This window comes from Anabas testudineus, chromosome 14 (genome assembly GCF_900324465.2).
Source record: "Anabas testudineus chromosome 14, fAnaTes1.2, whole genome shotgun sequence".
Taxonomy (NCBI): domain Eukaryota; kingdom Metazoa; phylum Chordata; class Actinopteri; order Anabantiformes; family Anabantidae; genus Anabas; species Anabas testudineus.
The window spans coordinates 1,977,109-2,205,026 of NC_046623.1; the positions used below are offsets into that span (position 1 = coordinate 1,977,109).

General features: G+C 40.3%; 5 protein-coding genes and 1 long non-coding RNA gene across 6 annotated transcripts; 2 read left to right on the forward strand and 4 right to left on the reverse strand.

Annotated features, from left to right (window-relative positions):
- Positions 1–17,273: 17,273 nt before the first annotated feature.
- On the forward strand, positions 17,274–24,042 carry LOC113169045 (myb/SANT-like DNA-binding domain-containing protein 2). Its single transcript, XM_026370176.1, has 4 exons — positions 17,274–17,843; positions 20,476–20,731; positions 20,822–20,885; positions 21,466–24,042. The coding sequence occupies exons 1-4, from the start codon at positions 17,415–17,417 to the stop codon at positions 22,385–22,387; spliced, it is 1,671 nt and encodes a 556-aa protein (XP_026225961.1). The 5' UTR covers positions 17,274–17,414; the 3' UTR covers positions 22,388–24,042.
- A 3,302-nt stretch (positions 24,043–27,344) lies between these two features.
- esama (endothelial cell adhesion molecule a) lies at positions 27,345–72,072 on the forward strand. The gene is made up of 7 exons (XM_026372877.1): positions 27,345–27,770; positions 65,799–65,941; positions 68,385–68,586; positions 68,678–68,833; positions 69,147–69,269; positions 69,386–69,518; positions 69,712–72,072. The coding sequence occupies exons 1-7, from the start codon at positions 27,704–27,706 to the stop codon at positions 70,253–70,255; spliced, it is 1,368 nt and encodes a 455-aa protein (XP_026228662.1). The 5' UTR covers positions 27,345–27,703; the 3' UTR covers positions 70,256–72,072.
- Positions 72,073–72,991: 919 nt separating this feature from the next.
- fez1 (fasciculation and elongation protein zeta 1 (zygin I)) lies at positions 72,992–84,560 on the reverse strand. Its single transcript, XM_026372310.1, has 10 exons — positions 84,303–84,560; positions 81,556–81,915; positions 78,690–78,777; positions 77,854–77,940; positions 76,777–76,942; positions 75,868–76,172; positions 75,097–75,177; positions 74,246–74,321; positions 74,093–74,158; positions 72,992–73,991 (listed from the first exon to the last, which is right to left on the reverse strand). The coding sequence occupies exons 2-10, from the start codon at positions 81,885–81,887 to the stop codon at positions 73,975–73,977; spliced, it is 1,218 nt and encodes a 405-aa protein (XP_026228095.1). The 5' UTR covers positions 81,888–81,915; positions 84,303–84,560; the 3' UTR covers positions 72,992–73,974.
- Positions 84,561–86,802: 2,242 nt separating this feature from the next.
- cfap58 (cilia and flagella associated protein 58) lies at positions 86,803–94,476 on the reverse strand. Its single transcript, XM_026372207.1, has 18 exons — positions 94,406–94,476; positions 93,718–93,987; positions 93,474–93,622; positions 93,230–93,380; positions 92,641–92,835; positions 92,203–92,340; positions 91,534–91,693; positions 91,169–91,251; positions 90,738–90,929; positions 90,476–90,637; positions 89,736–89,882; positions 89,445–89,585; positions 89,142–89,365; positions 88,501–88,609; positions 88,291–88,395; positions 88,023–88,142; positions 87,539–87,663; positions 86,803–87,421 (listed from the first exon to the last, which is right to left on the reverse strand). Exons 1-18 carry the CDS (start codon positions 94,409–94,411, stop codon positions 87,307–87,309), a joined length of 2,592 nt encoding a protein of 863 aa, XP_026227992.1. The 5' UTR covers positions 94,412–94,476; the 3' UTR covers positions 86,803–87,306.
- An 11,469-nt stretch (positions 94,477–105,945) lies between these two features.
- On the reverse strand, positions 105,946–200,784 carry igsf9bb (immunoglobulin superfamily, member 9Bb). Its single transcript, XM_026372236.1, has 20 exons — positions 200,721–200,784; positions 179,670–179,861; positions 168,946–169,092; positions 158,152–158,303; positions 155,925–156,042; positions 148,020–148,161; positions 143,520–143,665; positions 138,952–139,094; positions 138,594–138,734; positions 138,349–138,465; positions 137,835–137,985; positions 133,529–133,640; positions 130,667–130,842; positions 129,016–129,242; positions 126,567–126,651; positions 123,408–123,572; positions 122,589–122,634; positions 114,062–115,690; positions 108,546–108,673; positions 105,946–106,221 (listed from the first exon to the last, which is right to left on the reverse strand). Exons 1-20 carry the CDS (start codon positions 200,782–200,784, stop codon positions 106,007–106,009), a joined length of 4,296 nt encoding a protein of 1,431 aa, XP_026228021.1. The 3' UTR covers positions 105,946–106,006.
- Positions 200,785–222,431: 21,647 nt separating this feature from the next.
- On the reverse strand, positions 222,432–224,397 carry LOC113170616. Its single transcript, XR_003299655.1, has 3 exons — positions 224,155–224,397; positions 223,256–223,336; positions 222,432–223,149 (listed from the first exon to the last, which is right to left on the reverse strand). It is a non-coding gene; the product is annotated as an uncharacterized LOC113170616 (long non-coding RNA).
- Positions 224,398–227,918: the final 3,521 nt, after the last annotated feature.

Sequence of the window (227,918 nt, forward strand, 5' to 3'; positions counted from 1 at the left end):
CGCTGAGCATTTCATTGAGATCATTAAGAGAGTCTTGTTAAGATTTGATGCTTGATCAGTTCTCACTCTCCGAGCGGTGGTGTTGATCTTCTTGCATACAAATACAATATGGCAGTTATTTTAGATTTGACTTATAGAGAAGGATGTGTTGGACTACACTGGGGGGAAAGGTGGCCTTGCTTTTCCAGGTGGAATTCTGGTTTAGTATTTTCAGCAGACCAAACTCTCAATAATCACTACTATACTACCGCCATTATTGGTATGGGTGTGTACTAGTTAGTTTGGTTAGGTTCAGCATCAGGCCCTGAAGTGCTATTGAATGCCATAAAGATTTATGGTCTGTTATTGTGCTAGTTTAGAGTGCTTAATTTCAAATCTGTTCTTTGTGTTTCAACAGCCAGTGAACTGGCTCTTGAACAGGACATCTGGTTCCATAGTGGCACCAACTTTTTGCTGGTCTAGAATCAACTGCTCACATCACAGGCTGGGGGCAATCAGCATGGTTGGTACTAGCCTACAAAGGCTAAGATTAACATCCTACGTTCAGTTATAACAAGAATAAAATCATATAAAAGAACAAGAACAACAAGCAGCATAAATCCATTGCCCAGTGCTTGCTCAAGTTGGTTTTGTTGTGTTTTTTGTCTCTTATGTGAAGCACATTATAACACACAGAAAAGTGTCCTATAAATGAATGTATTAGTATTATTAGTTCAGTCATGCTTGGATGCTAGTGAGACAGAGACATCGTAGTGCTGCTGCATACAGAGGGAAGTATGCAGATGTAAAATGTAAGTTTGCAAGTTGACCCGACTCTGAGCCAGCACTAGCACCAGCCCAGAATCAGCATCTATTTCACGTTGGTCAAAAAAACAACAAAACTCAAACATGAGTAAACCTTCTTTGACTCTTAACTGTGTCATAGGTTAAAAATCATCCTTCAAGTCACGTTTCTCTAACTACATTTTCTTCTTTATGAGTTTTTGTTTCCTGCTAGTATTCTTCTGTTGCATCAGTCAGTTCAAACATAAGGAAGTGTTTAATCACAAAAGAGACCTTTCCTGAAAGATAAGGTCTCGTCAGCCTTGTAGGAATGTTATCTCCATAAACTCTTAACAATACAAACCACTCTGTTTGTACATTCATTGAAAGCGCGTTTGTCTATCCAAAGCTGTGACTGATTACTGTTCATTGGGAGGGACAGCCCTTTAATTAGTCAGGAGTCTCTGGGGAGCCATTACCAGGGGGAATCTTGCCCCTCTTTATTAGCCCATTTTAATATTGACTAAGAAAAGAGCTACACGGGGTGGGGCAATTTGGTTTCCTCAGACATGACACCAGCTCCTGTGAATATGCATGCTGGGATGTGGGCTGTCGAGTACTTGGGGGCAGGAGGGGGTGGCAGGGACGTGACGGCGTGATGGATGACCCTGATCGGGCATCATCTGGGCTCCCTCACACCATAACAAAAGGAGCAGCGAGTTCCATAGGATTTAATAAAGAGAGTGCGGAAATGTAGAACCAGAAATGGCAGTGGAGGAACAATTGTAATGAAAAGGAGATAAATGGTTAGAAATGCCAGAATGTCCTGTCCAACATATGTATGACAACAATACACACAAAAGAGCTTGAGTGAAGTAAATAGTAATCCCTCAGAGGGATAATGTTGTACCAAAGGCCAGTTGGGGACAGTAGGCTGCTAACAATGAACCAGGGCACCAAGTAAATCTTAGCCCTGAGCATGTTACCCTGATGCATTTATAAAGTTATTGTAAAAACATTGCACAGAGAACTTTCATCCAGAGAACAAATAGTGGTTTTTGACTAAACTGTCACGGTACTGATCATTTCGTTGAAATGAAGTCATTCCTGTCAAAGTCACCCTCTTCTCCTGTACGAACATTACAGATAGCAAACCCATCAAAGTGCAGACACTAATTCCTGCCAAGGACAGACTTAATGTCTTCCAAATTCATCCCTATACTTCTTTGAAAGCTCCTTATAATTAAGAGCAGAGTGGAAAATGACCACATTTCACTCGACGATGCGTCTGTTTCTTACTTTTCTTTTTTCCCTTCTTTCTCCTTGAGTCAGTATTCATAGGTCCGCCATTGTTCCCAAACGTAGCTGCTCATTTCAAGAATGTGTCAAATTAAGAGGTGCATCACAGGAGCTGACTAATAAGCAGACCTGATGGATGTGTTTTAGCCATCTTGTTTGGAAATAGAGAGATTAAAGAATTGAGAGACATATGTTGTCAAGCGACGACCTTGGAGAGACCTGAGATGCATGTTTCCCCGTTGAAGTGGCTTCAGTGGTGTATCAAGCCTCGCCGAAAACTCCAGAATGCAATTACAGAAGGGGATTATGTCCCTTACTCCACACTAGGATAAACTCAAATTGGCCACAGTGTGTGTTTAAGTGTATGTTTTTGTGCATGTGGAAGTGGCAGGGGTTATTACTGGCAGCTGATCCCCCCTTGAGGCCTCTTCTCAGTTTTGGAGCTGTTTCATCATGCATGCCTGGCATCCTTTGGAGCAGCTTGGCAAACAGCGCATGTATTAAACATAGTTTATAGATCATCGATATGCATCATTGTTAAAAGGACTTTCATATGTTGTAACCATCAACTGGAACGTCCCCATTCAATGTTTATGAAATTTGAATATCTATCTAGTAATGTTTTTTACAGCAACAATGCATAGGTTGGGTTACAACATTTCTACATGGCACAAAGACCCCTTATGCTGTGCCAGTGCTGAAATGTATTCACCTTAAAAAATAGTCTTCAATAGAATCCGATGTGGAAAGTATGCATTCTTAAAAAGGCTTATTTCAGTGTAATACTCCAAGAATCATCCTGGACATTTATTTATTTATTTGTTTTAAGTTAAAAGTCCAAGGAACAGAACCAGGGATTTTGTTTTTTTTTTATCTAACACAATCCTCTTTCTAATTCAAAAGTTGTCATCTTTGGCGGACAAAACTGATCAGAGTAAGACAAATAGAGTAGTTCACAAATGTGGATCCATTTCCGAGAGCTCCTCTCCTTGTATACACTATTATTATTTGGTAGTGTGAATAAAACAGTTTCCAGACATGCACCGCAGCCTTGAACTTATCAAGACATTTCCCAGAGGAACTGTATGTCAGAACACAAATGTCTGAAGCAGTTGGCTCAGCCAGCTCCCTTGTAAAATGTCCGTGTAATGTCCAGTTGAACTATAGAGTGTGAATAGATCAGGTAACTGTCCAGAGAATTTACCGCAGGCAAATGGTTGACAATATGGCAGTGATTTCCACAGCATGTGTCACCCCATGCCTAATTCTAACAGAGTGTTTCCAGCAAGTAAAAACACTGCTGACACAAACAATGTGCTGTTGTGGGCTACATGTGTGACACTGGACACAAACAATGAGAAAACGGTTTAATTTTAATATTTGCAGCAGATCTTCAAGTGGGGAGACCTGAGGTGATGTGCACGTTTCACTCCCCTTCCTACCGTCGACTTCTAGGTGCAAGACAGTTACCACACAGGATCCTGCCCAACTCACAAACCAGGATCAGTTCCCACTCTGACAAAGGTAATTGGCTGACACAGTGAAATGAGCAATAGAAAACTGATGCAAATGTCACCGCCATTCTGAATTACTCTGTGCTAGGCCACAGCAGGATGCCACCCTGCATGTCGCCCATACCTTAATCTGTGTTTGAAGGTGACATATTTAGGCACAAGGTCACAGCCAGTCAAAAGATATCATAGAAAGAGGCTGTTATTGAGTGATAAAAAGAGTTAAAGTCAATCATTTGGCTGGATTTTGATTAAATAATATGTGCTGGCCCCAGGGGATGATACATTTCTGGTCACTGAAGAATCACTCCTGATGCATGTAACAATTTCTTTTAACTAATCCTGTAAATTCAGCTCTTCATACTGGGTTTGATAAGTAATTTCACTTGAGGAACATTTAAATGAAACATGACTTTCAACCCTTTATTTGTCTCAGTGCAGCTAGGAGGAAAGGTGCTCTCTCTCTCATTCTCTTTCCCTCCTCTGAACCACAGAGGGTCACATGTGCGGCAGCGATTGAGGGGCATTAGTGCTCCACAGTAATCAAAGGCAGGGGATAGAGAGGGAGGGAAGCTGGGATATAAAGGGACTTGGTTGGGCGCCAAAGCGGCCCCCTCTGCACCCAGTGCCTTTTAATTAGGCTCACAGCAGGGATGCTGCACCAACACACACACGCTGCTCATCACTCACACACAGATGCATGCACGCACTCATAGAAACTGACAGCCGCATGCCTTTTCCTGCTTCATTATTCCAGTCATTCCATTCATATGTGTCATCGCCATTTTTCCGTTCTTTCGGGGCTTTTGGGTGTGGGCTCTCTCAGCTGTTGTCAGGGGAGGAAAGACTTTGGGTTCTGATGTTCTGTGAGCCTTTTCTCTAAGGTAATCCTGCTATGTTATGGATTTTATGTCTAACAAAGGAATTATAGGTGTCATATATGTTCAGGGGCATCGATTTATAGCCTCTAAAGTACTGCAAAAGTCTCAGTTCCTCCAAAATATATAAATCTACACTAAATTAAAGTGGAGATGAGATGATTAGCACATTATTCTTTCAGTTTTATGAGTTATTATGTGGCCACACAATATTGTTTTAAGATAAGATTTAAGCTTAATTCAAAACTTATATAAAAATGCATTGCAAGGAGCTCATAATGCGTGCTTCAATTTATCATTAAAAATTATTAAATCAGACAGAATTCCTAAAATAGAATGAACCCGTCAACAAACTATCACAGCTCATTGTCTCAGGCACAAACTTCAGTATCTCAGCTCATTAAATTTATTGACATGATCAATTTTTTTTGAAACAGAGGCACTCAAACGCTGCTCGCCATCTGCCTGGACCGCTCTGTTTGTTGACATTAGGCCAATGACCTTTAACCTTGTATGACACCAGAAGTCACCCTGATACAGCAGAACCTAAAATACAAACCCTTAACCGTTAAAAACATTGAAACTGGCAGGACTGTGGTGGATCCGAAAGAAATCCTAGCAGAGCTGCTGTTGTCTGCAGGCTTCATATCAGCTGAGGAGTGCTGACAGTGAATTACTATGCATTAGAAAGTCCTGGATACTTGAAGGTCAAAAATGATGCAGTCTTATCCATTTCATTTTAGCATCATTAAGAAGGGATTTAGCATAAATATCAATCATATTATCAGACTTTTTTTTAACCTGTTGGTGGGAGGTCTTTGGGGAATAAGAATTTGAATGGTACCTATATAAAAACACTTGCTCATTTGAGTCTTCATAGATAAGACATCATTCAGCGATTGGTCCTCTTTAACAATGGTAATGATTGACTGAAATACTGGTTATAAATATGACTTTTACACTGTCTTTACTATGAAGTTATGCAGCAAACAGAGATTTCCACCTACACAGATGGCCTGCATCTATCCACCTTACAAAAATGTTAACCAGCACCAATGTTTTAACATTAATGATTTAGTCATTATTAAGTTGTTTTGAGAATTGACTTCCTACACATTGCCCCCCTAAAATTACTCAAGTTGTTAATACTATGAATGTCAAAATATAAGTTTAATCTATCTACCTATCTCCTTTTTCCAATGTTCTTGCGTTTCCTATAAAGAGATCTGAAAAATCAACTGTGGCATTTGATCCCATTTACATTGAAAGTTCTCTATGTAATCTCTTTTTAGATATCAGCTTATTTTGCCACTTCTGTTCTTCACCTTCAAAGCCTAAGACAATAAGCTACTCCACTTTTGACTTGACTTTTTTGTTTTATTTTGTTTTTTGCCATATTTTGTGACAACCCAGATGAATTTGTCTAACCTATGTGCAATAGTGCTGCTTCTAAAATTTGCTTTGTGTTCTGTCTGAACTCTTCTTTGGTCACAGGAGAGCCTTTCCACTGCATTTACCAACCGCACACACAGTCAAATCTGAAGCATAACAGCTGAGCTATATCAGTTCTTTCCAGGGAACCTTGAAATAGAAAGATAATACATGAAGGATTTTTCTCTTAGAATGTCAAACTTTTCCCCACAGTAGGCACTAAGTATTTTTCCAGTGTGTGTAGTAGACAGAGCTGGTCACACTGGTGAGGTCAGCTGCTGAGGGTAATGGTGTATTGAGCTGTGGACAAGCCGTGGGTCAAGAGGCCCAGGTGGTTCAGCTGCTTCCCACCTGGGTCCAGCAATGATAAGGTGGGGGTGTGAGTGGCAGATCTCAGCATCATGAAGAGGTACGTCCATCTCTCATCAAAGTTATCTGTCTTACCTCCATTACCTCATAAATCAGCACCCCCACTTTCAACCAAACATCTCTGAGGGGGTGGATCAGGAGAGCGTGATGACCATTAGCAGTCCTTCATTCATTCATGTCAACTGTTTTCCTTTGTGTTTTCACTGACGCCTGACATTTGGGGAATTGCAAACCAAGACAGTCCTTCTCACACTGCTGACTGCAGGAACATCTAGTGGGGGTGTCTCATTTGAAAGTGCACATAGAGATCTTTATAAAATAATCAGGTACATCTGTTTGCTGTGGTAACTCTGCATAAAATATCACAAACTGTGTTGTCTGGCAATAAAAAATCAAACACTTAGAATAAAGCAGCACATTTAGATTGGGATTTATGAATTTCTATTGTGATTACATGGCAAACTATATCATCATCAGCCAATTATTTGCTCCTTGATTTAACATTCATGAGATGTTAATGAGCTGAAAAATGCCCCTAATTCAAAAAGCTGCCTATGATATTTAGATTTAATTGGGTAATGGTACCCAGCTGCTGACCATTTTGGACGACATAAAAAAAAAAAAATTTCAACTGCATCAAATTTCTTCACAAACAATGTAACATCTGCAGTAAAAGCAGGTCCTGAAATATTTTGGTGGAGCTTTTTGGTATTTTCTCAAGAAGAACAAACGGAATCATGTTGTAACTCACAAACAAGGAGGTTTGATCGATCAATTCACATGAGGCCCACCTAAAAAGTGTGCATGGATTAGCTTTGAAGTATCCAGAAGACAAAGGACAGCACTGCTCGAGTATCCTATGTTGTCACTCCCCTGTCTTCTTCATAAGTGCTTGAACTTGGATTCCCTTACTTCCCTCCCACTCTCCGCCCTCACACTCTCTTCAGGGGCAGGGAGGCGTGACATGACTTTGGCCCTGACCCTAAGCCCTACCTGGATGTTTTGTTTGGAGCGGGTGGAGATCAGATGTTTTTGGTCATTACACCGCCTCTCATTAGGTCTCCTGTCTCGTCCAAATAAACTTAATGAGACAGTGTTTAATGTCCTGAGCCCCTCCCTGCCCTTGATATAAGGAGGGTGTGTGTGTTAGGGTGCGTCGAGCCAAATTACCTCAACGTCTCGTTCAGTGATGGCACCTGGGCCCCCTTGTCGCTTGAGGGAGGTTAGCTCAAGGTAGGGGAATCCACTGGGAGGGGGGGCGAGGGTGGTCCCAGCTGGAGGAAGTTAAAGAGCTAAATGCTGATTGGGGTGGATGAGAGAGGCATTTGAGTTTCAGTCCGTCGGGGATTCCTGGGGTTCTTTTGTTTGAGGACATGTGGGAGAATCCAGCATAACTGCCCTGTAGAAAATTGCATCTATTTAGAGATTTGGTGAATGTTTAGCAATTTAGTACAAATGCCTGCATGCTAGATCACTGAGTTAGTGAGCTAAATATGACTACTAATGATAGAAACTAGAGCTGAGTCAGCTACAATATGCAACTTTTGCAAATCAAACTATAGCATGACACTCAAATTCAAAACACACAGGCCATGAGATCTGGACACTTTACCATCAGCATGTGCCACAGTTTGTCTCTTACTAGGTAATATAAGTTTTGCAGTAGATCTCTGCAAAAAGAATATTCAGAAACAGTTACAGAGTTGCTTTAAGTGATTTGTAACAGACAGATCTATCAACAACTGTAATAAGTAATAAAGTCCTTTTTTCAGCCATGTTAACAGCACAGGGAAAGCAGGGCTGGTGTGCTGGAGGACATCCATTGTCCTCGAGGATGAACCCTACTACGCGTGTGACGACAGGTAACATGCTTCATACTTGAATATGCGCGTATGCGCACTGCACAGAGCGGGAGGTTTGAAGTGTAGTAAACAAACCCTCCAGAGACACCAAGGAAAAATATTTAACAGGGACGAAAAGAAAGAGAGAAAGAGAGAGAGGTAATGAGAGAAACGAAAGTCACCCGAAAGCTAAGACGAGGAAATATGACGAAGGTTATGTAGCGATCGGCTTGTTTAGTTCTTCCTGGGGGGGGGGGGGGGGGGAGAAACCTCCAGCAGAACCAGGCTCATAGTGGGTGGCCATCTGCCTCGACCGGTTAGGGTGAGTGGAAAGAGAAGAGAGAAAAGAACAGCAGACACAACAACAAGCAGCAAGAACATTGGGCAGATGAACTGGATTCTGGAGATGTACAGCTCCAGGCCGAGGATACCTGCAGAAAAGTACAGAGAGAGAGGGAGACAGACAGGAGGAAACACAACTACAGGAGAGAGAAGACACAATGTTAATGATGTGCAATGGTGGACTTGCATTGATATAGGAGTAGTAGTTCCAGTAGAGTTTCCCCAGCAGACTAATCTATATCAGCATAACTAAGAGATGGTTCAGAGTCAACTGATCTATCTCTAACTATAAGCTTTATAAAAAAGGAAAGTTTTAAGCCTAGTCTTAAATGTAGAGAGGGTGTCTGCCTCCCGAACCTGAACTTTTAGTGACACATCTTAAATATGAACTTATATAACTTAACTACTGAACTTGATCCACAGTCCCCTGTTCTGCTGATGTCCACAGAATGAAACTTATTGATCTTTGTGATCTGCAGCGGCAGATTAACCTTTTCATCCATCCTGACCAATGTCTCAATATCTACAGCATGAGTTTGCACTATGTTTAATGATTTGTGTGAAATATTTTAAAAACTACTATTGGGACTATCATGGAGTTTGTCACAGAAATTCATGTCCCACTCAGGATTAATTGATTACTTTCAATACAATTCTGATGACCAGTAAAAACTACTGAGGGGAATTTCAGGACTTTAAAATAGATGGTGGGGAATAACTTACAGTACATTAGGTTCCTGACTCATGGGACTTTGCAATTCATGGTCAGTGCAGACCAAAATTAGACCAAGCATATACTGTCAGGCAAAAATGCCAAAAGATGGTTCTGTCTTCTATGAGACCTCTAGTTCAGCAAAGCACTCAACTACTTCAACTACTTTCTATCATTTTTTGACAGACGTCTGAGTCCTTTCTGAAGTCCCAGAGTGATTTGCCCATCTGCTAAGAAGGCAAAGAAGACATGATTTCCACAGCTACTGCTCCTCTTTGACATATCTACTGCAATCAGTATCAAGGAAGCAGTCCACGTAATGGTCATTTCACACCTATCTTGTAATGAGAGCTCTCAATAGGAGCACTGTGATGATGGGAGTGAGATGACACTGAAATTGTTGGAGGGTGTGAAAAGCCTTCACTAGAAACCGATGGCTCATTTTCAAAAACTACATGAAACTCAGTGGTGTCAAAAGACTGAATATGAATTATCAATTATATTACTGCATAAGCAATTTCTTGTTACTGCTTTTAGCACCATTTTGCTGTCAGATGAATGTTTAATATGATGAAGAGCAGACTAAGCTGCGAGGCAAACAAAGCTTACAAATGATGCTGGCATAGGTTCAGCTGAGTGGATCAATCGATTGATTAAATAATCAATATATCAAATCCACTTTACAGTCAATTAAGGAAATTGTGTCTAATTCTAATTTCAATACCACGTAGCATCTTCAGTCTGCCATAGAAGTTCATGTTGCTTGATTGTTAAGTGCATTTTGTGCTGATTGTGGACAGATAATGACAAGAAAAAAACAGATGTCTGGTTCTCCATGCCAAATATGAAAACGGCCAACAAGTCTGTTATCAGTGCCCACAGCATGGGTGACTTGCATCTGCGTGATTACGCCATTGGTGTTGAGGTGTATATTGGTATTTTACAGACACATATGCTACCATCAAGACAACCCCTTTTCCCAAAATGTCAATTATTTCAGCATCACAATGCCACGCTTCATTCGGAACATGCTACAACAATAATTGTAGACACAGATTGCTGGTGTTTTATCTGTGTTCCATTGAAAACGTATGGTGCATCATGAGGAGAATTACAGAATGGCAACCACAGGATTGTTGAGCAAGTGAAGTCTTGCAAGCGGAATCATTTTCCCATTCTTGCAGGGTACTTGAGATAAACTGCAACAATTTGAACCCTCTGTTTACAACCCATTAGAAAGTGAAAATAAAGAAAAGGTAGTGTAACAGTGGTAAACATGCGTCTGTTCCAACTTTTCAGTGTGTTACAGGCATTAAACTACAGAAATGGGGATTGAGACTTTAGTATGTATGAGAATAGGCTGCTGTGCCAAGTGCTATGTCTGTCAGATGACGTCTACAAAGGTAAAAGAAACAAAAAAAAAATAGAGCTGCAGGTGCTTTCACTGATCATCTGATGGGTGAAAACACCATTAAATTTAAGCTGACAGGTCACACTTTAACTTCATAATCATCGTGTCACTTCACACATGCAAAGTAATGAGTTTGGAGCCATAAGTAGGACTGCACTCAGATATGCTTAAATGAAAACACTTGAGGCCATTCCTGGCACTGTCATTAATACTGAGGCTCATGGGTAACAGATGCGGCCCAATCAAAGATGAGCATGGAGACAAAAATAAATCCATCACCCGACTGAAGGGTGAAATGAATCTTGCAGCCTTCAGCAATACAAAGGTTGATTTTTTAGACCTTTTTTCATATAAACTGTGGTTCTCATGTGTAAAAAGGAAAAAATTACACTGTAGTGATGAAGAAAACTGTAATCACAGACACTCAAAAACATCCTTCCCATATTGATTTAAGGAACACAAACACTTAGCACTCGGCCAAAAGAAAATCAGCATTCAGCAAAACAGTAGTTTGTTGTATTTAACACCGTCCCTGCATCACTGTTAAATCTCATAGCAATCATTTACAGTTTGAAGATAGTCTGATGATAAGCCCAGGATTATGATCCCGACCATTTTTAATAACAACAACAACAACAAAAAAAGGCTATTCTCAAACTTCAAATTCATGAGGTGTCAGCAAAGCTGGTGAAAAGAAAAGGTGAAGTCATTGTCCTGAGCATGTGCAAATACAGTTCCATCTCATTAACTTTAAGTTATGTCTGTACATGTCCCTTGGCGGTACATAGATTAACACAGATCCCACTATTTTGTTCAGAATATTAAAACACAAATGAGGCCACAGAAGACTTGACCTTACTGATTTTGGATGTACCACTGAGGAATCCAAGAGAGGCACACTTTGTCTTACATCTGCAGCATTTCTTAGTGAAATCACAGCTAATTTAAGAATCATTTAAAGGCAGACCAATAAGCACTTAGAAGAATGTGACTGATGTGAAGTCTCACTTAAGTTTAAACTGATTTTACAAACAGGTAATCTTACAAACCTGTAATGTACAATATATGCAGTATGTCATTTCACTGATTTCACTTTAAACTGTACTTTATTTAACTAAAGTCTATGTACACAGGCACTGATATCATATCATAGCAGTTTCACTACATGAAACTAAATCAATAATAATGCTGCTTAAATTCTGTTTGTTGTACAACTTCAAACAAAAAAACACTGTCACTCATTGTCTGTGGCCACAAAAGACATTGGTTACTAGTGAATATACAGCTTTAGCTGGGGCTCAGGAGGTAGAGGAGGCTGTCCACAACCTGCAGAGTTGGTGGTTTGATCACACATGTCAGGGGGTCCTTGAGCAAGTTACTGAACTCTAAGTTTCTTCAAGTGTGTACAAAAATGACTTGTGAGTTGCTTTGTAGAAAAGCAAGTTGTGTACGTGTGAACTTGGGCATAGTTCACACATACTTGTGCACATGTAGACTAGACCAAAATGTAGGAGCCATGATTCACTGAACCAAGATCAAAGAATTAGAGGCAACTGAGACTAATTGTTGTGTTGCAACTCATATCAGCTAAATTGGCTAGAAAGGGCCAACAAGTGGCATTAGGAAATAAGTCTCTATACCAGCATGAAGTGTAGTCTTTGTCATGCATAAAGGAAAATCAAAATAAGAACTACGACTGCAGATATATAAACTGCAAACAAAGCCACATTTGGCGTTGTCTTACTATTTTTATACTACTTTTGCTCACCACAGACAATACAGCTCATTCTAATCGAGAACGGCTCTGACAAGAAGTTGTAAATAGCGCTGGAGTCCCTTTCTCTTCACATCAAATTGGTCTCTCTGACTGATGGGTCTGCTGCTGATTCAACATGTAGAATTGGCTGAAAAGCTGCTGATGGTGGTCGGACTCCTACAGCAACAGTGCAGACACAGTACAAAAACTAGGCTGACAGACACTCAGAGACGGCCATATGTCCAACTGCTGGCTTTGTGTGTCACAGTCCTAAGATGAAACTATTCAACAGGAAAATTATTAGCAGAAGACAAACGTATACAAATACAGACAGCTTAGTGTGTCAAGTAGTCAATGAGATGTTTTACTCTGAACCACAAACAGAAAAGTCAGAGGGTTACTACAGAAAATGATGGATAGTTGAATTCTATTTGACAGGATTTCACTGAATGAGTTAAACCTATTACCAGCTGCATGTGCTACAAGAAAGGTAAAGTAATGACAGTCAGTGGAATCCATCCTCTGGTCACCACTGTCAAAATATTTTATTCCCTACTAAAAAAATGGTAGACCTACAGGAAAAGTCAGGGGATCACCGAGGTTAGCAGGATTTATTCTCTGGAGACTCTGAGTGAACAAAATTCCACAGCAATCCATAAATAAATAAAGTTCAAATATTCCAATCTGGTACATATACTGTTATGATCCGGACACAGAGTGATTTATGAATCACCTGGTAGCTTTTAGCAAACACTACTAAGATAACACTAAGTAGTGCAGTGTCAGAGGAAATAGAGAATACCATTATAGACTAATTATATCAGTTCAATTGTGTGTGCCACTGTTTCAGGACACAGATCTAGTTAAAACAAATTATTTCCATTGTGAATAGCAGACGATATGTCCAACATTTCCTCCTGACAGCTCCCTGACAGTTTTGACGTGTAAAGGTTAGACTGTCCAGTGTTTTTTGGCTTTGACCTTTCTTGGACAGCCATACTGTAGACTTCATCTAAAAAGGATTTTACTGTCCCTTTGGCCAGGTCAAGACCCGGCTGACCACAGACACGCATACAGCCAAATGGTGGACAGATGGCAGAGCAGAATGGAATGACTTTTAGTCCCTAAAGGAAGCCAATCAAACACTGTCACTCTGAGGATGAAGTAAACAATGACAGAAACCATCAATCAGACCATCAAACGACCAATTATACACTCAAAATCCAATAAAAGGTCTCATTCACTGCCCAGTGATGACTGTGTCCTGTTAGACTTCATGCAGTAATAAAGAACAACAGAGGGGTTTCAGTATTTCCTATCTGTGCTTACCCAAAGGAAACTAGTGTTGTCATGTCACAGTTGTTTTTCTCCTGGCAAGTAAATCACACTTTCAGACAGGCAACATTAAAAAGAAAGAAAGAAATAATTATACGTAGTATTCATACATTTCTCCTGTATGAGCTTTTTGACATACACAGTATGAACAACTCAGAGATAAGACTGTTATTTAGTTTGGTCCTATAAAACCTCAGAGACATGATGTCTAATCATCTTCTTACCCTAGATGACATAACTTGGCTTCAAGCAACACTGTGAAGAATCTCTGAGTTATCTTTGACCAAGATCTCTCCTTTATATCATACATAAAAGAAATCTCTAGAACTGCCTTCTTTCACCTGAGGAATATTAGTAAAATTAGAAGCATCCTGTCTCAAAGTGATGCTGAGAATCCATGTCCATGCATTCGTTACTTCCAGACTGGACTATAATTCACTATTAATATGATGTCCTAATAACTCCTTAAAAAGCCTCCAGTTAATCCAAAATGCTGCAGCCAGAGTTCTGACTGGAATTAGCAAGAGAGATCATATTTATCCTACGTTAGGTTCTCTCCATTGGCTCCCTGTAAAATCCAGAAAATAGTTTAAACTTAAAAATTAAGCTCCATCATATATTTAAAACCTCATAGTTCCATATCTTCCAAGCAGAGCTCTACGTTCTCAGACTGCAGGTTTACTTGTGGTTCCTAGAGTTTCCAAATGTAGAATGGGAGGCAGAGCCTTTAGCTATCAAGCCCCTCTCCTGTGGAACCAGCTCCCAGTTCAGGTTCAGGAGGCAGACACCCTCTCTACATTTAAGACTAGACTTAAAACTTTCCTTTTTATAAAGCTTATAGTTAGAGATGGATCAGGTGACTCTGAACCATCTCTTAGTTATGCTGCTGTAGATTAGTCTGCTGGGTGACTACTACTGAGCTCCTCTTTTCTCTTTCCCTCTTCTATCCTCTTGTCTATCCATTCAAATGCGACCATTGCATGTCATTAACCTTGTTTTTCTCTCCCCTGTAGTTGTGTTTCGTCCTCTCTGTCTCCCTCTCTCTGTACTTATCTGCAGGTATCCTCTGCTCCAGAGCTGTATATCTCCAGAGTGCAGTTACTGACTACCAACATGTCCAGTGTTTTTGCTGCTTGTTGTTGTTGTTTTTTGTTGCCTGCTCTCTCCTCTTTCCAATTACCCCAACCGTCGCGGCACATGGCCGCCCACCCGAAAACTGGTTCTGCTAGAGGTTTCTTCCTCTAAAGGGAGCATTTCCTCTCCACTGTCGCAAACTGCTGGGTTGTTGGGTTTTCTATGTAATTCTGTAAACAATTATATTTTAGGTAAGGTTTTAATGCTGTCTGTTCTACTTTTCTAAATAGCCTTTCGAATGATTTAGCTCTTTAACAGCTTTGTTAAAACCAAACATCAAGATTACATCTTACTGACACTGTTTTACTTTAAGTAAGACAAACTTTGTAAAACTTGAAAAGTCTTGAAGAAAAAAAAAATCTGACAAGTTAAAAGTTTGGTTGTGGGTCTTGGTATCTCAGGAGCTGAGAGCTGTCTGATGAAAGGTGTGAGAGAGGAGAAAAAATGTGGAACATTTTAAGAGCTAAGAAACAGGATCAGTGTAAGGCGAGAATACACCATTTCACAGGAGCTACATTTGAGAAGGTGACGAAATTGACCAAAATCTGTGTCTTTCAGAATAATCCAGACAAAGATCTTTGGATGTTTCCTGTCCTCTGACAGAGTGACATACTCATTTAACCCATTCAAAACAAGAGAATTGAGTTATAGTGTGTCACTCTGCTTATTGTGTATTATTATTGCATAATCTATTGCACTCCAATAGTCCTGGCTGTGACATATCCACATTAATTTGATAGAAGGCAGACATTTAATACTGTACAATCATCAACATATGGAATCCAACAGACTTTAACTTGGTGTTTATATATGTTTTTTAGTGTTTTTGGTAGGAATGTGGTCAAACTGGAAATGATACATTATCAGAAGGTGTCATTTTGAACAGTTTCATTCATTTTTAGGTCAAAGCTCATTAACCTAACTGTGTTTATTCAAATTAATATGAGTTGGGGCTTAAAAACCAGGGGAAATCCAATGAAACAACTGAGCGAAACCACATGATAAGTGTTAGTTGCTGTTTTCTTTTTTCTACACAGCATAGTGGACTAAATTCAATTCAATTCAATTTTATTTGTATAGCGCTTTTTACAATTGACAGATTTACACAACCAATGAACAGTACATGAACAGTTGTTGTAATGTGTATGAATGATAATAATCAGATTGTCCCTGATGAGCAAGTCGAGGGCGACAGTGGCAAGGAAAAAAAATTAACTAAATGTTCCTCTTCTATTTTACTTTGTTTATGGCCAAGATAGTACTATGAGTTTTACCATTACAAATGCAATAACTAACTATGTAATGGAGACACTGCTTCAACATGATCTCAATGTATGACTTTATTTTTGTATGTAGACATCCTAAACTTCTGGCAGAATTGTATTCCAGTCTCTCTTTGGTGAGAGACTCGTCAACTTGATGGAACATCTGGAACATCTGTATTGAACAGCTGTTAGTTTAACCACCTGCACTTGTTTATGACATTATTATAACAGTCTGCTGTCAACACTTACCACTGTAACTGAACAGTTACTACTGTAACTAAACAGTTATCACTGTAGCTGAACACTTACCACTGTAACTAAACACTTACTACTGTAGCTGAACAGTTACCACTGTAACTAAACAGTTACCACCGTAACTAAACAGTTACCACCGTAACTAAACACTTACCACCGTAACTGAACAGTTACTACTGTAACTGAACAGTTACTACTGTAACTAAACAGTTACCACCGTAACTGAACACTTACCACTGTAACTAAACAGTTACCACTGTAACTAAACACTTACCACTGTAACTAAACAGTTACCACTGTAACTGAACAGTTACCACTGTAACTAAACACTTACCACTGTAACTGAACAGTTACCACTGTAACTGAACAGTTACCACTGTAACTGAACAGTTACCACTGTAACTGAACAGTTACCACCGTAACTAAACACTTACCACCGTAACTGAACAGTTACCACCGTAACTGAACAGTTACCACCGTAACTAAACACTTACCACTGTAACTGAACAGTTACCACCGTAACTAAACAGTTACCACTGTAACTGAACATTTAACACCGTAACTGAACAGTTACCACTGTAACTGAACAGTTAACACCGTAACTGAACAGTTACCACTGTAACTGAACATTTAACACCGTAACTAAACAGTTACCACTGTAACTAAACACTTACCACTGTAACTGTACAGTTACCACTGTAACTGAACAGTTACCACTGTAACTGAACAGTTAACACTGTAACTGAACAGTTACCACTGTAACTGAACATTTAACACTGTAACTGTACAGTTACCACTGTAACTAAACACTTACTACTGTAACTGTACAGTTACCACTGTAACTAAACAGTTACCACTGTAACTGAACAGTTACCACTGTAACTGTTCACATTAGCTCCCCAGCTGTGAGTGGGCTTCTTTGAAGCTACTTCATTTTCACTTTGTGTTCTGCTAGCTACCTCGTACCTGTCCATTGAACCCTTTGACTGTCCCGTTCTTCGTGGATCCTCTTTGCGGCTCTTCTTTGGATCCATGTCGTATTTTTCTTCACGCTTTCTGGACTAAAGCCCCGAACGTCACCTTCCCGCCCCTCCCCTTAGCAACAGAGGCAACATGGCGGCGTCCAGTAACGCGGAGCAGTCTCCGGAGATATCGACGCCGTTGAAGATACCGAAAACCGAGGTGCCATCCCCTGAGTCGGAGGATTTGAGTGACAGTAATCAATACCAGTCCAGTCCCTCGACACCTAACCGCTTCTCGCCTTTGAACGTGGGTTCAGGGGCCGCGGGCAGGACGGCGGCCTCATCCTCCAACAGCTTCACGGCTTGCCGAGGGATGTCGTGGACCCCGTCCGAGACGAACGCCCTAATCGCGGTGTGGGGCAACGAGAGGCTCACGGAGGCGAGGATGCAGCAGCTGGAGGTCGCGGGTACCGTGTTCTCCGGCAAGGCCCCCGGTCCCGCTATGTACGAGCGAGTGTCCAGAGCCCTGTCGGAGCTGGGATACGAGAGGACCCCGTCCCAGTGCAGAGAGAGGATGAAGGTAAAGAAGGTTGTGAGGACGCAGCAGTGGGTGGAACGGTAGCTCTACAGTACATGTTCGTCCTCCATCATCAGGACCTCTACCTGTAGCTGGGACTCCGAGCTGGAGCTGCTAACAGCCGCTGTCAGGGGTGGGAGTGGGTTTTTTAGACGTATATGACTCGGGAGGTTGAGAGAAATGAGCCCAGTAACATTTTCATAAGCTCTTCTGACCTGCTAACACTAAAACACAGTGATAAGGTTTAGGTACCAGCCCCCTGTGTGACACACATCCCTCCTGATAAACTCCATGTGTCACTGTTGACACTGCTGAATATAATGTGGTGGCACCTCACTTCTCACACAGGGTGACCAAACATTGTTAGAAATAGATAAAATACTCTTTAAATTTAGCATTTCATGTGGCCAGTATTGTCTCAATATCCTTATTCTTTCCACTGATTGATCATCAATGATGTAGGAAGCACATTCTGCATGTTTCTAACTCATGGGGGCATCATCTCTTGTCACGTTAACAATGTGATACTCTGCAAACAACAAGGTGTAAGATTTATACTTTTACAGCACATTAGACTACATGTCAGTCGGGGTAGCAGCGTGGGTAAAGCTGCTCAATCACTTTTCCCTGCATTTTGCATAAACCTGAGGCAGCGCTGTTGTTTCTATCCAGAGTCAGCCACCGTTGTCATTAGTCATACAATATGAAATTGCACTGTCAGCATCTCCACTTCTTTTTGAGCTCTTATGATATTTAGTGATGACTTAAAAGAAATAATGTAATTTCTTTTAGTTTAGTCGTCCATTACCCCTGAACTGTTAGCACCTTAAATGTAGCTTCCTGTTAAATAATGCTTGGAAGTCACCTGTTGAATTCATGGGATATTATGGAAAAACCTTTAGCATGAGGCACATGCAGAGGCGTGCACTCAGGAGTCTGTTCCCAAATTAAAGGGGTCATATTATGTATTTCTGCTTTTTGGTTCTACATTGTGAAGGTGGATGTTACATAGTATAGATCAGATGTCCAACGCTTGTGGTGAATGTGGATCTGGCAAGTGCGCTTTGTTTTCAGGAGGGTTTTTTTTTAACAGAGAGGATTTCTGCAAGAATACCTCACCCTCCACAGGAGCACTGAAATCAGCACCAGCCACAGCTACTTCCCCGTTCAAGAGAGCATGTCACCTGGACTTTCCCCACAGTGTGCTGCATTTGTAAAAGCGCAGCTCCGCAGAATGTCCAGACCTGATAGTCCAGAGCGCACATGTGAATACAGCAGTAGGTAGTTTCAGCTAACTTGCTTAACTGACAAGCTGCTGCTGTTTAGTCTGTGCTCCAGTTGGGCACAAGCTGTTCAGTGAGAGCTCAAATGAGCCCTTTAACTCTGATGGCTTGATGTTGCATAAAGTCATATAACATGGATATTTACTTTTTAACTTAATAATATAATCCGGTAACACTGAAGTTCAATAATATAAACCCTAAACTAAGCGTAATATGGCCTCTTTAATCAAAGATGCTCAACTCTAGCATCTTAGTCTTAGTCTGATGCTTCTTTGTGTATGAATTCAGCACTATGAGGTACCCCCATACTACATCATTTTTATAAAAGGTTAAACTTAGAACGAAAAGAAAAAAATGTGTTGTGAGGCATTCAGGTACAATACATTGCCCTCCTCTGTAGAGTTTATCTTTTTAAGAAACATCTGAACTGGACCTTGGATTTGGATCATTGTTACAGCCCTCGTTAGAAGTATTTTCTGTTGAGGTAAAATAAGACTCCTCTGGGTTTTAACAGTAGTGTCATGTTCATGCACGGTTGCGAATGTGAAACACACAGCAAAGATAATGATGATTACAGGGTACATGTATTATGAATACCTGTAGTATGGAAAAACAGCTGAGCTCTGTACTGATAGATGCCCCAGCATTTTAGCCTCTGTGTCTGTTCATGCTTGGCATTATTATCACATGAGGCTTAGGATAATAGGACAGCAACATTGTGAAGGCTCATCACAAAATGTATTTTCTGGGAGCTCAACACATTGGTTTTAGAAAGTGTGCTATTTCTCTAACAAAGTTCAGGTTCAGTATTCTGATCCCTGCTGAAACACATTATTCAGACAAAAGTGCAGACCTCTCACGTCCATCTAAAGGGCTCTGATGATTCTCAGCCAGCAGTTTCTATCTTTGAAGAGAGAAAATGTGATCTGATCTTAATATAAGTCAAGAGTATTACCAAATCTAATGTGCCTGAAATAATAACACAAAGAAATTCTGATCGTTCATGTCTTTTTTTGAGAAAAACACAAAAAACCTCATAGTGCGAGATGAAAAAGTATTGTAAAAAGTTTCAAAGCAAATTGAAGCCAGGTGTTAGTATAAGTTAAGAAAATGTGTTTGTAAGTGTAGACTAGAGCTAATTTGACTGACAAAAAACACTCAAACATTTTGAGTTTGCTCTGCTCAAGAAGAATATGCTTATGTGAGCCATGCCTCACCAAAAGGAGCTTTCAGAGGATCTATGATCAACAACTGTTGATTTAAACAAAGCTGGAAGTTACCTGAGCAAGTAATTTGTTTCCACGCTGTATCGTCGGCATAAAATCACCAAGGCATACTTCCGTCACTTACAGACGCTGCGGCGCTGCTACAGCCGTGTGAAGGAGCACGGGATCGGCAAGAGGAAGAGCAGCTACACCATAGAGCAGCTGGAGAAGGTGTTCGGTCAGGGAGGCTGGGACTCCCAGAGCTGCGCCCCGGTGCTGATCAACAGCAGTGGGCTGTACCAGGAGATGGAGTCGGATGGCAGCACCCTGGAAGACTTCTCTCAGGAGGACTGGTGCAACCAAGTGCTGGACTCAGCTTTCCAGGAGGGAGACATGGAGACTGGTGAATGGTGTTGGGAAGTGATAAATCAGACAAGAATGTGTCAAGAATGTGTGGTTTAAACTAATATTTGTGCTCTTTTTCCCCCTTCAGAAGAAATCCAGGTGCCTAAAAACAGAGCTCTACAGATTCAAGCAGAGCTGACAGAACAAACGCAGTAAGTCAACTGGAACAAAGGCTGACTTAATGTTTGATATTAGGCTTTTTGTTGTAAGTTGTAGAATTAGCCTGATCATTTTACAAAGTCCTGTTGAAAAGCCAACATGGCATAATGAATAGAGACAGTACTTGTTGTAGTCATCTTTTGTGAATGTATTCTCATGGTCCTACTTTTTATTTAATGAAATTGGTTCAAGCTTGGTGACTCAAATCTGTGTCTGTGTGCAGTGTTGTCTGCTACTTGGTCTTTTTTTGAGTAGTAAGCAACCCAGACCAGAACTTTTCAAATGTTACTCATAGGTGCTTTAAGAAATCTTCATGTACTTTAGTCCTTGCGTACTAAGACTTAATGAGAGAAAACACATCATATACTAAGATCATTTGAAGAATAAATTTTTTTCTGTTGATAGTACTGCATAAATATATTTAGTTTAGTGGCTGGCCACACAAATGAACATCAATAAATGGGACAGAGGTAGCAGAAAAATTGTGGGCTCTCATTGGGTTTTTAATTTATCTGACAAGTCACAGCTTTAACACTTGTATTACTTTGTCCATGTGTTTTGGATCCTCTTCAGAAAAAGGGACATGATGCAGACCGTGATGCGCATCCTGGAGTCGGTGCAGCTAAAATGGGAGCACTTCCAGACATGGACAGAGTTCTCACGGCTGCACCTTTCCAATAAACTGGCTATCTTTGGTGTGGGCTACAACACGCGCTGGCGCGAGGATGTGCGCTACCACTACGCTGAAATCAGCTCGCAGGTGCCACTGGGCAAGAGGCTCCGTGAGTACTTCAACCCAGAGAAGCCAGAGGGCCGCATTATAATGACCAAAGTTCAGAAGATGAACTGGAAGAACGTCTATTACAAATTCCTGGACATCACCATCAGCGAGGCACGCTGCCTGGAGCTGTATATGGAGGTAGATTGGGTCCCCGTAGCCCAGTCCAGAGCAGCAGGCAGCAGCAAAGGCACATTCCACTACCTCCTTCCCGGGGAAATCCCCAAGGCGTATGGACTCTACGCTATTGGCTATGAAGCAGTCTCATCCTGTAACATCACTACTCTGCAAGATGGTAGTGAAGATGGTAGCTTACCACCTCAGTGCAAGTCTGAAAATGGGGCTGGAGGTCAGGATGATGAAGGAGAAGAACAGGGTGGGCAGGGTTACCGGACTGGGGCTAAAGTCACTTACTGCTACCTGGGCATAGCCGAGGACAGGACCATACAGCAGTGTCTCTTCCAGCACTTTCAGGGTTCTAGCAAACACCATGTCCACGGTGAGCCCTCTGCTGTGACGTGTTTCCTGCAGGAGAACTGCCGCCATGGCGTCACAAGTCAGGAAGGCGAGGGAGGCGAAGACTCATCTCAACACTTTGCCATTTACATCAAATTCATCGAGGTGGAGCTGGACTTCCTCTCGGCAGGCTCCCTGGTGGAGTGCCTGGAAACCGCTGTGGGTTACCCTTTGAAATACAACAACAAAGAAGCATTGTAACTACACGAAAAGAGAGAACTAGTGTTACAGCTAGCGGGTCAACATGAAAGGTTGACCAATTCTGTTACAAAGCATGGATGTGTGCAGGAGTCTGCCATATTGTTGCAGCCTTTTTAGCTTAAAATGTTTTTCATTAGATCCATATTAAGTTGAAAAAGAATGACGACATACAGTATGGCAAAGACATTGTGTGGAAAGAGTAACCTAAGTATTCCAGAGCTGCAGCATCAAACAAGTATGTACTTACGATTTTAGGTTAATGTGCCCTACAAAGGTCTCTGCTGCTTGTTTAGTGTAGATAAATCTGCCTCATCAGGGAGCGTGGGGTTGGCAAGGTGACTACTGCAGTATGCATCTGTCTACCTCAGTAGGATGTAGCAAACAAGGCAGCGAGGGGACCATAGTGTGTATTTATCCTTACATAAACTGCCTTTACGTTGACTGTTGAGAGGTCTGGACCTGAATTCACAAAGAGTCTGAGAGCAACGGTTTGATTTGTGTTTTATCTCATGTGTGACTGCTCTGCAGCTAGCAATGCTTCAAAACTAATTAGAAACAAAAAGAGTAGTGGCCTATGTGGATTTGAGGTTAAATAAAAGTATCAGTTCAACACACGAGCTAGCCTTTATCAATAGGTGTGTGTGGGAAGTGAACCAAGTACCAACAGCACTGTAAATAGAAGAGTGATGTGAGCTGTATTCACACAGTTTATGGCTGAACCCAAATGGAAAAGCTATTTTTAATTGTTACAAGCTGTACACATTTAAATGAGATTTCCTGCCTTTACCATTATGTAAAACTGACCACACCAATATAACGAAACGAAGCGCACTTTTTAACCTGTCTCAGTTGCTGTGTTTCACTCTCCTGATCTTCAGTGCACATTCAGATGCTGCTGGTATTCAGAGTTTTGCTTGTATACAACACTGAGTTATTTTTCTTTGCTAGATATTCTGAAATACGTTGCATCAGCAACAATGACATTTTTCTAATGTGTTTTCAATTCAATAAATCATATCAGGATTATGGCTGCTCATATGTGCTACTTTGGAGCATCTCTGGCTGCAGTAAGGGGGATGTCTGTCAGTCTTTGGTCAGTATATACAGTAACTTTGTTAATGAGTTACCTTCTCAGACACTGGTAAGTCAAACAGCAGCAGTCTTGCAAATAACCCATACTGTAATTGGCAGGTGTTTGTAATCTGCTTGCCTGCATGTATAAACTAGGCCTAAGTTGACTGATGTATGACTTCTGATCAGGGGACTGACTATAAGCTGCAGTGGTTAAACTCACGTTTAACCAGTAATCAATCTGAATCCTTTATGAACATAATTCCTGAGGTTATGTGCAATGTGCCAGAAAAGGACTGTGTAAAGAAGAATACAACAATGGCAAGAGTCTATAATTAATTTATGTATATGAAATCTACCTTATATATCTATAATATATATATATTTAAGAAAATTGATGTTCTTGAGCATTCCGGCTTTTGCAGACTTGCAATGTTCATTTGTTTTGGTAAACAGTATATGAAGATCAATATGATATTTTCTATTTCATTGGTTGACGCCATGTCTTGTATGTGATTGTTTTGAAGTCACTGTCTCGTATGTTTACATGTTTGAAAAAACAATAAATGGGACACTCGCTGTCATTTGCCACATGATGAGACTCTGCGTGTGTCTGTGTGAGCAGGGGGGGTTGCTTAACTATTGTGTCCTCTGTTTGACGTTGCTAAAAATACAACTGTGTCAAATTTGATGCCAGCAATGGTTAAAAAAAGTTGGCACACAAAGTTGTGTAGTAAAAAAACCACAAAAAACTGCAAATTATTTGGGGATTTCATAGTCTACTGTATATTATATCATTTTAAAGATTCAGATTACCTGGAGAACTGTCTTTGTGTCCTCAGGCAGCACTGCATTAAAGCCAGATATGATTCTGGCTTTAATGCAGTGCTGCACCGGAACCCCCCCCCCCCCCCCCCCCCCCCCCCCCCCCAACAGTGAACAGTGGTCAGTTGCTTCATTTAATAACGGTAAAGAGTTCAAACTCTACCATGCAGACAACGAAACATTTGTAAACATTTGTTTAAGAAATGCTGCAAACTTCTCTGTGCCTGAGGTCATTTTAAAATAGACTGTGGTGAAGTGGTGAACGATGATATGGGGGGAGTATAAGTGCACACAGCATGGGTAACTTGCACATCTGTCAAAGCATTTTGAATGACATATACAGGTTTAAAACAACATGTGCTTAACTGGCCTGTCTGCAGTACAGACATCTTGTCACCTTTTTGAAAACCATTGGTGCATCACAAAGTGTTACATGTTGACGTGTTAAAATAAAGGCCAAAGGCTATTCTCCAGAAGACGACTGTTGAATTTGTCCAGTAATTTGGTTTACGACCAAAACTGTTTCCATCAGCCCTAGTTCTTCATTTAATGCCAGCAGACTCTAGTTGTTTCTTGCTTTTACTTGCTCAACTGAGTGGGAATTCAGATCAGGATGCTGTTCCCCTATGTGTCCAGGAGATGGCGCTATACAACCACAGCTGTAAATTGGATTTACACTTGTATACTGGAGCCAGTATAGTAATGCATGAGTGTGTGATAACACAACAGAACTAGAGAGACTAGTACTTCCTCTACTCTACATCAACTGACGCTGATGCATGAAAACACAACAATCAAGCTACTGACCTTTTGGAAAATGAGCCACAGGAAGGGGAATAAATATGTGGAAGGATGTTTTTGGACTCATCCAAAAGCAGAACGATAACAATTGTACAACAGCAGCACATAGAACTTTTTGCCATTCCCTACTTATATGTATGTACAGATTTAGACACAAGCGGTACTGACACATATTCAAATATGAAATATGAACACACGACTGATCAAAGTGGCTTCTACACTGCACTGTGTGTGTGTGTCAGTCTGATCAGTAAGCAGGTTTGTGGTCTTTATAGTATATCAGTATCTAGGTCAACGGTGAAAACCACCACCATAAGCCATGAACCAGTGAGACTTGTGTGCAAGTGTGTGTAGATTTTGAATATCTACCCTATAGAGTATAATCTGAGATTATCTGGTCATAAACTCAATCCAGTGTATTCTCCTACTGAGGTGCTCAGTGTTTTTAAATCTGCTTTATTCTTATATTGGTTGGAAGTAGTAACACACTTGCACATCAGTCTGTCATCAGTCAGTCAGTCAGTTTAGGACAAACAGCAGCGCAAGGAAATGTTGCTGTTCACTCGTATGCAGGGTGCAGAGATAGACTCTAGGTGTGACACTGATTAATGGTGCTGTGGACAGGGGTCCCTCCACTCCAGTCCTGCTGGTCTGCAGCCACGCAGCTCCACACACGGGAAGTTCAAATGCACCGTGTCCAATCCCGGCCAGCACTCCCATGCTCAGACTGGCTTGAGATGTAGTGAATGTTTGTAATGTGACAGTAATATCAAGAATAATAACAGACTATTTAGAGGTGGTTCTGCAGCACCAGTGGCATTTACATTGGTGATGCCTCTTTTCTATGTCTCTTTTCTATTAGATTTCCTTCTTTAGTAAATAACGACAACTCAATAAAAGAACATATGTGTAATATCTCCCTGAATACAGCAGATTGTTTTGTGGAACCATCTCTACAGTACATCTGGCCTCCAGGTGTCAGGTTTGCTCACCATTTGACCAGACTTTTTGCTTTTGTCTGTTTGGATTACAGCAGTCTGGTCCAGAAGCCAGTATTAGCCTCCCCTGCCCTGCCCAAATGATTTCTGCACCAACATAACAACAGGCCTGTTTTGACAGCTTTTTCTTTTCCTCCTGAACGCTGCAGATTTCAGCTAGAGGGCCCAGATGTAGTTTCCAGCAACACAACAAAAACCTCATCCCGTAAGGATGGGACCCTGCTTCTTTGGATTTAATCAGAGGAATAACCCTCGTTCACCTCTCATAATTGAGCAGTCCTCACACATTAGCCTCACCCTTGTTGCTGAGGCAACAGGGCAGCCTCAGAAGATGAAGTGAAGGGGACTTGGCCACCTTTGGAGAGCACAGGTCAGTGGGGGGAGTGGAGGGGCGGGCGGGCGGGCGGGGGGGGGGGGGGGGGGGGGGGGGGGAGCTCACCTTGGGAATTCACGTCAAGCTGAGTCCGGTTTGTTTGCCTGCTCTCAGGCCCATGGCTCTTCACGCATGATGGAGCAGGAGCTGAAGATTTTCCAGGGACTGGATGGAGCTTTAGTTGCGTGGGTTTGAAAATAGGTTTATTGTTGAACAAGAGTGTCTGGAACTAGGAAGGTGAGCTGGAATACCTTTACCTGGACTGTGTTTATTGATTTCTTTATTTCTGTACACGTGCTGATGTGATGCTGCTTAAAAATAAATAATGAATACATAAATTTAAAGCTGTTGAGGTTTTTAGAAATAAAACCAGCTTGATTGAGACTTTTCCTCCCTCATGCAATTTGAAAGTTATTCCTCCCACTGCCACGATGTGCCATCCAATAGGACATTTATTTTGGGACATTAGAGCACTGGGATTAGAAACATTTGGACCATTTTCCAGCACCACCATAATATTTTTCTCATATTTGGTAAAGTCAATCAGCAATTTTGTGTGTGAGTTTGTTGTTATGAGAACAAATAAAGTGAGTCCCAGCGTGATAAAAGTCTCTCCGAGGCGGTTTTTGCACCTGTACGTGTCCAGCCAATCAGCGAGCAGGTGTACCTGCGTCAGGTTAGAAAACACAGGTGGAGAAATACAGGATGCACGTTAACTCGTCTTTTCAAAATAAAAGCCGGGCGCTTCAACAACCTGCACTCGGGCACTGTGAGTTTGAAATCGAAGTGCAAAACCGGAAGTTTCCTCTGATATCGAGGCGGGCTTTACATCGGGGTGTCCTCTCTCTCTCTCTCTCTCTCGCTCCATCTCTCCCTCTCTTCCTCAGGAAAGGGACACAGGATGACAACTTGCGGAGTTGGACTCGCTGCGTGTCGACAGGGAGCGAGTCGCAGACGCAGACGAGCGTCAAGAGGAGCAGGAGAAGAGCCGCGGAGGATGCTCAGTGTGTGATCCCCTCTGCTCTCTGTCACCATCTCTGCTCGCAAAGTCAGGGAAGAGGATTCCACATATCATCACCTGAAGTGCCCCTTACCTCCTCCCACCCCCCCATCCCACCACCCTCTGGCTCTGCTGGACAAAGAAACCAACTGTGGGGGCTGAAGGGAGCTCGACTGAGACCAGGCTGCAGAACTGGGTGAAGGACATTATCTCCACACTGACAAGTGCAAGCTGTGCTGCCCTCAGCCATGGAGCTCTGTGCCACTTGGAGGAAACTTCCTCTGCTCTCATTTACCTTGGTGTGGGGGCTCTCAGGTCAGTCCACTGGTCTTTTTCACACACTGACTAATTAATTTATTTACTGTTTCTGGGTTTTATTCTGTCACATATGGAGCAAAGACACCTCATGATTTAAAATAATCCAAATATGAGCCCTGATATTGGACTAATGATGTGTTTCAAGGTGACACTCATTCATCACTTACTCTTTTTTTATTTTCACCCACTTTTTCTTTTTTTAGCCAAATCAAACTACATGGAGCCATTTGACTTATTCATTTTTAAAACACTGACACACACACACGAGCTAATGACTCCTGTGTAAATAGCAGCAAAGGGCTGCTGCTGCTGTGTTTCTGGGGGTTCCTCTTCTGTATGTGTGGGGGGTGAAGGAGTGAAGCGGTGGATTTAAAGCTCAAACACCTGTTTGTTTTTGCACAGGATTTGAAACAAGTGTGTTAAACATGATTATGTCTTCCAGGGAAGAATAATCCCTTTATGGCTCCTGCAACACTGGCTCAGCCGTCACTCTCTCTAGCAATGTATTAACACTCCTACTTTCACTGATAGCTGTACACTACATGCAGCCTACTTTTCCCTCGCCGTCTTTCTTTGATTTTCGAAATTGGGGCAGGGGTGTTTTGCAAAGGCTTTAAAGAAATTCTAAATGATTAATTGAGGTAAAAGCCGTTATCCAGATGGGAGCTTCATTTTACGTCTTGAGAAAATGACTAAGATTTGTCACATACAGAAGCTACTGTAGGTTTCTGCAGGTTTTATGTCTTCTTCCAAATCATGACCTAATGGCTTGAGGTAATATAAAGTCACATACGTCTGAATGAACAGAATATTTTCCTCTTCAAATAGCAACAAGATAATGCTGTATGCTCATGTCCATGTAAATCACCACTTTATCGTTGGTTGTGGACTCTTACAGTGAACAGAAAGTCCGTCTCTGTCTGCTGCTGTCTAACATTCACGTTTTAATGTCCACTTTCTGCTCTCACATTGAAAAATCGTCACATCTCCACTGAAGTCGGTGGTCGTCTCCATGTGAGCGCACGTTAGTTTCAAGAGACAGGGTGGTGACTTTTATTTCGGCCCGTGAAAACATGAAAGCAAGCTGGAGCATGAATTTGCACCGGGCCTGTCTAAAGGCTTGTGTGTGCTTCGCAGTGCTGTTGCCAAAACAATCACATGCCCTGACACAGGCAATCTCAGGCTGGCTTGTTAGACCCCGAGGGAGAGGTATTACCTGAGCATCACTACCGTTTCACCACCCAGGCCTCTTATAGACACCGTCACCTTTAGCCCCATTTAAGGCATCTGAAGGAGTGATTGGTAATAATGTCCCCTCAGTGACTAACGTGGGGTTTTAAACAGCAGCCTGTGACTCAGTGTCACAGTACAATAACTGACCTCGAACTGCAGGTGTGTCCTGAAAACACGGGGTGCTAAAGATGCAGAGAGGAAGTGTTCATGAATGGCAGCTGGTGGCAACAGGAAGGCAGCGTTGCTCCTCGAGTCCCTGATGTAGCCGGGTGCGTTGGAGCAGGAAGTGAGCAAACGGCGCCCAGCAAACAAAATAAGAGCTGATCACAGAACGTCATCAGTGAAATTTTCCCTGCTAAATGTTGGAGTAATCATATAATTCTGACTTTCAGTGTCATGTCATAGGTAAATGAAGGTTTACAGTACTGAACTGCTCTCTCAGCAGTTTTTCTTGTTGTAGTAAGCTTTTACTGCGTCACAGCTCCCAGTATTGCCACAATAAAAGTTATGTTTGGTTCAGCAGCTCATTGGATTACATTAACTTAAGTTTAGTGGGTGGTGTGGCTAATGATGCGCTGTGCTCCAATTGTTAAATTGAATTCTAAATTCTAATTGGTTAAATAAATGTGCCTTAAAGTCATTTTGTTTCTACTGTTATTTCACTCTGGTGGTAAATGTTCATCAAACACAGGTGTTATCCGTATTTCCACTGGTTTTAGTAATTCTGGATCAACTGTCAACAGTCTGGGACGGGCGCTCTGAGTCATGTACAGCGTGATTAAGAACAGAAGTATTCACTGAGTACGTGCACTGTGTTGTAGGTTTTGCTGACTCAAGCTTTGTTAGGAAGCTGGTATGTTTTCCAGCACAGTTGTAAATGGTCTGAGTGATTGCATTGACACTTGGTCCCTTCAAGTGGAAATCTGGACAGCCCCAATTTGGCCTATTTTTAGATGTTCCCAGTTCCACTACTATTGATGTTTTGCAATGGAAAGAGCTACTTCTTTATTCCTGGCATTAGCACTGTGTTTTAGTGGTGTATACCTATTTGAAGGTGTCATCACAAAACTAGTCGTCCTTCATCTAAGACCAGTTGTTCATTTCGACTATACATGAGCTCTGCCTCATTTCTCCACTACACATTGTACAGTTCCTCTTCTATTCTGAGAGCCACCACCAGGCAAAAGACCATCTTCATTTGCTTTCCAGGTGGTCCCTTACAATGGACTTTACTTATTTAACAAGGTCAATCCATACAAGCTTCAAAGGCTCCACTGGGATCAGGGGGAGAAGAAAGTTGTGCTGCCACTGCTCATTTCATGCAGCAACTCTCACCGATTTGGAGTAGTGAGTGAGAGAGTTGCTGGAATTATTTTTAGCTATGTGTGTTATTGTAACATGGGGCCATTTAGGGCACTCATCCTTCCCCAATTAGAACATGCTCGGGATGTTGGCATATTCTATATATGACAATATGACAACATGGGTTTGTTTCCTGTTTCAAACCCTATTGTTACCCTGACAACACATCATCTCAAAATCCATAACGTCTCCCCGAAGACTGCCAGGGAGAGCCATGGAATGCAGTCCATTCAACTTACAACTATGGCCTTATCTCTAATTGCCTATTTCTTAGAATAATATCAAATTGTTGTGTGGCAAAGCCCCTTTTTTACTTTGAGCCCGGATTACGGCAGGGGCTAATCCTAGAGTCCTCATGTATGCGCCCTCAGCAACTGGTGCAATTTTGATTTGACGAGGAAAGATTGAGAGATTTATCAGTACATACGTAATGACACAGAAATACACAAGTGCACTTTTCCCTTCCTAGTGAAGCATTCCACTTGTCAGTCCGTGCCATTGTGCTAATGCTTCTTGTAATCCTACATGTATGTAGTTGCAGCCACTGGCGCTCTGTACCTGCAGAACAAGACCCTGATGAAGAGATTAATGCAGGTTGGTGAAAAAAGAGAAGGATAGAAGACACGTCACTGCTTTTACAGTATATTTCAGTTGTACTTATTTTCTGTGAGGTCCTGCCCCCCTCCATCTCCCTGTTTTGCTAATATGTTATTGGCCGGTCTTCCTAAATTATTTAAAGCCACTAATCCCCGAGTGTGTTTAGACACATCCCTATGTGATGATTTTCTGTCTCTATGTGGTCATTTTCCATCTACTTATGGTTGTTTTGCATTTTGTTGCATACATTTTACATCTTAAAGTTGTCATTTGATTGAAGTTAATGGAAAAGTGAATAGTCACTTTGAACAGAGGTTCTGGCATGTACCAGAATCTTAGCTTGAGTCTAAAAATACTGCAATTAAGCCCAGGGTCATGTAAACACCTTAATCTCATTATATTACCTTTAATTAAAGTCACATTTACAGGATTAATGCTGTGATTAAAGAATGTGGAGCACTGCAGCACTAGCTGCATTTGAGAAAGGCTGCTTTGACCTCTAAAGATTATGTTCAGACTTACCATTAGAGGTTTCACAAGTTGTAACTGCTGCCCCACATTCACTGACTTACTACAGTTATTACTAAGTCTATGCAAACATTCAAACGTCTAGTCAGAGTGTGAGATAAACTGTGGGAAAGTGACGTAGGGGGAACACGAGCAGTTATGTACAAAGTGTGGCTTGTTACTTGGAGATGAGCGGATGTGTACGGACGTGTAAATGCGTGAATATAGGAATTTGTGAATGACTCTCTCAGTGAGAACAGCATTTAGACGATTGTGTGCAGGTAAACACGGACAGTGAGAGCTGGTGTCTCACAGCCGTGACATGTACTCTATGTTGAAACGGGTGGATGTGTTGCTTGTCTTGGGTTTTCTGTGACATGTCATCTCCAACCATGGACCCAGAAGGAAGAAGGCCTCCTCTCAGGGGTCATGAGAAAGGCACTGGGCGACTTTCCCAACATTCTGTCCTGGCCTAGGGACTCTTAAAGGCACAGACACGCATCCTCTTCCTTGTGTCTTTGTCACACTGTCCCTGCTTGTGATCCTATCTTTAAAGGAGAAAAAGCAAAACCAGGCTCATATACAGTGATTGCACTGTATATGAGTGTTAATATGGTATGTTACCCAGTGAGTGATTACCAGCCTCATATCTCATCATATCAAATCTCTTGTGGACAGCTAACATCGTTTTGTGCATCACTTTTCATATGTTCTACTTGATCCCAGTTTATCTTTGCTCGCGTTCCCTTAACAAGGCATTATACATGTAAATAAATACAAGACATATTGTATATTTTTAAAGGTATTATCATCATGTCTTCATGACATGTGCTGCTGGATTGCTCAAGCAATACAAGACTGCAGTGTCAGCATCACAGGCAACTCCTATAATTTAGGGTTTTCTATGATGCTGCTGTAGCCAGGCTTTGGCAGTACACAGGATAATGAGTATTTACAGCCAAGAGAGCCACAGGAGGATTATCAGGTGGCTCTTAAGGCTGGTCTGGCTGCTTTTCTGGGTCTCTACCTCTCCCTTTGCTTCCACCTCAAATCAGATGGCTGATCTGAAAAATCTGTTCACCTTTCAGCCTCTGGACTGAGTATAATAGTAACCACTAATAATAACTAGTGATGGGTCACCAACACAGATAGAACGGACTTAAAGCGTTGTGAAGACCTTAAGGTTAAGACTAGATGAAGTACAACCAACCAACCAAGTACACCATCATATCCTGATCTGATGAGTTCATGAGTTCATTATTTACAACGTATGACAACGTATTGGGTAATGTGCATCCCATTATAACACAGTGGTACATTCAGTTGAAAAAGCTGTTGGAAGTTTCCTGATAACTGAGCTTGTGGAAAGTAGACAAAGTTAGTGTAGTGATCCTAACTCTGCATAGTCTTGCATAACACAGGAAGGGCCACACTTCCTGGGTGTCTTTCAGCACTTCTATTGCAGCGCACCAAAGAATGGCATCAGCATAACTACACTGCAAGCTTAAAGAAATAAAACATTCATAGAGTCTTTCTTTTGCCTCTCCAGGGAAAAGTCCAGAATAAAAAGAAAGAAAAAGACACACTTAACATGTACATGAATATTCCACACCAAATAATATGATTCCATAAAATAGCCTTCCAAAAACTCACATATCTGCAAATGTCGTGAAGCAGAAAGTCACAGGATATCACTTAGTTGAATGTTGTTTGTATTGCTGTATTGAGAACTGAATCACTAAACGTTCAATGTGACAAGTTGTTCACTTTCAACAACCATAAAGGTTGTTCGTTCTACATAACATTTCCCACAGTGTCTCCTCAATTCATGCCTCCTAACTAGGTTAGGTTAGGTTTAGGGAAAGGTCATGGTTCGGGTTATTGTTAGTATTTAGTTTTATTGAGGATAGGGAACCATTCATTAGTCCTATGCTCCAATGGGACATTGTGTTTGCTAATGCAAACTTATTAATTTAAAAGGCTAACTGATCATTAGAAAATCCTTTTGCAGTTATGTTCGCATATGAAAACATTTCTGTTTTCATGGAAAACAGGGACATTTGCAAGAGACCTCAAACGTCTGACTGGCAGTATGTTTTGATAAATGTTTAATCATAATAATCAAGTCATTTTTTTGAGCTTGGTGCCAAACATTCCCTAGTTCCAGTGTTTTCAGTTGTGGGGATCTGCTTTTTTTTCTGTTTTCTGTAAATTGTTGGTCAGTAACCACTGTTTATCAGACAGAACAAGACACCTGGGGCCAGATGTACAGTACAATGCAAATGTCTTAGTTCACCATTTAATTAGTGTTTAGCAATGTTGTATTTGTGTTTATTTCTAAGTTTCTAAATTGGAACAGTTAAAAACACAAAGCACCATTCCTGATCAAACCTCAGACCCACTATTCTCTCAAAGAAGAAACTGTTTCATCAGTTTTGACTGACTTGACAAAACAGCAAATCTAATCACCACATTGTTGATGCTGTGTATAAGTCTGATCCCATTTAAATAATCTGTCTCTGAAAAAATTGTGTAAATAGGTACACTTGCACTTCCATTCCCACAGTTTAAAACATTAACATTAACATTAATGCAGAAATGGCTTTTCAACATTTGACCACTCATTTGACATGTGAATGTAAAGAAGAAGAAGAAAAAGAAGTGCTGTTACACTGTTTGTTTTGCATTGATGAGGAACTCCAAGAACAGCTGTCATTATTATCCATGACTGCAGATATTTACAGCATCCATAATACCAATTCATCACGTCTGTAAACCAGCACCGCAGTGATATCTTAACCATTAATTATCTTAGTGATGTTCAACAACAATGATTAACACTCACACTGAAAGCAGGATTTATAACGTGGACTGGCTCCCAGTTGGGGATGAACTTGAAAGATAACTGACTGGGGGACAATGACGCAAATGTAAAATGAGTTTATAATGAAATATAAATAAGTCTAAATGACACCATCATAACTGGCTGCACTAGTAATTAAATAAATAATCACCTATATGTAAGCATCATAATACATTTTAACACCATCACATCATCTCGTGGCACAGGCACTATTTGACGCCATGGGAAAGATGGCAGCTGTATGTTGGACTTGTCCGTTACAGTTGTGTGTTTACTCACAAAGAGAACTTGGTTAGGGTTAGGCACAAAATATTCAGGTTTAGGTCACCAAAAGATGTGAGAATAGCCTCTGTATCTGGCACCCAGGGAATAGGAATGGACTGGCAATCAAATTAACTGCAACAACAAAGAGTCTGCTACCCTGAGAGTAAGCCATCCTATTTTTTATTACTACTTTGAAAACAGCTTGCTTAATGCGCATTAAATTGCATTCATTTAACACACATTACATCTGTTTGCAGGCACCTTTAGGTGACATATTTTCATCATGACACTGAAGCAAAAACTCTGGCACTATGCAATTTTCACAGCCACCTGACAAAGCTGATTTGTTCAGGGGCCATATTATTATTTCAAATTCACTTTCCTTTTATCTTGACGTGATTCCCTTAAAGTGGGAGGACAAAAGGAGGTAGAATATTGTGATTGTGTTGAAAACCACGATTTCAAAATGTCAGCTTGACGTTGTTTTTAGTTGCACACCAGTTACAGTTATCTAATAGGTTTTGAAAGGGTCTCATAAGGTTTTGTAGAATGTTGTCAGCCCACAGGGGATCGCAGTCACCACCACTGGAGTAACAAGAGCTCTGATTTTCCCTCCCAGCTGGTCAAGACAACACCACTGCTGCGAGCAAATGCAGCTTGCTTCCAGTGCCGCTGACAGATGTTGCAAGCAGAAGTCAACAACAACCACAACCTGACATCCTTCTGACCTGTCCTTCAAAAAAAAAATTTAATAAAGCTGTGGACAGACGGGAATTGAGGGCATGGGCTTAGACAAGATAGGCAGTGTTAAATTATTCTTACTTAGAGGTACTTAGGTGGGGGGGGGGTTAGAGCCTGATGCACTTAGAATGTCAGGGACACTGACTTAATCCTGGTTTTCATCATGAAGTGTTTGGGCAGCTCATTATCACGCACTGCCAATCAGAGATCCATTTGTGAGCTGCTGTATTTTTTATTTCCATTATCCCTCCATTATTCCTTTTTTCCCAGAGAGCTGGTAAAATTCTGTCCTCCAGTGAACTGTTCCAGCTGATCATGTGCTGCACTTTCGTTTCGTATCGTTACATTCACACAATCAGACAATTTAATGCTTTCAGGTCAGTGTGGATAATGAAGTTTTATACCAAATGTTACTTATTGAAACCCAAATGGAAAAATGCTCACTCTCTTGGGCTCAAGGTAGCTAGTTGTCAGATAATTTCTCGACAGCTGTATTGATCATTTCTGAATTGTATGCAGAATTTAGTTTGGATTTGGGGGTATGTTGTTGTGTACAAATTAGAGTATAGATTAGTATTTCTGTCTGATCCTTATTCATTAACTACATGAGAAGATCTTAAAATGTGATCAATCAATCACATTGAGCATCAGATAGATGCTTTGTCATCAGGTGACGGTTTAAACACTCATTACACATGTAGCCTTGGTTCTGTGATAAAATATTAAAAAAATATATAGTTCTTTTTGATTTCATTGTGCTTAGAACATTTTCTTTGACATCGCCAAAAGTCTAATTACAGAAGCCCAATGAAAGCCAGATGGAGTCATTGTGTGTGAGGTGGCAGCAGGCAGCTATGTGGAAAAAGTCATTATAGTCACATTATTAAGCTGAGGCCTTAAGGGCATCATGGTGGTGTTGGTGTTCTCAGCGAGGCAGAATGAGTGGAGAAGCACCGTTAGACACACAGTAGGAGGCACACATAAGGTTTAGGCCTTTTGTGTCCTTTAGACACTGCTCAGGGTAAAATCCCCACTGCAGGCGGTGACACTGCTTAGTATCACTCAGCTCCAGTGTGATGTACAACACTCTCCTGGAGGTCTGCTTGATACAGTGTTGAAATGACATTTTTTGGTAACTTGCCGTTTCTAATCCTCACTCGTGTACAGATTTCTCACATCTCCCACGATTCTGTATCAACCCCAGGGAATGGCAGGGAATGACATGTACATGCATGGTTGTAGATATGCTCTGTTTTGCTTAAGAATAATCTTGGAAATGCAGAAACTGACATGCAAAAGAAAAAAAAAAAACACTGGCACACACTTAAGTGTGAGACTAGCTTTAGGACAGGTTGATCAGTGCCATGACTGCTGAGACTCCTGAAGAGTTTCCAGGAACACTCTATCTTCTGGTGGCACTGTGGACCCTGTTTTGCAATGGTGGTTTCATGTTTATGAGCCCCCACCTATATCTCATTAAGTATTTTATTGAATTGCTGTAAAATGAGAAGAAAGTGAGAGGAAAGGTGCTTCAAGCGGGATCTTCGTAGTGATCAAGTGCTACCTGCAGTCTGCAGTCAAGGATTACTACTCTTATCTACTCTTATGTTGCCCTCCTTTTTACTCCTATTACTAAGCATTAGGGTTAGGTCATATTTAAATGTTCTGTAGATGATATGTCTGTAAACTAGAGAGAAACATCTGCATTGTGTGAAAATCATTGTAGTGCTGTCTGCAAGTTGTATGCTACATGAAACTCTAAGAACATGTGGGCTTAGCTTCCAGACCAGCAGAGTTTGGAATAAATCCCTCTAGACCCTTATGTACGAGGACATAGATTTCACCATTGGGGGAACAAGTCGTAGTGGAAACTATATACTAAACAGTGGAAACTCTTTGGATTCATATTTTCATCACCAGATTTCCAAAGCACACTGGAACAGAAAAAGAGAAGAGAGCAGGTGATTTATTTGGTCATAAAACCTTACTGAAAATGTATTCATGTACAATTCTGAGCATTAAATTAGGTTCAAACTATTACATGGATGAAAGGTATGATGTATAAAAAGAGTTGTCACGCGGACTGACAACATGATAAATGATTGCACTATTGATCTGGCTGATTTCAAAGTCAAATTTTGCACTAGTTATTCAATAGAGAAGTGCGTGTGACGTCTGACTGACATTCCGCAAACTATAACCGTGGTCTCAGCACCTCCAGAGCTCGCTTCATGTATACGTGATTTGAGATATGTATGAAACTGCAGCCTCTCATGACGGACTACGGTGAAAGCTGGCACCATAGTCCTTAAAGTGCTGTGACCACCAGCATGAAGAACCAGCCGCTCTCTGTCACATTATTTCAAAGCTTGTGTCTGTGTCGTTGTTTCTGCATTCAATTTTCTCCTCCTGCACTGCAGGCCATTTAATTAATAACATGTTCTTATTGTTTATTGACAGAATATCACTAGATTAACTGTAACGCGTGTTTTTTTTCTACGTAACAAACATCTTGCCACGTCTTTCATCAGCATTATTACATCTCTCCCTCCCTTCCTCTTCCTCCTTGCCCTCTTCATCTTGTTGTCCAGCTCTCCTCCTCCCTTCCCTCCTCCTCCTCCTCCTTTCCTTCATCCCATCTCTCCTGAGGGCTGCAGCTCCAGCATCTCATCAGCATCAGTGTCTCGGGTCAGCTGGGAGGCTTAGACCGAGGAAGCTTTGTTAAACCAAATACGTGTGTGTGCTGTTGTTGTTGTTTTTCTCTGAACACACTGTTTGTGTGTGTGTGTGTGTGTGTGTGTGTGTGTGTGTGTGTGTGTGTGTGTGTGTGTGTGTGTGTGTGTGTGTGGCTCCTCATCAATCCCCTTACTTAGTGTATTATGTGTGCTGGTGTACACATCTGTGTGTGGATATTTTTTTCATAGCCTCAGATTCGAATGTGTTTACTCTTCATTCCTTCAAATCATCTCCCTTCTCGTTTTCCCGTTCCTTCCCTCCCTGGGTGGTGTATGTAATTATAAGCTCTTATCTATTTTTCTGTCACACACAACTGCACTCCAGAGAGAGCTCAGTTGATGTCATTATCTCCAATAATGACTCAGAGGTCCGCCCCCCCTCGGCCCCCCACTCATCCTTATCATGCTCCACAATATTCACAATAATTGCTATTTATTAAAAATATCCCCCACATTGCCACCCCTGTGCTGTGTTGGGCTGATACGCCCTGTCATAGAGACAGTCGTGAGAGTGGATGTGATTTAAAACGTTGCTAATATGCTTATTTTTTCAGTGTGCTTGGGGATCTCTTCCAACACTGTCATAATTGGATTTGACTTCTTCATTTTCAGTCCAAGTGACAACAGCCCTCAGAGAAAACACGTTTGCCGTCATCAGATTAAGTGTCAAAATGCTTTCAACAAACTCAAACGGACAGTAATGTGCAATCAGTCTTTGTTGCGTGTCCACCAAATTAAACAACAAAAGAAGCTTTCCTTGATCATTTATTCAATCCAAAATAAAGCTATGATGTGATGATCTATCATGGGGCGATACTGTGGTTAAGTGTTGGTGACACAGTGTCGGCACAGACTGTGCAGCACACAGCGGCAGCAGCTTTAGTTCACCATCACTGTCTACGCACGGGTGAAGAGCGGGTCACACACCACCTACCTTCACAACTAAATAGAAGTTGGTTCAATTTGCAGAGAGAATGTAGAGAATGTGGTGGCAAAACGTGACAAACATATTTTATTTCATGTCCAAACCCGACCTGAACCTGATCCAGTTGAGTTTCTTCCAGATCCAATATATCAATCATTTTGATTTTAATAGCACTTGTCAAGTAAATTGAAGAAAATATTTACAAGTGAAACATTTAGGCTACATTAGGCTGCTACTAAATTCTATGTCTAAACCAACACATCAGGCTTTAGCCCAACCTGGATTGCAACTTTTTAGGGGTCTGAGGCAAAGTCCTCTGAGGTTGGTTGAACGTACTGGCCTCTGTCTGGACACCTCTAAGGGGATGGTCCATTTCCAACATTGCACATTCAATTCAGTTTGATTTCAATTCAATTCAATTGAATTTTATTCATGATGACAGAAGTCATCTCGAGGCACTTGGTTCAAGACCTTACAGAGTATATGTTATAAAGAATGAACCCAACAAACCCAACAAAGCAAGCTTTAGGCAACAGTGGAGAGGAAAAACGCCCTTTAGAGGAAGAAACCTCCAGCAGAACCAGGCTCATAGTGGGCGGCCATCTGCCTCAACGGGTTGGGGTGAGTGGAAAGAAAAGAGAGAAAAAAACAGCAGGCAATAAAGACAACAACATGCAGCAAAAACATTGGGCAGGTCAACTGGATTCTGGAGGTATACAGCTCCAGGCCGAGGATACCTGCACTCACACATCCCTTCACTCACAGTAAATCCCCTCACAGAGCACTGATATCCACTGCTCTGTTCCAGCTCCCCTCACATGCAACCATTGTTCGTTGTGGCTCACTGAAAGGCTACAGCTTCCTTGCAATGAATGCCTTTTTTTTTTTTTTTCAAATCTGAGAACAATGGCACATAAACTGACGTGTAACCACATGACAGGAAAGTTCAAAGGAAACACTAACTGTGACAGAATGCGCTGTGCTGCGTTGAACGCTCACCTCCTAAATGTCACCGTTGCCTTTGCTGTGTCCCCTACTGCCAGAAAAAGCACAAATGACTTCTTCTTCATTCATCTGTCTTCTCGTGCGTCTGCAGCAATACAGTAGATGGGCTCTGAAGTACAGTACAGTAGAGCACAGAAAGCCCCTATAATCTCCCCTGCACATGTGTTTGAAGAGGTGGAAGTTGCTCAACTGAATGCTAAACAGGATCTATCAGGATTAAAACTGAGTATGAGGCAGTTTAGCTCATTGCTGACTGTTTCACCACCAAATGCTCACTACTTGAACCACAAAGCGACAGTTTTCTCTCATGTCGCACGCAGCAACTGCGGCAGACTTGAGGTTTTTCCCTCTCTCTTTCTGAACAAACAGAAAGCCTTTCAGCTGAGTATCATCATTGATGTTTTCAGTGCTCATTAGTGACTGGTCATTACGTTTACTGATTTCCTGAGGCCAACCATCCATGAGAGCCCATTAACCTCAGACGTTAAGAGTAATTAGGCAAAGTGCTCACTTTTTGTGCCGAAATGTTCACTTGGCAGATTGTTTATGTGGATATGTATGCATGACGTGCTGAAGGCAATTGTCAGTCTACATTAGATAGGCAATGACCTCTTGATGCTCTATTCTAGTGTTCCCGAGAAACCTGATTTCATGTAAGCTGTAGTGCAAATTAGACTGTTTAAGAATGAAAACCACTATAGCTGTGCTAGCTCTAGGAGGCATATGTCAGATGATGTCGGCTGCATTCGCATGCAGATATACTGTATACTGTACATATGTACACAAAGGCCTTGTTAAATACCTTTATCACACTGTCATGTGCAATGAAAATCCTCATTTGGATGCAACATGTTTTCTTGTGCCTGTGCTGCAGTCTTTTCAGTACACCCCCCTTACCATTTTCCACAGCACTCCCACCAATTCCCTCGATGGGAGTGCTTTAATCATGATGGCATACCCATATATCCCTTCCCTCTTCCATCCATGTGCTCACACACGCACATCAGTTACTCCCTCATTTTAACAAACATCCTCTGGGAGGACGAAAAGGCAAAAGCCTCGTCTGATCCATAATCGCTCTCTCGAGCCCTCCCCACCCCGCCAATGCGTAACAGCTCCGCCATCACTATAGTCAGGAAATAACTTTACAGATTCCGCAACCCACCTAGGAATACTAGTTTCTATCTCATCCTCCCCTCCTGACACCACCTGTCAGTGAGCAAGACATCACACAGCGAGGTGCGGGAGAAGCGATCAGAACACCCCTTAACTGCCGAAACTTGTCGCTCATCTGTCTTTTACCTCCTCCCTGAATTAAAAATAGAGCCAAGCTGTCAAGTGCCAACCACAATTTTTTTTTTTATCTCTCCTTTTGTTCCTCACTTTCTCCATCTACTCATAATTCTAACTGGCCGCAGCAGTTATGTTGGTCATTACAAGCCACGTGACATGACAAGATCATCAAGATCAACTCTTTTCCCATTTCTCTCCATGTCAGTCACGGTGAATATGAGTTTGTCAAGGCATGTGTCAAAGCGAGATGCTTAAAATACTGTGTGAAGTGAGTTTGGGACAGTGGCAAAAGCAGCAGCACGGCCACATGTCTGAAACTGACTAAAGTTTAACAGATCTCCATTTGTGCTGTGGTCCTTCAGGGAAGTCTCAGAAGCTAAGCGAGGGTTGGCATTTTCCTTTTCCATTTTCATTTGTGTCCAGAAAAAGGCATGAGAGGTGGACGAATGTATGGTATTTTTCCTGTAGGAATATCTGTACAACATGCAGGGATGTGGGGCTGTAACCTGACAGCCAGAGTGTAAGTGTTGCAAATTTACTTTAACCATGATCTATGATCATAATAGTGACACAATATTGACAGTGGTTCCCTATGTTTACATCCACAGGTGCATTTATATACAGGCTTTCTGCTGCCTGGAGGATTTGAACTAGTAAATCTATTGCAGAAATTGCAAGCAAATTGCAAATTGCAGCTCTTTGTGAGTCTGAGGAAAGAGAGGATGGAGATATACAGTGCGTAAAACATCTATCTATTTAATTGAATGTGATTGTGCACTGACCCAAGCTGCAGTATACGTGTGGCTCCGGAAAAAAGCAAAGCTAAGATTTAAAGTGTGGCTGAGACGTCTGCTGCTTTCATGAAGATAGATGGCGATCAGACTGTTCTGTCCTTCTTCGGACTTTAGTTAATGTTTCACCATCAAAGTTTAGAACAGGAGTTATGCAATTAATTACTGCTACAAGCGGAGATAAGACCGGAGACGCGCTCGCACTGGGGCACTTGGGAAGACCTCTCTGTGTACCGCTAGGACACGGATACAAACTTGTACGCTTATAGAATCACACACGCACAAAAAACAAACACAGAGACTTTTAATCTTTGATTCTTATCACTAATGGATGGCTCATTTATCTTCCCTTCTGTGTTTGATGAATGGGTTATGTAAATGGTTGGTGGAGCGAGCGCCTGTCTGCACATCTTGACAGAGGAGGGCCCTTGTTAAATTGAAAATGGCTTCTGAAATTCACCCTGAGTGTTCTGAGTTTTATTTTGAAAAACACATCCTCATCATATCATTATATTAGTTGCAAAAAGTTAACTCTTACTACATTTTTAACCTGGATTTCCTTATTCTCAACAACATATACATGAACGATTGTAGCTGTTGTTTTTATGTTTAGTCACAGTCAGGTGATGTATCAGTTAAGAAATAAAAGACATTAAAAAGGAGTTAATTAATGATGTTGTTCATTCAGCATGTCTGTGGTTGTTGTTGGACATTTAAAAGTCATAGGAGAAAGAATCTTTTCAACTGGATTGTTCCTAAGTGAATGAGTGTGGACTGACACTGACTGCACTTAGTCCACCCTTGTTTAACTTGTGTTCAGTGGGGTGATGACAGCCCAAGGTTATGCACACTGAGGTGATGCGGGACACCACCCAGTGCTTTTCAATAAATCATAAATGCACAGAGAAGAGAAAGGCAGCAGTGTGAGGTGTGATGTAGGGAAATACTGTGTTAGAGTGGATTTGAGGATGGGAGCAAATATTTGAGATACTTTACAGTAACTGGTGCAAGTTTGGGTCTTTTGATCCTGTACTGTACAGGTGGAGGTGTCTGTGCCCTTCTAGGTGATCTGGGTCATTTGGATGCTTCAGAAACCTCTTCACCTTCTGCCCACAGCTGCAATTTGTAATGCATGAATTCCTCCAAGTTGTATAATAAGGTTCACCACAAACCTAAATCAGGCTGCTACAGAAGTGTTCCAAAATCATTTTAACTCAGGGTCCACCTACTGATATAGATTTACTACTCAAATTAGTGGCCCTTTATCATCATCATCATTACAATACAGTTGTAAATGTGTGGTTTAAGCTACAGTATGCAGCTTCTTTTTATGTTGTATGATCTCTCATTTTGTAGAGGTGATGTCAGCCTGTCCCGCGGAGTTTGACTCACAAAACAATCTGGCAGCAGTGCAGGGATGTCGTCTCACTATCTCACGGTCACAGTGACAAACTAGCAGTGTTAAAACTAACAGTTTGTTGACCCAACTACCAGCTGTCTGCCTTTCTGCTGTTACATCAGTCCCTTTTGCCCCGTGATGAACTACACTCATCATTGCTTTGGCAGCTTGAGGGTTTTATTGTACATATAGACACTGAACATATTCCACATGTAGAGGAGCAGAGCAGCATCTTTAGGTTCTCAAACCACTGGAGGTTAATATCAGAGTAAATATATAAACTGTTCTTATTAGAAACCAAAGATAACATCGATATGACTGCGTCACCAGTCGTGTATGTTGCTTTTACCATCGTGTGATGGGGGAACTCTACCTTTTCTTCACTACGTGGCTGTTTTTTTATGTTCGTCAAGTCAGTAGAGTCAGTAAACTCATTGAAAGTCTAAGCTCTCCAAACTTTAGCAGTAGGATTTTTCTTAAAGACGATTTTTGAAAAGAAGGAAGGAAGGATATGAAAATTGACTTCTTCTTATGTGCTCTGCAACTTCCACACAAATTTACAGGACCAAGATAGAAATTAAAACCACTGCCAAAGAGAAAAAATACTTTAGATGTTCAAAAAGCTTGGCTTCAAGAGTTTTAGACAAACTAGGTCTAAAGCACCTCTGAAGGTGACCTCCATGACTGAGAGAGGCAGCTCGGGGATGCTACGACGAAACGGGAGTTTGGAAAAGACAGTGGCTGGAACAGAAGAAGGCAGACTATGCAAAGAAGATAAAGAAGATTTAGTCCAGAGTCAAGAGGTGGAAGGAAAGGGAATAAGGGGTGGGGGAGGCATGGAAAGAGAGAGGAAGTAAGGGCAGGGAGAGAGTATAGGGGAGTGAGCACAAATGAAGAGTGCGCCAGATAGAGCCAGATACTGAGCTGGAGATTTGGCTGTTTAATCGAGTCTGCGAGGATTAGAACCGGATTATGTGGGAATTGCGACATAGCAGCAAATTAGCCCGGTAGCTTTAATCTGAGAGGCGGACAAAGCCAAAGTATTTGACCAGACAGCACTGTGTGTGTGTGTGTGTGTGTGTGTGTGTGTGTGTGTGTGTGTGTGTGTGTGTGTGTGTGTGTAACTTGTGTTAAAACATATAGCATGAGAGGGAACACCGACATGCACACACACACACACACACACACACACACACACATCCCGTTCTCTCTTTGCTGTATTGCAGACAAACAACACTGTGATCGCTCTGCTTTTTTTTTTTTCCTTCCACATAATAGAGATTTCCAAATCAAATGTTTTACATAAAGGACAGATTAGCATTTTTTAAAGTGTGTTTTGAAGCGTATTGTAGTCAGCTGTGAGTTCATCATGAACATCATGTGTTTGAGATGCCACATATGTTAAATGTACTTAACCCTTTTTTATTTTATTGACTTTCCAATAAAGTACGAATTTCTTGAAGAATTACCTTCTAGAAGGGTTTTAGTAACCAGTGTAGTGGAAATGCAGCCGAGCGGGAGGAATTACCGTTCAATGAAGACCTAAACTGAAGTGAGTAGCTCGCAGCTTTCTGAGCAGTCCAGCCCAAATGAAACCTGATCACAGCAGGTAGGTCAGGCCAGTACACCCCAGTGAGTCCCACATACGCAGTATGACCAGTGACATGTCACACACACACACACGTGCATAAACTCACGCCAACTCACACCTGAGTGCGTTGCACGGTGCACACACACTGCAGCAGCAGGTTCACTGGTGTTGAACGAAGAACTGCCAGTGGCCTCAGTCTGACGGGGCAGCACTGGAAATGAGGATAGCAGCGGCGTAGAGGAGAGCAGACCATCTGATTAGTGACTTATTAATGCTTCGAAGATATGTCTGTTTGTGTGTGTGGAGTGGGCGGGAGCATTATTACAGAAACCAGGATGCACTTGCTTACATAACAGCTCATTTCCAGCCTACAGTGGCACCTTGGACGCCCCCCCACCCCCTCGACTTTGCATTAGTCGAGTTCCTTGCAGCCCCTGGAATTGCGGTCGCCTCTTGTCCACTTGAATCACTGTCCGTTCACTGAGGCCCGGCATGTTCGTTTCCCACCCCGGCGCTAACAGGCTGCAGACATCGTCTCATATTTGCACACGCCATGACACGCATGCTCACACACACAAGCACACACCGCGCCACATGGCTTGTGGGTAGTAGTCTTCCCAAGATCATGGCAGAGCTGCAATCCACTGCTAGACACACGTTTGTTCGCTGTTATTCTGACCTGTTCTTTCCTTTCTTCAGTGAGCTGACAAAGAGCAATCAAAGCTGCTGTTTTTAGGCTTTGAACCTTTGAACCCTCAGGAAATGTCCTGATGTCATGTGATGATGTGTCAGAGGCTCTATCCTGCTCAGTCCCCTGATTTGGACACAGCAACATGTATGTTCCCTGATTGATCAATAGGAAACATGCTTTAAAACATTTCAAATTCATCTTATTGCAGTATTCACATGCATCACATTACTCTTGTGAAATTAAAGTGAAACTGTTTGTTTGTACATTTCTAAAGCACAAAGTTCACCCTAGAACATCATGAGTCAACTCCGGGCGTGTTTCTGCTTTTACCTGTAGCCACATTGAAAGGGAGATATGACTAGGACTAACCAGCTATCATAAAGCCCACTCAGTCACAGCATCCTGTTTCCTGGCTGTGATGTCCAACCCTCACCTCTTGCCTTTCTTCGCTGCTGATTTGTTTGTTTAACGGTTAAACGACGTGACGGGGTATTTCCTACCACCTCTGGGGATCAAGTAGGATTCTCACTCTTCTGAGGCTAAAGCAGGATACGGCTGACACCACTGACCATCATGTAATTACGGCTCCGTCCCCCAGTGGAATGCTCACGTGATGGACGATGGTTGTCTACGAGGACAGGCTTACGAACTGTAAAGCCCCCCAATGGTGAATGGCTTTTTAGAAGGGACAGTGCCATCCTGGAGACTCCAGAGTGGTTGGGTGAAAGGAGAGTGTCTTGCATTATGCATGGTAGTTGTTATTTTCATCACTGGTGCTGTCAGGCGTCATTGTCCTTCCTGCACCGTCAGCACAAATTGCAGTTGTGTTCACAGATTGTTGTTTTGGTGTCTACTTTAACCGTCCCCCCACTCTTACCCTCCCCGATAGTTCCCTCTCTCTACTTTATTTCACCGCCTTATGGAAATGGAGGTCAAGAACCCAGTGGGTTCCATTAACTTGTCCTTGTCTCCAGAGTGGCGTGGAACCTGGTTTTAGTGGGGCTCTAAGTTGGGCAGGTTGTTGTCACAGAGCTGGTCCTCGCTGTCAGGTCACTCAGGAGAATGCGAGGGAGAAAGTGGCCCTGCTCGGGAGCCCATGCATTATTTCACACAGAAAGTGACAGCCTAGCACACAGGCACAAATGCCAACAGACGCCGGGGTGTTAGCGAGAGGTGTGTGTGTTGACGTGCGAATGTTTGTGTGCACTCAGCCTTTCGCATTAGTGTGTGTGTGTGTGTGTGTGTGTGTGTGTGTGTGTGTGTGTTTTTTTTTTTACAGCTTTATGCTACTGCTACTGTGAGAGCTCACAGCAAACAGTGTCCTCAGCAGCCAAATAACCTAATTTCGGTCTGGACAGGATTTAATGAAGTTGATAGAAGTCTTTTAAGACTGTGTCTGGTGAAAGATTAGTTACAAAACGAGGTGCTGGTCTCAAATGTGTTGAGAGCTGAAGCCACAAGATGCAGCTAAACACAGTGGATAACTCGTTTTTGATTACACTTGACAAACTCAGCAGTTTAAAGTAGATCATTCTCATGTAATGTGATGATAATACTGTAGATTTGTTCGTCTGCAATGCCTGACTAAGACTTTTATTGTGGGTATTTTCATTCAGTCATTTATTCAGTTATGATAATTCATTCATTATATTTCATCTCACAGTATCTCAGGATTGCAGGTTGACGCTGAGACATGTCTCTTAGATGAATCTTTCTTAGAAATACGTTTTTAAGAAGATTAAAACGTTCAACTTTCCGTTGAGTAGAAACATACAGTAGATTTGATTTGAAACAGGATGCATCACAGACTCTGTTTGTATTCAGAGTATTGTAGTCTGAAATCAAAGAGTTCCTGTACAGTTGTTGGACAGCAACAATATACAGTGCAGATACATGAATGTGCTACTAGAGGGTTTCAGCATCTCGTTTATGGAAACTGGGAGTCGGACTACTGAGCCTGTGTTCAACGCCTCTACTAACCGTCCCACAGCTTGGAGATTTTGTTAAATTCCAGAGTAAAATACTTTTTTTGCTGACTTTTTATCTAATAACAACATGAGACAGACATAAGGACACCGTAAGATCAACCTGTGTATGCAGTTCTCACATGAACTCTACTTCATTCAGGTCTTTGAATTGTTTGAATTGTAGTAGAGTTGAGCACCATAACACTGCACTTTCCCTGTTTGCTTCCCACCGTCCAGTCTATTCAAAAGTAGCTGATAAAGACACGGCAAAATAGGAAGAGAGGGGGAAGTAAAAAAAAAAAAAAAACGGCAGATAGAGGGATTGACACTGAAATCTCAGACAGGAGAAAGATGGGAATTATCTGTCTCACTAGCGTTCCAGATGAGGCAGGAAAGGCCATGTGCTCGTGTGCGTGTTCGCTTGAATGTATGTATTTGTGCGCCTGCCCATGCATGTGTATTTGCAAGCAACATCCTTGCCTGCTTCCTCTTTCCCCCCTCCTGTGACATTCCACTTCCCGTCACAGCGGCCTGGCTCCCCCAGATAAGGCCTTCCAGTACATTCCTCCTTCCTGTCGACGCTGTCCCCTCCTTTCAGCGCGGCAGCGATCAATCCTGCCGATAACGCTTAGTCGCCAAAATAAATAAACACATTCTGTCTTCAAACCGTCACAATACAAGAGGCACAAGGCTGAATAACCGCTTCTATTGTAGTGGCGGGGTGGAGGAGAAAAACAACCTGTCCTGGGGATTTGAAGAGTGACGTATGATAAAGCGACCGTTGAGTCTGCTGCTTGTATCATGATGAGTGCAGATCAATATTTCATAACCTTTTATGAGTGATAGATTTCTTAAGGTGCTGGAAGGTTTCTTACATGCAACCAGACTTGTCTTTAGTCAAGCACACATCCCGTCATGTCTCCTTGTGTGTTTAATAATGGCTACCTCTAAGTCATTTTTCCATTAACGCATGCTGCATGTAGAGAATAGTTCATGTATCCAGTGCATAGCCAGCACCACGCCCTTCCTTCCAGCAACTGGATCTTTGCTATGGTAGCTGATGAAAAGGAAGGGAGGAGGGATCTGGACGGGGGTGACAGAGTCTGACTTTCTGTCTCCTGTTTCGGGTACATGAGTGAACAGGTGCTTGGTAACTGGAGTTGGAACCCATTGTCTATTGTCCTGAGGGATTCTGGGTAGTGAAGGGCTCTGCAGCTCAAACAATGGCTCGATTTAGAAAAACGAAGTCTCCTGCCTGGAGAAGGAACAGTCGCCGGGGCTGCAGCGCTCTGGATCAAACTCCTGCTGCTGTGAAGTGTGTGAAGCAACTAGTGTGTCAGCCTGTCCCTTTAAATGAGGGAAGAGTGCTGAAATCGATACGGCGGTGTGTGTGTGTGTGTGTGTGTGTGTGTGTGTGTGTGTGTGTGTGTTCACATCGCTCATTACCTGGACATAGGACAGACTTTCAAGCTATGAAACTGCTTGCCTGACATTTAACATACACTTCCATTTTATTATAAATCAATACTGAATGTGAAAAGGTTACTCTCCCCCCTGTTCACTGGACCCTCTACCCTGACTTTAGCTGTATTCATTGAATGCGATGTAATCTGCGTCCTAGTGTCGGGATGCACCGGGGTTGTGTGTTGGTGTGATACTGTAGGTAGAGCGGTGAGCCTGCTCAGTCGGAGAGAGTGGACACAGAGAGAAGCTGGCTGCTGCTAAGGTGGAGGAGGACGGGTGGAGCAGAGCTGCACTAGATCACGTTCTGTTCAATACGTTGACGTTAGTGGTGTGTATGATCAGACGTAGGCACAGTTTGATGTCAGCACAGTTCACCCTGTGCTCACCTGAACAGGTGGTGGCTTCCTGTTAGGTGACACAGAGAAGGTAAAAAACACCTCACAGTTAAATATATAGAGAGAGGAGGTGGGAGCCTGATGTGGGACTTTTTCATTTGCTTTGCTTACAGTTTTTTTTTTCTTTGCCTCTGTTCATTTTTTTTATGACACATGTTTTGCACGACTTCTTACTACTGAGCTGCTTCATCAACATCTCTTTTCAAGCTTTCAGTTTTCTAGTATCACGTCATTACCCCCTTCATATATCAGTATGCATCAACCTACTGGACAACCTAATAAATGTGAAGTTCCATCCTTTCTCTCTCTCAAAGGCTACAACAATATGTACATCACCACACATGTGGCACTAGCTTAAACACAGAGGAATTACTTTTTTTAGCATTAAGTTACTGTACCTAAGTTTGGTATGTATTAATGTATTAATTCATTCGTGACAAAACGTATTAATTAACATTAATAAAAAACCTCTAAAGTCTACTTTTCATTGCAATAAGCCTTTGGCAGGTTGATTCTATTCTGGACATAACATCAGCATGTATTGTATGTAAAAAGCCATGACGTCAAACGTCATTCATAGAATAAGTAATAGTATGTCTATGTACTGTATTTAGTAAATAAATTAAATGAGTAGCAGGTGTATTAAATCTAGCTGAACTAACCATTATTAAAGCAATAGCACCAGATTTTATTTAAAATAAATATTACAATCACCATCAATTATATCATATTTACACATACACATATTTTATTTTGATGCCGACCTGTGTCTCTGTGCTGTTAAAGCCAGGATTTGTACATTCCTGCTTCATTCAAAACTGAGCCTCTCCAACATGTTTTCTTGTTGGAGAGGCTCAGTCATTCACATTTCTTCGTCCGTTCTTGCCTCAGCGATCATCTGTGCGTTCAGGACACGGCAGCAGTGAGGGAGTCCGCTCACGCTGACAGAACGCATCTCATCACACCAGTTCTCGCATAACCTCATGGGTTACCTGTTGGTCTCAGAGTTCACTTCGTGATTTTTAAAGCACATGTTCTCAACTCTGAGCCTTTAACCCTTTGTGCCAAACTGTAACATTAGACGTCTAACATTTAAAAAAGGCTGGAAGGACAATCTGATCCATTTTTTTTAAAGACCTCCATTTTCTTCCTATTTCTCCTGCTGTTTCCCACGTTCTAGACGTACACTATGCTCTTTTTTTGTGTATAACAATGTTTCTGTCTCTACCAGCTTCTTCATTTTCAACCTTTGAGAGCTTCACCTTTAGGAAGTGCACTAAAAAATCACATAACATAACATAACATGTTGCTCACTGATGTAAGGCTCACACAAGGACAGTTACTAGTGTTCCAAGATAGGCAAAGCAAAAGGCTGAGATCACCATCAATCATTTAGTCTCTTTAATGCTTTGTCAACTTTGTCCAACTGTTGACATTCATGTTCATGTGTTCCCCACAGGATGCGCTGTTATAATTTAGGGGGCAGCTGTATACCAGATGTTAGAGCAGTAATCCATGAACTGCAGGCTCATGCACTGTATGTGTCTTATGAATCACACAGCATCCAGTACAGTTTCATTTGGATACATCTGGCAATATGTACACTTAGTTGTAAGTGCTGGAAAACTGTATTGATGTAGCTTTAAATCACGATAAAAGATGACCACATAATGTTAAGTACTTACAGTATGATTACTCAGATTTCACTCCAGATTTCACTCCATTTTTCACATACAGTTTAATGTCATTTCATCTCAGTGGGAGAACATCTCCTGGTGGCAGGTTGACAGCTTGCTTGATGATTAATAATGTCTACCAACAGAGCAGCTATGTGGTCTTTGCTGTGGCAGTGTTTGTGTTTAGTGTCAGTCGCTTTTATTTACAGCTGATAGTTTCATCATTCACATGTGTTACCAACATGTGTACATGTGTCTGACTCCCAGTCCGTCTGCTGCTACCATCCCTCCACCCCAGCACCAGATGTGTACTGTATGTCTGTTTGTGGCGCCTCACCTTTAGCACTGCCTTTGAACACTGATAGGATTAAGAGTGTCGAGGCTTAGCACAGAGTCCTCGCCACTTTGCCATCTAACCTAATCAACTCCGAGTGCAGCACAGATGAGAGGGAAAAGGTAGTACGCCAACACCTCTGTCCACACACGGAATTAAAATTCATCCACACTAGGCATGTTCAGAGCTCGACTTCGGAGTGTTTCCGTCAAATCAAATGTAATCTTGTATTTCATTTATCTTGACATACCACTGTCTAAAGCAGGACATATAAGTGTTGATTTAATTTAGCCTCAGTGAGAATTCAGGTGATCCACTCAGTGTTGATCTATTCTGTTCTATATATGACCTATAAGCCAAATGAAAAACATGTTTTTGGTGTTTAAGCTCTATCACTGCCCAGTCATAGCATCACTGTACCTCCGCTCGTGTTTTAGTTTAAACAGGACAGGCTTCAGAGGGCAACAGAAATGCAGTGTTTTATTTTGAGCTGTTTTTGTGCCATCAGCGGGGACATTTTTTCAGCCATGACCTTGGAAGTCCAGGCTACGTTTGTTTTGGAAAAATGCACAGAATGAGTTTGTATAACAGACGCCTCCATCAGACGTGGTAACACAGTGAAGAAAGGGCAACAGCAGCACATCACTGAGCAACTAGACAGTTAGTCAGTGTCTCTATGATACATACATTACGTTTTCTTTTAACACCAGTCAAGTCTGGACTTTGAGTTTGCACTGAAATAATCCAGAAGAGTGATGCTATTCGTTCTAATGTAATGAGAGCGTCACTATTGTGTATATTACCATTAGTGTGGTAATTACTGATAGGGGCTGCTGTAGGGTAATTATAATCTCTGCAGCCACAGCTACAGTGTAAGTATAGGCTTACCCCCCAGGGGTTCATTCTCAACTTGAGTCACACATTCAGATTATATCCACACTGACCCAGACCCCCCTGTGAGCCACACAATGTACAGCAGCCATATAATTATGTGGCACAATTGCTGTAATTATAGTAAATTTTTCCTACTTTTTTGCCAGGGACACTTATTACTGTATAACATATGGGCCACTCCCCGCTCCTGAACTCAGTCAGTGGAAGACAAACAGGGCTTTGGCTCTTCACTTCAAACATTATGCAGTCAAAACAGTTAAGCTTTATGTTCAGTGCCAAAATTATTTGTGACAACCACAAAATCCCCTGGACACAGTTATAACATCAGTTAACTGAAGATAGACTGAGCCAAAGTGAGAACAACTGAATGGAGAGTGGGTTGTGATGTGAGTCTGGTTTAAAAAAACAAAAGTGGCTGTTTGAAAAAAGACATTGCTACTATATGCTACTAGTGTAAGTACTGAAACATTCTCCATTACTGGTACAAGCTTTTTAAAATCTAATTTAAAGTACTTACTGTGCATTATGACTCCTGAATCATTAATGCATTAACACGTCTTAGATTAGCCAGTGAGCAGCACTGAAATGTTAAAGTTGGTTGAGGTGGAGCAAATTTTAGTTTGTTAAAAATCTGAGTTCAGGGAACCTTTTGGCCTTAAAGTGAAATCTGTACTAAACCCTCCGAGTGTGGAACGTGTCAGGTCAGTTCTTCCTTGTGACGACCTGATGCGTCTTCTCATAGATTAAAAGCCTTTCCTTTAGCTCCATACTGTAAGTGTAACTTCCCAAAGCCAGCGTTACATTAACATGCAAATAAGTATCACTTTTATTACGGCTTCAAAGCTTTTATGAGAGGTGGCAGGTCGGCAATACAGAAAAGACAAATCCCTGCTGGAAAAATAGAAAAGATCCTCCGAGTCAGGTTTATTTGAACTTTACAGATGACAATACAGTGAATGATTTTGCTCCCATGCCTTTTATAAGAGCTCAACCATCTTCTAACACAAAGCATAATATTCCATGCGCACTAGTCGAGATGGCCATTTGCATACATGTGTAGTTTTTAATCGACTCGCTGACATTTCTGTCTTTGGTGGACGTCATCGCTCCTGGCCCTCTGCCAACGGAGAGCTGACGCTGAGTGGTATTTTTCCATAAACAACTCCTCACAGTTTAGAGATTTAGCTCTATCAGAGACGGATGTCCCTCTGAATAATCCGTCCACAACTAACTCTTTGATCGCTTGTCAGGAATCCACAAGGGACTGTTTCTCCCCTGTTTTCTCGCTGTCTGTTGACGCTGATACTCAGCAAGCATCCCAGCCACGCTGATTTAGTGGTTCAATCTTAAGGTGTTTTTCTTTTTTTCCTCCCTCTCTCTATGAGTCTAGTTCACTTGAACCCACTGTGGACAAAAACAGAACATTTTCCACAGCACTTGGGCTGGAGGGGATATCAGAGACCAAACTGCGAAATAACCATTTCCTCTAGAGACGGTGAACTTTGCTTGTCACATCCCGCCTCCGGGGGTTTCTTTTGTTTGTACATGATGCCCCAGCCCCCACATATTCTCCGCTCGCTAATTAGGATATGCACCGTCTTCTGTAGAAATGTTTTTAGAGGATGCTGAGGGCGACCCTGTGCAGTATAGTGACGTGACAGATGCTCAGTAAATGTTTATCAGTCAGCCCTTCTTTCGCTTGGTGTTTGTTTCCAATGCTGCATTAACTCTTATATGTCTCTTCTTATATTGTCTATCTAGAAGCTCCTGCATGCTTGTTGTGGAACGTGACATTTACTTTTCAGAATTGAACCCCGTGTTTCTTTGATTGCTAATGTGCAATATGTGACTCTGACATTGTTTTCTATGACACTTCAGTGTTGTGACATGGTGTAGGGAAAAGCACTAGTTTCTGAGAATGTAATCTAATCCTCCCCCCATGCAGGTGTCGTGGTACTTCTCATTTTACAACATATCCAAACTGACTCTTTATCTCAACATCATTCTGCCAGTGATGATGTCATCTAGAAAATACACTGTCATTTATTTATTTAATCACTGGGAAAACAATTTAAATGCCATTAGATTCTGTCACATAGCAATAAATCACTCTACAGCCGAGGACACAAGGTTTCCAGCTGATTATTTCATCACTGGCATCTCAGGTCAAATTAGCATGTTAAATTGTTCGACATGTTCAATTAGCACCGGTACACGGCAGACAACCTCATTCTCACTCCTCCTTCTGAACATCCCCTCCACACCACCGCCCCCCCCCCCCCCCCACCCGCCGCAACTCTGTACGTTATCAGTCTTCGTGTCAAAGCAAGATGAATGCCTCTCCCTCTCTCACAGCAGAGCTCTTATCTTTTATTCCAAGCATTGGCCTCTCTCCTTCCTCGCCCTTTTTTCAAGGGTGTGCAAGACTAGGCTTTTAATTACGGAGAAACCCACTTTCAACTACAAAACAGTTGCATCTTGAAAGTTACACGAGACTTAATAACACTTCAAAAAAAAGACAGAAGCTATAAATCCTAATCAGAACCTCGAGATCTCAGGGGAAATTCAGTGAATTTGGATGAAAAGGTGAAGCGAGATTGTTTGGAAGCAATGATGAGGATGATGTGTCTTTACTGTGACATTCACACACCTGAATCTGGAGGTTTTTTCTCCTTAGTAAAGCATATTTTTTGTCTCTCACACATACACACGCTGAGCTAACCATCCAAACATCAACATCTGCTGCTGCTACTTCTGAGAGAGGAGGCGGTGTGCATTGCACCATGGGAGGACCAAATGGCGTCATTATGGACCTCGTCCGCTCCTTCAGTGCCAGACAAACTGCTTTCATCTCCCCCAAAAAACCAAGTCTTTCGTCTGCTCTTGTGTCTTTTTAAAAGCGTAGCGCTCCACAGCTCTCCGCTCCCCAAGGATTGCTTGAATTCCTGGGCTTCTCGTGATGAAAGCGTTTTGTCAGAGAATCAGCGAAATGAAAGTTTATGTTGATGATCACCATATCTTGTCAGTTTAACCACAGCCTGGCTTTGCCTCGGCTCAGAGCTCTGCGCTCAGCTGGCAATAGCACAAATACATAATGGATCGGGTGTGATGCTGCAACTAAACACACAAAACAAAGCTCTACTGGAGAGAACATGTACTAGAGACACCCAGCAGCTCAACATGCACACAACTGTTTGCTAGTCTGCAGTTCTACACGGAGATCACACAGCTGTCGGTGCTTCACTCATCTCCAGCAGAAACCCATCTCTCCTGTTTCACTTAACCGCCTGTCAACCTCCAACCATGCCACCGCATTTTTCTGATGCCATCCACTCACATCCACACACACACACACACACACACACACACACACTCAGTCAGCCACTGGTGAGAACACATCTCCGTCCATCTTCCCTGACACAACAGAGACGGGTAATTCAGAATGTTTCCCATCTTTTGATTAAAGTGTAGAAATGATGCTCAGATTGAAACCTGGTGTTTCTATGTCAACACGCTCATTCCCCCTCGTGTCAGGTCATACTCCAGTAGGAGGAGCAGAAGTGTGGGCTAGAACAACCCAGGGCTAAATTCACAGTGATGCAGTGTTGTCCTGAGCAGATTATGTCACCTGTCATCTCTTCATATTGCCCAGTCTCCACAACTGTCAGCGGCACACCACAGTCTTCTGTATCTGTACTGTATCTGTGCACATGTATGTGCACAGATACAGTGCTCTGTGGTCCAACACTATACAGTTAGATCCACCTTCGCTGTTTACTGTGTGCAGCTTCTCTGTGGTTGTGTTTGCTTTCTGTGTCCTGCTGCTCAGACTCTGAATAACAGCAGGAACAGCAGCCTCATGCAGGTGTGTTTTTTCAAACTGACACTGATTAACCCAGAGTGGCTCCACAGTTACAGGTCAGTGAAAGTAGCACATTTATCATTGAGTGGTCCAGATGGCAGCTTTTCTGGTGGGCATAACATACATAAAGTGGATTTCTGGAACACCTTGATAACACAATAAAAAGGATAATTAGACTACGATGTGTATTACATAGCATAAACATTTTAAGAATGTGCAAACACTTGTTTGCTTGCAGATTGTGTCCAACAGTAATCAGCCCAAGAGATTTTACAGGAGGTGACAAAGTTCAGGATATGCTATTGTTGCCTTTCTTTGTGTTTTCTTTTGAAGGACAACCTCAGGGGTGTGTCCATGTGATGTGAAAGGTGAACTCTGACGCTATCGATGCACTTACTGGAACGAAATTCAAGTTCCTAAACTTTAAAAAAAATTGTGTACTGCATAATAATAAAAAATAAATAAATAAATGTATTTTGATTTAGTAAAATGTATATATTTATATTTAACTTGTTATTTCGTTTAATTCATTCAAATAAAGAAATTGACTTTACAGTTAACATAATGAATGTGTTTGTTGTCTTCCCATCAGTGCAGTTGAAAGCCTTGTAGTTATGTCCTAACCCTGATTATGTACAGGATGTTAATGTTTTCTATTACTGAAGTAGTAGTGGAACAGATGACTGAAGTATTATTCTTAATTTATTAGCACTACTAACCTATTGTAAAATGTACCCATAGTACCCTTAAGGAAATGCCTGTGCAGAGCGTATTTAAAGCTATTGATGTCTCACTTCCTGTCTCACCCCAACTACTGAACTTCACTTCAACACCAACCACCAAGACAAACAGGCTAATCCTGGAGTAAAGCTCAATCATGGCGCTATCAGGAATCCCAGCTTTTTCCTCCCTGCCATCATACACACAATGCAGAGGAAGTGTGTGTGTGTGTGCGTGTGTGTGTGTGTGTAGAAAGGTTTGAGGATGTCACAATGTGAACTTTGTTGTCCTAAATGCCAAACTATTTTAAACTTTTTTTTTCTTCTAAAGCTGGATTGCAATTGAGGTTTTATTGTCTCCATTACTCGATAAGACTGATTGCGTCAGATGAACGTGGTCGGGTTTTTATCTGCACAACGTGTTTAATAAGGGCTTCAAGCTCTGTCAATTGACAGAGCTCAGTAATCTCTCTTCTCCAGCAGTTCCCATGATGTCTCCATCAGATGGAAGGCGGCTCTGATTAACCAAAGCTCTCTCTGAACTTGCTAAAGGCTCAGCTGCTCTCAGAAACCTGCATTTCACACCACATTGGCAAATGAACACTGTTACATAAGACAATAGAGATATGAAAATGATATGTGATTGTAATGCAGCTGAGACAATGTTTAACACTCACATGTGGACATTATGATCACACAACCACACATTTATACAAATAATCAGTTGTCCAACTCTTGCTTAGACAACAAGACTACTGTATATTTTTGTACTGACTTGAGAAAATAATTCTTAGTTGCATATATTGCCTTTATAAACAGGACATATTTGAGAAATAAGGAGGAGAGCGGACATAATAGGCTTGAGGAAGCCTTAATGATCAGGGGAAAAACATGCTGGTATTTTGTTAGAGTGCAAACAGATGCTTTGTTTAATAATCATTAAATAGTGAGGGTGGTTTCCTGGTTTCCCCCTCTCTAGTGGGTAACTAGAGTTTGCTGGTTGAAGTGTTGAAGTGAAGTTTAACCACAGTCTTTCTCACTCCTGATCTGACCCCTAGACCCTGCTGCATTATTACCACTACTGACACAGTATTGATGGTGAACAAAGCTCCTCCAGTGTTGTCCAGCCTAACATCTGATCATTCCTGAAGCCCACATTGAGGTCATTACTGGGGCTGCTGGGAGCAGTTGTACATGAACCTCATGGTTGGTGGTTTGATTCCTGGTTCTTCACTTTGCCGCGTCCTTGAACAACTAAAACTGTGCAGGAGTGCCATCATGTGATTGCATCTGTCCAACATCAACTTCCAACCAGGACGAATAAAGTACATCAAATGAATGACTAATTAGATATAACACTGGAGAGGTAGTGTTTCTGTGCTCACAAGGTAATTGTTGTTAGTTGCTAGTTTAGTCGTTTCGAGCCATCAGGCAGCAGCATCAGTTACATTGGTTGTGCCACACAGCTAATGGTAGCAATCAGTCCAGTCAGTTGTCAGTGTCAGCCATTAGGACACATCTTCTGGGACCATGCAGTGGTTCAAAAATTAGACCTAGTGGTGGTGCTGGAGAAAAGTATTTTCTGTATTCATCCTTTTGCTGTGATCAACATCTGGTCCATTTTTCATTTGCTAAGCAGAATGATTGTTTAACCAAATCATATCAGTAGAGAGGAAAACTAGTATCTGATTGGCTTATGGCCGATGGACATGAAAACTTTATTTGTGGCCAAATATGCTGACCCTCTCCACCCAGGGTCAAGCTCCTTTAATCACACAATGAACTATAGCAGCTGACTTGTGTGGAAATGGCATTTTAAATCTACAGTTAAAGAACTGATTGTTCTTATAGGTCAATCATTGCATCACTACCATTATTAAATGCATTTACGAGTGGCCATTATGAGCAGGATAGGTACAGTAACGTCCTTCAGCACAGCAGCAGCTGGAGACTACAGTACATACAGTGTGACTCTGTATACTTAGCAATCAGACTACAGGCTGAATTCAGACAGCGAAAAATTAATTATGCATCCCGAAACACATTTGCAGCTCTCGGGAGAGATGGCATGAGACCAAGATTGGAGATGTGGATCGTAGGTAAATGGAAAGGCATATACATAAACACATGAAAACACACTCTTCTACAGTTACACACACACTGCTGACCTTCCTGACCTCATACTATCTCTTCCCCCAATTAAGCAGATGCTTCCATTCTCCTCTCCTCTCTGTGTGTGTGTGTGTGTGTGTGTTTCCAGCTGATGAGGCTGGTAGCTTTGCAGCTCGAGGACACATTCTTCTCTCAATGAGTCTCACCGCTGTGTCTCTCCTTTAATTATACTGGAAGGAGTCGCACTCTGCGTTATCAGATGATGAGCTCTGCCTTGGTCCCTAGCCCTGAACCCTCTGTGTGAAAGAGAGAGAGAGAGAGAGTGTGTGTGTGTGTGTGTGTGTGAGTGTGGTGTATTACTCTTCTAGCTTCTTGAGAACTGTCCATGTCTACACGTTTGATTTGACTACATAGTTTTGCTCTTAAATTGACGTTTTCAACCGATTTACAACTTGTGCTTATGTCACATTTGTGGATGTGCTGCTAATGTTGCACCGGGTGTGTTCACTTGGAAGATCTAATCTAATCCCAGTGGGTAGAGCAGGTATAGTTAGAGAACAAGCAGGACAGCCCTTTGGGACCAGAAGTGCCCACAACTGATGTAAACAGTATTTCTAATTATTTTTCGTCATTTGAACTTAGATCTGATAGACACTCTTCTTACTTTGATGACAGGGGAACCAATCTAAAAGCAGATCTGAAGAATTTAGTGTTAGTTCAGTAGTTGTAGAATCACATCTCCTCCCAGCCTCCAGAGAGACGATCCCTTTAACCTCGGTGGGGACATTTACTTGTCACTGCTAATCACCCAGCTTATATCCTCCTTCCCTCCTCTCTCCGTCTCTTATCAGTCACGCCATCATCTTGTCTCTTTGCTCTTGTTCTTTAATGAGGCTGTTGTACAATTACATTTTTGAAGCGCTAAACACTGTGGCCAGATGTGTTTGAAGTTAATCATCCACCTCACTCAGTGTGGAAGTTTACCCAATAGCAGCTGATAACGCACTCAGGGGACGCAACTGGCCCACCCTACCCCGTCTTTTTTAGCAGGACACATGCCAGTTAAGGTCACCGTCATCACAAGTTGTGAGGCTTCTGCTTTTAACTATAGTACAGTGAGTCCTGGAAAAGTAAACAGACCCAATCTGAAGTGTTTCCTATAATTAGTAGATATGAACGGGCAGATAGCTCCACACAGGAAACTGTTCAGATCAAGAGGAAGAACAGGCTTTTTTGTTCCTCCTTTGCCAGCAGCGGAACACCAACTGGCTGTACAATATGCAATTAGGTCCATGCATTCAACTGAAGGATCTTAGGATTTAAGTTTTTCAATACTCATATACAGGTTGTAACAAATCATTTCTATGTACTGTACATTCTAACAACGTAGAGGTTGATGTGAGTCTGCTGTGTTTTTTTATTCAGCACAAACGGACTCTTGACTAATGTGACTGTTGGCTGATTCATTGTCATCCTCATTGCCAATGAAAGAGCTCGACTTTAGTCACAGTGTCATTGTTTGGCTACCAGGAAATTTGTTTTGCAATGATTCAACAACGTTACACTGGAAGAGTTACAGTTTAGTTGGTAACTGGTGTCATAGGATTTATTCCCAATTTTGGCCCTATTGTTTTACACATTTAACTCAATTAAACCACTTTAAATCAAAAAATCTATCTAACCAGTAGCCTGCTATGACCTGTTGTGACCCTACAAGCGCACACTCTCCAGACAGGAGAATAAAAGCTCATACATCTCACCATAAAACACCTTGTTAAGTCAGACTTAGTCAAATTTCCCCATTACCTCCTGTGAAACCCATCCAAACCTCATTACTCCCTTTATTCTCTTCACACTGAGCGGACAGCGCTCCCATCTGCCCCGCCATCATTCACCATGGAATATTTAAAGCCAGTTGTCCTGAAGCCCGCAGGCTGGATATGAGACCTGCCACAGTGGGAAAGATTAAGCGTCAGTGACCAAATGAAGAGTGAGGAGTGAATGTTATGAATGTGAGCCGTGCTGCCTTATTCGCGTTTCCAGCTCTCTCTGAACATTCATTCATCTTTTCCTCTGGTGGGATGCACTCTCATTGGAATCACAGAGGATTTCTCTCAGGAAATCTTCTTAAAGCAGCACTTGGCAAGATATTTTTATGGAAAAAAAAACACACCCGTCTGATCAGGCTAAATCATGAAGAGCTGCCCACTCGCACTAATGAGGAGCTGAAGCTTTGGCCCATTTTCTCCAATGAAATGTTGGCATGTGGGTGAATCCTGCTGTGAAGACTTGTCTGCAAATGATGTTAAGTCACACATTACATTAAACCACAAATTTCAGTTGAAAATTGTGTGGTCACTTTGAAGTGTTCTTGTTTGCCATGAAAACATGTTTGCAAAAAAAAACAACCTGTCGTTGGAAGGACAGGACTAATGATGATCATCAGCATCAGTCTGTGTGCTAAGGTAAGCTAATCAGCTGCTACAGCCACTCATGCCACAGTAACGAGGTAAAATGTGGTATAGATTCACTCATTTAACTCTTTAGCAGAAATGAAGAGGTATATTTCCCAATATGTCAATTCCATCATTCTCTCTGAGACTCACGGCAAACTGTCAGTGGAGCCTGTTACAGGCTTGCAGTGCAATCATCAGAGAGGCGCTCCACACTGACTCACTGCGTTTCTGTTTAAGCCTCTTTCTGTCATCTCTGCATGTCCACTGATCCAACCATCCAGCCGTCACTCAGCACCTCTCCAGACAAGAGGACTGCCTCTCACTGCTGCACTAAATCTTCTTAGGGCCTAAAGAGCAATCGACACAATAACCCTCTACTTGTTTTGGGCCGTTTCTTCTTCTTCTTCTTTTTGTCCTCTTATTCTTCATGTTTTTTCAGGGCCTCTCTTTCTTCCATTAAGGTTTATATTCTTCCTTATATCTGTCTGTATTGTAATGACTTCATTAATGACTGTTGCTATACATACAGTATTCTTTGTTTCTCTCACACAGCCACTCTCTCCGGTTTCCACAGCAACAGTGAAACTGATAGGTACACTACCTCTCTGGAGAGATCTCTTTACGTGGTACATTGTTGCAGTTCTAATTTCACTTGTGCTAGCAATGTATAGGATGTGTTCATAAGAAATAACATTATTCCTAACATTGCAATCTAAGACTTGTAATTATTTTACATAATATATATCATAACATATTCACCCCAGTCTTCAGAAAAAGATGGTTCCATAAAGGAAATGTATTTTATATAATTGCAACTGGATTCAATTTTCTATTTGTGTAGATAAGAATATGTTGGTTCATTACGTATGATAAATATGATGATACTGAATATATCAATGAAGCTCCAAGTCAACATTTCTTGGTCCACCGAAATACCCAATCTTGCAATACACGAGTTGAAGTGGCCAGATGTTTTCCACCCTTTTATGATGTTATTGATGCTGATATATTTAACTGATTTTAATTTAATTAAGAGATTAAGTGAAATAACAGCAAATACACTCATGAAAAAAATACATATGATAATTTCCTTAAGATTTAAACACATATATTGAGGCATATAAGGTACAAATATTCAGTTTCAGAGGAACACGCACCTTAAATAAGCAGTACATGTCTAAATGCAGCTTCATTGTGACTTTAAAGCAGCACTAGGGAACTTTTCAAGTTGGTGGCCGCACATGGCAGCACGCCTGAGGCAACTATCTGAATACTGAGGACTTCAATACCCAGAAGTCAAGCAGCATGACATTTTTAGAGCAGGTTTCTTCTTTGTAGTGCCTGACTGGTGCAGAGGTAGCAAAGTGAGTTCTGATAACACGTTTGGACTGAAGTTTGCACTGACATTGAATTATATCACCTACTGCACCTGAACTGCAAGACATGCAGTGTTCTAGTTAGTGAATGATGTGAAACTCAACAAGAGCAATGATACTAATAAATGGGAATGTCTTGGTGGGTTTGGATAATGCAGTAGGTATAGTGTGTGTGTGTGTGTGTGTGTGTGTGTGTGTGGATGTCATTAGCTAGATATCCATCTGCTTGCACTAATGTCTGCATGAATGGTCATGTCAATCACACTTGTTGGCAAACACAACACAACAAACACAGAAATCAATTTTTTTAAAAGTTGCGGACTCCTGCCACGTCGGTACATTGCATGTTTCCTCATGAATGCGCACTTGCATGCCTACACACTGGGAGCTGGCAGCTATGTGAGACTGATCAAACAATACTAAGGTAGGCTTTTTTCTTTTCTTTTTCTTCCGCCTGGTTAAAAAGAACAGCATTCGAGGGGAAATGACAGGCAAAAAGAAATCCTGTCTAGAGAAGAGGTGGGAAGGTTAGAGATGAGAGAGGAAAAGGAGAAGACCAGAAGAGAGGCTGTATGACGGGATAATGATTAAGAGAAAGAAGGGATAACATATAGGGAACAAAGGTCAGCCTGCAGTGAACATGATTATCTTTTCTATGTATCAATATACAGTAGAATGGTATTTAATTGCAATAAATACATTTAAGTGTAAAGCAAGCATCCCCTCCAAAGTGATGCAAAAGATTAATCACAGAAACAGTTCATGTCACATTTGTTCCTGTGAGCAGTGTGGTGGATTTGGCTCTCTGCTGCCCCTCTCTGGACAGAAAGACACACTACATTTTACTCCACCAGTGGTTCACTTCAGGTTGCTTTGCCTCATCACAGCCACAGGTGGATTCACAATGTTGTACTGTGTTTTTTAACTGGTTTTAGCTTGGAATGAGATACAGAATGCAGTAATTAATTTCATAATATAAGTAGTTTTACTTCTCGGTAATGAGCTGAATGAAAAAGAAGTTATACTAAAATAAAACCTTGTCTTTTAGTATGTCTTGTAGTAGCAGATCTTGTGAAATGTGTGCTCCCTACTTTTAAGGTAATTTTTGTAGTAGTAGGTTAAAAGTGGAAGAGGAGTGTGGGCCAGTGGTTAGTGCTGTTGGTGGTACAACATGCACACATGGAAATGTTCCAAAAAACAAATTGAATGTTAAAGACGAGACTCAAGTAAACATGAATATATATGTTTAGTCATTTAGCAGACACTTTTATCCAAAGTGACTTACAAGTCAAGTATATCTAACAACAGGTGAACTAGAGGGGCAACAATGAGACGACTCCCAAAACAGGAATGGTTTTACAGGTAGAGGCTACTGACATGTGACTGCATTTAGCTGGGGTCAGTGTAACTACTGGTATCATGAGGTGATACCTGGACCCTACAGAGGTCAGAGACAGTCCAACTCCTTCAGGATGTCACATCAGTACGTACCATTGCCAGAAGGATTGCTGTGTGTACACAGCACAGTCTCAAGAGCATGGAAGAGATTCCAGGAGTCAGGCAGTTACTTTAGGCTGTAGAAGGTCCTTAACCCATCAACAGGACCAGTATATGCTCCTTTGTGCAAGGAAGAACATTTACATTTTGTCATTTAGCAGACGCTTTTATCCAAAGCAACTTACAAATCGGTATAAGGGTAGGCAGGGTAAGCATAAGGAGGTCTTGCCTAAGGACCCCTGTGGTATGGGAGGTGGTGATGTTACACTAACCAGCCGCTGAGCACTGTCTGTCTGTCTTCCACTGGTGTGAATGTCTCTAACCAAACAATCAGAAACAGACTTTATGAGGGCGGCCTGAGGACCCAGTGTCTTCTAGTGTGCTCTGTGCTTACTGGTGAGAGTATGCAGTCCATACCTGGAGGATGAAGGAATCCAATAGAACTCCTCTGGGACATTATGTTTTGGTCCATCGGACACTGCCAGGTTGCACCTCAGACTATCTCAGTGGTGGCCTGGTCCAGGTCTGGGAGCAAATACTGTACCTCAGGACACCATCATGCCCTGACGTTGCATACAAGCACATGGGGGCCATACAAACTACTGAGTACCATTTCCATTTACCATTTTTAAATTCAAATTAAACTAATCTGCTAGATCATTTTCCCACATTGATTTTCAGGGTGTCTTTGAATTCAACCTTCTGTAGGTTGATAAGTTTAACTTCCATTTACTGATGTGGCATCAGTATTCATATCAGTAAAGATATCCATCAGGATATTTTCCCCAAAGAGTTCTGATGTTTTTAAAGTGTTTCTAAGCTGTGTAATTCGTGTGGGCCTCCAGAGGAACCTAATGAATGGCCACCGGGCCATTGGCCTTTGCTGGGATTGGCTCCAGCACCCTTACCACGCTTAACGGGATAAGTAGTAAAGATGATGAATGGATGTCAAAGGCTGTGTTTGCCAGGGGATTATTGCACTTAATCGTCTCCGCAATCAGTTAAGATGACTTAATAACAACACCACATACTGCACCATGTGTGTGCACGTGCAGACTGACAAATTAACTACTGTGAGAAGCCTGAGAGGACTTGAGGTTGACTGAAACGTCATGAGTAATGCAGGGGGGTGTCAGAACTTAGTGAAATGGGTGGTCCGGACATTTGAAGTGGGGAAATACAGGCTCAGAACATCCTACAGTGAGTGTTGATGAAATGTCACCAGACTTGTAGGATCTTCACTCTTCTTTTCTTTTCTCCATATTTCTGTATCCAGGCATGTTGGCCCAGCTCCAGACGCCCCAAACCATCATTGATGTGATCCAGGGTCAGAATGTGACGCTAAAGACCTCGTACAACATACAGCAAAGCAATGACCTGCGCTCCAACACTGTTCTGTGGAACTTCAACAACCAGCTGGTGAGAACAGGAAAGGGGCAAGTGTGTGTATACAGTATAGAGTATAGTGTGTGTGTGTGTGTGTGTATACAGTATATAGTATAGTGTGTGTACAGTATATAGTATAGTGTGTGTACAGTATATAGTATAGTGTGTGTGCAGTATATAGTATAGTGTGTGTGTACAGTATATAGTATAGTGTGTGTGCAGTATAGTATAGTGTGTGTACAGTATATAGTATAGTGTGTGTGCAGTATATAGTATAGTGTGTGTACAGTATAGTATAGTGTGTGTACAGTATAGTATAGCGTGTGTACAGTATATAGTATAGCGTGTGTACAGTATAGTATAGCGTGTGTACAGTATAGTATAGTGTGTGTACAGTATATAGTATAGTGTGTGTACAGTATATAGTATAGTGTGTGTACAGTATATAGTATAGTGTGTGTTCAGTATATAGTATAGTGTGTGTACAGTATAGTATAGTGTGTGTACAGTATAGTATAGTGTGTGTACAGTATATAGTATAGTGTGTGTACAGTATAGTATAGTGTGGGTACAGTATATAGTATAGTGTGTGTACAGTATAGTATAGTGTGTGTACAGTATATAGTATAGTGTGTGTACAGTATAGTATAGTGTGTGTACAGTATAGTATAGTGTGTGTACAGTATATAGTATAGTGTGTGTGCAGTATAGTATAGTGTGTGTACAGTATATAGTATAGTGTGTGTACACTATATAGTATAGTGTGTGTACAGTATATAGTATAGTGTGTGTACAGTATAGTATAGTATAGTGTGTGTACACTATATAGTATAGTGTGTGTACAGTATATAGTATAGTGTGTGTACAGTATAGTATAGTGTGTGTCAACATGGAAGTGATGTCTACATAAGAAGTATAAGGGTTCTTATACTGTTCATCTGGTAAAGCTCTTCCTTTGTGAACCCCTAGATATCAATCCATTATAAGCTTTTTGTATTTTTTATTGTATTCCTTTATTGATTTTTAATAGCCTGCATTATCTGTGGCTCAGCTTTGATATCAGCCATCAGTTTGGGTTAAATAACCTTTTACCAGCTGAAACATAATGATCCATGCAGTAATTATCCAATGGGAGGCTCTTACCTATTTTCTTAGTTAAATCCAGGTGGTGACTTGTTTTTGCGACGTGCAGTGTATTTGAACTCTACCACATTGTCTGTGGACCTGGCTGTGGTTCAGCTTTCATATGAGCCAAGGACAGATTATTGGTGTTGTACAGAAGAGGATCACAATCAAAAAGAAAAGACAACTGCGAGAGCTGGAAAACACACCGTTGATTCCAAGCGAGCCTTTTTTTCCCACCTTGACAACCTTCCAGTGTCTCTCTGATTTACTGTCATTAGACGCCAGAAAAAAAAGGATCTCACTGCCTCAAAGCTGTCCCGCAGCCCCTGTAGGGAGCTCAGTATGGTATTTAAAGTCCACCTCCAGTCAGAAGGCTTGCTGCTCTGTTACTTCACAGTAATGTTTGAGCTTCACTGTGCAGAATGATTACACTGTGGAGTTTGACACAGGAAGCTGTTTCCACATTCACACGCTGAAGAGGGAACGTTTCTCTGTGCTCACCTCAAATCTCCGTGATCCAAAACTCATCATACTGAAGCGTGATGTGCAAACCAGTGGACATGCAGCACGCTGGGAACTGGCTTCTCAGTGCAGTAGGAGAGATCACCTGTCCAGCTGTTTTACTTTGTGACATACTCTGGATGTTTCAGTGACTGAGATGGAGCAGATCTAATTTCAACAATTCTTAACTAATCAAAGAAGCATTTTTATACTAGATATCTGCTACAAAATGTAACTTCTAGCACTTTGAGTTGCCGACTGTAGCTCTGATCAAACCTTATAGTGGGAAAACACCTTGACCTTTGACTTTAAGCCAATTTCACATTTCAAGCTCCCTCCAAGTGATGAAAACCTGCTTCTCTCTTCTGACTCTGACCTGTGTAGAGACATTATATGAAAACTGATGAGGCTCAGTGCGTGTTCATGACTGGAAAGGTCACAGAGTGCAACAGTGCGCCTCACTGATGTGTTTCCATAGTTTCCACAGAAGGACAGGGAGAGACCGTTCTGGCTTTGGTTCTTTTTGTGCAGGTTGTGTGTTATATTGTGTGTTTGGTGTTAGTCGAGTTTGAGTGTCACAATCCAGCCCAACACTGGCGTTTTAACCCTGGTTGATGAAATTGTGTAGTAAGACTTTAGCAGTAAAATACAAATTGGGTTCCATGTAACTCACTTTACTTCCTTTTGGAACTGCACCAAACATCTGACAAATGGCAAAACATTTCAATTTCCTTGTCAAGAGATGTTAGGATTATAAATCCCTCTGATTCTTTTCACCCTGAATAAGCAGCAAACACCGTCACACTGACATCAACCTAATGTGAAACTCTCATGTGGCTCTCCTGTCCAGATCATCTCCTATTCTCAAGGCGCCCTGACTGTGGAGAAATCCCAGTTTAACGGTCGGGTTAGTTTCAGCAATACCATGCCGACATCGAACGTGTCCCTGTACATCGACAACGTGCAGGAGTCGGACTCAGGAAGCTACAGCTGCATGGTCATCATCCCTGGAAAAGGTGGCCTCACGGCTGCGCTCACTCTGGATGTGAAAGGTGAAATAGAGACTCCTGAAAGCTGAATCCGTACAGTATGTCGTGTGGTCGAGTTAAATCAAAATGGCATGCTCTTCTCCTCTCTCCTCAGTCCCTCCTGCTGTTCCGCAGTGTTCTCTATCAGGGAAGCCTGTGCTTAAAGGAAACGTGACTCTGAGCTGCTCGTCCAGCTCTGGTAAACCCGTCCCCCTGTACAAGTGGAGGAGAACTAGCCCCACTTCAGAGGTCTTCTTCTCTCCAATGCTCAGTGAGTAAATCTTGTTATACAATAATACTTTGTAAGGTCTTAAACCCTAAACTGTAAAGTGCCTTGAGATGACTTCTGTTGTGATTTGGTGCGATCCAAATAAAACTGAATTGAATTGAATTAAATGGAAAACAAAACAGGGTATATGATGCTCCAGATAGTGTTTTGGGCCATTTATCTGCTACTGTATAGTTTATAATAAAGGAAGAATTATTATGTTATTAAAATAACATGTGCCTAACAGTCTATTGATGCATCTGCAAATAAACAAGAAGTGCTTGAGCAGAGTCCTCCGTGTCCGCTGCTGTTTCAGACGAGAAGACTGGCACTCTGAAGCTGAGCAACCTGAGCGCCAACATGTCGGGGAAATACACCTGCACAGCCAGTAACACTGCTGGCTCCGAGAGCTGCTTCATCAACCTGGAGATCGTCACGTGTACGTACCCCACAGCCCCGCACACTAACAGGGTGAAATGATAAGAGCGCTGCATTTAGCTGTCGCAGCAAAGTGACATGTAAAAAAATATGTGTGTGTGTGTGTTCTTACTGTAGCCACCAATGTGGGTATGATCGTTGGAGCAACAGTGGGCTGCGTCATCGGTTTCATCTTCCTCCTCTTAGTCTGCCTTGTTTTCCTGATGAAGAGGCGGCGAGACAGTGAAGATGACATGGCCAACGAAATCAAGTGAGTTCAAGTAGCTAGTTGCTGATAACGCTTTGAATCCACCATACTCACTTTCTGATTTTCAAATCCTCCCATGTTACCCTCATATGAAAGATATGAAGTGAAAACACTGATGGCTATAAACCAGATACAGATACAGATGTGATCCAGACGTTGTCGTAGTAACAAACCTCTGTGTCATATCCACCTCCAGGGAGGATGCTCAGGCCCCTAAGCGTGTATCCTGGGCTAAGAGTGGCATGGGTTCAGATATCATCTCTAAGAACGGCACCCTGTCATCAATCGCCTCCAGCCCACACCACAAAGAGCCCTCTCTCCACCACCACAGCAACCACCACCACCACCTGCAGCAGTACCCGCAGCGCCCCCCCTCAGACACGGCCTCCATCATCACGGCCACGGGCAGCACGGCCGGGTACCGACCCTCCCGCCATCATGGGGCCTCCACCCCCACCCACTACAGCTACAACAACAACAGCGCCACCTTGCCGCGCGAACAGCCCATTTTGGCCGAGGCCAGCACCGACGGGAGCTCCCTACCCAGACCGGAGCGCTACAACCAGCTGCCCCAGGCTCAGGCGCCGCCTCAGGTCTACAGCCAGCCTCACCTGCAGCTCCAGGCTGCTCCCTCCCCTCCACTGCTGCCCACCTCCACTGTAACCGCCTCTAACATCGCCCGCATGGGTGGTGTGCCCATCATGGTGCCTGCACAGAATCAGGCCGGATCCCTGGTCTAACGCCAGTCAGCATTAGAAATAAAGTGCTGAAAGTCTGTCCCTTCAGTCTGGAAAAGGGGCAGCTGCTGATCTTAAAGGGAACACTTTACTTAGCAAAGATTTCCAGTAGATGCAGAAGTCGACATCACTCATGCTGTTGCACCAGGACGTTTTCATGGCAGGACTTTCAAACAGAGACTGTTCACTTGCTTTAACTGTACTTACATCTTTTCTATTCTGTATGAACTCTACACATTTGAAACAATGTAAGGATCTGATTTTCATACATTTGTCCATTATCCTCTTTTCTACTTTCTAGTTACATTTCTAACACTTAGTTTTTCTCAAATATAGCCTTTCAATGTTGTCATTTCTTACGTTGTTTTCCTCTTGTCATACAAAGTACAACAAGCCAACAGCTGATCTTCAATGGAGGTTTTTGTATTCGTGCAGATCTCACAGATGATTTTCATCTGTACAATCGAGGCAGATGATGCAGCTCTGCTCGACATCGAGACGAATATAGTTTGAAGCACATCTTATTGCAACTGTTCAGTGGAGAGATTGTTGCTAAAAGGGAAGCTGAGGGTCAGAAATAAAGCTCATTGTATTAATGAGTGGATTTCTGCAGAGGACTTATGGAAAGAAAGATGATACAACATTACACACAATGATAAAGTTTGCCATTACTAAGTATCCTAATCCTTTTTTTTTTTTTTCTGGCTTAATTTCCGTCAGTGGTTCAGCTTCTAAGACGCCATTCTTTAAACACAGATTAGAAAAAGCTTCTTATAACTATTCGGAACTGCAGTATGATGACTTTGCTTTAATTTAGAGTTGCCTGCAGCATTGAAATTGTAAATATGGTATTTATTTTCAGTTTAATGTGGGACAGACAGTAAGATATTGTTGGAACATATGATACAGCTAATGTTTGCGTGCAGCACTGGACACACTGAAGACGGACATTATGCACTGTAGTGTCTTATTACAGTATGTCTACATGCTCTCTCTAGATGAGGCTATGTTGGTTCTTTAAAAACTCCTGCAGGTGACATCATCAGAGATGTTTTCAATTCAGTTTGAAGCTTAAAGCCCTTTCAAGATATCTGATCACACACTTACACTGAATGGTTGCAGAAAGTAACATGAATCATCTTATTGAATCCAATTTTTTTCTCCAGTAATTTTAATTGTTCTTATTTAAATAATATAATTTCATTTGTATCTGGTAAAAAAATATAAAAAAAAAATCTGTATGTGTATAATGATGATGATCTTCATCATCATGTCTTCTGTCTGCTGTTTTGTCTTTACACTGGAGCATAGGTCTTATGTGGCCACAGAAATGTAACAACAACAAGTTGAATCATGTGAAGGTCGATGCTGTTGAAGGAAAACGTATGGACGTCGGTTACAGACCAGGATAGTGGTGGGATGTTAGTGGTGACTGCATGTTGAGGTTGATGGAACCATTTTAATACATTACATTTAGTGTGGGAAGCTGTAACTGTTGATGAGAGTCTCCACAGCTACAGTTGAGAGGAAGGGCCGTTTAAAAAGTGTACATTATGAACATTTACAATGTATTCAATACAAGCCTTTATTTTTCTACAGTAATGTGTCAGAGCACATAAGCAGAATTTATAAGTAGAACATGTTAAAGATGGACCATGATGAAATGTTAAGCTACTGTGGACTAACTGGCAACAAATGTGCTTATTTATACAGTAGCTCTAAACTGTGGGCATTGATGTGCAGTTTTCACTTGTATCCTTCATATTTATGTCCATGAAAATTGCTTTGTATAATATTTTCAATTAAATTACAAACGATCATTTGTGTGTGTGTGTGTGTGTGTGTGTGTGTGTGTGTGTGTGTGTGTGTGTGTGTGTGTGTTTTAAAACTCCACTGTGGCCGTCTTTAAAATAACTTTCTAATTGGATCTTCCAGTGAGTCTGCTGATGATAGATCAAACTCCAAGACAGTCGTGCTATTGTCTGTCTCTCCTGTGGTTATAATGAACTTTGCTATTCATAAACCCTGCAACACTCTGCACTTGAAACCTTTAAGCTGTCAGGGGTTCAGAGTTCGGTATCTTTTCCAGTCTTTAGTAGGACAGAGTCACAATCACCACCAAAAGGGTTGTTTGTATCTTACAGTATATTGTGATGTGCAGGTGTCAGCACACACAGTTCATCCCACACTGCCAGAGATTTTGGGTCACATGAAAGAAGTCTGGGCTCCAAACACCCACTTGATTTTGTTCTACATTGGCAGAAAGTGCAAGATTTAAAGTCAACCACAGGAGGGCAGCAAATGCTTTTATTTCTAACTCCAAAAAGGAAGAGTCAAGAAAATGCAGATGCTCACAAGTGTTTCACAACCAGTTCCTCACAACATGTGTTAGCAGATATTAGATACACCCTCAGAAGAAGTTCATATGATTTGGAAACATAAAGCGTCCTGGTCCCAAGTCCACAGCATGGACAGTGAAGCACGAGACGTCTTGTTCCCAACAACTTCTTAATGTTATCATTAATAATGCAAATGAATATTTGTTGTACGTCAAAGAAGATGCTAAAATATTAAACAAATGTATGATCTTTAACATTTTTAATGCACATGTTTGCTTTCAGCAATGAGATTGTTTAGTTTTTTCATATAAAGATCATACATTTGAAAATCATACATGTGGAAAATTGGCTTTAAGAGGTAAGAGACAGTAACAAAGGACACACATACACCATTTGGGTCTAATGTTTATTAGAATTTGCGATTAGCGATGTAACATTCACCTACATGGCGCAAAGGAAGTCATAAATATGCTAATATGCACGCCTTTGTTGAAATGAGCTCATCTGATCAGGGGATGATCTGTCTGCAGAAAACTCAGTGATACACCTGCATGTGACTGAACAGGATGGGACACACAGAGGCCTGTGGCTTTTGATGACACAGGGAGTAAAAATAGAAAATGAACAACAACAGTTTCTATCAAATATTTCAAAAAAGTCAGAAGAGCACTGGATTTGAAGACGGTGAAAGAAAACGTGAAAGAAACCAAAACCAAAAATAGCTCTGGAATGCACTGCACTGCACCCGTAATAGTCGTGAGTTCCTTTTCATTCATGTGGAGCTACAGTACTAAGTTGGCAGAAAAAGGTGCATGGCTTTTTAATTCAAATGAATCACTTTCATCTGAAACAGTACGGGGAGGTGAGGACCTGTGGATGCAGTATGGCATGTTAATGCTCTTACAGTGGAGTCCTGGTGAATCAGTGGATAAAACAAACTGTGGTTGAGGTCAGTTTATGAGTAAGAGTTCAAACTTTGTGTTGGAGGAAATAAGAAAAAACTGGAAAAAAAAGACAACAGTAGTAAGCAAGGATAAAACTGCATTCATGTACCATAGTGGTGTGATTATTAACAGCATGTCATGCTCCATTTGTGAAGTCCTTTAAGTGGGATTGGACCGTCCCACTGGTTTACGTATTCAGATGACGGCCAATTCGGGGTCTGGCCTGAGCTTAGTGTGCAGGAAGAGAGGAGGTGAGCTCAGCAGAAGGCAGTAGTCATAGTTGAGGTGAAGAGAGCGATGTTGATGGTGAGGATCCATGGTCGATAATGGCAAAAGAGGGGGAGCTCATGCAGCTTGGGCCAGAGGTTGAGGAGGGGTGGGAAAAGGCTTTCATGGGAAGATTTCTCCATCACGCTGTGGCCCCCGGCTTGCAGGTGCTTTAAGTAGGACACAAGACTAGAGAGGAAAACAGTGGAGAACCATGTAAACTCTCTGATCTTTAGAAAAAGACAGAACAAAGCTGCTTCATACTGTTTAACGAACTCGATCCTGCTCACCTTTCAATATGTACTCAGTTAGCAGTGTAGGCACCTTCTCACTGTCCTCCTTCATGGCATAAAGAACTAGACACAAGACAAACAACACGTGTCAGCTCTGGAGATACATGTTTACTGTGCTGTGGTAGTTGTTAAGCTGGGCTGGACACTTACTTTTTGTGAACATCTGCAGGTCATCAACAGATGGAGGGGTGCCTTTCTTCTTATATGGAATCACTATGTTTAGATGCTGAAACCGAAGGAATTGGACAAAGGATATAAATCAACTACAGAAGTGCTTATATCATGTGGATAGTTGTGAGAGAAGCATTGATCTTTTCGTATAACCCTTGGCTGGAGGAACGTCCAACATTTCCTTTATGTGTTGACTGTACAACGCCACCTACAGTCAGCACACAGTACTACATTTTAAACAGACTTACTAATAAATCTGAGTCATAAAGGGTTTGGTTTTGGGATGGTGTTAAAGGTTCTTTTCATTCAGTAATATCTGCAGACTGGAGTAAAGCACCTGTACATGCTATGATCAGCTGCTGAGTTCTCCCATTTACAGCACAGAGTATATGTGTCTGTTTCTTCCAGGCAGGTTTCTTGCAGTGCACCATACCATATTGTTTTTTCACACCATCAGCAGGGCTCAAATTACACACAGAGCAGGCCGCTCTTCCTTGGTATGACCTCAATTGTGCGCCGGACTGAGGCGTAAATACAGACTGACCAGCCAATAAAGACAATATCTAAAGTCAGTGCACGCTGAACATAAGTTATTCCATGGCTGTAACACACATACCTACAGTATCACGATGAGCAGTAACTTGAATCTCTTCAGTTCTTACTACAATAGCTTTAGTTTCTCTATCTTCAATAACTCATATCTGTTGTGTTTGCAGTGCATTTAACCACATTTTCTGTGTTACATGCACTGTACACACACTATACTGTAGAGATATATTAAATGTACGTGTTATTTAATTAAAAACCCACTTTCAGAGCTTTCAGCTTACCTGTTTGTCATTCCCTGTGCTTCCAAATGTTTGTCTGATGCCTGTCTGCAGGATGTTGGACAGTCCTTCCATGCTGAAACGCTACAGGTCACACACACACACACACACAGTAGAGAGAGAGAAAGAGAGAAATGCAGAACATTGATATTAACTAATAAATTATTTACACGATATTGAAATTTCAGCAACCAGCAGAAAGCATACTGCAACATTTACTCATTGAGAAACTATTAGCTGTAGTTAATGTATTGTGTGTGCATCATTAAGCCATTTGTACATCCACAACAGTTCAGTAATGCAGCCTCATGCACTCAGGAGTGACCAGATAAAAACATACTGCAGCTGTGATTTACACGGAGGGAAAATCCATTAGGTCGCTCCTCTGTTACTGGACATGAGTGAACCGGACTGTGCTGTTACTGTATGAAGACATCAGGTCACCTACACTTTAGGATCTTTCCTGGAAGGCACTTCAGAGGCTAATGGAGCTGAGATCCATTATGCTAACAGTCAGAGAAAGAGTTGTGGTTTCATCTTTGTCTGATTTGCAGTGGAAGGATTAAACGTGGAAGCTTCATCAAAACCAAACCTGAGAGATGTATCCATATACAATATACTGTATGTGTACATGATCAGGAACTCTGGTGTAGTGAAACTTCCCTTGAACTAAACCTTGAAACCAAGTCCTAATCCTCCACATGCCGTCACACTGATGACACTGCACTGCACATATGTGTAAAACATACAGGACCCTCATTGGTTCCCTCTCACCTTGGCAGGCATGCCTCCTGTCTTCTCTGTGCGTCCCGTGGAGCCGGTGTTCACAGATGGCGTCCCTCCCCCCTGCAGACTCAGGGCCTTGTCCCGGCGTCTGCGTTTGCTGCTGTCTCGCTGCTCCCTCTGCCTGTTCTGCACGTCCATCAGGGCCGTAATGAAAGTGTTCCTCACCTCCTTCTCAAACTCCAGCTCGTCACGCCGAGCCAGCTGGTTGATCAGCTCCTCTGAGTACTTGCCAATGGCAGCCTCCAACCGGTGCTGCAGGTCGAGCAAAGCTGATTCGTCCATCAGCCTCAGGCCTGCAAAACGGAGGAAAGAGGGACAGTTGGGTGTTGTTTCGTTGTATTGCCTTATCGTGTTCCTCATGTTGCAATGTTGCAGCTGGTAAAGAGGGAACAGGAATCTAGAGCAACTAGAAACTTTACACATAAGATACCTGCCTCTGACGTTAACCTGTTGGAGTTTGTTCTCACTCTAGTAGTGATCCAGAGTCCTCACATTCCCCACACATACTTAATCTTTACATTCATCTTGCAAACCGGTGGTCCAGACCACAGGTAGGGAACCACTGAAGAAGATAATGTAATAACAGCCTGGCTCCAGCGCTGGATTCTATCCCAGCTATCATCGGGAAATTTGCACAATTCCAGTATTATTCATTATTCCTGAAAAATGGCCTGATTTGCTTGTTTATTGAACACGGATTTCTAATATGTTTAACCATGTTTAACCATTTAACAGCTGCGTCCTCTTGAACTCTCACCTATGGCCCTGATGAATAATCTAACCATGTGAGTTACAACATAAAAACCATCCCGTGGACTCCGTCAGCCGGAGTCGCTACTTGTTAAATGTTGCACGTCCACAAGAACCAGTGGCAGATTTTTTTTGTCACACTTATACCTTCGTAGGAGCAGTTGTTGTTGGAGGCCTGTGACAGCTGCTTGATCTCCTCCAGCAGGGAGGGGCTGTTCCTCGAGGAACAGTGGCTGATCTCCTCGTCATCCTCCTCCTCGGTTTCCCCCGGATCTGGAGAGTTCTCCATCATCTCGGCTAACTCCTCAATGACCTTGAGAGAGGAGAGTGCGAGTTAGATGGAGACAGGAGACTGTGGCCTCTAAAATGTGTGCGAAACATCATACTTAAATCCATTATTGATGTTTACACAGGCTGAAACTATGGGGCTGGATTATGACAAGCATATGTCTAAACTTCTATACCTGTATGATGCAAGGCAAGTTCAACTCCTCACACAGTCATAGCTGACAACAATACATTTTTTACAGCATGATAAAGTAAATCCTCCAAACTAAGCATCATAACATGTTACCAGGAAGCGTTTGTCCTCATTACGTTACTAAAATAAATGTGTGGTTACAGTAGATTAGGGAGCAATTGTGTTCATAGTAAAGAGAAACCAGTGTTGATTAGTATATAAAACAGGCAATGGAGTGTTCATTAGCTGTTACAGACCCATCCCCAGCCTGCGCCGTCTTCAGACTGTATACGTATATAATAATATCACTCTATATGCAGATGACATAAGATGACAACCTGTTATCCAGACATCACACAGGGCTTACGTTAGGTAGGCTCTATCTACTGGTAGTCTCTGCATCAGTTCCAAGTAGTCCTGAGCCTCAGGAGTAACATCCAGAGAATATTCAAATCAGACTGTACATGACGGTATATGACAAATATTCAAAGTGTTTGAATTTGCAGAAATCAATTTAGTAAACACAGCAACTCTTAGCAGAGTGACCTGAACTGGTTACTTAAGAATGATTCTCTGTTTTTAACCTTCACTTTTCAAACCTCCTGCTGACAAACACAGAGAAGGAATGAAATGCAGACTAAGAGTAAGAGTGGGACTCTATAACAGGCTATAGTCCCCAAAATGTAAGTAATATATGCACACACACGGACACGGACACGGACACACACACACAGGGACACACACACACACGGACACACACACACCTGAGCAGCTGTGATGAGCGGCTCTTCACTCAGGCAGTTGGCGTTGTCGTTCTTCTCGTTCATCTCTTCTTCTTCTTTTTCGTGGATCTGTCGAACGTGAGATAAAAGATGAGAGACAACCAACGGACAAATGGCTGCTATGAAAATCAGGAACTAAATCCATCAGGAGATGTCAACCAGTGGTCTGCGGCCTCCTGGTGACCTGTGTAAGCATTGCAGGTCATCTCTGATCATGGTAATGTTGGAATGCATCCCGAAGGTCACATGCAGACTTTAAGTTGACCCTACAGGAGTGACAAATGTTAGTATTTACTAAACTAAGATCGTTGCCATGGGAAACATACTTGTTAAACAGCATGTGATCAGGTAAGCATGCTGATGTCAGCATTTTGCTGCCAGCACCTTTGAGCCTCACAGAGCTGCCAGCAGCAATAAAAATGTCTGCTCACGCCTTGACCAACACAAACATGGCCAAGACTGCTAAGTGCAGATGTCCAGATGAGCGTGACAATTAAAGGAGAGGAAGAGAGAGACCGAGGCTGAATGGTAAGGTTGGTCAAGCATGTCTTCAAGTGGCAGAGTAAGACTGAGCCTCAGAGACTATTCCAGCTGGTTTCAAATGAAAAATGACACAGTGAAGCGTTGCTTCAGACAGTTAGCTGTCATCTTATTTTCTGGGTCAGAGTAGATTTCATATAACCATGTGTGAATAAAGATTACAGCTGGCCTCAGAAATCAGAAGCAGTAATTAACCAACGCAAAGATTTTAAAATGTGCTCTTCACCAGAAATCTCACAGCTCTCAGATCTACATATACACACATACAGTACATGTACCTCCTGGTCAGAAAGATTCCCGTTAAGCCCCTCTGAGTCAGTGCCGTCCCAGGTGGAGATGTAGTTGTCAGTCAGAGCATCCCACACACTGTAAAATAACACAGACACATGCACACACACACATAAGCAATGTGCTTTGAGGTGTAGTACCAGCACAAATATCACCACAAAGAAGCATCAAAACCCAGTCTCTGGCCTCAGCTCTGAAGGCTGTCTGCTACTTTCAGCTGCTGTATCCACACATCATGCAGTTAGACACTTATATAACAGCATTAGACCAGAGTTTGCTGTGTTGTTTTGTCTCGCTGGTCGTAAAGGCAGTCTACTCAGCTGTGTCACCAGCAGCTTGCAGCTCAGTCAGTATTTCAATGTGTCAAATCAGTGCTGGTGGTCAGAGTGCAGAGCAACAATGCACAACAGAAAAAAAAGCAGCTTACTACTCATTTAAAGGTATCCTTTAGATTTAGATAAAGCTTCTCACATCATTGTGCCAGTGGTCTCTGTCTGACCGCAGCCCGGAGCAAGTGTCTGTCTGAGGACGAGTGACACGAAACCGCAAAGAGAAGTCTCCTTTGTTTCTGTTCTTCACCCAGAGGCTGGCTGAGGCCCGCCGCTCTGCTCCCAGTGGCACTGCCCACACCCGGACACACAGTGGACGCCATTCAGCTCACAGTTTACCTCACCAGCCTCGACCGCGTGCCCACGGATGCAATCAGAGGCACATACACACACACTTAACCCTAAAATGAAAACTTCGGTGACCCCAATTTTAATAATAATAAATCTGGCTTTAATGATTTCCAGGAAGTCAGGCGAGTACATCCTGTAGTTGGAGGCGTGTGTTTGTCTGTCGTCCCTTCCACCATCATTCAGACATTAAAAAGAGATGGCTCCTATAATAATTCTGACTTTAAAAACAATTGAGCTGAGTTACACTAAGCAGTGGAAAGTTGTTGGGTCGCCTTCTTCTCATCTATATCTCCACTTGAAATGTGGACACAACACACCACAGCTTCACATGAACTCATGCTGCCTGCGTAACACAGGGACACAGTTCGGTCGTCCGACTGCCAGGAACTGGAACTCCACGTGACAAAGTGGTCCTGCTGTGTTTGCTGGCCTGCAGCCACTGAGGAGAAATCATTCTCTTTAATATTCTAGTTCTCCATCAGCTTTGTCGGACTCCCTCATATCTGCGTTTCTAATCAGGCAGCTGAACGGATTAGGCCAAAAATGTGCGACAGACTGTTTTCAACCAAACAGCGGATTTAGAGCGTTGAGAGAATTCAGTCGGTCTGTGAGTCTTTGAATCCATCCCTTACTGAAACCTCTATAACATGAGCATAACACAACGTCCCTATGGGTCTGAGCATCAGCAGTGTGTTAGCTTTTAGAAATAGCAGCTTGCATTCTGTGTCTGAGCAGTGCGGAGGTGAATCGGAATGAGAAATGATGAATAATAAGACTTTGTTAATGTGCCAAAGACTCCAGAGGAGGTTAAAACAGTTCCGCTTCACTGCAGTACATGTGTAGTGGTCAGAACTACACAGTGATACTGTCACACTGGATCCACCCACAGTCCTGGGCTGTCTGCTCATCATGCAGACTGAACAACTTGATACTGTTTGAAAAATCATGTGACTCCCATCCAAAAACACTTCTAATACACCTCCACTCAGGTTATTTTTAGCCTGATTCATGTGTACGCGGTGTGAGGATGTCTGCGTTTCCGCCTCAGAGGCTGCTAGCAGAGAGGACGGAGGATGTGGCAGTCAGCTGGTGGAGAGGCAGAGACAGAGGCAGAGACAGAGGCAGAGGCAGAGGCAGAGACAGAGCAGCAGAGCCGAAGCCAACTGAGGCGTGCAGCAGTGAGCACTGAATAATTCAGCACGCAGCGTGCACTGTGGGAGATGGGGAGGGCGGGGTCACTCTGCTGATTGACTGGTTGTTTAGGGTGCTGTGGTCTGTGTGTGGAAATATTTAGGCTTCATGTGTCACTGTGGGGATGCGGAGCCCCTGTTTAGGCCACGAGTGTGAACTGTTGATGGCAAGACTGGACGGATCCAACAGAACAGAGGGATGTTCCTCTGATCCACTTCTATTACTCTGCAGCATCATCACACTGGAGCTGACATAATGAATATCTTTCACATGACACTGTTCCTCTTTCTTTTCATTTTCTATTATTGTTGTATGTTTATATTTCAGCCCAATCACAATTCTCCCCCTTTGGTCTACCACTTAGCCCTAATCCCTTCATCAGTCACATGGAGGGGCTGTAGAGGTCCTGATTATCGTCCGGATTGAAATGGTTTGAAATCGGATTTGTCTAATTGGCTCATATGAGTGTCAATCACCAGATGATAGATGTTTAACAGTGATTATAAACCTCCCCTTTCATGACCTCTTCCTTTACCAGAACTATAACAAAAGACGAAATCAGTGTTTTCACCTGATGATGATAATAATGCACATAGGTTCTGAGTTTTCAGTCAATACCACATGTAACTTTGTCCTAAGAAACAACCTGAACATACTCAAAATCAAGGGGTAGGGGTAGCAGTCAACAAGAGATGTATTGTCCATCTTCCACCAGGTGTCCTCTGACTTTCCTCTTTCCTAATTTCAGATGCTTAATGTAAACATGAAGGTGGTTTAACCTTGAGTTTCTTTCTATGTGCTGTGTACCTTTACTGTGAACAGTGGACCTTCTATAAAAAGCCCCTTTTAATAATTCAGCCTGTTGATTGAAGCGTCCCTGTCAGATCCATTCCAGCCCCAGTTGTGAACAAAAAGCAGGTCACACATTATCAGATGTCCTCTCCTGATAGTTTCAGGAAGACAAGAGAACAATATGAACACTCACTCTTCATCCTGCAGCTGCTCCTCATCCTCCTTGTTGTGTGATTGGTTGCGTATGGGTGCCAGGCCCTCCGTCTTGGTGTTGTAATTGTGGAAGCAGACGTTGAGCTTCTCGTCAAACTCGTTGACCAGGTCCTCCATCGACTTGAAGCTCATCATCTCAGAGAAGTTCTCCAGCTCGGAGAAGTCCTCGCGGGTGATCGAGGCCAGCGGGACGGTGGTGGTAGTGGCGGTGGCGTAAGAGGAGTGATTCAGCGCCGGGTGGTCCAGCTCATCCATCCGACAGGGCCGGAGATCCTCAAACTCCTCATCCAAACACACGAGAGGGGCTTCCATGGTGTCCCCTGTAAGGTTAATGTCTGCCCTGCAAAACAAAGAGGTGGTGATCGGATCACATTTCAAGTTTCAACAACCTGCCTTCAATTAGACAAGACCACTGCTGCAGCAAATGTGTTCAAAAGACAGGACCAACCAGTCAAACACAGAAGTCCCCATCTGCTAGATCTACCAAAGTCCCAGAGGGATTTATCTGGTGCCTCCTAAATCATGCCTGCCTCTCGTCATATGGACTGGCACCGTGTTGTCTAGACAAAGAGGTGATGGAGGTAGATGTGCCAGAAGGGGACCAGGTCCCACAGGGAACCCAACCAGTTGGCTTTACTGGTAAACCACAGTTAATTAAGAACCTCTACTGGGATTTAGCTGAGGAAGGTTTCTAAGATTCAGGGCTGTTACAGGAAATGTGAAGTCAATACTACAGTGTGAATATGATGCTGAACATGAATGTAACGTTTAGCTTGATCTTTATCTTCTAACCATTGTGAACTGTGTCAGATGTTAATAACAGCCTCTACACACTCATCAGTTTTTGTCAGTTTGTCAGTTGAGGGACTCAGGTCCTTCAAACCATCACTCCCTGTGCAGTCCCCGGGTATTCCTCAGTCTGTGCTGCGTGTTTCTGGACTAGAACCTGTATTTTTACTCTTTCATGATTGTATTTTCCTGTGAGCTTGCTTCATGTTTGTGTTGAAATACATTTGTGCTTCTACCTGCCTGTCAGCCTCATGTGTCCAGTGGGTCTTCTGGTATATCACATGGTTTGGAGATGAAAGAAGTCTGCCTTATACCGTATCTAATAATACAAAGTTAGTCTTGTTTCTCAATCATCAGATATCTTCCTGCTGCTCCGTGACAACAGAGGAAGAGCTGACATCAGAATTCATCAAATGATCCTTAGAGTTCACAGACATGGAAGATGCTAAGGAAAACTGATTTTCATACTGAACGATCTACTGTCCTGACTTTCCTGTGCCGTCCCCACTGAGCGTCTGTTGACCAAATGTAACAGAAAGGTAGAAAATATAAATCATCTGCAAAAAGAAGCATCCTTCATTGTGCTTTAGGTGAACTTCACGCTGCAGTCAGACGTTTCAGAGAAGTTGTGCCTCGGCTCTTCAGGCTGTCTGACGCAGTGTAATTACTGTAGCGAGGCCTAGATTTCACCCACTTAACACCAGGCCACGGTCCAGCAAAGCACAGAGAAGTCCATTTGAAAACAAGCTGGTGCAAGCCTCTTCCTCCTCATCACACCACTCAGCAAAGTGCAGCCCATCCACAGCCGGATATTGTTTTTCACAGTCTCATCCTGTCTCTGTCAGCGTCTCTTTCCTCTGTGTGTGTGTGTGTGTGTGTGTTTCATTCTCTTTGTGGAAGGTTCTTTCTGTTTTTGTTTTTGTTTAACTACATTATTGGCTGAAGACTTTGTTTCTTCTGTAATTTCTGTAGCCTGTGAGCTCAGAAAATGACTCCATGTTGAGAGACGTGAATTATCCAGGTGTCTCTCTGTGTGACAGTGAGTGACACCTTGAGTCGTTCAGTAAGACAATTAAGGTCAGTTGTTCCAAATCTTTGCGGGAAGCACTAATGCACTGCTGCTTGAAAATTGGGCAGAGTGATAAACACCCAGGTGACTTTTCTATTGTTGATATTTACTGTTTGGTTTGGTTTTGCAGAAAGGTGTTTTCTTCTACATATAGCATACAACACGACGTGTGAGATCACATCATTCACATTAGAGCTGACAGTAAGTAAGGTGGGTGTGTGAGTGTGTGTTTGGATGTGACCTTCACAGTGGTGGTCTCAGGTGTATCTGCACACTCTGCAAGGATGCAGGTATAACAATTAGCCAATCACAAGAGCCCATCTGGTAATTTAATGTTCCCTAAATACTAAGCACCAAATAGAATAACAAAAAAAAAAAAAAACTGACTATGTATTTAAATTATTCCTGTGCAGATTTTTAAATCACATTTTTTCACATATCCAGAATGTAAATGTGTTTTGCACTGTGCTATTAAAATCAGGACTGTACGTGTGAGTCTGTTGTGTATCTATGAAATGAAATTACTGGTCACATGTCTTATGGGCTCAGTGTCACATAGCAGATCGAATCATATTTCTATTCTATTTCTATTTAGCCCGTTAGGATTGTGTGGTACATACTAATGTATCCCACACTTAAATTAGTATTCACTTGGCCGTGGCAGAATTGGAAATCAAGGTAGTCCGTGTCATCAGCTCATCAGAGGAAGAAAAAATGAGGAGAGTGGGGGGAGGAGAAGAGCAGCGAGGAGAGAGGTAGGAAGGAGGAAACCATGGTTACCAGGCAAGGATGGAGGCAGAGTGAGGACCTCAGAGAGGTCAGGATTGAGCACGGGGATGGAAGAAAGAACAGTAAGGAGACAGAATTACCTGCAGTAGACCAGCCGCTGTTGTGCTGCTGCTTGGTGTGTAGCTGTTCTCAGACGACAGGACTCCTAAGCCTTCCTTCGAAGCGAAACCCACTGATGAGCAGCAGCAGTTACATTCATTCCAGAGGCAAAAGGACAATGGAGAGGGGGGAAAAAAGATCCGAGAGGTAAAGATGGCAGTGTGGTCTGAGCTTCGGTCTGTATTCCTTCCCTCACCCGTCAGCCCACAGCCACCCTTATCTGTCCTCCCACAGCCCGTTGTTTTCCAATCAATAGGCAGCCAGCCCAGTTCACACAGAGTCTGCGCACTGCCAGGCCTGTGACGACAGCAGCTCACCCTCCCTCCCCCTCTCCATCCTTTCTTCTCTCACTATCCACATTTTCTCTCTTTGTCCCTGCCTCCTCCCTCCCTGCACATATGAATTCCCCAATATTCATGAGAAGAAGAGCAGGAGGAGGAGGAGGAGGAGGAGGTTTGGGGGAAGGAGATGGCCGTGTGGCGTGGTGGCACATTGCGAAGGTGCCTAGATTCTGCATTTAAACCTCCTCACTGTGTCACAGGGGTTATTGGCTGCTTCATCATGCTGCCACAGAGCTGAAGGGAATACAGAGAATTATGGTGTTTTGAACAATGAGCACGGCTGGAGCAATCCTACCAGGAATAATGATATATGACTTTAAAATAAAAAAAATGTACATGAACGTATGAACTTAGCCACTCATCATTAAAACTAAAACAAGAAAACAAGTTAGATAACAACTATAAAATACATTTTTAAATAAATACATAAGTTCCTTGATGCTAACATTAGGTATACAGACTTTACTTTAAATGTTAACATACAATCCATGCACATATACTGTATGTTAAAAATGTAAAATGATCACTGTGCTTTAAAATCTGCATAATCCCTGGTTTCAGTTTGTGGTCAAACTCAAAGCCTCAGCTGTCAGAGTATGAACAGACATGTTATTATCACACCCAGAGTGCACTCAGACTGTCACATATCTTTGGAGCCTGGAACATGAGCAGATTTGACAGATTAAACTCTTTATAGCTTGATGTTCTGGTTTGAGAGGAACGAGAAAAATAAGCAGTGAGCATGTGTTTCAGTGAGGACAGCGGTGATGATGCTTTCACAGCCCAACATCTGTGACTCTACTAATAGATCGGTTATATTTACTCCATGCTGTTGATTAGCACCTGAAAATTATCAGGGAAAGGAAAATGTGTTTTTTCTTCCTGAAATAGATCCCAGCATTTTAGAAACTGGCAAGCAGATCTGGAAAGGCAAAGACAAAGACTGATTCACTGAACACATGACGTCAGTTCACAGGAGGAGCTGCTCCCACCTACTCAGTTGGACACTATGTTAAAAATAAAACAAAATCCCAATCACAGAGCACACACTACATATTTAACACAAGCACGCACTGTGTTTGAACACACAGTATAACAGAGTGTGTCGTGTACATACACATCCTCCATCACCAGTGTGAAACACAACTTGGCGACATCATGGCCGGCCAGCCAACTAACACAAACTTCGTTAAGCAGCTGCTTCTCGTCCACGCAGCAAGAAGGAGAAAAGGAAGAATGGAGATCTGGCCTGTGGGAGGCCTCCCCGTTACTACGGCTGCACGGCTTACAAAGCCCAGCTCTGCACGGACGCTGGTTGCCATGGTTATGGTGTAGTGTACTGTCAGGAATTACTCCACAAGCAACGGAGGAGAATGAGGAGGAGATGACTCTCATTTGTCCATTTCAACCACTGTAAACAGTGTTTGCTCTTTCTAGTTGGGTCTAATATACAGTAGCTCATGGGCTGATGATTCTGTGTTTAGATAGAAAGCAGCTGCTTTTCTTTTTTTTTTGTTTATATAAATTTTCAGGTCCACAGTGTTGGTGTAAGACTTTAATAACTAACATTACATTTACTGAAGTACTGTACCTAAATATAATGTGAGGTACTCGGAGTATTTCCGTTTCACCACCGTTTGGTTTTATTAAGCATTGATTTAATAAAAGTCTAACTTTGGTCTTCATGCAGTTGCTTGGGCAGTCATAAACATCAACAACAAATTCAATATTGTTCACTTAGTGGAGTAGTTGCACAGTAAATCATAGGCCATGTACATATGTCATGTTCTTGCACGTCAATATATTTAAATCTTTTTAAGTCTGTGCTTTGCTGACATCTAGTGGTGATTACTGGGACACTGTCAAAATCAACTAAGGGACAAACAGGTTTACTTCAAATTGCTGCATAAATGATAACCAAAGGAACTGAAGGACAGTGACTAATTTCTCCTGCAGTCCTTCAGTTAAATGGCTTTAGAACTTTGTTCTTTTTCAGCTATTGATCCATAACCTGGAGCTATAGTCTTCAATTTGCATCATCTCTTTATTACATATTTGTAGTAAATATAAATCTGACGAGACTTAGTTTACATCTCAAGTAAATATGTACTTAATAGTAAAAAGGAAAAATGCTCTCAAAGTGCTTTATACGTCAATACAAACAAAGCAAATACTCACACTGACTTACTTCAAACAGTAAGATTGCTAAAAGAAAAAACACAGTCCATAATGATGCTGCAGCACAGTCAACACAGCTCAATGTATTTAATTTACTCCAGTACTGTTTAAAAGTACTTTCAATTCTACATCCCACTGTGTTTTAGGCTACAAGGAGTAGGAAGGTTTCTAGAAGTTTTGGACTTTACATTAAAAATAGATCATAAAATAATAAAGAATAATAAAATAAAATGAACTTTGATGTCTTTATTGAGAACAATCATAAAATAAGTATGTGAACCCTTTGAATAAAAACCTCCAAAAAGTTACTTGGAGTCAGGCATTAACATATCCGGAGTCTTTTTAAGAAAATGTGTGGAGTAGAGCTACTTCGACTGACACTGAAAGAGTTTGAGTTTGCTCCGCACAAGAAGAGTACTCATTTGTGAGCCATGCCAAGAGGAGTGCGAATTCCATAAAACATTGATCACTGTCTTTTGGCAGGGTTGTCGATCCTGAAGCCTCCTCCAGTGAAGTGAGGTTTGCTGCTCAGCTGGGGCAAGGGTTCCAGCTGCTCCACTTTGGTCTTGCTCCTCTGCTCACTGAGGGGACACACAGGACCCAACTGTCACATGTCCACTGCATCACATAATGCACATTTTATACTCCTCACTATTACTCAGTGTTATTGTTGAGACAAACCAGTATATTTACGTCACCTGTGCAGCTTTTTCTGACTGAGGTACTTTTTCTTGATGTTTGCCAGCTCGTTGGCCAGTCTCTGGTTCTCACTTTTGTACTCATTCATCTTTGAGTCGAGCATTCTCAGCTCCGCTATTAACACCTGTAAAATCATAAAAAGCACATGTGTATGTAGAGTTAAATAATGCATTGTGATGTATTTGTGGAGATCAAATAAACATGTCCTTTTTAGACTGTCTGTACAGAAACATACTGTATCATACATTAGAATGTATGAGTTGTTTCTTTGATATATTATATTATTTTTATAGTATAATTTATTATAATTTTTTTTTATGGAGATAAAGACAGACATAGTTTATCTGGGAAAACCAGGATCTTGTGGAGTCAAATACAAAAATGAGAAAACGTCTCAGAGAGTATAACAATAAACAAAAAATTGGAAATGCTTGGACTGGCAGTAAACAGGTGTGTGGAATGATACTACTGAGGATTAGGAACCTTGAGCTTTTTGGTTCTCTCTCTGATGGTCCACTGGCACTGTTGGAGCTGCTCAGCTGCCTCTGGACCAGGCTGCCGGGCTAGAATGTGCTTCAGCTCCACATACAGCTTCTCCTTTTCCTTGGTGGAGACATGAGGAGAACAAATATTTTACATAGGGAATAGAGGGTTGTAGGTTAAAAGGAGGATGAATGATGAGTACCTGTCAACAAGGGTGAGACTAAGAAGCCTGTGTGTACACAATGAGGAGAGAGTGTTAAGCTCTTACCTGTAATAAGAGTTCATGTTCCTCCAGCTCTTGGGTTTTGGTGATGAGTCGTTTCTGTAAAGACTGAATCTTCTGAATGAGTTCATATTTGCCGGGGTCACTGCCCTGAAAGGGAGAGTCAGTCAGAGAATGTGTTGAGGTAGAAAAATGCAGCAGGTAGACGCTGTGATGGCTCCAAGTTAACCCCACAGACACTCATTAGTGAGTCACCTCCAGCCGTCTCCATCGGTGAATGTTGATGGGCTTCAGTTGTTCCTCGAGGACACTGTTTCTCGTCCTTTCTCTAAGCAGCTCCCTCTGCAGGTGGAACAGCTCTCGCCTGCAACACAGCTAATCATTTGGATTGCACACAGCACTTAAACAAAACTACATAAAACAGGAAGAAAAATAGTTAAATATGTTTCACCAACCGTGAGAAGACATACTGCATATTACATATGGCTAGAAAGTGGTGCCCTAACATCTCTGGACGTGTCATGAGCCAAAGTGGATTGACTGCTTCAGAATGGTTTCCTACAAGATACTAGGTTCAGCATCCCAGAATCTGTGTCTCTGTTATTTTGGTTTGCTGAGTTATTTAAAATAAAGTAAAATGAAAAATCAAAAGCAAGATGCTATTCTAAATGGGGAATTAAGAAGAGTGGGTCACAATCCTCAGATTCAACTTATTCCTGAGAAAGTTCTAAACAAATTGACTACCTGGGAAGTTTTTTAAAAGGGGTTTATTTCTATCTCTTACCTGAATCTCTCTTCACCTTGCTCTCTACCCTGCTCTCTGCTCTCAGTGCTCCACATTCTCCTCTGTTCTCTTTATCCTGCCCACACTGTCTTCTCTGTTTTATTTCATATACCTCAGTTCCTCTGTGTTGGGTACAGTCTTGTCAAGGATGTTCTTCTTGCGCCGCAGCATTTTGATTTCCAGTTTGAGCAGGCGGATGTCCTCCATACGTTGGTTGTAGTGGAAGTCCCCCTTGCTCAGAATTGACTGCTGAATTTTTATCTTCTCATACAGCAGTGCACGTTCATCGTTGCGCCGCAGCAGCTGTTTCCCCAGGTTGTCCCGCTCCCTGATCACCTTTACAGAGATTTCACCAATGAATAATCAGACACTATTCTGTCACGGGATGTCTTTTCTCATTCACCTCCTTCTTTACCTGTTCCAGTTGTTTCTTCTGTTGGATCTGCTCAGCATCAGCATCAGCTATAACCTTTTGCAGTTTTTGCTGTTCTGCCTTTTGACTGTCAAGATGCTGCTTTGCTTCTTCGAGCTGCTGCTTACTAACCTGCAGCTCCCCCTGCAGAGGACACAGAAGACACAGTAGGTACTGAAGGCAAACATGAAGAAGACATCCATAAACATGTATTTATTTGTATGTAAAAGATTTTCTTTTCATTATTAAAGTGACTAAAAGGATTAAATACTACCACTTTAAATGATGATGCACCTTTAGGGCTTCATTATCCTTCTCCAAGCGCTTGTACTCCTGCTGTTCCTTGACAAGTGCCTGCTCCTTACCAGTGATCTCATCTCTCAGTCGAGTGACCTGGTTGTTCATGGTCTTCATCTTCCTCTTCTTCTCTGCAATTTCCTCCTGAAGCAGAGGGAGATGGTGGAAAGAGGGAAAGAAAGACGTACAGAAGTGCACATTTAGCCTCAGTCATTGTTTACAACCAAACAATACATAATGTTAAGGAACTGCAGAAACAAATTAAAATACGCAAAAGTAATCCAAACGTTGTGTCATGTATCAATTCAGGAAATCACTTTTGTACTTGCAAAACAAATACAATCAAGCCAATGCAACCTTAATTTATAAACAACAAAAAGAGTTAAAATATAAAATTAGAAGTATATACTCCCCCCAAAAGTATTGAAAAAGTGAGGCCAGTTCATTTTTTTTTACATCTGGAACAGATACACAACTTAGAACTTAACACCTTTAGGTGGCTGTGGCTCAATAGGTAGAGCAGTTGTCTGCCAATCATAGGATTGGTGGTTTGATTCCCAGTGTCCTTGGTGAGTCAGGTCAGCTGCATAGCAGCTCTGCCATTGATGTGTGTGTGTGTGTGTGTGTGTGTGTGTGTGAATTGGTGAATGAGATGCAGTGTAAAGTGCTTTGAGTACCAGTTAGGTTTAAATGCAGACCATTTACCATTTACCATGACAGGAAGAAGTGACTCGTACCTGAGCATCAATGAGGTTTTTGCTGTAGAGGTTCCTCTCAGACACAACAGACTCCAACAGGTGCTCTTGCTGTTTGAGTTTGCACTCTGCTTCTGTGACTTTCTTCCTCCAGTCAAATATCTCCATCTCTCTGACTTCAACATCATTCATTTTTTGTTGCACCTGTGAAAGAACCACATAGAAAGGTAATGGTTTAGTATAAAAAAAATATATAATAATTATAATAAAAACTCTATTAAGCTAATTAATCAGCATTGCCTGCCTTATGCATGAGGCTACTGGTCTCATTGATGTAGCGGTCCCGTTCTTTCTCCAGCTGTTGGATGATCTTGCGCTGCTTCTGAGCTTCCTGGCGGTATCCACTGATCTCATGTTCCAAGGTCTTCTTGTCCTGCTCGAGGAGCTTCACAAGGTTCTGCTGTTTCTCAGTTGACTGGGTAGCTTTGATCATGTTCTACCGATGGCAAATTTAGCACATGCACCAAATGCAGTCAGTAAGTGAACATGAATTCTTTTTAAAGTATTATATAATATAGTTATATACTAGGTTTCTTGTTTGGAAGCAGTAATTGTGGTTTACAACACATTTATTTTGTACTACTGTATAAAAACTAGGAGACAATTGTGAGCTTATGAGAACAAGAATGCAGGGCAAAAAATAACTTGTGGGTGTAGAAGCAGCACATACAGTACCTTGTTTAACATGTCTCTCTCTCGAATCAACTCATCTATGGCTTTCTTGTCAGTTTCAACTTGCTTTTGGGAAGATTCAAGATCTAAAGGGGTGAAAGGGACAATTAAAGTTTATGCCTTAGTAAATCACAGAAGAGATGAAGAAAAACATCACTGTGTCATTTCATGTTCTCCTCTCAGTTACAGTATCACATAGAGCTGCTGCTGCAGCTCCAGCCCCCCATACAGTACTTCACTCCTAAGGCCTATATTAACTACATGTAATAGTGCATCTTTAGCTTTTCTGTCCCACCTTTCACTCTGACGATAGCATTTGCAGAACTGACACAATTAAAAACATGATTCTCGGCAGCTGCTATTCTTACCTTTCTCCAGACCAGTAATCTGAGCTTTCAGCGTTTCCCTCTGCACATCCACATCAGCTTTCTGTTCCTCCATCTGGTGGAACTTCTTCTGGATAGCTTCTCTCGTCTTTGTTTGTTTGGCTATCTCCTGACGCATCTGGCTCACTTCCTCTTCTCGCATCTGGCAGGTGGGGTTGTGTAAAGCATTAGACAGAGGTAACATGTAGGAGAAAGAGTTTTAAAAAAAAGGGAGTGAATAACATTTATTAGTGCCCAAATGTGGTCTGCCCTCTCTCTCCCCTCAGATCATTGTTTCAGAGAACAAAAAGAAAGAGAGTAGGGTTCAGTTCATGAGACTTAGTTTTTGACTTGCTCAGTAAATGATCTACTGTTGAAGCAGTGCTCTCTTGTGGTTCAACAGAATCTTTATCTACAGACAATGATCTCAGACAATGCTGAGAAATGTGATCTTTATTTCCACCTTGTATGCCATCAATGGTCACAGTGTTGATACAGAGTATTATTAGGACATTTCCAGATAGTATTCGTTCTGCTTTAAAATATAAAATTACTATGGCCTTTTTTTCAAGGTGAGATACTTGGTGAAAGTGCCTAACTACAAAACATACAGACATAAGTGGGGCTCAAATGTATGCACTGTATGTGTGTGTAAGCAGACTAACATGTTACCTTGAGCTCATTTGTGATTTGCTGATTTTCTAAAGACAGATGTTCTTTGGTTGATGAAAGCTGCTCATACTCATGTTGCAGCTTGGCTTTCTTCACCTGGACCTGCTCCAGCTCCCTGGTGGATCGTTCATTTAAGATCTGTCACAGTCGAGGAAGGGAATGTGTCAATTGCACAGGTTTGCTTGTATTAATTTCATACTGCAGCAATATACACAGGTTTTATACAGTTAACTATCCTAGACAACAAAACATGCACTGACATGACTGATGCCAAGACACAGTGAAGCTGTTTTGGATTCTGACAATATTGGCAATACAGTTCATATCTAACCCAAATTTCAGAGTGTGTGGAAAATGGATGAATATTTATACAATGCATAAATACACCTACACAAACATATGGTACAGCATAAGGAGCACAACTACACCATTATTAACCTTTAGTTCTTTCAGCTGCTGCTCCAGTCTCTGTTGCTCCTCTTTGCCCCTTTGGCCCTGCAGATTCAGAGCTTTAATTTCCCCCATCTTGGACTCCATATCAATGTGCAGCTGCTTCACCTCTTTGTCCAGCTTTTCCTTCAGCCTCATTTCCCGGGAAATCTCATTCTGCTGTACCTGGAGTTCCTGTTGGAGCTGGGGTTTAGGCACACAAGAAGCAGCACGTTGGCCTCAGAAATAGATTTAAGAAGAGAGTATTCCTCCCAGCATTCACTGCTCCACCACAGGTAGCAAATAAAATAACAATAGATATGTCAAATAGCCCAGTTTATCAGTATATTTAATTTGGAATGATGAACAGTTTAAATAAAGAGTTTCTTTTCCAGTTTAAGAAAAAGGGTAGTGGTTTCCTTTTTGTGCTATAGTAGTGTTTTTGACAAAGTGCATAATACTGTAGCTCATGTCCTATATTACAAATAAGATATTGCCTGTGTGTCTCCCAATGATATAAGCATGTGACATTTAATGTGAATTACATCAGAAGACAGTTTTTTGTCAATGAGAAATCCCCCACAATGCACATACATACCTGAGAAATACTCTCAAAGGCACTGTCTCGTTGAGCCTCTATCTCCTGATGCGTTGCAGTGGCCTTGTTTAGTTTTTCTCTCAGACCCTCCGTGGTTGTCAGCAGTTCATCTCTTTCCTTTGTCAACTCCTCGTTCATTTTCAGTAGATCACTGAAAAACGGATTGGTTCCATTCAATTCAACATTTTCACTATGCCATCATATAAATTGTTTAGAGTTATAAGAAGGAGGACAAATGGCTCACCTCTGCTCTTGGTCCTTAGAGGAGCCGCTTTGTTGGTCAGCTATTTTTGTCAAGTTGGCAACTTCTTCTGTCAAATATCTGATGGTCTCTTTGTCACTCTTCTCTTTATCGTGAGCAGCATCAACCATTTTCCAAGCTTTATCCAGCTCCTACAGTGCCGGCAAACAACATTTATGACAAAAACATGTTAACACTCAACGTGCTACATTGTGCACTAGCCTCTAATGGCATGGTAGTAATGTACCCTCTTTAATGAAGCAATTGTTGACTCATCTTCTTGTGACAATTTCAGGGCAGCTGCAACTTTAGTGGAAGTGGAGACAATCTCAGCATTCAGCTCCCTGCACTTGGACATCAGTCTCTTCTCATTCTCCCTGGACTTCTTCAGAGCATGGATGAGCTTCTCGTACTCCACCCGGACCCTGTCCATGCTCTTGTCTCCAACCAGCTCATTGAGGACCATCTGGAACTCCTCCAGAGACTCGAAAGAGTCCTCTCCTGCAGGGCCTGCGTCCTGATAATACAGCAAAGCCACAGACTCTCTCAGTGTAATGAACTAACACAAGCCAGGAAGCCAGGAACTCCATTACACATGTAATGTAGTAATGAGTAATATAAATACTTCACATAGCATTACTATGTTGACATAAAGTTTTGACTTTAAAGTTTTGTATTTGAACCCTTCACTTATAAAATGTATTTAAATGTATGCAAACTATCGTAGTAAAATGTAAAATGTAGTAACGTAAGGCGCATAACTATAACTTGACAATAGCAAACATGCTAATAAAACACGTCAGCTTTGGCAAATTTCAACAACTTTAACCATATTTAGTTAACACTAGTTGACGACAACTACATGTCAACTGACGGTAAATGAACGTTATATTAACATCAATGTTCAGATATCTTCCAAACAAAAAACACTTTACCTCCATTCTGTTAGCTAAATGAAAAGTCACTAGTTAATTCGTGCGTAGTTGCTGGAGTGTACCGACAGGGCTGTTGACATTGGTTGCTAAGCAATTGCTGATCTCGCGAGAAAAGGAGCCGCCTCCGCAGCGGGGTTCGAGACAAGGACGTCACTGAAGTCTCATCCAATCAGTGAACAGCACAGGTTATAGTGAGAGGACTACCTCCAGCAGGGATCAATCAGCTTTTAAAGAATAATCTCTAAATTCTATTAATTTATCAACTCTTTTGCAACACAACACAAAGGTTCACAAAAGGTTTAAAGCCATTGTTCATTTGTTCAACGTATTCTGCTCTGGCCCAGTATTATAGTATATATAAGTTAGTAACTATGTTAAATCATAATAAAAAGAACGGTGCAATACATGTTGAATACAAGGTTTTTTATCCATCTATACCGTCTCCACTCAGCAGGATTTTAACATGCTCCACACACAGGCACAACACATGCATTTTAATTCTGACATAGCTCATGAGACATCAGTGTAAGCCTGTGTCGTTAGAGTGACTGCAGGGTGCAACAATATGCAAAGCATGTTTTTTCTCCATGTAATACCAATATGGCTTAAGGAGATGCTATTCTAAGGACCTGTAGTTGCTACAACACATATTAAAGCAGGACTATTTTAAGAAAAAACTGAGCACCTATCAGTGCTTCAATATCTGTTTGTCCTTGTAATTCTCTGGTTTACAGACAATTAAAACATATAAACAATATACATTTCTTATTTCTTATAATCAGCCAAGCATTTTTATATATTATTATTAATTCATTTCCAGCACAGGCAAGAAAAACACACCTCATGCTTGCAGCTGCTACTTTGAGCATGCTGTAATGCTCAGTGTTCATGCTGATATGTTAATGTTTAGCAGGTATAGCATGCTTCCACTTGGACTAACTGCACAACATAGGTGTGCAGATAGGCCTTGACTGGTCTGTAGTGTTCACCTATTTTTTCTACTAATCTAAATGTTGGTGGCCATTTCTGGTCCATGCTAGTGTTTCTGCATGCTTTTCACTTTTTACATATTAGAACTTTTTCTAACTTAGCATAACTATTTTGCACAGGATATTTATTTTAGTATTTTCATTCCAATTATTAGTTTCTCAGTGTCTTTTAATAATCTATTGTCTTTTAATCTTTTATTCCTACAGGGCAATCTGCCCATTAGAAGATAAACAGCTGTCTGAACAATAGGAGTAAAATACTTTACTTTAAATGTGAAGTGCATCAAATGATGAGGTCTGTTTTGCTCAATAACGTGAGAAGTCGTCTTAGAAAATTTAAACATTTTAATAAATAAAAACCGATGTAATATACACCATTGTGAGTATACAACTACAACAAGCATACCAAGACATTTGAGATACAAAAAACTGACAGCTCAATTTAGTAGCTTTAAAAGCTTCAATTTTTAGGAAGATTGGAGGGGTCGGGGGTGGGGGGTGAGCAGGAATTACAACAGCCATACATTTGTGTTAGTGGTTGTGCCAACAAATATAAAAAGCATCATGAGCGCTGACTTCTCAGAAATGGAAAAAAAAACAGTAAATAAAAATAGTTACATAACTATCTGGACTAAGGTTTTCCATGAAGAGACATTTTGAGGTACTGAGTTGTCTACGCATGTAACTAACAGTGAACACGCTCACACACTTGTTGTTTCCCACCACGTCATACAAACAAAAACCTTTAAAAATCAAGTACAGTATTTACGTCAGTCCAGTTCTACATATTTCAGGAAGACTGAACAATTATGAGACAACAAGTTCACTTTGTTCTTCCACTTGTATTGCATTTTGGGAAGGAAAATCTGTTTCATGGAACTCGTACGTACAGTTGCAAGAAAAAGTATGTGAACCTTTTGGAATTTCATGGTTTTCTGCATTGTTTTGTCATAAAATGTGATCTAATCTTCATCTAAGTAAAGAGTATTAACATATATAATGCCAAATGCCAAATTATGAGAACAACCATAAAAACCTCATAGTGCTAGAAGACAAAGTATAGTCAAAAGTAGTCAGGTGCGACATGTAGCTCAGTTGGTAGAACAGTCATCTATAAACCCCAGGGTTGGTGGTTTGACTCTTATCTCCTCCTGGCCACATGTTAAGGGGGCCTTGGACAAGACACCAACACCCCACAGTAGCTGTTCATACAACAATTTCCCAGAGGGGATCAATAAAGTATGTCATTCATTAATACCTGGAGTCTTTAAGTCATTAAGAAAATTAGTTTGGAGGCGTGGACTAGAGCTACGACTCACAAAAACTATTCAAGCGTTTTAAATTTGCTCTGCACAAGAACACTGTGCTTATGTGAGCCATGCATCGCCAAAAGGAGCTTTCAGAGGATCTACAATCAAGAATTTATGATTTCCATGAAGCTGGAAAGAAAACTGATGTCAAAGAATTTAGAAACTCACCAGTCTACAGTTAGACAAACTATCTACAAATGGAGACACTTGGCTACTCTACCAAGAAGTGGGCGGCCAGTCAAAATGATCCCAAGAGCACAACACTAATCAATGGTGTAAAGAAGCAACCCCAAGAGACAGCCAAAGATTTAAAGCTGGCTAACATCTGTGTTCATGAGTCTACAATAAGTAAAACATTAAACAAGCAGGGTGTCTATAGCAGGACACCATGAAGGAAGCTGCTGCTTATTAAAAAGAACATTGCTGCACTCTTGATGAGATTAAAGATTGAACTATTTGGAAAGGACACACAGCACTACATCTGGCATAAAACGGTCACTGAATATCATCATAAAAACATCATCCAAGTCAAATAGTATGGTGGAGGAAACATCATGATTTGGGCCTGCTTTGATGCATCAGGGCTTGGCCAGCTTGCAAGTCAGAGCCCAGACCTCAACCCAATAAAGAGGCTATGGAACGGCTTTAAGAGAGTCACACCCATGTGAAGTCCAAAGAATATGACAGAGCTAAAGCAGTTCTGTCAGAAAGAATGGGCTAAAATTCCTCCTAAATGATGTTCAGCTGTCATACTTTTTCCACTATCACTATAAAGTTTTTTATGGTTGTTCTCAATAAAAACAAGATAGATCAGAATTTCTTTATGTTATTATTTTAGGCACATTACATTTGTTAATATTTTTGACTTAGATAAAGATCAGATCACATTTTATGACAAATTAAAACAAAAAAACACCATTGTTTTAAGGTTCAAAGGTTCACATACATTTCTTGCCAATGTAAATGTACATTTCTCATCAGTAGGTGAGTGTTTGCAGCAAACTTTTAAAGTAGCTTTAAACAGCATCTTTATGAGTCAATATTTAGATGCTTTCTCTAGACTTTGAGCATAGTTTCACACTGCAGGTCCTTTGAGAGTGTACAAGCTTTTGCATTTTTAGTTGCAATAGAACCAACTATTAACTTGAAAGTGAATGGAAGTCTTACCTGACCCGATAGAAAGACTATACACAGAAGTGTCTAACATAAATACCATATCAAAAGTCATAGTGAGCATATCTGATCAATCAGCACCAAAACATGATGTGTGGATACTATCTGCAACGCCCAACACGTCAGAGTTTGAAGCACGGTAAAGTTCAGACTGAACTGAAGAAGAAAATCGTAAACTCAGTCCCAAGAAAATCATCATGACGTGCATGAATTTAAATGAAAAATTTCCTTGCTTTCCAATTTGTCACTCAATATGTTCTCAGTCATGTCTGAACTGCGTATTCCCTGAATTAACAGCAGTCGACGTAAACTGTTTTGGAAACACATGACCGAAGCAGGTCAAATGATGAGTCACTGGCCAAACGGTACTGTCAATCCTCCGCTCCACTACACTACAGTACTCAACAGTACAGTACAGGATTGTGTAGCTACATTTCGTCTGAAGCAAGGAAATAACTAACTTAAAAAAAGCACCACAGATGTTGACTTTTCTTTTTTTTTTTGTCTTTTTAATTAGCACCAGTTGTTAGAATGTATATGATGTGTTTTTGGCAATGTACAGCACTGAACTGAATGTCTGGAGAAACTTGTAGCAGCTGCTGTATTGCTCAGCCTCCACTTTCAAGCGAAAGGCGAGAGAACGTTCACTGCATCAACTTGTGCATGCATTTGTTCGTAACCCAGAAACAATCGATTGGATGCCCCCCCTCCTAATTAATGTCAGTTTAAAGCAGCATCATGAAGCACTGTTACATACATACTATAAATATACGCTGTAAAACATTTCTATCTGTGGTTTGAATTCGACATTGATATTTCTGTGCTATGCTGTGATACAGATTGCAAGGGAGCACCATAGGAAGGGAAAAAAAAAGATTCTCACCATTCATTTCATGCTAAAAGTAAATGGCAAAATATGACAGCAGAAGCCAGCCTGGTGATCGATTCAAAACAAATCAAACAAGAACACAGCGAAGAGCTAAATTGCCGTCCCCTAAACGACAACTGATCAGTGTGATAAGACAATGGCCCACATAAAAAATTCAACAGTAACATTTGCTATTCACACCAAGTGCTATAAAAACTAGTTTGCTGTATCCTTCTCTGAGAGTCTCTGTGTAATTGACAGTGAGAAATACAGTACAGTGACAGGTATTTTATCTTTTGCCTGTACACAACGGAAACATCAGACGTCATAGTTCTCTACTTTGTGTAAGATTTAGCATTGCTACAGTATAAAGCAACAATGGATAGAAAAATAATAGAATATAGACTTATACATTCTTGCAAACAAGTACTGTCCCCAAATATAGATATATTCATAGTCATATATATATTAGGTACATGTAGCTGAAAGTAAGTCAGTCTGAAACAACAGTCTTGCAGTAAATCCTCAGACGGTCATATTGGACAGCCTTAGCTTTAGCTTCATGTACCTCATATATTTTTTTCTCTATTATATATTCTGTATATCTCATGTCTCTATAAGATTAAATTCTTAAACTAATTTCTAGCATTAAGAAGACTTCCATCACTCACATACAGTATACACATTGGTCTGTTACATCATCATGTTATAATGTGTTACTGAATCAGACCCTATGCTACTCAGCTTTCCACTCAGTCTTCAATATACAGGATGTGTGCATCATCTCTTCTTCTACAAAATAGATATATGTATATATATATGCATATACATATATATATACATATAACAAGGTATGCTTATTTGAGATATTATTTACATGGAAACTTTTTTTTATCTCAAATTCTTTTTATACACTTAAGCTTGGACTAAAGTTTTGACATAATATTTCAATACTTTCCTCCATGTTGCTGTACCAACAGCATGTTGATGCAAGCTCATACATTTTTAATGAGCCTGGTTATGTCTCAAGTTTGGTTTAGTTTTGTCTGAATGCACTTTTCTGCTGTGGTCTTTCAGTAAGATATGGCATTTCCGAATTCTCTCTCGTTTTAGAGTTCAGCTTATAATTTCTGATAGACGTACCCATTGTATTATCCCCAATAAGTTGAAAGGATGTTCTTGGCAACGACCCAGATTATATTATCTATGTCCTTCTACTCAGTATGAGATAGCATGTGAGATATAGTTTCATTTGAACAACTAAGTAGTTGCAGTTGCATTTTTGCGTCAGTTTGCAGTTGGTATTTTGACTTGTGGGTCAAAAGTGATAAATGTGTTTTTAGTCCAAGAAATCACACAGATCTGAAAGTTGTATATTACAACATGTGTGAACTGTTTGTTTGGGCTCAGATTTGATAGATGTTGTTAAAGAAACAAGAAAATATGATATGGCAGTTTTAGATGTTGATTACAATGAGCTCAGAGGGCAAAAAGATGCACTTTAATTACCAACTAAATATATATATATAATAAAAAATGACAACCCTTTTACTTGTGTGGCATGTGTTAGCACCAGAGATTTTCCACTCCTAGCATACTTAAATAAAAGCCTGTTAAACATGTCGAAAAATGTGAATTTCCCCCTAAAATACAATGCATCTTAAAAATATGTAAAGCCAGAGAGGAATGACACCAAAGCCAGACTCGAGCTCTCCACAGCTTGAGAGTCAAGAGTGATACAGTACTGAGATTTTCAATGACTGATAAAAAATGTGTAATGTTAGTTCAACACACATGTACAGCACAGACATAACAAATTATGCCTTTTTAGTCCTGTAAAGTGTTATCTCAAATTTAATTTTACATTACTTTGGGCTCGTGTGATAATAGGACTGTACATATGTGAATTGTAGGCAGAGCTCTACTTGTTCTGGGATATAATCTATTATCACTAAATGTACACCTCTGACAGCATCAAAAGAGTTATTTTACCTCCCACTCTATATTAGAGCGTGGATAGTGAACTGAACCTGCTGGGACCCATCAGTACCCAAGGGTTTGAACAGAAATGTAGAAGTTATGTTCAGGTTCAGTCTCATAGTTCAAACTTTAGGCAGATACAAGCAAATCTGCACTTGTATCCTAAATGTTTGACGAAATAGTTTAAACCTAGAAACAGACGAAGATGAACGTGAATCCATGCTTCTTCATTAGTGTACTTTAAAGTGCTGTTAATGGTAAAAATGATGAGGTTGCTATGTTGCTAGCAGAAGAAAAACGCACGAACTCATCTGCATGGGGGTTCAGGCGGGGGACCGAATGAAACTTAAATTATGCTCGATGGGCTTGGGTTCGTGAGGCTTCACCTACAATAACAATCTCAATTGATGGACATGCTAACAGTAGTAAAGGGCAAGACTACCAGCCCTGGTCATCTTGAGACAAGTCTGGGTTTTAATTTGACCACATGCTGTTATTGCATTACAACACTACTGCTGCACTATTTAAAGATTTGAACTTATAATACCGAGATATATCTTTTCAGAGTAACGAGTAGAAAGGATGGTAAAAACTAATCGTATCACTATTGTCAAGCTACAGGCTGTTTGCTCTGGTAATGGTGGATTCCCCATCTATGTCATTTTTGTGACTCCCCAAAGTTGATGCCATGCAAATAACATCTTTCACTATACAATATGTACATGGACACATTTCTCTGTGGCACATGAAGAGGTATACAGTACGTTTGTGTTGAGGCAGTTCCGACTTCGCTCCCTCGCTGTCCTCACTAAGTCTCATTAAAGCCCTTGGTGATGAAACAACTGCACAGTCACACAAAGCTACAATTTCCCACCACCGCTGGTTTAAAGAGCTGTCGTGTACTCAAGTTTTCATTCTCTGTACATTCAACCTAAATATATATATACATATATATATAGGTTGGTTTATCATTTTGTGTGTGTCCCCACAGCATTTTGAAGCCTCACCCTGCTTGTTTCTTTCTTGCTCTGAGGGGGTAACTTCTCTTTTGTAAGTTAACATGGAAAATATATAGACTGGCTTTGTGAACACAGTCTTGCCAGCATCTACATAGAAACTATTTTAATGTTCAAATAACTTTAAAAAAAAAGTCATATATTTTATCATTTCAGTAGCTACATGCATATTATTTACCAATTTTAATAAAATATGCAACTTCTTTTTTTTTTTTAACGTTTTACTGTAGAGGCTAATCATATCACATACAAATTTCAGTAAAGAATTGTGGGTATATTTAGGGATTCTTCCACATATGTCAGCTTCTTTTTAACATTATGCTCCAATTACAACATGGAACATTACGTTAAGTGTGTTCAATCAGCGTAGTGCATCATTGTTCCAATATTAATATCATCATTATGTCATCAATTTGTCAAGTTATTCCCTCAACAAAAACATTTTAAGGGTCTATATTGAGACCGTGTGTTGGTACAATTTATACATTAGAAGTTATCATTGTTGTTTTTAAGGAAGTTCCAGGACTTTTAAACACCTATCTCATCTGCTATTGACTATACTCTTATATCATAAGTAGATAATATGGATTATTTTGAATAGATTTGTTAGGAATACTCTGCCAGTGCGAGAAAATGTCAGATTCCCTAACCTGCTCATGTGCCTGTATCACACACGCTTAGAAAGTTCTTTCAACAACCCCATGCCATCATTTGTTTAGTCGATTCCCTCCAGAGCTCTGCTGACAGGACCCTCAGCAGCACAAACATTAGAACATCTGCAGTGAAACATTCAATAAATAAAAAGCCTTCTGAAAGGAAACCATAGCAGCTCTTCTTCTTATACCTAACATAAATACCGTTGTAAATGTGGCATAAAGACATGATACTCAACAGCAACAAGGCACAGTTGTACATTTTCTTGTAGAATATTATGCATCAGAGTGCCTGCCGTTTTCTTTTGTTGTTAATATTGCTGTTAGTATGCCATAATGAAGGCTTTTATGGAAGAAGAGGTCCTTGTTTCTCTTTCAGTGTGATTTTGAATCCAACCACCACTCCAACAAGTGCCTTCTAACACACATTATTTTAGGCAGTGGTGCAGACTTTATGCTGTATAAATAAATAAGAGAAAAAGTAACTATATGGCTGTGAAAATGGAAGTGGCATTAGTAATGGTTTTTAGGTTAATTTATACATACTGTTTCATTGAATGGTTTATTTAGCACCGGAGTCTAAAAGAAGAGCCTCAGTTTGATAGCACTGCTAAAGCTGCTGTGATGAGATGGCTTCTTCAGTGAGAGGATTCATAACATCACTTAGTGCTTTGTAGATAATGTAAAAATCATGCAGTTCCGTTTTCCCTTTCTCCTTTATCTAGACAATCTAAACCATGTTGTGCACAGACCTTCAAACACCACAGCATGTACAGAGGTGCATTGCCAAGCCACTTAACTCTCACTGAAATGATTCATGCTGACTCTGTTATCCTTGGAAGCCAAGACTGTAGTATCACTGTAGTTTTAGCGTTTACATTTTACTGGCTGTATTTCCATGATAAGTGCATTATCTTGACAAAGATTTACAGATCATCTGCCAAATTCTCCTACCATGGAGACATTATAATTCTGTCATAAATAAAGGCACTACTTTAACTGCTTTATTAAAATGGTTGCATTTTAATGTCTAAAGCAACATTAATGCTTCCTTATGATGCAAGAATTTACTTTTTTTTCCAGTGTACTGGGCGTGGTCATGAAATCATTATTCATCATCTATTTGCTCTCAGCGGTCTCACTTGGTTTCGTTAAAGACATACCACCCATTATGAAAACATTTTTACCAAGCAACCAAATTTAGTCACTTTAAATGTGGCTTGGTGTTAGAAGACTATGTTGGAGTTGCAGCTGTGTCAGAATCTGCACAAAATTACAATTAAAAAAACACAAAAAAAACCTACATAAAACGAATGAACATACTTGAGCAATACCACTCCAAAATCAGTTCAGCAGAACATGGACTCTGCTCTCATGTTGTATTAGGAGGCCAATATGTCACCAAAGCCTCTACAGGTCAATACACCCGCTGAAGAAATTGAGCACCTTTTGAGCACAAGTAAGAAAATAAAATAAAACTTTTGCAGTACACACTCGTGGTGATTCTAGCTACAACATGTATAATGTGTGATATAGTTTCAGATAATATGGCACTTCCTTCACTTATCCAATAAAGATTTGCTCTATTAGGCCCTTGGTGTCCACATTTCTATGTCAGACATGCAAATTGACTAATTTCAATCACTGGAAACTTTCAAAATAAAAGTGAGCATAGAGTGTCACATGAGCTCATTCTCAAGTGTTCACATATAAATGTTGAGCAGGTTAAGAGGCTGATAGAAAATGGCCCAAAAAAAGCATGTATAAATACACACAAATACAGAAATAAAAATAATTTAACATAATAAAATGACACAAGTGAAGCAGGCAACCAACCAGAAGCTTGTTTAAGGCCAAACAAAGCCATTATGTTTCTACCGTCTAATATGCAAAAAAACTAACCAAAAAAAAAAAAAAAAAAAACTATCAAAAAAACATATTATGGCACAGAATCCAAAATTATATCCTTCACTATGTTGTGTTTTTCTCCTCTGTTTCATTGGCTTGTTTTTGGCATGACTGTACTTCTTTTTGAGTTGCATTTGGAGCCCTCTAAACTACCTAAAGTAGAAGAACTGGAGATGGAGATGTCAAGGAAAGACATAGATCTCTGTTGAAATGGACAAGATTTTGCTCCAGTGCAAACCATACCGAGACAGACAGAGCTTGAGAGCAGTTAAATGGAGCACCTCTAAGACTGACTTAATGCTTTCTTCATGATTCTCTGATAATTATGTAGAATTGAATTGCGATTTTTAATTGTGCCTATTGATGTCTTTATATTTGAAATGCAAATGTAAGCCCCTGGTGAAACCCTATGTGATTCACTGCAGAATGACACCTATTTAATATGAAATTAACAGAATTATTTTTGCGGGATAAGTGAAATAGTTCAGGGTTGTGTTTCTGTTTGACAGACATTCCTTAAACAACCCATGTCCTGATTATGGACGACATAGCAGAAAAGGGGATGAATATAGGTGAATTTCCTAACTTTTGTGATAAATAAAGTGTCTCATCTAAGAAACTAGAAAACTAATAAATATGAATGAAAAATGTAGAACATTTAACGTACTGTAAGAAAAAGAAATGGTTAAAGGGACGAAAAAGGCTAGTTTGTTCTGCTGGCTGATCCTGGTGGTTGTGTGGTCTCGTGTCCTGTGCTCTGAGGTATACTGGATAGGAAGTTGGAACACCCATGTTTGCGAGGCGAGTTTCTCGGCAGATAAGAGACGCTGCTGGTGGAGAGGATCCAGTGGAAAGTGCTGTAAACAAAGACCTGAAGGGCTTCCTGTTTTTTTTTTATTGTTGTTGTTTTTTGTTTTTTCTTTTGGGGGGGGGACATGACCCAAGCCTGGAGAGGCCTTTATAATGAAAAACTCATTGTATTCAGAAAAGATCATTTGGGTAGGAAACCTGGGATTTCCCTTGTCTTAAAAAAGGACTTGATTACTAACAGAAGTAATCAAGTATTGCCTCTTTTCAAATTATTCCTTTGCACTGGAGTAAAACTTTAGAACTTGTGGCAGCTTTCATTTTGTTTTGAACTGCTAGCAGTCTAAACACAATTAAAAGGGAATACTACTTAATTAAAGCATATGCAGAACATTTGATGCCTTTGGGCATCACAGCCAGTACAATAATAATATATTATGAGATAATAAAATTGGATAATAATTAAAACTTTTTTCTGATAGAATTTCTTAAGGACTCGAATCATTGATAGAAAGTTGAGACCAGTATTCTACTCATGATCGTTAATCTGTACTTTTTAACTGGTAAATTAAACCACTATTTGGAAACATCTGGTCTCTGTAAGTAATTCTTGATCTAATTTATGATTCTACCAAGTATATTTGGAATCATTAAAGATTAGCTTATAAACATGGCAGATAATGCAAATTGAATTTTCCCAGCGTTTAACTACAGAACATTGCAGATCTGAATGCTGAAACTTAGTGCTATTCCCCTTTATAGTAAACAAACATAAAAATAAAAAAAACATCTTTAATTATATATACTTGTGTGTTTTAATAAATGGGGTGCAGCTATTTTTAGCTTGATATTTTGAAATTGTGTATTGCATGGTTGCGACCTTGTCCTCAAGACCATTCAGAGGAGAGTGGCATGGTCTAGGTCTATGTTGTCCATGCTAGCCAAAATAGCCTTCTGGTCCTCTTGGGGTGGGCGACGATACAACAGAGCAGAAAAGCGAGTGTATGGGTCATGGAGGATGGGCCGTTTCTTCTTCTTGCGGAGGTAGAGAGCTTCTTCGGGCTGGAGTACCTGAGAGGTGTAGGCCTGCTGGGTCTGAGAGGTGAAGACACCTGGAGAAATCAAAAGTTACAAATTAATATGCAATTGATATGTCCAAGAAACAAAGCTGTTACACATGGATCTGGATGTTTTATATATGAAGCTCAGTTTGGCTGTCAGCTATTATTTATTAATTGGAAAATATGCTTAAGCTTTATTGCAGAGAAAGTTAATGCAACTTGTACATGTTTGTGCATTAGGTACAGTATAAACCTGGACCATGGCCAAGTAGTTAGCTTACCTTACTTAATAGACTGGAAACTGAGTGAAAAATCAGATTAGCTCTGTCCAAAGTTAACACAATTCAAAATGCATACTGTAAAAGCAATAACGCATTTTAGTTTTAGGTGTAAATTTAGAATGTGTGAGACCACTTTTAGAGGTGATGAGGCTTGCTTGGGTGACATGTAGCTCAGTTAGTAGAGCGGTCATCAGTGGTTCGACTCCCCGGTTTCTCCTGGTTACATGTCGAGGTGTCCTTGGACAAGACACACCCCACAGTAGTGCTGTCATCTACTACAACTGTCCAAACAACAATTTCCCCAAGGGGATCAATAAACTATGTCATTATCATTATGATTAAATTAAAGCCAGAAGGATGACCACATCATTAATAAAAGTTGAACAGGAACTTGATAAGTTACCTAACCCTAACCTCCTCTTGCTGACTTACATCACCTGTGGCAAAGCTTCAGTATTTGCAAAAACACACACAAAAAAAAACAAAGTGACTTAAAAATGAACATCATGTTCATGAATTGTTCCCAATGAGCTTGAATTCTCGATTTCTACTAGATGTCTGCCAGCCATGCCTGACTAATACATGTATGCTTAGAACCATACACCACCATACAGGCATAATTAACTTAACAAACGCATACTTTAGTGAGCCAAAATACTGTTATGACAGCTCACACTAGTAAAACCACTCACAGATGAAGTGAATAAAGTTAAGGATTAAACATCTATTAAATGAAACCGAATAATCAGTTCATGTAATCTGTGTCTTAGATAAGGTAGAAACCAGTCAAATGACCTGAGTGACTTAGTCATGAGCCAAATTGTTAAGGCCAATCAACCAGGTCAGAGAATCTCCAAAATTGCGAGGCTTGTGGGATGCTCCCAGTCAGCAGTGGTGAGTATCCATGAGTGGCCAGCCAGAGGGTGATGGAGCTCCAAAAGCTATCCTCCTTAGTCCAATTCATAAAAGAGCTACTATTGCACCAAGTAGTGATGGCACCAGAAGTCACTGTGTGAAGAACATAAGCTGGCAGAGAGAGTCTAATGTTGATAAGAAAGACTGGGTCCAGGTATTCACATGGATGTGAATTTGATATGTGGTACCTACCAAAACATTGTTGCCCCTACAGGGTAGTGCACCCTGTCATATTGCACACATTATCATATTGTAGGTTGAACATATTTTGGCAGCATGCTGACAACAATGTATTCATATTTTGGTTGATTGGTGTATTTTAATACTACGTATGAATGCAGAGGTCTGTGGATTCAATGTCATTATCTAGACAAAGCGTTAACACAACAAACTTCACCTTCCTAATTCTGGAAAGTCTTGTGGAACATTTAACTTTTTTAACATTTCTGTTAATGAACAAATACTTGATATTTAAAAAGAAAGTAGCAGATAGCTGTTTTTTTATTTTAAGGAGGGCTAAGATTATAGCACTGACTATACTGAAGGACCACTGTTACTTAACAAATCAACAGCTTGGGATGTTACCTCCAGCTTAAAAGCTTTAAAAAACAGTGAAAGCCAGAGAAACTAGAAACAGTCAATAATGAGAGAACACTGATGCTAACAGCTGACTCCTGAGCCATTCATCGCATAAACACTTTACATCAAGTTCAGCAAGTTCACTATTGATTGCAGCGGGACATTATTTTGATGTTTCTATGACAGGAAATTAAAATGCACTGCTAAGACAAGTACACCGATACAGGTTACCACAGTGTCCACAAACCATTCTTAAAGTTCACATGATTCATTATATCATAAAATACAAACATTTGCTAAATCTTCTCTTCTTGGTGATAAAAGATAAAATTACGTCAGAGCACGTATGTATGACTCTGAACTCTAATGTGGCAGTTTTCAGCAGAGCTGAAAATTAATCTTCCTCTGCAATACCTGTGTGAAGTGTTCAGTTCAAACCTTTCTGACAAGTAGTTTGTACAAATTTCTTTCACAGGTTTCACGTTATCTAAATTATAGGTACACAGACTAAAGTAAAAAAAAGTATTTTACTGTGTCTATGGTTATCAAGTAGCAAGGTTTAAAATAGAAGAGCAATAAACAGAACAACAGGGTTCAGACCTGCTTTCTTTCTGGTCTTGGAGTTATTGTTGTTCATCGTCATCTTCTTGGCCTTTTTAATACGTTGGTATCTTAGTGCATCAATCCTCTCAGACCCCGAAAGGGCACTCGGCGCACCTCGACGTTTTCTGGATAAAGAAGAGAGAAAAGGGGAAAACGGGTAACTCCAGGCCAGTTAGTGTCAGTGGACTGTGTTTTTGCACTACGGAGCGCAACAAAACCAGAAACCCAGACAATCTCAAAACAGCACTGCTCGTGCTAAGCTGGAGGTGCAGCACATTGCCAAAGGATCAATGTGAGACCTTTTTCTTAATGTATTTTTCAAATGATTGAGAAACAATATGATTCAATCTACTATTGCAATAACCTTGTCTGTCGTCTGAATTTACTTACTGTTATGCTTCACCATAATAGTGTTTCATAAAATTTGTTCATAAATCCAGATGGTATAATGAATTGTACACCATGACATTGCCCTTCAGGGATATCTATTTTGCTCAAATTGATCCAAACAAACTTTATCCAAAGAAAAGCAAAGTATCACACAACCCCTGAAACTGTCCCTTTATCTCATGGCATTGATTAGGACAGCAAGTAAAGTTTGGAGAAGATACAACTTATAAAAAGACTTGCACTGTTGGTTTCAGAGATGAATTCTCCAAAATTGAAGAAAAATTTCATTAAAATCTAAGTAAAATTGTTCAATTGATGATTTGTTTGCACATTGGATATTTCTTTTAAATAGGGGTCCATCTCACTCTGAAATTAACAGTTTCTATTTCTCAGCTACTTATGAGTGCATCTACAGACCTCCCTCCCATTCATGGAGGCCCTTATGACTTGGCAGCCCACAGATTTCTGCCACAAACAGACACTCGGTTCTCTCAAGACACAGAAAACAATTAGCATTACAGAGAGGTCATCTTCCCACCGTGGCTGCAGAGAGAAACCGAAGGTCATTAGTAGAGGGGAAGAATCACAGCTGAGCAACAAAGCATCATCAATATGTATTCATAGACATGGATACTGTCTACAATGGGCTTCACCATGCTGACAGGGGGAGAGATGGCGGGAGGGGAAAATGACTACTCGGGAACAGTCACATAATGAAAAATAAGCCAAAGAAAAGCGAAGCACTAGGACAACAGATGTAACAAGAATTTATCCATATATTTGTTTCTTTTTTTTTTTTCTCCTTTTTTTTTTTTGAAACGGAAGAGCAATATTTAGCGATGGCATGCATGGCAGTTTGCACATGGAACACGACTTTAAAGGGGAATACATTCAAAAGCACTTCACTGGGCAGTTCACTCAAACCTAACGAGGTCCTCAACCCTCTGTTTGCCCCCCTCGTCTGCAAGCCCTTGGCAAAATATTTGTTCCTTAGGATAGATAAAACTTGTGGTAGGTCACTTGCTTCACATGGAAGAGAAAATTGTTCTGCAGTCCAAACTTGCAAGTGCAACTGTTTACTTGGAGTATAGGCTTTGATTCATGCTACAGATGCTTTATACACAGGATAAATGCCATGTGTCCACCAGGAATCTTTTAAGCTATTCAGGTAGAAAGAAAAATGCTTGGGTAAAATGCTGGTCTGCTTTTTCTCTGTGGCTGTTCAAAACCTGCTGTGAATCTGGTTTTCTTCAAAACAAGACTATTTTTTAAGTTCTAGAAACTGCTTCTCTTACGTTACACATGCTAATCTTTCATCATTGCCGAGAACATGCACCAGTATTTCTGCCTAAATGTTTAGGCAAAAAAGAGAATGTGGGTGATGGCTCCTAGTGGACACACAGCTTAAAGTAATTTATTAATCCCACTCTTATAAAATATTTTTTGGCAACTGGGGTCCAAAATATTTTTTAATTGGTGTCATACAATATATGCATCTGTAAAATATAAATGGTGGAATGTATCACGCTTGAGGAGATTGCTAAGAGTTTTTACAAAGCAATCATCTGAGATTAAAATTTTATACAAGAATGTCCACATGGAAAACTGTTTCATAAATACATTGTATGCCACATCTTGTAATCTAGTACAAAAAGAAACAGGACCAAAATTAAATCATGATCTTGCCTCCTTTGAAAGCATATTTGCTTTTAATTCTCAAAATATCATCAATACCTGGATATAACTCCAGATCTCTGAGTACATTGTTTGGCCATATAATGGACTTCACTATCCGCTATTCCAATAATTAGTGGGACAACACCCTATTATTTGCGGGCCTCAGGCCAGAGCCCATAGAGCAGGTAAAACTGGTCCTCGAAATCCATTCTAATCCGTTCAAAATCAAATCAAATAAAATCCTGACTCAGTAGGGAGAAGAGGCCAAACGTGGCTGTACCTGCAGATACTGGAGAAGTTCCACATCTTGCTTTGTGCTGTCAAATAATGGGTTTGAGGAATAGCAGGCAAAGGCTGAAGACATCCTGAGAGAAGCTGCCATCATAGTGTGACCATTATGAGCCTTCACAATCTCTTTGGTAATTAGTTCAGTCATGTGATGGGTGAGAAAGACAATACAGCTACTGTATAGACAGCTATATCTATTCCCTAAGCATTCCCTTGCATTCTGTTCTTTCTTGGCACAGTAAATAATGGGTCCCAAATGAAGATGCATTACCCAGGATATGTATTTAGCTTGTAGCTCGAATGTAAATCTGATGGTAAGAGGAATTCCTCACTTACAACCTGGAGCAGAGAGCTGGGAGATAGTGGGTAGTGAATGGGTAAAAAGGAACAGGTACATTGGTCTTCATCAACCTTGACTGTATTGAGTTTTTTTGGTAGAAAAAGGAAGACTTGATGAACTGCAGCAGAAGAAAAGGGAAAAAGGGAACTTGGGTGCAGAGTAGGAAAGATCAACTAAGTTGTTTGTGACATTCCTTAGTGTGCCAGTCACTTTTGCTGATGGAGTGCTTTGCACTACATATTCAAGGTAAACTGAATGAGGTAAATACCATTGGCACAACCTTATCCAGTTGATTGCTAACCCGCTAAGCCACCTTAGGTTAAATTGATAACAAAGCTGGGGAGGCTTGAAAGTGGACAAAAAAACGCAACATAAAGTACTTTCCAAAACATTATCAAATTACTTTTAGAGGCTTGCCTTTGCTTTGACAATCTTTAACTTTTCACTGATGTCAAAACAATGACATATAGGACACAACTTAAATGTGGTTTTATCTTTAGACTAAAGGTGCAAAGAAGGAAACCCTCTGAGCATTGTAGCCATCTACAGTGGCAAGAAAAAGTTTGAGATATTCTCATATCATCATGATATTCTTCATGATATTCTCTATTATTTCTCATAAAATGTGAGCTGATCTCCATCAAAGTCAAGAGTATTAACAAATATAATATGCCTAAAGTAATAACACACAAAAAATATGATCTTTTATGTCTTTAATGAGAACATCCATATAAAACCTCAGAGTGATAGTTGAAAAAATAATATGAACTCTTGCAATGCTCCTTTGACGCCAAATGTAGTGCTGTGTGTTCTTTCCAAATAGTTCAATCTTAGCTTCATTAGTCCACAAAACATTTTGCCATTTTGCAGTGCAGCAATGTTCTTTTTAGTAAGCAGCGGTTTCCTATGTGGTATCCTGCCATGTTCAATGTTTTACGTAATGTGGACTCATGAACACGGATGTTAGCCAGTTTCAATGATGCCTTCAAATCTTTGGCTGTCACTCGGGGTTGTTTCTTTTCTCATTAATAAGTGTTTGTAGTGCTCTTTGGGTAATTTTGACTGGCCGCCCACTTCTTGGTAGACACTTTGAGGTTTTCATGGTTATTCTCAATAAAGACATGAAAGATCTGATTTTTTTAAAATCATTTTAGGCACATCATATTTGTTAATACTATTGACTCACAGGAAGATCAGATTACATTTTATGAAAAATGAATGCAGCAAACCATGAAATTCCAAAAGGTTCACATACTTTTTTTCTGAAATGGATGACTTCCGTTTAATTAATTTTAAGAACAGTGAACAATAAAACTGTATCTTAATATTTAAACTGCTTTGAGAGTGATGAGGCTAATAATGTCCAAATCTGAGGTAAATATCTCTGTGGTGAGGTGTGATGTATCCTTAGTAACAGATTAAAGGTTGCACGTGAATGTGGTCAGTTAGCAAACCACTCAAGCATGAAATCATGTTGGTGACCGCTGACCTAATCTGTTAACTAATAGATGGCATATGCATATCAGTCAGAATGCATAATGTACTGAAGACTGCAGAACATAAAATGCATAGCCACTTTGAGTAAAAGGTAAAAGGAAAGAACTGAAATGAACTACAAATGTTGACTGAAGGAAGGAACAAATCAAATAAAGACTAAAAGAGCTGTATTCCCCTTTAAAGGACGAGGTGATCAAAAAGTCCCACCTGCTAACCCCCCCCTTTCAGACATGGATCCAACCCTTACCTATTGCGGTGTAGAGGACCTGGTCACAACAACGCTGCCCAGATAGCTGAGATCAATCAAAAACAAAGCAGGTAAGACTCCAGGAGTCATTAAGAAGCACCATACTGCCCCTAATTCATAATAATGGAAACATTGCAGTTCATGAGAAGCGGACAGGCCCTGTGACACACTTTGCCCAACAACCTTTCCATGGGAGTCAGACCTGGGGTTGTCCTGGGGGCAATTAAAGGGTTCGGGGAGAGAAAGGTTACAGTAAGGGAAAGGTGGGAAAAAGATCTGAAGCTAAGGGAGAATTGGTCATGCAGTTAGGTTACTAGGCCGAGGATGGGCCGCAGGGCCTGCCAAGATGTACTCTTCTTAAAGCATCCTGCTGCATGATAAAGACATCTTCAAAGGCTTGGAGCTAGACATAACAATGTTTGTTTTTTTGTCTAGCGAATCAATTGGATGAACATTATGGGATTCCTCCTGTTAGGTGAAAGCAGGGTAACGCATGATAGAGATGAAGAAAACAGGGATCCTGTGCTGATGTCTGCAGACTCCCAGGCTTTTAGGGGCTTGTGCCAAACAATTTACAGAGTGCAGTTGTATTGCAGTAGTATAATTTATTTAGATTGATTGTAGCCCCAAAAGCTCTGGAATGTAATCTGTGAAGCAAATGTATTTGTTTCAGAATTTACGCTTTAATTTACACCTTCTTGATTAAGTAATAATTTTTAAACAGTGCTTCACAGATTTACTAGGTGAATACCTCTAACTTGATGTCTGACATGAAAAGCAGCGTTGAACAAGTTGATAAATACACTGGCAACCTCCAGAATTTATGAGATGATTTATCACACCAAAATGTTATTCCTTCTACCATACAATTTCATTATTGAAATAATGTTAAGGAATTAAAAAACATAAATTGAAGCATGAAGCTAATTTGCCATGGAGATGATTACAAAAATTTGATGGATATTAAGTAGCATTTCAGTAACCAAACATCTGAGCTATTTCACACATCAAAGCATTATGGGTTGGGGCAAATGACTCACACGATATCCCTCTCTTCATGCCTAATGCACCTACCCTGAAGCTGACAACTGGGGTGGAGAGGGTTCAGATGGAAGGATCTCCTCCTCAGTCCTCCTCTGAGATGGCATCTGACCAAATATGTTGCTGCTTTCCATGGGGGGTGATGGGGACTGGGAGGCTGGGTAGCTGGTTGCAGAGGTGGCAAAGGCCATGTGGGAACGATAGCTGGGACTTGCTCTCCTGCTTCCCTGGCCTTGGGCAGGTGAGGAGGAAGGGGAGGATCTCCTTGAGAAGCTGGCTGTGGAAGGAGGGAGGAGGGTAATCTCAGACATCTCTGGAGGTATGGGGGGTTGAACAATGCTTGGACGGGGTCTAGGACGTACTACAATCTCTGGGGAGCCCTCATGAGAGCTAAGGGGGCTTTGGGTGAGGGGTGAGAGTCGAGAGGGCTGGAGAACCACCTGATGCAGGCCAGAATCCATCCTACGAGCCTGTCTGGGACTGAAACGAGGAGTGGTTTCAAACCACCGTGTGTCCAGGCTACTGAATGTGCTAGGGACAATATGGGCCATTGGATCGGTGTAAGGCAAAACCGGCACACCCATACCGTGGCCTGTGTGTCTTAGCTGCCCTAAATGTGCCTCTTGCATAGCTAAATGCTTGGCTGGGGAGCCATGAGGCTTGGCCTTGCTGGGAGACTTGCTTGGGTGACTCTTTGGGGCCTCCAGTGGCAGGACAGCTGGGTAGGTGGGCATTGGTAGGGAAGAGGTCTGGAAAGCACTAAGGGGAAGAACATGAGGAGGTGGGACATAGGAGGACTCGTGGCGGAGATGCAAAGGTTGAGGTGGTGGAAAAATTAATTGGGGCCCCTCTAGACTTGTAAAGGTGAAATCCAGTCCCTGCCAAATCTCCGGTGAACGAGAGGAAGGGGTAAATGTCAAAGGAAGTGGGAAACCATATTGTGGGAAATCACCCTCCCCCATTTCTTCAGGAATCATGGGGTGACCAAAAGGACCTTCAGCAAGGTATGGAGGGGAGGACATAACAGAGCTAAGAGGGCTGGTGTCAGGCATGTAAAAAGGAGGTGGGGGATCATGATCCCCAGGGGGGCCTAGATAGCCATAGAAAGCCCTGTGGTGGAGAGAGCCTCGGATTTGCCCTGTGGCCTGGAGCCGACTGCTCTCCATGATAGTCATACCTTCGAAGGGTCTGTGGAAACGAGGGCTGTAGGCTGGAGGTTGCAGGTAGGATTCCTGACTTGAGATAGGGGAAATCTGGTGAGGCCGAAGGGGGGCCATTACTGGTGGCAGAGGCCTGGGGTCATCATTTTCTTCATCTGACTGCCGAAATTCAGGATAGAGGTCTGATTCTTCCACAAAGGGGAAGCCCTCAATTCGCCGAGGCTTAACAGGCATTTCTGCTTCTGTGGGGTCTATGACAAAACGTCCATCTGGGCCTCGGCTGATAAGTTCAATGGGGGTTGTTGCTTCAGCTTCCTGCTTGGAGATGCTGTACTTCTTGCTTGTTATTGCTCGTTTGGTCTTCTTGTATAAAGACAATTCCTCCTTCTTCCCTGGACTTGGGGGTGGTTTCTTCCCACGCTGGTCATGACTATCTTCAGATGATTCTGATGGGGATGCCTTTGAACGAACACTCTCTGGGCTCACCTTTCCTGAAGATGACCTATGAAAAGAATACAGAACAAGTAAAAATTCAGCACTGCCAACAAAGCTAAGCTTCACTTGAGTGTGCTAAAGGCGAACAACAAACCTAAAACAAGGTATATTCACTGACATTAATAAAGTGTGCACTCTATTTACAAGATTATGATTTCTACTGGCTTTCAAAACACCTGATTATTTCAGAAATAATTTTCACCACAATTAGGACATAGAACATAGATATAATCTATAGGATATTTAGAAGAGTAGTGACTCCTTTATGAACAAGTCTTTGTTCTCTTTACATAGTCTCTAGACACGAGACCACTGTTATTTTAGGTCAGTCAGGAAGGTGGACAGAAGGAGGACGATTTCTGAAACATGAATCTCACACAGAAAAAAATACATGTATACTAAATTCATGCTTAACTCCACTCAAAAAACTAACCAACCAACAAAAAAACAAACAAACTGGCAACGCTAAACTCATGTGTTAGCGTAAAGACAGAAAAATACCTTGTGTAAACACTTTTTAATAAGTGGTCTTTGAGTCATTGTAGAAAATGTTGAACAAACTTTAGTGATCTGAGGACTAATGTATCTTTGAATATCAATCTATCAATATCCATTTGATTTGAAATTAAATCATTATATTCATGACAACATTAACATAAAAAAAACATTGTAAGGTCAAGAAGAAGTTAACACTCAGCTAATCTGCTACATCAGGACTAACTGCTGATTGGTTCCACCAAGTATATGGTATCACATTTGACTGAGTGAGAGAAGCAAATCAATGCATCTTCTAAGTCAAATGTCAAAAACACTTTTCCAACTGTGTCAAATAGTGTGTTCATGTACCGTTAAACCCCACTGGTAATAGTCAGAAGCAGATTTGTAAAGAGGTTTTGTGACCTTTAAGGTTCTTCAAATTCAGGCTGGCTAAAAAATACACAGTATTTTTATCCCTTTTGATACACAAGTCTCCCAACACATATGAAACAGACAATTCTAGTTATATCTACTCTTCTTTTTTGTTCTACATCTGAGAATATCATTAGTACATTACATACAATGTGATATGAAAATCAATTTGCAACACATGCTTGTTAGTAAAATAGGACACATTTTTGTAGGAAGGAGGAAAGAAAACCACAATTCACTTTGAAGCCAACATGTCTTTATTTAGTGGTAAAATATAGCATAAAAGCTATGAAATCATTGAGGTTTGTGCTTCTAAGGCCTAGAGTCTGTTACATTCTAAGATTATAAATATTATATTTATATACTGTTACCAGTAAGATGGTTTATGTGAAATATCGCAAGTGTAAGCTTTATGAAGCCACAGTTCGACTGCTCAGACAATTTAGCTTGATTCACTAATTAGTCCTTTGTAGATTTAACCATCACTCCTACAAGTAACAACCGTATTGGTAACAATTACATTTATGTTATTTCCTTTATCAATCTGATCAGGCCGCAGACAGGACTTTTAAAACTTGATATGACTTCTTTGATAATGCTATATGTCATTGCTTTAACAAAGCTGAGGACTACAACCATAAGAAATAATGAGTGCCAAAATGAAGAGATACAGGCTGTATCAGTTCAGAATCTTCCCATCATGTGCTTAATACACATACATTTGCTGATGCTCTCCTAATTGGCTAAATCACGATAATAAGCACATAGAGCTACATAGCAATTACCACATCATGAAATAGTCAGTGAATCAATGTAAGACTGTAGGCCATATTGATTTACTAACAATTACACAATTACATGATACAAATATTGTAATAATACAAATACTGTACTGTCACAGTGTCTTCCATGTGTATACACATTATACCATAGGAACAGCTGACACTGATGTTGTATTAAAAGCTAAACCCTACAGAACGATAACTAAAGACTCGGCTCTCAAACCACAAACCAAGGTAGAGTAACAGGGGGAATGAACAACATGCTTGCATCTGGTTTGGGAAAGGAATAGTAGTGAAGTCTTATCTCAGAAGTGTCAAAAAGTGTTTCAGGTCACCTGGAGGTGGAACAGTAATTTAAAGGGGTTAGAAGGGACATAAGGGTCACAAAAATTGTCACAATGCACTAAACAGAGCAAACGTGGGAAATATGATCATTCACTTTATTGCCAGAACTTAGCTGAGGTTGACTGCAGGTAAGATATACCATTGTCATATCAGTATACTAAACACCGATATGTGGCCAGTAGCTTGTTACAGTGCATCCAGAAAGTATTTAAAGTACTCTTTCCACATTTTGTTATGTTACAGCCTTATTCCAAAATTCATTATTTTCCTAAATATTCTCCAAAGACCTTATAATGTCAAAAGTGAAAGAAATTTGTTTGAAATCTTTGCTAATTTATATATAAATATATATAAACACATATACATAGTGTATTTATTGTATTTATTATTTACAGTCTTTGCCTTGACACTATGACACAACTTGATTCTAGTCCACCTGTAGAAAATTCAGTTGATTGGACACGATTTAGAAAAGGCATACACCTGTCTATATAAGGTCCCACAGCTATGAGTGCATGCAACAGAACAAACCAAACCATGAAGTCCAAGAAATTGTCTGAAGACCTTAGAGAAAGGGTTGTATTGAGGCAAAGATCTGGGGAAGAATTCAGAAATATTTCTGCAGCATTAAAGGACCCAGTGAGCACCGTGGCCGCTATCATCCATAAATTTTGGAACCACTGGTCTGGTCTACTCTTCCTAGAGCGGGCCACCCAGCCAAATGAAGCGATTGATAGAGAAGGGCCTTAGTCAGGGAGGTGACCAAGAACTTGATGCTGACTCTGAAAGAGCTCCAGCATTTCTCTGGGGAGAGAGCTCCACTAATCAGCGGCTGCCTCACCAGTCCTCCTGGTGCAATGGCCAGATGGAAACAACTCCTCAGTAAAAAGGCTCATGACAGCCTGCCTGGAGTTTTCCAAAAGGCACCTGAAGGACTCTCAGAACATGAAAAAGAAGATTCTTTGGTCTGAAGAAACAAAGACTGAATTCTTGCCTGAATGCCAAGTGTCATGTCTTGATCAGCCAGGCACCACTCAGCACAGCAGCAGAAACTGGGAGACTAGTCAGGATTGAGGAAAAGATGAACTCAGCAATGTATAGAGACATTCTTGATGAAAACCTCTTCTAGAGTGCTCCAGAATTTAGAATAGAATAGAATAGATGTGCCAAACTTGTAGCATCATACTTGAGACTGTAAAAGTTCTTCAACAAAGTATAGACCAAAGGCTGTTAATACCTATTTACATGTGATTTTTTCATTATTTTTTTTTTATATATTTGCAAATATATCAAACAGTGAAACTTCTTTCACTCTGTAATTATGGGGTATTGTTTGTAGAATTTTGAGGCAAACAATTCTACAAACCTTCTTTCATTTTTGAAGAAGGCTGTAACCTAACAAAATGTGGAAAAGGTAAGCACTGTAGATACTTTCTGGATGTATTGCAGCTTGGTGTAGTAGCAGAAACAGACAGCCTAGTCTACAGAAAATAAAGTAAAATCCTCTGATCGAATACATAACTTAATAATTTAATTGCTCAGGAAACAAGGCTCTCAAGTTTTAGACATTGCCTTCTGGCAAAAACAGCAAGAATGCCAATTATTCTTAAAATAACAATAATCCTTTTGCAGTGAATCATATCATTAATCACAATAAAACTCTATCTCTTGGACTCAATGATCTTTCAGTGAATAATCACCATTATCATAGAATAATTTACTATATTGTATAAAGTCAACTAACGGGATCTCTGTGCCTTAAAGCTCAATTATTTACAGCAATACTCTAATGTTTTGAGAAGCACGCTTATACTCCTTTTTGCAGAAATACAAAAACAAAGATAAAAAGATTAATCTGGCTGATTAAGCTGGTCTTACTGAATGTCTGCCAACTAAATATTAAGCTATAGGGGCAGGGAAAATCTTTCATCATCATCTACCATCTTTCATTTGTGATAAATAATCACAAAAACTGAAAGTGTAAAAACAGTTATTAAGTTTAAGGTTAGTTAACTGTTTCTTGGCCAGGTGTAGTGACAACTTCCTGTCGTTATAGTCAGTTAACCATAGCACTTCCTGGCCTAACTTTACATCTAGTGTACAGACATAGAAGTAGAGTGATATCAATTCAGCAAGCAAGAGAATAAGCGTGTTTCCCAAAATGTCAAATATAAAAGTAGATGATGAAGATGAAGGAAATTTTTACAGTATATCCTATTGTCTACTGAGGGTACTCCTGCTGTCCTCAATAAATGTCAAGCTGGAACAGGAAAATGTATAAGGCGCATTCACAGACTGATTCATCCTTCCTTGTCTCCAAGGAGCCTTTGTACAAAAACAATCTTCATCCAACTTCTGCTGATGATATTCCTTCATCTTTCCTGTATGAAAGACTATGACAAGTGCTGTAGTTGGCTGGTGGGGTAATTTAACCAGAAGCATGCAACCAGGTCAGGAGACTGGGGAGCTGGGGCTGAACCATGGTGCAAAAGGGTGTATACAGTGTGCAACAACAGGGGGACAATGGTTGGCACACTCACTGAGGACTTGAAGGTTGGGCCCTGTATCTCCTTGTGTCCAGCCCCTCCCAGTAATGCTCAACGCTGGGAATGAAGCTAAGTGGACTCCTGTAGAAGTGGGGAGATCAGACAGTGAGAAGTGGGGAGAATACAAAGGTAAACAGGAAGCCTGTTATTTAGAGGTATGTCTGCAAAAAGGCAACAGAAATGGGAGAAAATAGCTTTGGATTATTATTGTTGTTGTTAGGTGGGTTAGAAAAGATAAAAACAGAGACAGAAAAAAATATTAGAGAAAGAAGTGAGAAAAGACAATTAGACTATTGTAGACAATAGATTCCTTCACATAGCAACAAAAGGCAAGTAAAGGCAAAAGAGAGGAAACAAACATGAGTTAAGGTGGGGCACATTTATTATTGTAAAGGTATATGCCCAAAGTCCCACACTCAGACCCAGAACACATCCAGTCATACAGTATGCTGGAAAAAGAACATCATCCCTCTTCTTCTGACAATGCTTCAAATTCATGCATATCCTGTGTCACTAGTTTCTCCCACTTATCACATAGAAAAGTAGAATGAGAAGTTGCTCCCAGGCTCCACCTGAGGTGACATCAATTGCTCGTGATGGGTATACAGCTGGTGGCATTACTCTGTAGCATCTCTGTAGACTTGAATTTCTGAAATGTCCTGTTTTACATGTAATGCATTCAACACAGATACAGTAAACCTGTATTTAGACTGCATTTGGATGAGGCAAAACAAGTTATAGTGTAAAACCACCAGGTGCTATAATTCCTATGGCTACACCTTCATTTTAACATTTGAATCATAGTAATGAACAAACATGCCACTAACTGAAACAATGTATGTTTTCATTTTTAGATGGAGTTCTAGGAATTTCACGCTTGATGATGTGATACAGTCATTGTTCTTTTTAGTCTTAAATATTTATTAAATCATGTCACCCATATCAAGGAGCAAGGATTAATGTTAGTAGTTCCTCCTGCACTCTTTCTGCAATGACATGTCAAAATGTCTGCAAGAAAAGTTCTATTAAGCGGCAGAGAGACATCCTTTAAGATGGTGGATTGGATTGATCAGGCTCACTTGTAGAAAGAGTAAACAAAAAGACATGAAAAAAATAGTCTGCAAACATGCTGTCATTAAACGCATTAGACCAGTTTAAGAGCAAAGAGCACTTCAAGTTTGAGTGCAATTACAACCTAAGGTTTGCTGCTTACAATTGAGACAGCCCAAAACCACACAGCAGCAGTGGCAGGTTCTCCAAAACACTTGTAACAACCTACCTGTCAAGTACCTGAAAAAAATAGTGTTCAGATAGCTGAGGAGGCTTTAGTGAGGTGTGGCATCAGTGGTGACATTGTTGAAACCTGACAGGTTTCATATTGTTGTCTACGGCCACAACCAGAAGCAGTATGTAAAGTGATGAATTACTTTAGATAGCTATATACTGTATTTTGAAACTATATTTAGTTGATCTGTTTAGAAAGTAATGCTATAGGTCATACCTTCTTTGTAGGATAGTAAACATTGGAGCCAGTGTTTGGTTTGTCTGCTCTGGTCTACTGTGAAAACATGTTGGCCTCAGCAAAAAGGGATACAGATATAAAAGGATAATTTTAAGTTTAAGAAAATGTGATGATTCCTATTTTTAGGACCCCACAACAATGAAAACAGAATTATGAGTGCTATACTCCATTTCTCTTGTGGTCACACCAAATCTTTATGTTTTTAGTTTGATTTTTCCTTTCTTTTTACTGCACTTTGTATAAAGTTAGTTGATAAATAATAACTACTAATATACTATACTGTACTATACTATAATTTACATTATTTCATATGTACGGCTGTGGCTCAGGAGGTAGAGCAGTCATCTACCAACCATGGGATCGGAGGTTTGATTCCTGGCTCCTCCTGTCACATGTAGAAGTATCTTTGAGGAAGATACTGAACCCTAAGTTGCCCCCGGTGAGTCAGGTCAAGCTGCATAGCAGCTCTGCCATCGGTGTGTGTGTGATTAAATAAATGAGACGCAGTGTAAAGCGCTTTGAGTACCCGTTAAGCAGCAAAGCGCTATGTAAGTGCAGACCATTTACCAATTATACACACATATACAATGTTCTGTGGTGCTTTTCTCCCTTATATAAACAAAGTGATAAACTGTGATCATAACCATGATCTAATAGCAGAATACCATCTGAATGAAGACCAACAGTTTGATCATGGTTTTGTTGTACACTACTGCAATTATGCAGTACTGCTCCTACAGGAAGAGGAACAGTGACTTCCAGCATTGTATGTTGTGTGTCATGTACAGCGGGGCCACTTACGGAGTTTCCATGCTTTTTCTGCAGTGGGTTATGGAAAGAGGGGGGTCTGCAGGATGAAAGAGAAAAAACATGTTTGGTATTCAGTCAGAGATAACATTAATAAAAATTTCTTAAAAAGAGCATTGCTGCTGTCAAGGCTCAGACAGAATTTAAAACCCAGTAACATTAGAGTTGAAATACACTGCCCGTTTCAAAAAAGTCACTACCTGGACTTAGCTAGGCAAATAGGTTAGAGCCCCCCACTGGATAACTACTGCATGGATGGTTATGATTGAGCTGGTGACAGGTTATTTAACTCTAACTGATGCAGTGACTAGCTTCTCATTTCTTAAACAACCATGTAGAAAGACACATCCTGTGTTCGTGGGTTTCAGAAATGATTGGCATGCATCAATTAAAGAAAACATCTACGAAGATGAATGAAACTACTAAAACTGTGTTAAGAACTGTCCAACACATTATTAAAGACTAGAAGGAATAAATGTTGTGACATTACAGAAGCTTACTGAAACAATGCCATGGCGAATGCTTGCCATAATCAAAGCTAAAGGCGGTCCAACAAAACTTTAGTGTGAGTAATATGAGTGTGTGACTTTTTTTTTGCAGGTATAAAAGACAGCAAACAAAAATGCATGAGATTGTAGTTTGGCAATGTGGGGCACATGCGTTATAGATAAATATTACATTAGTCTATTCAGGATTATGAACCTTGATGAAAACATTCAGCTAATGTTAGCTGAAAATATTTGATATTTTATTTAACAGGTCCTTGGAAATAAGCTTAGCAATTGTGGACATAGCAATTCGCTTCCCCTTCACCTCTTTTCCTCTTAAGCTTCCGTCGGCGCTGCTTGTTGACGAAGCAGGCGGCCATTGTACTGAACAGGACAGCTGCTGCCAGGAAACAGATGGTCGCCACGATGCCAGCCACCACAGGCCGCGCCAGTCCACGCTCCTCCACCAACTCTGGAGGAGGGAAGACATCTGTGAGGGGAGGAGGGAACAGTCAGTAAAAGTAACTGAGGCAACTGTGATCACAGTGTAACAGCAAAATGTTGTGATGGGAAAAAAATAACCATGGAAAATAACCTTAAGTCACTTCTCAAGATTAAAGCTAGTGTCAACATTCATTTTCTGGCAGTGAAATAGGAGCTGATATTCATTATGAGATTATCATGCAGATGTGTCCACTGCAGAAGAGCACAGTGTTCCCTGCTAGAACACAGAGTGCTCTGATTAGGCAGCTATTTCATGAAATGAGTTCACAATCTGAATCTGGATTTTCTCATGGTGAGCCTTTGAAGGGTCGATGAAAGCCAAATTCCTGCCACATCCAGTGACATTCAAATCTGCCAGAGCTGACCTTCATTATAGCCAAGTGTAATTTCTGCAGAGTGCATGCTATGATGACTTGACAGCATGTAAACCTTTCTCCATAAAATATCTGCATTCAGATACCTAATACATTCTGTGTAGGAAACTGCAGATGAAAATAGTGTTTTACTCCCAACATAAACCCTGCTGAGATCATGGAAATAAAGCAACATGTGAACTGTGTGCATGGCTGCTACGTCTTTAGGGTGTTTCTCCTTACTGAACTACACTGAGATTATTAGAGATACTCTCAGAGCATTAAACATTAAGTATAGTTGGAATAATTATTTCTTTTCTGTAATGTTAAATTCCTAAAATACAAAAAAACATCTTGACATCTCACCCATCTCTTTCATGGAAGAACATTTTTACTTTAAAAGTTCAGCCACTGTCTGTACTGCGTGTACTAATATACAATCATGAGGTACTTGTACATAAAGTATTTTCAATTTCTGCTACTTTTACTACATAATATTTGGCAGTTAAAGTACCTTTTATTGCTCTACATTTACTTTGATACCTGAAGTTATATTACTGTACAAATGCACAATCATTATTTTATTGCTGGTATAATAAAAAAATAACCTAAAATAATATAATATTCAGTTGCATTGCTCCTTTAAGTTGAGTAAAAGACTTGAGTACATTGTCCAGCAATAATGTGCTCTGAAAGGTCACAAGCCTTCACATCACACGAGTCTTAAACTAGACCAATTGGCCCTTTGATATCATAAAATCATTTTGTACTGCACAGTATAGTGTACTGTTAAAATGCAGATGAATGTGAAAATCTAGTGTCAAATTCAAATTGTGCACAGACATCACAGTTGCGTGCAGTTTTTGCTGGAGAGGAACTTTAATAGAACACCAGGATTCTGATGACTCACACAAGACCAACCATAAAAGTGGTTGTATTTATGCCTGTAGATGGCAGCAACAATTAAATGTTGAAATAAGACCTGAGACATAATACAGCTCACAGATACTCTCTATTTAAATGTCATTTCAAATAACAACAGAGGTCAACGGTGAATAAAATGATTGTTCTCTTCATAACAGCAAAATCTTTAACAGACTGGACGAGAGGATTAGTTTGTGATTAAGCAGCGAATACCTCATCCAGGGAGGAATTAAATCTATTCACATGTATCAGGCTGGACATAGCTCAGCCTTGAAAGCATATTAACACAAATGTTGTCTTTTGTTTGTGGTTATTTTAGCATAAACTCTAGAGAAAGACAAGAGCATGAATGTACAGATGCTTTAAATCAGCCATAACTATACTATCTCAGGGAGTCTATGCATGGTTTGTGAACTAATACTACTGTATGTGCACTGGTGAAAAGGATCATCACTGCCCTTCCTAAAGCATGACTTTGAGCAAACATCTAGTGATAATTCTGTCCTTTCATGGAGGACATAAGATGTCCCTGATTAAGCTCAAGTTAAAGCTACAGTGACAGATTGCGCTTCACTTCAGTTCAGGTTGCCAGAGTATGACACAGAACTGAACCAATTTGTAATGCTGTGTTTCTTTCAGATGCTCTCTTCAACATAGCTGGTTGCAATCTTTAGCTTGTTACAGTCTGACTACTTAGACCTTCATCTCTGTGATATGGAGAAGTCAGACAAAGCAAGGTACTGTGCAGTAACTTAAAGCCTGCTTTGAAGCAACCAAGTTTTCCAACTGTCCTCACTTAATAATGCTGACCTACATGCTAATGATTCGCTCTGTGGGGTTCAATGTGTCAACATTTATTATGATCTTGCTAAATTGATGCATGTGCTGCAGGGGAATCATGATACAGCACAATGCTAATTATTGCACCTCCAGCAAAAACTTGAAATAACTACTAATCAGATACAGAACAGATTATCTTCTTTAAAAAGACAGGGTGTACCTACAGTGTGTGTTTAGCATTATACTCATGACAACATGCACATAGAAGCTAAACTGATACCAAACAAAGAAATGAGCAGAAGCCTTTTATCACCACACTGCACAGCTCTCCGGCTTCACCACTGGGTGACAGCAGAGAACTTCCAGCTATCTAAAGGTTCCTGAGCAAATCTTGTCTATAAATGCTACCCACAGCTGCTCTTACCAATTATGTGTACTCAACGACCTCTGCAGGGGAGCGCCATCACAGAGGTTTAATTTTGGATTCAACGAAGATGATCAAAAAAAAAAAAAACTGAAGAAAAAAAAAGGTTTAATGAATCTTTTTTTAGCATATAGCAGAGCCAAAACGATCCCTGTGAGACAGGCTAAACGATGATGTCATACTTTTCAGGATGCTACAAAGAAGCGTGCATGTAAAACGATCTAAAATGTAATAGTGCTGAGTGGGTAAAATGTAAAGTTGGAGTTTGCTGTGTGTGCAATACTTCTATAGTCCCTCCTCAGCTCAGACATGATAAGCCTCAGGTTAGAGAAGCAGGTTGCAGCCAGAGGTTATCGGGTTCAATCCCAGCACTGAACACAAGACCGTGTGCAGCATTTCAATCAGAAGAGGAGCCCCTTTCAGCTTCAGTCATTTTACATGCATGCAGTTTACATATATTAAAAAGACCCCAGGGAAAATTACTGCATCAGTTGCTTACCTGTGCTGGACACTCCTACTACATTACTAGGCTCGCTGATTATGTCATCCATGACAGCAATGATACGGAACTCATACCACGCCTCCTAGGAACAGGAAAACACACTGATCAACACTGAGAAGGTAACAGATCAGGATCTCATGTCTGGTGTTAGTTCGGTAAGGCTGAGATTTTAAAAAGTTTAAAATATTAACATAAGAACAGCTAAAAAACCGGAATGAATCTGTTTATCTTCTTGTGCAGTGATTCATTAAGTTGCTGCTAACAACATGCTGAATTGGCTGTGAAACAGCCAGCGGAGGTCCTACTACTGCCAGCAGTGCGAGGTATACCGCAAGAATGACAGACACTCAGTGTCAGCCTGACGTTGGCAGATGGCCGACTGTCACCCTAATATGTCCACCTTAATATATAGGCTTAAGCTGCATGATAAAGGCATGCCACCAATTTAACACACACACACACACACACACACACACACACACACACACACAAAAGATCAATTTATTCTGTCTCTTAGTGATGTCACCACCATTATCCTTAATGAATGTGTATGAATGAATGCACAGAAAATATGCATTCATACAAAAAGTAAGACACATGTTATAATGCTGCATACTGTATCACTCTTTGCTTGTACACCTGGATCACGATTAGCTTCCAAGATAATTGTAAAGTGTTAATTTTTAAGATCACCTCCAAAACTCCAGGGGTTTTGCAGGTGTACTACTAAACTAATAGTGTTAATTTAATGGAAAGTATGGCACTTGAGCTGACAAAGACTAAAAATGTAAAAATGTAAAAATGAAAAAGGTTTCACTTATCAGAAACGACTGAGTAACTGAATGTGGAGAAATGTGTGATAGCAAGGATCACACCAAACATCCACTTTCCCACTCTCACACAAATTCACATGTGGTGACAACTAAACAGAGGATCCCTCCTGGTTTAATTACCTCAACTTAGAGGTGAGATGCAGCAGAAAAGTTACACAAGCTGGGGATAGTGTGTGTTTGTGTGTGTGTGTGTGTGTGTGTGTGTGTGTGTGTGTTAAGAAAGTTGCAGTGAAGTGTGTGGGGGGCAGCTTCTTGCAGTGGAGTGGAAGGAGAGATTAAAAAGCATTTACATCAAGCTGAAAGTGATTAGCTTAAAGAAAGAACCTCAAATATGTTGTTGTTGTGTTGACATACGTTCGATGTGAAATGAAAAGTGTCACAACTCAAATTGGTAAAGGTAAAAGAAAGTATTGATTTTCCTTTGCCATTGTGAAAATGCTTAAGGAGTTGTCTTCAGCACCATTAACACATATGCTCATCACCATCTTTAGGTGCGGCTGTGTTAGATGATGAGCAAGCTGTCCATGAACTCAATAATCAGTACTTTTACTCCTGGTTACTCTTGGCCACATGTCAAGACATTGAACCCAAAACTCGACGCCTTTAAAGTAGCGCTCCTAAAGATTTCCCACATGTCAAGTGACAAAACACTTTTACACCAGATTGAATGTGTTCAATCACATAAGAGCTAAGGCATTCATTTTTGTGTTTTTTTTTCCCTGTTACACAGATGGTCAACTTTCTTCTCATCGACCTGCAGTAGCATATGGCTCATCCCCGTCCCAACAAAATACAAAATGATTCCTTCTTTATTGTCTTCTGACGTCCTTCCATGCATGCTTAAAAGTTCAGAGACGAGGAGTTAAATGAGTTATGTTTACCTCATCTGAAGTGGGGCCATGGTATACGGTAAATGAAAGGTTCAGCTTTGCCATATGCTGGTGTTATTATTGTGAGCAGGTCAATACTCAGCAAGCTGCAGTGAGTTGTGTGTCCTGACACCTGTCAATCATCTTAAGCATGCATTTTGTCCCATACTTTCAAATGTCCACCACAACATCAACACCACCTGGTGGGTTTAATGTTGTGGCTGATCAGTGTGTAATTAAATTTGTAATTACTTCATATAAACAGAAAAACATCTAAAACCGTGGTAAATGTCAATAATGAAGGTGTGAAGTTATTTTGATCAAGATCAGAATGGAAAAAAACTAAGAGAGTAAAATCTACACTGAAAAACTGTGGTGTTCAATTTTTTCAGTTAGTCCTTAATCAAATATTAAAGCCTTTACTTTCCCACTGCTGATACAGAATTCACATGGATGTTGAATTTAAAGGCTGCAATCACAAAATCAAAGAGATTGCAGAGGTTGTAAAACCTTACAGTTTGAAAAATAGATTTTCTAAAACATTTAAAGGGGCCATCAGGTAATTGTGCTAACTAACTGCCTGAAGCTGAGAATTTACATCATCCATTCATCAATTCCTATCTATGTCTTGTATTTGTGTTTAACCCACTACTGCATCCCAGATACCTCTTAATGTTGTTTTTCCTGGAAGTGGCAGATCTGTGGCTGTCTTTAAACTCCACAACACACATCCTGTGCTATTACCTGGATGAGGTCTCGAGCGAGCAGCTCCAACTCCCCAGCAGGAATGCTGTCGTCCAAGACCTCCCATCGCTCCCCCAGGCGAAACTCCATGACGTAATGCTGGATAGGTGCTGTGTGATTGGCAGGTGGCATCCAGGTGAGAAGGACTCCCTGCTGCGTGCGATTGGCTGTGAGGCACCGTGGTGGGGTAAGCAGCACCAATGGTTCAGGGGTACTTATAGGAAATACTGAAAGAGCAAGAGGATTGGGAAGATGTGTGAGTTTCAGTGCGTCTTCGGTGAACAGCTCCAGCGAACCAGCCCCCATTAAACTGATGTTTATCTTAACTAGACTGTGACTGGATGAGATTAACCTTTTATTCTTCCTCCTTCTTCCTCCCATCCATGATCAACATTCCATAAACATTTAATCCCACCAGCTCGTATCCCATCCACACCAATGCTGACAGTAGATGTCTGGCTAACAAGCTGCAACAACAACAATCTGCTATTGTTGTAAGCAAACTTTGATCTTTTTTTGTCGTTGTTCGATATTTCAAGACTGAACTGTCTCAGCATTGATGTTGGTATCATCGTTATATCCAGCCAATGTTTTGTCCATACCATTACCCTAATTCACTAATTGAAATCTTCATCCACATTAAGCATAGACGGCCTATAAACTGCAGGTGTCATCCAACATATTAGCAACTACTGTTCAGACAATTAAGCACTAATACTGCAGACATGTCAGGATACCTGACATGCTAACAAAGGCTCTTAAAGGAGAAAAAGACACCGAGGAGTCCCTGGCCTAAATGCTTTGCCTTCTTTGTTTCTGCTCCTTGGCTGACACAGAAGGTGATGCAGCAAGTATCGTTATCCCAATTTTCAGCATGTCACTTATCCTTAAGTAATAATCTGTGACAGCTTCATTTACCCTTAATAAATGCCCCTTTCTTCACTGCTGCAAGAAAAGACATAATGCATACTGATTCAACCAAAGCAGAGTTTAAGCTGTGGCAAGGTAGCATCTTCATTACAGTTCTAACAATTACCAAGTATTCAACCTCTTAGGATTATCTCTGATACTAATAAATAACTAGGCTGAAAAATTCATTATTTGATAGACCAGTCAGCCAGAACATTAACACCACCTAAAGGTTTTAATGTCACCAATGACTGACTGAACGCATTTATAGATATGAAGTTAATATAAAAATGAAAGCTGTAAAATATCTGCATGAGTATAAGCAAGAGTAAGTGAACACCCAACCTGCTCTCAGCTGAAGGCCCACACAACGTTATCTTCAGTCACAGCACTAAAATATCTAAGCGCACTGTGTACTGCTCTACCGCCGTGGCGCTAATCTTATCTGGAACATTACGTTCATCAATAGACGAGGAAATAGTGCATCAAATTGTGTATTATTCAAATGACTGATATTAAAAATGTGCAAACTGCAAATAAGGATTGAGAGAATTTGACACAGTTGACTTTTTCCCAGACTTTAATTTAGTACATAAAATCTGGGGGTACAAGTACAAATGATTCTCTTTTGTTACCAGTACCCAACAGCCTTCTTCGTCATCCTACAGTAGCTGCATTCATGCCAAAGACATTTTATTTTTGGATATCTTTGTCCCGGTCACGAAGTAGGCAGTATACTCACCTAGTGTGTTCACAGTGACAACCTCGCTGAAGGGGCCTGTGCCAAGCTTGTTTTGGGCCAGGACACTGAACTGGTATGTTGTCTCTGGCTCCAAACCAGGCACCACCATCCAATCGTGGCCTCCAGGCACGGGTATGGAAAGCCAGTCATGTGGACCTAAATGCTCCCTCTTCAGCCTGTACAGGAGCCAGGATGAGAGATGAATGGATAGGCAGGAAAACTTGTAATGTGGTGCCTTTATTTTCTTATTGTAGATTGAGGACTTCATGTTACTGACATTAAAAAACTCCATAGAGATTTTTCTTAGCATTGTTAAAAGCGGACTGTTTAGAACACTACATAACATCATGTTTAATTGTGTATTCACTTATAGTCACGTTATGATCCAAATAGTTAAAGATAATGTGTCTTTTATCAATTCTGACCGTTCACTACATTCACAACATGACTTTCAATGGTAACAAGCCCATGCTGCTCTCAGCTTAGCAATTTGCTGCGTGCCCATGCCATACATTCAGCAGCGACTGCATCTGATCACCAATGAATCACTAAAGTCTACACATGCAACAGCTGTAACCAACCTAAAGTAAATGCATGGAGAGGTACTGTAGTAATTCCTGTGTGTTTAGGCACTGTGATAATTATATAGAAGGAAATTTGTCATGCAACACATTGTTTACTGAAACAATTTCCTTTCATCAACATTGAGAAATGTGAAACGAAGTAATGGAAACACTTGGATACATAGATCATGACACAAAATTATAAGGTGACGCTTGTAAAGGTTACATTCAAACTGCCACTGTGCAAAACTGAGTCCCTGAAGATTAAATATTTGCTGATACAGCGGGATCTACTGTTTGTACTGTTTTAGTTGTTTGTTTTTTTGTGTGTCCCCACATAATACATCATAATAGTGCACACTCAGCTTAAAGCAGCCATATTGTGCTTTCTCATAATGTTAGATGTACCCTGTTGTGATAATGTGTGTTGATATCAAAAAGTAAAGTAAAGTATCAAAGCTCTATAATGTAAACCGAATGTATGTAGGACGTACAGGACGGATCAGCACGAAAACTAAATCTCAGATCTCTGCCTGCTGATTTTCACGAGGGTCGCACAACCTCACGTGCCAACATTTTCCACTGTTCTGCTCAGGACTAACCATACGTGTGTTTAGAGAGCATACTGTAAAGACCCACTGGAAGTGAAGTAACGTTTGACATAATCGTCACCTCCAGCACTTCTCGCTCATTAGAACAAGAATGGTACTTGTTCATTAGTGTGGTGTCTTGCCAAGGTGCAGTTCAGTTTTGTTTTTACCTGTAATGCCACAGAACAGACACTTAGAAATTAGAGATCTTAGAACGTTCTTCTAAGTCTATGTATGAATCCACTGCAGGTAAACTTTAAACTTACTGCCCCAACACTACTTTTGAGTTTTTTTAGAAACCTAAACAGTAGCTTCCAGGTGAATTTTGCCCTCATTTGCATGAAGTAAATATTATTTAACTTTCACTCCTTGCTTTGGTCGCTTTGTGTCCACTGTCACCTGAAATTCATCAAGGAACTTGCAAAATGTTCAATCATGTCCCATAGAAAATGAATGGTAACTAGCAGTATAATGTGATTAATGACATTCAAATGAGCATCAGAGAGGAGAGAGGTCAGATTACGTCTGTCAACAGAAAAGTACACTAATATTATCTTTGGTAATATTTTTCTCAAAATTGCAAACAATATGGCCTCTTTAAAACTGGCATTAACATATGATGTACCCTGTCGTATTTTGTCTAATCATATTCAAGCACCTAAGCCTCTATGTTGAAGTTGAAACACACTTTGAAATAACAGTAGAGGCATGGGCCACCTGAGAAATGTCACTGCAACCCAAAGCTGCTCTGCTCACATCACTTGCTGATGTTTGCTGTCAGTGTGGATATCATTAATTAATCACTGACAGCTTTTTTTTCTATTTGTTCTGCTCTGCAATTCCCTTTCTGACTTAATAAAGCACGATGAGACCATAAACAGAGTTGTGTTTGTTATGCGAATTATCATGGGTTAGTTACCCAATATATACAGTAACTATCAAAATACTTTTAAAATAATTTTACCTCCACAAATGCAATATTGTTAATGTTTCACATAATTAAGTTCACATTTCCTAAATCCGCAGTTGCACGTGCAATGCTATCCAAGTGGTTTAATGTTAAATGGTAAATTATCTAAAAACTAATATGACTGGCTAATACTCCTACTGGTTGACAAAACTGATGTATAATGACTGTAAAATGTATTTAAACTATTATTCTAACCATTCAAGTGTGCTTAAATCATCCTTGTTTCAACACACATACAGCTGAATGCATATGGTTCCCTTGTAGACCTGGGTTAAAACTGTGCTTCATCATCTCCAAATGAAGTTGAAAGACACCTTGACATGCTGCATCAAAACCAAGAATTAGCAATGGGATGATGACCAGATATACACTAGACTATAACTTATGTATATGATGGTAGTGAGTGATATCTACAATACCATCAAATCTTAAGCACTGTAATTAAAGAAAAATGTAACCCAGGCCTTTTCCCCAGTCAAGCATCAGCAAAGCAGCAGCAGTAGGACAGAGAACTCTGGGTCATGTTCAGTTTAGTTGCAACTGCTTTTTTAAGCACTTCTCCAGAAATTAGAGATGAAAACTCACTCACACTGGATCGCCATGTATTTCCATCTCTACGTTCTCACAACTGTTCTGAACACAACCCTGGGAAAGACAATGTCAGAAACAACAGAGGAAGTATTGGAAGAAGAAAAAGCAGGAAGCAAAGCATGCTGGGATGACTCACACATGGCCGTACCAGACTGAGAATGTCTGTTGGAAGCCTCCGTCATAGCCCACCTCCCAGGACACATTGGCCCAGGTGGCGGACGCCACCACATGGACATTGGTGGGGGCGTGGGGGCTTGTGCCTGCAGGAAGGGAAAGTGAGGTTGATCCTTTTAAAAGGGCACATTAGTCACTGAGTGGCACTGCTGTGTACATTCATTTTAAAAACATTTATTGTGAGCTGAACCCAGCTGTGTGGCTGCAACACAATGCAACATTTACTGTAACTGTAAAAACTGGCATAATTTGTTTTTGGGGCCATGCCTGCCAGAGGTAAATAATGTAGGTAAAAGGACTAAGAATAATGTCACCAGCCAAAATTGTACTAATATACACTTGTTACTCTACAGTAGTTGTAACTCTACTTATTGCAAGCTAGTGCTTAGGTATTGCCAAAACAACAGGAAACCAATTACAAGTAATTTCAATACTGTCATAGCAGTGCTTTGACCCAGGTGACTCACATCCCACACAACAGCACACACGGCCAGAAACTGCGTTTAGCAGAGGCATTCAAATGTTTTAGAAATTCAACATTTAATAACTATTTCATGGTAAATGACTTTCCTCCATCAGAGCTTGTAGTGTGTAGTTACTGTGTTTGTGAACCGCCTTAATGAAAGAGTTGCAGTATGCCAGTAGAGATGTCTACCAACACTGCTTACACAGGAAATTATCTAGCTCCTTTGGGAAATGCTATGGTCCAAATATATCCACGGCCAAGCAGTTTCTTCACAATAAAAGCCTCTTAAGACTAACGCTCCAACACAGTTGCTGAGTTTCTTTTATAGGTTACTGCTGATCACGGTTACCTGGTACAGGATAGTACACATTTTTATTTGACACAACACTGATCTTTGCGTCAGTTTATACACTGTGTTTGCTCATTCCAAGTTCCATATTACAAACCAGCACACTCATGATACATGATTTTACATACATCACTTTGCTGTGCCTTCCTCCACATGACTGACAGTTATAGTGGCACATTAACAGGACAACAAGGCTACTCTTCAGAGCATTGCAAAAAACACTAAGGCTTCATCTACTGGTTATCTTGAGCACTGTCATGTTTACTATACAAATATTGTCCCATCGGAAGTTTTATTATTATATTATCTACTATTTTACCATATGTACTCATAGATTTCTTTCTAAAGTGCCTATCTAGATGGGGGGATGATTTGAAAAAAAAAAAAGGCTTAAGAAGGAGAAATTAGACTGGGGCCATGTTCCATTACCGTCTCTCCAAACTTGCTTTCAGAGTGTCCTTGCTGGGTCCTTAACAAGTGTTGGAGTCAAAGAGTTATAATGAGATAGGCTGAGACTCTTACAGACTCTCCTCTACAGTGTATCCATCATTCACTCCAGAAGAGGGTCATAAGCCAAGAGTCACACTCACAGATAGCTCACTTGTTCCCTGCTGGCCCTGTTTCTAAACCAACATCTGACCTCCATCATCTTTCTGTGTGCTGTTGAGAGAATATGTCTTTCATGTCACACCACAACCAGCCTTAGCATTTATGAGTTCCCTCCCTGAGAACCACCTCTAATCACTATGTGTTGTGCATTATTCACATAATCCACACAGCCAATATGGGATATGTCTCATTCTCTACTCATTCACTATTTACTTTCTTTTACCACCCAGTCTAGCTGGCTTGGGGAGGAATAAAAAAACATGTAGGACACTACCACGATTTCTTGGATTACTAGTGTAACTATCCTTCTCACCCTGTATACCTCGGACCTCAGGTACAACTCGGAGTCCTGACACCTTCAGAAGTTCTCTGATGACTCAGTTTTTGTAAGTTGTTGGATGTGTGTAGGTACTGAGTTGGATAAGTTTCTACTGGTTGAGCTTTTAAAATACTGACTTTAATATACTGGTCTACCAACTGGAGGTTCAAGATCTTCACTAAGGACACTTGTACAGTTTGTGCACAAGAGCAGGAGGAGTCTGTGATGAGTACACTATCTAGTCCACTAACTGAGCCACAGCCAATTGTGTTTCTGACCTAAAATAAATACTTGACATTGTATGTAAGTAAAACAAAGTTTAAGAACCAAAGAAACTCAACAAAAAAGATTTGTTTGTAGTTTTTGTGTATGGTCGAATATATAATGTTTTACATTATTTACTATTTGTCTGATATTTTTACTGCATAGTTTAAACAAGCTCTTCTCTGATTGGTCCACAGTAGACCGACTGCCAATTAAGCAGATCACAAAAACCTGAGTGGTGAGTCTGTTTCTCTCTTTATAATGTTGCTTGTTCTACTGTTTCCTGAGGGGTATTGCACAAAAGCACAATTAAGAAATCCAGTATACCTATTCTGATAAGCTCATTCTGGCTTATTCCGTTTGCCAAGCCAGAATAAGAAGGTGCAGTTAAGTCAAGAAAGGTGTAGATATCTGGCATAAGTGCACGTTCACAGTAACGTTTAAAAGACAGCATGTATTGATCACAGAATTACTGAATAAACATGGACAGAACTCGCGCAGCATACTTTACTTCCACAGAGGAGCAGTACAATATGGAGATGTAAGAAGAGGTAAAATATATACTAGGTAGAAAGGGCAATACGGCCGATAATTACAGAAAGGGGAAAAGCCTGGCAGACAATAGGGGATCAGCTGAATGAGGAAGTAGTTCAGAAATAATTATTAAGCAGAAAAATTGTTACAATTAAAAACTGAACATATGCACTGAACAGCTGTAGTATCAATGTCTTTAATGTAATTATCGGCACGTTACTCAGGAAAATTATATACATTTAATTTGTTTTATCCTGTTTTATCTAGTTTTTTTTTTCTTGGTTAATTTATTTAACCAAGTCTATAACATCATAATTTGGTCAGTTTGTATCAATTTACCTATGTTATTAATTTTATATTTACATAGTCTCCCTCATTTTCCCCTGAGCGTCTTTTGATATGGATGTGAGTGCAATCCACTGCACCAATGAGATTAGGGAAGGCTGTAACACAAACTACTATGTAATTTGTAATTCATGTTTTATGCAATCTTGTAGAACTCCTCCTTGATGTGGAGGGGACTTCTGTGGCCAGGGAAGGTAATCGTTCTTATTGTGCGGGAAACTTTCAGCATGCCCCGATTTTCTTTGTTTATTAAATCAAATAAACCTTTTTCTTTTTTTTTTTTTTTTTTTGCAATACTTCATTGATCCCCTTTTTTGGACAGCTGCAGTAGATGACAGTGCTACTGTGGGGTTTTGGTGTCTTTTCCGAGGTTACTTTGACATATAGCCAAGAGGAACCAGGAATCAAACCCTGGGGTTTATAAACAACTTTATTCATTTATATATATATATATATCAGAAAACATTAATTTCTAATAGTAAATTAATTCAGCTTAATTTACACAGGTAACACAGGCAACACAGAATAAATCTTCATAGTAATTAGAATGGGAATAATTGATCCAGCATTTGTGCATCCAAGTCAACCAGAATATCTGCTAAATCTCGGCTTATCTGGTTTTGTGCAATACCTCTCTGCTCAACTGCTCAACTGCCACAACTCAAAGGTTGTCCTGTTAAATGTTCTACTGTAAGAGCAATGTGAGGGAATAAAAAACAAAAAATAAATTATTAATCAGATTTAGAAGATTTAGAAGTTAGAGGAAAAACTGTAAATCCCAAAGTGTCAGCATGAGTGTTGAGGTTTAACTGTGCCCAGCAGAAATAATCGAGATAAAAAAAAAAAGATCTTCTCTACAATTTACCTTCATCTAGACAGTTACTGTCAAGGCTAACAAGCATTCTATACCAGATTAGCTGAGGGGTTACATGAGGTGGTGATAGCACTATCAAATTGCCGTTACACAGCAGACATTAATTGTTTCAGTAGGTATGCAGGCATCTTATATGTTGTATCTTACTTAGTATATAAGAATTAAGTAGCTCAACGCTGCAAAACAGCTTTTCTGATCTGTTAATTTTAGTCTCAGTCTTTAAGCATAAAATCAATTGTCCAGGTATGTAGCCATGAAGTTCATTGAGAAAGTTTGCATTATCCATACATTCTCATTAAAAATGAGTCACTATTAAAAGTGGTTCAGAGACACTTTATCAGGCCAATGCTGAAGCAGCTTAATCTGCTAGTAAGTTGTACTTTTTATGAGCTAGAAGGCTAAAGCTGCTTCTGTCTACTGGTTTCTGAAATCCAGGACCCATTGTTTAAAAGGGAGTAGTGTGTAATGTATAGATTTCTGTATTTATGTGTGTTTGTGCATTCATGTACACGCTGGGTACCTATGACTTGGACGTGCGTGCTGGCAGTGATGCTCGTGGCAACATTGGTGGCGACACACTCCCACTCCCCGTGGTCCTCCTTAGTGAGTGACTTCAACTGTAAGCTGCCTCGGGGCAGAACATTGTGCTTGCTCTTACTGGGCTTCCCTACCTGCAATTCACCCACCCATGGAAACACCATTAAAGAAATACAAAGAGAACCGCAAAACATATTGGTACATGCAAAGAAACATTTAAAAATCTGAAGAAATGTACAGGACATTAAAAATCTAATCTCATCTTAGTATTGAAGTATACAGAACAGAGAATCTGATATGTTGTCTTTATTACATATTTTTTAGACATCATTAAAATGAAATTAAAATTGCTAAAGTGAGAAGTTTAAGTAATTAAAATCTGAGCACCCTGTGCAGGCACAGTGTTGAACAAAACTCAAGATTTCTCAACGGAAAACACTAAAGGCAACATAAAACGCAAATATGCAGGGCTGATTAATCCACATTTCCTGTCTTACCTTCCTCCATGTAATGTTGGGAAAGGGATCTCCCTCTGCCTCACAGGGGATGACCAGTTCTCTCCCAGCCTCCTGCCTGTACTCCCCTCCAGGAACCACTGAGAATTTGGGAGGGTCCTGCCCACAGTGAAACAGCATCAATAGCTGAATAAAAACTGAGTTGAGTAGTTGAAGTTGCACTTGTACTCCCAGATGCATCAAAGATAGGATTATTTACTGTAAATGCACAGTGACTAAATGTGTACCTTTAGCACCAGGGGAGCGGGAGGGGACCATCCCATGGAGCCCAGGACATTGTAAGGCATGCAGGTATAGGTGCCAAGAGAGTCCTCTGTCACCTCTGCCACACGGATGCTCCCATCGTCCATTTGGCTCCAACCAGGGTACTGTGGATGAAGAAGTCGTGAACAACATGTGAGAAAGAGTAATGTTCTGGTAAATGTGAAAATCACATTTTGAAAGAAATGAAAGACAGGACAGGAAAACAGAAAATGAAGTAAAACTAAATCACATGACGCTTCAACTGCAGAAATAGCACACTTGTTTGCAATCTACGGTTAGGTAAAACAGTAAAGCCAAAGCTGTAACACTGTACCAGCACACCTTATCTATCCGAAGAGGGAGGCCATCTTTCTTCCACTTAACCAAAGTTACAGGGGGGTTGGCATCTACAGGACAGCGAATGAAGCCAGGTAGACCAATGGCCACGTAGATAACAGATGGCATGTTTACCACACGGGCAGGATCTGGTGAGAAACACACAAAGTGACAAGCGAGTAATAAAAGATGTCTTTCTTTGGGGGCTTGGTGCCCACTGATTATAATAGCTGTGTAGAAGACTGGGAAATCGCACCATTTAAGGGAAGTGGGTTCGTCATGAAATGATAAATGAATTATGTGGAGCAAAGCTGGTCTCAGAGCTGCTTTTGCTAGTGTAGAGTGCTCCCACACACATCAGGTGACTCCACAGCTGAAATTAAATGACTACCAGTAGTGTGCTGTACTCATACAGTAAACCTAATTTAACCAGGGATAAAATTTCATTACAACCTGTTGTCAGCCAAATATGCCACATTGTCTTCTGTTAGTTAATCAGGTTAGCTATACTTACTACATTCTTTCTATGTAACCACAAGACCCAAATAAATGAAACACCATAGATTGCTCTGAACTGAAATAAAAGACATATGTGAGAGGATATTTACAGTATCACTCCTTTGGGTTAATGAGTCATTTGTAAGTCTCTCTAACTCAGTGTTTGGATTGTATTTGTGTATTGTGACATGTCCGAATTCCCCCTTTATCCTTCAATTTGCCCTCTTCAACTTGTCCCTGGCTTGTGTCTGCAAACACCCAGACTGTTCTGATGAAGAGCAAAAGCATTGCACACACGTCATCTGAGACATCCTGAAAGGAAAGCCTCTGCAAATAGCTGTCAAATTGTCATAAATACACCACTTCTAAAGGTCTGGTGTGTATGTGGAGCCCATTTCTCAGAGAATCATTACCAAAGTGAAAGAGTTGCTGTGAGAAAGTCTGAAGCTATCATCAGCTGAGTGGATAAAAACTGGCTAAGTGCAAATAAATACCGGTACCTGTTATCAATCAACCTATCAGAAGCTCAACTACAGTGTGACAGTGACATTTGCATCAACTTTGTTGAAGCAAACATAACAATATCTCCCAAGATATCTGTAAAGATCAGAGAAAGTCAAGGTCACCTATGCTTCGCCATTCAATATGAATTCCTTCTCAACTTCAAAGTCTGAAATGACTTTTCGTACTGTGTTTCTGATGTAACACGTAGAGTACTAAGAGTAATAAGACCGTTCTGGCAACAAATTTACATACAACCACTAGAAGGCTTCCCTTTACCACAACTAGGCAAAGAATCTGGGGAATCAAAAAGAGAGAAATATATCTTAAATATAAAGATGCCAACTCCTAGTCTCACTTAGACATACATGTATTGGAAAAGTTTAGGTTGAAAAATTCCGCCCATATCCTAAACAATTTCTTACCAATTTCCTCCAAGCAATTAATTCCACTACAATTAATCCAATAAAATTGTGTGCAAAGCTTCTGCCTTTTTCAAATATGAATATGTAGAGATGCAGTCAAAACCTGGCATGAAGTCAGACTCTGCAGAGAGTTTCACTTTGTAGTTTTTTAGCAAGGTTAACCCTTCTCACCAATCAGAGAATTTCAGCAATTTGTGCTTGATTAATGTTTTTTGTTTGAAACATATTTTTACACACTACTGTGGTTATCTTCCACAGTCCAAAGATATGCAGTTAGGTAAACTAGTGACTTTGGCCCATAGGTGTGCAATTGAGGGTGAATGGTTGACTGTCTCTATATTTGAGCCCTTAGATGTTTTGGGTGTTCCCCAGCAGGCCTTAACAGGATAACTGTCTTTGAGGGTAGATAGATAGATGGATGGATGGGTATGAGAGTTATTAGAGTTAATTGTGCATTTACAGTGAAAATCTAAGACTTGGTGTTTCCAAAGAAGAAAATTCCTCCATCAGTATATTGTATCTGCTCCACATTACTGGCTATCTTTTGTTTGTTAATTCTTAACTGGTATTTTATAAGTTACAAGTTATACCCCTTGGACAAAGACAGGCACACAAAGGAAAAAAGGACTCTGGTAAATGAATGCGGCTAAGATGACGGAAAAAGACATGCTAAAACGTCTCCTTTTTAAATCCTGAGGAAGGGTGAGAAAAATATGAGCCTAAATGAGGTCAAGGAGGAGAGCTCCAAAGTAGGCACTGAGTGATAAAGAGGCAAAATGGCGCAAGAGAGGAGGAGGAGGAGGAGGAGGAGGAGGAGGTGTAAGCATTATCAGCAGCGCAATAGAGGAAGGACGAGCTAGGCTGAGCATCAGCGTGGGAAAGAGGACAGGTAAGAGAGAGAGAGCTGTGACCAGATGACGTAAGGTAGAGAGGAGCTGGTGAAAGAGAGAGGAGGATGAGGTGCTGTGATTATCAAGGCAACAAAGAGAGATGATAGAGTGAGGGAGGGAATGTGTGACATGATGAGACAGAAGGACTGAAACTCGATGAGAGTCTATTTTGCACCGTTGCCAGAACAAGTTTGTACTATAACTGATGTCCTCCGAAGTCCTAACCACGGGCCCGGCAGCGCTCTACCACAAAAAGCCCAGAGGAGCACTGCCACCAGCACCACAGACAAGAGCAGCAGCCAAGTTTCCAAATATAGCCCTGAGACATCGCTATCGCTCACGACACGATGGTTCCTACTGCAAGATGCTTTAGGGAAGTTATTCAATGGCAAGCACTTCAGGGAGAAAGGCAGGGGAGGATGGAGAAAGAGAGACAATGTGGGAGAGAGACTGAAACAGGATGAGGCAGAAGAGAGAGAAAAAGGGCATTAAACAAATGAAGAGGAGAGGATGTCGAGGACTGAGAGAAAATGATAAAGAGAGGAAGAGGGGACAAAGAGGAGATGATGATAAGAGGAGAGAATCGGACAAAAAGACAAAGGGAGCCCTCTGCAGTATGACTGAGAAAAGTCCCCAGTCTTCTAGCAATGATGTAATCCCCCCACCCCCTCACTTCTCCATCCCTCTCACGACTGGTGTTGCCTGCCTCTGTTCATCACTCACACACATACATGCACAATCTAATGTACAGCCATCGGAGGAGGCAGGAGAGCGAGGGAATGCAAAATGTCTGTTGCCTTGACTACTGCCTGTGGCCGGTCACTGGTCGACAAGGCTAAAATCTTTCAAGCTGGTCCTGCCTTTGCCTGTTTGCTCCAAATAAGAGCCTGATGCTCATAGAAAAGGTTTCTGCAGCTGCAAGTTACTGATGAACTAAGTGAGTATTTTATTGGTGAAGACAGAATGATGACAGAGGAAGGGAGATACGGAGATGTGTTGGTGTGCATATTAACATTTAAACACGTGACTGATAACAAATGAGAATTCAAAATGGGGAGAGTCAGAAAACAAATATGAAAAATAGAGAAAGTGTATTTGAGAAAGCAGATGGGTGTTTGGGTGGGATTAGGTGGTGAAGGCAGCTCTGTGGAGTCCAAATCAATTCCACAGAGCAGGGGGAACACCAAGCACAGTTTCATCCCAAATAAGGTGCTCTAGACAAGCAGCTCGACAACACTTCAAATGTAACAGGAAACAATGCTGCTACATCTAAATGGAAAAAACTTCCATGTATAGTTAAACCTTCACTTATTAGAACTGGGATCCCTTCTTAACTATGTGTAGGCTGTTGAGTTACTACACCAATAAAGATGTTATCTGTTATATAAACACATCCCTCCGAAAGTATTGGAACAGTGAGGTTTATTTTTGCTGTGGAATGAAAACATTTGGGTTTGACATCAAAAGATAGCACCTTGATAATATGATTATTAGTTTTATAGGCCCGAAAATCTTAATCTTCATCTGAATCTGAATTATGTCTCTACAGTGGTTAATATCAATGAATAAAATAACACTCAAAGTCAAAGCTAAACTCAGCTAATCTGCTTCATCAGGACTGTGTAGGCTGGTTAGAGGGTTTGATCTGATTTGACTGACAGCTACCTGCAAACATCAGCTAAACTACACAACTGTCATCACAGCTGCACTTTTCAAACGCAAAGAATAAGAATGTGCTTATGTGAGTCATGCCTTGCGAAAAGGAGATTTCAGATGTTCTACTATCAAGAATATAGAATTACAAAGTGATGTCAAAAACTTCACTAGACTACTCTACCAAGACGTGGACAGCAAGTCATAATGACCCAAAGAGCACAACAAACACTCAAGAAGCAACCCTGAGTGACAGCCAAAGATTTGAAGATTAATACTTAAGATACTTTTTCTTGCCATTGTATGTTATAAACTATCACAAGTCACTGCCTGTTTTCTGGATATTTAATGGCCTCATCGAAGAAACATAAGAAACCATAAGAATGCTGCTTAATATGTTTCTTATGTCTGCTTTATTAACTTGAAAGCACCATTATTTAAGTTACATTTTATATTTTCTGAATCCAGCTAATGGGTAATGTGATATTAGGTGATATTGCAATACACATTTAATTTTCTGCTTGCTTCACATGAATTGAGTTCTGTTCTGTCTGTGCCTTTTCATAAACATCAATGTAGAAAAAAAAAAAAAAGTAAGTCCACTCACATTGCACTGTTAGGTAGGCAGAGGCAGTTGGTGGTCGGCCCAGGCTGTTGCTCGGTGCACAGGTATATTTCCCAGCATCCTCTGGCTTGACTTGCGCGATGATGAGGGAGCCGTCAATGAGAATACTGACTCTGCGTTTCAGGTCACTGTGGGAATGACAACAATGGGAAACATTAATGTTAGGATCTTTATTATCCAGCCTGAAGTGTTTGATTAATCAATTCATAAAGACTTCAGTGTGTAGAAAAGTAAAATAAAACTTAAAAAGGTAAAGGCAAAGGTTTATACAGTGTTACACTTTGTAGCAGCTGTCCATCAGACTGACGGTTGGTGAACTGAATTGTATACTCCCCCTGATGTCATATTATAAATGGGGTTAGTATATTCAATCAGCGCCACAATTTCTGCACTGTTTTGCTTATATTCTGGCAGATGTGAGACTCTGACTTTTACATAAATGAGGCGCTGCACACAGCCTGATTCTTGATTCAAAGCAGACGGCTGTAAACGTTTGGAGTGTAAATCTACAGGCTTCAAATGTACAGGCTTCTTAGGAACATGTATTACCCTGCTTATTTATTACTTCCCTTTAACACATATTTATTAGAATATACCAGTGCAAGGCTGGTTGATTTATGCCCCCAATACCAATGAGAAGTTGCGAGGCACAGAGATTTAAGACTTTTAAAAACTCCATGCATATTGCAGGCACTGTGTTTGCACAGTAGAAGGGATCACAAAGATCTTGGTTCATGCTTGACCTGCTGTCATGCATGGTGGCTATAGATTTTTCAGCAGCACATTCATCCCAAGAAAGTCTTACTTCTTCTCATCCAAAAGGTGCACTATTATTGTGAGATCTGGCATGTGTAGGCCTCTGAAGAGCTGTCATGTTTCTGGAACCAGCTTGAAGTGCAACATTTAAGCATTCATTTAAATAGAGTTAAAGCCAGTCAGTGTGAAGAATTAACTATACAGGTCGATGGCAGCAAATTCAGCTTGACAGCTGAATGACTAAATGACTTAGGTAGGTTACTTCACAGACAGCGAATTGACATATAATCATATGATGAAATCATATTAGCTTTTAATGTATTTTTATGCTAATACTAGTAAAGATAAATCTAATTGATATTTGTAGCTAAAATATTTTATATTGTCTCTGGGGGGACTTCCAGAGCCCGCAGAAGAAACTGCTCAGTGCAACTTTGTTGACAGGCTGAGGAGTACTACTTGTGATAAATAAAGTTAATTATTATTATTAAACAAAAAGACCTACCAACAGTTATTTTGTTGCAACATGATTTGAGCCCTGAGATTTTGGTCCACTGACTGGTGACCAGCCACTTTCAGTAGTCAATGCAACAGATATTTAGCATTTCTACACTTTGCTCCCTGCACTGCTCATTCTGTATCTCACTGTGAGCAATGAGCAGATTTGGGGCATATGAGTGTCATGATAATCACAAATGTATACACAAAGTCATACAATAAAGTACTGAGCAGAAAGTATTTGTGTAGTTGACCATGATCATTGCTTCTTTAACTAATACAATCCCCTCCTGACTTCTTCTCTTTTTTGTTTTACATTTTAAATTAAAATAGTATGTTTTGTAGAAAACTACAGACTTCATTGATCCGTCTGGGCAGGATTACAATGATATTTCTAAAGCTCTGAGACTACAAATGGAGAGACTTGGAACATTATGAGCTTATGATATCTGGCATTAGTGACAGCACTTGTACCAGGTCTGATGACGCTGATTGAAACAGCAGAAAAAAGGATTAAACAGCAGCACAATATGGTGTCAGAACAATCTCACTTTTAGTTTGGCTGTGTGTAATGTCTCTTGACAACCTGTCTACCATCTATCATGCACAAGATAATATTTGAGCAAACTAGCAATATTACTACTAATAATAATAATAACATTTTTCAAGAATCTCAGCATCCTCAGCAGGAGCAGCAGAATCTGGAGATCGTGGATCGATAGAAAAAAGCTGAATCTTTCACAGATTGTTTTCAATTTAAATCTCCTGTCAAAACCTAACAAAGCTGTTGTAGCATGAGCCATTTTGTGGACAGAAAAGCTCATAAAGCAATGGTTCAAGCTATCAGTGACTTAAGAACTAAAAGCCAGTGGCTGCAGTTGAAACTAGGCCAAGCCATGTTGATTGCCAGGCTGATCTGCTGTCTCTGCCAGCTATTTCAAATAGTATTTGAAGGCATTACTGATTGCTTGAGCCACGCATCGTTTCTCCCACAATATGCATGGTAGCGAGTTTATTCAGCAGAGTAGGGTTATAGTTGTTTGTCACCACCTCCACCACACCAAACTGATGGCTCACAAACTGGTATTAAGACATACTCAGCTCTAAGAATATGCATCTAGTGGTTGTCCCTTCTATAGAAGTGCTCTACAGTGTCAGTGAGCAACAGGACAAACTGCAAGATGTTTAATCCATCCTTATCTTCACTTATAGTGACAAGCTAGATCGATCTTTTCCTTCTTGTTTAATTCAGTCTGTTACACTGTTGCTTTTTTTTACATTCTTTTTCTTTTGTGGTTGATGTATAACTGTTTTTATGTTGCAGTTGCTGACTGTATTCACATACTCTATCTACCATCCATCATAAAAATGCTAAATGTAAGAACACTCAGCTTGTTCCCAGTGCTCCTCAGATTCTGTATTGCAACAACCATTTCACCTTCCGCTAGCAGTAACTACATCATGCATGCAGCAGAATCTTTATTTACAGTACTTGATATTTGATGAATTATAATATTTTCACTGGATTGTTTTTAACTCCTGCAGCTGCAGCACAGAATCTCTATGTTTAGATACGTGGTGAAAAAAAACACTTAAGTCTGTCCTTACTCCCCACCAAAAAAAAACTACATAAAAATCAAAATTATTCAGATTGTTAACACTGAAACTCAGAACTCAGAAAAAGTCTTGAACCTCATTAAACTGAAAATCTCATGATTTCAAACTTCAACTTCAGCTACAGAAGATAAAATATCAATTTCACCTGCCTGAAATCTGCAACCATTTCTGAAACAGACACACTTTACAGTATGCTATAAAACTTTTAGCTGTTATCATATAATAACAACAGAACAGCCAGAATAATATTAAATTATTATGACTGGCATGAAATGGCAATACCAAGAGAAAAGCTATGCAGGATAACTGTCTAGTTGGTCTTCTTCAGAAACTGTGCACTGAAGCAGACACTGATGTAATTTGATGCACTGTGAATGTGCACCATAAACCAAACCTAACTCCAAGCTTTGGTGGATGTGGGGCACTTTATGGTTAAGAGCACTGTCTCTGTCCAAACAGCTTCAAAGAAACAACAGCAGAAATGTAATCACTTGTGGCAACAGAGGGAGATGTGCCTACTGACATTTCTGGAGATCCACTCTACAACAAGAATGATATGCTTTCACTTATAACATAGATGGATCGTCGACCACAAAGATGTCTTTGTACCTGAACTGAACTGAACTGAACTGGCTCAGCATCATCAACATCAGTCCTGTCTCTACTTGGCAGACTTCTCTAAAAATACCATGCTATCAGCCATAACTTAAAATCACATGGAGCGTTGGACAGGGATCAGCATGGGGACTGTGACTAGTCTCACAAGGAACTACCATGTTTGATATATGTACATGTATGTTATGTGGCACACAAATAGCACTTCTCTCCATCAATCTCCCACTACATTTTATCATTACTTACATATTTCTATGTAATACTGATGCCCACTACTCAGAGAGTGCACAAGCATATGAAGGTGTGATTTTAAGAAGATATGTTGGCAAAGTGTAGACTGTTGTCAAGGTTTTTATGCATTTACTAAATGCATCATTTAGTAAATGCTGGTTAAAGATGAGTTTTACCTCGACTTTGAGACCCTGTTATTTCTTTTGGTTGGTTGTTACATCCTGTGCACAGCATGCAGTATTTAACATCCTGGGACAAATGGTCTTACAGGTCTTGTTGGACAATTCAAAGGCAGAAAACATGTCTGTTGCCCCAGTTGGACTGTTAATTCAATATTTACTCTTACAGCTTCTTCATATTTTTTGTTTGGGTTCATTCTGCACCCTTACTAAACATGCAGTGTTGTTCTTGCACATTTTACAATATTAACAACCTGTGAGCATGCTTTGCCCATAAACCATGTTTATCCCCAAAAGTTAAAAATAAGAGAAATCCACTAGCTCTGTACTCTTAAAATCATGTCACATTTTCCTTCATAACTCTGGCTTTTACAGCTCAGCTACTCAGTTTAAAAGCTATTACTTTTTGACAAATTCCACTGAGTTTTGGCTACATGAAAAGCTAGTTAACTATCATTTCTACCTAGTGCATATTCACCACAAAAATAGCAACATAAGATAGGACTGTTGTCAGTGGCTGGTAAACAGCAGGAACACACAGGCGAAGTGATATGGTGGACGAAAATGAACCCATTTATAACTTTACTTCTTGAAGAAGACGTTGTCCTCCTCCCAGAACCAGGTGTAGGTCAGATTACGAGGGTAGGCCTCCGCCTGGCAGGTGAAGAAGGCGTCTTGTGAGATATTCACTGTTATGTTCTCCGGTGGTGATACAATGAATGGAGGGCCTGGGGAGAGAAAACAGCACTCAGCAAGCAACACTATTTGGCATTAGAAATGCATTATGGTTAGTGTATGAGGTTCTGCCTAATCAGTGTATATTCTAATCAACGTGGCTGATGAGCATCTATCAGCATAGTTTTTGCAGTGTGACCTGCACAGCTGACAGTGTCTGACCCCTGTTGCAGGCTTGTTAGCCAATACAGCATGTTTAGTTGCTGACAGACCTGTCTGTGAGAGAGAACAGTCTGATTGGACATGCAGCCTAGAATCACTGCACGACAAGGGAAATCAGACATAGACAAAATTTCACAACTCCAAACACTTCTGGAATCATCATGATTTGCCATATGAAAAGGTCTGGCTTTTACCTAATCGCTAACTGATAACTACTGTAACAAAGTTAAAGAGGTATCTCTAAAACTAATTTATACAGTTTACCCACTTAAAACATACTGTAAGAAAATCAAAACAGACACTGACTCAGACTGTACTTTCTGCTATAATTCTCCTCCTGGTTCATTTTGGCATTGCCCACTTGTAAAAATATTTTGGACTGACTTTTGCAACTATCTTAATATTCATATTAAAGACCATTTTGAGCAGATTGTAAACTTATCACTATGTGATAAGCTGTAGTGCCCTTCCACAAGACAATGAATCCCCAATGTCCCCTAATAAGGGGTGACGTGAGTAGGGTGATGTCTCACAGATGCAATATGATCACAGTAGGAGATGAAAAATGCCACACACACTATAGCCACAACAGAAGAATGATTTAATGTACATGTCTACTGTTTAAGGCCATGTTTACATAGTGTACTGTTAAGGTAAAAGAATTAAGATCTCTACAGTACATCCACTTAGAGTTCTGCTGAGCTTCACTGCAGACATCAGAGCCATGTCACATCCAGTGTTTATTTTGCTTTCACTAGCGGATTATGAGAATTCGAGTGATCCTTGCTGTTCCAGATGGCTCATCCTCCTTGCACGGTTGGATATATTTATATCATGACACTTCATTTGCAGTCATTTGGTACCTCCTGACCATAACTTCATCTGCTTTTAGATACTTACCACACACTAGGTGCTAGATTTATTTGAGAGCACCACTCAGAGCTTTGCAGTGCAAGTATTTAGCAATACCACCCAAAATAGCACATACACACGGTGCAAGCAATGCTGGGCAGGACACATACCCCAGAACAGGAAAGGATACCGAAATCCTTGTACTCAGTAAGGAAAGGGAAGATAAGCAGCGCCATCTTTCCTTAATAAACAGACTGAGGAGATGCAAGAATTTGATGAAGAGATTGATCAAGTGAAGAGATGGCTGAAGTAGGCTCAAGGCTAATGATTCAGCAGTTAAACCTTCAGGAACAGCTGAAGGTGGAATAAAGGGAGAAAAGCCAATACCAAGTGAAAGAGAGGAAAGAAGTGATGACCTCCATTCTTTACATTTATCACATCAATAAACGGAAGAAAAATTTGCCATGATACACAAAGTCATTGACAGACATGCAAACAGTCCCCTCCCAAATCTCTTGTGAGCTTCTGTTAGATTTGTTCAAAGTAAAGAAGATCTTGAGAAAACTTTCTGCTCATTTGTGGAAGGTTTCATTCACAAACATTTCACTTCAGACTAAAAAGAAAATTTCCACACTGCAGAGCTTCAGATCTGTCAGAAATCAGCAGATAAAATGTGAACAAAATGAGCACAGTCAGTGTTAGTATAATGAGACTGGGAAAAATGAGAGAATGTTAAAATTACCAAGCTGCCGTTGGGTCACGTTGGGGCAGCTCGTACTGTGGCTCAATTACAGAGGGATGGGTTTGGTACAATGATTCTCAAACGCTTTTCAATTATGTTTGTCCTTTGAAACATTTTTACCCCTTGACTAGTGCAAAACATTTTTGGTAGAAAAATATGTCTGTATAAAGACAAAGCAGTGCTGCTTCATTAGAGTCAGAGTCGGTATCACTTGCTTTATTTGTTTTCACTTCACTGTCATTTCTGCATGTTTTCAGCTGCATTCCTGCTATATTTTATATTTTAAGGGATGAAATCCTGGTCCCCGAACCAGACTCCCTCCAGTCCCTGGCTGTGCCTAGAAATTGTGTCAATGAAAATGATGAACAGAAGTGGTGACAAAGAGCATCCCCGCCAGGGTCCAACATTCACTGGGAACAAGTCTGCCTTACTGCTGGCAATGCAAACCAAACTCTTGCTCTGCTAATACAGGGACCGGAGAGCCCAGACCCCATACTTCCAGAGCACCCACCACAGGATGCCATGAGGGTCGTGATCAAACACTTTCTGCACAAAGCACATGTGGACTGATTAAGTTAACTCCTAATAGCCCTTAATCACCCTAGTGAGAGTATAGAGCAGGTCCACTGTTCCACGACCGAGAAGAAAACCCTCTCAGACATCCCTCTCAGCCCTTTTTTAAAAAGGTACTCAGTGTGAATCTCATTCACTCCGGGTGCCTTGTCATGGAGAACCTTACTTACTGACAGCTGTCTATAGGAGTCCCACAAGCCATACAGGCCTGATAAGACTCCTTCTTCAGCTTGACGGCATTCCATTATGGCCACAGATCTGAACGGCCAACACGACAATGGAGGTGGAGAACATAGTCCACTCTGACTCTATGTCCTCAACCTCCCTCAGGATTATGTTGAAGATCAGACTCTGTCCACTAAGTCTGTCCCGCCTCCTCCTCTGCCACTGGATCCAGTTAACAACCAGGTAGTGAATGGTTAACAGCTGAGCCCTTCTCTTCACCTGTGTGTCCAAGACTTTAAGAACTGCTGCCTTGGCTGTAAGCCCCTGGCAACATAGCTCTTAGGGTCATTTAGCAACTCAAACTGCTTTTGTGAGAGGAGTTTTGGTGATCTTGTCAGGAGGCACACGTTACAATGAATACAGCATTGTGGGCGGCAGTTAGCTCAGTTTGTAGGACAGTTGTCTATAAACCCCAGGGTTAGATTCCTGGTTTCTCCTGGCTATGTGTCCTTGGACAAGACGCCAAAACCCCACAGTAGAGCTGTCATCTACTGCAGTTGTTCAAACAACAATGTCCCCAAAGGGATCAATAAAGTATGTCATTATTATTTTATATGGCAACAGCTAGCCTGCTATTAACTAGTAGCTATAAGCTGTGCAGAACACAGGTCAGATCCCCGGAAGAAGACCTGAAATCCAGGAGATGTGGAGCAGGAGAGAAGTGCTGAGAACAGCTGCTAGGATGAATCATTCTGATCACGGACAAGACTGGACATGGCTGAAGGAATTCAGTGCTGATGAACAGCACTTGCTTCCATCAAACTCAAGTAACCTGTAAAACTCAAGACTGATTTACTGATTTATTTAATGTGTCAACTTAAAGGCACCTGTCAATTTAGTGCTGTTGTTGGTTCTCACAAACTTTGTTATCTGCTCTGTCTCACCTCTTTGCATAATTAATATTATAATTTCACTATTGATCTACTCTGTATTTTTGTATTACATTTTAGTTTTAGCTATATTTGACTCTGCTGCTGTGGCATGAATTTCCCCTTTGGTGGATGAATAAGATCTGATCTGATCTTATCTGACCCTATAATATTTTATCTTATAAGAAAGTGAAACACATGTCTTCAAACTCAATTACAGTATGTTTTTATTTTAGTCAAATATAAATCACTGTCTCATGGCTGATTTTGTGGGACCAGCCTTCACACTTTTGAACTTTATGTTAATAAAATGTTAAATGTATAGATGGTATTGTACTAAGTACAAAAACTGAGGTATCTGTACTATACTTTAGGCGTACTTTACACATCTACTCCCCTACATTTTAAGAGAATACTCTTTTTGAACTACTTACTTTTTGAAGACACTACACATGAAGAGTTTCACATCAATTTACAGGCTCCTCTTTCTCCTTTAGTATAGTGTGGCTTAGTAGTCTCTTCTAATCAAAGTAAAATAACAGGAAGAAGTAGAAGAAGAACATATAGCTCGTCTCTTTGGCATCCCAGTAATCTGAAGCCCCTCAGCTGCAATCTTCGAATATTAAACATTGAACAGTTAGAACATCTAGTTGTGATAGTACTAATGGGACGTAATACCTTTGGACAGAACATTTTCTCCTGACAGTGCACACAGACACATCTAACTTTCAAATTACTCATAACTTTATTTCCACACAAGGACAAACCTAAACAAACACCCACTCAGACACAGAAACAAACACACAGATGCACATGTGCAGCAGAGACAAGCCACTGTAAACTGCTAGTCCCATATGTTAGTCTTGATCTGTAGCCCACAGCCTGATCCTTTAACAGGCAGAGTATTTCCATCTGCCAGCCCCCTTAGCAGGACAACCAGGACAGGGCCTGTGCTGGATGACTATGTTGTTGGTGTTTGAGTGGTTGTGTGAGTGTCTGTGTGCACTTGTGCGTGTGCCAAGCCGCCCTATTTGGAACCAGCTGAGTGCTGAAGATTTGCTGGCACTGTATGCTCTTAGCTGATCTGCTGCTCAGTGGCTTTCCAGGAGGGCCTCTATTAATCCATCTCTGCTGTAAATTATACAAGGCGGCTCACAACGAACACTTAGACTCAGTTCCAACTTTGTAGTTAGTTGCAAAAGTGAATATCTCTGTGAACATTTTTAATGTCTGCTGTGACGAAAGAAATCCACATATAAAGCAGGAAAGCATTTTATCTATCACTGATTTGATGAAGGTAAGCTGACTCACTTGTGTAAACCAAACTGAGTGAAGCTGCTTTTAGCAACTATGCTTTCAGATAATGTTAAATGTGCCCCAGCACTAGCCACTTTGAAAGCTAAATTGAAAACTCTGCTGTTTTCCTGTGCCTTTGATTTTCTCTGCTGCACCTCTATTCCCTCAGATGATTTCAGGGCCAATCATTTATTGTAATGTATTATTGCAATGTCACTAGCCGTATTTCCAAACTACTTTCATCTTTGACTGTTTATATTTTATTTTTATTTTCTGTTTTATTTATTCTTCTTATCTCATTTTGTGTTTTAATGGTTTTAGGATTTGTACTAATACTCTTCTGCACCTGTGTAAAGTGGAATTATTGTTTTCTTTTGATACATGCTATATAAATAAAGTATAGTCCTAGTGCATATGAAAAACATCTGTGAAAAATGACTGAATATCTCAAGTCAAGGTTGTGTTGAGATATATGGTACCATCCATGCCACAGAAAATCAAATGTATCATTAAACATAAAGACAAACAAGAGAAATATGATATAAATAACAGATCAATAATAAAATATAGATGGGATCTTAAAGTTACAATATGCAACCTTAGCTAGCACTGGCATCAGATGTGAATTAATCCACTCACTAAAGCGCTCCACTGCTTTAAAGCAGCTCTACTTCACTCTTTATGCTTACCCACGCTCTGCACAACCCTTCAGGCAGTCGTTGCTGAGAAATTACAATAAATAAAGCTACATAACTCACTCGTAAAGTAGAAAAGCTCACTATTCTCTGATTGGGGGTACTCCCTGGACAGGTCACCAGTCTATCTCAGATATTGCTCAGTGAAATGGGGAAGAAAATCACACAAATTTTATTTCTTTTCATGTCTATCATATATATCAACATATAAATCAAATTACTAAGTGAGATATTTCAGCTGCTTAAATCTGACATTTTTAACTGTGCTTACTGGCATTGTGGCTTTTGTAATAAAGCAGGCTATTACATTTGTATCACTGTCTCTTTTGGTTTTTTGCTGAAGATGTGGCACTGGAGGAAGCAAAAGTAAGGATGAGTATGCCTTCCTCAGCTACACTGTCACTCAGTGCACCCACATCATGTTAGTTCCATGCACATTGTATGAACCAAGCTTTATAATTTTAATTTTTTAATATTTTGCGACAGCTATGTTTATTGCCCTGCCATAATCTAGGGGTTGACATATAATAGATAAGTCAATTAATAATTGTTTTTTTAAATACTGAAAAAAGCAATTTCGTTGTTGCAGTCTGGTTTGTGGTAATTTTATTATTACTTAATTAATCAACTTTTAAACAATTATGAAATCATATTTATTCTTCTTTGGCTTTGTCTAATAACAAAAAAAAGGTTTTTATTTAATATTTTAGTGATACTGATCTTGGGTGAACTCACTGTTGAATTATAAGTGTTGTAAGTGAATTTTATTAAGACAAAGACTTAGTATGTTTCACTTTTGACAGGATTTCTTGCTGGTGTGTCTAGCTCTGATAGCTTTCCATGTACCTTATTGATTTATTTGAAACAGCATTTCTACTGAAAAATTTCACATCCAGAAATCTGCTCCATTCTTCTTCACAAACTGCTCTGCTTTCGCTCTCTACATTTCCAATGCAGTCTCTCTCTTACAGTCTCCTCCTTCCTTTCTCTTTAGATGCTGTAGTTTAATGATGTTACGCATATAAGTGTAACATCAACATATATAAGTGGCCTAACTACAGACATTGTTATGTTTTAAATGATCTTCACCTCTGTTATAACAGACAGGAGTTAGTGCTTAATTAAATGCAAATTCCACATTGCCTGCCCCCAGAATCATATTTTGTGTATTATACTTAATATTTAGTAAGGTTATTTTGGGGTTATTTTTCTATTACTGCACACCTCTGGCAGAAGAACAGTTTTCTTCAGCTAAGCTGCCCCAGACTCTGCTCCCAGCTCATTAAACTGTCTGCTGCTTTATAAAAAGGGATGGGAAGAGCTGAGGATTGGCCATTACTGAAGTCTGCCCTTCTGCCAACAATAGCCCAGACCGATGTATTTGTCCTGCTTTATCTATCAAAAGTGAAGCTTTACATTGTGAGATTTTTTTTTAGCAAACTAATGCATGCAGTACATGCAGGTTTAACCTATTGTGCAGCAGAACCTATGAGTCTTATGTGATTCAGTGCTAATTTGGGGGTATACTTGCCATTTACCAGTGGGGCACAGACAATAGCAGTCATTTTTCACATAGTTCCTTACATAGTTTATATATGTTTAGAGGATTTAAACATTTACCCAAAAGTGGGTATACAAGAGCTTAATGATCGGTATTTGTGGAGTTTTTTTTGGTACCTACCAGTATTGTTATGTGGATTGTATTGTTGTATTGAGCAACTGCATAGATAATAGAAAATATATCCTTACTGCCTTACTGTACTTCCGTAAAACACACAGCCACTGGTTTTGTCTTCTTTGAATCAAGGTATACAACCAGATCTTCTTGAAAAAATAGATCTTTTAAAGAGAAACTGACGCCAAAACAGACACTGCAGCAAACTTAAATGGGGAAATTAGCAACAAATGTAAAAATGTATGGTTATAACAACAAGGAAAGAACAAAATAAGTGTAATTGAAGTGTTTTTAGTAAATTTGCAATCGATTTTCACTGTATTATTGTGGGTTAATCAGTGTAGGCAGAGGGCTGGACAGACAGGGGTGTGAACACTTTCTATAGCAAACTGTGTGTGCATGCTGCCCCAGTTATCCAACCACTACATCACTGAAGTGACTGAAGCCCCTTGAAAGGACACACAAGATGACATTCAATGTCAAGGATTAAAGAATTACATAAAGTGCAAAAATGCCAATTCATTATCAATCCCACCGTGTTGTCCATGTCAGAATGAGGTCATCCAAGGTTCAACAATTGACAATAGTGCACTAGTGCCACGTAATTAGAAATCTTTCAATAGTGATGAGACATAACAATACAGTACACAGCAGCACATGTATTTACCTTGTACTAGCAGCCGTGTAGTGTGAATGGCCTCGCCCTGGGGACTGAAGGCTCGACATGTGTAGGCCCCACGATCTTCCCGGGTGATGGATAGCACCGTCAAACTCCCATCAGACACCTGAACACATACATGAGTGTATCAAGTATGTTACGTTACTTTGATTCTAACCAAAAAAGAAATTCCTCTTTGTCCACCAAAATAATCTTCTGAAAAGCAAAAATGCTAAAATTTAGATGACCTGCTAACTGCCTGTGTCAGCCCTGTGAACCCAACCTCTGAATCAGTGCCACCTCATGCATAAGTGATACTCTGATATTTAGACACCATAGAAGGTACTAGCAAAACTTCTAGAAACTTCAAATGGTCTACATTATATAGTGCTTTCAAACCTTATTGGTACTTAGAATGTTTTACACTACATCTCCTTCACCCATTCACACAAAACAATCACACGCACTCACACACAGCTGACCTGATCCACTGGAGGCAACTTGGTATTTACTGAAGACTTTGACATGTGACAGGAGGAGTCAGGAATCAACCCCATGATGGGTGGACAACTGCTCTACGTCCCTCACCGCAGCCACCCGCACTGCAACACTTACTGCATGTGCATGCCGGGATATTGCTGTATTACTGGAGCTGAATGTATAATGTGATGCTAATACCTAATGTTCAAAAAACATAATTAATATAAACTTATTACAGTACATGAATACATGTACTGAAGTGTAAACTCACATTCCATTATTTAAATTTATAGTAATGTGTTTGTATGTTCTTGAGAAAATGACCAGTTTATTTGGATAACAGACAATGCTTAGTATAAGCATATACAAACTGAATAACAGCACACCCTAAGGGCTTATTATCACCACTGGCAACAATAAAGGCCCAGATCTGGACCAACAACTGTATTCAGTAACGCTGTCCATGTTCTGTCAAGAAGTACACTTTAAATAAAACAGTCAAGATGTCTGCATGCTAGAATGCAGCCACTCTATCAACAAACATTATATTGTACATGTGTGTCCTTCATTATACAACTGTATTAGTTTCATTCTAACTACACATGTGCAGTAAAAATTATATAACTGAAACAAGCTTAAAAGGTAAAAGTCCTGTTGCTTCACAGACACACTGAAAAACTGGAACAAAGCTAGGAATAGGTCTTATCTGAATAGTTTTCAGATAGTTTACTAGCTGCCTTTAAAACACAACTGTTTCTGGCAATTTGTGCAGAAGCTTTTAAAACTCCAAAACATATTTTGAGCACATCATATCACAGCTGAAGTCACAACTCCTTCAAAGGACACATTCAGCCTTTGACTTTCCTTCCCACCAGATTCCTACTCTCAGGCACAAGATGCAAATTTATTCCATCCATTTCATCAAAGTAAAGCTCTACATCTAGAGCTCTACACACAAAGCACAGCATGATGCAGTAACTTCCACTTTAAATGCGCCTGGATTTTATTTATTTCGTTTTAGGGAAAGAAGCATAAGGTTTGCTGTGTTTCCAAAATTATCCTAATTTAGGCAGTGTTTACCACCCAAATCCACTGTTATTTATTCACATAAAAACAATAAGGGTACAGACTTCCATCAAAACCACATAGTAAAGATTAAAAGTCACCTACATCGTCTGCATAGAACACAGCACGCTAGCATACGTTTTCTATATAGACAAAGTTTTCTTTATAGACAAATACTGGGCAACTGTAGCCTGAGAATAAGGGTAAATTTCGGGATACAAGCTCCAAGCTCCAAGCTCCAAGCTCAGTCATTTAAATTATTGATCTAATGCGGGGGAGTCATTTCCATTCCTACATGCAGGATTAAATGGTAAATACTTTTCACCACCACCATTAAAGAGTGTTGTTTTTCTATCTCCTAATCTGACATAAGAATGAACTTTATGCATGTAATGTTTGAGTCTTCTGATGCAACTCTGTTTGTTGATGAATTTTCTCACGTTTTATTAAAGATTTTAAACTTAATCAACTACTCCTACAATAGCTCCTCTTCACGGATTCAACTCCTTCTTCCTAACAAGCAGTTGGTTATTTTTCAGCAGCACACTAAATATTTGTGTATACCATCTGCTTCCCTTAGTATTGATTTTCATTCATTATTTGTTCATTGCTGCATACTTGTGCTATGACTCTGTTTTATTGCCTGCATGCAAATCATTATTATGAAATAGTAGCATATGAACAGACTTACCTTATACTTGGCATTGCTAACCATGAGGTTGCCTTCCCGCAGCCAGGTGACTGAGGGTTTGGGATTGCCGAAGGCCGTACAGGACAAAGTGATGCTCCCCCCGTCCTTGGCCTCGACATACTGAGGTGGTGTATCTGTGAACGTGGGGGGGGCTGAGCAGTCGGGAAAGGCAGAAGTTCGGAAAGAAAAGAAAGAACCATGAAATGTGTTAATAAGAAACATAGAACAAAGTTACAAAGTTTTATTCAGCAGACTTGTTTCTTTGACCCAATAAAATCTGTATCAACATAGATTGATACAGATTAATACTTATTAAAACTATAAAATAACACAGTGTTTGGAATTATTTAGCAAGCAAAGGAGACAGGCATGGAGAAGAGGGAGTGACAGTGCTGAGATGCTTTGATGGCAACCCTTTTTGCAATTCATTATGCATTCAAGGCACACTTAACCAGCATGGTTACCAAGATAAACGGCAGCAACACACGATCCAAGCTTCCCTTGCCAGACTGTGCCACTTCCACACCGACGTGATCCTCTGACTCTCGTTTCCCTGCCTACTTTTGGTCTGTGCCTTGTCTGTTTGGACTGACTACAGTGCCTGGATCTCCTTCTGTTATCTGCTTCTGCCTCTCCTCAGTTCTCTCTATACTTCTCAGTCTTCTCCACAGTTCTCGTCTGTCTCAGTTCATTAACACTCACTACTTCCCTAGCTCTGGATCCACCTCTGACCTCACCTGTAATTCTCTGGCTCTGAACTCCATTGCAAAGCATACCCTTGTCGCCTACCTGTTTCTAGATTCACCTCCAACATTATCTCTCTACTATATCTGACTTTATCTCCCCAGCATTCCTCAGCCAACCTCCGCCTACCACTTTCTGTCCACTTCCTAGTTGCCAGTAAGTTCATTTCTGAACACATTACAGCTTCCCCTCTGCCTTGGCATCACTCTCACTCTCTTTTAGACATGGAAGAACCTGACCAGACACAACCCTACCTTTCCTGTCACCAAAGAACCCTCACATCACCTGTGCTTCTTAAGATAAAACTTGTTTAAAACAATTGCAGCACATCGCGTTCTTTTTGAGCCTGGACAGGGAACATAGCTGAAACTTCATTCATCCAAACCATCATCATTTCCAGTCAAACATCTTTGCCTCAATAGAATTTACAATTCATACAACATTCACTGATAATATAAACACATGAAATACATCCAGCATATAATAAATAAAATCATTGCCACTTCTCATTCATTGCACAAAGATGTCAGTGCTACTTCTAGTAGAAGACATTTAAATCCTTAAAGTTATGTTGTTACTAAGCAGCATATTTTCATTCCTCCTGTGAGGGAGCAGCCAAGTGTAGATAATAGCAGAGGACTGGCTAATCAACAAGTCTAAAAAGACTAGAAATAATGCATGTGTGTAAAGCTTTACCTGTCTTTGCCTTTGCTATCTGGTTGGTTGCACATGTCAGAGTCAACAACTTTAGCTGTGTACCAGCTATGGAAAGTAAATGTGCTTGTCACAACAGGAAAAAAAGCAGAAGAACCAACATGAATAGATTTTACTGATGGTTCTGTGCAGGTACAAGTAAAAATACTGAACAAAAAAAAGAGCACACTCGTAGTATTTGTGTGTATAACAGAGATGCCTGAAAACCTGTGTGCAGTCTCAAACACCTACCGTATGTCCATTAGTATATCTTACAGGTTTGATGTTTTCTGCAGCGGTATAAGCATTGTTTTAATAATCAGGTTAGTGTGTCCTTTTTCAAGGACATACAGTCTTTGAAATTGAAATTGGTGTCCCTAATTCTGTATTCCAAGCGCCTGCAAGAAAGAAAAACTGCAAAAGAAGAATTTCTCCTTGTGTTTGAGTGCTTTTTGAAGAGGAATCGCATATGCTATGTTTTGTAAAACAACTTTTCAAAATCCTCTTTAGCTCAGAGGCTGTCTAGCTTATGAAGAGGGACGATCACACAAGACAATTGGCATGTCCTCCTAACAAATATACTTAAGCTGTGTTTTTTGCCCCACCCCGAAAACAACTCCATTCTATCCACACATATGCTGATACTTTCAGCGATTCATTATAGATTTTATTCAGTTATAATTCCCGTTTTGATATTCTCAATCTAATCACCTTAGGACTGAAGCTGATCTGCTTACATGTGTAATCCTGTAGCCTCTCATTTGCTTCTGTCATTCCATCTGCAGCCATAAGCCAAGGCCATAGTGCTAATTCTACACCACATGCATTGCCACGCCACAGAGATAGCAACAATTCCAGTGCTCCAAGTGTGAAACTTCACCAGTTCAGAAACACTCAGTAATTTTTGAATAAGAGGAAAAAATCAGCAAGTGATACTGTAAGTAAACTATTTGCAGTTTCAAGGTTTTTTTGCACAAAATGGGTGTTTCTGTTTGAACCACCTTTAGCAGCAATAACCTAAAAAAAAAGCTCTTCCTCGAACTGTGGATTAGACCTGCACAATGTCCAAGAGGAATTTTAGAACATTCTTCCTCCAGCTCAAACATATTTAGGACAACTTCATGTCATTCCACAGCATCAGCAAAGGAGCCCCAAACTGTGATGCTCTGTCCATCATACTTCAGCATTTCACTTTCTTTTTTCCACCATCAATATGCATGTGTAATAGGTGTTTTTAATGAAGTCATAAAAGACCAAGACTGTTTGTGTTTAATCAGCTTATAAACAAAGTATTTCAATTTACACTGGTTCATAGGCGAGTTCATTAATGCTAAAGATCCATCACTACTTCTCCTCCATCTTCTGTAGAAGATGAGTAGTAGTCAACAATCACCTTTTTCCTTAATGATTACGTTTCTTTCTTAATCTATGACACACACTTAAAAATGCATCTTATTGTGGATTCATTGATAAAAATGTAGGGTATGATGTAGATTTAAATTAGACATACATATAACTTGAATCCTTGTTTACAGTGGTGGTGATTTTTCATAGTTCCAGACCACCTTCTACGACACACTATCAGACTGGATACTGAAGAAAAAGACTGTGAAAATCAGTTTGCAGAACCCTGAAACTCACACTGAGCTTTTACTAAAGTAACACTGTTGTCATGTGAACTGCAGTTGTTAGCGGGTATTTTTGTAACTCTCCTGCATTCTGTATAATTCAAGGACACTTTGACTCCTAATAAGTGATAGCGATCTTCCAAAAAGATTTGCATCCACAAATATCTTGGTAGTCAAATTTAAAAGATAATATCATGTGAAAGCTGTTGTGTGAATGTGGTCATTTGCTTTTCACCAAAGGTTGTCTGGTTTTTGTGGAAACATGATGCTGTAGAAGCTCAGTGGTGAATATGAATTTGGACCTTTTTTAAGCATTGGCAAACTAGGTGGCTGCCTAGGGTGTCACCAGCTGGAAAGCACCAAAGAGGAGGAAACGTTTTTTTAGAATTAATTGCACAAGTCCAATCGGTTTTAAGTTGGTTTAAATTTAAGTTGTCACTGACACCTAGTGTCTACATTTCACTGTCAATATATATATATATTTTCACCCTGCACTTAACACTTAAAGTTGAGAAATATCAGCAGACTCACTCTAAAGGGGAACACTGGGAATATACATTCTTTGTCATATCATTAAACCTCCTGGCTGCAACTTACTCTGAGACACACTGCAGTGCAGTGATTACAATCCTGGGGTCAAAATACCATTGACCTATTCTGAGAAGTGGAATATGTGACACGCAATAACATGTGAGTGCTACCTGTGTCCAATCTGTCGTTCAAGAAACTATCACAGTGTTTTATACTGTATGTAAAAGGTGTTAATGTACTAATTTGGTCAGTCAGCAGTCTTTCATTACATGACACTATCATGCCAGACATATAGTTGTTTAATTATATATTACGCACTATGCAATATGCTTTCCCTATGGCTGCTTTAAAATAAAAGCGTTTCACTTCAATCAACGGGCCGCACAGTTTGAATACACGAGTCGGCTAGGTGCCTTTCTGTGTGGAGTTTACATGTTCTCCCCGTGTCTGCGTGGGTTCTCTCTGGGTACTCCGGCTTCCTCCCACTTCCAAAGACATGCATGTTAGGTTAGGTTACTGGTGACTCTAAATTGCCAGTAGGCATGAAAGTGGGTGTGAAAGGTTGTCTATCTCTGTATGTCTGCCCTGTGATGGACTGGTGACCTGTCCAGGGTGTACCCCACCTCTCTGACAGCTGGGATAGTCTATCAACCTCTAATTTGAAGTAGCAGTGACAGATGTGTGATCAGTCAACAGTAAACTAACTAAATAAAGAGCCAAATACTAAGAGAGAACATTGCATTACCTCTAGTATCTACCGCAGCAGACACACATGTTTCAAAACTAAGGTTTCAAAACCGTGAGGGGGTGGTACAGGACTGAAGAGAGCGTGGATGAAGAGAAGTGAAGCAAACACACTATGTGGTGTTGTTAAACATAGGTATTGGTCCACTTCTGAACAAGCAACTGAATACAGTATAGTCTTGGAAGTCGTGGACCTATTTCCTAATAAAACACTAATACAGTATGCTTGTGAGGGAATAATGACTGGACTTATTGATGATTTATTTATATTGATGTTGTGAACAGCATGTGCAACTGTGAAACAATCAATCAATGTCAGACGTGGGGGAAAAACCCTGAGAGAATGCAAGAAAGGGTTTCAGTTTAAGAAAAAGCACTGTGATGGGTTAGCTGTGGCTCTTTGCTACCACAGGGACTATGACTGTTCTGGCAACACAGTTTTAACAGAAATCAACAGAAATATGAGAAATGTTTGTTTAATGTTTGTACAACTTGGAAATTAACAGATGGTACCACTGATATGCAACGGCACCTACACTCTAAAACCCTTCACGTGACATGGCATTTTCATAGATTTGTTTTTAATGGTATTATTTGAAGACACACAGCAGTACTGTATATAGATACAACTGCACTGTCCTGGATCATCTGTTTCACTAGGCTGATACAGCCTCACATCACACATATCACAATTGCGAATGTCACATGTGGAAAGACACTAAGAAAGAGGAAAAAGAGAGAACAAGGCTGTTGTGTAACACGCAGACACTGCAGAGTTCTGCTGCAGAACACATGGACAGCAAGCAGGAGGGTGTACTGAGGCTATTTTAAGGGAGCAGACTAACCCTGGGAGATATGGGTGATGCTTCACCTCTTGCTGGGTTAGGGCCTGCACTATGAGACATACCAGGGCAACAGTAGGACAGAAAATCATGATATACTGTAAGGACAAAAGCAATGTCCCCAAAAAGCACAGCTTCGGATACTACTACTACTACTAATAGCACTGTGTGAAGTTACAGTGATTACATGATACTGTGTTTTACACAGCTTTGTCAGTTGCAACTTAAATGTCTGACAATAGGAATACTGGGAATACATAAAAGTCAGAAGAGTTATATAACTTATTCCATGAAATACCAATAACATGTTGTCTTCCTGCTCAACCTGTTCCCCTCTCACAGTCTATCCAAAAAGAGTTTGAGGATGATATAAGTTCACAGGAACGAAGCAGAGATGGCTATTCGTTGAGGAGAAGTGTGATATAGCACAACCTTGTATATGTATCTCACTAAGAATCTATATACTACTACTACTACGACTACACTGCTGGAGCTTCTGACTGTTATTCCTAGAAATACAGTATTAGCCACACTTGAAATCGTGGTGCAAATAGACCCAGTTAAGCATTCAACACATTCATGCTACTAATGACCAGGTGATGAGAGTCACAGCTTCATCACCAAAGGATGCATGCCAATGTTTTACTGTGATTGTGTATTATCTACAACCTGCCAGTGCTATATTATTCACCACACAGACGCAAACTCAGATGTGAGGATGTGAAGCTTCATCTGCTGAAGACTATATCTCGTAGATCAAATTAAACCTCACATATAGTAAGCAAGGTGTATCGCAATTTCTTTCAGCTCTATTTCACACAGGTCTCACTGCCTAACAGAGCCCCTAAGGCTTAATCATTCATCTTCTAAAATCTATGGTCAGAAATTTTGCATGTACAGACAAAATTGTTGGTACCCTTCCCCTAAAGAAAGAAAAACCCACAAATGTAAAAATTGAAACTGACAAAAGTAATAATAAATTAAAAAATTAACTAAAAATTAACTCATGAAAATCAGACATTGCTTTCTTTTAGTTGTGGTTCAACAGAATCATTTTAAAAAACAAACTAATGAAACAGATCTACATAAACATTATGGTACCCTAAACTTAATATTTGTTGCACAACCTTTTAAAGCAATCACTGCAAGCAAGCAAGTTCTGTAACTGTCAATGAAACATCTGCACCTGTTAACAGGTGTTTTGTCCCACTCCTCGTGAGCAACCTGCTCCAGTTTTCTCAGGTTTGAAGGGTACCTTCTCCAGACTGCATGTTTCAGCTCTTTCCACAGATGTTCAATGTGATTTAGATCAGGAATGATAGAAGTCCACTTCAGAATAGTCCAATATTTTCTTCTTAGTCATTCCTGGGTGTTTTTAGCTGTATGTTTTGGGTCATTATCCTGTTGGAGGACTATGACCTGTGACAAAGACCAAGCTTTCTGACACTGAGTAGCACATTTTGCTCCAGAATGCCTTAAAAGTCTTGAAATTTCATTGTACCCTGCACAGAGCAAAACAGCCCTAGGACAAACCGAGCCTCCTCCGTGTTTCACAGTAGATACAGTGTACTTTTTTTGTATGCTTTATTTTTGCGTCTGTGAACATAGAGCTGATGTGACTTGCCAAAAAGTTCCAGTTTTGTCTCATCTGTTCCAAGGACATTCTCCCAGAAGCTTTGTGGTTTGTCAATATGCATTTGTTTGTTTGTTTGTTTTATGATTTGCTTTCATCAGTGGAGTCCTCCTCGGTCATCTATTAGGTCCACTTTGTCTCACACTAATCTCTATGGAAGTTGTTCTGGGTTCTTTAGTTACCATTTGTACTTTCTGTCTCTTCAATTTGTCATCAATTTTCCTCTTATGGCCATGTCCTGGGAGGTTGACTACAGTCCCATGGACCTTAAACATCAGTAAGTAATATGTGCAACTGTAGTCACAGGAACATTAAGCTGCTTGGAGATGGTCTTACAGCCTTCACCTTTAATATCCCTGTCTATTGTCATTTTTATTTCTAATATCTTGAGACAACTCTCTCTTTACCTTTCTGTAGTTCATGTTCAGTGTAGTACACACCATGATACCAAACAACACAGTGATCACTTTTCACCCTTTGAATAGACTGACTGACTGATCACAAGTTAAATTATTTGACATCTTTTCTAGGGGTACCAACATTCCTGTCCAGGCCAGTTTCATTAGTTTGTTTTTTTTTTAAAAACTTCTGTTGAACTTAAAACTCAAAAGCAATTTCTGATTTATATGAGTTAATTCTTTGTCATTTTTTTATTTATTATTACTTCTGTCATTTTTTAGTTATTTCAGTGACCTTTGTGGGTTTTTCTTTCTTTAACAGAGGTTTACCAACAATTTTGTCCATGTGTGTATATGCTCAGCCAAAGGAGCTTGAACCATTTTATAAACTACTAAAAGTTAGTTTAGATAAAATTTTTAAAAATTAGATAAAAGTAAAAAAATATTGACTTTTATGTGTTTAATATGTTGTCTGAAGCAGTTCTTTCAAGCCACGTTTTATAAAGCTGGCACTGATTTTGCTTGCAATCACTTTCACTAGGTATGTAACACAGAGGTAAACTCTACCTGGATGTATTATCACCGGTGGATTCCAGATGAAAACATGGTGCCCTCTAACACTGTGTACAATATGTATTGTTTACAATATGTATTTTTTACGATAACAATGTGCGATTTGGTGTTATCACATATGTCACTAGCACAACAAACAAAAACATGTGTTGAGCATCAATACGCTCACTGCATCATGCAGCATAGTAAAATAGACTACTGCTCATATGTACTGAGAGTAAATGCAGTCTCGCAAACTACTTCACCGTATCATTTAAAAATTGTTAGGCATGGTTCTTCCTCACCTGTATGGAGCTGGTTTGGCTTTGATGAGGGTTCAATTCGTTCCTCTAAAGGGAACTAACCACTGAAAAAGATATGACGAATATGAAAAGCTTGTGGTGTCAGCTGTCCACAACAGATGTAAAACCAGCTAAGGTATTAGAATCATTCATCCTTGCCTAAAATATCCACAACTAAATCGCATGGTCCATCTTGCCAATCTCTGGCACATAAACTGCATCATTGTTGTAAACTTATTATTGTTGACAAAATGCCAGAAAATATCCTGACATCATTTTTTGGCAATATTGCACACCCCTAGTGTCCATTCATGAAAGTGGCACAGTGGAGCATATTTTTCCTTCCCCCTAATGTCAATGCACAAGCAGGGTGTTTTCCTGTTGAACTGTATTAGTGGGTGACATCAGCAATTGAAGAGACCCAGGTCCACAGGTTACATGCATAAATGCAAATATCAGCAAAGACAAGTCAGAAACCACAATCACTTTCTTTCACCAGGTAAATCCACAACACATATCAACTTATAGGCTATATCTTTTGTATTTCCTTTAACAACCATCTCGTCATGAACGAAAAGTAGGGAGGACACAAATACTATTTCCTCTACTCCAACTCTAGTCTCACTTTATTCCCATTAGATATCTATTTCTGGCACAACACTGACCACAGGGGCCCTCGACATACTGTGTGTGTAGAGCTCGCAACTCAGTCAGCTACAGTACAACTAATAAAAGTGCGGTAGTTCATGTCTGATGTGACGCCGATGCAACTGAGCTAATGCTCCGTGACCATGAGTGGGAGGTGGGGTCTGTGCTGTGTCTGTTACCACAGCAACTAGCATCATCATATGCTGTCTGCTTAAGTGATTCGATGAATGCTTGAGCTGCCAAGTGAAGGGGAGAATGTTTTTTGTGAGAGAGCCCTGTGAGTGTGGGTTACTAATTTTACACTCAGCTGTTTGTCTGGTGCTCCTCTCTGGAGACACTAGCAGTGACACAGCACGGGGAGACTGAGGCGTTTTCCTCAGGGACAACTTTGCCAATCAATCTAGTTATGACACAGCATGATGTTATTCTGATGCCACAAGCTACAAACATAATCTGTGTCCCTTGCCCTTCCTTGTAGTTACTGGACAGTATTTCTAGCCATCTGATAAATGTGTCCTTCATATTCTAATGCTATGATTCATGCAGTCAAGTCAAGCAAAGATCCCAAACATGCTGGTTGCAGATTCTTTACAGTGATGTCACTGTAAAGTCATTAAACTGTAGTTTGTATAATAATACTGTCTATACAGTACCAAGCAGATTACTAATCTATCTATTGTTGTTACAATTACACTTTGAATCTGCGTTAGAATGATACTTAACAGTGTGTGAGCATCCTGCTTTGGCAGAGGGACATAGTGTTTTCTAATTCACTGCTGTGCCAACCTGTGTTTCTTCTCCTTTATAATCCTGTTACAACATAATCTTTATTTTTCTTTGTCACAATATTAAATTTGTTGTTGTGCTGTTGATGTGCCAGCTTTCGCTTTTTAAGGTCAATTAGGAACAAAAATAATGCTGCTTACCCTGGGATAGTATGATTTGAACCTTTATCAGCTATTTACACTGTTTCTACAAGAACTGGTATTGTGATTGCCTTGTCTTCTTAATCTTAATCTCAGTTGTCTGTAATGCTGTGTGTCCATGTGCATGTGTGTGTTGTGACTGTATGAATAGGACCCTTTACCACCCATTGCTGTTAAAGGATATGTTTACAGTTTTATCTGTCTTAAAACAACGGTCAGGTTTTCAGTTGAATAGAGATAAAACAGGTTTTACTTGTTGCAATCATTCCTCGTGTTAATACTGGACTTTCATAAATCTCTTAAAAAGATGCTTTCTATGCTTTCTATGTAAGTGATGGGAGGCCAAAAGATACAGTCCTCCATCTGTATAAAAATGTGTTAAAAAGTTTAACCAAAAAACAATATAAGGCCTCGCCCTTTCAAAATAGTCCCATTAAATGGCTAACTTATTCTAAGTTGCAGACATTTAAATGCTAAATCTCTTTTTTATCAATTTCCTTGGACTGCAACAAAACCACAATGAGGGGAATTTGACTTTGAAAGTTATCCATTGATTTAATAAACTTAGACTTCTTCAAGGCACAATGTGCACCTTAAGGTAGAGACTGAACCCTCAATGCTCCTCCCAGCCCTCTCTCTGCCTACTCCTTTATGCTCGTCTACTGTCTGCCACACTCTGCACAGCCCTTCGGGTACTGTATTAGTCATTATTATTACATGATTAGCCAGAAAGAAGCTGCAATATGTATTTATCAAGCAGAAATAAGTGAAACTCTCAGATTGGTTAAAGGGTTAAGCATCCTATTTCTTCATAAAGGCATGTAACTTTTAAGACAGTTTTAAATTGACCAAAATGAAGCACTTATTACAACATTAGAATATAAAGCTAAAAAAATGTTTCATCTGTGGAATCACACCCTAAAGTACTGAATAATATTTCCAGTGTATTTCAAGGCCTTGATAATCAAACTTTTTGTAAAAAATAATATATCTGTAAGAAGATACATCAGTCCACATTCTGTACTGTACTGTATGTATCATATACAGTACGTATTATACACACTGATTCTCCACCACTGTATCGCCATCTTCAAACATTATGTATGTTATACAGTATATTGAACATCTCATAACACAAGCTTAAGACTCTTACCATTGACAGTTAGATGCACCCAGCTGCCATTATGAAAGGTGTCATACTGCTGCTCCAACATCAGCACCTTACACTCATACCAGCCTTGGTCGTCTGAACGCACATTCTCTATCCGCAGGGAGGACTTGCCATGTAGAAAGGCCCGACCTGGCCGAGAGAGAGAGAGGAAGAGAGGGAGAGACGGAGATGAGGTGTCAGCAGGAGGGGACATAGAAGGGTGAGAGGGACGGGGGGGTGGATTGAATGTAATGAGGGAAATGAAGGGAAGGAAGGAGCAGGTGAGGGGCGAATGAACAGAGAGAAGGGAGAAGAGAGAACGCCAGATGAATGTTAAAGAGAGACTCAACCTTTGAACAGTCCAGATATAAATATGCAGGTATCACAGTGTGTTAGCGTGGGTGTCTCAGGGTAACATCACAGTGCATATGAGCTGTTTTCAACACTGCAGCTCTGCTAATGTGCAACACAGCATCAAAGCAGGAACTAACAGCAGTTGTACTGTCTACAAACAGTGAAATGTGTCACTTAAGCCTCAGTGCAGCCCTGATGTCCTCGTCTACGTGTGTTACGGTCTATTTTGGAGATGCACTGAGGCAAGGACGGGTCATTACTTCCTTTGAGGAGTGGGAAGTGGCCAACATGACAACAGAGAGCCCTCAGGGTTACATGGCAGCAACAATCCGTCATAACAGATACTGGCTTTTGACTCTGTGAGTAGAGAGTCAGGAATAGCTGCATTTTACTTTTACAGATCAAAAGCTGAAAGAAGGGGATTGATGATGTTGCTCTGGGCAATCTGGCAACTGGCTCATAACAGATGGTGACTGGCAATAAGGGCTAAAGAAAGGGCTTTCAGGGAGCACATGCTGGCTCAAAACGTGAGCATTACCAAAGCCTGGCTATCCCTTATTAATCGCCTCACTCTCCCTTCTCCTTTCCATTTTTGGGGTATTCCTGACTAATTTCTTTGTATGCCATCCTACATCCCCTCTGCAGAATGACACACCAGGTAAAATACGAGCTGCACTTGTGGCTGTCTCTGTCAGTTAAGGTAGACAGTCAAAGTGATGTTTGTTCCCCAGACTGCATGTGTCCTGGTTAGGTTATTTATATATCAGATTATATTTGTCCAGCTTCCAACCATGTCTCTCCTCTCTTTGACTGGATGGAACTGGGAAAGAAACTTGAGTGTGAACTATGTATTATACTGTTAACCATGTGTTTGGATTTTTCCCTCTCCACTATTGTATTTATTAATGCAGTATCCACCCTTTGATTCCCGCTTTCATTTCCATTTTTGTGAGTAAACAGCTTGTTGGATGCCTTTTCTTGTATTCATGTATTCAGGCACTGAGGTTTATGAATAGGAACTCATGTATGAGTGTGCCTGTAAAAACACAATGTACAACTCTGACCTTCAGTTACAGAAAACTCACTCTTTGTCGGCTGTAATCCTAAAGTTGCGAATGTTTATGTGCAGTTTATGTTCAACAAAAAGAACATTTCAAGCTTAACTGACTTCACCAGATACAGGGAACAGGGAAAATGTCTGTGTTAACACATATACTGTACACATTTATACTGTGGCCAAGGTTGCTACTTAGTTCTACTTGTTCTATACAACTAAAGTGCAAACACAAACACATTTTTGTGGCAAACATAGTTGCAACCAGATTGTGATTTCTATTAACAAACCATATAGTCACTATTTATGTAAATGGAAAATATATTGACAACAAACAAATCAATTAAATTACACAGACAACCAATTTTTTCAGTTAAATATATCGAATACATCATGTTGTCGTTTGTATCTAAATGTCTGATCTTGTACTATAACAAACGTTTTTTAAGGATCAATGAAAGATTGTGGTCTGGCTTAATAAAGAAAAACAGTTGCCTTATAGACTGGGACCTTACTTTAACCCTAACCAAGGTTTTATTGCCTAAACCCATCCACACACAAAACTCTTGATTTTGGTCTGCATCCTGTCAGTCCTACACATTATAAGCCATCAATTCCCACCAACCATCTGCCAAATGCCTTTCGTTAATTACTTTCATTTATTATTAAATGTAGTTCTTTAAACATGTGAATCTTATTTTTTAGCCTACAGTATGTCCATGATGTCGACACTCAGCGGGAAAAAATTAAATTAACATCTAAGGATTTGGATGTTATTTGTGCATTAGCTGGATATACTAAAAAAATGTATTTGTTTCCATCTCTAGTCTGAAGAATTGTTAAATGAACTGTGCAAAAACTGTGGACAACTTCCTGCACTTTGCCCTGTGTATAATTATCAGTGTGTTACAGCACTTGTACTTGCATAGTATCTGAATAACTGTTTTTCTATACAGAATGGAGCTTTACCCTGCCAAGTGAATGGCTGACAAACTGTCACTGAATAATTCATAAAAAAAAAAGATGTATCACAATTTCAAGATTAGGCAAACTCCGTACAACCTGTTAGTTTCAGGGGAACCTCTGTAAAAATATGCTTAAATGTATTTAAATAATTTGTGATGTGAAGTGGGAAATTACCAGATGGAATGGACAAACTTTTTGTATGCACTCAAAACAGAAATAAGATATATATACTGTACATACATACTGTACAGTAAGCACTGCTCTAAAGTCTGTCAGACAGCATATACACGGGGGCACAGCAATGATAATGTGTGTTATTTTTATTACCATATGACCTCCGTGCTCTGTGACTCCTAAGGTCAAACTATTTTCTCAGTTATCACAGAAATAGAAGATAAAAGTTTTACCCTTGTTTTTACATAATTTACCTGACAGCCTGTGCTGCTGCAAACGGCAAATATGATGTTGCCAAGCAGCAGTTTCAGTGGAACTAAATTCTAGCACAACACTGCCTGGCTGAAAATATCAGTCTAACAGCTCTACCTAAATTGTATGGTTTCTGTTTCCAAACTCTGGTGCTTAAACTATGGGAGGTTTCACCTTTTGCCAATATTGTCTGCTTATCATTATCAACAAAATATTCAGATATCAACCTTAACATCCTCATCCAGGTCTACAGTCCCTCTCGTCCACAACGCTCCACCACTGGATTGAAACTGCTGGTCCCTACACCAAAAAGCATAAGACAGGCACAGCTGCTCAGCTCAGTGGTCAACAAGCTACCTACCGCTGCACGCTCGGCAGCCTCACACCAGTGTTATAAAATCAAACAGCTGGAGATGAAAGAAAAAAATTTCTCTTTTCTTCCCTGTCATTTAAATCTCATGAAACTGAAATATTTCTTAAATCATGCTGGATACAAGTATCAGACAATATGTAATTCTAAACATAAATCTCATCAATACATAGTTTACCTATTTAACACAGGGGGGGTATAATGATAACATTTTGGAGTCAAGATAGTTGACCAGTGCAGCAGAACAGATGGAAGGAGAGATGCAACTTTTTTTTTTAATTCCATTATTCTTCTTTGTCACAATCAGGTGCCTACTTGACCCACAAGGCTACAGATGGCTAAATGAAGATATGGGTGTGTTATACAAATAGCAGATAATGTCACCTGGCTGTAAGCAGAGATGAGGAGCAGGCTCCTAAAGTCTGGTAAACTCACATCTCCACCTCCGTATTTCTGAAAGTTTTCAAACCTGTGGTAACAAACAGAGCTGATGCTGACTCCTGTGACATTGCTTTAGGACATTTAGACTCTCAGGCTTCACAAAGAGACACAAAACGCAGTAGTAAAAATGTAGAAATGTAGAAATGTACTGCTACTAGAAATGTCTGTGGTCTTAAGTCTTAAGAATCAGAATACCAGACCAAACTGGGTCTAAATGAACCAGATCGGTCCCATGCTTTTGGTACTGTATTCTACTATGTGTTGTCCACCTCATCCACCTTGTTTTGTAGTACTGATCTCCTATAGCTATAGCTCTCCTAGAGCTATCAGCTCTATATGTGAGTGAGAAATCCTATAAAAATTAGGGGTAAAAGTGAAATGGGATGTAAGCATCAGGGGTAACTTTGAGCTCTACACTGACGTTGGCAAAACGTCCAATTTTTTTTAAAGTCTGCTGCAACAGAAAAGTGCAAAATTAAAGTAGTTTGTTGTCTGTGTACTCTGCAGTCAGTGTGTGTACATACAGTACCTGTACTGCAGTATATCTGTACATACTGTATCAACACTACATTCCTGGTATTGGAGAACTTGGATAAGGATGTGAGCCCAAAAGACTTAGGGGACATCGATAAATGCTTACACAAAAGCTCTCTGTGCTGAAGATTAACTGGCACAGCAGGATACAAAGTGTTACATGCCAGCACCATCTCACTGTTGCAGTCGCAACACAGTCTGCAAAGGAATGTAGTGGTCACAATACAGAATTTGCATGTCATATACAGTATTTACACTTGTTAAGAAGTATAATCTCGACAGTCATATGTCGAGATTGAAGACGTCTCTGCAGCAGGTACACCACTCACTATTCCGGTAGTTTTATTCCAACATTCCTTCACATAAAACTCTTGTAATTCTGTGTATTTTTTTTTGGTTCAGAAAGAATTCCAAAGGTGAAAAACCATACAAGAGCTTTTTTGGCATTAAAACAACTCTCCACACTTTCTCTGGCTATGTTTTCTAGCTATTGTTCATTAACCGTATTCTGCAGCAATTATGTCATTATCACGCACACAAACCCCAGTGTGGGCAAACTTCATCAAAGTCACAAGCAACCACTTAAAATGGTAGATTAAGCAGAGCAAAACCCCACAGCAGCACTTAATAATTTAAAGCAAACACGTATCTCTCCCAACCAATGACAACATATGTAAGAGCTGCTTGTATGTGTGACTGAGCTGAGAGACTCTGTCTCTCTATGAAAGGCATTAGAGAACAAAAAGTGATTCACTGTGACTATGCACCAAATTCTCATCAATGAGAAACTGGACTTCCTCAAATCACAAAGGAACCTTGTGGTTAATGAATCAAACCTGAGGAGTTATCGCAACGATGCCAAGGCACAACCACTGAAATGTGTGATGACATCTCAGCATTCTGGATGAGATGCAATCTGTGAAACAAATACAAATCAGCAGCACATTATTTCATACATGCATAGGTAAAGTCAATATTTGGTATGTCCTGTTTTTGTTTCATTGTTACAGTCAGTGTGCTGTAAATTAGTTTAATATGCCACGGGACAAAACATAACTACATGGATTTACTTAAGTACTGTGCGATTTAAAGGTATAATAGCAGCTAAAGACGTTTTTGTTTCCAAACTGAGGAACTGAATTCTTCTGTTGAATTCAGAAGACAACGACACCATTTTTCTTTTAAAAGACCTTTTTCTCTTTCCATAACTAAAATGTTTTATGTTTGTCTTTGCATAGAAAAAAATTGTAGGTGTTGATAGGGGTGAGAGAAACTGCTGAACTGAATACTGTCACGTGTGCTCCAGCTGTTTCTTAATGGCCAAATGTACATGTAATAATTACAGGTGTAGGTGTACAACATGTTGTGGGAGGTGTTGACATGAGAGAAGCTGCTGAACTGAATGTGAAGGCGCGGTCTAAGGAGTGCTTCAGCTGATCTAACCCATGAAAGCAGTCCATAAGCCAAGATAAATACAAAAAAATACCCACAATGATCCATGTTGCAGGTACTATTGGGAGACGAAAGGTTAAACACACTGAATGTTAATGCAGCTACTGATATAAGTGAATACAAATATTTTACTGTATGTACAAAAATATTAAAAAGATCCAGCCATGGGCCATATAAAGTAATAATGATAATAACTATCAGTGCCATAGGGAGAACATCTGTGAGCATGTCATTTGTGTTGTTTCGCCAAACCTCATCAAGACATTAACATAATGTCTGAAATCTGATAATACTGAATTATGGCATAAGTGATCAAGGTGATTTTTTACGTGCTCTGTTGATGCATACACTACACTGTATGACTGTTCAGTCTGAACTGTGATCTGTGATATTACAAGTGAGCAGAACAGTATCCCTGAGGCAGTGAAGGCAGCGCTCAGCAGGACTTCTGTTCAATGAAGTAATTATGACACAAGTCCAGCTGTTCCTCCGATCTTGTTCTATTCAGTTAGTGTAGTTCCACTTCTTGTCTCTTCTATCGGCTTCCTGCAGTCAACACATGGCAGTGTGTCACAGAGCTCCACTCCTCATGACTGGCATGAACTGTGATAACATAACAGGACTTGCCTTGGGTCTTCTTATGTTACCAACTTCACACGAGTTTGCTTCTGCTGCTGTCGGGTGTTAGTGCCGCAACAGTGCTCCTCAAAAGCAATGCCACTGATACACTGTAGTTTGCACAGTCTGATTTTTACATGTACTTGTCTTTTCCTAGCCCTGCAGAAAGCCTATTTGATTCTATACGTTGAATGAGCGGGTTTCAACCAGTCTAGCTAGATTTAAATCTGAGCCCAAAATATTCTGCATAACTTAATAAGACGTCACTACATAACAGAAGAAGGACAAAGCAGATTTAGTAGCTTCATAAAATGTCTTCTGGGACAACTCATTTTCAAATTCCACTATTCTTCTAGGCCAGCCAAGAGATCTTCCATGATGATAGCGGACATTCTACCCTGTGATGTAGGAATGTCTTTATTTCTGTATCTCTACAACCATTTCCACATTAATCTTCAATTTATATTGCATTCTTTCTGCCTGGCTATCAGTGCCCATGTCTTCCTCTCTACAGTTTCTCATGGTAATGTGCTCTATTTGGTCTGACATTTGATCCTTCTCCTCTCTATCAGAATAAGAGAATGACTTGTTCTTTTATTCTGATAGAGAGGAGGAAGAGTATGTGGCTATCTAACAAACAGAGCCCCTATGGTTGGATCCACTCATTAACCCCTGGCCTAATCTAAACAGGGCACAATGTAAGTCTCTATGTATCTCGGCAGCTTTGACAATGACCTGTGCCTCTACTCCATGATGCAATCTTTTGGTTATGCTGAAGCACAGATGGACTGTTGGAAGCAGCCTGCATCCGGCTGTGAAACTACAAATATTTCAGTGCTGCACATTAAAATAAAGTGATAAACGGGAAGTTGTTTAAAACAGCACAGAGATCAAACAGACGTGACACACACTGTACAACTAAACCAGTGAAATGTATGCAACTAAAAAGTCATATCTGCAGTCTCATCTATCGTCTATCACAGTTTCAGTACATCCACCAACACATGACTGTCACAAAACATTATTTACCATAAGTTAAAAAAAACACTTTTTAATCAATGTTTGGTATCAAGTCAGTTGAACTTCTGGGTTATTGATCTAGTCAGGTAAGTAGAGCAGTTAAGCAGAGGGGGTTGTTTCAGTTTCAGCTGCTTTGGTGTTAACAAAATTAACAGGCCACTGCCATTAGCTGTCGGGATAAAATACTTGGACCCGCTGTCAGAACCTACCCTGGTGCAGCGGGTCTTGGGTTGCTCCTGGTGACAACACTGTCTGGCCTCATGTGGTGAAAGTATGCTGACAGTTCATAGAGGATGAAATAACTGATACCATTGACTGACCCCCATGCTCGCCTGACCTAAATCCAATAGAACACCGCTAGGACATTATATTCTGGTCCATCCAGTGCCACCAGGTTGCATCTCAGACTGTCTGGGAGCTCAGTGATGCCTTGGACCAGATCTAGGAGGAGATACCCCTAGGCATCATCCATCGCCTCATTAGGAGCATTTGCTGGAATGAATGGGAATAGCATTTAAGCATAGCATTAAAGTCACCCTGAATGACAAAAAGAAGTCATTCAGGTCAGGTGACAGAGAGGCAGCTAGGAGGGTCCAGAGATTGCTGTATTCCAGGATCAGCGAGGAGAAGAGGCTGACAGGATAAAACTGGAACAAAGCCTTCAGCATAACAATACCAGGGAGATGTGGTGGGGCATGAGGACTATCACTGGCTACAAGTCCAGCAGCCAGGTGACTGAGGGGACTGTGGACCGGGTCAACAGGTTTCAATAGATTCCAGGCTGAGCCTCAGCCCCTCAGCACCTACCCCACACAACTCAGCCACCACCCACATGATGTCCATCTCAGAAGATCAGGTGAGAAAAGAGCTGAACAGGCTTCATCCCACAAGGGCTTCATTCAGGGCCACATGGAATCAGACCAAAGGTGCTGAAAGGCTGTGCTCCCTAGCTATGTGGTGTTCTCCAACACATCCTAAACCTCAGCCAGCATCTGGAGGGAGCTCCTCTTGGGTGGAAAAGGTTGTGCCTAGTTCCAGTGAATTAGAAGTCAGGTCCCAGTGTCCTCAGTGACTGCAGACCAGGGACTCTGACCTCACATATTATAAAGGCTTTTGAGAGGCTGATCCTGGAGTCCATCTGATCTCTGGTCATTTGACCCCCTCCAGTTTGCCTATCAACCTCATATTGAAGTGAATGATGCCTTCATAAATCTGCTCCATCACATCACATCCCATCCTCGTATCAGAGTATAAATAGTGTACATGGACAACAACCTGTACTAGACAAAGAACTCATCAGCACTGTACAAAAAGGCTCAGAGCCAGATGTACCTTCTGAAGCGGCTCAGATCCTTCAACTTCTGCAGCACCATCACCAGTCAATCTTTAGATTGGATTAAATTAATCGTGTGAGGATTCAGATAAATTGTTATTACAATTGTTGTTACAATTTTTTTTACCTTTCTTTACCACCACCTTCTCATCTGTCTATCTATGCTGAAGCAGGCAAGTGGGATAATGTGCAAAAGAAGACTTTCCCTGTATCTGATGCAGACAGTGACCAATCAATCAACTGGCTTTCACACAGATCTGGAGATTAGTATTCAGACATGGTCAAAATTGGTACCCTTCCATTAAAAAAGACACAAAGTTACAAAAAGAAAATAACTCAAGAAAATCAGACTTGAGTGGAAACAAACTAATGAAACTGGCCTGGACAAAAACTATAGTACCATTAACTTAGTATTTTGTTGCACAACCTTTTGAGGCAGTTGCTGCAATCAAGTGATTTCTGCCTGTCTCAACAGGTATTTTGGTCCACTCCTCCTGTACAAACTCCAGCTGTTCAGATTTGAAGGGTGTTTTGTTCCTAACCATTCTTGGGTGTTTTCAGCATAGCGTAGGTGTTATTATCCTGTTTACATTTCTAAACAAATTTACATGAATAAAATGAAAACCTAGCTACTATGGCACTGCAACAGATCTGCATACAGTAGCATTTACCAACAGGGTCAAATTCACTTGATACTCCACTAAACTGTAGTAAATTTACCTGGTTATTTACCACCTCTGCATTTAAAAGGATAGCAAACTATTTTAGCACACTATAGTCCACTTTAATCATATAATCATAATCATAATCAAAGTATAATTTCCCACCAGCAAAATTGTAGCTAATGAAAATGATGAGTGGCTAGTGACTTGAAAAAACCATTAGCCACAGTGACTGGTGAGTTAGTAATTTCATGTCAAGCCCTGCTGGTGACACATTTAAATTATTATGACGTGAATTAATTAATGATAGAAGCTCTTTGAATTAAACACATACAGTACTAAAGGGGGGGACAGGTTCTGAAATGTAATGATCAGAGGAATGAAAATAAAAAGCAGACAAGTGGAAAATCCCTCTCACCTCCCGTAAATTTCACCTTGAGCACAACACATAAATAATCTGGGGTGGAAAGACCTGTTGCCTCCTAAGGAAATGTCACCTCATTAAAGCTGTCCACATTAGCTAGTAAACGTATTTATTGAAGTCTGCCCTAGTAAGCCCTGGTAGGCATAATACCAGTGGTTTGACAAATATTTGGAATAGTAGTACATATTGTATAGGGCAAAAGATTTCATTATGCTGGATTCTATGACTTATCAAAAGAAGAATAGATGGGTGCTGTGGTGGGATAAGTACTAAAAATACACAGTAGCAGCAGCAGTAGCAGAAATCTGAGATTTCAGTGGGTCCATTTATAGAGGGTCACTCCCTGAGCTGTGGGAGTGGCAAGGTAAGAGTCCAGATGCCAAGGATCAATTTAAAATCATGCTCATGTTTAAAATACATTCTGACTTGAGTTAATTCTGCTTGTGGGTTAACCTGGTTTGGTGTTTTGGATTATTTTTCCCACGTTCCTCCGTGCCTTTAGGTTACCTACTTGACCCTCTCACACCTTGTACTGCCTCTCCTCTCAGTCAGACACAGCTGTATACAGTTGTAATCAGTAACTCTACTACATATCCCAGTCACTTCGGCTCTGTGTCAGTTTCTAACATGCCTCATGTTTTTAAATGTTGACCAAACCTTTTTCTTTATATTTTTTACTTACTATAAACTTCACCTCAGTCTGCATGTTTGTATGCACTCAGGGTTTCCTGTTTTCTCTGCCTGGCCATTTGTTAAGGAAACGTGATAATTTCATATAGTAGCATGGTTAATCTTAAAATGGCAAATGAAACAGTGGGCAAACATTTAAGAATTAAAGTTAAATAAACTTAGATTTTTAAGTCATCAGAATAACTTTTCTCCCTCAAATTTATAAAGGTAGGCCAATATTCCACTGCATAGTAACTGCTTATAAGCTTATAGCCTTGAGTATTTTAACTTGTCACCTGGCATTTTTTTGTCAGCAGTATAACATGGGGGTTTGGACTAGAATCAACATTTTGAACCAGAAATGGCAGCTTCTCACTTTGAACGGACGGCTGTTTCTGTCTTACCAGCATATTCCGGGTCCACATGAGGAGGGTAGAAGCGAAAGTTGATAAAGAAGGGGATGGGCATTCCATACTTGAACCACTCCACCACATAGGGCTGGCCGTTCAGGGGGCGGAACACGTTGCATCCCAGGATGACGTTCTCTCCTGCGCGTGCTGTCACAAACTGGGGCTCCTCTCGCACTCCGCGGGCACCTGAGGAAACAGTTTGCAGCCCGGTCACTGACCTTGTAAAGCCTATGGCTGACAAGTCACATAAATGCCAACAATGCTTTAATATTTTAAAAGTAATCATCAAAGATGCAGCTGTTGCTGACAGAACTACAAGAAAATGTTCTTATATTTAGCAGACATTTGTGTTTATACAGTATTCCTGTAGCCACACAAACTGTAGGACAGAAAATATACACACAGATCGCTGTGATGCTCTATATTCATTCAGATTAAACAATAGTGTGTCAACAGAGTTAAATAAATAAATCAATAAATCAATAATTACTGTTATCACTGCTTGTCTTGTAATTACTTTTCTAAACTTCTGAAGGTTATTGGTTATTATCTGCCTTATTATGTCTACACCTGCATCCATCTGCTGATTTCAAGATTCAAGATTTACACGTCATTTATATTTCATTTAGTCTAGATTTTGTTTGCTTTAAACTTTATGCATATAGCACTCACATACAGCACATTAGATAGCAAAGTATGACACAGCTGTTGTTTTTATAATGTACTTGATGTCACATGTGATACCAAGGCACCAATGTGTACGTCTAATACATACTAATATAAAATATAATAGCTTCAAGGTTTTTAACAGTTTTAGCAGAATCATCCTCTATGGCCTACTGCGTGTTGTGTGAATTGTATTCTTTTGAATAAATTACACTGCCTTGTTGGAACATAGCAGACTCCTAATGTACAGTGAGCTAGTTTAGCTTCTCACAACATGGTGTAAAACACAAAATTCTAATTGAACTTAGTTTAATCAGATTTTCTACAGTAACTGCACAAATAACAAAATGTTTGTAATAGTTAGATTTATATGAGCTGGAAGATGTACACTGTTACAGAATGAGTCTAGCAGTTTCCTCTGGCTGCTGGCTGTAATCTTATATTTAACAGATACAGTAATAACAGCAGTATCTATCTTCTCCTTTACCTCTCTGTCAGAGATATTTCTCAAAATATCCTGCTCCTTTATGGACACTTGAGAGGACAGTGTAGTATTTGAGGCATAGAAAAGCCACTTGTTCACCTCCAGCCTGTTACTTTTAAGGCAGAATTGATACTCCTTCAGCCACCTTCCTGTTCTTCAGTCTTTAGACTGTATTAGTATAATGAAATCAGTCAATCTGAAGTAAACAACACAGGTGTCTGGTAAACGGATTTAACTCGTTTCTCAGAACTTGCACTTATCAGTGATGGTTCTGATTAGAAAGAATTATAGCAGATGGGCTTTAGAAACCAAGTGTCTGTGTGTGATAACACAAATGTGTGATAAGCTACTAGTTCTATGGCAAATGACAAATCCAATACAGAGGCAAGGCCGGTGGTCTGGGAAACGCAGGATTAACAGCACCTGCAGACACATTAACGTGAAGAATCTCTTCATCTCATTTCTCTGACACAATGTGGGCAGAAAAAACTGAAAGCATTAATGTGTCAGTAATGCACCTTATAGTTGATAATAACTTAAACTTTAACCTTTCTCCTAAAAGAATTCACTCTGTCAGCTCAGTGATGAAGCAAACCCAGAGTTTGTCTGTGTGCAGGCTCCTGAACAGCCACATTGATCCCAGGTTAATTACTACATAGCTTGGCTTTTTGAGCGGAAACCTGGTGTGGTAACATTTTACCAGTCAATATGGTTAATCAAATGTACTCCTTGCTTGTCCTAATGTGGCTCGTAAGAAAGGCCAGGCAGGCAGTATTTTTCTGCCAGCAGATGATAGTCTATTGCCTCCCTTGAATGTCATTAGAAGAAGCAAACTGTTAGATGATGTGTGCACAAGGAACCAGCAGGATTTCGTCATTGACATAGACTCAGTAAAAATGTATCTAAAGACCAAAATGGTGTGAAGCTATTAATCAGTCTGGAGATCAAAAACAAAGAACTAAACACAGTGTAGATATTGCCAATGTTGGAAAAAACTAATGTTGTAACTGAAAACCTGCACAGAAGTACGAAGGACTACAGTCTGATTAGCAAACATTGGTGCTGTGTTCCAATGGCACGTTTAGTTTGCTTATATTTATCCATTTAAAAGATTTAATGATCAGTAAAGAATCTGTTTGCAATTATGTTAGCATAGATGAAAATGTGTCTTTATGGAAAGCAGGGGCATTTCTAGGTGATCCCAATGATACAATACATCCACCTGCATTTCAAATCAAATATTAGAATAAGAAAGATGGTTCGGTGTCACAAATGCTTCAATGTTGCAAACACTAAGAGATAATGGGAAACGAGGAAACAAACCAACACTATTTTGAATGACAAATGAATACATAATATGTAAAATATGAAAAGAACTTAATGAAAACAGTGTTCCTTTTATGTAGGGCGACATGGGAAAGTGAGACGCTTCATTCAGATTTCTGTACAGACGTTGAACCTAAACTTACTGATAGCGTGATACATTTAAGAAAAAAGGTTCTTATCCAAATTATTCATCAAAATATTCCTGTCAAAGAGTGTTACTGTCAGGATGTGATGGTTATAAATTAATGAAGATACAAAAAAATGAGTGGAATTACTGACAGTGAGGGATTATCTTTGTCTACACAGCAACACAATCACTTGCTAAAAATTACAGTTACATATGACATTGTGCTGATCTTCGATCTCTGCACTTGACGTTTTTTTATTTTGCTGTCTCCAGGATAGGTTCATTTGTTTGGAACAGACCAAACTAATTACATTGCTGTAACCACTGAACTCATTCAAGGCCACCCGTAAATCCTCAACAGTGCTAACCCAAATTATCCGTCTTGACTTGACAGCACAGCATTTGAAAGGAATATAAAGGCTGCAGGAAAACATAAAAAGCCTCTATAGTCACCTTGAACTGAGGTCAGTAAGAAAAGCAACTAATTGTCTTTTTGTCTGGCTTTTTTTTTTTTTTTTTTGCACTAAACAGAAGATGTTTATCTTATAATTAGGCCTAATTGTGAATGTCAGACTAATAGAATAATAACAGCTCTCTCATTCAAAGTGTGTTGTTTGAAACCCAGAGAATTTCAACAGCGTTAAAAACCATGCACAATATGGCATATCTTTTAGTCCATCATTACCATTAGAGGCCTATCATTTCTGAACACCATACAATATAGCCCCCTCATGTAACATATCAAGTATCTGTATATTACATCACTGAGAGGCTGTGTGTATCACAGGAAGCCTGTGGATTCATTAGTTGATGTGTATGTGTGCTCCTGTGCTTGCTGCCAGAACCAGATGATAACTGAGCAAGTGTGCTTTTCCCAGTGGTGAACCCCCATCCCATCCCCTCACTCGCACACACACATATGCACACACACTACCTCAAATGGCACTACATGCTGATTGGCTGGTGGTGACATCATCGCAGATAGCACAAAAACAGGCCCCTTGGAAGGTATGACTTCACTGTTTATAACTGATGAGAAAGAGAGGGAGCAGCAGGAGGACAAGCAGAGCTGATTTGCTCAACCCTCCACACCCACCCACCACCTGCCCCAATCCTCCATAAGGCTTTAGCTCATTTACAATCAAAGACCCTGGGGAGGGCACCAGGTATAACCACTGAGGTACACTCACAGATACACACATACACACAACCAAGTGGGTGAGCAAGGTAGAAGAGAAGGGGAGGTTACTCTGGATATTTGTGACTGTTGCCAAGAGTACTGTAGCACGACTTTATAGCCACTAGCGCGTTAACAAGATAATGTGCTGCAATAGTAGTGAAACGCAGGCAGATACCAAATTGGAAATGCAGGTGCTTGTATTTAGGGATGAGGCTAAAACTTGACTCGCAAAAGACTATTGGTGCTTTTATATCTGTAATTCTGAATCAAACTACAGATGGAAATAACCTAAAATTCTAAATCATTAGTAGTAATATATTAACGGGGGGCTCAGAGTGTACCAACAGTAGAGGTGTTCCCTACTGATTAAAACACTGTAAAATATGCCAAATGTCTAACTTTATGTATTTTGATATGAAATGATAACAATAAATAGTTTGTATTTGTATACTGTACATTTGTATTTTAATGTGACAAAATTATAAATAAACCTTGACATTAATTTATGAATTGTGAATAAAGATGATTTCTTAAGTTTGTATAAACATTATTTAAGCCTCAAATTGGGACAGTTCTCCTAGTTCTGAAGGTTCTACAGTTAGTTAGAACCAAAAGCCAAGTACACAACGCATCACGTTCTGACTCTGGCATGAAGATAGTGTTAGGGGCCAATCAGAGCTTTGACGGTCCCACCCGTGGCCAACCCTTACTACATAAGTATAGCTAAACTCTGTTCAAACAAAACACATTGATCAAGTGATGGTCAATAAATTGCTTTTACTATTGTAAGAACTATATTCAGTAAAATTGACTCAAACAATCTAGCTTCAAATGCTACAACTACACTTATATGTAATGTGTATCAAACATGCTGCATGCATTTATCTGAGAGACGTCGTCTGCCAACCCAGTGATGGAACGTGTTTGTTTCCAGGTCCTAGGGCGCTTAAGATAAATAGCCTTTACGTTCTTCTATGACAGTATGATAGACAATATATGACAGTATATTGCTAGGTGACGGTGTGGGCAGGCTTATTTTCAAGATGAATCCTCACTTCAAACTGCATTTCTATATTTATACAAGGTGACAAATGAGACTGTTCATGAACATTCAGTGAGATGCAATAAATAAACAGCTGAGAGTCTGTGTTGGCACTTGAAACAGTGAATATACTCGAGCTTTCTTGTCTCAGCTGGTCCCCTGGGTCGTTCCTGGTGCTGTCTAGCAGTGACAACTGGCCCCCTCTGCTAAGTGCCAACCAAAATGAAATATAAATGAGATTTTTACACAGTACTACATAAATTATTGATGACTGTAGCAAGGTCAGTGCATTATCATACAGCCTCTTATTCTTGCACCTGCACTTAGCCTTGCCGCATCTTATTCCAACGTTGAACTCATATTGTAGCAGTAATAAAATGACAGCCCTGTGAAATTAATGGAGGCATTAATAATGTTGCCAGCCAGTCCACTAAACTAAGGCACCGTAGAGTGTACAGCGACATTTTGAACTACACCTCCTCCACGAGTGTCATTTCTCACTGCACATGTGCTTTACCTGTCACTGGTCAACACAACAAAGGCTTCTCATCCTGTCTGCATCAGGTCACTTTGCACAAGTGCATAGATGTGACAAATTCACTGAGAAAGTCAACTCTTGTTCTGTTTCCTCATTCGGGAAATGTTTGTTTTGAGGTGGCTCAAGTCCTTTAGCGCAGCGGTTCCAAAATGAACAGGTGGAACAACTTTCATGGGAATCCCTCCAGTAGTTCACAAGACAAGTCACTTAAAAACACAAGTCCTAACCTCATTGTGGAACAAGTCAAGTCAATATTATTTGCAAAGTACTTCTCATACACAACATTCAAGATCTTTCAAACCAACTCATCAATATTATAGAATCATACAGTAGAGATAAGATCCTCTATAGATGGATGGATGGATGGATGTATAATTATTTTACAGTTTACTTTGGTAGAACATTTCCACTTTCTTCACTAGGCCTCTAAACTCCATCGCCATCTGCTACCAAAATCTTCAAGCTTAAGTCCTTGGGCTTACAGTACTACAGTGGCTACAAATGGAAACTTTTACAGCTTACAGTAAGTTGCAAGTGTTGAAGAGCAAAGCATTTTTAGCTGAAACGAAAATTAATTTGCTTTGCAGCAAATTCTGATGGATGCATTTATGTCCCCAGAGGTCACTCACTCATCTCAGTGCAAGAAAAACTGGCATCTAAACTACAGATTTAAAAAATAGCATCTTTCACTACAATAAGGGATTTTTAAATGCTTCAACTGAATAGTTTCCTACCCCAAAAGCATTAAGAAGGCCATTAAGAGCCTCTATTCCCTTGTGTGACATCTAAAACAATCACACTACAGTTTTAGATCAATAAAGCAAATTGTGCAAAACCACACAAACTACTGTAGATTCATTCTGCAAATAGTTGCAGAAATAAGTCATGAGTTTAGCAGTGAGTGAGTAGATCAGGCTCAGTTTAAATGAGGAGAAAAACAGAAAGCAGCATCCTGAAAGTTAAGAGATTCTGCCTATAAGCTTAGGGAAACGGCATTGCTCATTTGTGTTTGTCAGCTTGTGCTACAACCATCAGATATATCAGGGCGGCTTAAAACACTAATGCTACACCAAAGGGTGGTAGACTTGACCTAGTTCTGTGTTTCTACTCTCAAGTAAGAATCCCTCATGATTTACAATTCAAAGTATAACTTGCCAGGATGCTGTATCTGACCACAAGGCCACAAGAAACCCTGTTAAAAGCCTTTATATTGCCTTAATATTTACTAAATGTCCTGAGAAAAAGACAACAAAGTTGATTTAATCCTGGACACAATTTCCATTTGTTGTTAGCCAAAGCCACTGATCAAGGTGACTCAATCTGGTTTCTGTCAGACAACAATTTTAAACACAGACTTAGAGTCAGCCAGTTCTATCTTGGTGCTTCTGTCAACAAAATGTCCACAAAGTATTTTGTCCTTTAATCCTGTCCTTCCCTGTGACCCACTTTTACTGGCATTGATGTGTGTCCTAGCAAATTCCAGAGGGAAATTCTCCATCACAATGCAGAACATTGCAAAGATCCTGTAAATGGCAACATAAATACCTTACTATGAGAAATGGCATCTTTCAGCAGTGATCTCAACAATTCAATCCAAACAGTTGCTCCTTCTTAAGGTGTGCTGATAATTCACCTTAACCTGCACTGTACTGTACTGTACATGGCTATTTTCCTTCTAATAGCCTCTATAGTTGGAATTCAGTGACTGTGATATTTGTTCCTCCAGGAAATTCACATAGAGAACATAAGTCATGGTCTCAGTTAGCCATTAGTTTCTTTGGCCGTTTGGAAGTAGTGCCAGTCATAGAGCAAAATGTATCTACACTTTTGAACTTGAGTGAATTGACTCAATTGACTAAAACTATTATACAAGTTTGAAATCTATTTCAACCTTAAATGGGGGCACAGTGTATAAATACTGCATGTGTGTAATAATTCATTCAACTTTCAGATGGGTAATTTGAATTAATTGGATGTCTTTTTAGTTTGTTGAAATGAAGCAAATATCACCATTTTCTCAGTATCCTATAGAGGATGTATGCACACAAGCATACGGTTGATTTGATAGGTTCCCCTGCTGATGGTTTCTCGCTCTTCCTATTGACAGTTCAAGGACGTAACGCGTCAACAAATGTAACAATGCATTTGGGTAGCAGTGTAGGGTGAGTTACTTGAAAACCACAATTGTTTCGTCTTGTTACTGATCTGAAATCAAGAATGAAACAGTGACACCAACATCTGTGGTTTCAGAACCAACTGCAAATCCTCCACAGCGACTATTAAGTCTTAAGTAAGACAACTTACTTACAGGAATGCTAAGAAAGAGCAAGCTTTTATACAGTAGGGGCATCAGTAATATTTCACAGTCAACAGCAACTACATCTAACATAACTGCTTCATCTATGATTTCTCTAACATTCACACAAGTCTTTTTTCTTATTACAGCTGCATTTTCAGCTTGGGTTCAAATCTGTTGCACTGTGTGTGCTAAAACTGTATTTATAAACCTGGTATTCTCACTGATGTTTCGAGAGAGATTCTGCATTCCCTTCTTGCAGGTGCTTTCACACTTGCCATGCTGCTACTGAATCAAGCTCTGGCACATCTACACCTTGGCACAATTTGTTTAGGAAGGTGAGAACACCCTAATCAAACTGTGGTCTGCCACAGAGAGATATTCTTGGAGCACTTCCGAGTGAAACCTGGAACATTATGTGCAGAAAAACTCATCGGTATAAATGCTGTATGTTACAGGTGACTATGTAATGATGCAATCTTGTGTGGAAGGCTGTGCAGACATTTTGAATCTGTACAGCTGTCAACATGTGTCACAAATAGTCTTGTGTCTCTCTAAATAAACTGGGGTAAGGTCAGGATAATGTCATTCTGCCTTCTGCTGTGTGTAAGCAAACCACCAATTTGAACATACAGTGGCAAGAAAAAGTGAACGGTCCATTTGCAATTTCCTGGTTTTCTTCATCAATTGATCATGAAATGTGATGAAGTTAATGAAACATGAAATGTGATCTGACGTTAATGCTGCCCAGGGTGATTCAACCAGTTATTTCTTTTTCTTTTCCCCCATCAAACTGTATGTTTAATGGATGTGTTTAATAAAGACATGAAAGATCATGATTGTTGGTGTTTTGCAGGTATTAATACACATTTACAGTCTCCCTTGCAAAATCTAGTAGATGCCCTTAGCCACAAAGACTTCCATCAACAGCCAAAAGGTTCGCACGCATCACACAGCTATAATGACAGGCTAGTGTGCCAGCTGACGCTGTCGTTTTTGCAGTGATAGAGTTAAATCGAAGTGCAGAGCAGGCAGCGTGTGGACCTGAGGAACAAGGGAATCAAACCCCCGAAACTGCATTTAAACAGATGAACTGCTTTACCTTCTGAGCCATTTACACCTTGTTTTTCTTTTTAGGCTCACTGGTCTTTTGACAAGAAATATTTTACAATGACTGACTAGGATGTTGGAGTCCAAGCAGGTGGCGGATATAAATGATCCATCAATGCCAGTTTCATTTATATTTTGGCCACCGATCAATTCACATTCAACAAGTCCAAATCCACAGCATACACAACAGGTCTTATGTAACAGCCAGTTATACTGTACAAACAGATCCATTCTTAAGTAGCAGAAAGAATGTCTTATGATCTAAGAGAATTTGCATCATTTACTCTATACAGTCAAACTTCTCTCTTACTTTCTCTTAGGTATAAGTTACATTTAAAGTCATCAACAGATTAACTGGCTTTCCTTACGGGGGGGAAAGAAAAGGATGCATCTATTCATAAAAAACACAGTAATTCCTATATGTGTGAAAATGTCTCACTGGTACATTCAATATTTTTCAGCCTCCAGTTTCATGCAGACAAAACCATTCCCTCTTTATTTTCTGTCACCCTAGACACCCTGCTCTCATGACTCATCATTGACAGGTGTACTCCTGACATTTTCCTATTGTTTTGGCTTCTCTGCTACTACATACGGATTCTGTTATATTTGTCAATATTTAGTTTGCTGATTTCTGACAGCAGCTCATTCTTCCTTTCACTTTCTTGACATTTCTGTGAAGAAATGAAGCCTATTATGGCACTGATAACAACAAGGTTGTGCAGATCCAAACATCTTTGATAAGGAAAGATAGTAGGTCTGCTTGTCAGCATTGCATAGATATGGTTTGTTGTCAGAGAGCTGATAGGGTTTCTTATGCTTTTTTTAACAGAGCAGGGGTCTGTATCATGAAGCTATCCAGCAATATTTGAGCTTATCTCAGCTTTTCTGGTATCATGAAGCAGCCTTACTTTTAACTCTGCTGGATTGCCATGGTAACCTATTTAGCTAACCTGCTCCAGAAGAGATTTCTGTTCAGAAGATTAGATCAAATCCTGCAGCTCTTGACCTACTGACCAATCAGATCACTGGAACAATAAAAATTTTATCAGAGAGTAAATCACACAAACACATAATAAATGCTTTCTATAGCTATGCCAAGTTTCTTTAGTTCTAGACAAGGTCACTGACAGTGTTGTTAACTTTTGCTCTTACTGCACCTCAGCATAAAATGAGATGACTGTATTAAATCCCAATGAGATGATCATATACTCTCATCTTTCCTTTTGAAAATTACTTGAAATTACATTAGATTTAGTCAGGAATAACTTATTAGGTATACTTTCTTTTCTTCAAGCCTTATTATACACACACACACACACACACACACACACACACACACACACTTGTACTTTTCATCTGTGCTTTTGCAGCAGATTGTATTTTGAACAGTGTCTTCCCAACAACAAAGTGTTCTACATATTTAATAACTATTCATTGTTTTTGTCTGTATATGAGTAAATATCTGTCAATTGAAGTCCTCAATGGGATCTCTAACTGGTTAAATGAAGGTTAAATAAATTAAAGTAATATTTTATTTTTCTAAATTGCACACAGTTTCAACACTGTTTGCTCACTCAACATTTCAAATAAATTAAATAGATCATGAAGACGTTTTTGTGATTTTCCAGCACAGCATGGCCACAGCCATCAAGTTAATCCACCTCGAAGCAAAACTTTCTTGATTTCCAAAGTTCCAGTTCTTGAAGCGCTCTCTTTGAGACAACATTGCCTAGGGGTCTCTGCAGTTTCAACATTCAGTCCAATCTTCAGTCCATTAACTGTATATTTAAACACAAATACTATACTTTTTTGATTCCACAACATCAGTTGTTTAAAGTGTTTGACAAAAATACACTAGCTGTAGACTTACAATGAGTACAGTGGCTAGTTGACAGTGCATGTCTACATGTTTATTTTTTATTTTTATGTACCTGGGATATTGCATAACTCCAAACTTTGCTCTAATGGATTTTTTTTCAGCCAGCTGGTGTCCTCTCTTTTTAGCCAAAACCGCCGGATGTTCTGTTTGGCTGCTTCTCTAGATTACTTTAAAGTCTGATGATGTAAGCTTAGATCAAAATTCCTCCTTTAGTAAACTCACTGTAGATGTGAATACAAATCAACAGCACTCAGCAGTACATCAGCTTGTACAGCGCTTCAGTGAGATCAGTGTGTCTAAACATCTTCATCTTCATTAATATGCCTAGTGTACTTCCCACGACAGTGTGAGTTATCTACTGTAAGATAATCATTGGTGTTATACTACAGTTACAGCTCAGACATATGGACAGCAGGGCGCTGCTGCTTTTCACTAATCTGCTACCTCATTCAGGTAGAGATGGAGCAAGTTCAAGCACCAGCAACACAGGACACACACGCAATTTCAATTTTTGTTTTTCACATTAATCCTAAACCATAGAACGTGTAGCTTCATTCTGACTGTGTCATTCACTGCATGGAGGACAGCCATGGGATGTACGACAGGACCTGATATGGCTTAAATGTGTAAAAGCTGAGTAAGTATATACAGCTCTTTCACACCGTAATCCTGAATTAAATATCAAGTGATACCTTTTAACTCCAGTTCATGCCTAAGGCCTAATATTAACGCTTAACAATCAGGTTATTCAACGTGTGCAGTGATTAGTTACCATCCAGCAAAAATCAGAAGGAACACTTGCTTTGAAATAAATCTCTCTCACTCTCTCTCTAGTTATATGAGCTATCACCGTCTGTCTCCTCAGACCGGACTTGTGTCTTCCAACCACAATCAATAAAAGAACGTCTAATTGAGATCTGACAAAGGAAAAAGGCTATGGAGCGCTGGATTATTTGAATGTTCATCAGTACAACCATAATCATGTTTACAGCTGATTTGGGGTGACAATGTGTAGCTGTCACTGCTCAAACAAGGTCACACTAGATAAAGTGACATATTCTTTACTCTATGACTGTACGAAAGAACTGTCAGTCCTGCAGTTTTACCCAGAAAAAGTTTGAATGGATACCTTAATATGTAACATGAGGGGTCATAAGAAGAAAGGGGATGTGCCAAGATTAGAACTGACACTAAATAATATTCTCTGATGGGATTGTAAAATAGGATTCACAGCAGACGCAGGGCACAAATTCTGCATTGTATGCAAAATGCTCTCGTCCAATCTTCACAGTAAGCAAATTGTAACCTAGTGGTGGATGACATACAATGCCAGCTCCCTTAATATGTCTCTATTTAGACATGACAGCTATTCCCTGCTCGCCTGATGCCCACAGTGCATTCTACCTGCTCTGAACACCAGGAATTATCCTCTACTTCTTTCCAAAAGCTTCTGGTTTTCCATTTCTCTCCACAATCTGCCTCATATTTTAACTACCAAACCACACATGGTCGGACTGCTTCACCCTGAAATGTCTACATGACATAGAGTATTTTCCATAGAAACATAATGTTACATTCTGTATGTGCCAATGTGTTTATATTCCTGTGCTGGTTTGTTCATTGCTGTAACAGATTTTACTTTTTTTTTTTTCAAAGTAGCATAATCTTAGTGGACTTGGTGTGTAAAGTGGTTTTAGTGATTGGATTAGAAATGTATTATGTTCTTTTATATCTATTCTGCGAAGTACTGATAAATGAAAAGCTAGCATCCTGGCAATTATTCTCTGCTCTTATTATTTTGAGTCTAATCACTGCTAACCACAACAGCCATTTATCTGTGATGTCCACTGCAAGTTGTATCAATCCATGTACTCAACACTACAACAGTGCTGCCATGCAGACGTAAGGATATCATGTGTCATACACTGTGGTACAATGGCCAGGCACCAGCATGATCAATCAGTTTGTATACTGCTTCTCTTGTATGCAGCCATGCCTTCAGAATTCGTCACCTGGTTCTCAGTATCGGGGTTAGGATGGGAAGCTTGGATCTTGAGCCGAATTTAGAGCGGGACAGCTGAGGCTGTGGTGAGGTATCTTATGGCCCTATCCAATGAATGTTTAATGGGTCTGGAGAAGCCGCCATGGCGGAAGCTGACTGTGCTACATCAGTAGGCTAGGCTGTAAAATGAGACAGGAGAGGAAGCCAGCCAACTCAGGACTGTGAGAGGAAAGGAGTGTGGAGAGGAGTGCAGTGGATGGAAGGTACAGTAGAGTATTCAGAGAAAGTATAAAATAGAACAAACCATCTAAAATGTGTGTTAGCAGGCAGCCATTACAAAAAAATCACAGTGCTACACTAAAAACCCTTCAAGTGAAAGTGGTGGGGGTATGAATCATATCCTTCAGAAGCACTCTATTGAAACCTACGCTGCAATCAGGCTTATTTTAGCAAAACTATACCACATACAGTATTAAAACTGTCAATTGTAAGTGTATGTGAATGTAAATTATCCACTTACAGTGTCGGTGTGCATGTGGCCATGTCTGTAAAACAGACAATGGGAGAACATAGTAGTAGGGTCAGTGCGGTGATATCATGATATACACTGCTCCAAAAAGTTACACTTTGAAAAACCACTTTTTAATCAGAGTTTAGTATCAAGTCAGTTAAATCTGGGATATTGGTCTGGTCAGTTATGTAGCAGAGGGGGGTGTTAATCAGTTTCAGCTGCTTTAATGTTGTTTTAATGAAATTACCAAGTGAACTAGAGGGGCAACAATGAGACGACTCCCATAACAGGAATGGTTTTAATGGTTTTCCCTCCTCATCTTTTCTGATAGTTTTTTCACTAGTTTTGCATTTAACTGCGGTCAGTGTAACTACTGGTATCATGAGGTGATACAGAGGTTGGACTGGCAGTCCAACTCCTTCAGGATGTCACATCAGTACGTACCATTGCCAGAAGGTTTGCTGTGTGTACACAGCACAGTCTCAAGAGCATGGAAGAGATTCCAGGAGACAGGCAGTTACTTTAGGAGAGCTGTTCAGGGCTGTAGAAGGTTCTTAACCCATCAACAGGACCAGTATATGCTCCTTTGTGCAAGGAAGAACAAGATGAACACTGTCAGAGCACTAGAAAATGACCTCCAGTAGACCACTGGTGTGAATGTCTCTAACCATACAATCAGAAACAGACTTTATGATGGGGGCCTGAGGGCCAGGCGTCCTCTTGTGGGCCCTGTGCTCACTGCCTGGCACCGTGGAGCTCGATTGGCATTTGCCATAGAACACTAAAATTGGCAGGTCTGCCACTGGGCCCCTGTGCTTTTCACAAATAAGATCAGGTTCACCTTTAACAGATGTGACAGACATGAAAGGTCTGGAGAAGACGTGGAGAATGTTATGCTGCCATGAGTGCCATTAGGTGTCAGGACAAAATCCTTGAACCCACTGTCAGACCCTACCCTGGTACATTGGGTCTTGGGTTGCTCATGGTGACAACAATGCCCAGCCTCATGTGGATAGAGTATGCTGGCAGTTCCTGGAGGATGAAGGAATTGATACCATTGACTGACCCCCACGCTCGCCTGACCTAAATCCAATAGAACACCGCTGGGACATTATATTTTGGTCCATTTAATGCTGCCAGGATGCACCTCAGACTGTCCAGGATCTCAGTGATGCCTTGGACCAGATCTAGGAGGAGATACCCCTAGGCATCTTCCATCACCTCATTAGGAGCATGCCCCAGCATTTTCAGGCCTGTATACAAGCAGGGAGCTCATACAAAGTACTGAGTACCATTTTAAGTTGCTGAAATGAAATTTCAGTAAAATGGACTAATCTGCTGCATAGTTTTTCCACTTTGATTTTCAGGATGCCTTTGAATTCAGTCCCTTGTAGGTTGATAGTTTTAATTTCCATCAAACATTACCTAGTCCATATCAGTATAAATATCCGGCATGATTTTTCCCTACTGAAATCTGATGTATTTTCAAAGTGTTCCTTTGGTTTATTTGAGCAGTGTATATAAAAAATAGATTAGGAATACACTGTCAACTCCAAGAAAGGTTTCCTTTAAGCACTGTGTTTGAATTGATCTGAGGACACAAACTGGACACAGAATGCATTACCTCTGTCTATAAACAATGTCAGGATTATTTCAAAGGCTTTTTGCTGTTTCAGAATAGTAAGATTACAAGCCTGAAGACTATGCCAAGCCTCATGAGTGATCCTATGGCTCGATGGCTGCAGGCTCTCATAACAGTAACATCAGAGCAGACGTCATTCTGTCAACTGTACAACCAAATTCTATTTTATCCACAGCTATTTTTATGGAACAGCAAGATGTGCCCACTGCAGGCATCTCCACTAGAATGTTATTATAGCAAAACTGAAGTGGATATAAATTATATACAGTATACAATAAAACTGACCTTATCTAAATCCTGGGGTAATGCATGGAGTTTCGGCCAGACAAGAAACTAGTAATAGTATTATTAACAGTAATACAGTAATATAGTTCCAGAAGTGCATCTTTCACACTCCCTCCTTCCTCACTGATTGGAATAAAGCTTCCACTTCCCAGGGGGGACTGCACTTCTCTGTACACCTGTCTATCCATATGTCCAACTGTAAGCCCCATGCAGCTGAAAACAATGTGCTAATGAAGCCTAAAAACATAAAGACATAATCTAGGAAAAATGTATTCCACCGCATAAAAAAAGAACTTAAAGACACAAAAAGGCTATTCAGAGCGAAGTTAAAATAAAACTTGGTTAGACACAGTTAGGGTTGTACAGGCTGTGACTTGTGTCTCAGCAGCACTCTGCCTCAGTTCCTCATATTGAAGTTTGCTCTGGAACCTCAATAGTGTTTCTCATGGTGTTTTTCTTTTGCATACTGTTTAGTCAAATGTATAGGGGCATCCAAGCAACTGTCTCATAGACCACATCTCTGGGCCAACAAACCCCTTTTTGTGGCAATCCTCAATGAAATCCCAGTACCTACTCTCAAGCGCTTCCTCTCCATGGTCACTTCTCACTAGGAAACAGTCAGTACTCAACACTCAACAGTGACAACTACAAACATCAGTAATGTCCCAGAAAGTGTTTTTAGACCTAATCCAACAAGTGCCTGGTATATCTGCCAATTCAAAGACTGATCTGGTATTTCTCTTTCACTAGAACTAGATCATCCACATACTGAACAGCAGTGCTTTAAACTTAAAGACAAGTTTTTATTAAGTGCCAACTATGAGCACACTGGCTTCAATAGAAGAACTACAGAAACTAGACAGCTTTGGGATGACTCACCTGAAGGACACAGATACACTATATTCAAATAGCACAAACAAATGCCACATGAACAAATGTCAAGAAGGAAGGTCTTTGTGAAGTGCTGTGCTTTAAGGGATGCTGCAACTTAAATACTTTATCGAGATCATTGTACATGTAAGTACCGCAATCTATTTTAGTCGCTCACAGATCTGAAGCGTAGCTGTGAGGGAGTTAGAAGGAGTCAGAATTTGGTATATAAGACACCACTTGTCTCTATGTAAACTAAGACACAACTAAAGAGATAGTGTCTTTATCCATGCTAAACTACAGCAGGGTCAGTGGTTCAATTCCCACCTCCTCTGGTCCACAAGTTTGTGTGTCCTGACCCTAACCCCAAGTTGCTCCCGGTGTGTTTATGTTAGATAACAGATAACTAAATGTGATATATAATGAACCTCAGACAGGATGGAAACCCTAGATAAGCAACCCCACCCTATCCTACAAATAATTAAGTGACAGCCCCAGGAACCTAAATTCAAATGCAACACTTGCCACTAATTGAAAGCCTGAGGCAAAATCAGCTGTTGGTTTATCAGTTGGTGGAGTTAAAAGCTAATTCAAGGTACTGCATGACGTGCATGTAAAATTCAGCTGCAGTGAATTCACTTTTTAAATGTTATTCTTATCTGTGATCACACTTAAAATGAAATAGAAAAGCTCCTGTCATAAAACTGTTTTAAATATGAATCATAGGGGCTTCTGGGTTGACTGATCTTAGTAAAACACTAAAGCTCTGTGGGTTGTTCTCATATAACAGGACTATACAACGAAATCTCCTTATGAAGCATCTCGTGCCAGCAATCTTTACCATCGGTTCATCTTGCCAAGCACCCCCCACAGACTAGTTAACTGACCCAAAATGGGGGCTGCTGGGAGCTTGGGAGCCTGACAGCAGCTGCCAGTCTCTCCTCCTTGGCCCAAATACCAGACTGATTGACATCTAAAGGTTGGTGACTTTTATAAAGTGTGCCATTTGCCCTGGGCAACAGGGGTTCTATTTTTCATTAGGCTCAGTGGGAGTCAAGGCTTCCCCTGTGCCATCCACAGCAGATTACACCACACAACCATACAAGAGACATGAGTACATGCAAGATACATGCTGTAAAATCAATTAAACTGATTACACTTTCTATTTGCTTAACTTTTAAAGAGCTGTTGTGGTTTAACGGGGTAACAAAATATTAATAATAATGAAAGCTACAGGTTACTTGTGGGTATTCCATATCAACTAATGTGGAAATTATGCAACTTGACATTGACACATGAAAAAGTTATGAAATAACAACCAACAACTGCCAAGTAAAAAATGTAGGATTTTCTCTGTGTGCAAGAAAGAGGCTTTAAGCTGAGATGCATCCTCTGATTTTAACAGGATGGATGACCTCAATCCAGCAAGTTGAACATTGGAATTAGGAAATCATTTATCTGAAGCCACGGGGCTCTGCGTATGCCATCTCAATCTGATTTCAGTTGAAACAGATAATAGCAATGGGAATCAACACACCCCTACACACCCACACATGTCCCTTTCAAAGAAATTCTGACTGATCTGATCTATATGTAGAAATATGACTCACTCTGTGATTAAGAGGAGTGATTAGTATCGCATTAATAAGTGTCCAGACTGGAGCGTTCCTAACAACAAGAACACAGAGCACTAAACACAGTCCTTCACCAAAAAAATGCTGAACACCCACAGGATTTGAGTCCACGCTGTGAATGAGTCACGAGTCTCCCTTTTCTTGGTCAGCAGCTTTGTTTTTGCCAAACAGCCACCCACTTACAGGGAGAGCACTCATTAAGTGATCACACTACAAGGATCATCAAAAGGAAAAAAAACAGGGAAACCAGTTAAGTGTCTGGGAATAAAATTAATTAGGCATCAGCGCTCTTTGCCAGCTTCATTTACACAGATTGTTTATCCAAAAATACACATATGCTCTGACCTGGAAGACAGCATCAATGAATCATAAGAATGTAGAAGTTTTTCTAAAGTTTTCTGGAGCTTTAAGTTCCAGGTGAATCTCACATCACTCAAACAAACACAGAACCGTGATGATATGCATCCTGAGGGATCGGCGTCTAATCCTTCAGAGCACAAAAATGTCCTGGTGTAAACACAGCCTTACAGCCAGAAGCACTCAGAGTCCAATCATTCACCTGCACAGGTGGTCAGGAGTTGCAAAGGCAATACATTTATCAACACAAATAAAAACTTGATTATTTGGACTAAATTGAACATGTGTCTTTTTAACACCGCTGACATAACAGCGATCTTACTGGGTCAAACCCAAGGTAGTAACATTTACACATCACATTTGACATAAACTGCATGCAGTCACATGAAGGGATAGGTACCACAAACTGTGATTTTATATATATTTTTGTAAACTTAAATAAAAGTTACTTTAGGTTAAAATATTAGGTTACAGTCATTAACAAAGGTGCTCCCACAGCACTCCTCTAAATGAAGCACACTGGCCAGACAAACAGTCCAGAGCAAACATGTTAAATGTGAAAGCACCTTTGGTATATCTTCTATCTTCTATGTATATATCTTCTATGTACTCCAAACAACATCCCCTTCACACATACTGTACTGGACACCCCGCTGCCTCCCCCATCCCAACCTGCCCGCAGACCTCTTGGCATGTTGTGGCACATGTATTTATCGAGGAACCAAGTGGCATTTATCTCACAGCTCATAATTAGTTCAACTTAGTCAGGGGCACACAGCCTGTTAGTGGGCATATGTTTGCATCCTGGTTAAAGACACACTGCTCCCCCAGGGGATGGTTGCATGCTGATGTGTGTGTGTCTGTCTGTGTGTTTGTGTGTGTGTGCATGCATGAGAAGGGGTAACAAGTGTGTTTGTATTTGGCAGCAGATGGTTGCCGAGGAGCGCGCCCTGAGCCTCCATTAACACAACCCACCATGTTCCCGTCCCCTCGGCTACCCAGCCGTGCTGAGAGAGGCTACTTGAAACCTGGAGGGAAGCGAGTTCATCTGAGTGTGCGGAAGAGGAAGACGACAGGGCGGTGCGGGAGAACAGAAACAGGAACAGGAGGGGCGGGTGACAAGAACCTGAGTCAGATGGGAAAAGTGAGAGGAGGGAGGGAGGTAGGGATGACACAAGGGGAGGAAGGGGACGGCAGTACAGACAGACAAAGAGACAGTCTGGCAAGAGCCCAGGGTTATCACTGGCAAAAGTCGAGCTATTTGCCAGCTGCCAGCTTGTAACAGCAGCACTCGGCCAGAGGGATGCTGCCCTGTGCAGCTTCTGCTGGCTGTCTCAGCTTGTGTGTCTGTGCACACGTGCCTGGATGTTGCAGAGCAGTGAGAGCTCAGTGTGTTAAAGCATTTGACGTGGACCGTATGCATTACCAGTCTTTACCAAACACAAACAAGTCCAGTCACAGTTGCTGATCCTCCACAATTCAAAAGTTAGTGTTCATTCCTGCCAAGTCGCCTGCTGCTCCAACCATTGAAAAGATGAAAAAAGCCGCTTAAAAAAAAAATCTCCCAAAGTCTCCTCCTTTTGGCAGATGATGCTTAGACGTATCCACTTTATGCAGGACATTACATAACTCTGTGCCGTGCAGCCAGCTGAGACCAATCACATGCCACGAGGATGTCAGCGAAAACAAATCGTCATAAAACTGTCAGTTTCAGTGTCAAAAGTTTAAGACGCACTGATGGCAAACACATTTGTGTCATCAAGTGCTTCTTCCTTCATCATCTGATAAATGATGCTGAAGCACAGGTGCTGTCCCAATTTTCTTCCGTCTCTCGTCTCTGTTGAAGATGAAAGGTATAAAAAAGGAGGGGAGGGGGTGGGAGGGGTAGCCAAACAAGCAGGGATTCAAAGTGTTTGAGGGTAAAGTGTGAAGCCACTGCCTCTCGCCTGTTGACAGCTGGGATAAGCTCCAGCACTAGTGGACAAGCAGTTAGGAAAATGGATGGATGGATGGACGTGATGCCACTACTTGCTAAATCTCCCTGTAGCCATCAACCCTGTACAATCAGAGCTGCAATAGTTCATGGATATATATATATATATATATATATTCATGGATTATCAAGAATCAGAAAGTCATTTACTTAAGCACAAAGCCCACAAATTCACAAATGGGAACATGTGCTGGTTTTTCTTACTGAGCCTTTGGGTTTGGCCAGTTACAGTTGTCTGAACCAAAACCAAATCCCAGATTTGAGATGCTTTGTGACATCAACACCACCACCTCACAGGGACAGGGTCTCTTTTCTCTTTCACCGGTGAGCTGGGATGTCTGGCTGCTGGGGAGCCTCACAGAAGGACGATGTAGCCACCATGTCACACGGGGAGTATATGCAAGACTGTGTCTATTCTGCCAGCTTGAAGCCCACATGAAGGCATCACTCGCTGGATTTAAGTTGTTGCCCCACATGATGCTGGGGACTCTTCAAATGCACAATAAGAGGGTGCTCTCCCAGACAGCGCTCCCTCTAGCGGACAAAGCAGGCAATGACTCGGCTTCAGGAGGAACAGCTCCCTAGGAAGAGGTTAATCCACTCATAGCATTTTAATGGCATCTACACCAGAGCACCATATTAATCACATTTTGGCTTCACAGCCGGTGTTAAAGCCGCTGCTGCAGTAACGTTAGAGCGGCTACACGCACGTCTTGACCGGAATATGTGAACCCGAACAGACTGAGTCTGAAGCCGAGCACGTCACAACTCAGATAGTGCCGTTAATCACTAAACACGGCCCGATCCCATCATGTACCACAGACATAACCTCTCCTAAAACAGTATGAACCGCGGGGCTGTGGAACATCTGTTCCGTGCCACTGTTTCAGCGGCGGACCGGCCCCCGGCTCGCTCCTCATCGTTTGCCCGGCCGGCTCCGCTCAGGTGCGGGGACGGACACACGTATGAAGTTGGTGACGTAGGCAAAAGTGTGACATTTCTACCACGCGAGAGACACACTGAAAGTTGAACAACAGGCAGGCTCAGTGACAGCACGCAGCTGGAAGTTGAGCGCAGACACTCGCTGCACTTCGACTCACCTTGAGCGGCCGTTCCTCGGGTGCTGAATACACTTGCTATCAAAGTGGCCACATACCAAATCATAGTACTATTGCCGACCAGAAATAAACCTCATCATATCTCAAAGTGCCCCTTTCGGTGAACCTCTCATCGCCGAGTGGCCCAGGACAAACTGAAGCGGGCCGGTGTCCTGTTTCTCTTGTTAACCGAGCCCTGGACACTTTGCCATCGGCGCTGTCCCCTCTCTCTTCCCCTCTCCTCCGCTGTCCTCTCGCATCCTGGATCGGATCACCTGCGCCAATGGGACGAGAGCAGACGACGCCGCGAAACCAAGCGCGAGGCTTAAGATAACCGCGGCCCCGCCTCCGCGCTCGTTTCATTGATGGGCGAGAGAAGGGGGCGGCCGCTGATTGGTTATGTGCGCCGTCGGTTACCAGCTGGGTGATGCATTCGGAGTCTAGGATAACGCACGGAGTTTGTAAATTTTCTGGATTCCCCAGCTTCTCATCAGCTGGCTTGCTCGTTATTAGCTTTTTTCACCTTTAAAACACAACAGCAATACTATGATAACATCAAATTAATAAGATGCCTGTATCATTTGTATTAATGGTGCTTAAAGCAAAACCTTTTGCCTGTCTGGGCTGTACCAAGTCGATGAAAGTGAGAGAAAAATGCGAATCGTAACGTTATGAATAGTGTCATACCCACTATGACAATATCAAACTGCAAAGACCAACAGGTGGTTATCATGTGTAAATGCAATGAAAAGAACTCCTGCTCGTTTAATAAGCAGTAATAAGCTATTCCCCCGTTGACTGACTGTAGGTGCTTGCGTGTGACACCTGATTTACTGCGAGAAACCAGAATCTATAAGTTTCTAAGTCCCGCGTCGTGACGGAATATGCATCGTCACCCTTTTTTTTTTTCCACCGGGCTCCTGAATGTAGCACTGGGGGGAACCGTTTCAAGGTGGGTTGGCGTGTGAAGACGTAGAGGAGCTGCAGTCTCATGCTGCGCAAGAAGGCGAGAGGAATCCTCCAGCCTGTGCCAGACCACTGCCTCCCACAGAGCACGCAACCCGCTCACATACATGACTAACTGCGTTTGTTCAAGTGTTGTGGCTGCATGTTTTAGCTGGGACTGAGTGACGTGGAGGTGATCAAGGGCCTTGCAGCGTTATTAAAGAGATTTGATCACACCACATACAGAACACTGGCTAAAACTGTTTTGCTATACTTACAAGGTTAGACTTCTTATTTATACTGCGATGCCGTCAGTGAGAGTTTAAAATTCAACTGACTCAGTCTGCTTTGCTCATAGAGCATCCATCATGACTCAGAGCCAATTCTTCTCCACCTCCAGGTCTAGGGACCCCACTGTTCCTTCAGGAGGAGGGTTCCTGTAATAGCTATGGCTCTCACAAGATGACAGAGGCGTGCAGATAATCAGGACGTTCTGTCAAAGTCCTAGACCAGCTGAGCTGAGCCAGACACCCCACACTGAGGAATGAACACAAGTAAGAGTCCTACCCTGGCCATATTTCCCAAGAGGATTAGGACTGCAGCTTTGAGGTGCCGTCATACTAAGATTCTCCTCTCATTCACATGTCTGTGAGATGAAATGATCACATTCACATCTGGTTCCAAACTGACCCACCAGAGTTCAACATGATCTAGAAACAGTAGGGGATGTACAGGATGCACCCCAAACTGAACCTCCACCTAGTCAGTTCTAAAACCTTGTTAACAAATCTATGCGACACCTATGTCCATAAGTTGTTCGAAAACATACGAGAAACTGAAAGAACAGTGTTCCAGGCTCTCCAGATTTATTTGTGTATGCTACTGGAGTCAGTCATGTGCTTGTTTGCCTGTGGATACTACTCCTGACTGTTAAGTTACTCAACATTCAGTACCTGTTACTTCTAGTGTTTCGTTTAAAAAATAGATTTAAATACTTATTTTGCCTCACATATTTCTTTCTTGTGCTGCTGTCATGATACAAGGCTTTTGGAGTGTAATGGTTTTGAAACCCACACAGAAATCGAGTGTTGTGATGCATTCAGGGACCATAGGTTATTCATGTCATGTTTTGAAAATCAACCTAGTGAATTGAAATAATACTTTATGTTGATTCCTCTCACAGGTTTGAATTCCTTTCACATCAAACATATTGACAGTGGCAACTGAGCTAGTTTTAAGTTCCTGAAATGAATCTCACAAACTTAAAGCATGTCCCGTTAGCACTTAACAGCAATTTTGGGATAACCGTGTCCTGGATCACTGTGAATCTTCACAAACATATTGACAACATGATGAACATCTCGTGTTTAAATTGTGTTTGTTCTATTACAAAAACACCTCTCTGATGCTGGCCAATCTAACTATCTTTAATTGAATAATACAAACTATGTGTCCTCTTTATTACATAAAGAAGGATGGAGATGTTTACATAAAGAAGCTTTTTGAGGCAAACAGCAGTACGGTATCTCTCACTCTCTGTCATGCTGTCTGCCTCTCTATCCTGGGGCTAACTTGATCTCCATCTCTTCTCTATCTCACAAAGCCTGTGAGGCCTCCGTTATTCATGTTGGCTCATCTACTGTACCAGCAGCAGACAGGAGAGTGTGGCATGTCAAGTCCCAGCATGTCAGCATCTCTGATGGAGACATCATGGCTGCAGATTCCACTGAAGGCCCTTTTCAACAGCCATTTCAGCCAGTGCAGTGAAGAGAGTACATGTGGTGTATTAGTGCTTTAAAAGAGCTGTGTGAAGTGCAAATAATCTATTCACATGTAAGCTTTCATCGTGGTCTGCGATATACAGCAACAAACCCATTTCCAATTAGGTTTTGTTCATCCCTGGGTTTTGAACATGTTTGTTTGAAAGGACTAATTCACTCACTACTCGACTGACAGAAAACTAATCAGCAATTCTGATTAAAAGTGGGGGTTTCAAGGAAAATTGCATAAGTATTAATATAGTATTCAGTGTCCTCCTCCTAAACAAGAACGAAATGTGTCAACTACTATTTTCTGATGTTTTTACACTACACAAATCATTTAATAGTGAAAATAATTAGTTAATATATTGAAATAATATTGAAATTAATTATTACAGAGCAAACAAACTCCACAAAGCAGACTTTTGAAAAATTCCACCAAATAAAGAATATACAGTATGATGAATGAGAGGCATCATTGCCAGTACACCACTGCCTCAAGAAAGCCTCTAAAACACTTACAAGATGTGTCACTTAATACAATTTTAATGGTACATATGCATGTTTTGATGTTCTGACAATGTAAAGTTCATTTATTACTGTATTAACACATTTACACACATGCTTCTCTTATAGCCACATGTCAAAATGTCAAACACTACTCCTACTGTTACAGTGTTAAAGGCCCAGTAATGGCCAGTCGCATACAGTCCCCTCCAAAAAAAATGGCAAGGTGCATTCATTTGTCTTTACTGTACACCTATTGTTGCACATATGGTATCAAATAATGCAAATTTTCAGTGAGCAAATGTGACTGAAACATGTCCTGGTTACCCAGCTGCATTCTGTGAAACTGATTGTTCAACCTTTACAGCTTTATATGACTCTTTCATATAAACTTACTGTATTGATCCCCATGGGAAATTGGTGTTGGGCACTACTACTGTGGGACTTTTATCCAAGGACATTACACCATGTGGCCAGGAGCAGCACCAACCTTGAGGATTGTGGGTGCATTCCCTTTGCAGTGCTATGTGAGAAGTGTTACTGTCGAGGGAACTCCAAGGAATCTGAAAGTAACAGCACATCCTTTGTATTATTACAGAAAGTATCAGAAGTCAGTCCAGGAATGTGGTCCCATCTAATGTGTCCCATTCTCAAAGAGTCGGTCAGACCAGATCGCCAGTACGCTAATACGCCATTTTCCCTTGCCTGCTACACGTTAGTGTGACCTGCTGCGGGAAATGGTTGATGTAGAAAGGGCTTTATCATGTGCCTGAGAGCGTTCATTCTGGATCGGGGAGGGGATCAATGCCCACCCTCGTAGCAGTTTGTCAATATGGCTCCAAATGGCGACAGCCCAGCACAGTGAGGCTCCTCATTTCGGCTGCCTCAGCGGTGCCCCAGTGCAACCCTGTCTGCAAAAACACATGTTCATACAGCCCAACTGCAAACGCAGTTATGTTTTTAAGCAATCAACCCTATGACCCTAAACCTGATCATCTGTGAGTCATGGTCAAGCCTCTGCTGTAGGTATCAACTTCCAGCACCACCATCTTTTTCTGCCCTTCCCTCATAGTTCCTCTGTTCTGTTTCCCACCCAGCGCATCGACTCCTCCCCAGGCATCTGCACCTCGTCCAGCTCAATCTGCCCCAGCATATGAGCTCCTCACTCACCACCAGATAGTTTTGTCACTACTCACAAAGTGTCTCCCTCACTGTGTTCTGTCAGTCTCTGTGCTTCTCTGTTCAAAAGGCCTTGCTTGGGTTTTGTCCCCCTTTGTTTGGACCTGTTTGCTTGTTGTGAACCTTGGTGAATTCATTTATTGCAGACAACAAATAAATTACACAATTTATTGTAATCCTGTCAGACATGTTTATTGATACTGGTCAACAGGACTGTGGTTTACTGGTGACAAAAGAAAAGCCACAGCACAACATTTTCTAGAGTACAGCGTTTTCTTTTTCACCAAGCACAAAACCTTTTGAAAGTGCTGGAATGAACTGCACCCTGGAGCATTAAAGAGTAGGAACCTGACAAACTCAGGGCGACTGTGACTTAAATGCAGAGGCTGACTCTACTTACAGCATAACAATACAGTAAATCCTAAATGAAATCAAGCAAACCAATTATTCATGGAATGTCAGGGAAAGATTGAAAAAGATATGAATGAATATGCTAGAGTCAGATCAATGAGAGCCTGACAGCAGGTGGTAGGATGCTGTGTAGAGCCTGACTCAGAGGATGGATCTGTTTACAGGCACTGATGATGAAACAACTGAGAGAGAGAGAGAGAGAGAGAGATAGAGAGAGAGGCTTGATTTTACTCTGATATGATGATTCTGTCTTTCCATCAACAAAAAATTATAATAAAATTAAATATTTATAATAATAATAATGTTCTGTTTTTGTTTCTGACACCAGAGTTTCAAAACCAGCACACAGTGGAAAAAAACTGACTCACTGTGAAGGATTGAAACTGTCATGCTAAAAGCAACAGCTGCAGGTTTGTCCTGAGAGCATGTAATCTCACTAGAATGATAGTGCTGAGGTGGCAGTGACTTATTCTTTCTGATTCATATTCAGCCGGTCCACATAAACCTACAGTGCATCCAAACAAAAATACCCCATAATGTCAATGTGAAAGAAGTTTGTTTGAAATCTTTGCTAATTTATTAAAAATACTTAGAAACCAGTGATTAGATAAGTATCCATAAGTAACTCACTTAAATCATCACTAGAAGTTGAAGTGCACCCAAGGTGTTTCAAAGATGTGGAAGAGTTTCAGCCGAATCAGGATTCAGGATAAAAACTACACTGTGAAGACAAAAAAAACACACAAGCAACTAACTGAATATCCAGTCGTCATTAAGATCACAGTCACTGAACTGTGTCATGGAATTGATGTACATTTGAGATGCTGTCACAGTAGAATACTTGATGTAGAACTGTGTCTAATATTTATAACCAGACAGAGTTTAGTATGATTTGCTATGAGGGTATAGGGTTGTATTTCAGTGAAACATACACACATTTTTTATTTTTAATACCCAATCCCATTCTCTTGATCTTCAGTGAAGGCTATGTGAACTATGACCTCTTCCTTCCTACCAGCCAATCTCCTGCAATATATTTCCCCCCTTATTGTTTTTGAAGTATTCATTACCTACTGGTGTCTTGACTGAGTCTTAGGTCAATAGTTGGGTTCAACATTCTCCACCTGACATGTGAATGGGACCATATCTCATCCACATATGTTATTGGTTTAATGGCTTGAAATGGAGAGTTACATATTGATTCATCTTACACCTACAGGAGGAGTACCTGACCTAGTGCATACTAGACTTTATAAATTTTCTTTTTGCATTTGTGTGTCCACATATACCCATCAGAATATAGCCATCTCTACCAGTTAGGCCAGATCCAAAGACTATTATACCCAGTGTCCATTACTTTACTATGCTGAGATCCTGATTGTCTACCCTTATGTAGTACAATGATGGTAATGGCTGTAAACATAAATGGTTACAATAGATGCAGTAATGACTGTACCATCTAAAGCCATAACCTGCACCTGCAACCGTCAACCTCAGCCTTGGGGAACAGAACTTCCCACAACACTTCACAACTTAACACTTTATTATGGTACTGGAATCAAACTGAACAGCTCCACCATAGCTCAGGCTGCATTTGGCCACTGCTTATGAATACACACATCACATCTGATGTGTTCATGACTGAGATAGACTAGGAACTGGGGTGGAGAAGATAAGTCATGGTTGTCTGCTGCCCCCCACACTCCCCCCCTCTCTCTCTCACACACACACACACGCTGTCTCTTCTTCATCCAATCTTTCTCCCAAAAGCCAGCAGAGCTGAAGGTCCAGCTGGCTTGCAGCCCAGGCCATGCCTCCTCCCCTTCAGACTGCCATCAATTAGAGTGATGTACAAACAATATCCAGGTCAATACACAAGCACAACAACATATGAAAGAAGCATGCAGAACTTGTTTTTTTGTTGTTGTTGTTACAAATGTGTACAATATTTCACACGATTGATCATCTGCTGATGCTGAACATTCAGAAGTAATAAGGTGAGAATGGTAGGACATTTTGTTGTAATTTGAGTTAAAAACCTAGGTGATACTCAAGCTACAGCCATACTCAAAGACTTAAATGTGATTTATAAAAAAACAGCGCCTGAAAGTACATCACAATAAAAAAGGGATAAATGCACATAATAAAGAGAAAGGACCAAAGATAGATCCCTGAAAACCCCCCAGTAAATTAATTTTTCATAGAAATGTGCAAAAGTGCACTAAACAAAGTTTTTTTCAATGGAAAGGATGCTTTTTAAAGATTAATAATTAATAAATAATTCAGCAATTATTACATATATTTTGCACATATATTACTATGAATAACAAGTGTTAATATTTAACAATTAAGAAAGACTATTTTAAACCACATGCTCTGGTTCCAAAAAAAGCAACAGTACCAAATGCAAACAGGCTTGTTTGTTTGTGGTAATGTCACAGAGTCACACAGAGCATGTGTGGGTTTGTGTCTGTACTATTGTGCAGACGCCAGTAACATGTTTAACAGAATTTGAATAACTTCACTTGGCATCATGTCTGGCTTAGCATGTCACGTCTTGGCATTGGCATAGAGACAGAGAGGTGAGAAAGCTCCTGATCCTGAACCTGTGCTATTTTCATGTCTTAAAAGGTTATTATGATTGACTGGTATTATTGAGCTATATTAAATGCAGCCCTGCCATCTGTAGTCAAGTGGGAAATTTGGAGAGCAGCAAAGCAGGAGCTACAGCTGGCAAAGTGACAGGAAAACTTAACTTAGAAGTAACCTCTCAAACATAAACACAAGTCAGATCAAGATAGCAGGGGTAGTAGTAACTGTATACATTTATACAATTAGTGTAATAAGTACAGTGCTTTTTTTAAGGTACGTCTACTGGTGTGTGGTTCTTGTTAGAGCTCAGCTGGGCTTTTACTCCACTACAATTCAATTAGAAATACTGTACTTTTTACTTCAATACGTAGATTTGACAGCTTCAGTCACTAGTTAAATTTACCACATGTCTTACTATAGTCAAAAGCGTATGTACTATTATGTATTAACCACATGGTAGTACATAATTAATCAGTTTCACCCCTTACTGCTGTTTTTCTTTCACACTAAGTTGCTATAACAGAGCATTAGTTGTTGTGAGTACAGTTTTAAGTGTACAATTAGTACTGCAACTTGAATAAAAAAGTAAAAGTAGTACTTCTATTTGTAGTGGAGTATGCCTTTTACCTGAATAAAAGTACTTGCACTTACTTGAGTACTGTGATTGTGTACTTCTACTACCTTTAAAGTTCAGTTTAGGGTATGTTATTGTTAGACAAAGTAAGACAAGGCAACAAAACATGCAACAAAAAGGATGCAAGCAGCTTGATGTTGAGGCAAATGAATCCATAATTCCATGCCCACTTGTATAACTGAATAAATAACTCATTTGCATTTATATTTAGTTGTTTGGAAGATGCTTTTATTCAAAGCGACTAACGAGTAAATATCTAAGCCAAGGAGAAGAACTATAAAGTAAAGTGTTCTGGGAAGAGTGGCTTCAGTTACATGGGGTATAAGTGTTAGGTACATGGGGTACAAGCAGATTAAATCAGCAAACAAGTTCAAACAGCACTAACCTGTTAAATCTTTAAGTATAATAATATAAAATATATCAACTATTCTTTGAAACAGTTTGTTACAAAATTGGTGCATAACATGTCCTGTAATTAATTATTCAGGGTGTTTGCTTAGTGTACTTTCTGTTTGCACATCCATTTATTCTCACTGCCCTCACTTAATGGTAAACAAACATGTTTGTCATGTTTGTCAGTTTGCCAGTTCTTCGTACTGCTGCATTTGACACAGCCTGATAGAGAAAATCATTTTTCCTTTTCAATTTGAACATTGACAACAGCAACAATACTAGTTGTGGGTTACGGAGAGAGAAAGGTGTAATACACTATAGGGCAGACAAGTAAGTGAATCCAAAGACAACAGATTATTTAATGAAATAACTCAGTAAGTCTTCTTTTAATATTCTATTTAGAAAGAATAAAAAAGGAACACACACACACATACACACACAATTGTGATTTGCATAAACTCGTCATTTAAGAAGTCATGTTGTCTGCAGTAATGTCACTGTGGTTTTCTGCTGCCAAGTCAAGGCCCTATTTCTGGTCCGTGTTGGTTTTGGTTAAACGCGAGGCTAATGTTCTTCCCATTTAAAGGAGGATTGTGGGTGAGGAAAATCCTTCCAAATGTCTAAGTATAACTCAGCTCCTGCAAAGAGCTCATTTTAACTCCGGTTTTCAGCTTAAAGAGGCGTTCAGCTTTCACACACCTCAGTGTGACGCCTCAGCTCAGCGTTTCACTTTGCCTGTGTCGCAGTAGCAGTTTGAGATCAGTCGTCAGGATATGCAATGATTTCGGAGCAACTTCTGGGTTCAGTTCTGGTACATGCCTAGTTTCAGATTCATCAACTATTAAAAGTGGTGTTTGTTTGATCACTTCTGAAAAAATAATGTAGTTCAGCTATAAGTTTACATTTATACATTTGAAAAGTCTTTCTCTTTAAGCTGTTGTTTCTGTTTGTTCAGTAGAGTTTCTTTAGAAAGAACAGGGAATAACATGTACTGTAACTGAGGTCGGAGAGTCTTGATTCAGGGCTCCCACACTTATGTGGCAGTGTACTTGCCACGGCCTGCTGAGTCACTGGGACACCTTTATGTCTGCCGTTCGTGACAATGTGACGGATGAAAGCGACAAACAGGAGACTGCAGAGAAATTTCCAAGGCGATATGAGGGGAGGAATAGTTTGAAGGTAGCAGACTGACGGGTGCAGATCTCTAAGGGAAGCAGAAAGAAGGAAGGAAAAACTTACTTACAGCATGCTGGTAGTACCTCACCATGGAAACACCATGACATGTGGTCATATGATGGCAGGTAATTGGCAGCAAAATAAACACAGTTACAACAACTGCTGCAATTTAAGGTTTGATTTTTATGTAGTTTCATACAAGTGCAGCCAAATGGCCCAGCCAATTGTCTCTAATAAGTCCACAGGTTACACAGCATTGATGACTAATACTGGTTGTCATAGTTCTGTGTTTAGACTAACAGTTAGTTAATGCCCCACAGCCTCTCATGTACATAGTGACAGAGCAAAGGGTTTTCCCCAGTGACCCTAATTCATGTCATGATGGAGTACTTACGTAAATACTACAAATACTGCAGTGATGGCAGATTGTCTTATTTTAAAATAATAATCTGACACTGGAGAGCAATGCAATCTAAGCATGGAGAGCCATTTTGTTGGAAGAGCCACTCCAGCTTTCCAGAAGGTCCACAGGCTACCCACACTGAACCTTATATTGTTAGCACTTACAGGAGGAACAAAGAAAGTTTCATTCACCAACATGGCTTCTTTAACATCTGCTGGCATTCCTGTAAGTTTTATTGGAGATATTTGATCTCTAACTTTGAAGAGAAGGCTTTACTGAAGCAGAAACATGCTTTGTCCTGCACCTCGATCTGAATAGAGATGTATAAGCAGGATTTCTGCAGCCACCACAGGAAGATGTGTTCATAAGACCCAGTCAGAAGTCAAAAATCATGTCTATGGAGCAACCGCCTGAATTTAATTTAATCCACCGTCAGTATGTAGGAAGGTTTGAAAGGATAGCATGTTGTGGAGAAGACATTTCGGACACACCTTTCAATTTCTAGTTATATCAATTTTCCCTACCAATATCAGGCCGGCGCTCTCTGTTCCCCAGAGCAGGGACACATCTGGGCAGCCAGATTGCAACCAAATTTGTCTGGCACATAGTGCTGAGATGAGAAGAGGGCTGAACAATGGCCTGTAGTGGTTGTGTAACTGTAAAAGAAGAGGCAAGTGAAACAGTTAGCCTGGTCATTTCACACAGAGGGACAGGTTCACATTTTCCAATTCTATTGCATTGATGGCTCTACTACTTCACATAACTCTTGATAACAGTATCATCAAACAATGGACTTTGTTAGATGTACTTTAATGATGTCATCAACGTGAGACTACTGTTAATCATCATATCACTCTTCCACTCTACGAGGACCATTGAACTATTATCAGTACTGACAATTGTCATTTCCAGTCAGGAAGTTTAGTGGATGACATTCTGCAGGTCTCTCTCATTCTGCAGCTTTGCTAATGTAATATCTGTGTGTAGGACTGATGCCTCCAACTTGTGCTCATGTTTGTATTCCATTCATGTCATCAGCCTCATTCAAGTTGCAACTACCAGCTGTTTCCCTGGGATGTGCCCAGCTGTTACACTATTGTTTGCTCGTTTTTCTCTCTCTGCATTTTATTCACTCCAACCAGCTGTGGCAGATGGCCTCCCACCATCCACCTTTTCTGTTGCATTCTTCTCCCATCAAACAGAGTTCTCCTCCCCAGTATCAGGACAGAATTGTTGGGTTATTCTCTTAATTTTTCTCTTTTAAAGTCTTGTCGTTATGATGTACTATGCCTTGAGATGTTTTTCGATGTGGTTCGGCACCATATAAATAAACTAAATTGAAATTGTGCTGAGCCTCAAAACATGCAAGTGCTGCAGCAGACACAAGCATGGCCGTGACTTTGCTAACTGGCTTCAAAGACGTCAGTGACAGCATTGCCATCCGTAATATCATGGTCTGGTGTCTGACCTCTGTGTTTTTTTTCACCTGTGTTATGGGCTATTTATCTCTCTTTATTGTTACACTTCCTCCCCGGACCAGCTGGGGCAGCATCTTTCATTGTGTTCTTACTGGTGTGTTTCTCTTCCTGGTTCCTGCCTCAGCTGTTTCACCTCACACAGGTGATCAGCGTATTTACAGTAATCTTGTATTCATTCCATTTTGTGTTTCGTCTGATCCTCTCCCCTGTTTGTCCTCTCACCAACCACCAGCTCTTGTTCACCATGGTGGTAAATTAGATCTCTGATATGTTTTTTTGGTAATAAACATTCTTGCACTTGACTTATAGTGTGTCTTCTCCTGCTTCCACATCTGGGTTCCCCTTGTTTGCTAGCCTGTAACATTTGTTTAGTTGTCTAGTCGCCAGATTGTCTTCTGCCATGTGCCTCAGCTTTGCAGCTGAGACAAAAACGGTAAATGTAACCCAGTAGAAATTCTTACAGTGACTTGAAAATAAATAGAAAGATAAACTGAACAATCAGAATTAAAGATAGATTCAAGTCTGTCATTGTAATAACAGCAATTAAGATCAATCCACTAAACCTTATGCAGTAGCAATATTCATGGTTGCATGTCAGAAAGTCTCGTAATTGTGCTTCCTCCTCTCTGTCTCCCTCTCTTTGTACTTTTCTGCAGGTATCCTCAGCCTGGAGCTGTACATCTCCAGAATCCAGTTGACCTGCTCAATGTTTTTGCTGCTTGTTGTAGTTTTTTGTTGCCTGCTGTTCTTTTCTCTCTTCTCTTTTCACTCACCCCAACCGGTCGAGACCGATGGCCGCCCACCATGAGCCTGGTTTTGCTGGAGGTTTCTTCCTCTAAAGGGAGTTTTTCATCTCTACTGTTGCCTAAAGCTTGCTCAAATGGGATTGTTGGGCTTTCCATACATTTTTTACTCTTTACGGTCTTAAACCTTACACTGTAAAGTGCCTTGAGATGGCTTCTGTTGTGATTTGGTGCTATATGAATGGAATTAAATTTAATTAAATTGAATTAAATTGAACTGAATTGAAAGACCTGAGTTACTACCAGAGACTTGCACAAACTTTGTAGGAACTTTGATTGATTTGATGATTGATACAAAAATTTCTAGGAGTACACTTCTCAGGACCACCGATGAGATTCAAAAAGGCAGTAGTTTATTTTCTCTTGTGCAAGAGAGCATGCACTTCTCAGCACAGCAGCTGACAGAGGCACACTCAAAGCATCTAACATATACAGCTTCTTTTATGATAGGAGGGAAGTAACAAATGTCAGTGTGACATTGCAGTTGGTTCCTGTCTCGAGGTGAATTCTATGCCAGAACATCCTATCTGACTCCCTAAGACAAAAGTCAGGTGCACTATCTCACAAAAAGGCTAAGGCATGCTTCACAAGAGTCACTTTAAGTTATACGGTTTCATGAGAGACAAATGTAAAACGATGACTCTGTACTGTTTTTCTAACACTGATAAAATAGACAGAGGAGAAGCTTGAAACGCAAATGACCATAGGTGTGTCAAGTCTTCATTCCACATCAGGTTACCTCACACCATGCAAATTAACAGCAGGTTGGAGACTCTAGTTGTTGCCAACCTGAGCAGCATGTTGTTATATTGTCAAACAGAACATTAGGAGGCATTAATGCCAGAGGAAATAGCACTAACCACTGGCCCTTCCCTTCTTCTGAAATTAACCTGCTGTTACCTGCAGCTACCCTTACCTCAAACACATGTTTGCTGGTGCCGTACAGTTCTCAGTTCTCTTTTCTCTGTTTTAAGACACTCAGTTCTTACCTGTCAGAACATGTGAGGTGATGCTGAAGAATCAGGTAATCAGTACCGAAAGATGTGTCATTGTCTGAGCTTCCTACGTTCATACTGAAAAACCACACAGACTATACTAGACAATTTGTTACAACATTACATTAAATTATATATAGTTTTCTTGGAGTACTTGCACGTTTGTACATTAAATCAAAAAAGGACATGAACTGAGTATTTTATTATTTTATTATTCTCTGCTGTTTAAAAGTCCTGATATGCAAAGTTAAACACTGAAAATAAAGGTGGCAATACAATTGGAGAGCTGCTTTAATCTAAGGGGAACTGCAGGTTGGTGGGATTACCAGTACAGTTGATGATCTGAGAAAGATTGATTGGTCTATTTTAACTGCCAACAAGGCAAAAGCACTATTCCCTCCCTCTCTCATTGACTCAGCATTCCAGCTGTTCACCTGAAAGAGTGTGGTCTCTGTGAAAGATGTTACCAGGGAAGTTTAATGCCTTTTCATCAGTTACAGGTTGAATTTGACATTCCTCAATTCAATTTCTTTACTTGTTTGACGTTTCGTCAAGAAGTATCATTCATTTCCCTTTAAGCTCAATAAAGTCACTGGATAGAAGATTGCATAAATCTAAACCCATTTCAAAGGGAAGCTGTGTATTGTTTATATGATTGAATTCACATGGCAGCATCCTCCTTTTTAGAAAACATTAAGCTGGAAGAAGGAACTGGACTTACCTGTAATGACGTGGCAGCAGGATGTTGGGCTGGTACATCAATCTGTACCTAGTACAGTAGATCAGCAATAAATCCAACATGGGCTTTTACTGTTACAGAAATTCAGACACACCATGTGTCAAACTTTAGATTTTTCTAGGGACAAATAAAAACTACCCAAGATGGAGAAGTGAACCAGGCACCCTTAGCCATATGTTTTGAGCCCAGTGCTGAAAAACTCAGACTTCAGTGGGTGAAAGACACAATAGCATATTGTGAACTAGATAAAAGATTCACAAAAATCTGGCAGCCATTCTTGCTTTATGATTTAATTAATGGCAATGTCTTTATGAATTTATCAGCCTCTACACACACACACACACACACACACACACACACAAAGACAGACTATTTGTTTAAAACTGCTGCATCATTTCAACCATGTAACTTCATGGAGCGGCACATTTAGTGCACATAGAGAATCCAAAAAGACACCATGCCTCCAGACAAACGCTGCCAAAAACTGTCAAAGAGAACAGATGTCTGTCGTGCTCCTGGTGGCAGCACTACTTTTGTCATTTCAGCGCCCTACTCCATCCCCGCATTCCACTTCTCTGTCTGAGAGCACAACTTTGCATATAAACGAGAGACCAAAAAATCTGCACAGTCATTCTGGAAAACAGGAGGAGCTGGATGATGCACAAATGTAGAGGTGAGTGGTGAGAAAGAGACTGGAGGGAAAATGGAACACTAGGTCACAAGGGAGCAGGACAAGTGATAGACGAAGGAGAGGAATGAAATGTTAAGTGTAGTCTGTGGCCTGGAAAGTGTGAGATTAGGAGTGGTCCAGTCGATAGAGATGATTAGTAGTTGATGAGATTATTTGTTTGTGTTTCACGGACTTGCATGAAGTCCTTGCACGTCCTTGTAGAACTACTTCCTTTTAGTGCGATTCTCAACATTTAGTCCAGCAGTTGTAATATGCAAGAGGTTGACTCCACTGGATATAGAAATCCAATTCATCCCTTTTAAAATGTTTGGATTTTATGTCTACAAAGGGATCGAATACTAGAAATAAAGAATAAAACACCATATAGTCTATCAACCGTCTCTGAATCATTTTCGAGGCTTCATAGGTCTCTATAGATTTCCGTTCTTGCATCTAGACACAAGAGGTGAAGCTCTTTCAATTTTCTCAAGTGCACATTTTCAATTGAGTTGAGATCTGGACTGGACCCCTCCAGGACATTGTAACTCATGTATTTTAGCCATTCTTCACTAGCCACTAGTCACTCTAGCCTTGGATCCTTCTATCATCATCAGCTCTGTGAGCTTTTGCTGCATTCTTTTTACCTGCTAACTTCACTAGCTTTCAAGGGCTTCATCACCACAGCATGACGCTGCCACCATGATTCAGACACAGTGGGTGTGTTGTTGTTATGATGATGTCTAGTGTGACATGTTGCGTTTCAGAGCCAGAAAACTTTTAGTTACATGAGTAAAAAACAGTTTGACTCTCCTGTGTGCTTTATGACACATTGCAGTCAAACGTCAGTAACGTCTATGTTACTGATGTTGAATTCATGTGAAAATAGCAGGTCCAGTCAAAAGTACATGTGCTTTAGTCTTTAACCCTCTATTAGTGTAAATGTCACTTTAGATGTTCCTGAGATACTGTGTCGACAAAATGGGACAGATGTGAGGTCACAGTGAGCTTGACCTTGGATCACCAGAATCTAATCAGTTCATCCTTGAGCCAGTTTTTAGGAAAGTCAATCAACATGGACCCTATTATATTATATATTGTGTTCCCAAGAATGGGACAGATGGACAACCTGAAAAAATAATTTCTCCATCAGCATCCTAAAAATTGCTTTTGTTTAAGATTTTAGTTTTGAACATGAACTGGTTATTGAATGACATGAAGCTCTGGAGATCTGCTCCCACACACGCATCAAAAACCTCAAGTCAAATCCCACCTGGTTCAATGTTGTGCTGACAGAAAAAAAACGTCCAGGACTCTTATACTTTAATGTGCAGTGTAATTACAGGGAAATATTGACTCTGAGATGCACTAATGAGCACGATGGTCCATTTCACTAGAAAACTCATTTGCTCATGTATTAAATTAAAGTCATTGTTGTAAACAGAACCTGTAAACACATCAAGCTGCAAATGCAGTCAGAACACAGCAGCTTGAATGCAGGCTGCAGTGTGCACTGAAGCCAGATGGCAACCGCTGGTTAATTGCTAAATAATCTTCCCTAATACTGGATTGTGGTTTTTTTTAGGTGTAAGCCAGCATTTCCAGACTTCTTGTATGAAGATCAGAGTTTAAGTCTCATTTGCATAGAAAATCTTTCATTGGGGCTGTGTTTAAGTAGTTATAGCTGTGAGTCAGTCAGTCGGGTGCTGGTTTATATTATACTATTGTTTACAATACAGACAAAAATGTAAAAATATTCTTTATACTTCTAATTCACTGAATTTTAGGGGGAAATGTGTTAGATGTACATAACTACATTTACCTAATAGCAATGGCTTCCTATAACCTAGTTTTACATACAAATAGAGTATATGATCAGTTTGTAAAAGCTGGTGTCTGCTCTCCCACACGTTAGGGTTATGTTTTTACTTTTTTACTTTACTCATGTAAAAGTCTTTAAGTACTTTAAAGTACTTTCCCCACATAGTCACACTGTAACTGCATTAAATGTAAAGTATATCTAAATCACATCCAAATAACCAGTCCTGCATATTTCTTTTCAAAAGGCTTGAATGGCTGTGAATGATTTTCCCTGTAATTCATCTCTAAATTTGCAAAGTAGATGCTATTTGACACTTACTTGAGGTAAGAATACCCCTCGACACTCTACGTGTCCATGAGTAATCCCCCCAGTCACTGCAAGCTGGCCAGGCCCTGATGCAGCAAAGCAGGCCCAAATCATGATGTTTCCTCCACCATACTATACGATTGGGATGATTTTTTTATGATGATATAAAGTGACCTTTTTACTCCAGATATAGTGCTGTGTGTTCTTTCTAAATAGTTCAATATAGTTTAATCAGTCCACAGTGTCAGTGTCAATGTGCTCTTTGGCAAAGTTCAGGTGTGCTGCAATGTTTTTTTAGTGAGCAGCGGCTTCCTTCTTGATGTCCTGCCATAGACACCCTGCTTGTTCAATGTTTCACCTTCGGTAGACTAATAAACACAGATGTTAACCAGTTCCAATGATGCATTAAAATATTTGGCTGTCAATTGTACTATTGGGGTCATTTTAACTGGCCACCTACTTCTTGGTAGAGTAGCCACAGTCCCAAAGTGTTTCCATTTGAACATTGTTTGTCTAACTGTAGACTGGTTAAAAAGTCTTTGACATCACTTTGTAACCCTTTCCAGCTTCATGTAAATCAACAATTCTTGATTGTAGATCACCTGAAAGCCTCTCATGGTGAGGCATGGCAGTGAGGTTTTTATGATTGTTCTCAATAAAGACATGAAGGATCAGAATTTATTTGCTATTTGTTTAGACACATAGTATTTGTTAGTACTCTCGACTTAGATGACGATCAGATCTCATTTTATTACTCACATATTTTTCTTGCCACTGTAAAAATAATCCCAGCTGGGCTAGATCTTGAAGGGTATTCATGAGTAGTGAGCTGGGTGGGAGAAATACGTCAACCTGACCCACTACCAGCCAGCACAGTGACTCACTACTATGACTGTAATTCACCTATCTATGCACGCCTGCTTTTACACCTTGAATCTCTGTTAAATTCTCATTTATTATCAATTTCATACCTTTCTGAATAATAGATATAGTTATAAATGGTGTCAGTGACCTGCGGATAATGAAGCAGGTTTAAGAGTTAACTCTTACTTTTCACTGTACATTCTCACTTATGTTCTAGCAACTCTTAAAATAGGCAGAGGTGTGATTACTCTGTGATTTTCAGCTTACAATAGGGGATTCTGTAGGTGTGTTATATTGTCATGGTGCTGCTTGTGGATTTTAAAGTGATCAGCCTTAAAGATGGTGGGAAAGTAAACGTGTTTATGCTAAAAGGCTCTATGTTAAAGCAAGAAACTGATCTTCATGCTATGATCATCAATTAATCGTTTTTTGTGGCCACCTATAACATGAATAATCCAACTGTATGTTACTTAATGCTGCTGCATGTTTATCAATATTTTTTTATATTATCAGAGCTTCAAATGATGACATTTAATGAACCCACATTAACTGATGTCGTGTCTACACCACAAACGTGTCAGCTGTGTTTATTAAGAAACACGTGTTCAGTCCAGCTTTCTACTCAGCCTGTGCGTCAGATCATGTGTAACAGGTGCTAAACACGTATAAATGTGACTTTGGGAATATTTTTACGATTTAAGTCTAATGTCCTGTTGTTAGATGTGAGAAAACAGTCACTTTGCACCTATCTGACAACTCAAAGAAACCAAGGAGCTGTTCAAACTATTTGCTGAGATGAGGCCAGCAGACTGCTAGTGGTTGGTAACAGGCAAGTAGGAATGCCAAAGCAAACAAAGGGAAGGGATAAGATAAGATAAGATAAGATAAGATAAGATAAGATAAGATAAGATAAGATAAGATAAGATAAGATAAGATAAGATAAGATAAGATAAGATAAGATAAGAAGAACTCATTAATATCACAAGGGAAATTCAGGTTGAATTGGTGGAGACCAAAGCAAAGTAAAAAGAAACTGAATGTTGGGCTGTTACACGTTTACATCTTGCACTGCCAAGTCAAAAATAAATGAGTGCAGCTTGAAATGATCAAAATGGTTCTTTTGCATTTAAATTAAGTCACTTATTTTTAAGTTACTACATATTTCAAATGTACAGTTGTACACACACTGTTATCAACCCATAAAAAACTTTCTGTCACGTGCATATCAGATCAGAAACTAGGAGAGTCCCCATGGACTAACACTAATCACCCACAATATTAACACACAATATTCCACAGTAGTCATAGTGTATAATACAGGTTATAACGTGGAGAATTTATGCTGTACATTCTGAAACCTTCTTTTGCTTCTTCCACTTTTTAACTATATAACTTGACAAAATCTCCAGGCCACTTGCATATGTCCAGCCTCCATGCTGACTCGGAGCCAGCGTGAAACTTAACATGACTCAGCGGCTGATATTTCCATGTGTGGGCTCCAACTATGAATAATCATGACTAATGTTAATGACCTTTCTGATCCAGCCAACACCATGTACCGTACAGCATTGTTCCCTCTGACATCATCTGTTCAGCAGCCACCCACCAACACCTGATGCAAGCAAGCGTCTGTCACTGCTGTCCTTCGAGCACCGTCATCAAGACATCGCCTCTCACCAGGCGCTCACATGCTCCATTCACTGTGTCCACCGTGTGTGTGTGTGTGTGTGTGGTGAACAGGAGAGGGAACACGAATGAGTCACACACCTCCTTGTCCTCATCTGCTCCTACATGTTAGTTTGTTTCACATGTTGACAGTGTGAAAGTGCAGGTTCAGATTCCCACCGGGTCTCTAAATGAACGGGAAAAATGAATGCACATAATACTCGACTTTTGTATCAGGAGTATTGCCTTATAAATAATGTTTGTGACACCTGGTGTTGCTATGGTTTCCTGCCTTGTTATATTGTGGTGATTCCCCAAATTCTGTTCCTCTGCCTCTGTGTGTGTATTATGCTCAGTGGAGTGGTGAACCACTTACAGTACATCAGCTTACATCAGTTTGCAGTGACAGCAAGTTGTGCAACTCTGTGGTAACATTCTAAGCTGGTAACTTTCTAAGTTTGATGACCCAAGAATTGGACCAGTGTGATGGAAAATAGTACTGGAAAGTGGCTTACATGTTTTCATATTGTACAAAGAAGATGTACAGTATAGACCTGCACATGATGTTAGGTGATGTGATGTTGTACCCCACTCTTCAAGGAGATGCACTGTACACATATGCCGTAACTGTAGCCAAGCTTTTGAAGAACTGTTGCAGTCCAAACAGGGCCAACACACACTAATGTAGAACTGTAAATTAGTGAGTTAATCATCCCGGGTTTAGTTTGTAAATGTGACCCCCATTTATTATCGAATCTCAATGAATACATTAACAATCCAGTGTCTCAAACAATTTCCTGCTTCATAATTGGGCGCTGAAGTATAATTTAGTGGTGTTATACTATTTTGGACCAAGCCAGCTGAGCTTGGATTGACCCTCATGTTAATTCATTAGTTCTTGTTGGTGGTGCTGACTGCAGGCTGCTTCATGCCTGAAAGGCAGAGACAATGTGCAGAGGAAGGCTGTAAAAACATACAGAATTTTGAGAATTTCAAGCTTCACATTGCAAATGAAGCAACTGCATCTAGTATGTTCAGCATCCAGTTTATTAGGTGCATACATAGTAGCTAGAACCAATGCAATAGTCCTACAATAACTAACAAGTTAGAAGAGCTAACTGCTCTGACATCCTGTCAGTATCTGAGGATTAACACAACTAAAGTCACATTAAAGGTGTTTCTCTGGCCCAGACTGGCACCAAAGTCAATGCCAATGGTCAAACTACATTTTATATGTATCTTTGTCAAAATCCAGAATGAACAACTGGATTATTGTGGGTACTGTATGCTGACTTTAAAACAAAAGACTAACATACTCTCACCCATTGAATTGATATTGAGTACTTATTAGTACGTATTAGCACGGAGCTTCACATGCTGGAGTTATACAGCAACATTAATAATGATTTTGAGCCATGTTTCTGACCACCAAGTGATTGAACGTCCAACATTCACATTCTTTGGTCTTGCCTGAAACAAACTCTAATGGGAAAGTGCATTAGCAGATTCATAAATGATGAAACATGTTTTTAACATACTTTTGAAGGAACTTGTGGGATGTGTTTGGGTGTTCTCTGATCATCAGATAGTTCCCTCCACCTACTACTATCATTAAACCTGAAAGTAACATCACCCTGGGTCACATTACAATAGGAATAACAAGAAGACTGCTGATCAGACGACCTGATTATAGATAATGTGGGTGCACACATTAAAAGAGGAATTCAGGCGGTGGGTGCATAAAGTCACACTCAAATTGGCTTACAGTGGAACAAAGATTAGTGTGTAATTAGCTTTGGGAGAAAGTTGTTAAATTAGTGACTGGCCTATCTGATGCTAAAGAGAAAGACGTGAATCTGTTAAGGTTGCAGCTCTGGTGCAGAAAGGCATGACTGAAAATGGGGTAAAAACTAAGCTTTCACTTTACTTTAGGTTTAAAGCAGACCTACAACATGAATAAACTAAACTGTCTGGCTCACGCTGATTAATATTTCAAGTTGCCTGCATTGGAAAAGCTTATTTCTATTGGCAGAGTCTTGATTAACGCAGTGCTGCAGATAATTTATTTAAACTATCCATATCAGATATGGAGTAAGTAAAAAGGGGCTGTTTTTCATCTGCAGTGTTTGACATAAAGCTGTTCAAACTCATCACGATATGGAGGGTGTGTGTGTGTCTGTGTGTGTGTGTGTGTGTGCCTGCAAAGTGACACTGGGGTTTGAGTACTGTACTGTATAAGATTATCTAGCACAATGCAATAAACAGTCATAATCATAAACCACTGCCAGCCCCTCAAGGCAAAGGGAATAAAGGAATACAAAAAGCAACAGCAGAAAGATGAACATGCACAGCATTATTTGAAGATTAGCATTTCATTTTAATTCTCTAAAATTTACCACAGTACATACAGACCAGTGTCATCAGGTCCTGATCGTTTGTGAAGGCATCTATTCAACACTGATACGGTTTAACCTGCACTGGCAGATGATGTGCAACATAGAATCACTGTCAAAAATCCTGTTCTTTTATTATTGCAGCCTACAATTCAGTCAAACTAATAAAGATTAAAATGCAGCTGCAATCTGTTGCACATGTATCATCACATGGGGGAGCTGTTGCTTCTTTTTTGTTCTTAAAAGCAACACTGAAAAGGGTAATAACACTGTGGAGAAATCTGTGTCAACTGTCAACAACAAAGACGTCCTTACATTACAATGAATCATTGTTCACTGTGGATGAGGTTTAGCCTGAGTTGAATATACTGTTGTTTCCTGGTACTGTTGCCAACATAATGATAGCTGACATTATGAAACCTACCCCCTCCCAAACCTGGGGATTTTATTCCACTATGCCACTCAAAACCAGAAAAAATGACTTGATGTAGCTGTAATTCTTACTTCCTCCACATCAACGAAATGTAAAGTTTTGCTTTTTCAAGGCTTTGTCGCCGAGAAAACCCTGGGCATCAGGTCTCGTTTGTCTACCTTGTAGCTTCTTAGAGGTTGGTGTAGTGTTTATACTATAATCCTGAATGCTGAAATAAAGCAGCCTCTACCCGAATCAGGGTATGGTCTCCAGCCACTACAGCATCATCTGTAACAACAACAAACAACATGAGTTTTGATGGTCACTGCACAGAAGTACAGTGATGGAAATAATGGCTTCAACTGCTCATTATGGAGCACACAGTATAAATCACCTTTGACATGTCATTCTCACAGCAGATGATGCTGCAGCACTGGTTCATGGGATCAGAGATGTCTGGTGGGTTCTGGTTCAGCTGGTAATAAAATACAACAGAGTGAGTAAAAATAATCTAAGCATGATGTTAAAGGGTAAGAGTAAGAGTAGTGATCAAGTGATGTTAAAGACTTTAAGAAATTCACTAGCAAACAAACACAGCAACTTGTTACACATAAGCGCAGCACGTGTTCACGTGCAGCTCACACCGTTTTATTTGGATAAGGATTCAGATTCCAGCTCACACAGCTGTGTTGTAAATCTTTCTCTGGACAAAAATAAAAGCAACGGGAAAATGAGACGTCCACGACTCCACTGGAGGAAAAGTTCTGTGAGGTCAGGAGTCTGTGTGCGGCAAGAAGACGCGCCGTGCGTCATTACGCATGAACATATGAATTCAATCCAAGCTTCATCCACTAGAACGACTTTAATCAGCTGACGTTCGCTCCTAAAACTTCCATCGTCTCCATGATCACGAGAAATTAGTTCTGGCATTTTATGAATTTTAGCCCAGTCGCCATTTTTTCCCCTACATTTCAGTGAACATTTGGTACATTTCGACGCCCTCCAACAAAATTATCTACGTTTTCATAAAAATACACTATTGTTCATGCATTTCACACCTGTCCCGGGAAATTCAACACATTCTCAGTAACAAATCATGATATTACACGACGAAATCGTCGAATAAAATCATTTTTCACCAAATCGGTGATGTTCCAACAGGAAATGGGCATGATGTGAACTGTCAATCTCTAAATTCATAAGGTCTTTGAGGTTGACAAAGCTTCAAATGGTTTAAGGGAGGAATAAAAAAGAATTCCTGAGAAATACGAAGCAGGATTATTTCTATCTCACTTGCAGCAGTCGTTCCTGGCTGCACAGAGGCCTGCTCCAAACCACACTGGAGTAGTTGGGTTTTTTCAAAGTAGCTCGATGATGTAGAAGTTTTCTTTGGCATCAAAATCTGTATTTTCTATATCCAGTATTATTCTTCCCGGCAGCTTTGATTCTCTAAGTATTCGTTTCCAGATGATCGCGTCCTCTGTGAAGATTTGTAACAGGTCAACTCAGGTCAGTGTCCAAGAGCAAAGAGAGGACTCCCAGAGATCCGCACGCATGACGTCAGTGACGCACACGCGTACGTGCGTGAGCGAGCAAGACATTTATTGAAATAGTTGAACGTGTATTTAATAATAACAGTGTTTCTAAGATGATTTTAACATTTATTTAATAATAACAGTGTTTCTAAGATGATTTTAACGTGTATTTAATAATAACAGTGTTTCTAAGATGATTTTAACATTTATTTAATAATAACAGTGTTTCTAAGATGATTTTAACGTGTATTTAATAATAACAGTGTTTCTAAGATGATTTTAACATTTATTTAATAATAACAGTGTTTCTAAGATGATTTTAACATTTATTTAATAATAACAGTGTTTCTAAGATGATTTTAACATTTATTTAATAATAACAGTGTTTCTAAGATGATTTTAACGTGTATTTAATAATAACAGTGTTTCTAAGATGATTTTAACGTGTATTTAATAATAACAGTGTTTCTAAGATGATTTTAACATTTATTTAATAATAACAGTGTTTCTAAGTAAAGTATCAATCAGAAACAGCCTTTTTAAAGATTGTATTGAGGGTAGGGATGTGGATTAAAAAAGATAAATCCACGTTTTATAAAGATAATTCGAGTTTTGTGTCAGTGAACTCCGACAGTTGCAAAGATTCAACCTGAACCATCAATGATGTAGAATTTGGAGAGTACTCTTTGTCTACCGTACTTTATCCGTCTATGTTAATGACTTCACAGAACACTACATGTATTTTATTTCTCCAAAACAAATGATAAACCTCAGAAATCTGCGGTCTTATGAGACTTTACTCAGCTGCCATCCTCCGTTCAACCAGCAGATGTCGCTGTATTCCCCCCCACAGGCAGCCACCTGTCAGGACAGTCACTATTTCTAATGGCCTGTTCTCTGTTCTCTGTGCTCACTGTCAGGTTCTTGTGTTTCTCTGTGTCTCTCTTCATGCTGTCAGTCGACATAAACATAACAATAAGAAATCGCCTTAGTTAAGAGACGTTTGAGACACGTGAGACTTTTAATGACGTGGTTGCACTGATGAGGAAGGCTGAGTAAAGGTTTTCACACACAGGTTATGAGCTGTGTAGCTCCACTCATCCCTGACGAATGAGGCTCCACATTGGACTGGTGGAATATGAAACCTATACGAGTAAATAACCATCATCCATCCATCTTCTTAACCGCTTTTTCTGTTTAGGAGTGTGGGGGCGCCGGAGCTAATACCCGGAGAGAACCCACACAGAAAGGCACCCTGCTGACCAGTATATTCAAACCAGTTACTTCTTGCTGTGAGGAGACAGTGCTAAGCACCACACTGCTGAAGGTGAAGAGGTTTCTTTTTTATTTATTACTCTGTACAACACAGAACAACTCTTAAACCAATAACAGCAGAGAGAAAACTCTCATTTTGAAATCTCAAGTGTCATGGAGTGACACAAACCAGCTGTGTTCAGTTCCTCATCAACAGGATAGTGGAAATTACCCACAGCTGGACCACTCATCAAAGGCTTCACCTTCAGAATGAGCAGAGGCAACTGCAGCTGATTATAGTTAATCAGTCCTGGAAATATCATCTGTAAAACCTCGCGTGTCTTAACAAGAAAATGGATGTTGTTTCCTGGGTGCAGTTAGAACATGTGTTATTATTAGACAGTTACTCTGAAACACTGTTTCAAACAACAGCAAATTATATTAAATTCAGTTTTAAAGAGGTTTCACTAGGTGTTGAAGTGACGGTTTGTTTCTCACTTTAACTTGAGATGAAGCAGATTATACAAAGTGAAAAACAGCAACGTGCAGCTGCTGAACTCTACAACATCCTCTGAACAAACCTGGTTTGTTTCACCTGTGATCACAGTTGCCAGGATCTTAGTGTGACATGTCTCAAGAAGCTGTATTTGTCACAGCAACTATATCAGTGAACTGTGGCTGGTAGACTGGCGTGTTTTAAAGAGAATCAAAGCACTTGACACTGGGAGGTAATTTCCTGTACATATGGAATATGTAGTGGAGTGAAAAGCTCTCACTGGGTCGTCATCTTTTTCCCCAAAATTTGGGTGAACATTTTGTAAACTTCGACGCCCTTAAACAAAAATATCACTGCTTTCATCCGAATACTCTATTGTTCATATCACAGCAAGCAGCAGTTGTTCCTGGCTGGACAGAGCTCAAAGCCATACTGGAGTAGTTGGGTTTTCAAAGTAGCTCGATGATGTAGAAGTTTTCTTTGGCAACAAGATCTGTTGTCCAGTAGTTGTTTTTTTTCCAGCAGCTTTGATTTTCCATGTGTGTTCGTTTTCCAGATGATCACGTCCTCTGTGAAGATTTGTAACAGGTCAACTCAGGTCAGTGTCCAAGAGCAAAGTGAGAAATCCCAGAGATCTGCACACATGATGTCAGCTCAGCTCATCGTCCTGTTTTTTTAGAAACTGTGTTACTGATGCACACATGTACGTGCGTGAGTGAGTATCTTACACTCTCTATATATTTGTATTTATTCTTTTTTTCTCTTCATCATGTAATAATGTGCAAACAGTGATTTGTATTTTTATTGGAAACTTTGCAGGCTTCACTCTGCTGTAGTCGTTTTAGTCTCTGTAGTCTGTTTGACAGATTAATCTCACCGCTAATTACTAATCACTAAGCTGACTACATTATAAACTTCCCTTTCTTTCAGAAGTGCATTTCTTTCTAACTCAAACATCACTGTTAATACATATGTAAACATGAATTGTGGTAGCTGTTTAGTAACTAAATTGTTTTTAACTACTTTTCTTTCTTTTGTTGTTGTAACTGCAAAGTAACTATAACAAATGAAAGCAGTAATGTAAAATGTACATCATCTATTCATTATATTGTTATTAAGTACAATGTAGCATAACACTGAAATATTCAGTAACAGTAGTAGTTTAATAGTTTGTGCCTTAGAGTTGAGAAAATGTCCTTTCCACGACTGAACTCGACGTAAGGGCCAGTATTCATGGTGACATTTTTCATTATCTTGATTTGCTCATTACAATTTTATTCCTAGTTAGTGCACAAGCTCTTCAGGCCAGTAGTGATTAGTTCATCTGATTCCACAGTCATTCTTCATTTTAATCAAATGTAGAACTCACTTTGTTGGTTGTCTACAAATAGCCAACGTCATGCTTTTATACACTACATGTTAGACAGCAAATAGCTCCCTGTGGCCAGGTGATCTAATTTTATACTAATGTGACTTAAGCAGACTTAAGTGAGAATCATCTTAAAATAAGAACAATGAACAATGTAGTGGAAAGGCAGCAGCAGCAGAGAGGCACCATAAAGATAATAAACAAAACACCACTTATAGAGCATCTTTTATGAAAACAAAGCAAATTAAAGAAACTTGGTTATGCTGGACATTATTATTTCAAATATATATAAATGTAAATATTTAGGAATTGATTCAGTCACATAAACAATATAGTTTAATTTTGAATTCTTTTCTGTGCTTGACATGCACTCACTGTTTTATCTACATTTTTGTGAACTCTT

What these genes read in the sequence shown, in the direction of transcription:
- LOC113169045 (XM_026370176.1), top strand. Translation starts at nt 17,415, where the DNA reads ATGGCGGCGTCCAGTAACGCGGAGCAGTCTCCGGAGATATCGACGCCG. An exon ending in AGTGCAGAGAGAGGATGAAG is followed by an intron (nt 17,844 to 20,475) that starts GTAAAGAAGGTT and finishes CGTCACTTACAG; the next exon opens with ACGCTGCGGCGCTGCTACAG. An exon ending in GGAGGGAGACATGGAGACTG is followed by an intron (nt 20,732 to 20,821) that starts GTGAATGGTGTT and finishes TTCCCCCTTCAG; the next exon opens with AAGAAATCCAGGTGCCTAAA.
- cfap58 (XM_026372207.1), bottom strand. An exon ending in CCCAACACAGAGGAACTGAG is followed by an intron (nt 88,610 to 89,141) that starts GTATATGAAATA and finishes GCTGTGTTGCAG; the next exon opens with GCGAGAGCTGTTCCACCTGC. An exon ending in AGTCAGAAAAAGCTGCACAG is followed by an intron (nt 87,422 to 87,538) that starts GTGACGTAAATA and finishes GTGTCCCCTCAG; the next exon opens with TGAGCAGAGGAGCAAGACCA.
- esama (XM_026372877.1), top strand. Translation starts at nt 27,704, where the DNA reads ATGGAGCTCTGTGCCACTTGGAGGAAACTTCCTCTGCTCTCATTTACC. An exon ending in CTTGGTGTGGGGGCTCTCAG is followed by an intron (nt 27,771 to 65,798) that starts GTCAGTCCACTG and finishes TTCTGTATCCAG; the next exon opens with GCATGTTGGCCCAGCTCCAG. An exon ending in CAACCTGGAGATCGTCACGT is followed by an intron (nt 69,270 to 69,385) that starts GTACGTACCCCA and finishes TTCTTACTGTAG; the next exon opens with CCACCAATGTGGGTATGATC.
- igsf9bb (XM_026372236.1), bottom strand. Translation starts at nt 200,784, where the DNA reads ATGATTTGGTATGTGGCCACTTTGATAGCAAGTGTATTCAGCACCCGA. An exon ending in CCGCTCCCCTGGTGCTAAAG is followed by an intron (nt 138,466 to 138,593) that starts GTACACATTTAG and finishes CACTGTGGGCAG; the next exon opens with GACCCTCCCAAATTCTCAGT. An exon ending in CAACAGACATTCTCAGTCTG is followed by an intron (nt 130,843 to 133,528) that starts GTACGGCCATGT and finishes GCTCCTGTACAG; the next exon opens with GCTGAAGAGGGAGCATTTAG.
- fez1 (XM_026372310.1), bottom strand. Translation starts at nt 81,887, where the DNA reads ATGGAAGCCCCTCTCGTGTGTTTGGATGAGGAGTTTGAGGATCTCCGG. An exon ending in GGAATCTTTCTGACCAGGAG is followed by an intron (nt 77,941 to 78,689) that starts GTACATGTACTG and finishes CACGTTCGACAG; the next exon opens with ATCCACGAAAAAGAAGAAGA. An exon ending in GCACAGGGAATGACAAACAG is followed by an intron (nt 74,322 to 75,096) that starts GTAAGCTGAAAG and finishes CTTCGGTTTCAG; the next exon opens with CATCTAAACATAGTGATTCC.